Source organism: Phymastichus coffea, unplaced genomic scaffold, assembly GCF_024137745.1.
Source record: "Phymastichus coffea isolate CEN01 unplaced genomic scaffold, Cenicafe_Pcof_1.1 PCOF00038, whole genome shotgun sequence".
Classification (NCBI taxonomy): domain Eukaryota; kingdom Metazoa; phylum Arthropoda; class Insecta; order Hymenoptera; family Eulophidae; genus Phymastichus; species Phymastichus coffea.
Window position 1 is genome coordinate 1 of NW_026706849.1, and position 237,500 is coordinate 237,500.

Here is a 237,500-nt window from a genome sequence, read left to right on the forward strand (position 1 = left end):
TTATGAATGAATGTCATTAAAACATTGTTGTAAGGCAATAATTACAAACAGTTGAAAATACGTTTGTAAAACGATTGTAATTTTCCACCTAAGTACACTTCGTGCGCTCGAAGTTGTCAATGTCACATTGCACTTGGTGCTCTCTGTTTAGTGTACAACTTTTACAAGCCTTATAATGGATTTGTAGTATACAATGACTATGCATTTTTTTTTCATCAACGTTGAACTCTCATTTACATTTATATACATGTATACTTGTCACTGATTGGACGATAAATTTTTTACTTTCAGCGTTCGCGACTAGAGTGCCAAATGAATTTAGACGTAGTCTGGTGTGTGGTGATTCTAGTAGTATTGTGTATAGTCGGTGCAGCCGGTTGCCGATTCTGGCTGTCGACTTATACGGCAGTGGGTCCGGTACCATTCCTACCTGTCATGCAAGATCCCTCGTTCGAGGGTATGCTCACGTTCTGGACTTTCGTGATTATTCTACAAGTGATGATTCCTCTCAGTCTTTACGTGACGATAGAGATGGCCAAACTTGGTCAAGTTTATTATATTATGCAAGACAAGGAGCTTTATGATCCAGAAACTGATCGCCCCGCTGAATGTCGTGCCCTCAATATCACTGAAGAGCTTGGTCAGGTAAGAAGAAAGTATTTTACGTTAACAGTATGTTCCGAAAAAATCCTCGAGTGCGCGTAGAGAATTTGTTTTTGATATTTGAAAATGCATAAAATGTTTAAACTTTTACTATATAAATTACTCTTTTATAAGCATTCACGTCGATTACAGAGAGTGAATTTATCATCCAATCGTAATCAATTCTGATTCGGTGTCTTAATAGCTTTTAAATTTTAAGAGGAATGAAGAGGTCAATGTATTCATTTCAACGTATCAATTTATTGACCCTTGCTTAATTTGATATGAAAAATCAGCTATTGATATTGCTGTCACAACATACTTGATTATATATATTGAACTCTTTATCGGTCATTTGTTGCACCATCGAATAAAGAAAAGCTTTACAAAGGAGAAAAGAGTCAACCGATGCGTAATTCATTATTATTTATTTAGTAATAAAAATTCACTGTTTCCTTATTGGAATTTTTCCGCAGATCCAATACATATTTTCGGACAAAACTGGAACTCTGACTGAGAACAAAATGTTATTTCGTCGATGTGCAGTTGGTGGACAAGATTACGCGCACACTGGTGAAGGCGAGAAAGTTATTGCGTGTAAGAGGTTAAAAGAAGACTTATTGATAGGTACCTGCAGGCATAGACTCCAAGAATTTCTCATTCTCTTAGCCATTTGTAATACAGTCGTCGTTAATACTCATCCTCATCGCGATAATATGAACGATAGCGGCGTTATAGAGGAACCACAAAGGAATGGTGCTAGTTCTGATAGGTAATATATTTAACTTAAGAATCTGAGTTTGAGTAACGTTTAGAACCTTATTGATGTTTTGATTCTTTCAAGTTATGCGAGACTAAATAATGATTCGAGAAGTACAACACCAGTGACTTCAGAATCGTCATCTTCAGGGTTACCCGTGTCTCCTCCTACTGTTCGAGAACAAAATTCGGAAGAGATTCTTAACTCTGTAGTAGCCATAGAAGTAACTGAGGCTGATCCAACGGTCTTACGAAATAAAATGTCAAGGTAGGTTTACAAATTACCTACTACATTCGAATCAAGATTATATCGAATAACTTTCCCAGGCCAAAACTACTAAATCTTACGACAATCACAAGTCTAAGTCTGCTAACCAAAAGGCTATCCCCTATGGGTCTCAGAAATTTGGGCTCAGCTTCGGATAGAAATGGAAAATCTTTGGAAAACGTCCCGGCGATTTATGAAGCTGAAAGCCCCGACGAGCTAGCTCTTGTCAATGCTGCTAGAGCTTACAATGTTCGGCTGATTCGACGAACTGCTCAAAGTGCCATTGTTTCACTGCCTGATAAATCGACGCTTACTTTTGAGATTCTAAAGGTAATAGTTTTTTCTGTATTAATTGCGAAAGTGTTTTTAATTGCTGATGGTCATTTTTATTATTTGCTGTTACAGATTCTACCTTTCGATTCAAACAGAAAATGCATGTCAATAATTGTCAAACACCCTCACACCGGTGAGATAGTGTTATATAGCAAGGGTGCAGACACGACAATCCTACCAGCTCTCAATGCCAACGAAGACGACTCGACTATCACGACCAAAGTTCGCCAGCAACTACACTCGTACGCTCGCCAAGGTCTGCGTACGCTAGTCATGGCTCGTCGGTCGCTTACGACCGAGGATTACAATATTTGGCGAGAAAAGCACGCAGAAATCGAGGCGAGCAATAATAATCGCGAACGAAGAATACGCGAATCTTACGCGAGTTTGGAGACACAGATGACTTTGCTCGGCGCGACAGGTATTGAAGATAAGTTACAAGCTGGTGTTCCTGAAGCCATGGCAAACCTTGTATCTGCTGGCATTGTCATATGGGTTCTTACCGGTGACAAACCCGAGACAGCTGTGAACATCGCTTATTCGGCTTGTCTATTTACTCCGGCGATGCAACTGCTTCGTTTGCAAGCAAGATCCAAGTCCGTAGCAGAAAGCTTAATTCATGGGCACTTGGAAGCAATTCAACACGAAAATGCTAGTGCGATGGAAGGAATCCAGCCTAACGATATAGATGCTGCTGAGAGGTTTGCCTACAGAATTGGTAGTCCGTGGCAGAGACAGCGTGCTCTAGTTGTCGATGGAAAAACACTTACGTTTATTCTGGATCCGAAGTCCGGCTTGACGGGGCCATTTTTGGAACTTACAAGGGCTTGTTCGAGCGTTTTAGCGTGTCGAGCTACTCCTTTGCAGAAGGTTGGTTTGACTTTATTTCACGAAGAATATTTTGGACAGAATTCAATAAAAAATACATATATGGTATTTTTTAGGCTTACATAGTCAAAGTAGTAAAAGAACAATTACAGATGCGAACCTTAGCTATTGGAGACGGAGCAAACGATGTAAGCATGATCCAGACGGCTGACGTGGGCATTGGAGTATCTGGACGTGAGGGTAATCAAGCTGCCATGGCAGCAGATTACTCTATTGCCAGATTTCCCATGCTCACCAGACTTTTGTTCATTCATGGCCATTGGTGCTACGATAGACTGTCGCGCATGATTTTATATTTTTTTTACAAGAATGCGACATTCGTCTTCCTTATTTTTTGGTTTCAAGTAAGTAGATGACTTTCTTGTAAGATAATACAATATTTACAAGAAATTACAATAACAATTGTTATTGTAGCTTTATTGTGGATTCTCTGGAGCAGTAATGATAGATCAAATTTACTTGATGTTGTACAATTTAATTTTCACATCACTGCCGCCTCTGATATTGGGCATTTACGATCAAATAGCACCGGCTAGTCTCCTCATAGAGGTACCAAGACTCTATGAGAGAGGACGCCTGGCCTCCGTCTATCAGCCTCATTCTTTCTGGGTGACGATGGCGGATGCACTTTATCAGAGTATCGTTATATATTTCCTAACAGAAGCCGTAAGTAATTCCAACAATTTTTCTTTGTGCGCGTTACATAAATAGCATGACTAATCCTTTCAATTTGCAGGTTTATCACGATTCCGACGTTGACATTTGGGAATTCGGCCTGACAATAACTACCTCCAGCATAGTCGTGATGTTAGTTCATATTTGCATTGAAACCAGGTCATGGGTAAGTGGGATTTCAAATAACTGGAAAAATTACTTATTCCGTAACGACTGGCCTTTAATTATTCATACGTTCACTTTACAGACGATAATTCATGTTGGAGCAATTTTAGCCTCATTTGGCGCTTTTTTCGGCTTCGCTTTGTTTTACAATGCTGTCTGCGTTAACTGCATGGGATTACCTAATTCGTACTGGATTATGGAAATAGCAATTGGTCGACATCTATACTACTTAACTGTTATATTATCATGTGTTGTTGCTTTATTGCCAAGGTAACATCAAATACGTGTGCAACTGGAAATGGACGGTAATTATTAGTGATGCAATGTGTTTCTTTTATTCCAGGGTTTTGTACAGAGCAGTTAAGAGTACCGTATCTCCAGACATGATTCAAAGAGCAAGTGCATCGCATTCGGATAAATCTGGTCGATTATCCAATCAAAAGGTGGTAGCTAGTGGCGAAAGTAGTTTAGTTGCTGGTTGGTCAAGATCTACACAAAATGCAACCATAAGGTAACATACTATGTGCTAGTCAATTAGCAATGACATCAATCAATCAATAGCAGTCACTATTAATCTTTTATTTATGTTCAATGCTATGTGTGAGAATAGTTGATTTTGTTGTAGAACTGGAAAACACTCAGGAAAAGGCAACACCTTAACGACCATCGTTGCATGACAACACTTTAAAAGTTAAAGCTTGTGGCTCTTTTTAAATACTTGAAAAAAGACAATCTTTATCCACGTTGAAGAGAAACTATAAAAATGAAATGTTGAAAAAGCTTTAGAGGAGACAACAAATTACTGTATGATATCCTCAGAATCATGTGAACACTGTTATTGTTATTACTTAAATCAAGTGGCCTTAATCACAGACTGCTGTTGATTGCATTTATTGGCTGTGATTTTTAGGGACCAAGCTTCAGTTTAAAATAACATTATCATTCGATCCACAATTTACACAATAATCAGTGATGCATCGTTTTTTTCTATTAAATATTATTAATATAATTTACTTGCATGCTTCGTCGGAAAGTGTAATTATTTAATATGTATGTTAAGTGTTCATGGAATAGAACATTAATCTAGTAGAGAGATTGTAAGACGTATTAAATTGTGAAAGATTTAATACATTTTTTTACTTTATGAACATAATTATTTTTTTAAATGTCATTTCACATAATTTGCGAGTGTTTCGTATGTATATGTATGTATAGTAGTCTTAAGTTGAATCAGAGTATTATTATTTTTCATTGATGATACCGTTAAACAGATCGACGTGAAACTGAATATACACGCACCGTAGTTGGTGTAAATGCTGAGATAAGTTAATGTTGAACGCGGAGAATAGTTAAATATTGTATGGAAAGTGTTACTTGTAAAAAAAAGACGAATATATATTTATATTAAAACTAAACGATTTTTGTAATTTTATGACCAAAAAACTTTCTGAAACTACCTATAATCACCAATTACAATTTTATGCCAATAGCTCTTATTTCTGTACCCAATATTACGTTTTTTTAATTATTATTAACACTATAACAAAAAATATTTATTTTAAAAATAATAATTCTATTAGTCTTGAAGAAAAACGCAAAATATAATCTAAATGAGTAAGTTTCAATTTTATCTCTTAGATAATGAGTAAAGATAAGAATGGTGTAAAAACCATGAATAAGACTGGCATGGGGGAGGGAAGCGATTAGACCTAATCCGCCTTATAATCCTATATTACGTAGGTAATCAGTAGCAGACAACCAGCATTAATCGCTTTTGGAATAAGCATTAGATTATAAACAAAATAGATAATAGTGAGTGATTGGCACTTCCTATGCCTGCAAACTGCACTTAGGTTGTTTTGAACAAAAACGTAAATATTACTCTTTACCGTTTTCCACAATGAATTGTATAATTTCTAAATTTCGTGCGGTGTATAGCACACCTTCGCGTACAACTTCAAAGATACAACAAAAATGGCCTGAATAACGGCACCGTCGAATGCTTTACAAAGTATCCTGTTGGAAAAGTATCTACCTTAAGACTAGTTTTCTCTTTTTTTAGAATCTTCAAGAAAATATCTAAATTTTATTTCAAAGGGGTCATCGCTTCCAAGACCAAAAGGAAAAAAAATTCCAAAATCGTATAGGTTAGTAGTAATAGTTAGCTGTATCCATGGGTACGCTTAAAGACAGGATGCATACACCACGTTCTCTTGGGTGCTCACCAACAAAGAGAGCAAGCGAGATTTTCTGAAGGTGGGGGAGTATCGTCGCGTAGCTTGGGTTCCACGCGTTCGGCCGTAGTGTTCGTCACGGGTATACAGCAACGCAGCAGCAGTCTCACACAGCGATGAGCTAGCGTCGCGTCGGCTTTGTGCGCTGCTCTCTCACTCGTCTTGTTTTGCCGTTCACCAGGAAAAACATCTCTCATTAAAAGACAGAGAAAGAAGAAAGAGAGAGACGCGAGCATACGAGTGGTGAGTGTACTAAACTTTGTTGCTATCATTTGATCCTTCTTCGGCAGTCGTCAGTCAGTTGTTCCATTCAACGGGGTTGCCAAAGTGCAGTGGTGTTATCAGGACAAGTGTATGTGTGACATGTATATGCATCCACCTTGTGCAGTTAGTCGCGTGATATCTTTGTTACCGATAAATAAACGTATAAGTTTTCGTGCACTAGTTAATCAGCTGCTTTGCTTGCCAGTCTGTTTGCTTATATATATATATGTGTGTGTATATATGTATATATATAAGCGTGAATGTATGCCTGTATGTTGAGCGAAATTTAGAGCGACCGAGGATGTCCAATTGTGTTTTTACGTAATGTTACCTCGGACTCGGGCGATAATAATAAATACACATTTCGAATGCGCGCTGTTAGACGACGAGAGTGCAGCGGAAAACGTTCTATTCATGTCAGTCAATTTCTATATTTGCATATTAGACTGGGCGAGTCACGTTGGAAATTTCTTAAGTACTCATTCATTCAAAATTTAGTTATATAATGTCATGAAATTAAATATTTTCCTTCGATCTCGAACTCGCTGCAGTTGTTTGTGACTTCCTTTTCTTCTCGAGAAAATTATGTATAATTGATGCGCGATCGAAGAGCAAAAGTAAAGTAGGGCTGATCGTAAACGCTCTACTGCAAATGCAACAAGTGACTGCCGTGGGAATAGAAAAAGTCGGCTCGATATTACGAATGACAAAATACTTGTGCAAAGGTATGCAAACGGTACAAATGCATTGCAAAGCGTCAGCGAGCGAGAATTTCAATGTAGGAAATGTTTTTCCTTCGTGTATCGATTTTCCCGAGAAAAATTCTCTCGCGAGGCAAAGTACAGCTTCCGCAAGCCACTTTCGCGCCTCGAATTATTTCCAGAGCCATGCGAGCTTCGGTTATGAGCCATTTGTCGACAAGGTGTACGCATCATCGGATATATCTCCTTTTTTATGTTATTGCTGGCGCGCGAAAGAACGGTTATTTATACACTTTCACTGACTGTGCAGCGGTATATGCGATTCTAGTCGTAAGACAACAACGAAAGTGACGAATGCCGTGTGGCAAGTTAGAATGAACGCCACGATTGTCCAAACACAATATTCGAATGTGTATTAAGATTGACATTGCCGTTTCGAAAGCATAGACACGTGCGAATTGATATTGACTCTCTGCCGCGCGAGCATTTGGTAAACAAACCTGACACAGTTGCGCGACGTTTTAGAGCGTCGTGCCTTTCGCGGAAATAATTTGAATTTCAGAAAGAATAAAAAAAGAACAGCGATCGAAACCTTGAAATGGAATTCGTAATTTTACCTCGGCAATAATATTATTGGCAATCACAATTTTATTTCAGTTGATCTTCCTCTTTTCCTTCTCTATCCTCGTCAAGGAGTTTCTCCGGAATAATAAAGAAAACTCGTCGTCTTTTTTTTTCTTGAAGATGCAGTGCGTGGCGGGAATTGGCTAAAACAACCCATGTTCATTAGGACAAGGATGCGGCAGCGGCAGCAGAGCTCCAAATACCTGCAGGTCACGTGAGAAAGTTATGATTTCTGCTCGCTGACCGCTTCAGGTTTGAAACTTTAAAGTCGAAAAAAGTGCTGACGCGTGAGAAAAGATGACGGTGTCTTATACAGCGGAAGTTGCCACGTGCAGAGGCTTTGGCTGCTTTCTCAAACTATTGCTCAGGTGAGTTTTTTTTTTTATGGCATACGACATCGCGTAGATTTTCTTTTTAGTAGATGCTAATTATCGTAAATGTAAGACAAACATTTAAAGCGGCAATCGTTAATAATACGGGCAAAATTTTCGGCTGATGAGAAAAAAAACAGGTTGAAACTCTTTCAACTTGTTTCCTTTTTTTCTGAAATGACGCCAATTGCGATTATCGAGAATCGCTTCTCGGGTTACTGATAGTTAGTGTGAAAATTGCAGCAGACAAATCGTAAAGTTTTTTTAACGGATGATAAAAAGAAATTATTGGCTTCGATTTCTCGGACTTCGAATTCTCGTTACTAGATTTTTTTTATTTCGCGGAAACCTCATTGTCTTCGACTAATAAAATCACACTAACTTCTTTTCCCTTAAAAGATTAATAGAAAAAAAAACGACCGACAAATGCACAAAAATGCAATGGCATTACGATCGATCAAATCGAATGAAAAAATATTAACATTCATAGATAGGAAATTGGATCCGACATGTTAGAAGAGTATGCAAGATAATCACATCTTTACACATTCGTGTGTATATGGTTATAATGCATAATTATTGTCGGCGGCTTGCAGCTAGTCAAGCGGCACAAGGTCATGTTATAGCTGGCTACTATCTCGCGCGTAAGCTTGATTATACGTTTAAATGACATTTTTTTTATGTCGACGACGAGCTCGTCACTAAATGACGCTACTGTCCACTTTTCTTGTTCAAACTTTCATCCCAATACGTCACTGCGACTTTCGGCCTCGGCTAATTTCACGTCAACGCGATTGTTCGAAATTTATGACGACTAGACACGCTCGTGATAATTGTTCTCGCGATTGTGCGACACTGTTGTTTCTGTATGAAACAATCGATTTCTTTTTATTCGCGATAAACGAGAACGAATCTCCCAATGACGGTACGATATTATTTTTTCTTGTAAATAAACTTGTCAGGGGGATCCTTCTGTGATGACAGAAACCAGCGATGTATGTGAAAAAATTGGATATTGATAATTATAATCTGTCTGAAAGAAGTTTGAAATTAACGTAATTTTATCTCGCGGAATAAACTTATTTTATCCTTTTTTTTAACGTCTCCATATAGACTCTCGAATTAATATTATTTTGGAATAATCTTGAATACAAGAACGAGATATTCAACTGAATGTGCAAATATATCTATCCAGTAAATAAATTACTACAGCTTGAAAAGAATCGTTCAATAAATAACTAACAAGTAATTTGGTTTGTACCACAGCCAAACGATTTCACTCGTGAAATGACGTTCTTCCTCAATTTCAGATGGAGAGCCAGCGTTTACAAGCTGATATGGACAGATCTGCTACTATTCCTCATGATCTACTACTCGTTATCAACGTTGAACCGTTACGGCCTCGACGAGGCACAGAAAAAAGTATTCGCTCGAGTGGTGGAATTCTGTCGGAAGCACACGTCATCAAGCCCCTTGTCATTCGTCTTAGGTTTCTACGTGTCGGTGGTGATGAATCGTTGGTGGAGTCAATACGTGTCGATACCATGGCCCGATTCGATAGCCGTATTCGTCTCGGCGACGATCCACGGCAACGACGAACGTGGACGTCTTATGAGGCGAACTATTGTCAGGTTTGTGACGATCAGATGAATTGAATCAAAGTAGAAATGATGAATCACTTGCACGTGTCTATGCGTGTGCTCAGGATGTTGATTAGTAGATTCGCGTGCTCGCAGAGAACGGAGAACGTTTGCTTTGACCTTTCATGAGTACATTAGATATTGCTATTGCTTTCCAAAAATTGCTCTCGAATGGCTGGCTTCTTTAGAATAGACAGCACGAAACATTTTAATCAGGACCTTGATGTTTATGAAAGAAAAAATAAATTGCCCGGTACAAAAACGGCATGTTATTTTCAGTATATATATTTTCGCTTTTTTTTCGTGCTTAATAATAATTATAACGGTCATTCATTTTTTGTCGAACACACGACCTAGATGATGATATCTATTTATTTTCGGATCATTTTTCCAGCTCCTTACTTTAAAAAGTCAATTTCTTAATAACTGCATAATTATTTTAAGAACAACCTACTTAATTTAAGTACTTTTGTTGTAGTATTTAAATTCATAATGTTAACAAATGAATATTGTTGCTCATGAACTGTCGATAATTTAACAGTATTATGAGTCTGTAATTCTTTTTGACATGTTTCCTCGTAAGCTTGCGTAATTAGCGAGACGTTTAGCCTACGATGTGACATTGTCAACAATATTTAAAATTTTATAACTTTGTTCATTTTTTTAAAATTTTATCTCTAAAGTAATATGTTAAATTTATGCAGATGATTATTTACTGGCATGGTTAAAGCAAATTGTTAATTAAATCGAGTGAGAATTTATTTTCTTTCAAGCATATTTATGCATTAGAAATTTGAATATTTTTTTTATTAATGATCAAGACTTCATGCAGACGTTAGTGACTCATCGAGTATACCAATGTAATCATAGAATTAAATAAAACCACAACTCTTGCTCTCTGCTTTATACCGAATAGATAACATCATCAATTTCTAATGCGGTTCCGATGTGTGGTGCAATCCAATTCCAATTGCAATTCAATAAAACGTTGCGACTGTATTTATCATATTATGCAATTTGTATATTTGGATCCTATTTAATTATTGCGATCAGATTCAGGATTGTTCGTGAAACTATTTTACTACGAAATTCTTGCGATGTCAAGCATATTACCATTGCGCTTTGAATTGTAATCGGTGAGATAATTATGACATTAATTTTCATTTCAGATATGTCTGTGTGTGCCTTACCCTGGTGTTGGCGAACGTATCACCACGTGTGAAGAAGCGGTTTCCCACATTGGAGCACTACGTAGACGTGGGCTTACTGCAAGAGAACGAGCTTGCAATCTTTCACAGTCTCAACAGTAAATTTCCAAAACCAAGCAAACATTGGCTACCAATAGTGTGGGCATCGAGTATTGTAACTCGTGCACGCAAAGAAGGTCGTATTCGAGATGATTTTGCGGTCAAAACACTCATCGACGAATTGAATAAATTTCGTGGTTCCTGTGGCAGTCTCATTCATTATGATACCATCAGTATACCCCTTGTCTACACTCAAGTCGTTACCATTGCCGTGTACACATACTTTTTGACGAATGTCATTGCTCAACAGTACATCGAAGTTGAGGCGGAAGATATGAGACATACCGTTGATATTTACTTTCCTGTTTTTACCGTTCTCGAGATGTTCTTTTATATGGGTTGGCTCAAAGTCGCCGAAACTCTCATCAATCCATTTGGCGAAGATGATGATGACTTCGAAGTTAATTGGATTGTCGACAGAAACTTGCAGGTTGGTGCTAGTATATAGTATGTGTATATTATTTTTGGTATTTCCGTAGTTTATTGGTTCATCATAAAAAATCATACCGATTTTACATCGTAACAAAAAGAAGATAATGCAATTAAAATAATAATTTGCTGTTCGTACTATTGTTGTTATAATTAAAATTAATTGATGTTTTAAAACTTGTTGCGTCCAACTATTACTTATGTGGTATTGATCATCTCGAAATTTACAGCACTTGTGATCTGTAAAAGTCAGCGCAAGCATAAATTAACAACGCGCTAACTCATATATTCAATGAACTTGTGTCTCTTACCGGCAATTTATCAAATGATAGTTTATTGACCTGGCGCAGAGCTTATTTTATATAGTACTACACAACGAAGCTCTCGTACGTACTCTCGTGGTGCAAATCTTTTAATTTGCTTTTTTGGCTGTTACATGTGTTGAGTCACAAGCTCAACAAAGCGTTATGCATGCTATTTTAATGGATAAAAAAATACTTTAATATAAAAGTACTTTAGTAAAACTAAATATTTTTACAGGTTAGCTACTTAATAGTCGACGAGATGCATCACGAGCATCCTGAGCTTCTTCGTGATCAGTATTGGGACGAAGTTTTCCCAACGGAATTGCCATACACAGCCGCAGCCGAGCCATTCAGAGAAGAGCACCCCGAGCCGTCGACAGCAGGCATACAATTATCAGCAGCTCAACAGGAATTACAACCGTCGTCCGTGCGAATCGACGAGATGGAAAAGGAGTATGCACAAAAGTATGGAAACGACATGAACGACGATGCCATATCGGGTATTCATTTCATTGCCGGTGGTGGTGGTGGTGGTGGTAAAATTTCGAGGTACGTTTCTGTTTGTCATTTAATAAATCGGCTTGAGATAGAATTCTTGAAAAACGTGTGCAATCTGCAGGAGTGGAAGTCGTGTAAGTAATCGCGATAGAGCGATAAGTACGGGCTCGACGCCAAGTAATATCGGTGGCTCGTTGACAAGGATCAACAGTGTCACAAACGTACTTAAACGGATATTCAGCAAAGACGACAGAACTGACGGTACTAAAACTCCCGGTAGGATTACCAACTCCATTTCGTCTAATTCCTTGAAAGCTAATGGTCAGTTATTATTTCCATTCTCCGTTGTTTCTTGCATTTTGTTTGCACTTATCAAAAAATAAACATCATTTTCAGAAAGTGGACGTGGAAAGATAGGCGTGATTGAGGAAGTGGACGAGCAATTAACCTCACTACCGACGCGACAAGAAAATTATCCACACGTACAAAGTATTTTTGCCCAAGGTCCACCACCACCTAGTGCACCTATGGATGTACCTGGTAGTGCACCTACAACGCATAATGGCGGTACCATCTTGTCGACTAGTGCCCCTGTTGCCGGACTCAGTGGCTCGGCTGAAAGTGCGGGCTCAACCTCCGGGACTGCCAGGTACCATGGCACGAGGTATAACGAAAGCGATATGTGATATATAATTTATTCTGCTAATTCTATTCTACACTTGCTTACTTACTGACTTTATGTATACATGGTGAACGATGTCTTTAGGTTGAAGTAACACATGCGTAATGTTACTATAAGCTTGTATACTGTATATATTTGTACTGTTAAACGCGAGACTATATAGCTAAACTGAAATTTATTCTATCAATGTGATTGAGATGAGATTTGAGATAATTTTTCTAATCGTAATTTTGTACCGTGTATTATTTAATTATTAAAAGTATTATTTTCACTTAGTCTTAGTAGCTTGATTTCAATAACAAGTTTCAACTCTATTACTAATTTATTTTCGAAGGCTTTCTGTGTCACGTATACTTTACAACTATTGGATTAAATATATTTTTTTATATTTATTATAAAAAAATATAGGCAATAAAATATTGCAGAAAAAATATAGGAACTGTAAAGAAAAGAGTTGAAACTTCTGTGCACGTTCATTCGTCCCTTTTATTTCCTCTATACCTTCAACTATATCTCTCTCGCTCTTTCTCTCTCTCTCTCTCTCTCTTTCTTTCTATCCTATGCTTCAACCTTTTTCTTGATTAGAAAAGAAACAATTAATATGACATTGATTGAAAATCTATTACAGAGCTCGGATGTCAGTACCAGCAAACGTCTTTAACAATACAAGATATCATCGGGAGCGACGCGACAGTACACACAGTACGAGTTCAAGTTCGAGCGTAGATGATGAATTTGAGAAGCTTAAATTTGAACGTAACAAACTGCGTAAAGAAAAAGTCATACGCAAGCTCAGCCGCACTGTGAGTAATCGAGCAAGTGGTGAAGTACCATCGCTCGATGCCAATGACGCCGAAATGCTTCTTAGTGAATTAGCCACATCATCCAGACGATACTTACATCCATCAGATTGTGAAGACAAAGACAAGGAGCTTTAGTAGCACAATTTAGTCAATATCTCACATGTTATTTTTCTATTTCATTCCACTGGCTGAATTCTAAGAAAATTGATGATGTGATAATCAAACCATAGTGAAACAAACGTTTTCATGGAATTCTCTTTGTTAAATTATTGCGAAGCCATATACTTAGCATGTTGAGTGAAGAAGACAATACAATTTTACGACAGTATTTCTTCTTTAATGTGTATATATTTATATAGTTATATTCAACGAATAACTTTTTTGTCACTTATTAACCAGCGAGCGTCTAAGCTTTTATACACAAACTTTTTTTTTCTTTTGATTATGCGTATTTAAAAGAAAAGGTATCAGTGCATTCATGCTCAGTAGTGTCAAAGATGCGCAGAACTATATGAATCAAATACAAAGTGTGCAATCACGTGATTCAATTACGAAAACTCGGAATTTAATAGATTGAGCGAGAATGGTTACTTGATTTTTTTTTATTTTCGTAGAATGCTTTTACATATCTAGGTAAATTTAGATATTTTATTATTTAAGGACAATAAACAGCATCGCCGTTTATAAACAAGAAGTTTGAATGTATTGTAATTAATTTAAAAAGTTTCGATAATCAAATAAAATATAAGATATCTTGATAACTTCTAAGGCGCATTGATGGAAACTTAAGGTGCTTTACATTAAAGCTTTATACATGTTTACTTAATTATGTTATACAGTTTAAATATGCCAACTTTTTTTGCAAATATCTATCACTCGTTACAAGCAATTTTCTAACTTTTGACAAAATAAGCCTTACGAACAATTTGCGAAAGTATATTTGAAGGAAGCTTAAGCACATTTACGAATTAAATAATTTTTTATAAAACTTTTTTATCGAAATGGCAACCCAAAATAATTTTAACATATAAGTATATGTATGTAAGCACAAAAGTTTTACTCAATAATAATTTTAGAGACGTGACAAAAATAGCAAATTGTTATTCCACGTGCACACGTCTTAAAACTTTCAATAGGCAAAAACGTAGCGAAGTTTATTATGTATATTTTTACTAGTATGTTGAAACAGCGTAAGAAAAATTTATTTTTTACTACACGTTTTAAACAGCGAGCAAAAGTATCTTAAATACAATTAATAATAATAACATTCCTACGACTATTTATGAAATGGTGTTCTGATATTCAGTATTCTCATTAAAACAATAAGTATTCAATACATATGTTGTTTTTTTATTGCCTTCAAAATTACATTCACCCATATAGCACAGATAATATAACGCTAACACTTCTACCTTTTAATCCTTTTAATTTTCAGGTTTCCATTGAAGTCTTTGCAAGCGCTCTTAATAATTTGATGTTTTCATATATAGGTATTCAACTAGGGCATTTTCATTACATACATCATATCCAGCACCGGACTAAAATCTTCAGTACAGAGATAACAAAACAATGCTTCAACCCGCGGAAAAACGAAACATTTGTTTCTAAAAATATCGCATTTGTGGTGTTACTTCACAACTCTTCGTGATTTTCAAAAAACTACTTATTTTTAAATCGTAATTATATGATCGGTTCTATAGTTTTCTTATGGGGCAAGAGCCTCATGGCCTGTCTTTTCCTTCTTCTGTTGTTTCTCAACCTGAAAAAAGAATTTCCAATATGAGTGTATTTATTTGATAAAAATGATATTAATTTTGTCAATTTATAAAATTGTTTCAGACGAAATGAAACGTAAAGTTATAAAGCAATCAACTATAACATTTTTTTGATTAAATTTAGAATGCTTCTTAAACCAATCGTAACATTCGTAAGCTGAAGGCTAATTTTTTCAACGACTGAAAATATCAAAATTGAATATCCTTTGGCATTTCTCCTCTCACTTTGCCGGCATGAGCCAGAGAACCATGAACCTTGCCACCGAGAAGATTGAAAGACAAGTCCAGTACAATATGTCAAAGGTAGCTCGCTGACGCGCGTTTTGTCATCTACTGGGATGCTATTGCAATAGAGTTAGATATCAGCATCCTGGTATTCTGTTAGCTTGTTCCGTTCAAAAAATCAGTGTTATATAAAATGTAAACGTAGATTATCACGATCGGCAAAATTATTTATTTAATAGTTGTGTTGTTATAATTTTGAGTAGCAAATAAAAAAAACTATACTTTTGGGGTTTGTCCTCTCACTTTGTCGGCATGAGCCAGAGATCCATAGACCTTGCCACCGAGAAGATTGAAAGACAAGTCCAAGATAGTCAAAGGTAGTTAGAGGTTATTTTTACGATTGATTTCGACGGTCATAAATATTGTTAAAAAAGAATTATTGAAATGTATTTGTTTTTTTTTTTATTAAAAACATAATATTAACTTACAATAGATAAAACGTTTATAAGTTGGCACTACTCATCATCCTACGCCCTTAGTCATGAAAACCATGATCAATTCAAGTGCATTTTCGTAAGCTAAGAGACGCTAGACAATGGTCAAGTGCTCCGCCTCTTATTTGTTGACCATTTGCCGTGGCAATAAAAACTGTATTATTCAGTGAATCCAGTTATATCATATTTATTGTAATTATCAATCAGGACCTATGATAAGTTGCTAAAAAAATTCCTAAAAACTAGTGTATCGCTGGAATTTTCATAATCGGAAGTGCGTTCGGGAATCGCATTTGCTTGTGTATGGCCTCATCATCGAAGTAATATTTAGTTGCTGAGTTAGCTCTCAGTAGAAAGATGTGTCCCGAACTTGATCCGCGTTCTTTTATGACAGTATTTATGACCGTCGAAATCCTAAAGAAAAGAAACCGTGAAGCTCACCTCTTATACACGGGCTCTTATGATAGTGGAAGGTATCAATCGTGATACGCTTAGAGTACAAACTTCGAAAAAATCCACAGAACTTTTGATATCTAACTCTATTGCAATGGCATCCCAGTAGATAACAAAATGCGCGTCAGCGAGCTACTTTTGACATATTGGACTTGTCTTTCAATCTTCTCGGTGGCAAGGTCCATGGTTCTCTGGCTCGTGCCGACAAAGTGAGAGGACAAACGCCAAAGGTAAATATTCAATTTTGATATTTTCAGTCGTTCAAAAATTAGCCTTCAGCTTACGAATGTTACGATTGGTTTAAGAAGCATTCTAAATTTAATCAAAAAAATGTTATAGTTGATTGCTTTATAACTTTACATTGCATTCCGTCTGACACAATTTTATAAATCGACAAAATTAATATCATTTTTATCAAATAAATACACTCATATTGGAAATTCTTTTTTCAGGTTGAGAAACAACAGAAGAAGGAAAAGAAGACAGGCCATGCGAAGAAACGCATTCAATTCCTCAAGGTCCCAGCAAACTGGCACAGCCTTAGTACCAATTTATAAACGTTTCATCTATTGTACGTAAATATTATGTTTTTAATAAAAAAAAAAAAAACAAATACATTTCAATAATTCTTTTTTAACAATATTTATGATCGTCGAAATCCAAAATAAAATAAATCGTAAAGCTCACCTCTTATACACGGGCTCTTATGATAGTGAAGGTATCAATAGTGATACTCTTAAAGTGCAAACTTCGAAAAAATCCACAAAATTTTTTAGAAAACCAACACACATGTAAAATATTTATTGCAGAATCTCAATCCAAAGTTTAAGCTAAGGTCGCCATTGAAAATTGTAACAAAATCAATTATAACGTAAATGGAAACTCAAGTTTGCAGGTTATGTAGGGAGATACGTGCGCAACGAAAATTGTACGCAACAAATTGCAGCCAACTTACGAATTCAAAATAACTCAACTTTGCAACATAATCTCAATAATGATAATGAAATTATACCTTAACTTACAAACGTTTTTTTATATTATATTTAACCTGAGTAATATTTTAGTGGTATCTATTGGCTAATAATTTAAATATTTTTTACACTTTTATTAAAATATACTTGTTGTATTTAAGTTTGTCTAATAATTTGGAAGTTATGTTAAGCATTTCTCATTTCAAGTTGGCAACAGCAGAAAATCCACTAGAAATGGCTTGTCGCGTACGATTTTAGTGTCTGTTGGAGATTAATGTATAGGTTAAACGCAAAAGAACACCAAAAAGTAAATTATTTTTATAGAAAAACAAAAAAAAAGCAGTAGTACAAAACGATAATGCTGCAACTACTGAAAATCGCTTCTCTTTCGACGAATAGAGATGCTGCTTTTTATTTTTCACCAATTATTTCTTTTCCTTTCCTTTTCAGGGACCTCCCTCTTTCGATAATAGCTCAGTAGAACCATCCCCTTTTTCACAGTTTTCGAAAAATACGATACCAAGGGACTCATTAGTTATATTAATTGTCGAAATCGCTCTTGATTATATTAAATAGAGAATGCATAATTTTCAAGTTATATAATTGTAGAGAAAGATATATCATTTTAGCAAACATTTTACTCAAGTAAATATACTCCATCGTAATAAGAAGGTAATAATCATTTACCGATCTAGCAGATGATTCTTACGCAATAAATTATCCCTTACAAACAATCGATTTGTACTGCGCTGTTTCGAAAAATATTATGCAAGGGAACTCATTAGCCAATTATCTAAAACACTCGCTCACGTCAAATTTCAAATAGAGAATGCACGCATATATTCCTAAAAAATACATAGTTCTAGAAGGATGTATCACTTAAGCAAGAATTTTCTGCAAGCAAATACTGCCCCCATGTGATAAGAAGGGCTATCATCAATCAAACTATTAGCGGTTGAATGAGGAGACCGACGATATACTCGTATAATATATATCAACACGCTAACTCTATAGGGCCCTGTACATATGTTACGCACTATAAGTACTCGCATACTATATAAGTCTTCGAGCTATTGATTTATTCATAATAATTCATAATGCAACTGCTCAATCTATATTTAATTGATAGTGGAAACTATAGACATAATTCATTGTGGGACTATAATCCTACTATCACTTTTTCTGATTCATCGCTACTTTGTATTAAATCATTGTCTACAAATAATTCAATAATTTAAATTACTTATTTTTACAAAATAAAATTACTTATAATTGATTTCAACGCCGATTTTTTCCCTTACATTTGCATTTTTTTCATTTTTTGGTTTAGCTTTTTTATTTATTCACTCTGCTGTGAGCAATGTATTTGTATTATCAATTAATAAATTTAAATTCAATAAAACTTCTTTTTTAATTGTGAATTGGTACTACTAAAAAATTAAGTTCATATTGCCAATGAAATATTCGCAAGTAATTGTCATTGCAGCTGTGTTGCTAATATATTTTGTCAATAGTCGTTACAAACCTGGTTCGTTTTACAATTATTGGCTAAAAATTACTACTCGTATTCAAGACAAATGTTAGCAGTTGTATTCCAATAGCAATTGCTAATATATCTCAAATACATCCGTCATACTTTTTGCTAAATTTCCGCGATACATTGCCAATTGTTTATATTTTTATGCGGGCGTTAAGTGTTTAAGACATTGGATTGAAGAGAAAAGAGCGTATCTGCGTTTCGTCAACACGTATTTGTTGCGTTTGAGGCGTACTGCAAGAGAAGTCGTAAAATGACCGGAAAACGTTAGAATGCGGCTTGAGCAAGAGTGGGATCTTTTTTGACAAGGGTAAACAGCTTTCAGTTTTTAGAGAGCTTCTGCGTAGTGTACACGTGTGCTTATCGCCTTGTACTCGATTTTGAATTTCAAATAAATTACACTTTCACTTATTTTCCATATTACTCAGTATTTATACATTATTATTACTCATCAAACACATCAACCTAAAACACCAATCCCACGAATGTTAGACCAATTGAGTCTCTGATCTAAGATCATTCCTAGAAATTTAACTTACATTATACATTACATTATTATACATTACATTATTGCATATACTTTATTTTGAATTGTGAAAATGATGTCTTTTATGTCTAAGTTGTTTTTATTAAAGGAATATAATTCACATTTCTGAAGACCAATTCAAGATCTAGCTATCTTCTTTAAGATAAAATAAAACAGAGTAATTACTAGTGTGAGTTTATCAATTATCCTTCCTGTGGTCTATGTCACGTTCCAGTCGCTCGCAATTTTACGTTTCTTTGTAATTTATAATTTTAGACCTTTCAGAAAAATGTGAGCAACAAAGTAATGAAGTCTTTAAAATATTCGCAGTGTCGAGCAAAGGTAAATTTATCTCTTGCAGTGCCCTGGTTTAATTCTCTGCATTATCGTTGCCTTTCTTCCTACACGTGTCCCTCCCTAATTTCGAATTTTATCTCTTGAGTCTTTCTCTTGAAAGATTACCTATATCATATTCATGCGTTACCGAGCGGCTATACCATTCGCGTGCTCAATGCATATTTGTTCCCAACGCTGCGAACGATAATTTTCGAGTCGAACGGACGTTATAAAATTCGAGACTCTTACTGATAATTTCCAAATTATACGGCATATCGCACTATATTTTATTTTGAATTTATAAGCTAAACGATAATACTTGATTATGCGCTCTATATGGCTTATATTCATATTCACATAATGAAATAGTAATCCATCTGTCGTCTAAATTTTTCAGTCGACGACTTTCATTTATTTATATGTATGTAATTTAAGCTATGCTGATATTTAGTTGCTAAATAATTAATTGTATAATGCTTACGTATTTCTATAAATTAAATTGAAGGTTGATCTATAATTATGACAAACGAAATTAATTGACTACAAAGTCGGTAGATAAAAATTGTAGTGTGGAAAATGTAAAGAGGAAATGTAGTATGAACAATTATACATAGCGATTGTATTGGAATTATGACGATATCTGAATGATCTCTGAATCTGGTTCTTTTGCCACTAAGATGAGCTCAACCCATTGACGTGGACACTCACGTATGCGTATTGTTGCCATAATAACTACCCTACAATATTGTAATGCATATAGCGCACAAAGGCTGTTATGTTAGATTCCACTAGGAAACACATGACTTCTGGTCATTGCCAGGTCCATCATCAATTCTTACGGGAAGGCCTGCCCTGGACCGGTAGGTTGGCGTAGCGAACCAAGTGGGTAGGAGAGCCTAGTTGTCGAAGATTATAGCTAAAAACTAGAAGGGGTTAAAGTGGATCGGAGGCTGTGCCTAGCTGAGAACATGTTTAATGTACATGCTAGAAATATTAACATTACGATTGATAGATACACAGAAATTTCTAAATGAATTAAGTTCTTAATGTTAAGGTTTTTTAATTTGTTATGATTTATCAAAGATTCACAATTGCATTTATAACGAATGAATCGATCTAAACAAACCTCTATCATAATTTTTCGTTCCATCAAATGTTTATTCGTATCTTTCTTTTATACTTCAAACGCTTATCAGGCTTTGGTTTTTTTTTTTTTTTAACTAGATTCGTTTAATGTTATATAAATAAAGTCTAAAAATATATTGAGTGTGCATGTTCTAATGAGTCGCTATAGGTAAAGCAAAGCTTTTGATACAACAAATTACATTTGTTAGTAACTTGGTGCTCGTCATAGAAAGCTCTTTTAATTTTCTTATAATATTGTCGTATTTTATTTATTATTGACGTAATAAGTCTATTAACATATAGCATTTATTGTATGTATCGATAGCTGTTTTTTAGAAAATAAAAGATATTATTGAATTTTTATTTTTCATATTTTCTAATACCCTTTTTAAATAAATAAATGAATCTTTCCTTATTGAATTCCTTATTGAAAGTTTTTCTGGCGCATCCATGCGCCATCTGACAGATTTTCTTGAACTATGTAGGCTTATACACGGAACTGGCCTTCTATAAGCATATATATTCGTTGAGGAAAGCCAGTGCGAGAGCTGTACATATACACACGCACAGGCCTACACAGGCTAGAGTCAGTCAGAATGCGATTGAAAGTAATTTGAGTCGACTGTCGAGTCATCGAGAGAGAAAAAAGACAAAGATAACGAGGAGCCGAGATGAGAGAGTGACAGGGCGAGGCAAGGAACTCACGCACAATTTCACAGTTGAGTAATTCTCTGCAAAGTTCGAGGACACATACGGACAACGACAGTGTTAGAACAGCGATCGAGCGATTGAAGTCGTAAAGGAGGTGTGTGAATTCATAGAGTCGATTGAGCGAGCGAAGAGCAGTAGACTGCAACGGTTCTCGTGCTCGAGGTTGAGAAAAATTATCAAAGAGTGTAATGCGCTGAGATGAGCTGGTGCAGGCGCGTGATGCATAGGACCGCGGCGCGGAAATCACGCGACGAACATTTTACGACGCAGCTCGGCCCGCAAATCGGCGAGCCCTGCGCGGCCGCGGCTGCTGCTGCTGCTGAGGCTGCTGCCGTCGCCGCTCTCAGCCTCGATTAATATGTTCAATGGCTCTTTTCCAAAAGAGGTACACGAATAAGGTGCTTTTAGACGACACCGAGCCTCTCACCAGTGTCATCGAGAATGCTAGAACTGTCGATTCCCACACGGTACGTAGATCAGATATACCTTTGGGTATATGCAATCTCACTTTTATTCTTTCTTTTGCTCTTATCTGCCTCCTTGCTTCAAATTGAGATATCCATTTGTGCACTTCTATCTATGGTATTCTACTCAAACACTTCACAGCTCCATATTCTTATTTATTGACTAGCAGTTTTGCATCCCCTACCTTATTACTATTTTTCACATTTTTACTATTTTTAGCCATATTATAATTTATCAAATTTTAGGAGTACGTAATAAAAACCCAAAGAGGACCATTACTTGAAAAATCTTGGCGAGTTTGCAGACGTTACAATGACTTTGTCCAGTTGCATTCTATTTTATCATTATCAGGTATTAATTTGCCATTACCACCTAAAAGAATTATTGGTAATATGGAACCAGAGTTTATAATTCAGAGACAAGCTGCACTACAGGTAATATTATGGTTTATCTCTTCAGATCATCTGCATTATTTTGTTTATGCATCTATTATTATTCTTTGCTCATCTTATACTAATATTTTAGAATTATCTAAACATTGTACTCATGAATCCAATTTTGGCTTCGTCATTATCTGTAAGGAGGTTTTTAGATCCTGAGAATTATACAGCACCACTTCATGGTAAGTTTATTTTTTTCTGTTAAATTTTAATATTCCCTTTGCCTTCCACATTAAAAAATAATATAATTTTATAGAAATAGCACTGCAGCAAGTGTCATTAGCACTACGTAGTGATGCTAATTATGAAGTTGGTAAGGCTATACCTGACATGGGTTGGCGATTGAGAAAGCATTATTACACCGTAAAAAACAGACAAAATCCCAAGCAAGAATTACTTCTGGCATGGGTTGAATTTGGGCCTGATAAACATTTACAAGATAAAGATTTACAAGGTGTTTTCAAAAGTTTAGGAAGTCTGAAACATTGCTACATAGAACCAATGATACATCAACATGTAACTGAAAATGGTGCTTTGACTATTCGGAATTTTCATCCAGATGGTACTTTGCGAGATATTTTATGTAATACTAAGCCAAAGCAACCATTCATTAAAAAATATGGAAATCCAAAGCAAACTAAATCATTGACAGTCAGTGAAATTTCGACTTATGCTTATCAGGTACTCTTAACATAAACAATTTTTTCGTTTGAGTCAATATTTTAACCATGAATAATTATATGAATTTCAAATTACCATTATTTTATTTTATAGATTTTAGAAGCTCTTAGTTTTCTTCACGAAAAAGGATTACCTTATGGACACTTGCATACAGGGAATATTCTATTGACTACTTCTGGAGCAAAACTATTAGATATAGAAAATGGTTTATTAGGTTTACCAGCATTCTACAGGCCATATGTGGTTCAAAGGCGGAAATTACACGCGACGGTAAGTATAGCATTATTAATCGTTTTTAAAAATTCAACTTCTTTTCGTAGTAATAAAATTTTTTTTCGAAATATATTACAACAAATAAAATAAGTATAATGGAAAATACTGCTTTGTTTACTAGGAAACCTATAAAAAATTAGAAATTAGACCTTTCATGTTTTATGTATGTTGCAAGGACTTTGCAAATTTCGTGACAAAAGTATATTGTTATTGGGAAGGAAAAAATACTTCATTATTATATATATATTTTAAATATTATTTTTAAAGTAAAAAAATAATTTTATAATAAAAATACATTCAATAGGTAAATAAAGCACTATTATCCTGTTTAATAAATCGTTTTAAAGAATTTTTTTTGAGTAATCAACAAATAAAGCAGTATTAATTTGTTGGCATATTTATTTCATGATCAACAAAATAACGCTTTTTTATATTTTTATATAGACTCAAGTAGATGTGTATGCTTTTGGACATGTATTATATGAAATGGCCTTTGGAAGGCCTTTATTAGAAGCCACAATTGGAAATTCTGATCTACCACATTGTGATTCAAAATTGAAAAATCTTTTAGAAGTTATATTATCCCACGAGGCCTTGAAGCAGGATCTTCCTTCTGTTGCACAATTGATGGAACATCCGATTTTTGAAACAGCACGAAAAAATTCTCTATCTAATGCGAGTGCGTCTGAAAAGCCGTATTTTAAACTTAGTAGTCATTTAAAAGATGCACTTCTGGAAGCCACAAACAAGGCTGAATCAAGACTGAGAGATGAGCAGAAAGTAGCTAGACATCAGAAAAGACTTGTCAAAGTTCAAGAAATGATGAGCTCTGAAGAAGAAATGAAAAAAAGGAAGCATAAATTGGTAAGCCTCATTTTTACACATTTATTTAAATGTTTATACTGACATTGACAGTTATGAAAGTTTCAAGTATTTATGATAAATAATATACTCGATTCCACTAATGGCGAACGCATTTTAGAAAAAAGAACAAAAATTGGCCCAAGAACGTACAGCCAATCAGTTAAGTACAAATGGTACCAAACAAATAAATGGCAAAAGTCCCGAAAGATCCGACAGCCCAACTAGTACATCAACTGCAACCAGTGTTGGTACTCTAACACCACCGTCCCACGGTATTTATTGCAATATTACTATTAATTAAAAATATTTCAAATAAAATTTGAAACTTCTAATATTTTATTATACTTAATTAATTAATAAGCTGGACAGAGAAGTTGATGGTATAGACTACAATCGGTGGTATCGCGTAGATCATTTGACAGGTTAACATTAACAAATTACTTCAAAATGTTTTAGAAAATGGTTTGGATGTCTTAGAGTACTTATCTATATAAAATTTTTTACTTGATTTGGTTTCGATTATTTTAGCTGCACTTTATTTCACAGCAAACCTACATACCATGCACACAAATATTGTCTTTAAAGTGTTATATATATGTATTTTTTATTTTAGTTATTATTCATTGATATACAATTGCACTATTATCTATTAATCTGAAGAATATAAACGCTTAGATAAGAATTTTATGTTTAGTAATCATGTATTATTATTTAGTATTTAGTATTCAATTTTGTATTAAGCTTAAGCCATTACTCCCTTTAAATATTATTTAAATATTATGTAGTATGTATGATTATATATAAGAATTTAGTAGATGTAAATTTTTATTCAATGTGGAAACATAATTATATTTGTATATTCGGTGTTATTTGTTTAAATTCGCAGGTTCCACTGAAGTGCAATCAATCAAATCCAAACAAGTAAAGAAGGATTCGTGTCCGCCGCCACCTCCAATGCCAGTATCTTCAAATGTATCTGCACCAAAAACACCAGTATCAAATGAAAGAGCAGCTTTATTAGGAAGCATTTGTGCGTTTAACAAAGCAAAACTGCGTAGTGTTGCCAATGGTGTCCATTGACATTATATGTGCTTATTGAAATACAAAGTATACAGATATAGTTAGTTCACATTCCATTTTGAAATTACATGAATGTCGACATCCGAATTGGACGAAATCTTATCAGTCGAAACGTTCTACATTGTACTACTAATAAAATTTCATTGATGGTTTATACATATACGTATGTTATATATACACACACACACGCTGGTGTTAGGTTTTTCGTACGACTGAATTTTGAATTGACGTTTTCTTAAGAGAAAATTAATTGAAATTCATCGCCGTGCTGTGATTTCTGGTTAAAGTACGATTTTCGTGAAAGTAGTGTTAGACTTCCGTATTGAGCCTACACTAAAAACAGAAAACTTAGGAGTATCTAAGAGATGTTAACTATATTCAAAATAATCTAATTGTACACTTCATAAAATTAATATGGACATCGTAAATTTGTAATCGAGATGTTGTATTCTATTGTTCTTGTAGAATAATACAGCATCGTTACTTCTACAACTTTGACTATTGTAAACTTGCTTAAAAAAACCGATTTTTGATGTTTGGATGATGGATAAACAATAACTATAAAACTATTGCTACAATTTTGTAAAACGTTGTTTTCATATACATATAGGTGTGTACGTATGTGTGTGAGCGCGGGAGCAGATGCGTGTGTGTGTTAGTATTTCCATTTAGAAAATAGAAGTAATTAGTTAAATTTGTAAATTCGCCTTCTACAAATATAGAAAAAAATTTAATTTAAAATAAAACAATAAAACTGGAAAACATTCATACTTAAAAATGTAAGAGCTTTTCATCCAAACATTGAAATGGTGAAAAAATAATAGATTAATACTTTTTTGTAAATATTAGAAAAAGATAAAGTCAAACAAATTTTTAACATCAATAATGACTGTAACATAAGTTTTTATCAGCTATACAACAATCTGTTAAAGGTGTAGTAACGTATAAATGCGTAATCCTCCGAGGCCGTCGAAATACGTGCAAAGTTTCCACGGAGACTATATAATACTTATGAACATATTGTGTAGAGAATTATATGCATATAATCATATGAAAATACTTACATATAATAAATTATTTATAGTGAAGGATCTATAAAGACTAATTATAAGAACCAAAATGTTACCTATGTTCTATAGGAATCTTCCAAAATATATTTAAAAAACCTACGAGATTCATTTATATTTATTATAATATTATGCTAACATTATTAAACTTATTGATGTTTTACAAATTTTAACATTTTAATTAATAATCTATTTGATTTATCGATTATAATTATTGTGATATTAATAGTTATAAATATAATAATTTATAGTATAAATGTTTTCTATGTTGATCTTTCTCCAAAACTGTACAAAATCTAGTTGAATAAATTATGACATTACTTACGCACAAAAATCATTACTGCAGTTTAAATAAAGATCAGATATAATGCATTTTCGATACTTCGGGCGCGAGGACTCTATTTACGCACGCTCGGAACAGGAAACGTGCTTCAAATCTCGTTTTGCACACGTCGTATCAAAAAATAAAGTTAGAAAGAATTTTAGTCTCGTGTGACTTCATCTTCGCTCAGGTACAAGCTTCTATACGAGACTCAAATCACTTTATCGTAATAGTATCAAAATGTATTATTTTATCACAATAATGAATTCTTACATATTTCTATCGGCATTTCGTTGTGACGTGGTTAATTGCGAGGTCAAGTTCACTAGGTCATACAAAGTATAATTAGTTAATGACAAATTAGCTCACTGATTAAATCTTACAACTACTTATAGATTATTCTACTTGAAATAGCTTAACACGTTCTTCACATAATTCAGATCCAAAGTAAATAAAAAGGTTTCCAACCTATTGAATGATAGAAATTCCTTTTGATTTTTTTTAAGTTTGTTAATTTGATTGTATTTAATTTGTATCTATTGCATGTATGTTGTTAAAATTATTTTAAAAATATGTTTTATTAATGAGCTTGGCATTTTTTTACATATTAGTATAATAAATAGACAATAATTAACATCAGAAAAGGTATTTAATTATTAGACACATTCAACAATAAATACATAGTATAAGTATAAAGTGATTAATTTTATATGTACAGCATTATAAAACTCATGGCATTGGCGCTATTAACTAGGCAGTTCCTGATAGATTCACAATGTATTTTCTTTAAAAAACTTATTAATATTTTTATCAAAATTGACGAGTCAACGAATTGTTTGTTACGTTTTGTTTATAGCGATTATAAAATAGTAATCTTTACTTAAAAATATGCACATTTACGTGCCAATACCTTTCGGAAAATTCATCTGGTTGTTATAAAAAAGGAATATGTAACGTATTTAAACCTGAGTAACAATTATTTATAAAAGGAACTGCAAAACAGTTCGCTGTATACTATCATTTTAATATCGTTTTTGTATATTCCGACATTTGGATCAAAAAGTTCTTATTACAAAAATATTTCTAATTTCTTTTAACAGTAAATTTTTTTTATGCGTAATATTTTTTAACTCCTGTTCAAATTCATTTTAAAGTTTTCCATCCAGCAAACAAATCGGTCATTCACTCATTGCAGATTCTGTGGCCATTACTTGTGACTAAAACTGGTGATGTTACCAGTTATTACTTTTTTGTCAAAGTTTTACATGAAGCTCTTCTGTTATAGTTTGCAATCTAGAAGAATGATACGTTTCAACTCGTAGTTTATTACAAAACAAATTACATTTTATTAAATATTTATACTGTGTACCTGAAAAGTTCATCTTGAATCCGGTCAGTGATAGCTTTACGAGCTTCTATTTCACTGGCATTTGATTTTTTCAAGTCAGCTAACATTTCACTAAAGTCTATAGGTTCTCCGTAACACAGAGTTACCTTCTTTTTTGTTTTGAGCATATACGGAGGCTCATTTGGAAGAACTTGATCCATACCAAGATGAATTATTGGTACAACTAGTGGTACTACAGGTGATTCAAAAATTAGTCTTCCTACACCCCATTTGAATCTGTAAAAATAGCCTACCTATTAATTAAGAGCTTTTTCAATGTGTAATAGATTTGTATTATGAATAACAGCAAACCTAAGATTTTCTTTGAGCATGTTGACTTTGCCTTCGGGAAAAACATGAACCCAATCTCCTTTTGCTAATTTTTCTATACAAAAATCAATTGCTTCTTGATAAACACCATTGCCTCTTATGACTGGAACACATTTTCCAAGCATAAAGATATAAGAGTGCCAGACATTAGTGAAGCATATGTCATGAGCTGCCAACGACCATCTCATTTTCCGACGGTTCAGTAAATATTTGAGATCCAATGTACCTGAGGGTACACATAGATATGTTAATGATGTTAGCATTAATGGATTAATGAAGTTTATTGCAACAACTTACTCCAGATCCCAGGGTCATCAAAGCAACTGTGATGATTTGATACAGTGATCAAAGGAACTTCTTTAGGTCGAGAGCTCAAGGCTCTTTGGATGATGTGCTTATTGTAGACCGTAGTTTTGTTGAGCCATTCTAAAAATAAAAGTAGACTTTAAGCTAGTTTTGAAAGAATTTTCATTGAAAATATGAATGGGAAATGAGCATAAGAAAGGAGATCTAATTTGAAAATGAAAAAGACAATTGATGACAACAATGAAGTCATGAAAAAACAAGGTGACTAAGCATTTATACAAACAGCACAACCTTGGTTTTGCTTAAAAAATCATTAGGCTATAGAGCGGAAAACGGAATGGAGTAATGAGCGCGTGAGTACGAAGCCACATGGCTAGCAAAATAACTTAAATAATGCATCGTAAGCGCACAAGTAAGATAAGTACATAGGAGGGATTGAAGGCCTGTCGATCGTCTTCGCGAAAAACAGAGAGAAAGAGAGAGACGGAAGGAGAGAGGGAGAGAGAGTAAACGGCGGCACGTACCCATGATGATCTTGGAGAAGAGGCCGACTGCGGCGAAGGTTAAGCTGCTGGCGAAGCTCCACAAGGTGCTGGTACTCCGCAGTTTAGGTATAATCCACTTGATATCGTAGCCCATAGCGAGAGCGAAGAAGCGTCGGCCTGGAGCCGGAGGGTAGCGGCTCGCCGAGGTGGACGGTATTTGGGCTTGCCGTTGCTGGTACTCCTGGAGTCTCCTGGACTCCCCGGGCGAGATGTTGCTGCGACCACCACGGCAGCAGGAAGAGCAGCTGCGCCGGCAGCAGACCAACACAAGGGTAGCCACTAGCCTGCACTCAATTTTCGTGTGTGCTTGAAAAAAGAAGCTGCTCTGAGGCTGTCGCTGCTGCAACTCGCCGTTGCCGTCCTCGTCGTTGTCTTCGTCGTCGTGCTCGCCGTACGCCAAATATCGTCTGCTCTCATGTTACGACGCACCAATCACTGCTGCGTGGAGACGAGTCGCCGTCTCAGCTCTTTTGCTTCGTTTCCTGCACTAATGCTGCCTTCCCCTTTTCCACTGGGACGCTTGCACTGGTTGCTCGCTCTTTTGTAATATGTTTATTACGCGAGCAAGTCACTCGCGCATTCTCGAAGTCGTGTAAGTGAGCGGCTCTACTTGACTGTGCCTGATTGTCTCGGTGCATGCCATCAGGCTCATTGTGCGCATGCGTACAGTTGCGTCAGGTATACGCACATTTTTACTTCTCGTTCTCTCAATCTCTCTCTCTCTCTCTCTCCCTATCTAGATAACTTGCTCTCGTCAGCTATCTACAGTCTGTACTCTGCAGTATGTCTGGTTTGCGCGGGCAATATGTACATGACGTCATCTCGTATCATGGCGCTTTCTTGCGGTGCTGCGATTCGTGCATTTGAATTCAACGAGCTATCGATATTTCACTTAATTTATTTTAACATTTGTCAATGTCGGTTTTTTTTCTTTCGATACACGCATGTATCTACGGATGTACGTCACAACTTTGGTTGTCAGTTATGTTGTATGAAAATGCAAAATACGTAGACGTCATTGTTACGATCTTTGAGTCATTTTTCATTTCACATCGGAGTTTGTAAAAACTTGAACAATAAGTTGATTTTAAACTTTATAATATAAGAAATTACGTTTGTATAACTCACGGTAACTATTATTGGTCTCATATATTTTGTATCTGATGAACAAATCAATTATTTATCGTTGACTGGCTAAGATGTCCGAGTTGTCACTTTTTCTCAGCATTTTTCTACTGATGCTCGTTATTTATTGTATTGTTCACTCACATTTACAAATGCAAATCGATCATTATGAGATTGAATAATAATAGTCATTGATGTAACATGGAAAAACGCAACTTCCTTGAGCCAAGTATTACATGAAAGATAGAAAACGCAATTGCATAATCAAGACGTGTTTTCACTATCCTGAAGAATGATTTGACTTCAATTTTGATCATAAATTAGTCGCATTTCGTCATGTACGCAACAGACAGTGGTCACGTTTGGGTACTTTTCCGCTTGTTTTTACTTCGTTCACGATTAGCATTCCGCAAATCTAACTATAATTTTTTAGCCGACATCTTTTCAAATTTTTCTCATGCATTCGATCAAAATTAAATAAAAATAGCTTTTGAAACTGTCGTATGTTTTTTTAGGCGTGGTTGAAATTCAAATGGTATATCGATTGAATGAAAATAGGATTGTACATGTGAATTCAGTAAAAGTAAAATGACACATTGTACACGTACAGGAATTCGTACGCGTTGGAAAGTGCGAAGTGGGATAAGTGATAAGACTGACATCTCTCAAATACAGTATATGACCAAATAACAAAATATTAAGAAAATTTCATGATATATCCGTCAAACGCGGGTTGGAATTGTCAAGTAGAGTTAATAAGATTTATTGACCATGGTGTTTGCAAAAAATCAGGGTTGTTTGTATAACATCTAATAATTTTATACCTTTTAAAGGCGATTTGTTTATTTAAAGGTATTATGGTCCTCAAATTGTAAACTTGTCTAGATCAAAACTTAAGCAATCAATGTATTTTTTCTAGTACTTACTGAAACAATTTTCTATTATATATTACAATAATTTGTCACTTGGTAATAATTGCTTTCTTCGCTATAATTTGGATTTATAACAAGTAAAATTTGAGAGTCCAGCAATAGTCAAGGTAAAAAATTAAAAATTGATATGATTCTCAAAAATGACGAATATGTTATTTAAAATAATAGATATGAATAGGGACATTGAAAAGTTATGTCGGCATCATCCATTGTAGTTTCTTATTTATTTTATTTATTCTATGAATTAAATAAATAGTCGAGATCGAGTACAATATTTATTTGAGGCATAAGCATGGAAGGCGAGAAGATAGCATTTCACGATACATAGACTTTTGTACCTCATTAGCCAGGATACAATGGGGTCGATAGCAAAAAGTGATACGAAAAGGACAGTTATGGCATGTTTTATTCATTGTAGCATACATCTCAATTGCGAAAATCTAATTACACTCTTTTAGTTGTTCGCTATCCGCGCATTTTCTCCAACAGCAGTGTTTTGGCCAATTTTATTTATATCAAATGCATCAGCTTCAATGGATAAAAGCTTCATTTTCAAAGTTTCTCACAAGAGTACATTCTCGCAACGTGAATATTAAAAGCTTATGAAAACAATAAGCAACATTAGATACAGAAATGAATGCACTGTAATTATAGTGTTGAGGTATTTTGGAGTCAAAGTATACATATCGTTTCAATAATTTACCAAGAAAATGAAGAAAAATGATTATCCATCGTTCGGTTAATAAATAGTTTGATGAATTTTCGATAAGAAAGAAAATATGAGAAATGCATAGTGATTGGGCGAGCGAGCGCGTCGAGGTGAGCGAAATGGAGATGGGCGAAAAAACGAAAAGGGAAAAGGGGACAACTAGTGGTAGACGTAGGGGAAGCTTTAGCTGAATCGGGCGACGAACGGCAATCGCGAAGCGATCTCGAGTGCGATCAGTCAGAGAAGCTCGCGAGTGTAGACATCAAGTAAAGAGTGTCGAAGTGGAGAGAGAGAGAGAGAGAGAGAGAGAGAGAGAGAGGAAGGTAAAGCGCGCAAGGGAAGAGGCAGTTGCCGCGGAGGAACGGAGAGAGTGCGAGGGGAAATCCGCGAGCGAGCGAGCGAGTCGCGGGGAGGTAAAGAAGGCCCCGCTGAGCCGCGTGGTGGGGGATGCGCCAAGGCAAGCGAAGGCCAGCCTCCACCGCAACGCCCGAGCCGGCCTACCGACAGTTTGGTTCGCGACCTAGGGTCCAAAGCGCGTACGTCGACGGCGAGGCCCAAGCGCTCTGAAGTGGCGCGCGCGCGCGCGCGCAAGCACGGAGTGCCCTCCGCTCGCCTCCCGGTGCTCCGGGTTAGTGCCGGTCGCCGCCGAAGTGTGCGTGCCGCTTGGGATCCCGCCGAAGTGGACGAGCGACAGTGGGCAGCATGTGACCGAGGCGGCCGCTCGACTCGGCACACCGGCGACAAGGTTGGTGGACTTGCGACGTTCGACCTCGACCGAGCAGTAACGAGCGGCGAGCTTGACGGGGGCGCGACCAAACTACCCCGGTAAAGGGCGAGGCGCGCGCGCGTGCTCGGCGGTATTTCGGCTGGGAAATGGGAGCACGGCGGCGAGAGCAATTAGCAAGTCGGCGGCGGCGGCGGCGGCGGCGGCGGTCAATCGCAAAAAAGCGGGCAGCCGCTCGCTGGCAGCGCTGGGTTTTTGCGCGCTGCTCTTGCCCCCTCCTGGCGCGCGCTCGCGCCGGCCAAGGGGGAATGCCTTACAAATAAGTGACGAGAAGGAGCTCAGGTGGCGCAGGTGCATCCAGAGCGAGTCGCCGCCGCCGTCGTCTTCGTCGTCGCAACTATTCGGATTATTCCGCGCTCGCGGCTCCCTGCGTCTCGAGGGGGACCATTCTTTTTCGATCGGTCGTCCATCCGTCCGCCGCGCGCTCTCTCGCTCTCCTCTCAGCTGCCAGCTGCCTTCGCAATTTATTCTAGCTCTCTTCCGAGAAGCCCTTCTTCGCTCGCTTTGTTCTTGCAAGCCGGCCGATCGATTCACCTATCCTGCAATGCGAATACGCGCTCCTGCCTACGTATATATCACGGGCCAGGCAGGCTCTTCGCTCGGCAACGGCGCGCTCGCTAAAGCGTCGATCGCGAGCCCGCGGCCAGCGTCGGACGAGCGCCGCTGATTACGCGATTGGCGCGTAACTTGCCACTTGCGGCCGCCGACGGTCCACCCCTCTCGCACGGGGCTCCGCGTTGCGGTCAGCTGTGCCGGGCCACTGCGCAAGGTGGAATAGCGAGGAATGCCCGCGTCTTTCGGCCTTTCCCACCTCCCTCCCCCCCCCTGTCTGCCTGCAATCTTTGCCTCTCGTGCGCCACGCACGGAGAGCAAGCGGAGTTGGTCGTCTTTTTGGAAACAAGCGCCGCTCCGTTCTCTCAATTTTTCTCTGGCGTTTTATCGAGTGCACGCGGGCATCATCGGCCGTGCGGCCAAGGCGGCGAGTGCAGTGAAAGTCACGGCACAAGTGCGCGCGAATCTGTGCCCTTCTCTCTCTCTCTCTCTCGCTCTCTCTCTCTCTCTTGCTTCGCTTTGCTTCACAAAGGATATGTATATATATATATATACGTGTGTGTGTGTGTGGAGAGAGGCAACAGGTATGAGGCTGCGTTTTGCGCGTGCTTTTTACTCGCCTTCTGCTCGCGACTGCTGCTGCTCTTCATTTATCTCTCCACGCTTCTATATCGAGCTTCAACCTTTACATCCCGCTCATTTTCTCCGCGTGAACTTATTAACTTGTGGGCGCTTGTCGCCCCGACCATGTCCTCTTCTCGTATACGCGGCGTAAAGAGCAATGCGCACCATCGCGCGTAAACGCTGCTCGATGATACCTGTCGTCGATTTTTTTCGCACTCTCGGACATTAATTAGACTTACAGCTCCAACTTCATCAGCGCTCGTCGAACGATTAGACGTTCGGCCGACGGCATTCTTTGTGTCGCTCGGCCTCTGCCGATGACAGGCTCAACGGCTTCTAATCCATCACGGCAAATATTTATTAGACAACGGGTAATTGGCAATTTAGTCTTGTACACACTTGGATTGCCGTTGGCAGCAAGAAATCAATGGGTTGGCCAGTCCAAGTCGTAGAAATGGAGCCCGGTAGGCGCAAGTGCGCGATGAAAAAAGACGAGAGAAAAAAAACAGCGTCGCACGCGAGAAGCGGTCGAGCAGGCAGATAGAGCACCGACGCCTACTCGGAATGTGCATTCGCTCCTGGCTAGAGGTAGACGCGCGCGGACGCCGTTCCGCGGCGGTGCGCTCGGCAGGCAAATTTGACGATTGCCGTGATATCGCGCGGCCCGGCGATCTACGCGGCACGAGAGGAGGAACGGGGCGGGCAATAAAACGGCCGCGAGACAGGCCGCGCGTTTGTTTGCTTAGCGCGGCGAGAGCAGTAAAAAATCAATGAGCCGGGCGAAGATCGGCAAGAGCTCGTAAACGTTGCGAGTGCGTGCCAATAAATATACGGCGGAGCTAACGACGCGTGTGTGCGTCTGTTTGGTGCCGCGGGCTGGCTCCGCGCGCTCACAATAAAGCCTCCCGAATGACAAGCTCCGAGAAAGCTGCCCAAGATAAACCCGAGTCACTGCGTATAATGCCGCTGGCATTGGCTTATCCTTGCCCATCGCGAGTACTCAGCGGTAGCCCCGCTAATGATCGCCATTAGACACCTCCGCTATTACCATCGCTATTACCGCGTACAAACTCTGCGCTTCTTTTGGGGCTTGTAAAACGCGTAAGCGACCCCGGTGTCATTGTAAATATTCGTCGCAGGCTCCTTCCCAAGCTGACCAACCGTGCTACTTGCTCGCTTCTAATCCGACGCACCCAACCCATCATCCATGGACTCTGCACGCCAACTCGTTGTTTATCAGTTGATTAACGTTAATCAGTGAGCGACTTGGCTTCTCACAGTTGTCTGAGCTTGAGAAAAATAAAAATGCAAGCCCAACGGAATAAGAAGACAGTTTGTTTGCAAGATCTGAACGGCGATACATACGAGAGTTTAGTTGAAATGAGGTTTATTCATTGTTTTAATTGGACAATCTGGAAAGTGATAGGGAGCGAGCGCGCGTGGCTCGCAGTATGCAATTCATTCTGATTTACGTGACTCGCGCGATGCAAGTGCACCCAGTTATCCATGCGTGCTATCTCGCACATGTCTACCGGCTAAGGTTCGCGGAGTAGTTCTCGGAGAAGGCCATATGGCCGAGGAGGGACGCAGACCACGGGGATTTCGTTGAAGCCGCGGCAAAAAATCCAGCGATTCCTTCTGCGGGCGCGACTCGCCTGCTGTGGGAACTCACCGAATATTTCTCTTTCGAGTCCCAACCCAACCCCCTTTCTCCTGCGAAACCGACAAAAAATCATCATCACCACTCGATCTTCATAATCTTTGCACGTTCGTTTCGCGTTCACAGCTTTCTTTTAATACATTATTTCTTTCTTTCTATTCACTCGGCTAATCATTTTACAATTTTATCAAAGTTTTACCACCGTAATCACAATTCTTCGTTTCGTATAGTTACACAATATTTTTAAATTAGTAACAATTATTATTATTATTATTCGTTGCAACGAGTATGACTGTATACGAATAGAAATAAGCGTCGATGCTGTGTCAAAATCTTTAATCAAAAGTACACAGAAGATCTTCACTGTAACCAAAATGTTATGACCTTACAAGCACTAACAGTCGTTTCCAGACAATCTTCTGTTCCAATCCACGTATTTCAAAAATTTCTTCATTGTAGAACCGCTTTATTTTTGCACTCTGTCCTATTGTGCTTTTACTCATTACTACATCGAAGATTATCTTTGGATTTTTATTATGTCTATCCACGTAAAAAAAAGTCTTGGTAGAGAGCGTCTCTTACAAATTTACGCTAGATTTAAGAACTCGTAGGTGAAATATTTGTGATGTTTGACGCAGTCGCAGTCACTGGTAATTGACGCTTATGCGCGATCGCAGCAGCCGATGACACGGCTACCAGATCAATCGGATCCAATTAAAAAATCTCACGAAGCATGGAATAACTTAAGTATCAAAAACAAAAATGAAAATATGTTGGTTATACATTATTGGCTTTTTACTGGAGACGATCGGTGCTGTTAAAGATCAAAATCCATTTTAGAAAACTTATGTTGCCATTATATATCATCTATTGTACCGATAACCCACAGTCTTTCAAAGTTTCTTATGATAAAATAATACATGTCGATATTAGTTTGATAAAGCGATTTGAGCCTCGCGTAGGCCACCTTCTCGCACATGTGTGTAATTCGATTTTGCGATACAACGTAAGCAGGCTTATTTTTTTCGAGCCTACGTACATCGAATTCCTCGTATACCAACAGCACTTTCAATCATTTTTATGCACAAGTTAAAAAGATACAACGAAGACTCGGAAATGATGGGAGCTCTGTTGGTAAAAGCCCGTTGTCTATTGATCTTTGTTGTCCACGCGATCTAGAAATTAGCTTGTTAGGAGAAACGAGGCGTTCGATACTATACGGAAGTATACGAGGCTACTTTTCTGACGTTTGACTAATTCGATGACTCGAGGAAGGATTTTTCAATATATCACCGAGCAATCTAAAGTCCTTACCCACCCAAATACTAAACCACTAAACCTTCCAAGTTTTATATTTTAGTTGGAAAATAACTTACCAAAGTCAGCGAGAACTCATTGAAAATATTTTGCAAATGGTGTATACATTACAAACTTAAATAATTTTCTCTCCGTACTGTTACGAAAACATAAAGAAGATATTTCCAAACTTTTTAAATTACTTTTATAACATATTTTTTCATTTAAATTTAGTTATTTCGATTTAGTGATCGATATCATAAGAAGAATGGAAGCAGATATCAACAATAACATTAAATAAATTTATCCAAAGAATGTCCAAACTGTGCAAGGTTGTTATTAAAAGTAAGGATTATCATTTGGATGAAAAAAAGGTTGATTTTATTTTATAGTATAATATACTTATAACTGTATAGATTTTGAATTGACAACCTCGCCTAGGTTGTCAATTCTCACGTGCTATGAGTTTGTCAACCTTTTGGCCGTGGTGCTTATATTATTTTCAGGGCAAAAAAATTTTTATAAAATTGTTCGGTATTTCCTATAAAAAATATAAAGATTTTATTGAACGAAAACTATGTAGAAAATTTTTTTTTACATTTTCATGACAAGGTGGACAGGAAATTATTTACGTTTGTTATGTGTAAGCCATTTAAAAGTATTTGAAGAGACCTTTCAAATGAGCCTCCGCTAACTTCTGTAAGTTGTTTTCTAACTAAGATATAAAACTTTGGACTTTTAGTGATTTAGTGTTTGGGTAGGCAAGGACCGGGAGTGTAGGTACGGCAAAGAAACATGAAGCCCAGGTGCTATTGAAGCAATGGCAAAAGTACAACTACTTTGATGTACTATCGTTACTTTTTATTAAGGAACTTTGGATATTGAATATTTGAAAGGACTAGTGGACAAAAAACCATTTAACGTTAACGGCAAGAGTTTAAATTGGACGAGCGCACTATACATTACCACTATCGAGATATTTCGATTAATCAGTAGTGGCATTTTATGCAAAGGTTATTCTAAAAATTTAGAGCAAGTTGAAAAGATGACGGACTATGAAACTTTCGCGTCTTGGATTCTACTCAATATAATTACGGTGAAACTCATCAAATATATAGCACGACATAGCCCTTCAAGAGATCATTTCTGTGATTGTGAAATAAGTAATCTTTATACTCATATTGATACTCTTGGTTAGAACTAAAATTGGAAAACTTTTCTAATATCCACCTCTCGAAATGTGCTTCTATTATCATTTAAAGGTATAGCTAATCCGATAAGTTTTGATCATCTAATTATTCGCAAGATGCATGACTTTTTTCTTTCACAAAGTTCTGTACAAAATATTTATAGTATACTATATGTAATTATGTTATAATAAAATATTCTAATTCTCACCAGTAATCTATTCAGAATCTGCTAAAAACTGTAATTTTATAACAAATTCGAGCTCAACGTGCAGGCGTAAAATATCAAAAAGATGTGATACTAAAATGCTATCGAAAAAATTTTTTTTATTTTTCTTAGATGTCATAGGAAAAAGTAAGAATAAGAGATAAATACGTGTGACTGGATTTGGTTAAACTGTGACATTTCGTCGTGCTCCCATGTCATTTAAACAAAGCACGTTTGAGTGATAACTTGCATATGTATTGACGTCGGTTATAATCTCAGCGTTAATTTCAATGACACTCGTGTGAAATTCTATTCAAATAATATCATAGATCGTAATTTTTGTTTTCGTTTGACTCCTTGGCAAATGAATTTAATTATTTGTAATTTATGCTGATAAACATGGACGTGGATTCCTTTGGTCTTGATAAAAAAAATGACTATTCCATGGTGTAAGTTCTAATATCCACAGTCTGTTGGCATCGGTAACAGGCTTCCAACTGTCCTTTAAAAAAATAACCCATCCGTATCACAAGCCAACATCCATAGTCATATGATTTGTTTGAAATAGGCCTCGAACGCGCCACGTTTCGACCGAAACGGTTGCTAAATTATATATTAATATAACTGCACCTAACTCAGATCTTCCTGGAAGATCCCTTTCAAGGAAATTGTAAAAAATCTTTCTCCGCAAATCTATCGCCACTTAACCATGATTTGAAAGTATAAAAATAGAGAAAATTTGAAGGAATCGCGGTAAAAATTTTCCTCATAATTAATTAATAGTCATGTATGTATGGTTTTTATCCAATTTTATCGGAAAACTGAAAAATTGAAAATCTGAGCTTCGAGAGCGAGAGTGCGAGAGTGTTTTGCAATCGATGTAACGAGGTTCCTGACGCCGTCTTTATGCTAATAGAATAATGGTACATTTGAATGCTAGTACGAGTAAGTAATTTCAGGTATGATCAATTTGTGCAATAATTGCTGATAGTTAGGACTGAAGAGTAATGCAGTACGGCCATCCGGAGTAGGTTGGATCGAAATAGAAAAGTAGCTGGGGAACTGCATAGGTATTCCCTTCTGGGAATGTTAATCTAGGCGTTTGTCGAATCACCGGCGGCTACGCTGCAGCAGTGCGCGTGCACGCTTCTTCTCCGCTTCTGCGTATCTCGGCCATTAGACTCTGCGCTGCAGCGGCAGCAACGGCAGCAGCAGCAGCAGCAGCAGCAGCAGCAGCAAAGGCTCGCGCGGCGTGTGGGAAAGACGCCGGGGGCGCTCTCGACGTTCTGCATAAGGGCTAGTAGATCCCTTTGTGATTCCTCCACCTCTCGGCTCGCTTATCTTTCTCCGCTTATATGTTTAATCTACTTTTAATGCGCCTCTCCATACCCGAGCCCCGCTCTCGCCAGCACTTCTCTTCCTTCCTTCCTCTATTCAATCTTCACTGCACTTTTCTACATCTAACGCAACTTTTGCCGAACCATTTTCGTCTCGTCGTTGTTCGTTCTTCTTCAACGTTAATATCTTTCTTGATCAACGTTGGCTCATCTAGTCGATTACTACCAACTGTTTAGAAATCGAACCACGTTGTCCAATTCAAGAGGTCAAAGCTCCTCTTGATAGCACTTTTGCTGTTCGTCGTCACGTGTCATTACCGTGAAAAACAAAACTCAAGCAGTTGCAATCACGAGTTAAGGACAGCTCTCTCGCGAAGCTGAAGGAAAGCGCAAGAAAAGAGAGAGAGAGAGGGGGGGGGGGGGGAGATTCGAGCTTCGTGGCGACATTAAACTGCAGCAAAAAAGCTCGTTCTGGTGGCACATCGAGTACGTACATTACAAAAAAGAAAAAAAAGAGAAAAAATACGGACTAGTTCTTACCCGAAGCGTGCAACAAATTTAACAACGTTTTTCTTCTTCGTCTTGACCGTGATTTATTTATAATGGTGAGAGTCAGTCTTTTTGTATCGGATCACTTTGACAGCTGCTTGAAAATAGTTGAAAAATAACACGTCGTTGAATTCGCTGTTTGTTTACTCGAAAAACACACTTTCCGAACGCAAGACGAACCTTTTTGTAGTCCGTGCATGCGTTTAAGAGCAGGTCCAACGCAACTTGTCTGGAGCTCGGCTGGGAAAGCGCAAAACTCTCGCAGGATAGTTGCCAATAGTGCAGCTGGAACAAATAGGGCCGCGAGGTTGGACGATGCTCAATAACAGGACAGCAAGCAAGTATAAATATGTAGGAAGCTAGAAGTTGGCGGCGAAACGTAGTTTTGGCTGGGGTAATCGACAGGCGGTCGTCTAGGTAGCTTGTAAATCAACTGGACTGTCTCGGCTTTTGAAGCCTCGGCGCGGCCGCTGACAGCGAGCTACTTCTATGAAGCTGTCAGCCGGCCTCGTTTATTTTTGCCGGTTTCTGGTCGCGCGCAAAACGGACGAGGCACACGGCTAAGCACCGCGCGACGGATCGAACGATCCACTTTGGTCGTAGGCGCTTTGCCTATCGAGCCGTCGCCAGTTTCACCGCGTTGCTCTCCCCTATTTTGCAAATCTCGTTAGGCATCCAGAGGCGCGCTCCGCTTCTTGCCTGCCACCGCAATCCTAATATCGCGAGCTCGAGCACACGGCCGTTCGTTCCACACCGACGCGTGCCGGTAAACAGCTGGCGCGAGCAATCGCAGCGCGCCAAGATGCCCAACGTGGTGGCGGCGGCGGTCTTCGCAGGAGCGAACTGCAAGTCAAGTGGAATACGCACGCCGACGGGGCGTCCATAGTAGCTCGCAGCCAATCTATAGCGGGGCGATCGAATCGCGGATTTTTCGCACTTTCGCTCTAACGAATCTGCGCCGGTAAATTGGCCGCCGCCGCCGCATGCGAAAGCTCGCGCGCGCATATACCTGTGGGTATATGTTTATACTCGCAGGGCCGTAAAGCGAGGCATCGCCTGGCCGCGCTCGCGCGCGCGAGCAGCATCTGCACGTCACATAAATTTTGTTGCCGCAGCATGCTAAAAATCGGCCTCTAATGGGCTGCGCCGGAGCCCGTCGAAGGTTTCAGGAAAGGCACCGTAAAGCGGGGCTACGAGCCTCGACCGGGAGAGCGAGAGGGAGAGAGCTTGCGCCAAACTGGACGTCCGCGTTTTTCGCACAGCAGCTCGCCAATTAGCGGCGTGCCGTCGCGCGCGTCCTACCGTTCGGCCGTGTCGCTCGTTTGCTTGCCCACGGGCGAGCGTCGCGCTCAACGGACCTGGCCGCTCGCTCCGCATCTGCGGATGCGATCGACGCACGCATAGAGCGGAGAGGCTGGCGCGCGGACGACGATCCGTCGCGCTGATAAAGCCGCTCGAATCGCAGATGGAGCTGTCTCGATAGGCCGAGGACGCGGATGCAATTTGCCCGCGATTCGCGCGCTCGAGCGCTCGGATCGGTGCCGACTCCGGGCTCGACTGTATCGCGGCCGCATCGCCGCGGCGCAGTGACGAACGGGCGCTCGGCCGATAATTGCCGCGCCGCGGACGCGATCGGCGGACGGCGCGTGCCGCCCCTCGTCGGGCCGCTTATTAGAGGAGGCGCGCGCGGCGACCACTGACGCAGCCGACACTCACCAGTGGCTCCGAATTTTCTGCATTGCAGCATGCTGTCCACGCAAGCCGTGACGTTCAACCTGATAAACGCTGCATTTCTGGGGGCGCCGTGCGGCCAGTGCCGGGAGCTCTGCCCCAACGGATACGTGCCGCACTTCTGGAGGTAAGCCACTCTCGCGTCCCCATCGAATTGGGCGACCGCGAGCCAACGAGTCGTCCGCGACACTTTGTCGGGGCTTTCCCGAGTGCGCCGCTCGCGAGGCGCGGCGTCGATTGATTTACGATCGTCGGCATTAGCCGCGAGTGTGCAATGAGCGCGGCTGCGCCACGGGTGGGCACTCGCTGCCCGCAACGACCGACCGATGCCACAATTAAATGACGCGGCGCTTTAATGGCGCGCTAACTACCTCGCAGCCCGTTGGCTCCGCTTATCGTCACCACTTGGCGGCGTCTCCGCCAATCAAAATTCTTGCCCACCTGCTTCTTTTGCTTTATCTTCCATTTTCATTAAGGTGCCTGCTTCCGCAGCCGTCGACTGGTTCGCGTGCGATCGGCAATTGGCAAGAAGCAGCATCGGCCAAAGGAGAGCAAACGGAGAGGCCAGGTTTACTTTACAGGCGCGCGTGGGCTTGAATAGCGACTCGGCGGCTGTTCGGTAAAAATGATCGGATTCCTCGGCGAGCGAGCGATGAAAGGGCCCACTGTGCGCGGCTGCGAAGCCAGCCGAGCACAAAAGAAGCGCGCGCTCGGAGCTCGTCGTCCTTCTTCGGCGGCGACAAAGCTGTGCGTGGACGGTGACGAGGCCCGCTGCCCGGAACGAATTCGACAAAAGGCGCGAGGCGCGTCGAGTGGCGGACGAGAAGAGCCGAAGGGCCGCAGAGCCGCAGGGCCGCAGGACGAGTGGAGCGCCTTGATCGATCTCTCGCCCAGGACGAGAGATCCGCCGATCCGCCGGCAAGCGGGGAGAGTGCAGGGCGCACTTGGCAACGACTTCGGAGAAGAGCGTCGGCCCAGTCGTGGGTCATGGGTCGCACGCACGCTCGAGGGCCTCTCGGAGGGCCTCGCTGCCGATCGCGCAGCTCTCGCGAACACATAACTGCTCGGTGTCGGCGCGGAGGAGCGGACGGAGAGGCAGTTGGGCATCGGCAAAATGGAGTGCGGAGTACGGCGCAGACCAGGGAAGAACGGCGCGGAGCGTGAGAGAGGCACATGGGCAAGACGGAGTGGAGGGAGAGCGTGTAATTAACATACCAAAGCTGGCCGTAATGCCCGCGTTCGCGCAGCCTGTGCCTTCGGAGCAGCTCTCCGGCTCGTGCTCGCGTATGATGCGCCGGCGAATCGAGGCAATTGCCGGCAAGCGCGCTTTTGATTTAGAGGCCGAGCCGCGGCCCGCCTATTTGCTTAGAGCTTCTTTGTTGCGATTGCGCTCGCCGCTTTCGCACCGCCGCGAAGCGGCGCGCAATCGATCTGCTCGATGAGAAATCCGAGCGGCGCCGGGCGACGGTCAACGGGCTTGCCTCGCGCGACGCACTCGCTCGCGACGCGTCCCTCTCTAGCCTCGTGCGCGTTCGGCTTTTCATTTTTGCCGCTGAAATTGCCTTCAATTAAGCGGCTCGACTATCCGCCAATCGTAAATTGCCATGCTACGCTAATGGCAAGCTCGCGATAAAGGCGCCGTATACGCGCGCGTGGGAAACGAGGATTTGATTAATCGGCGCCAATTAACGTAGCTGTTAAAAGGCAATTCGGCCAGAGGGATCTTTCGCGCGGCTGAAATTCGAACGCCGAAAAGACTAGCCTAGGACGAGCCGAGCAAGTGGAAGGGCTGAAAAAAGTCGGGCAAAGCGATTGCCATCCCTCTCCTTTGCTCTCCTTCGCTCGCGTGACGCGTTGCGCGATTCTTATCGGCTCGCACCTCCGAGTGGAATAACGCGAGATAGCAGCAAAGATGGATCGGCTCGCGGATAGTTAAAGTTCATTAGAGCTCGCGCGCACTTCGGCCTGCGCGCGCGCGAGTCCCTCAAAGTGGGCTGGCTCCGATGAAACTTTATCTCCCCGCCGGCGAGCAGACTCATTCCTGTTCCTGTTTAATTAGAGAAACGCCAACGAGCGAATTATCCTTTTTATTTTTTTCGACGAGAGCCCTCGCGTGGAGTTTTCCAGCGATGCCGCGGCCATAACCCCGCCGATATAAATTTTCGAATTACACTTGTACGAGCGCCGCGTACGTTCCCTTTCCGTTGCACTGGCGCGCGTGCGAGCGATTGCTACACCTGCAATTTCATTTTTTTTTTTTTCCTTCTCGCAAGCCATAACCCGGTTTTTAATTTACTGGATTAACCTCTGGCAAATAAGCAGGTTGCGGTTTCTCGACTGCCTTGGTTTCATCGAAAAACGTGTTTACCCGCAGACGATCGACTCGGGTCAACAACGGTTCGTTAAAGTTCCTTCGGTCCATCGCGTCGCGCAACTCGCGATCGAAAGTCGAATGCCACGGTCGCGTGCCCGACTCGGCTGTGAACGAAGAACGCGCCACGCGTCGGCGGGCGTTGTCGCTCTAAGGCCCGTCGCGGCGATTAGACGCATTATCGCGAGTGACCGCTGTTCGAGTCTCTCTCCCGATGAGCCATCGACGGAATCCGGATCGGATATGCGAGCCGGTCGCTTGGACTCCGTCGACCGGCTGCGCGCTTCGCCGACACTCTGCCGCGAAGAACCGGCAACTGGCATCGCAGGCACGCTTCGTGCATTTCTAGGACTCGTTAATTTAATTGATCTTTTTCAAGCGTCTCGCGCGCTTCGTTCGAACGACTCGTCGGTTTTGCGCTTCTCTCAAAGGAGAAACGACCTTTAATAAAGTTCGGGCCTCGATATCGATGGAATATCTCGGCGACAGTCCCGACCGGCGTATATTTTACGAGGCCATTACGAAATTGAGCCAAGTGGCAGTTTTCTGGGCCGTTAATTGATCGGGGAGTCGTGTGCGGCGCATGCGATCCGACGTATCAAAGGCCAAATTCAGTGGTGCATCCGAGCAGTGCTATCGGCGACTCGATTATTTTTGTGGTCCTCGGCGATCTTGACGCTAGCGGCAGCGGCCGACGAGCGGAGCCGCGAGCGCCGTTAAGCGCGACGATAAAGTCGCCGAGTTTAATGCCCACTTTAAGGCACAAGAGATATCTGGTCGTTTTCTCGTTCTGGAAGGCGCGCGCGTGCGCCTCCGCGTCGTCGCGGCGCTAATGAGATGCGATCCGGCCTTGATTGGCCGGCCAATCGCGAGAGGGTCGAATGTCGAGCTCGCGGTTACGAGCTGGCCCGCTCGACGAGGCTTCCTCTCGATCGCCGAACCGCTCGCCGAACCGCTCGCCGGCTCATTAGCGCGGCTGCGTGCTTTTAATTGTCGTCGGCCGGAATGCGCTCGCAGCGAGGCACGGCGCATTCCATATTTAGCGTTGCCGAGCGCTCGAAAAAGAGCAAGGCGATATCCGGCAACTGGCCGCGCGCCGCTTCGACTCGTTATGAAGTTATGTTGGCGGCTTTTAATGCGGGTTAACGAGGCGGCTCGCGGAAAGGACGCGCGAGCTCCACGTTTCGCGGTTGGCCGAGCCGATCGACGCCCGCGGAGCGCCCTCCAAAGAGGCCTCTGCTTGCGCCCACTTCGGAGGCTTGCCCGATGGCAATTATCAACGGCCTTTGCCCGGCAGTCGGTCGGCTCGTTTTTGCCACGTACGCCGGCGTTCGCGCGAAGAATAGCGCGGCAGCGCTAACAAGCGACAAATACAATTAATTACCAAGGATGAAACGGGGCAATTGGCAAGAAGCGGAGGATTGTTGCTGCCGCCAAGTAAACAAGACGCGGGCCGTTGTTCGGATGCCAGCCGCAGGACGAGGATTCCCGGACTACCCGTCCCGGCGGCGGCGGCGGCGGCGGCTCCTCTTGCCCGCTGGAATGGCACCGATTAGCGCGTTTCAAAGCCTCGGTTTGGCGATCGATCTCTCGCTCCTTCTTTTCTCTTCCGTTCCGATTGAGCGACAACGAATCCGGAAAGAATTTCATTATCGCGCGCGCGCGCGCGCGCACGCCAACCGAGCGACGCCTGCGAGTACGCCGAATAATTATAATGAGTTTTTCCGAGAAACCGAGCGTTGCGCCATGTTTGGCGGCGCGAAGCGTTTCCCTGCGCGCGCGCGGCAATAAATTTCAGCCGCATTCCAAATGTTGTTATTGACAAAGTGTGACGGGCCTGAAATAAAATGCCCGTGTGTATACTGTATAACGGCGACAACGCGAAGACTCTATAAATACGCCTTTTGCTTTTATTTGCCGATGAATAATTCATCGGATGCCAAGTTTTGCACGAGATCAAAAACTCGCGCTTGCTTTTTCCACTTGCTTTTGCATAATGAGACCAGTTAATACACTCGGCTTATACACCTTATCACGCGAGATTAATGAGCTGTTCGTGTATAGCCTTATATACTATTTGCATCGATTATCGCTCCGCGTCATCGCAGAATTCTCAGTCGAAAGATACCGGGGCTCGGATTGGCTGGAATTAGTCGATCTGGCAAATTCAACCGGCAGTGCGCGCTCGCTGGAAGATCGATCGGTCGGTGGTCTGGTGCCTTCGCGGCTGTTCCGGGAAAGCCTTTCTCCGACGAACGATCGCAACGAGTCGCGGGGCATTATCGAGAACTCATTACGCCTTGACTTGGCTCTGGAAATAATGAAAGGTGCGATTAAAGGCAGTTCGAGCCAGACTACGGTTACGGGCCCTTTGGCGGTGAGTGTCAATCGGGCAAAAACAGCGCGCGATCACGCGCTGCGCTAATAGACGCTCTCGACGGGCGCACAGTCCGAAAGCACTCGCCAGCGCGTTTGTGCGCGCGAACGAGGCAACGCCCCCGGCGGCTCTACCGAGGAAATCTGCCGATTTGCGTGCCGGTGATTAAATACAAAAGGCTCGGACGGCAGAGTCGAGAGGAAAACGAAATGTCACGTCGGTCAAGTCGACCCGGATAAATGTGCATGCTCCTGCCGCCGGTCTACGCGCTGCGCCAGATGCTCGCTCGTTTATACCTTGTACTCGTCATTCCCCGATGCAGCAACCGCTAACGGTTAAAGTCTGCCGGAATAACCCAGCAGCCCAGACTGTTATTTCACACGCGTGTCATTCGCAGCTAGCTGGACGATTAACAGTTCCTCTCCTCTGCGTGCCGACGGCTGCTTGGGTAAAACCTACCCAATCAACGGCTAAGCTTTTCGCAAACCTTGTGCGCTTCTGCTCTGTTTGACGAGTGTACGAGCTGTTTGCACAATGTCTTTCGATGGATCTTACCAAGATGGCCGGGCCGCCGCGTCCTTTTGGAAAATTCAAAAGAAAACTGGCAGACGCTACTTGCTATACTTTTATTTCCATGCTGCGCTAAAGTGCCGAACACTTTACAACGTGCTGCTTTCCACGCATCCACGTATAATTATACCGCAATAACATTGAACGAATTGCGATTATTGCCGGCAATTGCTGTTTACGAAAGCTGCAATTTTTCCAGAGCCCGAGAGCGCGCTCTAGTCTACTTGATCGTCTTGCCATTTAAACCAATCGAGTTTTCTACGACAATTTATCTATATGGCCAATCTCTTTTATATGCTTACGGTGCACGTGCTAATAAGCAACAAATATTCCTCGTTGGTATATTTTTTTCATCAAACTCGTACATTATTCTTTGATATAAGCGATGTGTAACTCGAAGGCAACAGTTAAGATTAGAAAAGGTTTGAAGCGATGAAATTTTGGAAAGGTATGAGTTGCGAGTACACGAGTAAACACAGGACAGGCAGAGAAGCGTAACAAGGGATAGCAATAAAAAAAGCAACCAATGAAGCGCGTCGGCATTCAGGGAGGGTAAAAAAATGGGAAATTTCAACAAAGCTCGTCGAGGGCATTTTTCAGAAGGCGGTGCACGGGGAGGGGCATTAGGAGTAATGAGGGCTGCGGCTAGAGAGAGAGAGTTGGTGTGGATAGGGCTGGTCGAAACGCACATATCACGCTCGATCGAGGCGCGCAATATGCAGTAAAGCACGCTCGCGGGGCTGCGTTGTGCGGTGCAACAATGAGAGCGCGAGTCAGCAGCACAACGAGCATAAGCCTCGTTAATCAAGAGAGCGCGCCCGGAAAACGCGCGTTTAAGCCTTGACAAACGAGCGGCGCGCATTCGGCCAAGGGGTCCGATCGCCGACAATGAACCAGCCCCTCCTTTTGCCTCGTCGCTTTTTCCGCGGGTCCGCGCCCAAATCGCCAAATAGCACCTACACTACGTCAAGCCATTAGCGCCCGTCGAACATTTCGCTGCCGAGTGCGCAGTCTGTTTCGAGCCGGCGTATCTCATTTGAGCATTTTTTGACTCTCACTTTCATTTTTTCTTAAGGCCAACTTTCTTTTCATACACTTCGATCCCGCATAAAAAAAGCCTTGCTCTTCATACTTCCATAACGTTATCCACCGAGGCGTGCCCTGCCTGCGCATAAAACTGCGCAAAACTTTGGAGATTCGCGATCAATCGACCGAATAATGATTTGGCTGCAACCTACGACTAGCTCATCTTATATTTTATCCACTTTATTGCAATCTCTAACGCCGATGGAAAATGAAAATGAAAATGAAATGAAAGGGAGAGGCTGGCGTGAGAAGACAAAATTATTCATAATGCCGGATTAGCGGTGGTTAGCAACGGGAGCTACACGGCCAACGAGGGAATAGAATTTCCCAAAAGATAGAGAGAGAGAGAGAGTGTGAGCTATGGAATGCGAGAGGGGAGGAAAATTGCGGATCAACGAACTAATCGCGAGGCCGCTCCATTTAATTTCTGCGCCCTCGTCGACCTCTCGTCTGCCGTCACCCTCACCTCGCTCTTGCTGCGTACACCACTAAATAAATTTACTCGCATCAAATCTTCAACGACCATCGGCGATTCCATTTTTTAAATTCCTAATCTTTCATAAAACCGATATTTCTGCGCTGTTTACTCCATTCTTTAAAGGCTCAACTTTATTTTTGTCATTGATCTGACGATTTGGTTTTCATTTTCGAAAACGATGCCATTTTGAAGCAGACAAACAACACTAACACGTTCACACCATTGTTAATCCCCTAGTGCTCCATTCTCTAGAATCATTTTGGTACGTTTCATCACGTTGGCACTGATTCACTTTCCCTGTCGAGTTTCTGTTGTTGTTTACACGGGATATTCTTTGCCGTTAGAAGTATCATAGTAGCGTTTGGCACTGGGCGAAACAAGCAACAACTTTCAGTTTATTTCATATCAATCCACGATGGGGAAACTCAATCATGATAACTACTTTTACAAATTGGTAAGCGCGTGTAAAATAATCAGTCCGTGCATACGTTAGTATTTTTACATTAATCAAACACTATTATATTCTACAGACTTGATTGAAGGTGTCATGAATTATCCAGGTAAGAGCAATAGGCTTTCACCACCGAATTACGGTGTCAAAAAGAAGAGGAAAGATACTAGCATCCCTGCACATCTATCTATTGATAACAACAGCAGCATCGACATCTACAGCGAGACGAATCGCTTGTTTCCATCAGATTCCTTATCAAAATCCAATGAAATCGTGGTCGTTAGTAATCCTTTTGACGATAACCTAGTTACTGTACCTGAATCGACACGAATTCACGCGATCGATGAATTCACGGAGATAATACATATCATGGAAATACAGAAGCGAGGTCTGCATCGGGATCATCTGCAGCAGCAGCATCATCAACTTCAGCACCATTGTCATCACCACCAGACTCATCAACAACATCATCATAAGCAATGTCATCAGTATCATCAGTGTGAACAGCTGCAACATCAGTTGCAGTATTGTCAGCACCAACAGCACCAACAAAAGCAATCCCAACACCACCACCAGTATCAACAGCAACAGCAACAACAGCACCAACAACAGCAATACCAACACCACCACCAGCATCAACAGCAACAGCAACAACAGCAATACCAACACCACCACCAGCATCAACAGCAACAGCAACAACAGCACCAACAACAGCAACAACAACAGCAATACCAACACCACCACCAGCAACAAAAGCACCAACAACAGCACCAACAACAGCAATACCAACACCACCACCAGCATCAACAGGAACAGCAGCAGCAACAGCAACAACAGCACCAACAACAGCGATACCAACACCACCACCAGCATCAACAGCAGCAGCAGCAGCAGCAGCAGCAACAGCGACAACATCACTACCAGCATCAACAGCAACAGCAGCAGCAGCAGAAACAGCAACGACAGCATCTGCATCGACAAGAGAATCTACATTCACAACAGCAGCGGCATCAGCGTCTGTATGAGCAACAGAAGCTGCATGAGCAACAGCAGCTGCGTGAGCAACAGGAGCTGCGTGAGCAACAGAAGCTGCGTGAGCAACAGCAGCTGCGTGAGCAACAGAAGCTGCGTGAGCAACAGCAGCTGCATGAGCAACAACAGAAGCAGCAGCTGTCGGTGAACGTGGATTGTACGCATATGTCAGTGAGCACCCACTCGTCTATGCCAAGTATTCATACGGATTACCGGTCTTCTATTTTTAACTTCCCGGTTCCGAAGCCTAGTATCTGGAACCCCGATTCAATGAACATCTTGACTCGTATGCATATGAGTATGAACAACATGAACATGGATGAGCCGGCAGATGAGTTAAAAATGCGGAAATTCGTGGTGAGAAGTATATTGGAAGCGTTAGGGATAACTAAGAACAAGAGAACACCCGAAGATGTTTCCTCGAGTGCAGGACGGGAGCAATCTGATCAGTCATTGTACAATATAGAGGAGGATGAGTTGAATAATAGCTCATCTGAGGACCCACTGTTATTATCCTATTATACGGATAATTCCCCAGAAATACTGAGCTCGGCGAACGACAAAGACCTGCCCTTCAGCCTCGACTTCGACGATCTGGACCCGGAGCTCGGTATCTGCGGCGACTGCAATATTGTCATCTATTACAGTGACGAGTCCATAATGTGCGGTGCTGGCTGTAAGACTTGGTTTCACCGCAAGTGCAGCGGCTTGACCTTCATGGCTCATCACTTGCTCCTCACGACCCCTGACACCAAATGGATCTGCGACTACTGTTTCCAAGTCGTAGAGCTACCGATTATCCATTATAAAAACTGAACGTACCTTTTAACATATGTGACGAGCGCAAGCCTTTAGTTTCTTTGTTTCTTCTTGTATCTCGAACTGCGCAAAAATTATTATATTGCATATTGTGCGCTTATGCGAGAAAGCTAGTTTATTTTGTGACGCTCTTTGCGAGGTAATAAAAGTAAATAGAGGCTCGAATTCAGAGGGTTCGTATAAATCGCTTTGATGTAAGTACTGTGCCTTTCATATCACGTAATCGGGGGTGGGGGGGGGGGGGGGAGACGCGTTGTTTGATTTATAGCCCAGAGGGAGGCAGGGAGGGAGAGAGAGGTGCACGATTAGGTGGTCTTTGAGAAGGAGGAAGCACGCCGGCAAATGAAAGAAAGTGTGAAATAAAAAGAGAGCAGCGAAATAACGAGGTAAAGCTCCGAACGTGTTTTGTGCGAGAATTATAGGCGGGAAGCGAACGAGGAACGAGCGATTGAATGGTGCCGGGGGTTGAAAAGTCGAGCAGAGTGGGCATGGTGCGTGCAGACCACGCGGGGGACGTTTACGAGTGGCCTGGGCCAAAGTTACGATCTCGATACTGCAATAAGTACCTCTCGAGCTTTTCTTCTTCTTCTTCTTCTCCGTTCGGCCTCACCTCTTACCAATTGCGTTTCCGTTTCGGCTTGCGCCGCGTCGCCCGTCGCCCACAACAGCCCCAAGCCGTTTCTCTCTGTCTTCTTCTCCGCCAAGAAATATTATTTAATTAACGGCCTCTCTGCGAGATCTGCGGAAGCCGAGGCGGCCGTAAATAAAATCGTTACTCGTTCGCTTGGAGCGCGGCATCGTCGTCAGCCCGCCACGCTGCCAGTAGCTTTCGTTACTTCGCCACTGGGCCGCTGTTGCGCCAGTCGTGCCAAGTCCGTTGGACCACGGTAGTACAGCTAATGAAACGTACGATCGGCTTGCGCGGGCGCCATTAGTCAAGGCTATCTCACGCTGACACGGTCGAGTGGCGCTCGTGCCGGCTCGTTTATTTCAATATGTACAGCGTAGTCGCGGAATACGCCGGTGGCTGGACTGTCCGCACGGGTCGCGGAGCACGCTTCGGCTGCTAATTGTACGAGCGGCGCGCCGCTTTGGATTGCCAGTCAAGTAGCCTGCCGCCATCAACACCCTCGTTCTATTACCCAGGCCAATAATACTTTATAGATTTTACGCTGATTACTGGCACTCGAGGTGGCTCGCGAGCGAGGACGGACTTTATTGTACGCCACGATAATGGATTTGAAATGGAATTCGGCCGTGTTTCGGCAAGGCAAATGACAAAGCGGCGAGCGCGCGACCGCAACAAAGCCAGCACAAGTTGGCTTTAATGGAAGTTTCGATTAGGGGGACAATTATCGTGAACGGGGAAGGAAATCCTAAGTAAGCGGGAGAATGGCCTTAATTTGAAGACGAAAAAAGGAAGTTTTGCTATATATAAGGGCTGTCGGGCGGGCGGCTGGGCGGCAGGGCGGCAGGGTTTTAACGACTGTGGCGCTGCCGCGGAGCACAAGAATCTCTGCCTAATTACCCGGCAAAAGAGATTTCGTTTCGCGATCGTGCGGACTGTTGCGCCATGCTCCGGAGGCTCGAGACGCCGACGCCGGCGTACGAATGCCCAGAGGGGGTGGCCTTTAATAAGCAAAGCCACAGCCCGTGATATTGGTCTGTCGCCGAATCCCCGGCAGCGAGCTTTATTTACGGCCTCGGCCCGGCGCAATTTTTCGCCAACTCCGGGCCGAGGCTTGCACTTCGATGCGCAGCACGTTTAAGAGCGAAACGACGCTCGCGCTTGCGATTACATCCCTTTGGACTGACTGGTATTCGCAACAAACAGCCGTTCGGCTATTTCGCCGCAGTGAACATTTAGCAGCTATTGGCGTAGGTGACGTTGTAGTGGCGCTCGCAACTGGACAGGTATCCGTTGCCGCTGTCGCAGTCCGTCAATCGCAGCGACTTGTCAAAGCACAGCTGGACTTGCGACAAATACTGCTCGTGCTTGCCCTGAAAGAATTGGGAATTTAGGGAGAATTGGGAGCGAGTTATTTGGACTTGTGTGCGCTGGTAGACGATACCGACCTTTATGCGTATGCATTGCACGAAAACGTTCACACCGAGTTTCCGCTTGATGGCCCCGTGCAGGGAATCGAGCGTATAATTGTTTCCCGCGAGAATGTTGGCTTCCGCGAGTATGCCTCCGAGGTTGTAAGCGTCGAAGAGCCGGAGCGAGGTTGAAAAGTACTTTGTCACGGTATCCGTGGCCTTGAGATTCGAGCAAGTCCCATGTTTTTTCCATTCGTGAGACCAGAATGAATCGTTGTCGTACATTGCGCTCGGCCATTTCTCGTTTAATTCTTTTCTCAGCTCGTTCACTAAGCTCGCTTCGTACTTGCTGCCGCTACATTGGTACGGTCCCGTATTGTTCCCATTTGACGGCCAAAGCCCATGAATAGTCCACTTGTTTACCGCTTTAGATACCGCGCAGGACGTACACGCTCTTTCCGAGTTGTGCTGTTTACTGCGAAAATTCTTACAAGCCGTCGGAGACCACATTTCAGCCAGTTTCACTGTTTCAAAATCATTTCTATGCCCGTTATCGTGCTCTTGTGCAAATCTGTTGGAGTCGAGCATACGTTAGAACTATGTCATTGCTTATCTAATCCTAATTTTATATTTTTATAATGTATACATGAGAATTATTCTAAAATGTACTTGTCTAACCTTGTTCTTATTTCTTCTTTAATCGACGCGAATCTGTTAATCAACTGAGACACTGAAAGACTAAGAGAAAATCCTCGTTATAACTAATCGGTAAATAATATCATCACTAATATTCATCTTACTTTGCATATCCACAGGCACAACTAGTGAAATATATTAAAAATAAAATAAAACTTTGATTCCATCTAAACATATTATTGTATGAAATATATTCAACGCGGACGTGATATATTGCAGCTGCGTGGAATACAAGAGACTCGTTCAATAAAGGCGCCGTCTGGTGTTTTATCACTTGTGCCAAGTATTCTTAACCGTACGTCAGCCTATTATTTTGAAACCTCGTAATTGATGTTATTTAATCAGCTTGTTAGGTTCTGCTTAAAATCACATATCGCTTCTATTTAATGAAGTTGAATTATTATTACGGACTGAAAATAAGAATTCTCTGTTTTTACAATTTTCTGTGCGTTTTATACGGTTTTCATTAGAGCGATAACGGTGGTTATTTCACACGTGTTATCCAATCTTTGTCAAATTTCTAATCTATGGCTTTGTGTATTTTTCTTTTCTATGATTAAGCATTGACTTACGCGACAAATAATTGGACTGTAGAATATTGCCAAACTAGGGTATAATTAATTCTTATCGTAATGTCATGTATATTCTTTGTGGGAGCTCACGAGCTCTTCGCCTTGTAAAACTTGTAGAGACGATAAACGTTGAACGAGGCTAGCTAATGTGTCAGAAACGTCGACGAAAAAAGATGCTCGATGAACCACGTCCAAGGCAAGCTGCGGAATGGTGCGGAATGGCGCGGAGCGCGAGGATTGGCCGAAAGTTGAAAATGAATCGGAGTGCAGGGCGGCGTAAGCGGTCAGGTCGATTGCTCGTTGCTCCCACTCCACAGCCACCAACTTTTCTAATTTCTCTCCGTGGACCTTCTCGCTTTAGCATATTTATCTGCCTTGAAGTTTTCGGGCTTTGATTCGGCCGTCGGGGCCTTGGGAGAGCAAGTCGGCGCGCAGCCTCGGCTGGTCGTTCGCCGACCGATCCAACAATTGTTGCTCATCCAATCCAACGTTGCAATTTTTCGTAAGCGCAACCCGAAGGAACAAAGAAACAACGAGAGACAGATTTATGACGTCTTCTCTTCTTGGAGTTTAATAAGGGTCTTAGTCGAGTTTTACTTGTACAGGGGATAGACGATTACTCGCGCGCTCTGTGCCATTTCGGATATCGGTTTCGCAACGTTTCAGGCGTGATAGCGAAACGAAGCACTAACCCGGGCGTCAGCCGCGCGCTGCCACACACAAATAAGCGACGCGGCTCGCGCTAATCCGCCGAGCGGGAATTTCCTCGGGGAGGCCGGCCATTGTGCAACGAGCATCGATCTTCTTCGGCGAGACGGTCAAAGCGCCCGAGGAAATTATATGGGATTCCAAGTGGATACGTGCTCTCGCGCGAGAGGAGCGAGCTTTGTTTTCGGATCCAATCGCCGATCTCCACTGCACACTCGATGCACGCGCTGAAAATTCATTTTCCCGGCGCGATTTTCGCTCATTTTATTGCCTGCCTCGCAGCCACGTCCACGTCCAGTCGACTTATCGCTGCGGCCTCATCGCGAACACGTTTTCACTTTTAATTTTCAAAGGTGCTGCTTGCCTGCGCGCCGCCTAGCTAGCTGCGCTCTCCGCCTGCGCGCGCTGCACTCCACCTTTTAGCTTTTGCATTTACATTAATTTGCTGCGGGACCAAAGATTACATCGGAATTCCTGGCTAATTAATGCCGAGCTCGCGTTCGCTGGCTCATCTAACATTTTAACTTATTCATCTATTCGTTATCTTCGCTGGGCCACTCTTGCAAAGTCTGCATTGATTTTTCATTACCCAAATCGTGGGACAGCAAATGGGATATTCTGGCAACTCTAGGCCATTGATCATCGCGAACTCGTGCAAATTTTCCAAGTCATCATTCGTTTCGCCATCGCGAAACAAGGATTCGGCACGATTTTCAAGGAAAATGTTTTTGACGTGTGATAAAAACCGATTTGCCACTTCAGTCACGTTGTATATTATAACTGAAACTCACAGTGATGACGGAAAAACCTGTTGTTAAATAGTTAATCAATAGAAGGCAGGTGTACGAAGCAAAGTGATTCGCCCGACGTAGATCTGTTTTTTCACGTCCGTGCTGAATCCGCAAACGCAAAGATCTATGCAGTGCATAATTAAGTCGCGCACTGGCGACAATGCCATTTCCGAAAGCGTTTGCTCAACAATTTTCAATTCATTTTTCTCGTCCCTTTAATTTCCCATGAACACAATCGCAGATGTAGAACGTATAAATAGAAAAGTCTTCAGCCAATAGAACTGCGGATATTTTTCTTAGCATTGAAATTGACTGCAGCAACAATTGATGTTTCTACCTATTGGTTCCGCTAGCTGTGGGAAATGGGCAAGTCGTATTGGATTTCATACAGTATAAACGACATTGATAAAATCCATTGCGATATTTTCGCGTATGTTATTTTCCGGCGGCAAGCTGGCAAAGACCAGTTTAATTAAATTTGTGTTTTGAATGACAGCGACTTGAATAATGGCCAGCAGGAGCAAATTGGAATGGAGTTGCGCCAATAAACCATTAGCAAATTGAAAAATGTCACGAGTCTGCTTGCTATTCAGCGGTGACGGCGGCGACGGCGGCAGCAGCAGCAGCAGCAGCAGCAGCACTCGAGGTATGCGAGTGAGGTGGTCGAAGAGGGTGATTCTTTCTTATTTTCTCGAGTGACGAGGGAAGAAGTTTGGGTGGGTGTGTGCGTGCCGCCTCGAAGCCGAGAACATAGCGTAGGCGTGTGCTCGCGAAGACAGAAGCCGCACGCAGGACTTTGCGAGCGCAGCGCACCTCGGGGGCTTCCTCTTTTTCCATCTCTGCTTCTTTTCGACTCGTCGGACTGCTGCTTAGTCACGAGGCGGAACTCGCAGTGGCAGAGCTTGCGGCGGCCACTCTCGATTCGCAAACGAACTGCAAACAGGGAAGCGCGACTCGAATGAAGCTGCGCTTGGCGCTTCATTTATTCGAGTTCTCGATCGATGATCGGAAGTCGGCCAAACATCGTTGAGCTGCGTCGGCGCAGCGCGCGGCTGCAGTGACTTTTCGGGACGCGATTGGCAATGTCGGAGAGAAGTACGGCGAGTGTCTGGGGTACGAGTAGCCAATGAACGCAGCAACGGCAGAGGCGAAGAATGGAAGAAAGAGAGGAAGAGATGCACAATGGCTAATGAGGCTGTTGTTGGGATCCGGGGAGAGAGTAAGTATGAGCGTGCAATGCAGCCGCGACTTTTCTTTGGGCGCTGGGGCGCGCGCGCGCGCGCGAGAGGAAGAACGAGAGCTCGAATTACGTCGCTTCGGGGGGCTTTGATTCCTTCTCCGCTGCCGATTGATGCCGCTCTCCCGGCTACCGGAAATCAGCGCGAGATTGCCGTGCGCAGCCTCTAGCCAGCCTCCCCCCCCCCCCCCCTCTCTCTCGCTGCGTCTGCACTTGGCGCTTGCTAATGCGGCGTCGCTCTGCTATCTCGCGCTTGTAGCGTGTGCACGGCCGGGCGCGCATTTCTTAACGCCCGCGAGATCGCCTCCGCGAGATTGGCTCGATCCTATTGTTCCTCGTGGGCGTCCCTCTTCCAGGCCGAGTCCAGGCCAGATCCGATTAGGGCGAGCGCGAGGCGGCTCGAATGGCGAAATTCGGGAGCGGTGCAAGCGCGCGCCCGCCAGGGATACGTCCATCGGCAGCTGCTAACTCGCGAGCCGAGCCACCGATCGAAAGTCGCGCACTGCGAGTCAGAGAGGCAAAGCGGACGCGTCGAACGGGGGATCGGAACGAGGGGGGGAGGGCAGGACGGCGAGTCGGATCGAGCGGCAGATGCGATAAGAAAGATGTACGAAGAGAGATAGAGAAACATGATGCGAAGGGCAGAGGAGACGAGTAAAAAGATGAAAGAGATCCACGGAAAGTGAGTTTTCTGCTGTCCGTCGCTTGTTCTTTGTGCTCGGCAGCCGGACTCGTTTTCTCCGCGCGCGCCGCGTGTCCCTCTTTATTGACGTTTTTGCCTTAGCCTTTTTCTCAGGCTCCGCGAGGCCGCGCGCCGTATAGCGCTCCGCGTAGCTGCCCCGCTCGCGACCTGCAGGTCGATCGTCACTCGCGTTGTCGCTGCTGCCGGACGGCGGAATCCAGCTAATCGGCGCCCGCGACGCGAGACGCTGCCCGACAAGTCAATGGAAGTTGCTGGCCGGGTAGTGGAGTCTGCGACGTGGGTGCGAGTCGAGAAGGAAAGACGGGGATAAGACAAAGAACCGACTTGCGAGTACAAATTCGATTTTCCGGCTCTCTAGACCCCGTAGGTTTCGCGAGAAAGGCCTTTCGCCTTTTCCCTGCAACTTTTCCTCTTCTTGTCTCTTTTTTGGACCGTTGCTGCCGTCTAAGTTCGTTAGGCGCTTCTATTCGCGTCTCTCTCTCTCTCTCTCTTTCTGATCTACAGACTAGCGCTTTTGAACCTTCCGCGACTGACTGTGCTTTTGGTCTGTCTTACCTGTCTGTCGCAGCACTCATTGTGTGGCTGTGTTTAGAAAAAAAGTGAGAAACCAAAGGCGAGTCGGCTGGAATCCGACGAATGAAATGATAACCGAGCGAGTGTTTTCCCACGAGCTGACGTCGCGCACCCGTAGCCGTTGGCTCGTTCTCTGTTTTTACGAGTGCATAGCGGCTCCGCCTGGCTTAAATTTGCATCGGCTCGAATACAGGGCTGCCCCCTCCTCTTTCGTCTTCCTTCAAAGTTTCACGACGGCACGCGGTTGTGCACCGCAGTGCGATGGACGACATCGCGAAGTGGACGGTGCACAATCCGATTTGGCAGGCAAGCCTCGCGCGACTTTAGCGACAGGGGGTCGAGCTCGCCGTTATCGCTCGCGGCTACGAAGCCAACCAAAAAAGGGTAGCTCTGTTTTCCGCATTGTACTTAGGCCGCTGCCCGGCGCTGGCTTCATATCGGTCCGCACAATGAGCGCTCCTGCTTGCTTTTCTCCTTTCCTTTCCTTTGCTTTCCCTCTTTCGCGGCTTTACCGGTGCTCGGCTGCTCCCATATCCAGACGCTATTGTTACTCCACGCGAATCTTCGTCCTTTCCTCCTGCTCTCTTTTTCGCAGCAATAGCTTTTATTCTAATGCGAGGCGGCCAGCCGTTGCACCCGTGCGAGCTACGCGGCGCGCCGTCGAACGAGATCGTCCAAAGTTCCTCATCAAAAAGGCCACCACCGCCTTCCTTTGTTCGGCGGTCCGCGATGTGACGCTCGGCAGCTGTTTTGTCCGCGAGGAGCTCGCTCGCCCGTATTTCGCGTCGCGACTTCGGCTTCTGACTTGCAGATCGATCGCTTTACATCGGCGCCTCAACGCCGCCTGAGCAATTTTTCGAACGGCCACGAGGATTCGAATCCCACCAGAGTTTTTACTGCGGCGCGCGAATGTAAAATTAATCCACATCCAGGCTTGGTTCTCATTACTATGCGCGCTGGAGGGGCACTGAGTAATTGAAAGTTGGATGGCGATCGATGAAGCGATCGGATATAGGTACAGCGCGCGCAACTTTTTCCGCGAGCCGATTGCAAGTTAACGCGTGTTCGAGCCGTCGGGCAGTCAGTCAACGTCAGTGGCGAGAGAGACAGAGAGAGAGAGAGAGAGAGAGAGAGAGAGAGGTGTCGCTCGCGCGGCAGCCGCGAAAGAATGCCGTCGCGCGCGTTGCCGGAGAGTCGTCGGGGCTTTTCTCGCTCCCCCTCTGTACGATTCATGCGGGAAAAGCGGCCTCGTCCGCGTCCGTCTGCCGGCCCTCTAATGCGCTCGCGCACGCGAAAGGGACGAGCTCGTAAATAGTTGCCGCGAGTGTCGTTGGGCTTGCATTAGCGATAAACTTGCTCCGGCGCCGCGCAGGTATACCTAGTGCTCGATAGATGTGCGCCGGATAAGACGGCTCTCGCATATACGACTGTAAACATGCGCAGAGATTTCATGGAGGTGAACGAAACCCGGCGCTCGGCTCGCTTCTAATAAAACATCGACAGCGCGTTATTGTCGATAGGGAAAAGCTTTGAAAGGCCGTTGAATCAGCAATCCACGAGTAGCCATCCGCTGTGGTAAACAAGATAATTACAGATTCCGTGTGTATCGCCGGGTCCGACTGCATTGATCTACGTTACAGTGGCAAATGCCAATTCGCGTGACGCACAGAGAGAGAGAGAGAGAGAGAGAGAGAGAGAGAGAGAGCCAGAGCCAAGGCAGGCAATTTGCCAAGGCAAGAGGCGGTCGGGGGCATTTGGCCATGGGCGCGCGCTGCGGCTGCGTTCGTCGAGCTGCCTGAATCATGAATGATTTGGTTGGGCGGGCTATGTCGACGGGCCGGGGCTCGCAATTAGACGGACGTACAGGCCGGGATTTAGCAGTCGGCCGAATCGATCGCCACTGGCCTGGCTTTATTGCACGGATCACACCTCGCTCTACGTGTCGTCGTCTCGTCTATCGGCGGGGAGCTTACACCCCGTAAACCTCGATCGGCCGCGCTCGCCTCTCTGTTATGCGGCTGCAGTTAGCGATCAAACCACGATTACGCCGCGCGCGTCCCTCGGCATTGCCGTTCGATGATCTCCGCTCGGTCGCGACGACCCAATTCGCGTCGAGCCTCGAGGTCGATCGAGAGACCTCTTTTCTTCGGATCGCCTGGAAGCGACGCCGCAGACAGGCTAGCAAGGGCGTTTCCGAGCTGCGCCTCGGCAAACAACAGACCCATCCAAGGTCGAGTCACAAGTGCGTGCGCTGAGACCGTCTGGGCACGCGCGACCACTCGGAATTCATTTGCATTGGCTGTGCTCACGTTTTAACGCCGCGACCAGATTATTGCCGCTGCCGGCTCTTGCCTCGCTACATCCCTCCCTACGAGCTACCACGCTAAGATCTGCCTCTAGTCACGCTCTATTTGCTACTTCTACGGCTCTCCCATTGCCCGCTTTCTATTTGCCGCTTATATCGGTGCACCTCCTGCCTAAAGCCTTTTTATGCACTTATTTTCTCAACTATTCTCATTTCATTTTCTTTCTCTTTTTCAAAACATTGCTATAACAAATTCTACTGCTATCGGGTATATTGTAGTTTTTATATTGCTTTTATATTCATTAGTCTTTTGAAGCCTAAGACTTTTCCCAAATCATCCAAATACTATACCATCCAGCTTATTTCCAAATAAGATGGGTGGAATCGATGCGATCGTCCCAGAATAGGACTTTGCTCGAATTTTGTATGTACGTTTGTACTATCTGGCAGTGACAGTCCTATATATTTAAATCATTAGCGAAGATCAAATTTCTTTTCAGCAGTCGCACATGTTGTAATCGGATGACAGAACATTTCGGCTATTTCAAATTCCTTTGTGCCAATGTCATCTAAGCAATGCATCGTTTGTTTGTCATTTTTTACTCTTTCGAAAACAACTACAAGTTTTTTCAAAAAGTCAAATAGCGCCCTGGTTATTTTTATCGTTTACAGCTCGAGCATACCCAATATCGCAAATTAAGAATGCATTATGAAGAAACACTACAATGTTTTATTGCGATCCACTTTCGAATTTTTTATGTACAGTCAACAACATCAAATCTAATTATTCCATTCTATTTAAAATATCAATTCTTATTTTATTTTTCCAACTCTATGTTTATAGATAACTGAAGCATTATCACTCGCAATCAGTATCGATTAGCTTGCAAATGTGAGAAACACTATTATATCGTATGTAACTAATTGTCAAAGATGATTCAGAAATATCTACGTGCATAGGTCACCACACCCTTTTCGGAAAGCTTCCATAGCGAGTTCCACTGTTTTTGCATATCCAAACATTGTTTGAAACCGCGGTAGCGTTTAAGAACTAGATATAACGGAAAAAAAACGTGCGAATGATCCTTTCAAATCTGTTTTATAAGCTTTGACATGAACTGCCGTGCGTTCAATAGTTCATATATGATTTCATTTATCTTAATCTAGTATTAGTCGCACGAGAAAATTACTCGCCTATTACTGGCAAAGGAATACTATAAATCAAGAAAATCATGTGACGTTGCTTTATCTTCTTTCGTAATAGTTGGGTCTATCCTTGGCTTCTTAAGAACTAAATAGATATGATCATCCTGACAAATAGCTATCGAGATAATATTAATTTATTGAATTATTTCCATTTAACGAGGTGAAATTTAAAAAAATTTCGTCACTTTTCTGTTGAATTCGACAACGATTCACTTATACTATGAAGAGCTCTCAAGTTACAAAAATAAAATCGAACAAGGTTTTTGTATATTTTAACAGTTTCGCTGCTCGTACTTCATCGATAACTATTTGATGATCGCCAGCCAAATGCGTCAGATCTCTCACAGCTTTTCTGTCTGTAATCGAAGTTAATTAATGACATTTCATAAGGTAAACGAAATGCCAACTGACTTAGCTTAACCGTTCTGACCACAGTAGGACAAACTAAAGCTCTCGCCAAAGTTTTCGTCGTTTGCGTAGTATCATTTGCAAATTGACAGAGGTATTTCACTGAACGGTATGACATTTTGAAATCTTTGTCAATTAGAAATTTCGCTCCGTAGTTTGAGCCACTTTCGAATTGGTTACCTTCACTGGCGATCCAAAATACGACAGCGGTCTTGGAAGTATTTTTAGCTGGAGTATAAACATTTGACTACAGGCAATCTTCTTGATCCACTATCACGTTGTGTAGTGAATTGAATTGCGCGCAAGCTTCTGGTCGCTCTAGTGCATCTATTTGATATTGGAACTGGATGTTGCATTCAACAAGATAGGCAAGTCTTTATATTTTCAAGTTTGCGTAGTAACTTCTGTTCAGCTGATAACTTCTATAAAATGGTAATAATCGAAGTAGAGCTATGAGTCGCTTGAAATTGGATTATGAATACTTCGGATACTGTACATATTATTTGAATATTCTGTAAACTATGATAACGTAAACATGTGTTTTGAATGTTATTAGCAAAGTTTCAAAGTACTTTATTAGCTTCCTAGTAATTTTGAAAGTTGTGTTTCTATCTTACGTTCGATAACCATCATGTGTGTGCATCGTATGGAGTTTACGCATTTTTAATGTATGTTATCCATAAATTCTGATTTTAAAAAGGTAGAAATGTAGTATAAGTATATGCCAATAGGGTGAACGGGATTTAATATAACTGTCATTGTACCTACTTGAAAGCAAAGTTCTCAATTGGTTGGCGAACATATGGAATGCTTTCATATGCAGCGTATTGTTGGTCATTGGCAAACTTTTTGTAATAATCGTTTACTTTCCCCAAAGGTATTGTCACGGACGGTCGATCGATCGGTATTAACAGTGCATTATCAAAAACAGTCGCGAGCCAAATAACGAATGTACAATACTTGTTTGCTGACATATTCATAATTCAATGCAACAAATCGACATACTTTGCTGGATTATCACGTCTAAAACTACTTGAAGACAGACTATAGTATCAAACGTATTACTATGTAATTGTCGAGTTTATTGATGGCACATATGTTATTATTGCCCGCTTAGTGCACGTTCAAAGACTCGATCGACTTTTCTATGTGAGAAAGTGTTCATTTATTTGAAGATTTCTGAATTTCAGTAAACTAGACGTTAGATATTATTAATTATTGAAAAAAAGAGCATTCGTATAATTTTCCATGACGAAATTCAATTTCAACCGAAAACTCATAAGTAGAATTACTAATGCATGGATTAAATTTTTGTCAACCAAAGTCCATATAATTAGGTGGTACCATTTAATATCACTGAAAAATACATTTATGCACAACGTATATAAAAAGATAATCTGAAAATTATAGTGATGCTACAGGCTAACAAACAGAAAGAAATTTTCGGAAGACAGGAAAAAAGACTTTTTTTCGCTTCTTACAAAAACAATTACTAGTTCTTGCACAGTAACTTCCACAGTTACGAAACTAAAATGCCACATTTCTATTACAATATTGATTGTGTGCGTCAAGTTTGAATAAGATAACTTAAAAACTATACAAATTCCAAATGGTGACACCCATACACGAAAAAATGGCCCAATAATGAAACATAACAAACATCATGAAGAAAAATACCATTAAGTCAGATGAAGTAATACATCTATATAAATCTATCTAGACGTATCGACCATAAAACAAAAAATTCAACAACTAAACATAAAAGGCAAAACATTGTACGAAACTAAAAAAATAATTTTTCTAAGAATTTGTGAATTAAAACTTGCTCGCCGAGGAAGAAAAAATCCAAAAGGCATACAATTATATATCTTACATTTACACGCGAGAAAAGTGTTACGCAATGGACACAAAAAAGAGATGTTGTAGGCTTCTCTGTAATTCAAAATAAACTGGTATATAAAAATAGTTATTACAATTAGATTAGAGTACTTTGAAATATAACTTCAGATAAAAAAACGAAGACGCAAAAATAAAATTTAATATGAAATAGCTGGCACGAATGACTATGGAAACTGGCTACATTTTCCAGAGGAAGGTTGCATTAAGAGAGTTGTAGCGCGGAGTTGACTCATTTATCATTCCTGACGAAATTCAGAGATTTTTCACTGCGAAGCATGCGAGGGTGCGTTAGGCCGGTTGGGGGGGTGAGGCAAGGCACATTGCGAGAAAACAGGAAGGAAAAAGCAGAGAGATCGAAAGGGAAAGGGCAAATTGCAAGCGCGTCGCACGGAACGGATCGAACTGGCGAGAGAGAGAGAGAGAGAGAGAGAGAGAGAACCGTAGCCGCGAGATAGAAATGGAAAGCGAGACTCTGCCTGAATTTCAATGCGCTAAGCTCGATCGTACCCGGAAAGCGCGTCGCTCAAAGGAAATGCGTCCCAGCGTTTTCCATTGGCTCTTTGCGAATTTCCCTCCCAAGACTCCCCAGGTCTGGCGCTTGCGGATTGAGCAGTTGGCCAATAACCTGGAGTTCGCGCTATCGGACATATTACGCGAGCCATGCTTCGGTGCCTTTGATTATAGAACCCGATTCCAGAGCTACCCTAGATCTCCCTTTCTTTTCCGCTGTCAAACTCATTCAATCTTCTGCATCATGGTCACTCGAGCAATGTCCAAATTCATTTCCAATCGTATTTTGAGCGTCATAACGCTTCGCTCCGAGCACTCAGAATTATTAATTAATGAGAATTAATTGATGTGCGCCTTTGTGAAAAAAAAAAAAAATTAGGGTGTACAGGTATAAAATAGTAGAGAAGACAGGTGCACGATGGAAAGAGCGCTGCATCGCGCAGCATATAGATAGAAGAGCAGGTATCGTCAGACGCAATGTGCGAATGACATAGTTACATATAGCCATTCGAGTTTGGCCGCTGTATCGAGCTTGCACAGCACGTAATACGATCCAACTGAAAACGAGGAGAGTTTCGGCGAAGCTAATGCGTCTGCTCCGCACGAGAAGACGGCGGACAGGCAAAGATGATTAAAAAGCTTGGGCGATTAGAGCCGGGGAGCCCGATCGCGAGGCGAGGAAAGAGCAGAGCGGAATATTGCGAGGTATAGCGGCGGTAATGGGTGAATGATGACAGTCGGAACGGATCCGCGGCTGGCCAGCAAAAAGATCGGTTGGAGCCGAACAATGAGGGGTCTGGCGCGCGGTGTGGCGGCACAATAATACACGTAAATGGGCGAGCCATTAGTGCCGTCACGACTCATTAGCGGACGAGCTTCCGGGGCGTGTATCGACGTAAGAAAGAGAGCCGAGCGAGAGGTTTTTGCCGGCGCGAAAGGGTAGAGCAGGAAAAAAGAAGCGGAGAGAGAGAGAGAGAGAGAGAGAGAGGCAGCGTACAGCGAAGATGATGATCTCGCTGGTGTATTTCCGGGCCACCGGCGTGGACGAGTACGACATCGCGACGGCTACGGCAGATGTCCTCCTCTGATTATCGGCTGCGCGACTCTCTTTTCAGCTATATACGTTCGGGCGGTTTCGCGAGCGCGGGCGCGTCCCCGGCGGCCGTTTCTCAGCCGGGATTAAGACTCGAGTCTCGCGAGCCTTGCGTGGCGCAGGCCGGGGAGGCTCTCGGCCAAATTAATGGGGCCGCCCGGCCACGTTGGCCCTCGCCGCCCCTTGCGCTCTCTTATCTCGGGCGCGCGCGCGCGCGCTCCCGCGCCTCTTTCTCTCTGCGAGGTGTCGCTCGGCGCGCCCCTTTCTTCCTCTGCTGCTTTGACTCTGCCGTTTTTCATTTGCTCCGGTCCATTGCCCAAGTGCGCCGGCCTACGCCGCCGGCTTGCGCCTGTCGGCTTTTCCTTTCTTTTGAATATTTATCAAGCCCGACTCTCGTTCGCCGCGGATCCTCGTCAAGTTTACACCCAGGAGCGAACTAGGGGGGAGGGGCACGGCTCCGGGTCTCGTTTCCTCGTTTTCCGCCGCGATTTACATCTCGCGCGCGCCATTTCCATATCTGGCCCGCTTATCTTCTCGACGAAAATCCGCACCCAATTTCGTTTTTCAACTGACTCCGGCGTGATTTAACGCGAGAGCCTCGGCGAAAGCGTTTGTCGGCAGTTGGCGGTGCAGCGCGCGGCCCCGGAAGCCGCTCCGCGCGGAGGGTGCCTCGCGCCAATCTCGCGCCGGCAGACGCTTTAACATGCGAACGGCAGCAGGCGCGGCATTATCCGCGCGAGATCCGCGCTCGGAGATATCGCGCGGCGGCGCGGAGTCGAAAATGGCCGTGCGGCTAAGGGCCTGGTGACAGATGCTCTGTATGCAAATGCCTCCGTTCCCGTAGAAACCCACGCAGCCGCCGCAGCGCCAAGTGTCGTTGCCTCCGCCGCGACGCGCGGCGCCGCGACACCCTAGCCGACAGCCTCGTCTTCGCAAACAACCGTCTCGCACCTGCGCGCCGACGAGCAGATCTACACCTCCGCATTCGGCGCCCCCCCCCTCCCCGGCGCTATTGCTGATTTGATCGTCGCCTCTCTCCCTCCCTCTCGCTGCCACCCGCGCGCGATCCGGGAGTCTACTGTTGAGGCGCACGGCCCTTGCTTTTGTATATCGCAGGCTCTCAAGATGATTGTTCGGAGGATCAGCCAGCGAGATATTTTCCAATTGAATTTCCCCGAAGCAATAGACGTGCAGCCGCAGCCCGGTCTGTCGTTAGAAGAATCCACTTGGGCGCTCATAACGCGAAGCACATTCGACGCGCGCACGAGAGATCGCTCGTCGAAAAAGACAAAGGGAAAAGCTAAGCTCGCGCGGAGAATTATGGCCGCGCGTACCGTGTCTCTCGCTCCCTTTCTCCACTTTCGCCGCGCGCACCGAGAGGAGCGTTAATTAAAACAAGACGCTCGAGCAGCTCTTCCGCGCTACCAGTCGAACTTCCCAGTCGTCGGGCGAACAACTCGGGCGAAAGCCGGCCAGCTTCGCCCGCCACTTGTGCGCCGGAATGCGTGGTCGTGTACAGCCGGGACGACGCAGACACGAGCGAGACAAGGAGCCTACTTGAGACTTTTCCGCGATTCTCATTTTCTAAATGAGCCCCGAAAATCCACTTAAACCCCTTTTACCCCTAAATAAGCGTCTCTCCATTAAGGTTAATGACACGCGCGCCGCGCCGCGGCGCGTTACTGTGCTCTTTTTATTTCTTCGTTAGGTTCACCGAATGCCGATTGCCTTTCCCGCTGAGCCGTTGCGCCAACATCATAATTCAACGCTAGCTCGAAAAAGCAATTTCCGACGCGACGATCGTTCAATGACGCCCTAGGAAATAGAACGAGCCGCAGACGGGCGCTCCGAGCGTCTGTCGAAAAACTGGCAGCGTCATTGATATTCAAGCTCGCGAGCGCGGAAGGTAGTATAATGAGGTACGTATTGGATTCCTAATAGCGGCCAATTGGCTTGTACGCGGGCTGCGGCCTCTCGTACGCGGACGCGGTCCGCATACGAGAGGAACGCGCCAAGATTGTCAGCGCGATCCCCGAGAAGAGCTTCATTATGCCGGGAAGCTCAGGGCTCACGGCAGCTTCTGCGGGACGAATTTAATTAGCGCTGTCCCGGAAATACCTCTCGGATAGCCATTCGCAACAGCTGGCGGCGAGATCGTGCGCGCGGCCTCGCGCAGTGGCCCTTGACGAGCGGCTCGCGCTCTCCGGATCCGTCTGTAAATATATAGAAACTGCGAGCGAAAGTGCACTCGGCATCGGCCGATCGCGCCACTGTTTCGCTCGGCTAGCGTTTTATTATCGTCAAGCCGGGCAAGAGTACCGAGTAGCGGCGCGTCGGTCGATGGGGGTAGCATCTGCGCTTCGCGACGGAATCGTCACGGAGATTCCAGCAGCCTCACCTCATCGGAGCCTCGCAGTCAGCCCTTGTAAAATATTCCGTCTGGTTGTGTTTCGCCGTCTCCGCAGCCCTCGTCGCGAGGAGAAACTGCCGTGAGCAGATTCCGTCCTCGAATCATTTCTGCCGCCGCGAATAAAGACTCCGAGGCGCTGGTGCTGCTGCGGCGAATAACCGGAGATGAGCGCCAGACAAATGCCGAGAGCTGTACGCGCACGCAGGCCAAGGGAGCGCCGAGCATGGAAGAGAAAAAGGGACGGGAAAGCTTGTTCCGCTGGCGCTCGCCAGAGACAAGACGAATAATTTTTGCGCTGGATTGCGCTTGGACGTTGATGCCGAGAGGGCGTTTTCGCGGCTGTTTGCAATATTTACGGAAATTGCCAGTCGTTCGTCGAGCTGCAGCGCGGCTGAGGCGCAAGCGCGAACGACAAGTGGAATCTCGGTAGCAGCCAGCTGGAAGGAGTAAGATAAAAGAGAACGGCAACTGCCGGAGTGAAAGACCCAATAAACCGCTGCGGCAAATAAAGTGGAAAGAGCAACGAGTCGCGAACAATTAAAGCAAAGAAAGAGGCATTTAAAACACTTAGTAAGTTGAGATATGGCCGGCAGCGAGTAGCTTCGAAAAGTAAATGACAATCGAGAGCGAAATGGAAAAAGGAAGAGGAGGAGAGCGAGAGGAGAGGCGCCGTACGCGCGCGCTGTATATCGCCGGGACGGAAAGCAAAAAGTCCACGCGAAGGCGAGAAAAAGGGACGGAAAAAGAGGAAAGGACAACTGAGCGCGAGGCGGCGCCGGCGGTGGCGGCAACTTGGGTACTTAATGCAGCTGGAGAGGCGTGCGCGCCGGGGGGAAGATGAAATTTCATCGGGGGAATTCAATTAAAAGTAATACCGAAGAGCTGCCTCACGAGTACGCGCCCGCAATACCTATTATATCTTGGCCGTTCTCTCTCTCTCTCAAAATCCTCGCTCTCGATAATTTCTCCTTTTCATCGACCAACTACCTCGATGATTAACGACCTACCGATATTCTCACTCTATTTCATTTTTCGACGTAAGCACGTAGCTCAACAAACGTTAGAAAAAATAGAAAATTGCCGATCGGCGTACATAGGCGTGCCGACAAGATGCCGCTCGAAACTTGGAATGTTCGAGCGATAGAGAGGTCCCTGAATAAAATAGAGTGCGGCCCTCAGTCGACACTGCGTCGCTAGGCATAATTCAAGCACCCGAAGGCGCTCTGACGCGCCAGTGTCGTACCGAGGATGATCGTCGCAATGCAAATAGAAAAGGAAGAGCCCGCGCAAGTCGCTCATAAATTCCAAGAGCGGCCAGGGAATGTGGGCTATGCAATTTCCAAATATTTGCGTGCACCTACCGAGCAACTTTGGCGCGACTTTTCGACGATTATAAGCCTCGTAAATTTCGGTGAGACAACGCGCCGCGAGATATTCGATTGGGATGGTTTGCATTCCCGTCTCGAGTGACGCCGTGCCAATACGATTCTTGAATAGCAATGCTCTCTATACACCCTACGCGCGTACGTGTATATTATGCCTATCCGCCGTATACTGTCTGTTCGTGCCGCGCGGGGGTGCCTTCTTTATTCCGCCTCTCTCACTCTCTTATATTCCTTCTCATTTTTCCACCCACTTTCCTTCCTTCCATTTTTCACTCGGTCCGACCTCTTTGGCTTTCTTTGCCTTTCCTTTTCCAGCTTGAAACGTCGTTCGCGACACGGCCTGCCAAAGTGCTCATTGAAATTCAACAATTGTGCGCGTGCGATCAACGCCCTCTACGTCCATTTTTCGACAGGAATAACGCAACGCGAACGGCCTTTCGAACATTTCGTGGGCAAACGATCGAGCTATTTTCTGATTTTTTCCCACAAGTTTCGAACGCCAGAGCGTGGTCTGGCCAAAGTTTTTGAACTAAAAGCAATTAATTTCAGGATCGTGCGGGTGAGAGTACTCGCAGCGGTATATTGCGAGTGGCGACGTTACTACTGTGGCAGTTTGATCGGGGGCCGCGGGACCGAGTTTAGCTAGACTTGCTGGGTATTAGACTTCGAGTTGCTTGTCATGCTGATTTTCTCAAAGTTCAGTCGCTGGATTAGCAATGGTCTCGTTCGACTTTTATCGTTAGTTCGGAGACTCCGGAGACTCGGCAGACTCACCGCCGGAACGTTTATTTCCAGTGAAAAGTCAAAGACGCCCCATCGGGAGAATTCGTCGGTCGGATCGCGATTTCGCGCGACTGCACATACGCGACTGCGTTTTCACGACGACCTCGGCACGAATATCGAAAGTTTATTTTCCCTCCGGCTGGCGAACGAGCGGCTGCTCGTTCGAAGAAAAGCCTGCGGGATGATCGAGAGGACATAGGCGACGGCAGTGCTTGCCGCGGCAAACTTACGATGCCGGAATAAGAGTCTGGATTCGGCTGCGTGACACGCCCAACAATCGGCTTTCCCATCGGAGTCCCCTCGCTCGCGCGCCGCTTGCCGGGGCGCGCTCGCCTCTGCATCGATATGAACGCACGCGCAATCGGAATACGAAACCATCTCTGCCGCGTGTTTTTCCTCTTTTCCCGCGTCTCGCTTGCCGTGTAATTGGGACTGCGCTCGGATGTGTCGCGGCTCCGCGTCGTTGCGACTGCCCGGACAGCGCTATTAATAACGTTATTGTAGGTTAGCGGCATTGCCGCGCACCCGGAGAGAACTATGGAACAATGGCCCAGTCTAGACTATATTGTTTCGGTCAGACGGAGACGCGAAACAACGAACAGGCAAATCAGCTTTCGGCCGATTTGGCGCGCGGCGGCGTAGTACGTCTGTACCTCGCGCGCACTCGGCGAAAGTGGTACGCCTCCCCGTCGCAAGCTCGCCCCCCCCCCCCTCCGGCGACCGACGAGCAAACAGAATTTGCGGTTGCGACGACGTTCGCTTCTGGGCTGTCGATAGCGTGCCCCCGTCTCCGCTGCTTACCTACGCCCAGGCCGAGCGTATTGGTTTCTGGAAAAGTCGGCGCGGACATTGGGGGTAATAGGATTTTTCAAGAGGACACACACGCGGCGCCTCGTAAACTCCGGCTTTTTATGGAGAACGCGGACGTCCGCGAGAATAGCCTACACTCGCGCACTCGGACACGCAGGCCTGCTTGCGCTTGTTAGCTGCATTTATTTTTGCTTACGCCGCTCGTAAAGCGCTCGCGGCTGGCAAGGCCAAAAGCGCGACCGAGGCCCTTTCTCTTTTCACATTGAAAACTGATCGATGCGCTTTCGGCGACGCGCCGCTGCTCCTTCGGCGCTCGCTCCCGCGCGGCACCGCCGCCGCCTTCCCCAAATCCTTTTATCGGAGCGCCTTAAAACTTTGATGCACGCGGCCGCCTCGCAGCTCGGCGCTTTACGAGCGCGGCACTCGCGAGACGCGTATAAAACTCGAATCTGCGCGCGCGATATCTTTACGGCCTTGACTCCCTTTTCGAGGTGAGTGCCCAAACCGTTCGCGCACTTACCGGCTACGGCTTCGGCTATAAGGACAAACGTATGTTTCCAACGTTGCAGCCGAAGAAACCGAGCGACTTTATTGACAGGCGCGAACGTGGCCCCGACCGACTCGCGGCGTTTTATCGTCGGCCAACCTGTTACGCTGCCTCCTCTGACATTCATAAGCGCGTGCAATTATTAGCCCCATTCGCCGTAATCATACAGCTCTGCTCGCGTCGCGCGTGCGTTTTAACGGGCACTTTATTCACTCTGCTCTGCCTACTTGTTCCGAGAGCTTCTGGAAAAGTGACGCGACTCGCGCGGCTGCTGTTCCTGCTCTCCGCGACGGAACGACTACGGATGAGCCGCGGGACGGCGCAGCAGATGGGCAAACCCAAGGAAATGCGCGCTTTTACGAGCGGCCGACGCCTCTCGCATACGGACGCCAAAGCCACCGGCACCCACGCGGATGAACTTCGGACTCGCCGTGCTCGCCTCATCCGGGCCGATGCCCGTCGATCATTTCGCCCTTCGACCGAACGACCGCGCACGCGCAACCTTCTTTTCCCTTCTTTTCCCCTCTCTTTCTTTATTCTTTGGCTTTCAAGGTCTCGCGCGTATTTTGCATTTTACGACGGGCTAACTTGTCTGTTACGCTAAGTGACGAGGAAGCTGCAATTTCGATGCCAGCTTCCACCAATGCCAGCGCGCGCGGCAGCTCTGCTTTATTGTGATCCATTAAGGCGCCCGCGTGATTATACTCTCATCTATTTTTATGGGTGTCTCGCGGCGGAACGGCCGATGCCTCGAATCGACCGCCTCAGAGTAAGGACCGAAACGAGGCACCGCCCGAGGTGCGTCGCGAAAATAGTGGATGGAAGATGCGAGCTCGCGCGCCCCCGTCGATAAAAGTCCGTATCCAGAAGAGATCGGATTGCAAGCTCCCCCTGGCCGCGCATCCCCGGGCTCGTCGTCGCGTCGATAAGGCGACGAGCGATATCGCAGCCATCCATCCCGTGGATTATTCGCAGCGCGCAACCTGCTCGGCGCGGCGCGCTCCGCGACGGGCCAAAGCAGCCCGGGCTCATCAAGCGTGCCACGCGCCGCAGGGGACGAGTTCTGCGCTGGGCCTTCGTCGGCCTTCGTCGCTGAATATCAATGCGATGCCCATCCCCTCGGTCGGTCTAGCCTTCGCTTCGTATATATCTATATATATATATACATATATACGCTTCCTCCTCTCTGTCTGCACGCCTCTATCTGCGCGTACACTCGGTCCGCTTAATTTTGCAGAAGCCGTCTGTGCGTCGACGTGCGCATTCCCCTTCAATCGCGTGGATAATTTCGCAGTTGTGCAGTGTTTGCTTTTAGCCGCATACACGTGCGCCTACAGCGTGCGAGTTTGTCATTACGAGTACGAGCTTGCGACTGCCGAACGAGCATCTCCGACGCGTACCGCGGCCCACCTGCTTTCCGCAACTTTTCGCTTCCTTCGTTTCTGCACTCGCTGTCAAATGTCCATTGCGATATACTGCTCGCACGAGCATTCGACCGAACTCGGCTGCTGAGCATAAATCAGAATGCATTTCCAGCGAACGACGATTAAAATAAATAAAACTGGCTCGAATGCGAGCATTCGGTCCGTACCGCAAACTGCAATACTCATCGTCATAATAGCTAATGACGAGTAATTCACCATGCATGACTAAACCGTAAACACTTTATTGCCATTGGACGCAGATAATTGACGTCCTATTAAATGGCAAATGACTCGCTAGTCGTTCCAAATGGCGCTAAATCGCTCGCATTTACATTGTGAATATTAATGCTCTCTAAGAGGAGGACAGCAGAGCTCACGCGTGGTGACAAGACATCGTTCGTCCACGTCGTACAACTTTCTATTGGTATGTGGCTATTTCACCAAATACAAATATTTCAGAGACCGCGGCTCGGTACTCTCGCGAAATAACTAGCTCCAGAGAAATTCGGCACTGCTGCTGAACGAGAGAGAGAGAGAGAGAGAGCAAAAAAGCGAAGTACGAACGAGGGGAGTGCAAGTAATTAGCGCGAGCGCAACCGCGGCTAGCCAGCAGTATTGTAGGTACCTGAAAATTCCGGAGTTTAATTAACTTTTATAGTGAAATTCCTCGCGCGACCAAATTCCGTACAGTGCACACGCACACGCACGCGCACGCGGGTATACGGACAGCAACAGCCGCAAGCTCGGCTCTGCGCGGAGCTTCGCGCCACGTGCTCCGCGCCGAGTCCTCCCGAGCGTTGGCGGGTGACGCCGAGCCGAGGTTGGCTTGCGAGCCCGCTCTCGGAATGCCAGCAGTCTGGTGGCGCGCGTGCCGCCGCCGACATCGCGCTTGCTCCGGTTCGAGCGAGCTTGCGACCCGTCGAGTACCACTTCGCGAGTGTGCTTTAGTGACGTGAATAGCTTTGTTTCTACTTTTTTACAATGTGCTTATGATTGGGATCCGCGTCGATGAGTGTTTCCCAAGACATTTTTTATCTCAGGTATTTTACACGTAATCTTCCTTAATATTAATTCGTTTATCCAAATCGTAAGCTCGATCGTAAAATTTCCTTTCACTCGTATGCAATTGTCAATCGCTTGATTTTCACTGAATTAAAATTCTTGTCCGTAAATTAATGCGAAATGTTTTTGCGGCGAACTTATTTTTCAAGCTGACTAGAGCATTGTACAGATGCACGCAAGAAAACACGGCTCTACTTGCAAACGGAGCTACTCCGTGTTTATACAATGTTGGATATAAAAGTGGAAACGCACCGCTTTACTTGCTTTCGCGTTACTTGATAGACTGCTCCTCCGACAGCTTTTATCGACTACGTGTGGGCTCCAAAGTCTTCCGAACGTGTAGTCGGTTTTTTTTTTCTCGGAAACATCGCGTACTCTCTGAATTTATTGGATTCTCATTCGATCTGACATAGACATAACTTTATTCTTTGAAAAAACTGAGTTTAAAAAAAGAATCGATTCGTATATATTTTCGATTTATAAAGAGGTCATTAAAAACTTGGAACAACTTTTTAGCCGAGCGATCCACATAAGAGCTGATTACTCTGGAGGCAGAGTTTTATTTAGGTCAAGTGGTTCATTCTTGTATGTAAGGGTTGTTTCATCTTGCAATCGAGATAATTACGTTGACACAGAAAAAGCTCGTATCAGCTGTAATAATAAGCACTCAAGTTGTACGCGAAATATTTTAATCAGCCATAGCATTTGAAAATCTATAAGGACGTTTAAAAACTTGGTTAGATTGGCGTTTATTGATCGCACGCGTAAAAATCTAAATAAACAAGGAGCCGTAATGAATTTTTGAAACGTTCAAGGTGTAATCGCGACTGAAATGATGCGTGATAATTCAGGTTATGAATGTGCATAAATAAAAGTGGAGATAAGAGAGCGAAAGGATGTACACGTGGCGTGTAATCCGAGAAAAGCTCATAAAAGCAATTACTATAACTGTCCAGACGCGCTATCGCGTATTCCTATCTATTCTCCTTGGCGTCTCGCATCTACGGTGCGTGAAAAAGAGAACGAAAAGCATAAACGGGAGCCGAGCCGAGGAAAAAGTTAGAAATTAGCGTAACCGCCTCGAGGAAGTGAACAAAGCGCGTCGGATGCATATTCGAACGAGGACTTTTCCACGCGATCTCTCGTGTCGAGCGCACATAAAGACGTAGCCAGCGCGGTGGACTGAGCTTTCGTGCCTCGCGCTCGTACGAGCGACGTCGAGTCGTCGCTGCCGCTGTCAGTGGCGTCCAGCTCGCGATGATCTCTCGTGCACGCTCGTTCCCGGCGACGACGGCACCGAGCAGCTCGCGATATTGTCCGAGAAGAGGCGGCCTTTTATAGCCTCGTTACGTGGCCGCCTCGGATTAATCTCACTCGACGTTGCTTTCTCACTCTCCCTCGGATTCAGCCCGTGCGCTTGCCGAATAATAGATTTATGGAAATGTACACGAGCTATCGAGCTATCTTCGTTCCCCGCTGTTTTTTCCCCGCCAGCCCTAACTCCACTCGCGCGTTACCGCAAAAGGATCAGCTACCAGTCAAAGATTTCGGAAAGATTTCCGGCCGAGTATACGACGCGCAGCACGAATCCAAGACCAAATATGCCGAAGCGCAGGCTCGCGCGAGCAGAGAAAAGTATCGCATGCACTTTACGCGTTAGCTTTCAGACGAATGTCGCGTGCGAGTCCCTTTCGCTTGAGCGGCGCGCTCTCGTATACGGCAAGATTGAGAAGGAGCTAGCCGACGATGCTCGCTCGCGATCAAAGGAGAGCACACTGCGCGCCTGGCAAAAGGGACCGAGAGAACACTTGACAAGCTGCACTCGAGAGCCAGATAAAAGCTTGTGCCGGCTAAATATATCCGTATGAATCGGTGCCCAACGCGAAAAAATCTTTAAAGGAGCAAAACGCTTTTACCTTCGCTTGCGACTCACGCACCAATGACTATACCGTCCTGCTCACTTTTACGATTTTCCCGGCGCGATACATATCAAGTCCAAGCAAAAAGATAAACACCAATCAAATAAACAGTTAAGCCGTCAAGACTCTTTTACTCCAGTGCGATCTCAAATACAAACAGCACTTGCACTTGGAAATTGATAAGCTTGCACCTAAAGAACGTTTGTCACGATAGTTCATGCCATTTTAACAAATAGAATCCAGCGGTAGTTTTCGTGTCGAATGAAAATTCATCGAAGAGCCGACGCGACACGAGACAATGAGACGTGTTTTGCGAGGAAAATATTGCAAGCATTTGAATTAAACAACCGTTTACCAAGTGCTTTGAACGCTTGCATATCAAGCCGAGAGTCCAATTGGATTTTCGTTTGACAATGCGCTGACTACAGCGATATTTGAAAAATATTCAAATAGCCGCTTGGCTGAAATACAATTTCTAGAGTAAATTAAAACTCGAACGAAAACGTGGCGGGCATTAACCGAGTTGACGTGTACCAAGCAGGGAGCCACCATAAATATTTGTGCCATGCAGTTCAGACGTAGGGGGACACGTTAAAAAAAAAGAAATCGGGGCTGGGTTTAGCTCGCGAGTGGCGTTAATTAGTCGAGGTTGCTCGTCTTTTCACTTTTCAAAGGAGTGAAAGTTACTTTCTCGAATTGCGTGTCGTTCCTCGAGCGACGCCCTTCCACTATTACGCAGAGAGAATCAAACTGCGCTTAACTTGCGGCTTTTAATTAGCTCCCTTCTCTATTTCAAAGGCAGTACAAGTCGTGTACCGCGCAGCGAACAATCTTCGATGAGTCTCTCTATCTGTATGGTGTAACTTTTATTTTTTTTTTTTTTGCTCTCTTTCATTAAGCAAAATGGAACTCAACGTCCGTAACGATAAATCAAGCTAAGAAAACGTAAGCAACACTACAAAAAAATTTCTCTAATTTTTTATATACTTAAATTGACATTGTTTATTTTGATAGCACTTTTTCATATTAAATAAATTGAAACTTAAAGAGGAAATAATGCTATCAAAGTATTGATACTTCATTCTTAATTTAAAACAAGTTACTCTTAACGTAAGAAATCGATTTTTTCCAAATATATTGGTCTAAAAATAACTAGTTGGATAGTCGTATATTAAGAATCTCCTCACTTCATTTGAATGAATTTTCGCTCAAAAATTAAGGCTATATTATTGTAGAATCAAATAATTATTTGATTCAATAATAGCATAATAATTTTGTCTCTCCCGATTTTATTACGTAGCAGTTCGATGTTAGCGATGAGAATGAAAATGAATTGAAACTAGCCAACAATTCAACGAATTAATTACTAAACTGCATAACGAGTTATGATTAAAAGTTAAAAAGAATTTAAAGTTAATAATATGTTCGAAAAACACTATATTGATGGTAAAAAGTGATGTGTTTCACTTATTTAAGTAATTTATATGAGCAAACAAATGTATTTTGTTAAATAACATTGTTTTTTCGATGGCTTTTTATAATCGTATAGGTTAATCATTTCAAATAGAATTTTTCAAAAACGACTACTTTGATTTGCTGTATACTTAAAAGACAACGAGAGAAAATTAACGACAAACTTTGATAATTTGAACGTTTTTGTGAGATTTTATCATCTGACGTAAAACAATCGATCTCATAAACAAACTTGCGAACAGAAGCATATAATTGGACAAATCTACTTCTAACAAAATACTCTATGTGTAATGACGACATAAAAAGCTTCTTCTCTCTCAATCTATGCTATCCGAGAAATTTCATTATAATAGCTTGTTCGTAGGTATACGTATATGCCCACATGGCATACATGGAAAAGCACAACAAAGAAATGTGAAAAGTCAGGCGATATAGTCATCAGGATGTGTGAATAGTTGTAAAATTGAATTTCATTAACGTAAACACATTGTTGATGAGAGGGGAAATGTAGCGTCTATATTTATACACACGCACACGCGCGCATACACACACACACACACACACACACAAATAAGCGCCGTAGGATAATGTTCAATCCGTTGGCGTAATAGTGCATTAGCGTCCGGAGGGCGGCATTGCGCATTACACGGGTTCTTAGCCACGACCGAATCACATGCTGAAGTGCACTTAGCGGCCAGAATATTCACTTAGAGTCGCGCGTGCATATCTGATATCCATAGGCGCAGCCACCGCCAGCGCCGCCAAGAAACCATTTACAAGCTCATCGAGTCACCGCCGCCGCGACAAGTGCCGGACTTGCGAGCGAACGAGTTGAAGAAAAAAGGAGAAGCAAGAAACGTCAAGTACTTTGCTTTATACTTGACGACACACACATACACGAGAGAGAGAGAGAGAGAGAGAGAGAGAGAGAGAGAGAGAGATCCCGCATACGTGTAAGATTATGCCGAAGCTTATATACATCGATGCTTGACTTGTGTGTGCCTTGTGTTCCAAGCACGCAAGCCGCCGTTGATAATCTCCCTGCGGAGTTTCAAATTAATCCGATTAAACGTAACGCGCACGGAACCTCTGTACTAGTGAACGTCAAGTCGCCTCCAGCTCTCTCTCTCTCTCTCTTTCTCTCTCTCTCACTCACTCTCACTCACTTACTCACTCTCTCTCTCTCTCTCCCCACAACCAATGATAGTATTTTTCTTAATAACCCATTGCTTCACTCGTTTCACGTCGTGAGACTACAAATTATTGATTTCGTCCTACTTTTATTGCATGTCAATCGTTTTAACAGTTATAGCAAATAATTAAGTCTTATTTTACTTACTGTAAATGCAGCCAGCAACCTGATTTAATAACTGTCCTGCTTAGATTTGTTTAGTAATTTTTTTCTTCTATACCTGCTTACCTTTATGGATATTTCTACATCAGAAACTTGATTTTACACAGCGGATTATAACATAAGCTTGAGCGTTATAGGTTATTAAAAAGATCCTTCTGTTACAAGACAACCAAATTTGTATTTAGTGAACGTTGCCTTAAAATGTACTATATTATGTTTGTTCCTCATTGATATCTTAGTGTATTACATAAAACTCTGTTTCATTACGACAATAGAAAACTAAAATTAACCTAATTTGCCTATTACTCGTGAAAAAGCCATTTTCGCCTCTGAATATTGATTACAAAACACACTCAGTAAAAGATCTGTTAGGATGTGCATGACTAATTTTCGTTGGCACGCAACGTTCAAGTAAATTAGAATATATCCTGTAAAAATCAATGCTGGACGGTGAAACTTTTGCCAGCTTACTAGAGCATATTATCGATTTGAAAATACCTCAGAGAGAGAGAGAGCATAGTGTGCGCACAGAGGGAGAACTGCGATGAGTTAGGGGTTTTCAGCTTAGGTAATGAAAAACTTGATGTAGGCGGGAGGCTTCCTACAAAGCGATGTTTGTTTGGATGAAATGTTATGGAGTAACTTCGGCTAAATTTCAGGCTAAATATAGACAAATTTCCCTTTGGCCTCCTATGAAAGGCTTTCCAGAAATGCTCATAAATGTAAAACAAATGTTATGCTATTTCCAACTGAAATAGGGATGTGTCGCTAGACTCGGAAAAAATTCCATAACATTATTTATCTGGCATTCCGAAACCACTGGATTATGTTGATATTCAAAGCGTTTTCAAATTCCTTCTTTTTGATTTAGTTGCGTTGCATAAACTCCCAGGTAAAATATCTCTTTGTTCTTGCTTTATTTACGTGTTACACATTCATAGAAACATGCATCTAGGGGAGTACAGCTGTTTGGGGTGGGTGTGCGATAAGAGGATCGCATGCATTTTAAATTCGCAGTCGTTTCTTATTGTTCACTTTGTTTCTCCAACGTGAAATAGATTGTGCTCTTATATAGATACACATATGTACATATAGATATAGGTATATGGATGCAAGACGGCGAAAGCGGAAAAAAAGGGAAAAAAGTGGCGACGTTAATGACGAGATTTGCATATAAAAGAGGCTTGAATAAACGGAACCAGGCGATCGGTTAGCGCTGAAATACCGCTTGTTTTTATCGGCGGGTATGTCCTGCAGCCGGGGGTGGGGTGCTCGTCGGCACGAGGGTCCAGCAGCAGGGCGCCGAGAGGAAAAAAGCGTAAAGTCGGCGAATTTAGCGGGCGCAGCGTGGCGAGCGAGTTCGGATAAGGAGAAAGGTAATCGGTTGATCTGTCCGGCGGCGACTACGTGAATCGGCGTCGTAATTCAGCTTAGAGAGAGAGAGAGAGAGAGAGAGAGAGAGAGAGAGAGAGGGCCGAGGGGGCAGGGGCGGAGCTTTCGATTGGTAGGTGTGCGCCGGTCGGGCGTCGCGTCTGCGGCAAAAGCTGCACCGAAGAGTACACGCGGCGAGCAAGCTTAATCCGACAGCGCGCGCTTCCCACGTAAGAGGGCGAGCGCTTATCTGCGACGCTTGTTTTCGCAGGGTGAACGCTCTGGCTGCGAGCGTGCAGCTTTTTCTCCGGGCCTCCCGTTGGCCTGGCGGGATTAGTTTGCCATTTAGGTTGCCGGGCGCCGATGCCATCTCCTTTCGCTTGTCTCCGGGCAACGGCTGTCCGTTAGCGCACCAACGTCAGCAACAAATAGCTCCCGTGAGTTAGTCTCCGGCGAGCGTCAGCGCAGCCTCTCCTTTTTTGGATCCGCGATCAAATTAGTCGCTTCTCCGGCTCGCGTTCGCTCTCCGCTCGACCGGAATGAGCTCGTAGCTCGCCGACTTTGTTCGCTTGCAGCGGCTTATTAGCCCATTTGCCGGCCTTGAATGGAATTCCATTGGGGCGCGCGAGTGTTTGACGAGCTACCGAGGCAAACACGAGCCGCTGCGATATTAAAGCTCCTCGCTCTCGGCCGCGAAATCGAAGTGGGCGCGCGTCGAGTCGATCCGCGCGCAATAAGCCGAGCTATTTATCTATTCGTCCAGTTGCCTGCGGACTGTCCGACGCCGAGCGCAGCGCTCGCGCGCTCACTCTCGCGGTAGGCGGTGCTGCCTAAACCCAGCCTTTTTCTCCATCGAGCTAATTATTTCAGATAATTTGCACGGCCTGCTTGTTTGCGAAAGCTCGTTTGCTCCGGCGTTCGCTGCCGCTCGCCGCTGCGGCAGCTCCGCGCCTCGTCGTCTTCTTTATTTTGCACTCAATTTCGCGCCTCATTATTCTCTTTTGTGTGCGGCTCTTGGCACTTTTTCCGCGCTCGCGCAGCCTGGCGGCGTACGGTCGCCGCTCGTCCCTCTTAGCGAGCGCTCCTCGTTGTCTTCAATGTGCACCATCATCATGTTTGTGTGTTTAAAATTCATAGCCGGCTCTCGATCGAATTCCTGCGCGCAAAGAATTTCGCTTTATTATACTCTCTTGCCCCTCCTTCCCTCCCTCCCGTTCTTTCTCTCTTTCTCTCTCGACAATATGCCGCGCAACGCTGGCCTTTGGCGAGCGCGGCACGGCTACAGCCAAATCGGCTCTCGACTCGTCCAGCTTTGCCGCACGCTTCGCGCGTCCTCGTTAGGCGCCTCGCGTGCACTGGGAAATTCGTCTAATTTTCAGTTGGCGACGCAGTGTACACCTTCGCGAAGCCCGGCACCCCCGTAGTCGGGCGGACTCGAGGAACTTTCCGCTCGACACTTGCCCTCATTTATATTTATAAGCTTGGTGGCTAGGTGCGCGCGAGCAACGATCAACTTGGGCGCGCTCGTTAGGCCCACGAGAGAGAGAGAGAGAGAGAGACGATAACGATGAGCGAAGAGCCCGCCGAGACAATGCGTCGCGCGCACGAGCGGTGCATTCGTCAGAATTAGCGGAGTCGAGGTTACGGGTTCGACAGTCTCGCTGTCATTTGCACTCGCGGACGACAGCCGGATCGGTGCGTCCGTGAAACGGCCTTTCAGCCTTTCCCAAGGGCTATTTATAAGGCGCGCGTCTCGCTCGCTGTGCGCCCTACGCTTTCGGAGTTCGTTCCATCTGCGATGTGAAATTCGACTTTTAGTTGTCGGTGCCTGTCGGGCACGCACTTGGCTTCGATTCGAGGACGCGAGTCAGCCAGTGCAGCGCAGGGCGTCGGCCCTGCTTTTCTCAACGGATCGAGAGGCGATGAAGGAAGAAGTTGTAGCTGTTTGGTCGTCGGACAGAGAGCCGGGAGGAGAGCGAGCAGCTCGACTGCCGAAGGCAGTTTGATTAGTCTTAAACGGTCCGTGAATCGTATTTTTGGCAGAGGAAGTCGAGGGCACGCGCACGTCGAGGAGAAAGCACCAATTCCCTCGACGGAAAAACCCGCTGCAATTTCTGCTGGTGCAATATCATTTAGCTGCTCGCAGAGTGCCGTGTCGGCGAACAAACAAACCGACAGTGCGGAGCGTGCGTATTCCATGAAAATTCTATCGCGATTTCCATGCGGCTGCTTTTAATTCCGCTCGACGCTCACTTTCCATACAACGCCATTAATGCGTGAATTATGCAAGCAAAAACTCACAATTATTCTTTAATGCAATATCCTTTGGCGTCGAAAGCCAGCGAGCAAGCTCGGCAAAGCTATTGTTACATCGAATGCGTTTGAAGCGGCGAACTTTTGAAAAATATGGCAAATGGATTATCGCTGAATTTCAAATTGCCGAAGCATGCAGTAGCGAACTGCGGAAAATTAGTAGAGAATTGGCGGAAGTTGAGGGAGGTTAAAGCGAACGTCGTGAAACGACTGCTCGAGCGCGAAGAGTACACCGTTGAACAGTGCGAAGGTAAACTTGGCAAACGAGATAAAAAGCAAATTTACAGGCGCGCAGTTCGGTTGTTCGGCTGAGCGCGCGAAAAGCAGTTTCAAAGAGTCCTCGGTCGACGACAGGCAGGCAGGCAGGCAGGCAGGCAGACACGGACGGAGACTGCCGATGGAAGTAAATATTTGATGCGATTTTTGCAGGTCTCCGAGAGATTCGCTGTCGCGAGGTTATTTAAGTGATCGAAAAGCTCGCGAGACACCTGCGCTCCGCGCCCGTCGGTGATTTGGCACTGCTGGCGCCGACCCGCTAGCCGCCTTGTTTGGAGAGCGCTTCGCGCCGCGCTCTCGATGGAAAGGCTCTTCCCTGAGATGCGCCTGATTTACGAGGCTTTTATTAGCCGCGCTCGCTAGCTATGCCGCCTGCGTACGTGTGCGCGGACCACTTGACGCAATCGACTCGATACGACTGATGCTTTCTATTACTTGGCGCGCTGCCGTAACGACCCTTTCTCTCTCTTTGAGTAGGCAGCTCCCATTGTCGGTACTGTACATCCATCCAGATATGATATATGATTTTCAGCGAATCGTTAGCTGCTTTTCATCGGCACTCCATTTATTGCCTCTGCCATTGTCCTGCTATAGCGAGCAGCTTGAAATAGTAGCGACTCGTGCACCTCAATGGTCTACACAATTGATTTGTTGCTTGTTCGCGTCGCTTCAGTAGTATTAGACGAAATACGCGATAGGCAAAACAATCGTAAACTGCGTCTGTCGAGTGCAACGTGTTTATAATCTTAACGGCACGGCATTTCCGCTTCCGATGTCGTTCGGCCCATTTTATGGGAGTGCGCACTCGTTCGCTACGACTCTCTCGGCCGAAACTCACGCGCTTAACGCTCCAAAATGAGCGATAAAGTGGCAACGACACGCGGGTCGAAGGCGCGCGCCCTGCAAGCCGCAGCGGCGCTCGCGCTCGCGAGCTCGAGACACGTCCGCGCGGGCGCAACCGCAACTTAAAATGAAACGCCGGCAGCTGCGTACGCTTGCAGCTGAAATAGCATGCAGTGAGATAATAAAAGTGGCGCGGATAAAACGTCGTCGCCAGCCATGCCGGCAACCACAGCAACGTCTGAGGAGAGAAAATTTGATATAGACCGGATATACGCAGCGCGCCACGCGGCTTCTCTCTCGCGCGTAATCCCGCCAGTTTATATGCTAAGCGCATCAAAATTCGCGTGCCTGGCTTACACCTCTCTTGGGATATCACCTTACAAATTCGATCAACTGGATTTTCGGAACAAAACCTGAACGCAGCATACGCCAGCCCTTCAACTTTAACTTATATGCGTACCGATACGTACTTTGCATTTTTTTCCCTTTTCTTCAACTTATATATTATCCCGTATCCTATACCATATCGGGCTGTCTTACGAGGGGAGGCTCATGCGCACGCAAACTTCCATATTCGAGTGGGCATCTCGCGAGCATTTCGCCTATCTCACTCTTGATCCTATTATAGCGATCGGCTCGCGTGATTTGTAACTTGTTCGGACACCAGTTTGCTTTCGCCTACGACAATCTCGGCCTGTTCATATTTTTCAACAATACTGCTGATGACAGCTTTCACTGACGAATCATAATGACCACTGCAGTTTGACCTGGTTGTTACCACGCAATTATAAATATATCAGCCGCGCGCGATGCCGCGGACTCGGTGTGCGAGTGCAATATACAATGCACATTTGATATGCGAGGCTTCACCCGCATACCAGAATACATTCGAAAAATATGTCTTGCACGTGACGAGAAGAAAAACAAGAAGAGCAATCGCGGACGCGATCGGTGAAATATGCCAGGGTAAATCGGACGAAAAGATGCGTAATTTATAGAAAGGGGCGTGCGAACGATAGGTGCAAGTGCAGCATTGTCTGCACGGGAAGATAATCGGTCGAGCGAAACTAGCGATAAATTGCTGGAAGCACGCGTGAAATAGCGCTCGAGGAGGGTGTGAGATAGTTTACACTTTGGGACGAAATAATAGCACAGGCGATCGCAGTCCAAGGGACTGACGAACGCCGAGAATATTCGTAGGCTGGATGGGGAAAGACGAAGCTGGGCGCGCGAGCGCGCAGCGAGCCAAAGTATGCAGTGGCACGCACGCGGGTCCAATTAAACGGCCGACCGATTAAAGCCGAGAAGGCCCGAGCGCGTCACGTATCGCGGCTAATTTATGCGCCCGATAATATTGGCCGGGCGCGCTGCACAAAAGCTCGGGCCGCGCTCAAGAACAATAGGTCTCTCCGTCGATCGATGCTCGCAAGCGCTACTGTCATTTATTACACCTTCTCAATTCGACCTTTCCTTTCTTTCAGAGTCCACGGTGCACCTTGCAACTAATGTCCATTAAGAGGATGGGTTCGCTTCTGCGTAAAAGCTTTTGAGGCTTTCTCTCATGGGGTACGCATCCTTCTAATGTCACTCTGCATGCTTCTTTGTTGCCTTTCGCCCTTGCACGTCCAATCGTAAATGCTGCACGACTAACCGAGTAGGTCGCTCGTCGACATTCCTCGTGTTTATTCCGCTGGAGCGAACGAAAAACCTCTGCAACATACCCGCACGAGGCTGGCTGCTCGGCAGGAAAAGGAAACAAACGTCGCAGCGGACAAGGCGCGAGTTATTCTGGTAAGGTAAACGGAGCAAGCGCCGTGCAGGCTGGGAGGCGAAGGTTAAAGGTAACGACATTACCGACCCCCGAGTTCGGGGCGCAAAAGCGCAACGAGCTGGTCGGCCCCTCGGCCGCCCCCGCCGCTACTTCGTCGGAGCAGCCCTCGTCGCGGTGAGCTGTGCCGCGGCGGCGGCGGTGGCGGCGGCGGCATCGAGAAAAGGATATCGCCGGCGCTCTTAGCCGTCCGGTTGGGGATATACCCCATCGAGCCCGCCGCCACCACCACCACCACCAGCGACACCTTCGCTCTCGCTCTCTCGCTCCCGTGCGCGCTCCCGTGCGCGCTCCCGTGCGTGTGCGTGTGCGTGTGCGTGTGCGCGTGCAGCGACGGAGAGCGGGAGGGAGAGATACCTTGGCGCGTGGCTGACTCGGGCGGGGGGTGCTTTTTAGAGGGGCAACACCCGGCAGCCAGCAGAGCGTCCGAGCGACGGCCCCGCGCGCTAGTACGCTCTAACCGCGGTTATACGCCGAGTCGCCGTCGATTGCACACTGGAAACCGCTTATCCGCGGACGACAAGGCGCCGAGGACAGCGAGTGCAAGTTCGCGAGTGAGTGCTGCAGTCGTCGGGTGTGCGCCGCCGGTCCCCAAAGTGTCGGCGATGCGAGAGAAGCGTGTGCCGGCTTCCTTTGTTCGGGCGTGCGCGTCGCCGGCAGCACGCAGGCGCACGGCAGCGCTGCGGGACTGATACTACGAGTCGACATGTGCGCGGACCGCCACTGGGATATTCTCGGCGCGACGGCAACCGCGGTGTGCTACTTTTGTGCGCGCCGTCGCTCGCTCGACCTTCCTCTCTGCCTGTCTGTTTGCGTCCGTTTGTTCGCTGAGCTCTGAGCCTCGCGCCAGCCTCCTCGGCGCTCTTCCTCTCGCCGCTGCCCACTTGCTTGGGGATGGGGAAGCGCCATGCCGCTTCTCTGCTATTCTCGTGCGATGCTCGTGCGTTGCCCGCGCCTACGGCCATCATTGATTATCTTACAACGCACGCTTTCTCCTCGATTCTCGAGGTTATCGAGCGCGCCTTTGGGATTTCGGTCTGACTTGTTCTAAACTGCATCACTTGCTTGCATTTCTTCTTTTGCTCTTGCGTAGCCGATAACTCAATTCCAAATAACACCTGCCAACTTTCATGTGATATTTTTCCAATGATAACTTTTATCTCTTTACTACTTGCTGTGATCGTGAAGCTTTCCACTTCTCTCCTATGACTCATTCATTCATCAAATATTAAGACTCAGCCTGCGGTTCACCTCTTCGGAACAGAGGGTAGTATGACTGTTCTACTTTATCGACTAGTTCCATATCTTTTTACTTCTGCCTGATAATTCTGTTCTACATTCTCACCTCGGTTCACTTTCAGGCCTGCTGATCGTCGACTTCACTTTATACTAATTAACGATATGCAAACTTTCTTCCAAAGTCCTTTTACAATTGCAATATGCAGCAATTGTTTGTAGGTGTGATTGTATGAAATAGCACTTTATCAACTGGCACAATCACACGTATTATTTGAAAGATAGATACCATTGCGAACGCAACAATAAGGATTTCCATAAACAATAAAGGACAATAATTATGAGAGTAAAGTAGATGAACGTGTCGTTCGGATAGGAACAAAAAAACAAACGGAAAGTTCACATGTCGTAACATTCGGCTCAGGAAGGGGGAAATCCTAAACAAGTCAAGCAGATGTTCGGAACAACAGCGGTAGTGGCACGCCGCTCTCTACAGTCGCATCGATCGATGCTGGCGATCGCAGCAGCAGCCGCCGCAGCGAGTCTCTGAAGTTCACGGACTAAGGCTGATTAGGGACATAAACTGCGATGTATGCGTTACATGTGACAAACAGCCCGGAGGTACCGATTGCTACAATCACCTTTGTTGGTGTAAATGAAGCCCCCAAATAAGAAGATGAAAACATATGTTTAACAATTGTTCCTTTTGATGTAACGGCGAACAAAATGTTTGGAACGACACCGATATTTTTTGCCGAGACGTTGAAATGGCAGATGGTCAATGTCTACCAGCATCCTATAAAGTTTGCTGCTATAAGGTATCCACAAATAACATGTGTTCTTTTTTATTTATATACGCGTCGCTTTTGTATTGATTCTTGTCACAAAGCTGTATCTATTGTTCGGTTATAAATATTGTGAAATCGTACTTTGAAGCATACTTTTTTAGACCTTACTTGAGCAATAATGTTAGCTGTTTTAACCATTAACCATTTAGACTTTTAACTTTATCATGTATGATGGTACATGCGATTTGAAAACGCTTATTTTCTTGTTATCAAGGCATCTGGACGACAAATCCAAATATTTAGATTGAGATGTTTCAAAATGTAATAAACAACCGAATAGGTAAAAAAAATTGTCGTGTCTTAAGTAATGGAATATCACCATTGCGACAGCAATAACTTTAAAAGTTTATTTAGAAGAAAATTTTACCAACGAAATGAAGGCTTACGTATTCGATCCTTTTTAAATCCTTTTTTTAAATTCTAAGTCTTTTTATTATCGGAAGTAAACATTCGATTATTATAATACGAACGGAGATTGGCTGAAAAATTATCTGTATGCATTAGCCAAAAAATTTGCTAACAAATAAATTCAAGAAGATACGCGCGAGCATTTTGTCCCATGTTTGTTAGTTACACTTGTCGGCAGATCTGCTACCCACGCGAGAGATTGGGTAGATTTTCCGTATTAACCTGATTTGCATACCAACTGATAGTTTGTCGCGTCGATTGTCCAGCTTGTTATACCTTTGCCCCTTTCGACCGAGTGGTCTGCTTTTCCTGCGCGCCCCCTCGCGTTTTAAAGTTCAGCTTTTCGCATCAGAGATTGTGAATCATTATACGCGAACATTTGAACTTAAAAGTAAAGGCATAAGTATTGTTAACAAGTATCAACCAGAGTTCAATAATAATTGCACGATTTACCTATCTCGCTATGAAATTTATTGTCTTGCTTTTGAACAATTAGATGATTACATATTACATCAACAATTTGCTCCAATAATTTTAAAACATAGAGAGCTTACAAATAATATGAGCTAATTATTTCCAACAAGACATCGTCATTCACTGCTGATCCTTCATCAATTTTATGTCACTGCTAGTGACACGAAGTGACTAGCTTACGATGGCGGGATTGCCATGGATTATTGTTAGCTGATATGGCTATCACAGTGAATTCTAGAATTAGCTTTGAGTAAATGTTTATTTCCGTCCGATTATCATTAGGTATTTATCGTATTATTTGAATGATGTATTCATAATATGAATTTTGAAATGTGTCACGATAGAATAACCTTAATGCATTCAAGTGCTGAAAAATGTACTTGTATATGATGGTCTTTTTGATAAAAAAAATCTTATATTTCGAGCATGGATTGATCGTGAAAATGTCATTGGAGGGGATAAAACATTGCTGAATTTGTGTCTCGATCGATCCAAATTTTGGAACATTTTTTTCTATCCAGTCTTTGTGAAGCGTGTAAATTTGATTTGACACTGTGTAGTACAATGTGCCTTGCGTAAAAAAATTTAAGAGTTTTGTATCGAAAAAAGTCGTTAAAAAGATAGGAAAACTTGGCGTCCCTAGGGTCATTTGAACAACCCCCATGGGGGATCGATTCTTCTTGTGGCTTGCATCTTTTTATGCCAGACGCGCTGCTGTAGGAAAGCTTAGTATTCAGTCGCCATCGCTTCATTAAAACTTTTGTCTCCGCAAGCGGATCGTTTGATATTGAGGTGAGGCGGTGAGGCGGTGAGGCGGTGGTGGCGTCTTTATATTGGATTGGCTGAAGCTGAGCCATGATATAAGTTTCGATCATATAAGCTTGCCTCGAAGCTACCGTGTAGGGGAGGAGTTGAAGAATGGAGGCGACAAGCTCCAGAATTCGGCAGTATTTCCCGAGTAAGCGCGACTGTTTCATTTCACCGCCACGTATACTTACCTTTTGTACGTCCACCTTTTGTGCGTCTGCCAACTCTTATTGAATTTACGTTTACGGCCGGACCCGTAATATTTCTCGGGATATTGGCCTTATCATAAGATATAACAGTTATTATCCGTGTATTAGCGAATAATGGAGATGAGCATAACTTGACTCTATTAAAAAGTCGATCTGTGCAGCTGTGAGAAAGGAGCGACAGCTGTTACGCCCTGAATGACGGCTACCTTCCATGCGCGTACGCGGCGAAGGCTCCGTTGCGCCTACTTCGCCGATGATCGCGCAGCACTTATTTGCACCGTTGCGATTAAGAAAAGACTTCCGTATCGATAGTCGAGCGGCACGTTGAGCGTCCATTACTGAACAATTAGCTTGCAAACAGTGCACTCGGACAATGCGAGATATTTGCCTCGTAAACGACCTCTCGCGTTAAACTATTCTGCGACTGCCGTAATAATGCTAGCGCGCTATTGCCGTTGGCTTTAAAATGATGGCCGAACGGCATGCCGTTTAAGTATCGCACCGAAGGGCGCATTGCCGAGAGAAAGCTTTGTCGAGGAATCTAACGCGCAGGGCGTGCGCCACATAACGTATCAAGGAAAACTATTCGGCCGGTGTGTCCACTGCCGCACAAAGCCAAGGGAGGCAACGTATAAATGCCCGAGGGTTGTTTGGTCGTATACACGCGTGATTCAATCACGTCCCTCCCGTTTCGACTCGCGCCTCGAATACTGATCGGAAGCCTTCGACTCGCGGCCATTTTTAAAATCGACTTTCTTTGCAACTGTTCAATCTCCTGTTCTTTTCTTTGCTCACTTGCGTCTACGAAGGGGCCTTTCATCTATCCTAGTCAGATCAGCCGACAAATTCCTTTAACCGTGTCATTTGGCTACAACTCACTTGTCAACTGATTATTCAATTTGTCAGCAAACAATCTAAGCTTTGTTTCACTCGACGCGTAGTGACTGGCCAAATACGCCAGCTGCAGCTGTCGCAATTCCACGCACGCCGAAGCCACGCGAATTTGTTTCTTTTCTATATATTAAAAGATAAAGATAAATGGTCGGCTAGGCTATCTGCTACTGTACGATACACGTCCTTCATTTATCGTTCTCGCGCTTTCTCAGCGTTCGTGAGGCGAATGAAACAAAGTGAATTTGCTGCCGCCTTCGAGCACGTACGCTGCCGTTACTGTCCCACAAGAAAGCCAGCTCTGGCATAATTACCTTCGCTATTGGTCAGCTTTTTCATCATCTCTCGCTCTTTGTTGCCCGTCCTCCTTTGGGAGCGACGCACACCCGAGCAACACGCAAATTTTTCCCGTCAACACCACCAAAAGCAAAAGTTCAGCTCTCGTTCGCGTGCTTTTACTATCGATTGACACGCCCAGTTATTGAACCCAATTTAAAACCTCTTATTACGAGTCCTCGCGAGAATACTTTCACCGAATGCAGCTACCAATTTCATATTGAACGGCTGTAAAGTATACTTTGCCGATGTCGCAATTTTCCGGACAATAAGGCCCGCGTCAAAAGTAATCATAACTTTGTCGTTGAAAGTCAACCGGTTAATAACGCCGGATATTAATAATAGACTTTCATTTTTCACATTTCGATAACTATTTCATAAAGTGCTACATTTTCAGAATAATTTTCACAATTACTTGTGTCATCATTATCCTTGTATTCAGCTAATGCAAACGTCTTATCGAAACATACACAGTGACTTTGCTTCTTCTTTTTATCCAACGTCAAATATCTTGCTTATTAATTTATTAAAGCACGTTACCGAATAATCGCATATTCATAATCGAATATTTGAATGTCACATTCACCGGATTTTCGGTGCGCATAACGAATAGCTCTGCATAGCATTATAAATTTCATGCGCTTCGTATGCATTTCCTGGTATGACATTATTGTCATTTTATATCTGTCCAAAGTTTAAATTATCCGATAGAGATGAAGATTATTCAAGCTATTGCTGCGTTCGAGTTTTAAAAACCTATATTGTTCTTTTACTTCTGAAAGTTGAATTATTTGGTATTCATTTTAATGCGCACATCTTATCGTGGAAACTATCCACCTGGAATTTTACAATAAGATCGCAATACTCAGGGTTTCCTCGACGTTTATTCGAAGGTCACAAACCATCCAGACTTCCACTGTTATTGTTTGAATAATAACGTGTATTTGGTATAGCACAAGGGCTACATCCAAATGTCTTGATCTGTAGAGAATTTAAGTTCCAACAACTTACTTGTGGCTAAAGTTAAGATAGGACAAATATTTCAAATTTATTGCTATGGATCCAGAGCAACCTGTCGGTACCTATCATGTTAGAGTACTAATAAATTGCATGATCTGCAAAATAAACTCAGTTTATAGTTTATAATAAGTAATATTTGTACCAAGTTTCAGATCAATTAAATGAAAATTAGGCCAGTTATCGCAAAAACCAGAAATAGCTATTTTTATATAGAATTATTTTCTTCTGCAAATATATCATCTGGAGAGCAAATTTTTTCAAATTAAAGAAAAATTCAAGTACTACAAGATTTTGTAATAAAAAATTGTGGAATTGATGCATAACAATGAAATCCATAGAAGAAACCAAATTTGAAAAACTTGAAAAATCACATTTTTTGAAATTCAAATTATCTTACAGATAGATCAAATTCTATCGTATAAAACTGAAGCAGCTAATGACTTCGCGTGTATATACTGCGTACATACACACATATAAACATTTTTTCAAACAACAAATTTAAGTCAACTTGATTGATTTTTCTAAACGAATGCTGAAAGCAGATAAATATTGTTCTTAAGTATTTAAAAAACCGTTATTTTTACTGATGATAAATCAATGAGTAATTTTATACAAATTAATACATAATGGATTTTCAGTACAATCTACATGAACTATTACATCGTAACTGATTTGAAGCGTGCAGTAGTTAGTATTAAAGTAATAAACTTGATCAGGTGTAATTGATAATTTATTTAATACTCTTTTTACATTATATTTTTCTATAGTAATGATAAACATTTTGAAAAGTACTTTTTCAGTGCATTCGTCCTATCAATTCTTTAGTATATATACCATGTTTACTCCACTTAAGCCAGAATGCAAAATTGTCGGTTTCAAGTTTAAAGTCCTTTTATCCTCCATTAGCGCGAATAACCATTCGCTTAATAAATCGAGTAAATCTGGACATCTGTTTTTTTTTTTTTTGAAAATGTATTTATTCATTGCCTTAAGATCGCTTCAGTGCACAGTACCAAATCAAATTATTGATTAGATAACACATTTCTTGAAAACATTTTTTACTTTAGGTTTATATCGTTCGTAGCCTAACATAATTCAAAGGTCAATGATGAAATTGAAATATATTCTTTATTAATTTGCAGTATTTGGAAATGTAAGTATAATATTCAACTTACCTGTATAAGGATTTTAAAAACTTGTATAAAAATATATATACGGAAAGGTTATGATATGATTTTTCATGATATTATTACATATTATGAAAACGTTGAGTAAAACATTGACTTAATTTTCATAAATAAATGTTAGTGATCATAAAAAAATGACTATGTCGGCTAAATTTTTAAAGCATAACATACTTTGTATGACTATTTTACTCATAAGATTTATCGTAAGTAAAAGTCATATAATCTTGATAGTATGACAAACTGAAAGTTCACTTAAGAACGTTTTCTGATATATTATTGTACGTAAAAGATATTCAAATAAGAGAGGTTTAAAACAAAAATATAAAAATAAAATATAGTCAAACTCTAAAAATCTATTCTAATATGATAGGTACATGTTCTGTTTAATTCATGGTTAACTATTCGCTTATTTCCTGAAAATTGAAAAGTCTTAAAAATTACTGTTTGTTTATATTGTTATAAATTATTAAATTGAAATCTCCAGTTTTTAATAAAGTTCTAAGCAAACATGAAGTCTTTTTTATCGAAAAGTCTGGCGTAAAAATAGCCGTACTCTATTGCTCTTTCTTCAAGCTTTATATTGTGCAAGTGCAAATGCGTATATTTGTTAAAATGGCAGAATTTTTCTCCTTTGTCATACAAAATATATGTAGGTATCATCAACATAACTATATCAATTATTAAAACAAATTCACAAAATGAAGTAAAAAGTGTCGACAATTATGGTTATATGTTAATTAGAGCAAACATCAACATGTGTTGGCATTTCTTGGATAAATTATCTCAGACTTGCAGTTTGTTCGATTTTCATCAGAACAGTCTGTAAGCTTAAATGACTTGTCGAAACAAACGTTGAATTCTTGAACGTATTGTTCTTTAGTAATCTGGAAAAAATATTGTTATTGTAAGAAAGTTTTGTTATAATGAATATTTATATAAACATTATTGTATGTCCTCACGTTATTTGTAGCACATTTTATGTACGTTTTAACGCCTAAAGTATTCTGAATAACTGTAAACAGGTCACTGTAATTGTATGTTTTCCCTGGAATGATTCCGGAATCAGCAAGTACAACACCTAAGTTGTACTGATCCAGCAATTGTAAAGATTTTGAAAAATATTTTGGTAATGTATTTGTACTTTCCAGCGCCATAGCACAAGTTCCATGTTTTGACCATTCGTGGCTCCAAAAAGAATCAATGCTTAATTTCAAATTAAAAGTTGGCCATTTTTCTTTCATCATGGTTCTTAACGAAGAGCTTAATAAGTTCGGGTTGTATTTTTCATCATTACAATTAGATGGGTGCTTGCCATGTTTATTTGATGGCCAAAGCCCATGAATTGTCCAGATATTTTTATTTTTTGGCATTTGACACATACTACAAGCATATTTTTGAGTTGTCCATACTTTATTTAAATTCCAGCAACTGGTCTGTGGCCAGCTTTGAGAAAATACCAACATATCATAACATGCAGTTAGATTTTGTGGAATATCATCAACGCTTCTAAAATAAAAAAAACGCATATTAAATATATTGTATTGCAGTGGTTTAATTAAATAGAAACTAATCAAATATAGATATTTTGTATTCAAACCGGTAATCAAAATCATGATTTACAGTAGTGAAAAGTAATAAATACATATTATCGTTTATTCAATTGCCCTTAGATGATAATTTTATACTATCTCTAGATTATCAAATCGCGTATTTATCTATATAATTTAGATAAGATAAAACTATATGCACACAATTTTAGAATATTTCTAATGGTTTAAATATTGAAGATCGTTTGAAAGAAATATTATGATATATTGTGGAACTTATATAAAATTGATATCCATTAAAAATTTCAGTAATAATTATTCCTTCATGTATATCGAATTGTTGTATAATATTACAATAAAAATATAAAACAGTCTTATCATTGTTTGGCTTACCTCTCGTCAAATTGCGCAGTAATTTGATTGACAAACAATGCTGCTATTAAAATTGAAGTAAATTTGAACATTTTCAGTACTGAAGTAATGACTTCTTTTTTACTTGAGTGATCAGAATCAATATTCTGACAACAATGTTGAGCGAAGCTTAGATTGTCACTGTTTCTTAACGACCTTTTTCAGTTTTTATAATAGAGATAACGTACGTACTCGCTTACGCATACGTGTATCTGATTAGTCATTGATATAGTATAAATCTTATTGTATGTGGGTAAAATTCAAAAAAATGCTAAAATGACATTTTTTAAAAATGAAAAAAAATTTTTTTTAATTTTACTTTACATCTTTTTATACGTTTATATATATCATAAATAAAAAGAAAACAAGAATGGGCGAGCTATTTTTGGAATTTTTTAATAACGGCGGCGTAAAAAAGTTTTTTAATTTCTTTTTTTTTAGAGTTTCAAGTTTAAACTTAAATATCTCAGGAACCACTTGATGAATTTAAAGAAATCCAACGGCATTCGAAAGGTACGGGTAAATACTATTATTTTCTGCATTTTAAAATATTTTTAATACTTTTTACTTTATTTTTTTGCAGTTACAATTTTTTACTTAGAAATTTTTACCATAAATAAATAAAGTTAAAAAATTATAAAATATACTATGTAATATTGAAATACATAAAATTGCAGTATTTGCTGTCGCCTTTAAAATGCCGTTCAGTTATTTAAAATTCATCAAACAGTTCTTGAAATACTAAACTTTAAAAGCGTGATACGAGGACATTTATATTTCTTTTTTTTATTCTATGCTGTTACTTTGTAATCGATACATATAATAATAATATATACTTTATAGTCATTTTCAAGCTCTTGGCGTGTACTTTCTTTTCCCCGCTACTCGATCGCAATAGTATTTTTTTTTCGTAAAAAAAGTAAGCGTGATACGAGGACATGAGAAAAGGTACGTTTTTTTACGATCTTATTTAAGTGTATTTTTTCACCTAACATACAACTTATCATACCAATAACCCCTTCAATTGATAGAAAATAAACAAATGTTAATATTTGAAATCATTTAGCATTGAATTTTTGACTTCTTAAATATTTATACCATAAAATGTCGAAAGCATGACACGAGGACAAAAAAAAACATAACTTTAAGCTTAATTTTGAACACTATTTATTAAGTTATTGCATTTCTGCACCCCACCATTCGATTCCTTGTAAAACCTTCAAAAATCATTGTAGTAGATTTTTAATAAATATTTATTTGAATACATTTTTCTTTGAAAAACAAATACTTCTGCGCCCACGACGCGTGACACGAGGACATTTTTGCTTGTTTTTCGGTCATGCAGACCAAAATTAGTGTTTTAAATAATGTTTTAGTATCTGAACAAGTTGTTTAGGGTTGTTGTTAACGAATTATATCAAGTAGACATGTGGATATAGTTTCCATAAAAAACTTAGGGCCAAAAAACATGTATTTACAATTTTTTGAATTTCACCCATGTATTGTTTCGTCAAATCCATGATTCAAGCCTCATTTAAATGCTTATACACCAATATCAATAATTCTCTGTGAATTGTTAAATGTCCAATTATATTTTTCAAATACAAATTATTTTATAAGTTTAATTCTTAATGAATACAGCAGCTATTCACTGTGGTTCACGATATATCTATAAAACAGCTTATTTCATCAGTTACGTTAATTTCTGAAACATATTACGAAAAATTCAAATTGAATATTTTTTATTGTACGTTCTCGTGCAGTTTCAATAAATATTTATACGCGTGCAGAGCGAAATTCGTATATACAAATTTCACTGAAATGCGTCAATTAAATGGTTTCATTAATAATAAGTTTTTATACGCTGCTTCAGGTACTGAATAAAATCACTTATTGCTAATAAATTTATTTTAAATAATAAAAAACTTTGTATGGTTATAATTTTTCCTAATGTACTCAATCGTTTCATGTTCAGTAATAGTATTTTTTATGGCACTGAGGAGAGGAATGGTAAGAGAAGCTTAATTTTCACCAATTTAAATAATATTTGGTAATATAATCATTACCAATGATAATGAGATGTACGCTTTTTGATACAATATAATTTTTTAAACTGATAATTGCAGCAGTTGTTTATTTAACCGCGTCTGCAATTAATTCTCACTTTTACATATTTAGAGCTGATTAACCGGGTGTCATTTTATATTTTTTATTAAATTTTTATATTATTTTGCGATATAAACAAAACTTTCAATAGATATTTGATTATTTGTTTAGTTTCATTAGTCGTCTTTTACTTTTATTTTTCATTAGACTATTTCCTTTCTTTTATCATTCCAATCTCTGCTGATTTTTGCTAATAAAAAATATATTAATACATAAAAAGATATGTAATAACATTCAAGCATAATAACAACTAAGTAACGATAAAATAACACTAACATATAATAAAAATAACGTGAATATTGCTATGTTGAAATGAAAGATTAGGATTTTTAAGAATTGAATATATGGAAATTTCGGATTGATTAACGATACCCTCATTATTGAGCGCGTGATAAATAAAATCATAATATTAATTGAGCAATAGTAGATCTGATTATAAAATGATAATTTCTTAGATGAAAAAAGTTATTTTTTCTCGCGTGTTATAATTCTTCAGCTTAAAGCTGTAAAACGCTATCGCTTGTGTTTCACGATTCATCCATTATTTTATCCATCATTGAAGCTATTTAATGACGATGAAATCATTAGTTCTATTAATTCGTTTTCGTCATTCCCGCAAAACCTAGAGTAAAAGAAGTGACTCTGTTTACGACGCAATTGAGGCCCTTAATAAAAGAAAAGAGCAGCCAGAAGTAACCAATTAATTTAGTATACTATTTAGTGTTGGATCGTAAAGTGTCGTTTTTCTTTTTCAATGTTATCTGCTGGTTTTATTGTTAGGACCATCAAGTATCCAACTATAGAAGAACGTTGATACTCTTAAAAGATATATCTTCGAAAATGACTTATTGAAAGTAAATGAATAATGAAAGCGTTTACTCATTAATACTGCACGAGAGTGTCTGTTTATGAAAAGTGTAATAGACGATAAAATTCGTGAACGCGAAAAGGTAAAAGTGCCTTTGTATGTTTTGCGTTGGATATAAATTGACGGAGAAAGTGGTCACTGTTAAATGAGAGAGTAGTCGCAGATGTCGTTTCTTTATACGACTGCACTTTATTCGAAACGCCTAAGTCGTGTTGGAGGTATGTCTTTCCCCCTCGATTTTCTCAGCATCTGCGCCGAGTTTTGATGACTTATGTTAGCCATAAAAGTTCTATTTCTTCTCTTCTACTTTTCTACCCTCGAACTTGCTGGGAAAATGATTGTTTTGTAAGCTGACGTATTGCCAGAGGTTCGCTAACACCCTTTTGATTTAAAACTAATGCCTCTCGTATCGTGCATATAGCATTGAAATGCTTTTTCGTAAAAATATATGTAAACGATAACCATTTTATTCTTTTTTTGTTTCAGGTAAGTGTCAAGCGTGAAAATCAATAGGCGAACTAGAGCTGTGAGTATTTGAATGTAGTTTTACTCTATCCATCGAAGCAGAAATCACGATAAACCTAATTAATGTAACTCATTACTTATTTTCATAAAAGAAGTGGTATTAAACATTTAAGATTCGGGGAGGAAGGGAAAAAAAATGTTGGGCAGTAAAGTTTGGCTATCGTTCAAACTGACTCGGTGCGAGGGAGAGAGGTTTAGGATAATAGCAGGGATCTGATTCGCGCGAGCGCGCGGCGTCGCAGTATTTAGCTTATCACGCGTTACTATCGTATGGCGTCTGGCATATAGGCCTCGGGGGGTCCACAGGAGGTGGGGGAGGATTTCGCAGCGCGTCCTAAATCAGAGGCCAGCCGCCGGCAACTCGCTCTCCGTCAGTCGCAAATTTAAAGCCGCTGCCGCATTATTGGTGCGTATTAAAGTGGCTGGGCTTATAGGAATGCTCCGGAGCTGCGAGTTTCTCTCCTCGCGAGATAAGGCCGCTGCGGTTTTTCCCTCGTTAAACTCGACCGTTTGCTTTGTGCCCTCTCGCGTCTGAGGTCTGACGAACCGCTACCTTCAAAGTCTTGCTGCGTGTTCGTATACCCGCTGTGCGCTGATGAGAACTAGCCTAAATTGCGAACCAACGATGTCTACCGTGTAGCCGTATCCCTCCAACTATGATGCGATTCCAGCTGATATTTGTCACCATATGGCTTTTCAAATTACATTCGGTGTAATTGACAGTTAATAATTATTTTTCCTTTGAGTGTCTTTCAGTCGCCACTTTTTTCGAAACCTTGAAAGTGAATACAAAATTTATTTCCGTGAAATTCACGTTATCGCGTTGTCAAGCAGATAAGTATATTTTTTCCTCGGTCATTCCGGTTGTAATGAACATTTTCGCTTAAACCCTAATGAATATTTTACGTAAAAATTTACGACTTTAAATTATTTTGAAATACAATTGATTGCTACAAGTCGATATTAGAAGATATGTGAAGCAATCTAATCTCATATCAAATACACAAAGTAATAAAAACGCAGGCGTGAGTCTCGCAATCATTGCAACGCTTCGAGATAAGTTTAAGAAGTAATTTACCGACTGATTTTTAATGCACAATACAATTTTTTTGGATTTCAAAAATAATAAGATTTATTTTGTATAAATTTTTCAACAGAATTTTGCGAAACCACTGAACAAATGAAAATTAAGGAAAAAAATAAAGCTGAAAGATAATAATTTACGAGTAGTGGTTATACAATGTTAGAGGCTTTCGGTAAACTCACTTCAATTTCCGGTAAATACCAGTCCCTCTCAATTTCCCGATAACATGCCAACTTGTCTCCTAGTACGAAGTTCGTTTGTACAATCAATAAAACGAAAGTAATCGAAAAAAGTTTGCAAAAGTCTTGAATAAACTCGCGCTAGAGAAGTTGAACAATTCAGTTGGAGTCTGTCTAGTTATAGTACCGTTTGAAGCTGCTGAATGAGAAGTTCAAAGTTATAAATGATATCTTTTGAATTTGTAGCGAATGAGGTATAATAGTGAAGTACGCGATCTAAAACTGAACGAAGTATCAACATAGAGTTGTGCATAATCAGCAGGTTTGCAATGATAGCCGGTCGTAGTGGCGCTCTGAAGAGCCTCAAGCCGCGACGTAACGATGCACAAAGAGAGAAAGCGGAGAGCTTGCGCGCACGTGCAAAATCGGGAGAGAGCTTGCGCGAATCTAGCATTAGCATATAGGCTGAGCAAGCCCACTTGCGCTGGGCGAGAGAGAGAGGGAGAGAGAGAGAGAGCGAGTTTACGAGTTTCCTCGGCGAAGCAGTCGAGGGAGCTTTACGACGCTGTCAGATTTCATTTTAGTTAAGCGCCAGCGCCACCCTCGAGCTCCACTCGGTTTCGCCCGATCGGACGCGCTCGAGCGCGCAATGCGCACGACTGGCTTTTTATGCTTTTCGACTATTTAATCCGGAAATGCCAGAGACCAAAACACTGTAAGCTGTACCATTGGCTCCCCTCTTCTCTCTTATATAAACTAATCATCAACTTTGATGTGTCGAAAATAGCCTCGATTCGATAACTTCGTTTCACTCGTCCCAGCTTTCTATTCATACTTGTGCTACCGAGAGGTTTATTGCAATCGCCGGAAAGACGATCGATCGTTGCGCCATCAAATTTCCGTGCATTAAAGCGAACAACTACATACTCGAACGCTAATCAGTTGCTTAATGCAGAAATAATTGTGAGCGCCTGTATCGCTGAAACGTTCAGCGCGTTACCTGTGAAGCTGCAACCAGCTCGACTCCGGAATCAGTCTGGTTGCCGTACAACGGGTGCCGTCATGATCAGCGCTTTCACTGGAAGCGCCGATACGACTTTTCGGATGATTTATTGCAAGTGCTAGGTTTCTCAATAAATCATATCAATAATAATATTTAACGTGAGTTTATCGTGAAAAATGTGAATCGTTGAGCTCGCGCGCTATCGGCGAAAGTCGGCGAACGAAGCTGCAGATCGTTCTTCAAATATTCGTGCGGGCTTATCCTTCTCTTTTTGGCTGTGCTGCCGTAAGTCTTCTGGCTAAAGTAAGCTAAGCGGGCAAGGAGGACCGATAGATACGGACGTCCGCTTGAAAAATGGTTGCTAAAAATCTGACGTCTCCCCCGGGGCAAAAAGAGCTGCTCTGTGCAACGTCGGGAACAGCCGAACTTTACGGAGGTTTTTATGCATTTATAAGGCTATATCACCCGTCGGCGCCAAATCGCGAGAGTCTGAAGACTCGCTCGCACTTTAAACGCTTACGGACTCGAGAGAGGCCCCCCGAGGCTACACGGCCTACCTCGGTAAGAAACTTTTTTTTTACTCTGCCTCCTAATGCTTAATTCCTCTTCTTTTTTCTCCACACTTTTCCCGCGGCACCCTCGACTTTTCCCTCACCAGCTTCAAGCTCCGATCGTCACATAGGAGCTTTAAGCCGACTGCTCTCGGATTTTCTTCTTCTTCTTCTTCTTCTTTTTTTCATAACTTTCATCGTACACGAACGGCCTGTTGACTCGCTGAAGCTTTCCAAAGGGCTCAATTTGAAGATATCTTTGCATTTTATGGGCTGCCGTAAAACGTAGAAGTAAAAAAGAATTTGAATTAAGACTTCGTGCATTGTTCACGAGAGAGAGAGAGAGAGATAGAGATAGAGGGGGGGGGGGGTAGCAGGTCTTACTGAAGCTATATTTTCCATAATGGATCCAAGTTGGAACTTATCAATACCATTCGGCTAGTATGCCAATCATTTATGTGATTTTGCCTTTAATCAAAATACTGATATCAATAGTGCGAATTGATTGACAACAATGCGTCTGCCAATTAGTAAATTTAGTCGAATATACGTCGTCCAGGACGCGCTCCATTATGAAAGAATAGCTGCAGAGCGACGTCGATCCTCGACAGTCTTTTATTAAAAAAGAAATGTCACCGATTTAGTGCCTCACTCGCTTTATGAGAATATTTGTGTAGACGCGCGGAAGAGATGAATAGAATAATTTTATGACAGTACGAAGTACTTGAGAATGAGTGACGGCGGCGCGGCTCGTATATAACGCGCGAAGCCGTTATGGCGCGCCCCTCGTGAATTTTTTTTTATTAAAGCATTAAATCGACGAATAAAAGAAAATTCATTTGATAAACAAATATTGCTTTTATTGTAGCATCAGCCACCGCGGATGAATATATGCCCGAAATTCAATATTCCATTTTGTACAGTCCTCAACTGAAATGGATAGGTAGTCAAAAGCGTATAAGTTACGGAAAGGCGAATCTATCGCGGCTTTTGGAATGTATCAAATATTCAAAGCAGAATTGGCGAGCATTGTGCGTAAATATTTAGCAAGGCGGCGTGGACCGCATGCGGAGAAACGAAATAAAAAAAGGCAATATTCGTGAAGTCGCATAATTTTATTCAAAGCGGTCATTAAAAGGCCGAATTTAAACGCCACATAAAAAAGCCCTTTTGAGTCTCGTCCAGAAAATATTGAGCCGATAAAGCTAATCGAAAAAGCATTCATTTCGACGATAAAGAAAAAAAACTATGCCAATCAAAGCCGAAAATCTGATATCACTGAAATTCTCGCAGCTTTCCCCGCCTGCCATTGCAGCTCGTGTATCCACTCTGATATGAGGAGCCCTATCGAGCCGCGCACCCCAGAAAGGTATGAATAAACAAACAAGCGGAAAAGCGGAAAAGAAGGGGCTAGGGGTGGTGGTATAAAACTAAAGTGGACGTTCAAATCAAAATTTACTCGCTTGGCGACGGGGGTGGTGGGGAGCGGGTTGAAAGTTGGTACGCGTCGCGGAGCGGCGGCGGCCTATGGAAATGCTGGATAGTCCCAGGACGGCCGTTAATCCTGGCAGTCTTTCGCGGCCGGGTCTTTGCGCGTTGGCGCGAATTTCGACTAGGGAAATTGAACTCGGCGTTCCGGCCGGATTAGCGCGGCCAGATATTAATTACGGAGGCGGTGCAACTCTGCTGCTGCCACCGCTGCCGCTGCTAGTCGAGGCTGAGGGAGCAAGCGCGAGGGAGTCAATTTAGAAACGAGGCACTCGTTTGCATAAAGCCGGGGGATAGCCGTTGGCTTGTTCGCCTGCCCGGACTGCCGAGCGATTTGCTCGTTAAAGGAGCGGGCTCGGGCGCGACGCGCGGAGACGACTCGACGCAACAAAAATATCCACGCGCGCCAGCCAGTCGACCGTCCACAATTATTCACTGGCCATTTTGCTCTGGCTTATTTCCTTTTTTCTCCGGCTCATACCATTTATGCACTTTAATGTGTGCTGTCTAAGTGCTGCCTATTCTCAACTCGTTTCGCTTTATTTTCTCCTGCTTATCTTTCCGCTTGATCGCGCACGCAACGGCCGCATTTTTCCAGGGTCCAGTTTTTAATGCGCCGGCAATCTCTTCGACGAGGAATTCAAATGAAATTGGCCGATCGTGTGCGCTATCGTGGCTAACCTCTTTAATTTCGCGCTACTTGAAATTCACGACGTAAATAATTGAAACGAATCGTTCGATCGGGAGCGAGGCGGTAAATCAATTATCTAGAGAATCTGAAGAAAAGCTTTGCGAATTGTTAATCACAGTTACGCAACGGAATTGGCCCTGCTAATCCTCCAGGCAATATCGCCATTGTCACGGCGCACCGTCGATATGTGCGCCTCCCCCCCCCCCCCCCCCCCCGCTCACCCGTCTCTCTCTCTCTCTCTCTCTCTCTCTCTCTCTCTCTCTGCGAATATTAATCCGCGTGCGCGTATTGCGTGGATATTAATCTCACCTGACGTACCTAAATTGCAGCTAATATCTCGAGCGCGACGACAAAAATATTCCGTTGATCGGACAATCGCGAGTTATTTCTGTCCCCGGGCGTCTGCGTAAAAACCGAAGGCCATGCGAATAAGGTCAGTTTTGGTCGATCACTCGGCGTTCGGCGCCGCAGATAACGAGGCAATTTCTTTTCACGAGGCGAAAGTCGAGTAAAGTCAAAAGGAGCTCACGAACGACGCGCATTAATCGTGCGCCGGTGGAGGATGGTCGGAGGATGGTCGGAGGATGGTCGGAGGATGGTCGGAGGAGCGCGGCGCGAGCTGGAAAAAGAGGCGCGCCCCTGCGCGATAAGACTCGATAGAGCCATTGCGCAAACGTACTTTAAGCTTAATAACCACTCGTTCGATGCAGCCTGTCATTCAAATTTATCCGCGCGCACGGACGCCCGACGGGGAGGAGACCAGCGAGCGATGCTAAATTTTCATTTACGAGCATGGCTAAGTAGCGGCTATCTGCCGCCATAACTCGCACGCACGCAGCTATTTCCGCGCAATGAAGCCCGTCGCGCGCGCGATACATTGTAGGCCGGCTCGCCTGCTATTCCTTCGTTTCATCAATTGTCTGAATTCAGCGATAGTCCGAACAGTCGCTTGATTATTATTTATAAGCGGCAGCTCTGCCGTTGGGTTAGCTTGCGCGAATAAAGTTAAGTCATTAAAGTGCGAAGGATTAAAAATAAACGGAGAACGACGGGCGCGCGGAGGCGAGGCGGAGTCGTGCTTGGGAATTAAACACGAAAACGAGCTTACTCGACGGAAAAGGGGTTGAAAACGTACAACTCGTTTCATCAGCGTTCAGAAATTCCATTACTACTGGCTGCGCAGAGGAGCAGCGACAGTTAAAACGAGCCATTTATTAACAATATTACAACTGGCGGCTTGATGAGATTTCAGAGGCTGCCTATCCCGTCAGACACGCGCAGCAGCAAATTATAATTTCTCCGGCTGCGCGACTGTGCTGCGGGCTCGTCTGCCGTTTTGCAGTCGGAATCAGCTCGCTACTCTCGCGTGGATTCACGTCAACGATCAAACTCAGAGGGAAGCCAATACACTTTCAGCTGTATTTTTCCTGTGTTTTGCGCGCGCAGCTTAATCGAACAGCAAATATATATTTGAGCGCGAGGATCATCGTATACCAGGCTCCCGTGGGTGTGAACTGCCTTCATTTTTCACATTGATCGACGACTAGCGCATAGCTACGTGTACGTGCGCCGAGATTTTTTTTCGCCGGGGCTGCGCGTTGTCCAATAACAAACAGCAATTCATCTCGCCTCCGTGGATTTGCCGAATGGAAAAAGCTTTAGTTGTTGCGCAAGGTATCGGCTGGAAATGCGACGTGGCTTGACGTATGAAAAGGCCGTGCTTCTATTTGAGCGAATCGCCGAGGGGGCAGGCGGGGACGAGGCAACGGCGTCAAATCGCTCGCAAGTTTCATAGCCGAGGACTTAATTCGGAAAATTCGAAGCTCTAGAAAGTTTTGGAAGCGCGGACGCAATCCAGTCGGAGATTGAATTTTCAAATGTAGGGTTTATAGGGCGATCGGCAGCAGCGCCAGCAGCACCAGCAATCATCGGGAGTATAAAGAAAAGTCGGCTGTACAGTAAGTCTCCAAGACAAACTGTAAAGCTTTTAATGCCGGGCTGTAAATCAGCCAGTGGGCAATTGCGACTCTGATTTGCGCGCATAACAGCGGGGATTTGGGCGCAGCAATAAGCGAAAGCGAGTGGCGGCCTCGGCCGGTGATGGATTTTTGCGAAGCGCGCGACGCCGCGCAAATCCGTGAGTTGTGCGAGCGCGAAGGGCCGAAGCGCGAGGAGCCGGGCTGCGGCGCTAAATCAAAGTCGACGACAGCGACGCCGGCTCGAGCTTGTTTCTCCGGGGCTCCGGGGGCTGCGCGCTGCTCGGCGGCGAGCGGCTCCTGGCAGCGGAACGCGATTTACTACTCCTGACAGGATTAATAATTTTCAAGACGCTGGCGAGGCAGCAGATGTCGCGACGTTTTCGCGCGCTACAGCCCTCGGCTATCCTTACTCGCTGCTCCGTTCTTCGGCGCCCAGCCCTCGCTTCATTTTTACGGCCCAGCCTCGCTTCTCCTCCTTAATCCTGCTTTTTCCACTGCTCGTTCGCCAGTTTTGCCGATCGCCTCCAACGTTTTTCACGTATTTCGCCAAACTCACATCCGGAATATCCAGCTGCAGGCCGATTTTCGAGTCTTTTCAGTTGCTACTCGAACTCTTTTTCTCTTCATCCCTTTGTATGTAGTGTAAAGCTTGTCGAACGCAAATGCGTCGCGCCGGTGCTAGCCACAATAACAATGAAGAAATTAGCAGTAACACGCTCAGCAGGCGTGAAAGCGGAAGTCGTAGAAAGTAAACGGCCAGTTTAATCGGACTACTCCCCCCGCGGCGGCTAATGGCTCAGCACAGCGCGAACTTAATCGAGGCTGCGCTCTAGCTCTCGACGGGCTCTTTTGAGACTTGAAAATTCGAGAACAAAGGGACCTACTGCGGAACGATCGCGACCGTATATAGGTACGCGGCTTGTACGACCTATGTAATTTCGAAGCCCCGCGATTTTATCCGCGCCGCTACTGCTCTCCTACTAACAACTGTTCAAACTCACCGCCAGATAACGACGGATTATAGACTATGTATGCCTCCCTCAACTTTTGTCGGTAGCTTCTCTCTGATTAGTTTGCAACGACAATGGCTACGTTACATTTCCTTTTCATACCAACTCTCCACTTTCGTGTCATTGTCTGTTCCGCCTCTCGCCAACGACATGTTCACATTGGACTCAAGGTGGCTTTTACGCAAAGCCGATAAGTTTTTTAAAATCATTTTGCAACAAGATTTACGTCGATATTTTTTCTGCAAAGCTATTACGTTACATGACAAAGCGCTCGTATTTGAGTATACGTCATTGGTAGTGCGATGCAAAAATCCTTTCCAGAGACGGCACGATTAAATTATTGACAGAAGCTGTCCGTGAGTCAAAATCAACTGGCCAGAAGCCTTCAAGCCAAAGGTGTCAATACTACGGCGCACGGGGCTCAGAAACAAATACAGCACACTCCGTCGGTACGTTCAGTCACGCAATTCAGTCAGACTCACTCGTTAAAACACAGTCAGTGTCCGACGCTCTCTATCACTCTCAACTCAAGAAGCTCGTCAATCACTCGGGAACATAGGAGCATAACGCGCGACGCGTTACTTTAAATCTCCGCAACTTCGTATTTGGACTCACGGTTATCTTTTTCTCGAGTGTCGTTCGGCGCGAATATTACCCAGTGGGCTATCATTTATCAACAAATCTCTCTACCTTTGGTGCAATCATAAATATATTCCGTCCAATATCATTTAGTTATTTTATCCTTTCTTCACGATTATCTCCATTGCGCAGCGAATTAAGGAACTAAAACTCCCAAGCCGTGAGACGAAATGTGTACCAGTCAGATCGCTATTTTCGTATTAAATAAAAAACACGTTGCATTGTTTTGGTATTTGTCATCGATTTGCCTATAATTGTACTGAAATACGCGCTAATTGCATTACATAACTCGTCGTTCTGATATCTTCAACGTTACGTAAATGATTACTCTCCAGATAAGTATCTCAATGGCAAAACGTAGGCGAATGAGTTTGATTGATTAATGTTTCTTTCAACGCACACTCAACAGCAAAGTTCCGTGACTGTCTGTAATTTCTTGCATTTCAATATTCATGAAATGCTGGAGCAAACGATACTCTCGTAGAACTTTTATTAATTAGCGGGGCAAACAGACGTCCATCGAGATGACGATCGTGCGTTATTGAAAGAACGGCCAAGCGATGGAATAAAAGTCGAGCGCAATATCTCTGGTCAACCGCTGAACAATAATGTTGTTCGTTTGAATATCTTGGTTTGGAAGAGCGATACGATCATGAAAACTATTAGCAAGCGAGTAAAGGAAAATAGCTGGCGGCCAAGCGTTCAGCTGGACTACATAAACTCGTTGAATCATGCGATTCCAAGGCACTTAAGTGCCGCATAGCAAAGTTCAGCGCGGCAGCCGCAGCGATGCAGTAATTGATAGCCAAACTCGGCAACATCGCCGTGGGCCATTCTGTTCTCGAGTGCTCCTGAACTGTCGCTTTAAAAATTTTGGAGCGACGCGCGAGAAGCGTTCTCTCTTCGATGACTTGGCTTCGGCCGACAAATCATGCCGTTGGCCAAGAGGAAATAATCGATCCGATCCGATTTCTGTGAGCTAATTGACGAGGCAAATGTGTCGCTGCCCGGGAGCGCAAAATTTACGGGTGATATTTCACAATTTGAATTTGTTGCCTTTGTTTTTGTTACCTCTGTATTCGCCTGAAAATCGGAAAAAGTGTATGCACATATAAAAGCGAAGCGAAGCGGCGAGTGAGAGACAGGGGGTGGGGGAAGGGAGAGTACGCTGTAGCGGGGGTCATTAATCAAGGTTTAGCATTGGGCATTTTCTCACGAGCAGCTATAGCTGCGTGTACGCGAGTGTGAGAGTGCGAGTTTGGCTCGGCGGCGCTGTGTCACTGTCAGAAACACTCCGTGCTATTTACGCGCGTACGCGACGGTGGCGGCGGCGGCGGCGGCGGGCCGCGAGTAGGGTACTCAAAACAAACGGTTCTCGCGCGCAAAGGTGTACACGCATGCAGGCACATTAACGCCGCCGCGTGCCAAAGTATCGCGTCGATGCTGTGGGGGGGTGGAACGCGCACAAAAGCCGTATCCCATCGGCGAGGGAATTCCGCGTATTGCGCCTGAATTATGGCGCCTTGGTCTCGCAGCAGCCTCGCGCCGAGTGCTGCCGTGCAGCCAAGGGATGCACGTACACGCGCGTGGGGCGCGTACGCGTACTTGGAGGGGCGCGACGCCCGCTCCCGTTGTTTTCCAGCTGGCGTGAGCTACGGCCCCGAGAGTTTATACGTGTACGCATATTTTTACACGGTTTTCCAATTCTCCCTTGGCGCGCGCTGGCGAATCGAGAGGGTGCTTATTCGGCACGAGCGCGCACTGCTCGTTGCAGCCAGCAATCGTTTCGTCATTTGCAGTCGCCGACAGTGCCCTTGTAATTCGGCTCGCGCCACCTCCATTCCCTTTTCATCTCCATTTTTTCCAAAACCTGATCACCCTGTCGTGTTCCAAATGCTACGGCGAGCGTTGAATCTCGATGAACTATCCAAAACGGCAAAGTCATAGCTGTACAACAGCTGCAGGATAGTCTTGCTTGCCTGACGTTCATGGCCTACATCATCTGCAAAGTCAGTTTTAAAGCCACGATTCTTCGAGTCGAAGCGTCATTCGCAGCAGGGCGACCACTGACCACAATGCGGCACCAAATTAAGACATCCTCTCGACGGCTTCGGATTCCGCGGCTCGGCCATCGTCGCGCAAGCTTTCCAGTTGTGATCCTGCAGCTCTATCGACCGGATGAGACGCCGGTGGCTTTGGCCAACTATAACAAGGCGAACAAGAAAGTACAGAGAGGATGCCGAAGGGCAAGGCCGTCGGTTGGAATCTTCCAAATCGGGGGATTCAGCTGATGGCAGCACGTGCAGGCAGGCAGGCAGGCAGGCAGGCAGGCAGGCAGGCGCTTTGTACGGAGCTCGCTCTCACCTCGCGGCTCGCGCGCGGGCTGCTCTCCTCGGCTATGCCCGCGGCGAAGGTCATAGCGCGGACTACCTGCCTCGAGCGGCGGGTCAAGGCTCATTCTCGTGCGCTCTCACTTGGGCGAAACGTTGAACCCCGGCTCGGTTGCTATGATCGCCCGTCTGCAGCCGCCGATCCTATCTCTCTCTCTCTCTCTCTCTCTCTCTCTCTCTCTCTCTCTCTCTCTCTCTCTCTCTTCTCTCTCTCTCTCTCTCTCTCTCTCTGCGCGGATCGAGCTCCACTTGTTCCAACAACACACGACCAAATCAAATTAATCCGATCGATACAACATCAACAATACCTTCATTGAAACTTACACTCGCCTTTTTTCTCTCCTGCCAGTACGTGCGCGCGCGCATTTAACTTTCGATTTATTACCTTGTATCGATCGTTTGCTATCTTTTCTCAACTGATAATCTACTATGTGCTTGTACTTCGTATGCTGAATCAACATGAAATCGCATCGCAACCACCTCGGCGAGGATAGCGAGGCTAATTTTTTCTTCGTTTCCGTGTTTCTATTCCTCTTTACATTGCGATATTCCCCGAAAAAAAACACGCAGAGTTATCGCCGCGGGCAAAATTACCAGTTGAAACGTAAAAAATGGAAGACAAATATCTTATTTTTCTTTATCGACGTATTATCCATTGCGGTCGTCTTCGTGACATAGCCGTATGCAGGAATTCGCGCGAATAACGCGAACAAAGACGTCGCTCGCGTGACGAATTTCGCGGATGAAAAACGAGCACGGCGCGTCAATTCGTATAACGTACAGCTGGAGATGAAACGAAGCAGTGTCCGACGTAATTAAATTATACACGGTCCGGCGCATAAATATATTCATGTGCATGTGAGCTGCTTTCCCTGCGAGAGACATTCTTGTATGCCAATGCACTTTAGTTTGGACGGATGCGCAACACGTGCAGCGTAGTTACGCATTGTAGACGCGACGAGCAACGAGATTTACGGGGTGTCCCATAAATCCGAATGTTGCTTTTCGCGTTACTTCACCCTCGTTCCAGCGCTGCGTTACGCTGCGAACTTTTTTTTCACTCGCACATGTTCGACGGAAACGCGACTCGGCAAATGGCCAAGTTGGCGATACGTTCCGACAGGTCAAAGTTTGCCAAAATACGTACGAAACGTTCGTCGGGATCGTGGACTTTCAGCTAGGATACATGGGTGGGCAAAGGTGTAGCGAGCGGTCGAGGAGGCAGGGAGCAAGCGAGTTTGCGACGGTCAGTTTTTACCGAGAACGGAGGAGCGAATGGCGAACCGATCGAGCAAGTTTCCGCGCGCGCACGGAGGAGAGAGGAGCCAGGGAGCGCGAGCGATGTCACTCGGGCGTCGGCCGCGGCGGGGACAGCGTCGAGTTCGCGTGGAGACGCATCATCGAAAAGTATCGGGTGTTGCGACGAGCGGAGGGCAAGGAGGACGCTGACCGTCGCTTTCCTTCGCGCGTGACGCGTGCAGCGCTTCAGGGATGCAGTGGTTCGCGAGCGGCAAACCGATCCTGCCGGTATACGCCTCGCGTACGCGCACTGCATCGGTTTCTTTCCCTTCCGTTCCGCGTATTCCGTGTATCCCGCGAGCCTGCCCCGACGCCAGCTCGACTCGACTGGCATACTGGCATGATCCAAGAAACGTTGCTCTTGTGATTTATATACATAGGTATCGGATCGTCGAAAGGATTGGTAGCTGCAATACAGCGATATAAGGAGGCAGTCGCGCGGCGCGATAATGCCGCAGCAAGGATGCTCGATAGATTGATTAGATAGATCGCGAGCGCGTGCGCGCTGCGGCTCTGTGCAGTAAACTGCAGCGTGATACATAGGGCACGTAGATGAAGATCGATACCGAAACAAATGGGCGCGCTCACCTATGTAGCCAACAACGAAACTATTACCGAGCGCGCACTTGTTTACGGCTCGCTCTCTTCTCTACAAATTGCACCGCCGCCTCCATTATATCTCGCGCCTGCTTCTTCTTTCGCCATCCCTCGCCAAAATAGCACGCAGTCGGCGCTGCTTTTACGAGTATTAACTTTAAATTGCGCGCACGCGTTCTCTCTTTCTCTCTCTCTCTCTCTATCTCTTGGCGTTGCCCGCTGCTGCCGAAGGCTCGTACAGTTATCTCCAGAATGCGCTGCACACCGTGCGATCAATTACGCACGATCGTTTCGACCGAAAGAACCAATAATTAAGCCAACACTGGCCTTTCCACCTATCCTTTCTTCGGATCGAATGCTACCGAGTTTTCAAACTGCCGTGTCTTTGTCAACCACACGAACGTCGCAAAGTTAGTCGAGTGAATTCCGATGGAGTAGACAACAGCTACCGTCGGCAACTCGGCAAACACCAGAATCCTTCGAACGCGCTGTAATATCTCGCGCCTACTTGGCCACAGCCCGGACACTTCTCCCCACTCGCGATCACTTTTCTTTTAGCTACCTTTACTCTCCGAACCCACGCGAACCAAAGCGTTTCATTATAGCTGCACCGTTATATACTTGGCCACCTGCTGCAATGCCTCGCTCGCAATATCCATTTGATCGCTGTCTCGTTCTAAACGCGTCGCTCGAAACTCGATAAAATCGCTTTTCGCTAATCAACCCTAACGAAAGTCGCGAGTTGAGTTCACAACTGATTATCCAGCCGGTTGGATGTTCAAAAAAATCAACGTGTCCGGGACGACAGGAATGCAAGTAACGACGATCAAGTGGAAAACCCAGACAGCTGTGGGACTTTATAGGAGCAAAGACAAAGCTGGTGCGCGGCGAACGAGGCTGTGCGCGCGGCAGGTTGCGGAGATCACGTATTGAGAGCCGGCCAGTGCCATCGGGACTCCATCGGAGCCGAGCCTGCAATCTGCATAATTCGCGCGGAGCGAGCACTGCGTGCAGACAGAAGAGAGAGAGAGAGACCCCCTCGAGGGCTGTGCCTTTCGTCGTCATTATGCCGCACGGCAAACCGAATGCTCTCGCAAATTGAGGCAGAGCCCGGAGCGGGAACCACGAAAATCCATTCGTACACGTGGCGCGCCTCTGCCTCTTGAATTATCGGCTGTGTGCAATCGCGAAGCCTTCCAAGATGCGCTTCCAACTCCGGCTGCGGATCGCGTGACCGGTCGCACTTTGAAATATATGCGCTCGACTCGTCCGCGGAGCACTGCCTCCGAGAGGAATGTAACTCTAATTGTATAATTTCTCGGGCTCGGACTTGGCCGAGCCGAATGCACTACTGGGCGGTGTATCGCTCGAGTACAAACAGTTGATAACAGTTCCTCGGCTTGTTACAATGGCGGCCGAACAACTGCAACAGGGGGCATCATTAAACCGCGGCTTTCCCGACGAAACAAGATCGATATCGTCGCCGAACAAATCGAGTGTCGAATCTCGTCCTCGGGCGGTCCACTCCCGTTATTAGCCTTAACGCTGCCACGGCTGTCGTCGCCGCTCTCGTGTATATACTTATGCGCCAGATAGAGGAGAGCCGCTTGTGTAGCTATAACGGGAAGCGCGTGGCCACTTTTCCGCGGGCAGAGGAGGGACATTGTCGCCTGAGCAAACAGCCCAACGCCGCAAATCGCCGGCAAATATTGACCGACCAGCCTCTACAACCGCTTCCTCCTTCCTTCCCTCCTTCCTCCCTTCCTTCGTGCGCTTTTCTATTTTTCTTTGCCGGTAATTCCGCCCGCCTCCAACTTCCATCGATATTCGACGGCCAGCCTCCGCCTTTTCGCGAGCTTTCGTCCAACTACTCAGCGACGTGACTTGCCAATTTTTCGTTCAGCTTGGCAAACCGACTTAACTACCTGTGTATCTTTCTTATTGTGGATATTGCTCGGCTCTTGGCAATGAGAGAGCACAGTCGCTCGGAAAATCTTGAGCTTTCAAATGGATCGTGGAAAGATATTTGCGGAATGCGTAACGAAGAAAGAACCGATGTTCGTGAATATTAGCCAGTGAAATCTGGAACGAATCGATGAGACAATAACGAAGCATATGCACAATTCACATTCTCTGGCATAGTTTACATTAATTAATTGAAAAGAGCGTAGCGCCTGATTAGCATGTAATCAGCGTGGAGGTAAATTGATCGCGGTCGGGCAAAGGAAAGTCGAGGGAATGATAAAGAGCCGATGGGAGGAAAAGCAAAAAGAGATTGGCGCCACGTGTTATCCGCGCAAGAATATAGCGCGGCTCTGACGAGCCATATTGATAGGGCGCAGTTAATAAAGCCAAGTCCGCCCACGAGCAGCGTATATACGTACATAGGTATAGATAGATAGCTGGGCGCGCTAGAGAAACAAGCTAGGCTCGGCTAATTAATTGGCCGTGAAACCGTTAGCGAAAGAGCGGCAGTCGGACAAAGCGATTTGATTGTTGCTCGCGAAGCAAGTGCAGCGACTGCGGTTGTCGCTTGGATCGAGCTTTAATTCGCTCCTGTCGGCGAGTATTTGACGCTTCTCGAGTGGCTCGCTCGCTTTCTCGTGTGCTTTATCCGTCATTCCCCGCAACACACGCGCGCGCTCACACAAACACGCCCAGGAAGTCGTAATAACCCGTCGTGGGAAGACACGGCCACGGGACAAAGAGAAAGACCGAGACGAGTAGTGCATTACTCTTGTACGGCTACCGACCGAGGCACGGAGAAAGACCAAGTGCAACCGCATTCAGCGGAAAATACGGACAGCAACGTGCCCCGGGACACGCGTTTCGCTGACGCGACCTGCCGTTCAGCCATGCTCGCGCTTTTTTTTTTCTTTTTTTTCATCGCTAAACCATCTCCTTCGATAAATTTCAATGTTTGCTCGCGCGAAAATTCATTTGCCGCCGAGTGAGCTTGCCAGCGAACGCTTCGATCTTTCAATCTACTGCAGAAAAAAAAAAAAAAAATTTTACTTGCCGGCAAAATTCTACGAAACTTTGAGCGCGCGCATTTTACTTACGGAGTTTAACTTTGAGGGTTTCCATCAAACTTTTCATGCTTCAATTTTCGTGCCCCTGGAGCGTTACTGTAGACGATAAAAATGACGAAAGCCGCATTGTTTATAGCCAACTGCTGCTCTCAGCGGGCCGCTACTTTTCTTGTCTTTTTCAAGGAAAGTCGCAGGCTATTGCGGAAAAATGGTTCCAATTAGAAAAATGGCGGCCAAGTGCAGCGAGCGCCGGGACAAACGGAGGCGATTTACGCAATTTGTTTTCTCTCTTACGAGCCGAGGCGACACGCTCGTACGTACGACAATTCAAACTTTGTTACGCCTGCCACTCGAGCGAGCGCTAACAAAGCGAGTTGTTGCCGCGTTGTAAATTTAGAACGCGGTAATCGGGCTTTTCAGCCGCAGAGCGGTCCGCCGATCCTCGTTTCGCGACTAATTTGCGCCGAGGGGAAAGAGCTACCTGCGAATACCCGGCGCGCCTCGCTCGCTCGGCCGCGGCGAAAGCAGGCCGCCGCTTTTTCGCGTCGCCAGCGAGCTCGGCACATTTCATTCGCGCGAACGCTAATGCCCGTCGTCGCGTCAAGCTGCACTGAAAAACAAGCTTTCGCGAGACAGCCAGTCGGCACTCCCCTTTGTTCCATCCTGCTACTTCGGCCTCTCTTTCTTTCTCCTTTTGTTCCTACGCGACCTCCTTGCCTCCAACGAGGCACATGCTTTTCGCCAGATTTTCGCTCCTTTCGATCGTCTACCTCGCACGCGATGCTCCGCTCGCTTCATTATAGGCCGTTACACTTTCTTTATTTACATGTTCACGTCGTTAGCGAGCAGACAACATTTTCTGTTTTCCGAATTAGCATCATAACGAGCGCAGCCACTGGGCAAAATTAAGTTTTTCTCAGCATGTCTGTACTGAGCTTTCGTTTGAGTGCCTTTCTGTTAGTTATTAGTTCGGTACACAAGTGCTCGTGAGCTCATTTGGCAATTACTAATAAAGCAGATTTCACTTTTCAAGCTGAAACAATAAATAGATATGTTTTGCCCATCTATAAGCTTACTTCGGGACACCTTAAAAGCAATTTTATGTCCTGAGTGATGTCTGCTCGCAAACCTTTCTATTCTTTCCGTTATCTTATCGCTTCAATGGTCAGATAGCCATTAGCAGCCTTGTCAAAGGGAAGAAGTTTTCCGGGATAGGCGATTCGAGAGCTTCCTTCGAGACCGCGAATCAATTTTCATTCTTAGAACTTGCACCAATCGAGATAATCCATTTTACGTTTTAAGACGCTCACAAATGTCCCCGTAATAATCTTCCGTTTGTGTCGGTAAGCTGTCGGCTAAAAATGAACGACAATGGCTGATCACTGCGGCACAATCGTGAGCAGCACGAGCTTTTTTCTCCTCGGCGAGAAACGACGATTAGCTGAAAAGTGCAATGAAACAACGAGAACACTAGTCTCGCACGTACGATGCCGAACGCAGGCAAAGGTCAATCTTGCTTCTCTGATCGTCGCAGCAATGGTCGATTCCGAAGGTGTGCTATAAATTAGAAAACGCATTCTTGGAGAGTCCGTTATTTCTTTATAGGATGATCAGCGCTGCACTTTGACAATGCCATATTTCACGGAGAAGGGCTATAAAATCTACAACATAAGCCACGATGATCTAACAGTACTCTATTTTAATAGATAAATATGTTAGGCAGGGGCGAATGGGCACGCGCGACCGCGGCAAGGACCGAAAAAACGGGAAACAAGTTGATTGCGAGGCCTGGCGGCGGGCGAAGTCGTTAGACAGAGTAGGCAGGACAATTAATCTGAAAATGGACTGTAGGAGAGGAGAAGCCGTCCTTGTAATCGACCGAACGCCCGTTCGCGGTAAGAGCCGCGCGCCGCCGAAGTGCCGGATAATCGCGTTCGCGGCTACGCTCGGGCGTCGCGTAACGCGCGGCTGCATATTTGTCACCGTACGTGGGCTCGGTTTTTGCCTCTCGCGTCCGCGCGATTGCAGGCGGTTCGTTAGCGCGAGCGGGGGGGGGGGCGCCTCGGCGATTCGATGTCGGCTAAGGGGCACTGCCTCTAAACGCCCCTAGCGGCAACAGCTCCAGCCGCATACCACCTGTTTCGCCGCGCGCTCGGCTCTTTGTGCGTCGCGGCTACGGCTCGCGAGGAAGCACGAGTCGCTCGCTCGCCGTGTACGTGCAAACTCAAATTACAGAGCGCTCCTCTCTGACTCGGTCGTTCCGACTGCAACTTATTTGCGTCTCGCCTGCGCCTCTCGCTCGGACGAATTCGACCTGCTCGCCGTCCTCGTCGCCTTCGTCTTTCGGCGCGCTGCGCGCAGCGGCGTGGGCGCTTTTAATCAAAGTCTTCGTTGATTTTCCATTCGGAGGCGTGTTTTCGCCGCGGTCGCGCTCCCCAGTCTCGGATGCGTAATGAGGGCCGCGGCAGCCGTACAGTGCTGCATCGAGCGCTCACCCATGGGAATGCCGTTTCTCCGGCTGCTGCTGGCGGTAGAATAGAGTGCTGCCGCTATCTGCGCGGAGTGTGCACTTATGCGGACTGCAGGACCGCGATTATGATGTGCAATTAGCGCCAGCCAAAGCAACTAGTATGGTAGCGCCGGAAATTGCATTCCGGAAAGCCATACCTATTTGCCCGCTGCCGTATGGATCAGACGCTGCGTTCATTGCAATTCCGCGGAAAGCTCCCAGCGCATCTTGGCATTCGGTCGCTCGGATCCGCAATTATCGCCATAGTTACAAGCGATCTCCTGTTTCCAAAGGTCAATTTGTAGCCGCTAATTGATTTATCAGCCGCGATAGGGAAACGTACTTGTGTATTCGGTGCGAAAAAGGAGGCTCCATCCGAAGGCGAAACCAGTTTGTCGAACAAAAGGGCTGGGCAGAGCGATCGCTCAAATCCGACACAATTTACAAGATGCCCGATGGAGATTAGTCGGCCCGGCGCGGCGCACTCCAGCCACCGCATTTTAAAGTCATTCATCGCAACAAGTGTCAAGCCATATCTCGACCGTGCCGCCGCCGCCGCCGCCGTCGCCGTCTTATTAAGACGAGCGAGCGTTAAGCAGCTCATTAAATCTGCAGCCTCGTCGCTTGTCGAAACTCACTTCGAGCTCCGATATTTTAGCTTGACTTTTCCCGATCGTCGCTAACGAACGACAATCGTGAGAAATGCTTGCGCCAGCAATTATGAGAGCTGCAACGCACGCGCATTTGCAAAAGATAAGACTGCCACGTGGACTGACTAATGCAGCTAATAAGTAGGCGGCCGACGGGTACGAATGGCAAGCGCTTACTTTGCGAAACAAATTGTTAAAGAAGCTCTGCTATTTGCTTTTTTGCTCGGTCGCTCGCTCGACGGCAGCTCCCCACAGGGGATTCCAAGCGCAGCTCGCGCGCGCCCGATAAGCAATGAAATTCCCTGGCCGTGCGCTGCAGCAGCTCTCTCTCTCTCTCTCTCTCCCTCTGACTTGTTGCTCGCGCTGACTTTTTTTCCCGAGCGCTGCACGAATTCACTTGATACGTGTCGCTTAATGTACTTCCTACTTGACGATGTCGCGTATCGACTTTGCGGATCGCATTGCGCAGGTGCGCTTGTTTAATGCATGTGGGACTGCAGCGCAAGCCGATTGTTGACAATCGCAAAATGTCGTGTGCCGAGACAAAAGTTATTGGCGGGAGTGCGGGGCGATAACGGGAACACTGAACGGCACATGGCTAGAACGAGACGTATCGAACCGAGAGAAACGGACAAGAGAAGCCCAGGGCTATTAGCGTGAATTTAGCAGTACTTCCCCCCCCCCCCCTCCATTCTTTCTTTCGCTCGATATATTCATGGAAGCTAGGCCGAGTAGTCGAACGATTTAATATTAATAGGGCTGCCGAGCGAACGGAAACTCGCTGCTGCTGCCTCTGCCGCTGCCGCGGGCACTTATCTGCGCCTCGCACCTCCTCGCGATTTCAGCTGAAGAAGAAGCTCATATGCATGTCCTCCGGCAACTTTGCTCGTTTGCTCGCTCTCGGACTCCGCACTAGCCGTATACTCCTCGTTGGCTAAAACAACGAGTTACGCAGCTCGCTGCCAGAAGAAACAACGAGTACGGGCGCGCAAGAGAGAGAAGGATCGACAGGAAAAGCAATAGAAATTGAAGCATTACACCCAAGTCTGCCTAGACTACTAATGGCATGGCTTTTCAAAACTCGCGCTTCTTATTACATCCGGTCGACCGTGCAACTTTGGCAAAAGTCCATTCAAATCTCGAGCTTGCGCGGCTCTGCCCGAACGCGTCAATTCAAATATCTCTCTTTACCAAACTTTCCACTTCCACGTTTCGTACCGACTATCCGATTTGGCTTGGGAATACTTCCGGACGCTTTGACTAGCTTGTGTAACGTGAGGCAACACGGATGGTTGATGTACGTGAAAAAGCGTAGGGGGCTTCATCCAAGATATCCGGAGACAATTGACTGAATAACACATTGGAATATTAGACAGCACAACTGTCACGGTAGTAGCGCTCGTTGGATCTAAATTGGTGATTTTTAATTTTACAAACAAATTAAAAACGAAAAATACAAAAAAAGGACGCAATCAGCTATTGCTTCTAAAACATTAGATGCTACATGTACAAGGAAAAGTACTAGTAAATTGAAAGATTTAAAAAAATTTAACGAAGCTCCGTTAGCATCATAACTTACAATATCAGCTTCGGTAGCACTTATCCTTATCATTGGTAATTTTGGACCATCGCAATATTCTCTCAGTTTACTTTAGAAAGCTTCTTCGGGATAAAATCCTTTTTCCCCGTAATTTGCTGTGACACTGTTGATTATGTCGGATAATTAATTTGAAAGAAGATTATACGAGATCTGCAAATCAGTTTTTTCTCCTATCTCAAACATAGTTTATTGATACGCAAATAAACTAGATATTATTTCTCATCTTCCCAATCGGAAAAGCACTCCATCCAATTTGAATAAGCACCACAATTTTTCAAGTAGTCGAAATTCATTGACAAGTTTTTAGTAACGGTTGGTGTAAAGTATTTATTAGACGAAATATATCAATTATTACGTAAACCATGGAAAGTGACAGATGAAAAAATCGCCGCTTACACTATCAGCAGTAAATACCTAATAATTTTTATTTGATTAGTAAAACGCTAACCGATAACCGGAAAATGATTGCCGCAGCTCGGTACATCGCATTATTTATTCTACAACACCTCTAATATCTAATTGTAACTTGTTATAATATACGTGTATAGATTAGGAAGAAAATTTCGAATCTATCTACATAAGTAGTTTTAATTGAAAGTTTCTATTGACGATAATATGAAAAGGGACGAATTAATTATGAAATATATCTTCCGAATGAATTATAATGATTTAAAATTTGCATCGATAGCATGTGGATTAATTATTATAGTGCACTAATTGTTCAAGATTTCAGTTATGTGGTCTCGTAAGTCCGTACTAAAAAGCAAAAATCTCAAAACGCGGGGTTCTTTATTATCCATAAAGAACATATTTTCCAAATGAAGTTTCCTCAAGAACCAGCTGCCACAGGGTTGACACTCCCCTTGTAAGTAAGTGAGTATAGCTGATTCAATTATTCGATGTAATGAAGGCAGGGAAGGGGAGAGCTGGCGGATAGAATCTGCGTAACGAAAGAACCGGAGTGAACGAGGCGTCGTTCTCTCTCGAGATATTGAAGGATGGTGTAGCGCGCGAGGGACGGAGAGAAGCCTGAAGGTGCAGTATTATAGAAATGCACGGCGATTTCGCGGGAGCTTTTAATTTGGTCTTTTGAAAAAGTCTAATCTGCCTGTACTCGTCAAATTGTTGGTCGTCGTACGAATGCTCGGATCTTTCGACAGCATACAAGTTGGGCAGGTGCAGTATGCTAATAATTGTGGTGCGAGGGCTGAAGAAAAAGCTCGCGCGATAAAAATTAATGGGGAATTTACGAGGAGCGAAGAGGACTTTCCGGTATAGATGCAAATTTCATACCGAACTATTTTTGTGATTTTCTTACGCGGCGCTGCGATGGCGTCGGCGAGTTTTTCGCGGAGTATCATCTGCATGGAAATAAGGTAGAAATGCGTTTTTAAACTGGCCAGTACGTGCTCGTTTCCGCGCGCAAACACGGTTTCCCGTAAGCACACAAAAAAATTGATTGGCTTCATAATTGGCCACTAATAATCTAGCATTTGGATGCCCCGGCGCGGTCTCGTAGCCAGCGAGATAGAGAGAGAGAGAGAGAGAGAGAGAGAGAGAGAGAGAGAGAGAGACGAGAAAACAAGAGAAAGTGAAGGGCTTGGACTGGGTAGACGACGGGGGAATGTGAGTGATTAGTCGCAGCAGAGCAGCAGAAGTAATCTGAAATTGGCCTTTAATGTGTGTTATCGAGCAACCTCGTGGCAAAGTCGCCGATGAGAAGTGAAGAAAATGCGCGTGCTCGCGCTTGCGAGGCAAAAATCTCGGAGATTGCCGTAGAGACGAGACTGGAGAGGCGAGCAACCGAGCCATCGACGCGAGCGCATCGAACACTTGCTAAATCTTGAGGCACGTACGCGCCGTGGCTCGACACCCTTTGATATATATTAAAGACTGCAGCGCAAAACGAAAAGAAACGCTCTGCGCGTAATTTCTACAAGATATAGTCTGCGTGTAAAACATTCTGGTTGACTTGGCAGCGAAGTGATTGATCACCTGTCGCACGGAATGTTTCTCGCGAGTGTGGCGAGCGCTTTACAACCGCTTCACGCCAAACTGCCTTGTTTTCTTTATTGCTCATTAGCCGGCCGAACATTGCTGATTTCTCAAAGCGAGTCGCGGATCAAACCACGGAACGCAATGCGCTCAATTGAACAGGGGCCGAAATTCTATTACGGCGAGAGAAGGGAAGGACGGAGGGAAAGGAAAAAGAAAGGAGTGTCGGTCGAGACAATGAGATAGGTAGGATATCTGGGGAAGAGAGAGAGAGAGAGAGAGAGCGGCGGGACTGGAAGATTGCGGGCGCAAGAAGGAGAGCAAGTCGGCTGCGGCGGCGGCGGCGGCAGTCTTGAGTAGTCTCTCTGGCAGGGGCAGCGCAGCCCCCACCCGAGCACACTCGATCGGACCCAGCTCCTCCCTCCTTCGCTGTGCCCTCGCGGGGACCGCTGCCGCTGGACTATTCCGACAGTGCCGAGTCGGAAGGCCGAGCTACACGGGCGCGCGCGCGCGCGCGAGAAACGGACGAGTGTCGTAGGCGCTGAGCAGCACCTGTGACTGCGTGTGCATGTGCGCGGCTTTGTGCTTCGCCTCGTAGTGTCCAGTGCGAGGAAAAAGTAGAAAGGCCGCCGAGCGAGTCTGCAATTTCAGCGCTGCTCCCCGAGGCTCCCAACAGGTGTCTAATGGCGGCAGTCGGCTTGTCTTGCTAATTAATCCGCTTGACAAACGCACAGCCTGCAGGCTTGGCAGCCTCACGGCAACGGATCGTCTTTCTAATTGAATCGAGATCGGCGCAAAGAAAGTGATTGGCGCAAATGAATGAACGCCGCGCGAGAGAGGCCTCGCGTGCGCCTGCATTTGAATCGCGAATCGCGGCGAAGGGAATGGACACGTAGAGCCGAGCGAGCGGCCGCGAGAATACGCGAATTATTTGGCTGAGCGCGTAATCTCCGACTAAACACGAAGCAGAGATGAGCTGCCGCGCGAAACTCGCGACGAGACAGGCGCGGCGACCTCGCAATGATTATCGGAGGACGGGGCTCGTCCATCTTCAAAGCTATTGACCGAGCGCAATGAAATCGCCAGCCGAGCGACGGACGCAAAGCTCACAGAGAAGCGGATTCGTTGGGTAGCGCATTGCAATCCGCTGAAAGCGCGCGCGATCGCGATTGCGTAAAGCGAATTTGAATGGTCGAAAGCAAACCGGTCGTCTGATATAACCCCTTTCATGAGCGCGCTGCGGTAACGCACAGCCTTGGCAGTGCGGATGAGCGAGGGCTTATCGCAGGCTAAAAATCGGGCTGCCGGCGCGATCGCGTCGTTCGCGCGGCTCGGCGACTCGGCGACTCGGCGAGCGAGTTTTTCGCGCCATATCGCGCCTGGCGCATATACCCGCGGCAGCTGCACGGCGAACCATCGACTGCGGCCTACACGCGCGGCCGAGGGAGAGCTCTAATGAATCACGCCGCACCTGAGAGAGAACCTTCCAGGTCGTCCGCGCGCTCGATCGAAATATAAGCCGATTTTTGCCTGGCAACCGTAAAAGCTGAATCGCCCCAGCGGAAGAGATGCCGGCGCGCCTACGAGTCGACTCCGCAAACCAGATTTTAATGGACGTTGCAGTGGTAGCCGAGGCCGCACGCGCCTCTCCTCGCCGAGGAAAATCTATGCGCCGCGCGTGCGAGATGCGCGCCGCTCGGTTGTTTGCCCTCTCTTCCCAATTGCGCGCTAACAATGAGCCGCAAACAAAAGCGCCGATCTCAATCGCCTTTTCTTCATTATCGTAAATCATTCGCGCTCGAGCATGGTCGTCGTCGCTTGCAGCCGAGCCTCGGCGGAGAACGGACGGTAACGGCCTCGGCGCGCCAACAAAAACCAAATATCAATTAGTTTTAATTAATCCGCGGGCGCGCTCAAGGTTACGCATCCGCACTGTCGCGCGGCTGGCTTTACGAGCGTCGTCTTTCACGAGAGCACGGAAATTTGGCGAGCAGCAAGAGGATCCTCCTCGGCGGAGCTCGTCAGTTGCAAAAGTCGCGCGCGCGCGCATGCCGAAGTTGCCGTTCAAGTTGCTCGGAGTATTCACCCCGGGGCTACATCACGACGACTCTCGGACGGCGGCGACGGCGGCGACGGCGGCGACGGCGGCGCCGCGGGAATTCCGCAAGGCAAGCAAATGCCAAGTGCGCGGGGACGTATACGCGCGAGTGGGGCGTTCGCGGATGGACGAGCGTCGTGTGAAGTCTGCTCGCGCGAGCGCACAACGGTGCGAGAACGGAAATATCGCGTGTGCGCTGTTGCGTACACCGCGGCTCTCTCTCTCTCTCTCTCTCTCTCTCTCTCTTTTGTGCTGGCATAGAGCTCGCATAATCGCACGCATGCTTCGCTGCCGAGCAAACTGAGCGGCTAACGCGTTCGCGTCAATGTCGATTTGCAAGCGGCTCGCTAATTCTTATCCAGCTCGAGCGATCTTCGGGATACGGCACTTCTCGTTCTCGTTTCACGGGCGCCGTTCGCTCCGCGCGCCAACTCGTATCGAGCGATAGTTCGGGCGCATTCCGCGCGCCTCCCGACGCTGGAATTTCGCTGCGATCTACCGCGCGCGCTAACGCGCCAACTTATGCGCCCACCTCTCGCCGGCTACAGTTTTATTGCGCAACGCGCACATGTGCAAGCGTCGCCGCGCCCAGTTCGCTCGAATTCGCTCGATTGGACAATGAAGCTCGCGATATTGTCCCTGCGACAATCGACGTCGAGATAAACTTGGGAAAGCCTCGGAGCGTCCGAATCGATGGCAGCGGTTTTCTCTCTCTCGGGACGCGCGCGGAGCGTAGGCCGCGCGGGCCGACAGGAAAAAAGAGCAAGCGGGAGCGCGCGCGAAACGGTGTCACGCCGCGACCGCTTAAGCGTTGCTCAAACAACGCGTCGCTCGCTGTTCCAACGTGTCTGCAGTCCTCGACTAAGATTGCTTGGATACGCGCACAAAACACGCGAAAAATGCATGCCGCCACTTCGGCCAGCCTCTCCGGACGCGTGCGTCTTCGCGGCTCTTCCCGCAAAGGCTCGAGTAAACAGACGCGATTCGCGGTCGCGTCGCAGCTCGTAGTATCTTTACGACAGCAGTTATAAAGACGAATTTCGCGGCAATTCGCTCGAGCGCGCTACTCGTACGAGTGTAATCGGCAAATGGCGTCGAAGCTGGAGAGCGGGCGCCGACCGGCACCGTGGCTCAAGCGGAACGTTCTCATGGAGCTTTCGGGCGGGGGCCCCGATTATTTAGTCGTCGGACTGCGGCCGAGATCCAAGATAAACAGCTCGGAGGGAAGCGAGCCATCGATTGGCGCGCGTAGCTTTCCTCGTCGTGGCGCTGGGCGTCGAGGCTGGAAGAAACACACGGAAGAAAGAAGAAAAGGAGGCGAGCGCGAGCTAGTCGGGAAAAAAGCACGGAAAATTAATCGCGGGGCGATCGCATCGGCGATATTTTGCGCGATGTTATCGGCGCGCGCGCGCGCGGTAACGACGTGCGCACACGAGAAGCGGAGAGGAGGGCCCGTAGCGATAGGAAAATAAGAGGGCCAAGTGTGCAGATAAAGCCGAGGAGCGCGCGACGATAAAACATTCGCAAATTGAATGATGAAACGGAGCAAAGAGGAGAGCCGAGATAAGAGCGCATAATCCGCGCCTCGCGCGCCTGTCGCGCGAGTAATCTCCAAACAAGCCTCTTCCACTGTCCGACGCCGGTTATTCGTTAGACCTGGCTTTTTCCGACGCGTCGCCATCGATGGCACATCGCGGGGGCACCCGAAAATCCATGCTCGAGGAAAACGTCGCTCTGGCCACGCCTACCGCGAGCAATCGACGCGAACGAACCGCGACGCTATCGGGCTGCCAACTTTTCTCATACCGTTGCCGCGGAGTGAGAAACTCGAAAGCACGTAAATGAGGCGCGCACGCGCGACGCAATCGGGCGCGTAAAAAGCCGGCAACACGAGGCGCAGCTCGCTTGCCTGCTCGCGCAATAAACAAAAAGGCAATTACGAAAGCGCGTCTCTGAATCATAGCGACGGCAAAGAGGATGCGCGCGGAGGGCCGAGAAGGCGCGCGATAGCGATGCGAAAGATGAAGATAATCGGCGAGCCCGGCGCGCAACAAGAATGCGCGCGGCTCGACCGCAGGCTCGAGCTTAATTAACCGGCTCCCGCGGCAGCGCAGCAGCAGCGGATAAAGGAAATCTGGCGAGTATGATGCGAGAGAGCCGCCGCGCTGCACCGGCGGCGCCCGACAAAACGACCCCTAGTCCACTTAGGCCTTAATAGAAAACAAGGCGAGTTATTATGCCAGGCAGCGGCTAACTATCGTCGCGCGCGCAGCCCCGAAGGCTACGACGTCTCCGCAGCGCTGTGCTGGCGAGGTGGCGCGCCGCGAGCGCGGCCGATTCGAATGTCGGGAGGCACCGAGCGATCGTCCAAATCGTCAAGTACGCACGCCGACGAGAGAGAGAGGGAGAGCGAGAGAGGAGCGAGCGCGCAAGGGGGAGTCGGCAGCTAAAATTTTCGGAGAAAAGCACTCAAGCCCAGAGCGTAATGCGTTTCCGGGTATCCGTTATTCTCCTTCTGTTAATTTTTCGCGGGCAACCGCTGCGGGCTCGCGATAAAAAGAGATTGGCGAGCTAGCCGGAAGATAATCGCCGGGCCGTAATGATAGAGGCCAGCCCCCGAGGCAAGGATCCAAGGACGCGCGAGAAAGCAGGCAGCGCGCAGGCAGCGCCGAACAATGCCGCTGCCGCTATAGGTGGCTGCGAAAAAATCGCGAGTCAAGGGCCCTCGGGCGCGCGCGAACGAACGAGAGCGGCGGGCGAGGGCTCCGCTTTACGATCCAGCTGCCGTTGGGCTCGCGCCCGGCCGACCGATAGCCGCGTTGTGCTCCGGCGCTTCCGCGAAGTCCGATCTGCCTCGGCTGACGGCGGAATCGGCGCGAGGACGTCGGGCGTCGCCGGCCCGGAAAGGTCCAAGGGGAGAAGCCTCTATTTGCTCTTCGGCCGCGTTATCTCGCGCATCGACAATCAATAAGAGGGCGAAATGCCGCAGCGCGCGCGGCCCTTTATCACGTGGATCGGCGCACGCGGCGTGCCCGTGTGTTTTTGTTTGCACAGCCGCTCTCGCACAGGATAGCACTTAGGCGCCCCGAAGATAGAGTCCTTCGATTCTCTCGTCCTTATAATAAATATCATTATCTCTGCGCTCGCGTCTCGCTCGCTGGCTCTCTATGCGGCTAGATGCAGTTCGCGGAACGGTGACGCGGAATAAAAGATCAGAGGCTTAATAACAGCCCGGCGCTGACGTTATCTCTTTCAGCCAGCCAGCGACTCAGCATCTTCTCCCCGCTGCTCTCGCTTGCCGATATTAAAACGTTAATCTCTCTTTCTGTACTACCGGTTATACATAAAACCTGGCTCCTCCCTCTCCACCGCCGCGCCACCGCGCCGTTGCTGCGTGTCGCCTCGCCTCGCCTCGCCTCGCCTCGCCTCGCCGCGCCGCGCCGCGCCTTGGCTCGCGATCGCGTGCTCTCGTCTCTCGCCCCCGGAGCCCGAACCGCGATCCGACGACCCGCGGCCACGGCACTCTTCTCCTCCCCCTATCCCCGTCCACGTTCACCTCACGGCTAATCAGCTCTATTTTTCGTCTTCCGACACCTCGCCTCGTTCGCTGCTCCGTAAATAGTCCAGCGTTCAGCTTATCGGAGTTGCAATGAGAAACGAGAGCACGAGTGCGAGGCGAGTACAGAGACGAGGGATAAGCGGAGCCTTTTACTTCTTGACTCGTCACAAGTGCTGCTCCCGAAGGAGCTACCGCGTCGACCAATTAAAATTCCTTTGGCCGCGGCGCGCCAAGCTCTCCCGCTCGCCGATTGGATTCACCTGGCTCCAGTCACCTGCGCGTAGAAAAACCAACCTTTTCATTTTTCCGTGGGCTTTATTGGCCCGCACGTCACTCTCGCTTTCTTTCGTCCTTCATTTTCTCACGTTGCATCGGCAATCTCGTGCGCAAGCCACGCTCTTCCATTCTCAGTGTTACTTTGCCCAAAGACAAATCAATAGTTTCCTCCAATTAATAATTCACCTCGGTTACGAGTGCAGTTAATGGAAAATTAAATTTCAACTCGGGGCTTTGATTGCTTTATCGGGGTTCGAAGCCTTGCAGCATTCTTAATTTAAATAAAGTAACATGACGCGAAACAAGCAGCCGCAGCAAATGGAAATTATTTGGATGATCAGAGGTAGAGTAATAAATTTGAAATTTAATGAAAATACCGATGAAAAAAAAGCAACAACGAACCAATGATTTATTCGAAATATATATCGGCGATAGGGATCAGCCAATCAACTGTAATATCGGCTTCCACGCAAGTTAGTAGAAAATAAAAACAATTCACATCTCGTCTGCTTCTGGCGTCGGTTCGATTCTCGAAATGGAATCGCAAAAGGATCCAAACGGCGCGCAGTACCGCGGGCAGTAGGGTAGCGACGAGCGAGCGGACGGGGCAGTGCAGCGTCGGAAGCCGAAAATGCCCAACTACGCGGAGGGCGCGTTGCAGGAGGCAGCTGCACGGCAGCGGGAGAGAACTCGCTGCCGACGCTTGATTGCGATCCCGGCAATCAGGCAGGATAAAACTGTCGCCCGTAATTACGAATAATTCGACAAAAACACCTGCGCGATTGGCCAAGTATCAAGCGCCATCTGCTTTAATGCCACTGCTCGCTCATCTCCGCGGGGACATGGCTCGTTACGGGCGCGCCTTTCTTCCGTATGGTACGCGAATGGCTTTATACGATTTTGATACGGCCGCATTGTACGCGCGCTTTTTGCCTCTCTCAGCTCGAGCGCCGTCGAGTTGCACTCGCACGATACAACACCAGTTTCACACTTGTTTACGCCTTCCAGGGCTTTTTACTCGGGGCTCGTGAATATCACCTGGCATTGAAAACTTCATACGCTAGGGTGCACGATCCTCGAAGCGCTAATGCGCCTCGCAAGTCTCGGACCAGAAGTTTTCCTCAAAAGTTGGATCGAGGCCTTTCTTTCGCGCGGCAGCGATGCCTCACCCGAGTCTCAAGTTTTCGCGGCGTGTCATTAGTCTCTGTATCGGGTCGAAGAGTCGAAGCTTTCGCAAACTCGCAGCAAACTGACAAACCGTAGTACCGAGGGAAAGACCGAGTGAAAAATGGTGAAGTAAGCGAGACGAAAGAAGGAAATGACTATGGAGAAGCAGCAGGTGGGCTTGCCCAGTCTGGGCAAGCCGGAGAGCTGTGAGAATCCAAAGAAGAGCGGCAGCGCCATGGACACGATAATGTCCAACTTGGCGCTAAAGCGTCGCACGAGCGGCCTGTTCGGCTCGAAGCGCTGGTGGCAGCCGAGCTGCTGGGCCTCCCGCGGCCAGCAGGAGGCCTACCTGCGCAAGCTCTACTCGCGCAAGTACAGCGGCGTCGACAACCCGGCGATGAACACGAGCGACGAGCAGCCGACCGGCCACGGCAAGCAGACCGCCGACGAGCACTACCTCGATGTGTTTCTGAGGGGCCAGCGTGCCGAGGCTGCCTGCCTGCCCGCGTTGTCCAGCCCGCGGGCCAGTCCCACGGAGAAGTGCGTCGAGTTTCTCAGTCGAACCGAGACGAGAACGCGGGACTGCGCGATCGACATCCGACGTCAGGAGGCCGCGCCGTCGAGCGCCATGAGAATGGTCGAGCGCAACATCGAGGGCATCCTCAAGACCAGCGTGCGCTGCTATCAGCACTTCGGAAACGAGTAAGTCGATCTTGAGCGTTGCTACTCTTTCTCCGTCCGTTCGAAGCAGCAGTCAAGCTTCTCGGAGACGCGCTTGCCGAGCAAGCCGAACGCGTAAAAAGCCTCGCGAGCTGACCATTTACGTAAAGGTGCCTTATTCGCCGACACCTGCTTAACATTCCCTTTTGTTCCCTCTGCTCGCCGTTTCTTATGCCGCTTCCCTTTACGATCCTCTAATTTGTTTCAGCAATCAGCATCCGCAAAAACGCAGCGCGAGCGTGCCGCGCTATCAATTTCCAATTTGAATATCTCCGGGTCCTGGGCTGCTGCGAGTGCCGCGCGCGCACCCGCTTATTTCACATGAAACCATAAAACGAGTCGACGACTCGCAGCCGTGCAGTATGCTTTTTGCGAGTATTAACCTTGAGCAACCTACCAAATATAGATTCTATTGCCGTTCGTATCGGTTTACGTCCGACCGTTAGAAACTTGGTGCAAGTACAAAAGTGGCGCTTGCACTGGCGCCCAATTTTCCAATTGATCGTTGCCCAACTGAAAATGTCTGCTGCTACTCGAATAAATGCGACGAATCGGATAAAGATTTGCGCCAAGTAGCCAGACGAGTGAGGGGGCAACTGGATCGGATAAATCATATAAAGACGCGGAACGTGTGACATTTGCAGTTTCCGGCAGCGCTCGCTCGCGTATATCGCGTATATGGCTGTGAGCGATTAATGAACCGTAAGACACACGTGCGCTAGCTTAATCACTGGGACATTCGGCCGTTCAGTGGCGTAGCAGCAGCAGCAGCAGCGCGCGATCAAATACATTTCATCATTGAAATTTATGCGAACAAAAGAAAGAAGAGGCTAATAGCGATAAGCGCGCCGCCTGAGAAACTTGCGCATAGGAAGTGAAGCGATGACTCTCCGGCGCTCGATCGCAGATTGTGCTAATGAAGTGCATTAGTCTCGGGCGAGCCGTTGGTTTTTGTTGCGCCCAGTTGCGTCGGGGGTAGCAAGGGAAAAAGGGGGAAAAAGGGAAAAAGACAAGCGAAAGACGTCGTTATATCTGTCTGGCAGAAGTGCAAATGTCGGTGTGCACGTCGCGACGTATGGGCGCTTTCAATGGAGTTGGCGAACGAGCGCGGGCGAAGAATGCGAGTGCGGAGGCCCGCATGAATCGCCGATAGAACGGGTGGCGTCGCTTGCCAGCGCGCGCATAACAATCGGGATAAAAGGGGCGCAGATAAGAGCGCCTGCACTTGCGCCTAATGACGATTGAAGACGGAGCTGCATATATATCTGTCGGTCGGGGCCGCGCAGCTGAGCGCCTCTAAGCGCAGTCGCGCGATTCAGAAAATTATTCAGGCCGTTACGCTTTGCCGCTGTACCGTTATCGGATTTCGATATTTTCAATGCTCCCCGCCCGCCGCCGCTGCACTCTCGGCAACGTTCGATCGCATTGTGCGTGCGCGCCTGCTCAGCACAATGTGCCTCTGTGCAGCCAGATAGCCGATCTGCTGCCGCTGCCGCTGCCGCTGCTACTGGCTGGCCGGCCGAAAGACCGACGACCAGTCGAGACCTGCTCTATCTTTCTCGCGGCCTGCGACGCCAGATCAGCCGGGGGGATAATGGCTTTTGTTGTTGTTGTCGTCCTTCTTGTTTTTCCTCATTTTCCTTTTTTTTTTCTGCCCTGTACGCTCGAGCGAATAAAAAAGCCACGCGTGCCCGGCTTTGTTCGCCAAATGGCCGAATAAATTTTAATCGCTCGATGCTGCTTTTTCCTGCGTCTACATAGCTGCGTACGCGGCAGCTCCAATTTATTTTGTGTCACTGCCATCCAGCTGCCACCGTGGCCTTTTATTAACTCGTCTTGGCGAGATTCATTTGCGAACAGCAAGAAAAGCAAAAACGCCGCAAGTGATTTAGGACTGGTTATTAGTGGGCCCGAGTTCTGCCAGGCAGTTATTAAATTTTGATCGGCGTCGCTCTCGAATAGTGTTATCTAACGATGGACTAGGCCGATTTCAGCGCGATATTTCAAGCCTCCAATATACTTGGTATAGACTGCACGTAGGCTCTGGCTGTCGCGCGGAGCGAGCAAATCCGTCACACTCGGCAGTAGATCTGCGCCTCGCAGTCCTAACCAATTCCCAAAAGAATTTAAAAGACACTGTGAAATACGCGATTGCGATGGAATGCATTCAAAAATGAGCAGCAACTTGATTTATCGACCGAGGCCTATCCTCTCTACTCTCTCTCTCTCTCTCTCTCTCTCTCTCTCTCTCTCTCTCTCTCTCTCTCTCTCTCTCTCTCTCTCTCTCGCGAGAACATGAATATTGAGTTTCATACGCGAAGGACGTTTGTGCGACTTTTAATTCCCCCCAGCCCGGCCCCCTCCAAGAATATAAAGTCTCTCCAAAATTAACAAGCCACACACTGCATGTATGCGTAATTTATTCCAATGATATAACGCTTCAGGCTTGAATGTTGAAAAACACGAAGAAGAAAAAAAGGCTCCGAGGGACACTCATCTGCGACCGGTCATAACGAGGCTTTATTGCAGCTGCGACGAGGACTTCCTTGCGAGCTGACAAACCAAATCTCTCAGCTCTGATGACGCGCCATCCATATAAATTATCTACCGAGATGAGCTAGAAATTTTTGCATCGGATACTTTAGTATAGAGCAAGTTTGAGAACGGACGAACGCTCTTCTTGTTTCATTCTTTTTTACTTTTCACGAGGAAAGACAGTTAGGTTTTTTAATGGACTTACAAGCGCTCGGTGAGCTGATATTATCAGAGAGTTATTTAATGTCCGTGCGTTCGGGATGGAAATTCTCAGTGGAAAATTGAGGCGTACTGTAATATTCGAATGAACCCTTAGTAAATAACCATCGTCGAATATTGAACGGATATTTTTCGTTTTCAATGTATGCTCTGTTTGCGTAAAATTCCATAAAAGCAATTGTAACCGAGGCGAAGCATATGTTCATGGCGATTCACTGGTCTTTAAATATTTGCAGTAGTACCATTCATCTCTCTCTCTCTCTCTCTCTCTCTTGATTTCATTAACGCTCAAGTAATAAAGCGCACTGTAATGAATTGTAATTTCTGCGAAAGGCCTGGATATTGGCAAAAGTGAGACTCATTAATAATCGATAATTAACAGCGTTGGCGTGTCGTGGATATAATACTTTGCGAGGGAGAGCAGCTTTCGTGTACGCGAATCAATTTGATCGCGTTCGGTATTGCCAATTATTGCTTCGCGATCCCTGGCAATTAGCACGCAATCCACCGAATTATCGAGGATAATTAAGCCGCGATTGCATCCTACTTTTGAAGGTTGGCAGTTTACAATGCACGGCAGGGCCTCTTGTTGTTGCGAATAATAAAAAGAAAGTGACTGCGCGGCGAGATGATGAAGGCCGGTCGTGCGCGTCGCGCGCCACGCCGCACGAGAGAACGAGAGCTGTAAAAGTTGCGTGCAGTTAAACTTCCACTCGCTTCTCCCGGCAACCGACTTTTTCGTGGATGAACGAGAATGTTCGGCTTTGTTTATGGCTGCTTTTGGTATTTTCTCCCTCGAAAAACTCTAATAATCGTAAGCACTCTTGATGTCGCGATAAACGATGTACACGCGGTTATTTATGCACAGCTGGTTCAACATTTGTCATTTTTTTTGCAAATCACGCGACGACATTCCTTCAACTTACTCCGCGCTACACGTTCGTACGTTCGTCGGAGAAGAGATGGCGTGTCCAAAGTAGGAGGAACGCAGGAGGAGAACCAGTCTAATAGTGGCCTATGATTAATGTAATCGATATGCAAACGTAAGAAACGATAGCGATTGGCTTATATATTTCCATTTAACAGGAAATTGCATCGGGAAATTCATTTGGCTATTTCGCTTCTTTTATGTTAGACCAGAGAAAATAACGGTCAGCGTGTGCGTGAAACTAGAGTTCATGTAGCAATTAAATGTAATTGCTATCTCAAATGACTGCCGCGAAAAACGAGCGAGACAAAATGAGAGTCGCGCAGGCTACCGGCTAGTTTTTATTCGTTTTGGAAATTGCATCAGTGAAATCGCGGCGTTGAAATTTTTCGCGCGGCTCGCTCGGCGATTTGACAAAAGCGTTGTGAAAACGGCAAGAAAAGCAGACCGCGCGCGCGCGTGCTCGAGAGAGAAGGAGGACCAAGTGAGAGACGAGAAGCAATTAGCGGCAGAGCGCATCTGCTAGCGCAACTCATCAGTCGGGAACGCGCTGCGGCGAAACGAGCTTTTTTTCAACGCACGCCGCCATAATCGCGAATTCGGCGCAGTGAGCAGGACGTTCATCAAGGCCAGACGAGCAGGAGAGCGAGCGTTCGCGAAATCCAGTTCATGCGATAGGCGAGAGGGAGAAAGAGAGAGAGAGAGAGAGAGAGAGATGAATAAAAAGTTGACGACGCGCCTCGATAAATATCCCAACGGGAGCATCGATATACTTTCCGTTAAGTCTCCCGTGGCGGATGTGCGTATCGGCGCGATCCGCTCGCGAAAAATCTCGAGCACGCGATCGTTTATTAATCGCCGCGCTTTTCGCTCCTCCGCCGCGCCGCGCTATTTTGATGTCGCGCGCGCGCGCGCAGAATGCAGTCGTCGCGGCAGAGCCTGAGCATGTGTCTTTAATTAAGCATTCTCGAGATGATAATTAGGGCCCCTTTTTCTGACTCTCTGGACATTTGCTAAATTAATGTTCTACTCAATTATTAATATCTCCACTGCAAGCATGCGCTTGGCGTTCGTTTACTACCGTTTTTTCCCCTCAAAGTATAAAAAATACCGTGATAAATATAACCACTTGCAACTTGCGTGTTCGAGATGTAGAACGCCTGTTATATTCACGTTTAAATTACCATTCAAATGAAACTAACGAAGAATCAAATTAGCTAATATCTGCACCATATTTTCTGATTTACTATCGATAGACGATATCGCGAGTTTCTTAAAAATAAGCTGATGTGCATAACTTGTCTAAAGCTAAAGCCAAAGCTTTTAGGAATTAAAAGGAAAACTAGTTTGGTTTTTCTCTTACAAATTCATACACGAACACACATATTTATCCAATGAATTCTCATTAGATTGAAAGAGCCTACTCGGAGAGGAAACTCTTACTTTCTGGCCAGCTTGCGCAAACAACAGCAGTAATTTTTTAAGAGAATCAGAAATTGCACTCTAAATAAGTAAAGTTGTTCGGTGGAAGACTCTTAGTGGCAAAATCGTCGGTTGCGCAGCCTCCGCTACGATCGCACCGCAACTTTTCACGGCGATAAGATTACATTTGAAGCGCATTCTAGCGATTTATTCGAATGCGCAGACACTTTTTTTGCGGACCTCGAACGAAGCTATTTCAAGGGGCTCTGCGGAGACTCTGATATGAACCTACTGCACTTACGAATCCAACAACTCTCGGCATTCCACGACGGCTATTGGAATTATATAAACGTTTATCCACTGGAGAAAACTTTAATTGCTTAATAGCTCGCAATAATAAGCGGAACTGATTAGCTTTTGTCATTTACGAGGATAATTAACATGGCTTATTTTTATCGAAAACCTACTTGAATTTCAAGCCGCATTCCGGGATTTGCATTTGCAGAGGAAATCAACACTGCGTTAACATTCATGCGTGACATTAAAGAAAACGAAGTGGTATTTGAGAATTTGCCGAGAAATCGGAAACTTGCAGCGCTCTTCTCGCATCGTTCGTATTTGCGTAAGGAAGAGACGAACGAAATTTTTCGATGATGACAATGGTGATAACTGTTAATTGTGTGACGACATTGCGAGTAACGATCCACTGAAGCAGCTGAAAATCAATAAATCGCCATGTGGAAAGCTGCTTTCTTTTTCTCTAATACTCGCGCCGTTATGCATAAGGTAGGATGGAAAGCTATAAATAGTGACAAGTCTTTCACAGTAGGCTGTCAGTGCGCGCGAGCGGCGCAAACGACGTGATTATCGTTTCGTCTTCATCGTCTCAGGCTGCTTTACTGAATGCGCTCGCGACACTGCGTCCTTTTCTCACCGTTACTTTCTTATTTCCTCGCACTGTCGGCTCACAAGTCCGTCGCAATTCCGAGTCCACGCCAATCGATCAGTACAAAGAAAGAGGCAACGCTTTTCTCTTGCCGTCGGCAATTGCCGCGAGCCGTGCTCGAGCCTCGAGTTCAATCTCGAGATTTGGCGAAAGAGATAGCAGTCGCATGCAGTCGCTGGAGGAAACGGGGAAAAAACGCCGGCGACATCGCATCGGAGTGGCTCGTCGTCGTCGTCGTCGTCGTCGTCGTCGTCCCCGCAAGCCAGTGTACATTACCAGCTGCAGGCGCGCGAGCATGCCGCACAGCGCGCGCAGCGCGCACGCGAGGCACGAGCGCAAAGTTCGAGAGCCTCGTGTGCGAGCAATCACACGCGGATGTGCGACGCACAGTTGGCCGGAAAATAGAGAAGATGCGTTTTGATTTACGAGCGGCTCCGGCTCCTAATTAGAATTCAAAGGGGGCGAAAGCAGCGCCAGCAGCGCGCCAGTCAATAGCGCAGGTGGCAATGATGCCCAAGCCGCGGGCACTATCTGCGCAACTTATCTTTGTTACATCTTGGACTTTCCCCTTGATTTTCTTTTAATTTGGAGAGCGCGCGCGCCACCGTCGCCGTAAGATTAATCGTCTACGGATTCCACAAGTCCAACGCAAACATCCAGTGCCAGCTTGCCGCTCAAAAAAATTCGACGAATTTATTATGTTTAATGAGAAGCCTTTCATTATTCCGGAGCGCGTGATAAACTGCACATCTGGGCAATTATCTTCATTTCCTTAATGAATGCTTGCGTCGATGTGAAATTTTAAGCTAATAGCTTTTCTTGTAATCAACGTACAGGACAATTATTTGTGAACCTTCGGCTCTAAGGTACTTATGTAAGCGTAAAGTGCACTAATTAACTCGCGTTTCTTCTTTTCACTCTTCGTCGTATATTTCCGCAGATCTTATCGACAATGTCCAATCGTCATAGTGACTCACTTTGTCACACAATGAAAAAAATCTGGTTGTAAAGTCATTCGCATCATTTAACATTATCGTATAACGTTTATTTATATTCATAATGAAAATCATCCATAAAATAACGTACTTTTATAAAACATATGGTTCATTGGGTTATTATCATTAGCTGATTATTTTGTATAATCAATCAAATTCTCTATTATCGCTAATTCGGTAAAATGTTAACTTCTCTGATCGACTTTATTAATAATGTGATTATATCGTTACTGACGAATGTTGCAAGAAGAAAGTATTCCGATCGTCCATCCTAATCAATAATCACACATTTATAGAACTATTATCAGTGTTTTTTGAGCTCAACTATGTGAATTAAAACAAGAGCTAAATGACTAGTTTGACACAATTTACGAAAATTGCGATGATTAAAATTGAGACGAAAAATGATTTGGTCGATTCAGTCAAATCTCGCGCTGAGAGAGAAGTGTGTAGTGAATCTATGGCATTCATTTTGAGATATTTAGTATCAATATATATTTTTATATGTTTATTTTCACTATTAATTTTATTTTTTCATTGAAGAGCGCGAACAAAGGTGGATTTAACTTTTTGAGATAGATTTTGTTGTCTTTTAAACAATAAGCTTTTTGCGTAAATGGGTGAATCGTACATTGGTCTTATATTATTTTTACTAGGTACTTACAAGAAAGCTTTGTAAAAGGGTTATGCCCGAAATTCTTATTGTCGATCTGGAATTCCCGGCCTAAATTTTTGTACTAAAAGATAAACACATAAATAAGATATTTGAATAACTCAACTGAACCAATAATATCACAATAAGATAAATAATTCTCTTTTTTAGTATCACGTACTTATGCACAGCGATTGTGATTTTCCGTTTTCTGATAATATTATTATTTTATATTTGATACCGAAGAACAAATAGAGATTAAAAAATACGAAAAATCATTCTGAGTCTCGAATTTAAACCAAAAACATTGCTTTTAATATATATTTCCGTATTACTCCTATGGAAATAAATAATTTTGTCTTGCATATACGATTAAGAATGTAAAAACTAACAAAGCCGTAATAATTGCTTTATTTTTAAATAAAGAATGCAAACGATTATTAAGTACATTATTTCTAGTGTGACTTGACTGAAACTCGTCAAACAGGATTTTAGAACTGAACAAAAAAACTATTTATATAGATAATAGAATTATAAATAAAATTATAAATAAAGAAATATGCAAAGAACTGAGTCCAGCCGGTTTCTGTGGAGATTTGATCCCAGCCGGTAGAGTAGATGCATTCGAGAATAGGCTCTCTCTGAATCTTATATTCGCGCGCAAAAAAAGGGATATCGGTACAAGTATACTATTTACATACCACAAATGTAATAGCGTTTAAATAATAACATGAGTTAGAGTTTCATAAACTGATTCAAAAGCAATTTTATTAGGAAGGAAAACATGAAATAATCTGTCGCATAGAAATTAAGATTAACAACAATGTAAGTGCTTACAGACTAGTGATCTTACAAAATAAAAAGCTAACAGGTAATAAGAACTACAAGATGTGCACGTTACCTGAAAAGATTAGATTAGATTAGATTAGACTTTATTAGAACTTGAGGGTAGCACCCCGTGTCGCTACAATAGAAAAATACAGGCAAAGACAGAAACGCAATGAAAACAATTGAATAAAGATACATAAGAGCCAATCTCAAAGAACATATATGTAAAATAACAGCAGATGACATATACAAATAGCTAAAAACACGAGTATGAAAAATCGCAGTAAAGATAAGTCGAGATACAATAACGCTGGTGGGAACAGGAACATGATACATAAATTACGCGACGTGGCTACTGGAATAAAGTATTGGTCAAGGGCACTGGACAAGGCGAGGAGATAGGTAAAGGACCCAGAATCCAGTGAGTCAAAGCTAGAGTTTGGCCCTGATGTGGCTAGGAACGTTTAGATAGTCGGTCTTGTGTGTGAATGCGGCAACGTTGAAGGGCCGATAAACTGCTGGGAGAAACTGCATTGCTTCGCTGTTTAATAAACCCTCATTGGGTATTTCGGACTCCAGCTTTAGGGTCACGTGTATTGGGTCTTCTTCCTTCTGTTTCAAGACATTAATTTATCAAATTCTTCACCATAATATTCGTATGACCTTTATGAAGAAAAAAATTATTAAAAAATATTTTAAGCTTCTTTATATTTCAATTTCAATGTTTCGAGAAATGTATAGAAGAGATGATATTGTCGTAGATAGAGGTAAAAAATCATAAAAAATTACTCAAGTGCTTTTTTAAATTTTTAATTTTTAATTTCTATTGAAATTTGAAAATTAATGAATCGGAGATATAATGAAATACATAATAAAATATCTTATGCTCTTTAGAATAAGGGAAATTTAGAAACTAGAACGGTATCTATTTTTACATTCATAGAAGAGTTTCAAAAACATACCATCAAAATTATTTCTCATTTAAGAATGAAGGAAGTACAAACATTAAAAATAAAAACAGAAAAATAAAAGCATCCAAAAACTCTCAACTTCTGTTAATGCACGTAGATTTCGCTGAGAATCGGGCATTAATTTAAAAAAATCCCGTTCAAGGTAACCACTAGGTAAACAAGCAAGTTTCTATTTTCACTGTAATGTGCTATGTAGAAAATATGTGAAGACTTTTGGTGTTGTCAGCGATGATCTAAAATATGATTATGCCGATGCTTTGTTATAGTAACGCCAAAAATTGAAAATGTTGAAAGCGCACTCAATAAATGCGATATCAAGCTTGAATCAACCATTATTTTATCCGATGGTGCTGCAAGTTATTTCAAAAATCGGTACCAGTTACATGAATTTTAAAAAGCAACAGTAAATAAAAAATGGATATTTTCTGAAACCGGCCATGGAAAAGGTGTCGTTGATGGTTTAGGAGGCTTGGTAGAATATTATGCAAAGGTATATAATTTACGCTCTTCTGATATTGACACTATACAATGTGTAGAAAACTATTCAGCTTGTTCAGAAATATACTACGTCAATACAGTTAATACATATGACATCAGAAGAAATCGAAAATTTTCATAACACTAAAATAGAAAAGAGAAATATTTCAATGAAATTTGATGGTATCTAGCAATGCCATATGTTGAAGTCTGAGCCATCCGAAGGAGAGACCAAATGTTTTATTGCTCTAGAACTACTGTACATCAATGGGTTGGAGTAGAGAAGAATATAAAGAAAATGACTACAAGGAGACGTAAGATAAAGAAAATTTCAACAAAAAGAGGAAAGAATAATAAATTACGGCAGTACAAGACAAAAGTTATTAAATCACAAGAAAAAAACCAAAGCGAACAAAAAGTAAAGAAAAAATAAAAATGCTATTTATTAAAAAATAAAAGTAATGATATTATTTTTTTTTACTTCAAACCCTTTTTTATTTATAGAACTTTACATGTTTCATGACGTTCAGTGAAAAAAATTCTTTTTATTTTTTCTCTCCATAACAAAGCAAAAATCGGAAATTAGACTGATATACTTTTAATAATATTGACACAATGAATCAATAAAAAAATATAGGCAAAAAAATGGCCTTTTTGAGATATATCGAAGTTTTGATGAGATGCACTTTTTCGACAAAGTGCACAATCTTTGAAAAAATGCATTATTGCACATTTTTGAGCATGTAGATTTGAAGGAATATGGTATAATATCATTTCTCTATAATATGGTAAAGGTTTTATCTGATTGCGACTAATAACAAACGAACTGCTGAGTTGAAATTTATTTTTTTAAATTTACTTCTCATCTGTTTTAGAAGTACATTATTAATGCAACTATGCGTTTGAGGGAAAAAGAAAACAACACGTGTCGCTTTATTTTTGGTATAGAATCGTAAAAAAATGGTTTGGTGTAGTTCGCTCGTGGGTACCCATGGAGCTCTTATAATCTCAGAGTCGGCTTATATTCGTTTCAAAGGAGACCGCACTTTTGCTGATAGTGATTCTCGTTCTGGCTGACCTTCGACGACGCAAACATTGGATAATATTGAGCGGGTGCGATTTGTGATCGAACAAGATCGTCGTATGACTGTGCGAGAACTAGGAAAAGACTTTGGAATACCAAAAATTATAATATGGAAATTTTTAACATCAAATTTACAAATGACACGCGTGTGTGCGAATTTCAAAATTGTTTAGTGCAGAGCAAAAAAAATTTCGCTAAGAAATCGATCAAGACAACTTAATAATGGTCGGAGCGATGTTAAGTCAACGTTGATTGTTTATTCCGATTGAGAAGGTATTGTACCGACAGGTCAGACAATCAATGAAGAATATTACGTTCAAATTTTCAAAACGTTTGGGTAAAATAGTGAGAAGAAAACGTCTTCATTTTTGGTCAAGTGGTGATTGGCTTCTTTCTGGGTAAACAGTATCGCAGTGCTTCGACGATCTCCGTACAGTGCCGACATAGTCCCCTGTGACTTTTGGTTGATTCCAAAACTCAAGAAACCACTTCAAGGGCAGCGATTCGATGACAAAACGATGGATGAAAATAATGCGACGAGCGTACTCAAGGCAATCACTAAAAGTGAGTTTCAGGACTGTTTCGAGAAGTGGAAACATCGCTGGAACCGTGTTATTCAATCAAATAAGCATTATTTTGAAGGATACCACCTGCTCAATGATGAACAATAACACCAGCGTGGAGATTTAAAGGTGTTTCCGATACTTTCCGGACAAACTTCGTAATGTCGTCTATACTTACATTTTGTTAAGTTCTTATTTCTTATTTCTCTTTTCGAATAAAATTAATATACACGATTCTGTTTTTCTTTTGTAATGTAAGATAAAATAAAAACATTTATATGCGGAATACTTTTCTAACAGGCACAGTAACTCTAAGACTGTTATTTAGATTTTCATTTTTTTATGTTTGCGCATATTTTTCAAATGGTTCCACCGATTTTGATGAAGGTGAATTTATTCAAAATATGTTTCTGAGATTGTCCCATTATTGATTTGATTGAAGTATAATTTTGTGTAATTGCAAAAAAATAATTACCAAAAATATATCAAGTCGCTTTTCTTTCGAATTTTTTAAAATAAAATTGCTCCTTTTTTGATGGATATGATTACAGAAATGACAAATTTGTTTATTCATGAAAATACAAGATAGAACGACAACGGAGTGCGAAGGATTTAATTGTGGCATATTCATTACGATGAAGTAGCATCGTAGTTAATGTATACCAAAAAGAAAACCAGACGCATGAAGAATCATAATAAAACGTTGTGCAGCTGGTTAGGCTGTGCGCACACTAACGATTAAGTAATCTAAGCGAGGACAAGCGAGATGGTACTCACTTACAGTACACTCGGTATTTTATGCAATGAAAGTAAACCGACTTTCTATTCCTGATATACTTTATCGTTTGCTACTCTTTTAAATTTTTAAACAATAGACCATCAACTTTGGCAGCTTGCAGTCCCGCGGTTCATTAATAAATCTTGACTACATTACCATGTCTAAAAGTCTTTTGTTGTTTTCAGCCAACTTTTAGAATAGTTATCTAAATGAATACTTTAAACTGTTTACTGCGTACTGCATAGAGTGTTCTGTGTCAACTTAGTCAACGACATCTCCACTCCAAAGACACTCTTAAACTTAGCCAGATTTTTCTCACTACATTGGGAACAATCAACAAACAAGTCTAATAATACATGAAAGTTGACTTAGTTAGGTTCTTCGGAGTAACGATCCTACTGCATATTGTCAGTTGCGGTCTACCGACAAGAAGTAAAGCACTAAAATAAAATGATCTATAATCCCAATACTCGAGTAATAATGACTTTATATAAAAGTTAATTTAATTGGTTTTAACTGTACTATTGATTACAATGACGATCAAACAAAAACTGATCAACCTGAGGACAAACCACAGGATTATTAGCTTGGTAACTTCCTAATTTTTTTTTAACGTTCAACCGTCCAGCATATAACACGATAACCGCTCTGTCGGAGAAAATATTTGAAGTATCCACTACATATTTCAAGCATTTACATACATTTACATACATTTTAAGTTGTACATGCTAAAAAATACAGCTGTTGCTCGATGTAAGATTGTAGAAATGTTATCTAAATAGCGATGATTTGTGTTACAGAAAAGTATGCAAGAGCTGTCGGTGTCCGCGGGAAGAGCACCAGCGCAGCCCGTCGGAAGCTGGAGGAGTGGTGCCGGTCGGCAGTCCGAGCCTGGTGGCGGGCACGAGAATGGGCATGGCCATGGCCTCGAGTCCGGGCACGCTGAGCTCGCCCTCGCCTGGCCAACAGCCCGTTGGCCAGCAGATAGGCCAGCCGCAGCAGCAACAGCAGCAACAGCAGCAGCAGCAGCAGCAGCAGCAGCAGCAGCAGCCGAGGCCCGACAGCTTCGAGAGCCCCGTGCAGCCAATGCCTCTCGGTGGCATTCCACCCGTCGTCCAGGACGCTCTCAATCAGCAGCATCATCACGCCCAACGACACTCGCAGAGCGACGACGACAGCGGATGCGCCCTCGAGGAGTACACTTGGGTACCACCTGGGCTGAGGCCTGATCAGGTCAGTGCTTTATTTGCCTCTTTCAGCAATTGTTGCTTTAGTTATTTTTTCTTGAATTGCACGCGGGCGGACTTTATTGTTCATAAAAAGCCTCGCGTCAAATTTATAAACAGAAGTAATTTGACGTTTAACGGTGTGTGCACACACTTTCCCCGCGATTACGCGCGTTGGTAATCACCGGTCATTTGACAGATATTGTTTAGTACTTGAGTAGGAAAAACGTACGAGGAAAGAAAGATCACGCATAACGGGATATCGGCAATAATTCATTAAACCGCTAACAATTTCCGAGATTCAATTTATGTACGTTTCTTTTCTTTTTTCGTGCAACCTCAGCGCCTCGATGTTGAGCTGAAAAAATAAGCGTATAGCGAGCGGAATAGAAAATCATCTGATATGCATCAGTAGGCCGTCGGGGGGAAACTAATGTGAAGTTCGTGAGCAGCTTACGCATTGAACAGCTAGTTCTTTCTGCATTGAACAGCCTTTCTCACCGGAACATCAAGCTTGTAAGCAAAATGATAATTGCAGCGTTCTAAAATGCGATCCGAGCGAGTTACACGTCAATGACGAATACAAACTACGCAGACTTCAATATATCTGCTGAGAATATCTTGCTATGAATTTATATCTTCAAAGTGACTTTGTTAGGATAAAATATGAAGAATTGATGTGAGCCGTGGTAGAATAGCATTAAAAGAGACGGGCCATTTTGTTCGAAAGTCAAATTATCGACTACCAGTTCTGAGGTAGTCCGTGTAGGAATATGCAGAAGGCAGCGCACAAAAGGCAAGATAGCCGACTCGTAATAAGTCGCGCGAAGGTTAGCCTCGGGCAAAGCGTTCGAAATTGGCTTGTATCACGAACATCATAATCAGGCCAACTAACCGAGAATTGTGCGACGGGTTCCGCGAGCAAGCTCCAATTTCTCAGTACTCGTTCGGGTGCAACGAGCGGTAAAGAAGCGCAGCAGCAGCGAAGCTCCGCGAGACAGAGGCAGCATGCCGTGGCCACGTGCATGCACGAGGCGACGGACGGAGTGACAGGCGTCGAATTGACGCGAAAGGGGAGTGCGCGGATATGGTGGGGCTGGGCGCTCGAGGCCTCGCGAGAGCGACGTGTCGGAATGGGAAAATGGGCAAGAAGCCGAGGATGGAACGCGCGTGTTTGTTCACTTGATCTTTTTGCGGGCGCACTGTGACGAGGCTGGGGAGCCGAGCGTGGCTAGTTCCGCACCGGCGTAATTATACGGACGGAGCTATTCGTAATCGAGACACGCAGTGACTTTGGGCTTTGTTTTGGTGGCCGGTGCCCCTTCGCGCTCGCGCCGAGCCAGAGAGGGCCAGCGAACTCGACCGATTCGCGATTGCGGGGATCGCGGCCCATCGTCGAGATTGCCATCTGCGCCGGCTTGAAAAGTTTCAACGATGACGGTTGGCGATCAACGGCAGTCGGGTGGGCCGCCTTCCTGGCACCTGCGCCACTCGCTGCTCCGCGTCGCGCGCACCGGAAGAAGCGCTACCGCGAGGCTGTGCCCTCGACAGCCGACTCGCGCGCCGCGCCACGTCGCGGCACGTCGCGGCCACGACCGCGACTGCGAGTTATTGCTGCCGCTGCGCGATGCCTAATGATTCCGAGCGCACTCTCGTCGGGCTTTGTCAGGTGTGGTCGCCTGCAGCGACTCGCGCCAACGTTATTCCGCGAGCTTCCGGTATGCGCGCGCCTTCCGTGCTCATCTCTGTCGCGTTAATGAAGCCGCCCTTCCGTGCGTCATACAGCTAATTGAATTTCTCGGAGAGAAACGTCAATGACCGCTGATTAATTTAGATCTTATTTTGTGTTCTCTTCCATCTGTCCGCTAGATTAGTACCGATGTGCTTGGAAGCTCGCAAGTAATGAATAAACAAGTAGAATCGAGTGGCTAACGCGCGTTTTCGTTGCAGGTGCACCTGTATTTCAGCGGATTACCCGAGGACAAGATCCCGTACGTGGGCAGCGTGGGCGAGCGGGAGCGCGTGAGGCAGTTGCTTCAGCAGTTGCCGCCCCACGACAACGAGGCCCGCTACTGCAGTGGCCTCACCGAGGAGGAAAAGCGCGAGCTGCGCGTGTTCGCCGGCCAGCGAAAGCGCGAGGCACTCGGCAGAGGCCAAGCCAACCAGGTACGAACGCCTCCGACCATTCTCCGCAGATTGGATTTCCGACGCTATCCAGCCACGAAAACGATCCTTTAACTTAGTCCTTTGATCTTCGGCTTACGACATCTCAGGCGTGTCGCCTGTGCGCAACGGCTTCGCGACTCTTGCGCTAAAAATCCCACCGAAAATCTTTTTATTCCTAGTGAAGGCTTAATAAACTCTCATTTTTCATGATTTACTTTGACTCCAGAAAATTAATATTGCACGAGTTTTTAAGAAATGTTATCAGGGTCGTCGATAATCCTTTTTTTCCACCTTTCGTATGAAGAGTATAAAGTGAGAGTCAGCGTAAGCTTGGCGTCGCACGTATAATCCGTTGATAAGCCGCCAGTCGTTTTTTTCTTGGTCCGCGAGAGCTATTACATAAATTATTCATTGTCTTTGTAAGGCTACTGAGATTTGTCTGATCTATAGCTGCAGAAAAATCAAGCTTGCTAATGTACTTTTGAAATATCGCGTAAGAATTGGCTTTCTTTGATCTTTGGGTATGAAGAGGTAGTGCGAGTGGTCGAGGAGGGTCTGTATTCGTTAAAAAAAGGCTCGGAAACCACGGGTGTGAGTGGAAGGGGTCGAGCACTGCGATGGCATTTTCTCGCATCGAAGTAAAAAGGCGGCCGGCATACTCGGGATCAGGTTGCTCGTCGAGTTATCGGCCGCTGGCTGCGTGCGACGTAATTTGCCGCGGAGCCAGCTCTGGATGGCTTCGTTCGCTAACAACGCATTGTTGTGCAACGTTACAGGTGGAGAGGGTTCACGGCAGTGGCTGCCGGGAGTGCGGGCGGACGATAGCCCAGGGCGAGATCGCGGTGGGCGCGCACCGAGCCGGGCCGGCGTCGCTGTGGCACCCCGGCTGCTTCGTGTGCTGCGTGTGCCAGCAACTGCTCGTCGACCTGATTTACTTCTGGCGAGACGGCCGGCTCTACTGCGGCCGCCACCACGCCGAGACGCTCAAGCCGCGCTGCTGCGCCTGCGACGAGATCATACTCGCCGACGAGTGCACCGAGGCCGAGGGCCGAGCATGGCACATGCGACACTTCGCCTGCCTCGAGTGCGACAGACAGGTCAGCTCTCGCTAATTGTCTCCTCGACTATCCCTCTACCGCGACGCTCTTCCTTATTCCTATTGCGCGTTCATGTATGCTCCTCGTTGTTCTTCCACTGGGGAAAAATCATGCCGCACTTTTTTTGCCTATCGTCCAACTCCGGACGACAATTCCACGTCATCAATATAATTCGGTGCTGCGTTTGCAGACAAACGATCAAACATTCATTTAATCATTCCGAGATATTTCGCAATACAATGCAAGTGTGCATGTGTACTCGTTCGTTGGTTTACTAATCGAATGCGCTTCCACTAATTGGCCAGTTTCTTTTTCGTAAGTTGACAATGCTCTAATTAGCGTTTGTTACGTGCAACGTAATGATTTGAGCGAGTCAAATCATCCGTCTGGCAACTGCAATTCTTTTGAAGGTAACGGTAGTCGAAGAAAAAAAATGATAAATCCGCGCATTTGTCCATGTAACTGTCATCGTTAGGGATGTAAGCTTTCAATAAGCGTTACCACCTACGCAGCACCGCGTAAAAGCCATGGCTAGAAGATGGGACACGAGGCACGGTCGCGATTAGCTTTGCGATAGTGTTGAATTCTTTTTCTTGGGGCTGCTCGACGCTTAGCGCTTCCATTGCTTCCTACCGTCTTTGGCGATTACGCAACAGCGACGACTGATTGCGGTGCTCCGCGACTGGCAAAAAATCTATCCGAGCAAAATTTATGGGGCTTGCACGCCTTGAATTCTTATCGTTGAATCGCGTCGTGCCACGTCCGGGAATCCAGCTTGCAATTGATTTGGTCGTCGCTTAGGCTCGGCGTAAAAAGCGCCGAGGACCGGCAGTGCCGCAAGCGTCTCCATGTTTGTCATGAAACCAATTGTTTTTGTCCGTTCGTCGCAGTGTCGCATTTTTCGCAAACGTTCGATCCGATTCGCTTTTAATTGCTTTCAACGCCGAAGATACGGGACGAAGAAACGGAGTAGGAAAGGATGGATGAGTGTGTCGGAGCAGAAAAAAATGACTCGGGTCGCTTAATACGACTCCGGTGGATGGGTCAATCGCGAGTATCGATAGTCCGCGCGCGCAGAATGCATTATTAATCGAGGCTGCTCGCGAGCGAGTGCAGTATCGAGAAGCTGGCCAAAGGAAGAGTACGAGAGAGGAGAGGAGAAGCGCGCGCGCGCGCGCGCGGAGTGGAGCTACAGCGCGCCTTTACGACTCGCCGCGGCGATCTTTATCTTTGCCGCTAGCTCGGGCATCTCTCCCCGTGGCTGATTTACGATTCTTTTCTTCGCTTTTTTTCTCTTTTTTTTTTCCTCTTCATTCGTCCATCTGTCTCTGCTTTCGTCCCGCGGCTGCGCCACTCTCGCGGTCGACGCTGTCGTTTCCTTTTGTGCTTTCAGGATTCTCGAGACTCGCGCGAGCGTGCGCCTGCGCCTGCACGCCTACCACTCTTATGATGGATTACCGGCTCTTTCGCAGCTTTTCTTAAATGACGCGATGAGCGCGTCGATAAACCACTCTACGAGCTCCTTCTTCCCCTTGCTCTTTTTCTTGCGCTGCACTGCTACTGCCGCCGCCGCCGCCGCACTTGAGCACTCTATCGTGTGTCTCGTGTGTCACGAGAGCCGCTTTCTCCCCGTTTCGACGCTCATTTCTCGCTCGGATCTACAAATCTATCGCGCGCCAGCTACATTAATCTGGCGCGGTGCGCAAACAAAAACAAACGGGTTTTTTTGGCTTTCGCGACTCATCGCGACAGGTCGCAGCAATTTAGATTAAGGGTAAATTCAATTTTCCGCTGTGTCGGCCGCGTAGAAAAGCCGATCACGTAGAGCGGTGTTCGGCGAAAAACTATTTTTGCCGGCGCCCGGTCGACCAAAAAGCCACAAAAGGACGGGCGGCGAACGCGCTGCGTTTGGTATAACGAGGCATTGAAACTGGAGTGGCAGAGCCGCGGGAGCAGATTCGAGGCGAGCGAAATAAGAGGGCACGCTCAGCAAAGCGAAACGAACGTTGCAGTTGGGCGGCCAGAGGTACGTGATGCGGGAGGGCAGGCCGTACTGCCTGCACTGCTTCGACGCGTCGTTCGCCGAGTACTGCGACAGCTGCAGCGAGCCGATCGGCGTGGACCAAGGTCAGATGTCGCACGAGGGCCAGCATTGGCACGCCACCGACTGCTGCTTCTGCTGCGCGACCTGCCGAACGTCCCTCCTTGGCAGACCTTTCCTGCCGAGGCGCGGGGCCATCTACTGCAGCATCGCCTGCAGCAAGGGCGAGCTGCCCACCACGCCTAGCGATTCCTCGGTCGGACCGACCAACGGACCGCCACCCTCTTTTACCAGGTCAGTTAGCCTGCCGTGTCTTCAACGTTCTTCAATTTAATCAGCCGCGAATTTGTTTATCATTCTGTCTTCTGGCTTCCAGCCGGAATCAAGTAAGTCTGAATTTTATGAATGTCGAACTAACATGCAATCCTTACTCTTTGAGTGTTTCTTTTTAACAACCAAGCCAGGTCTCCAGATATCACGATGTATAATCGGAAGAGTCGCTTTTCCTCCAAAATTTCTTCGAATCGGTTCACAGTTCCAATCAATATACATGACAAATACATTGTTATTTACTATTCTCGTAAATTTTGAAGACGTGACAAGAAAGCTTTCGATTTATATAAAATTTATAAAGTCGCTTTAAAATCATCAAATTAAATTCATTATAAAGTAATTACTGTTGTAATATCGTTAGAATATTTGTCGTCATTTTCGTTGAGAATGCCAAAGAAACGCGTAGGCGTAAAATTGAGTGAAATGCACAAACGTTCATTCGAGATAAAAAATATCGATCTATGTAACGTCTTGGAAAATTTGTACTGTTATTATTCATACTTGAAGAACTGCGTTCACGAAAGACTTTTCAAAAAGTAAAACTAAATATGTCATAGTTTTAAAGCTCAATAGTGTCTTTCCGTAATCGAAGTTCATTCACGAGCAATTATTTATTTATTTATTTAAGAATTTTTTTTAACGACTAAAGCGAGAATTAAACGCAATAAATTTTTAAATGCTAGACGATAACAACAAATTAACAAGCAATATTAAAAAATATAGAAAAACACTATCATGTCAGACGCGTAAAACAGCAGAGACTGGAACAGTTACGATCTATAGTATTTGCCGCTGTAGGGCGCGTAAGCTGCTTACAAATTTCGAGCATTTCGAACGAGTCTCGAGAATTGGTGCGTTTGAGCGCGAACTTTGAAGTACCCAAACGAGAGATCCAGCGTCGAAAAATCCTGCCGCGGATTTTGTAGATACCCTTGAAAATCCTTTATGCAGATGTGTATGCGCGAGCAATGAAGAGGACATCCCCTTTAAACAGACTCGAACGTTTGCTTTTGCCTGTCAGGATGACGAAGCGACACGGCACGGCTCGAACAGCCAACGACGGTTCGGGCTCGCCGCGTCATGGACTGGGCTCTCCCCGGAACTCGCCTCGCTCGTGCAGAAGGCAGCAGCAATCGACGTTTAAGTCACAGCAGCAACAACAACAGCACCAACACGGATCTCCGACGCGAGCGCCAGCGGCTTCGCCGTGCAGCAGTGGCCCCGAGTCCGCAGTTCAAACCGCGACGGACGGCGGCTCGCGCGTCGGAGGCCTCGATCGCGTGCTACTCGAGCGGAACCTCGAGCGGCTCCTGCAGGAACGCGGCACGCAGCAGGAGGAATCCAGCGAGGAGCTCGGCAGGTGGGTGCCCGTAGCGGCCGTGCTGCACTCGTCGCGCCACCGCGAGACTGAATCCCATGCGCTGTTCGACAGGTTGATGCAAGCGCGGGATCGGGAGCCGCTCCGCTGCATTCCCGGCTCGGCGAGCCCGACGCACTCACCGAGCCTGCCGGAGCTGCCAAGGACGAGCGGCGGCGAGGCCATAGCCACGGCAGCGACCTCGCCCGCGACGTCCACCTGCGTGCCCGAATCGCCGATCACGGAGGACGGCCACGCGACCAGCTGCCTGCCGGCCTCCTCCTCCTCCTCCAGCTCCTCGGTGTCGCCGTCCACGCCGCCCGAGGAGGACAACAAGCCCTCGCCGCCGCCGCCTGCCCCCCACGAGCCCAGCGCCGCCGGCCTGAGGCGCGTCCGCTTCCAGGGCGACGAGCTGCTCGCCGAGCAGGCGTCCGGCTCGGGCGCCGCGTGCCCGCTCGTTCGCCAGCACGGCCGCCGCTCGCCTCCCTCGCCCTGCACGCCGCGCCGCCAGCAGCTGCTCAAGTCCAGGAGCTTCCACTCTCACTCGCACGACATGCCCGGCTGCTCCTCTTGGGGTAACGACAGCGCCCAGCCCGCCGCGTGCGTCCGTTCGACACTGCTCTCGAGCTCGACCCGACCTCCCGTTGCAGGTGCGGCTGGGCCGCGGAGCCGAGCCGACGACGAGGAGAGCTGCTGCTCGACCTGCAGCTCGTCCAGCAGCTCCGACGACGCCGAGGCCTACGCGCTGCCCCCGCGGCGCTACGGTGGCACAAGGATAGCTTACCTGCCTAACGACGCGGTGGCGATCGCCAGGCGGAGGGCCGCCGCCGCCGCCGCCGCCGCCGCAGCCTCTGCCGCGACCTCGAGCACCGGCTCGCCAACGGCCGGCAAGGAGCCCGAGAAATGCGTCATATCCTGATCGAACGCCAAACCACTACTCGTCTGGGTTCGCTGTCTTCCTTCAACGCCTGCGCAGCTCTCGTCGCCAACACCTTGCGTCATTTTCTATCTCACGTATTAACGTGATGGTACGTTGACGAACGCTAAAGTGCTGCTGGCGACGAGCTGGTCTGCGCACATATTGGCGTACATATCTTGGCGTCATTTTTTACTGCTAGGATGTGAATTGTTTTGGTACCGACACACTACCACGTCTACCTCTTCGCTTCCGCTGATTCTCTTGAAACGACTAACGATACGATATGAGTACCAAAACATTTTTATTTGAGATGCAAGCCTGATGCTCGCTACGATAGTACGTGTCCTGTTACTTTTTAATCGTTCGATTGTTACCTAATCATTATTATTTCTTTGGAAACCTAGCTGATAATTATATTCGTAATCAAAGGCGACATGTCAATTTTTGTGAAAACTCGAAGCATACGACAATACGTTCAAAAGCGTAGAGGGATCCAAGTTGAAAAATCTCTTTCACATTCACGGTGTACACTTATATTTTTTGTGGCACACGTATCGATTATTGTCTTTTGTCTTTTTACAACAATCATAATTATCAATTGTGTGTGTTTTCAGTAATATACGAGGGTGGGTCAAAAAGTTCTTAAAAAATCCAAGAGATGGCGCTCAAAGCATCCCAACTTACGAGGGTAGGTCAATAAGTCCTTAGAAAAAGACAGAAAAACAATTTTTTTTGGGAGATTTTTTTTTTATTTTTCAACATATCTCTTTTTAGCTCGATACACTTTTCCAGGCATTTTTCAAGTTTATTTAAGCCATCGGAAAAAAATAATTTTGGAAGTTCCTCAAAATAGCCATTTGTTTGTGTTATGACCTTCTCGTTCGAGATGAATCGTTGTCCGGCAAGCTACTTTTTTAGATTTGAAATTAAAAAAAAGTTACTAGAGGCCAAATCTGGTGAATACGGGGATGGTCTACTACTAATTCAAACTTCAATTCCTTAATTTTAGCCATTGAAACTAAGCAAGTGAGCACTCGTGCAGTGTCTTGATGAAACAGAATTTTTTTTTTGTTCAAATGAGGACATTTTTTCTTTATTTTCTCGCATAACCCGTCCAACAACGACGCATAATACTCTCCGGTGATTGTCCTTTTTCTAAATAGTCGGCGAAGATAATTCCACGTGCATTTCAAAAAACAGTGGTCATAACATTGCCGATCGATTGTTACCTGCTTTAGAGCTGATTGACCTTTCACAATCCACTGTTTTGACTGTTCCTATGTATCAGGAGTGTAGTGGTGTATCCACGTTTCGTCTACAGTTATGAATGGACGCAGAAAGTCGTCCGGATTACAGTGGATGTGCGCCAAGAAGAGCTCAGCGGCCACCACTCGACTGCGTTTGTTCTCGACTGAGAGCAAACGCAGTACCCATCTTGCCGAAATTTTTCTCATGTACAATTTCTCATATAAAATCGAAATGACTGTACCTTTTGAAACCCCTGTGGCCTCAACTATTTCACACAATTTTATTCTTCGATCACTCAACACCATGTCGTGGATTTTATTGATCATTTCCGGAGTGCTCACGTCTACAGGACGGCCTGAACGATGCTCATCTGCAGCGATGTACGGCCACGTTTAAATTCATTTACTCAATTGTAAACAGCTGCAAACACAGGGGCAGATACACCATGAACTGCATCTAACTCAGCTTTGATTTCTTTCGGTGTAAGCCTTTTGAATAGAAATGCTTTATTACCGCTTGGATCTCACTTTTTTCCATTGTAAACAAGAAGCAAAAGTTGTTCACTTTAATCGACGATAAAAACGGAAATACTCGATGGATCTGGCTGCAACTTCGAAAGCACTCTATTTAATAGTGAGGCTTACTGGTGCAACATACGAGGGTGGATCAATAAGTTCTTAGAAAATCCAAGAGATGTCGTTCAAAGCATCTCAACTTATGTTACACCAGCAAGCGTCACTATTAAATAGAGACTGCCGAAGTTTCAGCCAAATCCATCGAGTAGTTCCGTTTTTATCGTCAGTCAAAGTGAACAAATTTTGTTTCTTGTTAACAATGGAAAAAAGTGAAATCCAAGCGGTAATAAAGCATTTCTATTCAAAAGGCTTACACCGAAAGAAATCAAAGCTGAGTTAGATGCAGTTCATGGTGTATCTGCCCCTGTGTTTGCAACTGTTTACAATTGAGTAAATGAATTTAAACGTGGCCGTACATCGCTGCAGATGAGCATCGTTCAGGCCGTCCTGTAGACGTGAGCACTCCGGAAATGATCAATAAAATCCACGACATGGTGTTGAGTGACCGAAGAATAAAATTGTGTGAAATAGTTGAAGCCACAGGGGTTTCAAAAGGTACAGTCATTTCGATTTTATATCAGAAATTGTACATGAGAAAAATTTCGGCAAGATGGGTACTGCGTTTGCTCTCAATCGAGAACAGAGTCAGTCGAGTGGTGGCCGCTGAGCTCCTCTTGGCGCACATGCATCGTAATCCGGACGACTTTCTGCATTGATTCATAACTGTAGACGAAAAGTAGATACACCACTATACTCCTGAGACGAAGAAATAGTCAAAACAGTAGATAGTGAAAGATCAACCACCTCCAAAGAAGGCGAAGACAGTGAAATCGATCGCAAGGTTATGGCCACTGTTTTTTGGGATGCACGATCTTCGCCGACTATTTAGAAAAAGGACAATCACCGGAGAGTATTATGCGTCATTGTTGGACCGGTTAAGCGAGAAAATAAAGAAAAAATGTCCTCATTTGAACAAAAAGAAAATCTGTTTCATCAAGACAATGTACGAGTGCTCACTTGTTTAGTTTCAATGACTAAAATTAAGTGAAGTGAAGGAATTGAAGTTCAATTAGTAGACCATCCTCCGTATTCACCAGATTTGGCCTCTAGTGACTTTTTTTTATTTTCAAATCTAAAAAACTGGTTTGCCGGGCAACGATTCATCTGGAATGAGGAGGTCATAACATAAACAAATGGCTATTTTGAGGAACTTCCAAAAATTATTTTTTTCTGATGGCTTAAAAAAACTTGAAAAATGCCTGGAAAAGTGAATCGAGCTAAAAGAAGAATATTTTAAAAATAAAAAAAATCTACCGAAAAAAAAATTATTTTTCTAAAAACTTATTGACCCACCCTCGTATATATATACCAATCAGATCTGGTCTGATCTTCGTAATTTTGTTACGCAAAAATCTAAGCCTAAAAACGAGTTATCGTACACGTACTTTGTTGAAGATCATTCAATACGACTAAATTAAATGTTTTATAAAGATGGGTACTTACAACGAGCAAATTCACTGCCTAAACATTTCTTCGATGCCCACTATAGTGGATGATTACACACATTTCTAATTAAAAGTAGTTCAATAAGTTCTTTTTCTAAGTACGTAATAATTATTGATAGTGTATAACTATACTAGAAGCCATATTTATCTAGACTTCATTATTATTATTATTATTATTATTATTATTATTATTATTATTGGTTGACGAATTTCAAATGCTTACTTTATTTAATTGCGTAATAAGATCCGCTAACTTAATAGAGTCTTTCTTCAATGATTATTCTGTACAAAATTGTCGATAATTGTGTTATTTATTATGTTATTTATCTAAGTTAATTTCTATATATTTATTACATAATATTAAACTAAATATTCTTGTAAAAATGTGGTATTACGACCACTTCAAATGAATTTCATAAAGTACAAAACACAATAAAAATTATGACGAAACACTGATGAAGCATATCATTAAGCTCCTAGTAATATAGAATATCATGTATACAGACTGTATGAATTCTCAATAAAGAATACTTTGGTATATTCTTTAAAATGCAATTAAGTATTATGATACTCAATAGCAACATTGAAAGACTGTTGTAATTTCTTTATTATTGTTTTAAGCAAACTTATAAATAACCCAGCACTATTAATACACACTTCCCATCCGTGCAAAGATCTATTTTTCATTTAAAATATAATGAATTGATGTAAATAGATAGCTTTAAGATTTCAGGTATAAGCTAAAATTATAACTGCGGATTGAATGTATGTACATATTTAGTGATAATTATATGAACTTAAGAATTCGTAAGAAATTATACAACTCATTTATAATAAAAGTATTTTGAAAATAAATTAATTTTCATTATTTTCTTCCTTCTAGTGAATACAAGGCCTTTCATATTATCTTTAACAGTAATATTTTTATTTCTAACAAATATATATCACCCTATTTTCTTTTACATTTGTATAATATTTTGCGTAGAAAATATATTTTGCTGACGTGTTTTTTGAGACTAAATAAAGTAAATTCATTCAATTAATGAATCAAATCAGATTTCATTTGATTACAAACGTGTTACAGAAATTTTATATAGCTCACATATACCTAAAACCGTTCAACAAAAAATCATTTTTTATTTAATTCGAGTGAAAATATTCTTTTTTGTATTTTGGTCAGTAACAGACATAAAATCAATGAATTCTAAAAGTATCTCGCGATTCAAATATTCGCGCTCGTCCAGCTGCGAACGTTTGCGGGGACCGCAGCGCGACCTTGCATTTAAGATTGCGTGTAGTGTACTGTACGCGAGTATACATATATATAGCAGATCAGTTAGCAGACGACGGTTTGCGTGTTGTGACTGATGCACTAATGTCAAGATGTTTTCGTGATATTAAATTTTCTTCCGTTCTATATTATATTGCATACTTTAATCTAAAAGTAAATTAAAAATCGCTTAAATGGTTTTAATTGTCACGTTTCGTAATTCAAACTTAAAAAATTATTTCCTATTCTTAAACTTATCAGGTTAGAATTGATATTTTATAATATGTTGAAACGTTTGTAGTATCTCGATTTCAATTAATAAGAATCCAATATACCTTTACAGATAGAATTAATTATTTGTCAAATCTTGCTTTTGTACCAAAGTCTGAACCAGTAAAACCAGAAGAAGTAAATTTACTCAAACAGTTTTTACACAACTGTGGAAGAATATGTGTTATAACAGGAGCTGGAGTATCAACTGAAAGTGGAATTCCTGATTATAGATCAGAAGGTGTTGGCTTATTTGCTACGAGTGATCGTAGACCAGTCAAATACCAAGATTTTTGTAGAAGTGATGCAACTAGGAAGAGATATTGGGCAAGAAATTATGTAGCTTGGCCAAGGTAATATTCATTTATTGAAAGTTTGCTAGTACATCTATTTGCAATATTAATTTCTTATATTATTCAATATTTTAGATTTTCATTATTTAAGCCAAATTTTACTCATAATTGGTTAAAACATATGGAAGATATTGGAAAAGTCAGCTGCGTCATAACACAAAATGTTGATAGTTTACATATAAAAGCTGGTAGTAAGAATGTCATTGAGTTACATGGAACTGGTTATAGAGTAATGTGCCTTAGCTGTGATAAGAAAATCAATAGGTTCGAATTTCAGAATATCCTAGATCAACTAAATCCTAATATGAAAACCAGCTATGAAATAATACGACCAGATGGAGATGTAGATCTTACGCAGGTAATCATTGATGAATAAATTATTAATTTATGATTATGTAATATTTATTTATATTTACTTAACTTTTTTTATTCGTTTTTGTGCAACATAGGAACAAACTGACAATTTCATAATTCCATCATGCTCAAACTGTGGAGGAGTACTAAAACCAGATATAGTATTTTTTGGTGATAATGTACCTAAGATAATTGTTGATCAAGTGAATAATGAAGTTGAACAAGCAGATGCATTGCTTGTACTAGGAACTTCTTTGAGTACTTTCTCTGGATACAGAATTATTCTACAAGCTACAGAGGCTGAGAAACCTATTGCAATAGTAAATATAGGGACTACAAGAGGCGATGAATATGCTCATTTAAAAGTTCGTGGTAGATGTGGAGAAATTCTTTCTATGCTTAAATCGTAATATGTCAAACGTAATTTCGGTTAAATCGGTATTTATAAACAACAAGAGCTATTGTATAATAACCACAACTTTAAATCTATATAAGATACTTTTACTTATAACGCTATTTACCCTATAACGTTATATGGAAGTTTCACTGATTTACGTTGTATTTTCGAATACGAAATTCATTTTATAGGAATTATTTTATACTTTGGATACCCAAATTCACTAATTTTTCGAAATTCTCGGGTAATAGAAGTCATTTTATCTAAAATAATATATCTAAATATAAACTTGCGATATATCATTCAATTCATAATGCTTTACCTTAAGCGTGTAAGTAAACCAAATTCATCTATGATTTTAATTTAAGTTAAACCTTGTAAAATAACTCATATATACTGCCATAGATACTGTCAAATCGAAATAGTGCAACGGCATATCTAAAAAAAATAATTGCTCAGGTTTGAAACGAAACTACATATATTGAAAAATTTATTCATAGTAAAAAGTTATTTTTAATTTTAGTAACTTTCAGGGATAGTAAGTGGAATGTTATATTAAATGTTATTTGTGTAAATCTTGTTAAGGATTAATCTTAATTTTTTGAAATGTTAAGACTTACTTTTATCGACAATATTTGACAAACTAAAGTACAAATAATTGTAAGTGCACATATATTTTAAAAATCATTGAAAACTAATTTCCAATACAACTGATAGAAAAATTGATTGTTGTAATAATAACCTCCACGTCTTTCAAATGCCTTCAGTATTTTACAAACTAGATAAATAGACGCATAAACACATTTATAAGAGAAAAAAGAATAATACAAGTGAACTAAGTTCTACTCGTAATCTACGAAGACTGTCTATAAGATAATCCAGCTCTTGAGGGCAAGTAAAATATCAATCTATTATTATAGCCATTATTATAGGATATGAATATCTTCTGAAATATATATCAATCAAAGGTAACAATACAGTCAAAAACATCAAAAGAATTTTCAACCACTATCAATAGTTTCAATTGTGATTTTGATTACAACTATGGACATCAGGCGCACTTCACGCACTCTCATCGCTTTTTTATTCTTGTCATATTAATTCAAATATTTAATTGGATCACTTTTTTCAAAGTTGGATTTTTCAATTTTTTTACAAAATACATCACAGCGGTAAAATGTTTATTAGTAAAACAGTTCCGCATATTCTAAATTCATGATTTATCATATCAAAAACTGCTATAAATAATCTTTAGTTCTTTTCAACTATACGGATCAAATTCCTATTGAACATTTATCCCATTCTTTAAATAAATATTGCGACATTACAACATTTATTTTAATCTTACACGTTTAAATATCAGATTATCGATTTGTAATAGTAAATAATTGGAATAATTCCAAATTCTTGCTTTTATCAAGCGATTTACTCACTGTTAGTTTCATAAAATGAGTGTTGAAATAATATCACTGCAGTCTATTTTTCTTTACTTTCATCATCTTTAAAGTGACTCGTATTAATTATGATAAATGGAATTTTTACTACTAAAATCTCAATACTTGCTTATTTGCCGTCATATAACTGCAGTATATCACGTGATCACATCGCAGTACCTGTACCTCGAGGATTTCCTGGCAGGAAGATTGCCGGAACCTACTCACGGGGAGAGTATGAACTCAGGGGTGGGCCAAAGTCGCCATGCGATCTTGGAACAAGCGTTGGCTGCGGAGCGGTCTTAGATCCCCGGGAGACGGGGAGACGTCTTTGCTTCATCCCTCAGGATGTAAGAGGGTACAGCACTTCTCGCCGACATCTGGATCCACCGAAAGGGCAGACATGGCTTACCGTATCCTTATTGGGAGGGATACTGAGAGTGGATCGTCCGAATCGGAAGTGGAAAGGGGAAACGAGGCCTCCAGGTTATCTCGGATGCGCCGCGGGGTGTTGTCGCAGATCTAGCGAGTAGAGGCGTTGAAGGACTGGCGGGGTCATCGCATCTAATTTTGCCACTAATAATGATCAGAAAATTGAAGATCATTTAAAATTAGAGCATATGAATAATGAAGAGAAAAATTATGTAACTAAGTTAGCTAATAAAGTCCGAGACGTTTTTTATTTATCCGATGATGAACTACCCTGTACTGACTCAGTAATGCATGAAATTCTTACAACCGATGAACGTCCTGTTAATTGCAGACAATATCAATTTCCTCATGCGATGAAACCTAAATTAAATCATCGTATCGATAAGTTATTGAAAGTTGGTATCATTCGTGAATCTAAATCCTCTTACAATATACCAGCTTGGGTAGTTCCTAAAGCAACCGATGAAAACGGACGTATAGTTATGGACATAAGCGAATTAAATAAGAAAACTCTTGCTGATTCATACTCTACTTCTAATATCACTCAAATTTTTTGATCAAGTTGGTGGTGCTAAATCCTATATAATTTTAGATTTAAATATGGGCTATTATCAAATTAAAATGCATCCTGATCATACTTATAAAACTGCATTTAGTTGCCCTTTGGCTATTATGAATTTGTACGTATGCCTTTTGGTCTTAAAAATGCGCCTACTACTTTTCAAAGATTGATGAATATGTTGTTAAGAGGTTCACAAGGATTAGAACTATTTGTTTATTTAAACGACATTGTTATTTATGCTGGTACCATTGACGAGCACGATCGAAAGTTCAACTTTCAAAAAGTTCAAAGGGAACACCTTTTGGAAAAGTCTTCCCAGAGACATTTGTTAATTTAGCCATTATGGAATCCTTTATGAAAGTATGGCGATTTTTAATAGGGAATTGAAATATTTACCATTGGATAAATTATATATACAATAGAAATCATTTATATCTATTACAAATTCTTATATTGAATGGTGAAATTAGGTAGTAAAGCGGCGGCGGTTGCTAAAACGCTTTGTTTCTTTTGAGTTTAACCGTGACTCAGCGGATAGATATATACTTCTACCTTCGCGAGTTAACGAATACTTGGAGTAACTACCAGAAATCCCATAATCTCATTTAGCGGTACGTACATAGCTAAGAAACCCATCAAAGTCAAAGAAACAGTGTCACTCTATACATAGAATCTCTATACACTTCTTCAGGTATGGCTGTACGCAATATATCCATGCTTAATAGTCCATAATTCTGGTCTCGCAAGTTTGCGAAGATTTGGAATGTGTTCAGTATAGTGTAAAGCTATCACGTGGCTATCTACAAGTATACTTCGCAACACCATGAAAGAAGTGTGGTTTGAAAGAGTCCAGTAAATAACCTTCTTTTTAGGTACTTTTCTTGACATTGCGGAGGGAGGTTTCATCTACTGGAGTATAGATAAGTAGGTCGGTGGAACTTTTTAAAACGCTTGATTTTTCTTTTGAGCCTCGTAGTGATTTAGTGGATAGATATGCTTCTGTCCTCGAGAACTTATGAAAACTTGGGATAGTTCCCAGAAGTCCCATAATCTCATCCGGAGGATACGTTTACAGCTATGAAACCCATCAAAGTCAAGGGAACTGGTCCGTTTTATACGTAGAATTTTTATATCCATTTCTAAGCATGACTACGTAATATATTTGTCAATAAATAAACAGTAGTTACGTAATCTACTATTTGTTATAATATTCATTAGAAAATATAACAATTCCACTTTGTATAAAAAAATTTTATGAATATTTTATACATGTACGTCATTTATATACGATTTAATAATGTAATAATAAAATCCATAAAAGTAGAAACTTCCACTCTTATGGATATACCTAAAAAATACTTATATAGGAATATTATTGTCTTATACATAAATAATGCAGAATACTTATACAGAAATATTACGATAAATTATAGTTTTTAAGAATTTATATTGTCGAAGAAAAAGCGACATATATACCATTTAAAATCTGTGGAATAGATTTATAGGGATAATATTTCTATAGAAAGGTATTGAACTTTTTCTGCCTGTTGAGAAAAAGGTTCACTTAAACAGTCCAAAAAAAGATTAAGAAAATGACTTTGATTAAGTTAAAAAGAATTCTTTTGTCTTTTTCATTTTGTTGAAAGTTCAGAACTCAGGTAAACGACAAGTTTTTCTAACTACCTTAATGCTTAACATTTTCAACTTAACTATACTAATAAAAAAATAGCTAACTAAGAAAATTGGCTTTGCACCAATTGACTGTCTTATTATTCAGATTTTGTTGAAATGCAGGAAAGCAATCTAACCAAACTCCCAGTTGATTTCCTCCAAATCGCACTGTACTGCTAAAATCATTATGTAACAAATGGCTTGTGATAAAAATAGTTTACTCGATCAATATTTATTCCATCTACCCACGCTAATTCAAAATAGTTCAAAAAGTTTTAAATTATAAGGTTTTTACATACGAAGAAAACTAATATCACACACTTAAACATATGCACAGCCTTCATGCTGCAAAAAATATTTAATGAAAAACTTTAATATTTCAAGAAATCTGTTATATAATTTCTGTACTGATTAATAAGTAAGAAGATATATAAAACATTTACTTTTATTTACGATTAGCAATTAAATATCGTAATTGTTAATCTAATTAATGATATGATTTACATTTAATATTTTTGTCACTTAAAAAAGAAAACAAAATATAATAAAATTAACATTGCAAGTATTTTATGTATCTATATATGATTCAATTATAGTTGTAACATGAAAAATTACACATTTAGAAATCGAATTATATTTTAGGGGTGATAATTATTTTATGCGTATAAAAACTTAACTTACATGGATACAAAAAGAATAACGCTTATATATAACATTCTTCGATAAGTTTACATATACTGCGAGTGTGTAAAAGATCGTATTCTTTTTACCAATTCATATTTCATATGATACATAAAATGCCTTTCGAATAAGTATTATGATGAAATATCATGCTTGTACTTTCGTAAGAGATATTCAATTAGTTGTGACCAATAAAATTGTAATTGGCAAATGATTCATTGTTATTTGGAATACATTGTCATACGTGCACATTGTTTAATTAAAGGCAAATAAAGTTTCTCTACTAATATAAGAGAAAGCATAAAGCTGACTATTACAAGATTTCACAAATCTATTTGACGCCACTTGACACTTGATTGACTATAAAGACTATAAATATAATTATAAAATCTAAAATTTGCCGTTCAAGATAAGGGTTAGCAATTTGTATGCTGAAATCCACCCAAAATTCACAGCCTGGTTACAAATTGAGCGGCATCAATGGCACATACTTGTCACTAGGTTGAAATTTGTATTGAGAGCATAGTCGAGCCCATTCAGATTCGGCGTACCCATTCCTGAACAAGAAATGAAATTAATTGTATTATTTGGTTGAACAAAATGATTCATTAGTGCTGCCACCATCAATTTCAAAAGATAATCTTCGGCAGTAACTGTTATATGAATGAATAACAAGATAGACGATTATGTATGTTTTTACTCACAAGTATACATAATCATCTATTATGTGACCTACGTGACAATGAAGCAATTGATAAATGGAACTTTCTAAGTTATGTATAATGAAAATATCGACAATAGTAAGTGCAAAGTTCGAAAATGGTAAGTTGTGTCCCATAGCCTCCAGCACCAATATGCCTAAATGGATATTATTATTTATTTACAATTCTCAATAAGTCAGTCAATATCGAAGTCTAGGGCTTTGTCTTGCGATGAGCTGCTGAATCCAGTTATTAAACGATTGGAAAATCGTTCTAAGATTTATTGGTTTATTTGCTATCGTTCTTGGTTGCCACATTTTCGGCAAAATGTACCTTTGCGATCGCTGCCACTCGTAAACCTGACAACTAAAATATCGATACCGGTTGGTCACTACAGCCAACGTAAAGCATGGAGCCAATGAAATCATCGTAGATAGCCAAATATCAGATATGCAAAAGGTTGCGGGCTTACCTTTGCCACTGGGAACAAGGGCGTCTCTCTTTGAAGCAGGTGACTTGTATTACATTGAAGAAAAGCGCGCCGATGGTATTAGCGACCTCGGTGTTGATGACCTGAAGGCAGCGGCGGAACTTGGCGTCACAGTCGCAGTGGGAACGCGTGATCGGCGAGATGTTGCAAATTCCGTGGATGCATTGCTGCGGATTGATCGTTACCGGGCAATGGTCATGCTCGCGACAGCACGAGTCCTCGGCAGCGTGTATCCCCAAGTCGTCGTACGATTTCGCCGTGTTGCCCGGACCGCACCACTTTGTTCCCGGATACATTATACCACCTGACGGTTGATTCTGCTCATCCCGGCATCAATAGTTAATCAATAATCCAACTGAATTACAGATCATTTGAAGCTAACGAATCTAGTATTCATTAGTTATTGCAAGTTGGTTTTTTAGTTATCGTAGGATATATCTTTTTCAATAATAAGTCTAAGGCTGATCAATATTTTAATCTTGAATAAATATTCTTCTTTTTAACAAATCAACTTTAGCGGATTGGATATATCTCATTTATTCTTATTTTATATTTAGTCACCAAAATAAAATGTGTTTATACTATATGACTCTTATCGTTATAATTGGTGAAAATCGAACGGTTGTTAAGTTAAGGGTAAATGTGCTCGAAATAATTTAATAAATAATTATGATAAAAAATTGTGAGATAAAAGCATTAGCGTCGTAGCTTCTGTTGCAAAGAAGTGAAACGCAGACGCACAGCGAACATAATAAAAAGGATAACATAATAAAATGGCAGTTATTTATGAAAACATACCTTGCCCTTACTGCGCGATAGTTTGCAAGTCTCCTCGAGATCGGCCACAAGATTATTGGATATCTGTCGAACCTTTTTGGGATCCGAATTGAGGACGACGTTCTGTATGGTGCCGCGATCGTGGTAGAGGGCGCAGAATGGTGCGTCCGAGTTGAGCTCGATCATCCGCGTCATCGCCATATCCGCGACGAAAACGCTCGAACTCACCAGCTGCGAGCTGGCAGCCAGCAATGCAAGTGCCAACAGCGTCACGTGCATCTCTCTGGAAACGATGAAAAGCATTGAGACAATTTTTAGTATAACTCTTGGACTGTAGAACGAGTTTTAGCTGAATTTGTTATGGCTTTGATGGAAGCTTAATTTTTCCCGATAAAGTGATTCGGAATGTAATTTACTTCAGGGGATTTTCATAACGGAAATCCCAAGAGCCGAGTTAATTTGAATCATTGAAAATTCTTATTTATATTGCAATATGGAAGTCATTAAAGTAATCCATGACTTATGAAACACTTGTTATCGCCAAGACTTCAATGAAAAAACGACCTCCACAATCACAGCCGATCATTTAAATCATTGGCTTTTATTAAACAATCGCTGCTCACTCGAATGCTCAATCAAGTTTCCACTAATGATGCATTTAATGATAAATACTTGCAGCACAAACAACGCTTTTTTGAGAAGACTGTGTATGAAAAGCTTAACTGGTTTTTTCTCGATCGGGCAATTTTGACAAATGACCGAGAGAGGCTTTACGGATAAGCGATTTTCCGCAACAACGCAAATAGCTCACGTCATCGCGCACGAGTAATGAAAATAAAAAAAGCGAAATGAGGAAACGTCATCGAATCAACGGATATAATAAATTGATAGCGGAAAAATAATTTTTTAGTTGGAGATATGTGAATCACTTGCTGGAAAAAATGGAACGGTCATCGCCAAAGTGACGAATGTAAGAAAATAGCAGACACAGGATGGACGTACAGAACAGGTCGCGATCGGTAAATCAAAAGCCGAGCGAACGTATACATGTAGTCTAGAGTAATAGCGCGCACGTCGCCGTTACTGATTGAATCAATCTCCAAAGCACATCCTGAAGGTGACTGTGACTTCTCGGAAGCTTTGCTCTCGCTATTTTCACGTGTCGACGTGATGTACAAACAACTCCAAGTGCATTTTGATACGTACGTAAGGCTCGGATCGATTGACATTCGTACACGCGCGCATCGCCAATTGATGCTGCACGATGCAGTTGAGATTTAATGATGTGCGCTTATTTACAAGTGTCATCAGTTGAGAATTCATGTTTTTCGTTAGTTATCATCCGCTTCGGCAAATTGTTACTTGCGAAATTTTTAATCTATTCTTTCGTTACAATCGAATCATTGTAATCAATTATAAGTATAGAATGCTTGATGGAGTTCGATGCCAGAAGTATACGACGTGAGTTTATCAACTGCTTTATCACTTGATTAGTACTGACAAATAATGTCCGTTCTAGCCAAATTCGGCGATTTTACTAATTAGTATCACTTTTTTTAAGCTTGCAATTGTTCGCGAATTTCATGTTTTGCTCGATTTACGTTTATTTCAGTTGATTGTCGCAGAAAAAAATGACTTAAAAGAACGGGAATTGAACCAAAACGTCACTCTGACTTTGAACTGTGAATTAATTGAATGGTCATCAAGTCGCTCGGTTATTTTGCATGACGTCAGGTACCTCCTGTTAGAAACATTATTTTGATTCACATCTATGATTTAATTTACAAAAACCACTAAAACAAGTATGCGCAGGCCATGTATTTAACTATTAATCAACAAGCTATTTTGAACATTTCAAAATGCAAATATTTTGATCAATGAGACGCTTAATGTACCATAATTCGCTAATTTACGCATGGATGATGTAAAAATGTCTCTTAATAGCGATAATATTATAATATTCTCGATATAAAAAACTTCATATTGAATAATCGATAGTTACAATCATTCAGTGACTAATAAGTATAAGAATATTGCAAGCATAAAACTACACTCACGTGTTCATATATGAAATCCAATAGTCACAAAAGCCCTGTGAAAAATATGCGAAATACTGTACACCAGTTGCGAACGAATAAGTGCGCGGACAAAATAACACAAAATGTACTGCCGTATCTTTTTTACAAGTTGCGCGCATCAGCAGTATTTATTTTAAATGACACTTCTTCCCCGCAGACGTGTTATTATAAGAATATCGCTAAAGGCCTCGAAGATCCGTTGAACTTGGAAGTTTTCGTATTCTTTTGTTCACCGCCGTCTTCTTTTTTTCTTTTTTCGTCACGAATTTCTTACCGCAGGACGTGTACAACATACATTGCTCACTTGTGTTAGTATTGCCACACTTATTTTGTCATTTAATGATTACTGACAACAAAGTAATTGTTCATTTAAATATTTCTGCTGATAATGGAGCTATCGTTCTCTTCCTTTTGCAATTTATTGTTTTCAATATTTGTATCTGCAAACACTGGGATAAATTTGAATTCCAAGTTTCTACGTTCTCGAAAATTTTGAAATTTAATTTGACCATTTTTGTTAAAAAAAGAATATACAAAATTTCACGTGGTAGTCAATTTGCGACGAATTACTATGTTTTAACTCTATTTTATTATGGATTGTGATTTTAATGATCAATAATCATCGATAATCGCCATTGCCAATATTCTTGACACAGTGCGTATGATTGACTTAGCTATCATTTGATGCAATTATACATTACACAAGGTTAGTGGCAAGAAAGAATACTCAAAAGAAAGAAAAATTATAGATACGAAAGCTTAATAGACTGGTATGCATTAAAAAATAACTTGTCATTATGTACAGTTTTATAATGAAATATATATTCTGTCGGAACACAACTACATTCGTTTTGTCTTTTTCAAAAATAGTCACTAGATCGAACGTCCCTGCGACTAGGTTTCGTGTCGATGTAATTGTAAAATTAATCATGAAGCAAAATAGATATAGCTGAGCAAAATGTAAATTTCAAATTGGCTCCGAACTATTTTTAAGCATCAAGGGACGCAAGTAAAGAGCTTTTGAGCGTTCCCCTTATCAAGAACATTATCTGGGTTAATTGCGCACAGTTCCCCATCTAAACCTTGCTACTTGAACCTGGAATAAATATGTCAGACAGGTTGACATATTAACTTTATGACCAGGTGATGGTCAATCACTATATAGACATGGAAAATTTTGCAACTAAATATTACACTATGTTACCAAATCTGGCTTAAAAAATGTCTTTTCTTAATTTCAAAGTGAATTATCTTGAGTAAATGACATTCTGAAAATATATTCCGTTAGCAAAGTATAAAATAACTTTGGTCACGTTTTACGATACCAATATACATAAAGCATTGGAAGAGAGAGAGAGAGAGAGAAGAAAATAAGGTGAATACTTAAAAAAGGTAAATTCTTTGTTTGGATGGTATTACAGCAAACCAGAGACGTCGTAGTTGTCTCTTCTTTTAGGCGATGCACGTATTAAACAAGTCTCTTTGTACATTCTTCGTCTTACTGGCATGACTTTACAGGCAAAGCTCCACGGTACCGTTCGATTTTATATTTTAAAAATCTGTACTGTCACTTTATGCCACCAAAATAATTATCATCTATTGTCTTTTCAGTGAAGTTTTATAGTCATAATTGATGTTAGTTTGTTATTATTATTACTATTATGATTATGATTATTATTATTATTATTATTATTATTATTATTAATATCATTATTATCAGTGTTCGTTATTAAAATGTGTAATTCATTGATGGGATGACCGTTAGGTACTATTAAGTAAATATCTAAGGGATTCCAAATTGGCTATTTCAAAATTATCAGCGATTTAATCATATAAATAATTTTTACAAAAACTAGTTATCCAGAATTATATGTTTATAATATTTTAAATTCAAGTGAAAAGGATAGAAACAAGGAAATACTATAATATGTTAAAATCGTTTACGTATTTATTACAGTAATTACTTTTAAATCTATTTTTTATATATGTAATATTTGATCTATTCGGAATTGAATGCAGTTGGCCTAAAGTTCCAGTTTATCCAAAAAATACGAATAATTACGAAAATAAATTAAAAAAGAAGGAAAGGGGTATTCTTTGATTCTGTTCTCAGGTAACAATAATATAAGAACGTAATCAAGACAATATTAATAGACTACATTCACCGTTGGCAAAATACCAAGCTAGGACTATTGAAGTTGAAAGTTAAATGGTGTGAACATGTGAACCGAAGAAACTGCGCAAGTAACAGAATCAGTGGTGTAAAATGTACTATATATGTAACACGGTACCGTAGCTACAGCTGCACTGCGTATTCCGACATACCCTTGGGACAAAACACCCGCGCAACTCTTACGAGTGCTGCAGATTCGCCATCGAGTTCTCGTTTACAAGATGGGAAAGACTCAAACACGTCTATGCAATCTTTCAAAGTGATTAAAGAAGGCACAATCACGTAGACTTTGGTAAAAATGCATGGACGATGAAAAATATTAGTTTAAAGTCATTCTACTCGTGCAAACGCACGAGCTATTCCCATACTATTTACCGAAATGGAACAATAACGAAAATTTCCGCTGTTTAACTTGACAGCAGGCGATTTTTGAACGTTCGCTTGATAAAGCTATTGAAAATGCAAGTTGCCAGTGAAGGCCGGCAAGGCGAAATTCGACTGCGACGCGATCAAATGCCATAGCTTGCAATCAAGCCTAAGCTCGCATTGATCGAGGTAGCGACTTACATGCCTGCTGAGAGTAATCGTCTAGCCAGAAAATTTCCAAGTCCAGAAGGCAATTTCAACGAGCTTGCGCTGATAACACAGTTGTCGATGAATATAATAAAAGAGCGCGAACGGAAGTGATCTGAAAGTGATAAATGGCGCAAGCGCGACTTGTCAACGGAACGCTCGCCAACCGACTGCTCGTAGAATCGCGTGGACGGGATGATTTATCCTGACAACAACATTCATTGATCGCGCGGCGCATGCACGAGCCTCACCAAGTTGTTCGGCTTTCTGAACGAGAGCGTAATACGTTCACGTACGGCGTGCGATACCTATGTCGTAGTCCGGTGCCGAATGGCAGGGGACGCGGATCCGTCACGTGAACAAGTCTATTTAGCCGCGCAAACTCAAACAAGCTATGCTTATGCGCGTATTACACCCCCGCCGCGTGACTCGCGCCAAAGATCCCCGGCCGGCACTGTTACTTCGACTTTTCGCGGGTGCAATGTCGAGCGCGCAACGCAAGTATAGCTTATGTTGGATCGCGGGCGCGCCTGCCCAAAAGCAATTCTCTTCGCCGCCGCGCGTCCGGCAGCACGTACTGCAAGCACGCTATACGTGCAGCTACCTGCACCATCAATCGCAGTTCGCCTACCACCCAACGAATATAGGTCGATTCATCACTTTTCTTTTTCGTTTGCACAGCGAAATCACGTCAATTCGTCGCTGGATGAAAAATTGCATTGAAAGCTCTTTGTTTTTCAGTGTGATACGGTTTATCGGAGCTTTTCCAAGTTAATCAGCAACAATCAATTTCAGGAACATTTCCATTTTAATTCACGAAAATTAAACTCAATATCAAGTTGAGTCAATTATGCAAATGGTCGAAACCCATTTCATTTTCTCGATCAAACATCAATAAAGCACGAAATAAAGTATAGTCGACATTTTGACGAACAATTTAAGTTCTTCCAAAGGAAATTTAATAAATAATCAACCACCTCAAATTGATAGAAACAAGAATTCATTCTCCGGGCCTAGTAAATACCATTTCACAATGGATTACTCTATAAAAATAAATATTTACTTTATCAATCGCAACATTTGATTAAAATAATTTACTTTGTGATAAACAAATACAAGTGATCTAAACGATGCTTTACTCTTATTTTGTGAATCATCCGAATGTATCTGAAAGAAGCAATTGTCCCCTTTTACTCAAGCTTGTTATCCTAATTTAAAACAATCTTCCAAAAAAATGAATGATCTTTTAAATTCAAGGAAATAAGTTTAAGAGAAAAATACGTAAGTCTTTGCTACTCTCATTGAGAAAAAAGGAAGCTCTTGCCTTGTAGTGGCTATAATTTAAGTTTATATCAGAAGTCTGTATTGATTAACATAAACCAAAAGTTACTTAATTGAAGTCGATTAGAAATAGTGATTTTATTATGACATTTTTCATATAATTTTACAATTAATTTCAAATGAACATAAATCATCGTTCCGAAATCATTCACTTAACGAGATTATTAAGTCACACCAATTTTTGCAAAAATATGAGTACACCCTATACGATGTGGAATAATTAATACATAGATATCATTAATTGTTTGAGTATAATCTAGAGTTACCGACACCAATTCAGCTATCATTTAGTTCGAATTTTACTTTATTTCAATGAGTATTGTCACAACCTTAATTAATTTAATTGCACAGTAAACTCAAAAACTTTAATATCTCTTATTTGTTGAGTATTTTTGTCGAGTCTTGAATTATATTTTCTAATCATTAAAAAGTCAACGTAGTAATACTTGTTAAATGTATATTAAAATGACGCTTATTTCAAATCCCGAAGGCACTAGACTGCGTTTACTACGCCAATGGATAAACCTTTAGAATATATTATATATTCTATAATATTATATTGAACTGAAATAAAGCGAATTTATAAGAACTCTGTTGGACAAATCGACTGGTACTACGGTTACTAAGAACGTCAAGGAGTATTTTGTTGAAGACGCTGGTCGTATTATTTACAAAATTGAAGCAAATTTGGGGGATAATCTAAGGGATCCACTCGACCTCGTTATTGTCGAGCTTGCCATTGGTGTTCTTGGGCTGCGGAGGCTGCGTCTGTTCGGAGCTCTTGTCCTTGCCGTCACCAATGATCTTGTGATAGACCTTGCTGCCCTGTTCACCGATCCACTCGACGCCGTCGCCGATCTTTTCGCCGGCTTTGCGTACCGCTTGACCAATGTTCTCAGCGCTGAAAGTATGCGGATCGACGTTCACGTCGAGGCTGTTGTTGCCACGCGGGCAGTCGGTCTGCTGGACGATGCTCAAGCTGAATGGATCTACGCCGAAACTACTGAGTTTGGTGCGCACTTTGTCGACGTAGACCTTGTCGAGGTCACGCGTGCGCGATAAGATCGTTGCTGACTGACGATGAGCGAACGCCAGTTTCTGACACGTGAAGATACCGGCATAGTTGACGTAGTCCGTTGCAAACACAACGTGCGATGCACTACCCGCTACACCTGCAATTATCATTCAGTTTATATATCATTTCCTCAATATACCACTACTATGAACCAATTCATAGAATTTATAAAATTTTTGGTGAAGTTAATCTGCATTCTTTGGGATCTTAATTATTCGTTCGTATGACATCTCAGTGGATTTCTCGAAATTGTTATTAATACAGGTCTACTGGTATTCAAAGAGGTAAACAAAGTCATACATGATTCATTCTCAAATGTTTGGACGTATGTGTATCTTTTATGAAATGGTGAACGTAAATATAAGTTTAAAGGATGGTTAAAGTGCATTCTATTATCGAGTTACGCAGCTGTACCAAACTTGTCGCTAATTTAGGTAAATATTTAACAAAAGATAAAATACTACATCGCCCACTTAGGTCCCATAATTGAAAGGGCACGCGTAGAAAAATACTTACTGAGAGGAAAGCGAACAGTCATACGGGCAGGGGTGCTGGGCTCGGTGACGGTAAGCTCGCCGGTGTAGTGATATTCGTGCTTGAGCGAAGTGAGCCCTGCAACGAAAAAGCCAAAGATCAGACCGAAAGCGTTGATTAATTATACGCAGCAGATGACTCGCAAGTCGCAATGAGATGCACACAAAGAAGTCAATTCATAGGGGTCGCGAGGCGAACAGCTCGCAGCAATTCATGCCACTTGTACCAGTACATATGTGCAGTGCTGCTGCGGGTCCTTTGTCTGCTGAACTCTTTCTCTCTCTCTCTCTCTCTCTCTCTCTCGTGACTCTCTCATGAGCTCGATTGGATGCAGACACGCTTCATTTAAGCCGAGTAACTTGGTTATGCTCGCCAATTGCGTGTACAGTCTATAAATAAAGTCAGTGTCCTGGGAGTGCCCTTGAAAGATCGCCAAAAATTTCCTTACATGCGTATTTTCTCTGGGCGTCTATGGATAGCCCCTAACCGTGCTACAAAGTAATCTCGCGTAAAAGGCATCAAGACGTTGCCGAGAAATCTTGACGCCAAGTACTTTGACTACATGAAGATTCGCGCCGGTTAAACAATTTGCGATTAGCGTACGTACCGAGGATAGGGATGTCGGAGTCTTGCGTAATGCTGTATTCACCGGGCTCGTCACCCCGGGTGTAGTTGTAAGTGATGCACTTGCTGGCGGTTGAAGTCTTCTGAATCACGTGCCATATTCCGAGAAACTGCCGACAAAGCGTTAATTCAAATTCGACGATTTATACAATTTTACTTTAGCATCGCATCAGCGTCAAATGGTGGACTCCCCGATGCCTTACGCAGTATTTTACGAGAAAGTCGACCTTGACATAATTACCCTGTTCATTTCGAATCCGGAGACCGGCTCGACGATTGGGCAAGCGCCGAGATGGTAAGAATGCGCCAGCGCTACCGCAACACATCCTGCCAATACCAGGCACAACGTCAGCGACCTCATCTGATAAACAAACACTTCCATTAGACATTTCTTTGCGTGCAATCTTCACAACTAGAGGTCATTCTTGGAATTCGTTCAACTTTATGCCTCTCTCCATTGCTTTCGCCATTCCATTTTATGAAGACATTCAAAGCTTACACACGGTATGCAACATTAAAGAATTATCAAGGATAATTGCTTCGACAAGAAATGAAGAGATCCGTCTAGAACCTTATAAAAATACAATTCCGCTTTGGAACTCGTAAAATTAATTTAAAGAGAATCTAACAATTACTCCAGTAATTGCAATTCATTTCGTACTTTATTATTTTTTTCATTGCACATTATTTTTTACACCTTACGGTAAAAGTTGAACGCTAAACGTGTATTAGCTTATAAAGGTTCAAAAGAAGACGTATTTAAATAAATATTATATATGTGAAATGAAAAGCTGATATCGGCGATACACGCTCATCAATACGTCAGATAATACGACTGAGACATATTGTTCTTTATATGTGTCGATAAATTGTAATCAAACTGCACGGCAAAATAAATAAGTTGAATGTAAAAATAATAAGTCCATATAAATCTCATAAAAATTAGGAGCGTATTACTTCCGTAAAACTCAATTGTTTTGAAAAAATACATATTTTACGTCCATTACAATTGCTATTAACATTGTACAATAGAAAAAAAAACTCTATTAGTCAGCACATATTGGCTTATGCGTATCAAGTACAAGTTCAAACGGTTTGCCTTGAAAAAACGCCACTCGTAATTTATTTCGTTTTAATTTTATACAATATACTCTCCTGCGTAGACTTATTATTAAGTATATCCATATAAAAACGCGAATTTTTACTGGGAAGCCTTAGCCCATAATAATCAAGTAAACGTGGTTAACGAGATAAAACATGTACCAGTGGCAACGACGACTCATTCTAACTACATCATTCTAAATTTGATTTTTTAGTTGCTAAAAATCCATGCCATTCAAGAAATCAATATTCATTCAAAAGTCTGATTTTTTGTTAAAACTGTTGATAGCGATAGTTTGTTCTGAAGAAAATGCTTTCGTACTAGGATATTGATATAACTATGCAAACATTGTCAATGGTCATTCAGATCTTGAAAAAGAAGTGTAGGAACTTTCTGTTTGTTATACAATACGCGCTTGTTTTTGCGTGATTGTATGAGAAAAAGTGACTGGAGAATGAAATGTTCAACAGAAGCGCGAATGTAAGTGATTCGCAATAAATGTGCCTTGCTGAGTGAAGATCTCGGTGCCGGATTTTATTCCTCTCACATTCTGAACTATTACGCTTGAACGAACGATTGCTTTATGTTAATCTTCGTGAGTTCAATGTTGCTTATATATTATAGAAAAATGTTTTGATTGCTCTATGGTGAAGAATGATTTTTAAGAATTTTGATTATTGTCACTCCAATACATCAGTTCTTTGAAAATTACACAATTGACAAAGTTGAAGTTTCAACGTAAAAAATAAAGTGCTGATAGAGTAATCAACCGAACATATAAAATAGCCGGCGCAAATCCTATTCACGCTAATTGAATAAAGCAGCAATACGTATAGTGGCTAAGTGGAAAACTATTCAGCAATGAAGTATAATGTACACTAAAAAGAGCAGATATTGGCTTGATTCAGTATTATCAACGAAGTGTTATAATATGCGCGATCGTTCCGTGACCCGTGTTAGATCGGTCATTTACTTCGATACTGTGCTAGTATCTCAAGAAGTAGTTGCATATGTTTTATTAAATAAGAGTTTATCTAACGATATTGGAATTCCAGGGAAACGTAGTACACTGATGCGTGTACATTTGTCCGGTATAACGTTGTGCTGAGAATTCCTTGTACTTGTACTTAATTGAAGGACTGATTCGAAGACTATTTCCTGCATTAGTTAACTGTGTCATACCTTTCTCTGCGAATCTATTGGCTAAGTATTTTTCCGAGAACAAATAATTATATATTATTATTGCTGACAGCTGAACGAAAGAGAGAGCTCCGTTTACGCCTTGCTTTTGTAATAGAAAAACCACTGTTGCAAAGATACTATCTGAAAATTACACGATGCATACATTTCTATAAAAGTATTAAAGATGAACTTAACGAATATTACACAGTAAATTTAAATGGAAACATTTTTAGCTAGAACTAAAAAACTACTCAAGAAACAGATTTAAATTCTTTAAGCTAATACTCGCTCTTGAAAAATGCAAGATCAGTGACGAAAAGTCAGCTTCAAAACTACAAAAAAGATATGTACGTAAAATATTGATATTTCGTTTGTTAGTTTACGTAGCCTCGAGTGTAAAAGATTTTACAACAAAACCTGGATAGAATCTGTATGGTGAGAGATAGTACAAGAGTAAAGCACAAAATGCCCAATAAGTCTTTGGTTAAGAAAATATTAAGACTTACATTGTTTTGCAGCGTACAAGCGACGAGTAGTAGCAACACTGTAGTGTCGAGTCGACGTCTCGAGACTATACTGGACTCTGGCACGTTCTGTAAACAGTTTGTTGGAAGCGTTTCAGCTCTTATACGGCTACCCCCCACCCACGTAAGAATGCTAGGCTTCGGCCACAGTTGTACTCATAAATCATCTCTCGAGGGCTGTGCCGGCACGATTTTCTCCTTTCTTCCACCATAGTTTTACCTTTACTTTTCCTTTTCTTCAAACTCGTTCTCTATGGAATGTCTCGTAGAACATTTCCTTAGTTTTTCAGATTCAAGACCTACAATCCTATAGACTCACAAGCCAATATCTTTTTCAATTTTCAAATAAATTCACGCTCACTTTCCATTCCATCCCGCACATTTTTCCTTCACTTGAACAAAGAAAATCACGTTTTTATTTCATGCTGATGACGATTTCAGTACCAGATCTTCTAATTATTTTTTCATTATTGCATTTAATGTAATAATTTTAAAAAACAGCTACTTTAAATTTATTTAAAAAATTTTTTAACGTAAACGAATAATTTTCTATATTATCAATTTTATGCCGATTCAACAGTGATTCATCTAAAAAATTATTCCTCGAATCATTCATTGATAGCATTGTTCGTGTCATAATTATATTTATTTGTAATACTTTGTCAATCATACATACGTTTAGCAATAATATAAACATGTTGAAAAAATATTTAATGTCCTCCAAAATACTCATACATTTGCAATGGAAAACGCATCAGTAACTATTGTGCATACGAATACAAAATTTCGGTTCATATTAAAAAAAATCAAGTTTTCAAAATTATATGTATATTATGTACACGTAATACAAGTATATATGTTATATAGATGTAATACTGATGACTCTGTAACAAACTATTATAGTAATCCGAATTAGAATTTGTTCTCTGAATAGATGACGCATCGTCATTAGGCTAGTTTCAAATAAGCTGCAACTGTGCTTGCTTTTTTTCATCAAATACAAATTGATATAAACATTAAAACTGTCATTCCTAAATTCATTAATTTAAGTACAATTATATATTTCGATATATTTTACTATTAATTAGAGAACATTGGAAAAATCGATAACATTTAAAATATTCTCTTATTTTTCATATAAAATGATTAAATAAACATGCTTTTAGGAAATATTTTGTGCATTTTATTTTCACAATGATTTTCGTCATACATTGTAACATATAATTGTTTATGTGAAAAACATTTTAGTGTCTTCAAAGTCTTATTAATAACTATGTGTGCGTTATTGAAAGAAAACAGTAGACAATGTATAATTTACATAATTTTGTATTTATCATTTAAAATTAACTACCAATAGTCCAAAATTTTCAATTGATTGATAGCTAATTCATTAAAGCTAATATGAGGTATTAAAGAGCATGAAATTGACACATCAAAAGCAAAAATTATAGATGATACTTCCTAGCTATTTAAAATATTATTGATGTAATACGACGTTTCTAATAATTTGAATCTTCATTAAAGTGACTGATGGCATATATTTACTAACTTGTAGTTTTTAGATTATTAAATTTTCACTTTTGTCAAAAAAAAAGCTTTCTAATATTGTTTTTTGCAATGTGATTCATTTACAAACTTGTTCTACTTAATTTCGAAGTTTTTAAGCCAGACAAATTGATAAATGAAATTGAAACCATTTGTATACTATTTTTTATCTCGGGAAATGTGAAAAATCATTATAATTTAGTAATATAACTTGATGAAAAATCCACAATCAGATAATTAAGTTACATGAACTGTCAATCATAAATTGGATTAAAATGAATTAAGTAAAAATGTCTCAAACTGTTACGTATATTTTTCTTTAAGCTTATTAAAATTGACAAAATTAAAAAAATGTATTAAAATGTATAAAGTAAAAATGACTCAAACAGCTACGTATATTTTTCTTTAAGCTTATTAAAATTGTACTTAAAAGTCAAAGAAATGATTAAATACTGATTAAAACTCACAAACTTAAAAACTCAGAATAGTAGAATAATTTGGTTTTAATACACACTCATACAGGTGCAGGTGGCAGTTTCCTCTTTTCCACATCATCAAAATAAGCATGTGCCAATGCATCTCTTGCTGTGATTCTTGCTGCAGGGTCATAGATTAACATTGCTTCCAATAGATCCAGTCCTGTTTCATCCAGTGCCTTCACTTGAGCCTGTAAATTATTTGTTTTCCAATTAGGGAATGTTGCTTTATAATCTGTTAACTGTGTAACACCAGGCCAAATTTCTTCTGTGGGAGTTTTCAATACTCTACAAAATAAAAATGATTATATAACTTAAACATTCATTTATTACTTTTGAAATGATACCAATAATTATTGTCAATATTCTCACCGAAATATTCTAAATAACTGATCAATTTCACTATCTCCTTGAAATAATGGCTTCTTTGTTGCCATTTCAGCAAAAATACAACCAATACTCCAAACATCAATACTACAAGTATATCTATTAGCACCTAGAAGAATTTCAGGTGCTCTATACCACAATGTTACAACTTCATGAGTATAAACTCGGACTGGGATTCCAAATGCTCTTCCCAAGCCAAAGTCAGCTACTTTGATTACTCCTTTTTTGTCTATCAAAAGATTCTGAGGTTTTAAATCACGATGAAGTACTCTTCGTTGATGACAAAATAAAATTGCTCTAGTAATCTGAAATAATCACATGATAATAAGATTAACGTTGATACACTGACATAAATTTGACTTACTTGGTATAAATATGATTTGACTAAACTAGGTTCCATGAGTTTCCCATTTCCTAAAGTATCCATGTATTTTTTGAGATCCATAGTAAGATATTCAAAAATGAGATAAAGTTTTGATTCTTCCATTAAAACATCCATAAGACTAACTATGTTAGGGTGCTTGAGTTCTTTTAATAGAGATATTTCTCTAATGGCTGTTGATGGAACTCCTTCGTCTTCACTTTCTAATCGTATCTTTTTCATAGCAACAATTTCACCTGTTCTTTTATGTTTACCTTTATAAACTACTCCATACGTACCTGCACATTGATAAATAAAATTTTAATTAAACTGTAAATATATCATTGAAAGTATGTAACAGTATATAATAGCTCAGAAATTTTATAAGGATATGTCAAAATTATATGAAATAAAATGCTTAGTAGCTTAAGAGACTGAATAACACATTAGAATGAAACAAAAATGATAAGATTAAATTATAAAAAAATATACAGAAGCAAACAAAACAAGCTAGTACCTTCTCCAATCTTTTCAATTCTGATGAAATTATCCATATTGTTGTTTGACAATCACAATGAAGATGATACCATAAATTCACAAATTACACGAAATTGAATCTTCTATATTTATTCAAGAGTTTCCAGTACATTAGAAAAATCGGCAGCTGCAGCGAACAAACCGAACACAACGATGCTACTAGCAGCAACCACAAACGGCTGGATTCAAATGCCAAGACGCCATATTGCAGAGGATCACATTCAAATGTTAAAGAAACGGAAGACCGAACGGACTCTGCCAACCATAGAAAAGTTCATTACCGCCAAAATAGTTGATTGGATTGGGTTGTAATATCCCCGCCAGGGGTCTTGGCGCGCGCCTCGAGCCAATTTAAATATATGCACTGTTGATACTGGTAGCATGCAGATTTATGTTGAGCCAGATTAATATTTTTTTAATAGCGTGTTGAAAACAAACTAAAGGTTTCTAGGTTTAAAAGAGAATAGACTAAAGTCTAGTCAATATATATATTACACGAAAAATATAAGCTAGGAAAATACAAGGTGTTAAAGTTGACGGATTGGTGCAATTGCGACTGTTCGTTGCAATCGCGCGTGCGTGGGAAGCAAAAGGGCGTCTCCTTTCTGAGCGCTAACGAATTGGAAGGCTGATTTTCACTTTGCTTTTCTCTCAGCCTCGGCCTTTTTTCCTTACTCCCAGATGGCCCACACATGCAACGTGGTTGTTTACAACAGCAACAACACTTGGGCTTTGCAGCAGAAAACTTATCAAATTCCGACGAGTTGAGACTCGTCGAGAAGTATTGTTTTTCTTTTCGAATCATTACTGATGACCCGCCGTGTCGTAGCGTTCAAGTGACCATTTTATGAGCGTTCTAATTCCGAAGTTTTAAGTATTGGAAAACGAAAACATATTTAACGAGCATTAAAACTATGAAAACTACACAGCTAAGAATGATACGTTAAAATACCAAGCAAAGAAGTTTTAAATATTCGCGCGGCTGCCTTACTATAATTGTGTAAAAACCACGTGACATAGTAGGCCAATCAATGAAGATTTTTTCGTGACAACCGACTATGCAAAGTTGGTTATTACTATGCGTAGATGAAAACGTAGATGTTTCCAACTCGCAACTTTCATTTAATAACTTTTTACAGCCGTTTGAAATTTGCTAAAACATGTTTTTCGCGTATAAAACCAAAACTATTGAAGTTAGGTATGTACCTCAATGGAATAAGTTATAGATAATAGAATTATCTTTAAAATGAGCTATCGCTCATCTCAATCGAGTAATTAATAATCAATATAATTGCAAAAAACATCAAAATTGATCAAAAAAGGTACCATTTCAAAAATTCATATCTCCACATAGAGTGATATTGAAAGAATTAGCTTATGATATTTTGTAGATTGCATTGTCTACTTCATGTATGCTAAATCTGAGCTATATATAATTATTACTTTCGGCACTACAGTAATGGCAATTAAACCTTTTTTTTAGTACATCTTGCATAATGCCCTGTGGCTCAGCCGTTCGAGTTATACATTATTTGAAAAAAGTTTTTTAAAGCTCAATAATCAAACTACCACTTTGTCATGTGAACTTTTGTTCTAAAATCAGTTTAAAAGGGTGAAATTTGCCGTTGAATATCGGGCAAAATGCGCCCGAGCGTCAAAAAAAGCGAGCGATGGGGGATACAAATCCCGCGGAGGGGAAGTATATATGTATAGTAATAGAAAAGCCAGGCGCTCAGCGTTTTACTTTAATATTACTTATTTTGATATATATATATTTACGCTATTTTACTGAAATTTTTTTATTTTTCAAGTTAATTAAGTACGCATTCGATATTTGTTAAATAAATAATACGAAACATATAAATATATGTGTATATTTTATTATAATGTAAGCAAATAGTAATTTATATTTATTTATAATACATTTATCCCCATAAAAAATGTACTTATTTCATTAACTTTTAAACAAAATACATGTTCATTTTTGGTAATTATATATTTGTATTTATCACATTATAAGTTTCCCTAAAACGTAACAGTTATTTTTGAATGTACAGTATATACAGTATAGTATATACATATAGAATATGCTAGTTCTGGAGCGGTTCAGGCCAGCTGCTCAGCTCCTTTGGAAGATTCAGTCTGGCTGGTTGTGTTCTAGCTATTCCGAAATCTGCAATTATTAATTGTTATTGGTCATAGCACCTTCTTTAAATCAACCACATAACATTTAGGTAAGTTTCTGAAATTTTATTTATATTTAATATATAGACTTTAATTTATATTTAATATTTATATTTAATATATATTTGTTTTGTGTAGAATCGTAGAATAAAAGTGGAAGTGTAAATGTTTCTTTAAATTTAAATTTTAGAAATATAATATATACTTCATACAGTATACAGTACAGTACAGTATATACTTATATATATATATATATATATATATATATATATATATATATATTCGCGATAGTAGACAGTTCAACGTAAATTTTAGAAAGAAGTAAGCAGCTTAGAACACTGGATCTGTAATAAAGGATGTCCTTTCAAAGACAAATGAAAGTTTGACCGTTCGAGAATGATCCTGCTACCTGCTATTCATAAAATTTATGATAAATAGGATTAGAGATATAGACATAAATTAGTATACCCCTTGAAAGGCAAGTGAAAGTTTGACCGTTCGAGAAGAATCCTGCTACCTGATATTCATTAAATTTTTGCGTGCGGTGGTCGGGGTATCCTAGCGTGGAGACGAAAAATTGATTGAGCTGGTAAAAATCGAATCGCGCCGTCAACATTGACTTATCTCTGCTTCTAATTAACCAAATTTGACGTTTCTTTTTTAAATTGATATAGCAAATCTTCACAAACTCAAATATGACATTACATTAATTGTATTCTTATTAGTTAACGAGTTGTAGTGTAAGCATGCTTTTTTACATAATTTAATAACTTAATAATTTAATTATTTGTTAGATAAAGTATATTTTTATAGAATATTTATCAAAAATGTATGAAGACATTAAAAATTAACATTTTTAGTCGCAGAAAACGTTTATCAAAAAAAAATTTGTATTTTTGTTTTGCCGCTACAGTCGCGCTAAATTGACTCTAACGATTTTAAACTATGCTACTTTGTTGCAAATTTAACGCTCTACAACTTTATTCCAGTAAATTATTTTCGTATCTCTAATAGATTTCGAGTAAACAGCGCGTAAGTAAAAAAAAGTGCCGTTTTTCGCTTTTTTTAGCTAAAAAAATGTATATTGCTAAACGTAAAAAGAAATTCGAAGTGACGGATAAGGGGTTTTAATATGCACCTTATTTAAAACTGATTCTACTGGACTGCTCCTTTCCTATTTATAAAATTTACTTGAAGTTATTGTAATTACAATATATTAATATATTAATATATATAAATCATTTTTATATTCATATTAATATGTATGTTACAATAAGTTCAGTACAATTAAATCAATAAATTCAGCGGTGTACTATGTACAGCTTGTGAAACTGTTCTAATATGTTATTCATAACTTACAGATAATTAAGTTGTCTTCCATCTTGCAACTTTTCATTATGGCTGCAACTGACGACTTCCACAACATAGCAGGACATTCATCAGAGGAAGAAAATGACGTTGAAATCCCTGCTCTAGAAGACATCAGTGAACAGCCAGGCGAAAACGATGTAAACTTTTGCATACTATGTGATAAGGTACTAGATCCTAATAAGTCTTGTACAGTTAAACAACGGGGTATTGAAAAATTAGCAAGCGTTAGCCGTCGAAGAAAGGACAATAAACATGTAGATTTGGAAAAAGTCCAAGAAATTACTGTACATAGAGTTTGTCAAACAATGTACGTTAGGGAATCGAATATAAAAGCGGCACTGAAAAATGCACTCAAAATTGTTGAAGTAGGTAGAAAACGTAAAGAGGAAGGGCTTCAATTTGATTTTTCTACGTATTGTTTATTCTGTTCGCAAAAATTTTATAATGTGGACAAATATTCTCGTGTATTGCAACAGAGTACTATAGATAGCATTATAGCGCAGCTTGAAACGTATCAAGAAAATGAAATTAATTTAATGATATCGTCACGTGTATGTAATTTAAAAGACAAGAACGATGAATATTACACTCAGGCAAATGTTTTTTATCATCGACGTTGCTTAAGTAAGTTTTATTTATATAGTCCAACAAACGTAATAGGTAAACCTATAAGTGATGAAATGTCTCATTTAATATCATATATTATTAATTTTTTATTAGAAAATAGCGAAGAGTGCCAATTTTCGTTAAAAAAAATTTTAAATCAATATATTAGTATTCACGGGTCTGCAGATTTACCACCGCTTAATCGTATTGAAGATGCTCTAAAAAAACATTTTGAAGATGAGATAGTTACTTATACAGTTACCAATGATCGAATTATTTGTTTGAAAAGTTTGGGAGGATTATATAGTGAAAAAAATTTTTATGATAATCGTAAAAGTGACCCGCGAGAAGAAAAACTACGTATAATTACAGAAGCCGCAGAATTAATATTGCAAGATATTCGTTCAATGAAATGCGATATTGATAGTTATAAATCGCCAAATACATTTTTAAATAATGTTAACGAAGAAATTCCAGAAGCACTGAAAGTATTTCTCGACGTATTATTAAAAGCACAAACGTACTCCTAAAAAAGGCCCTGATTTCAAATTAGAAAATAAAATTAGTACTTTAAGCCATATTTTAATGTCTATCGTTAGACCATGGTCGTTTTCTTCTTCAATATTACTAGCACTTTCTTGTATGATTCACACTAAATATGCTGCTAAAGGTATCATAGATTGTCTTCATAATTTAGGTCTTTGTGCTTCATATTTTGAGACAACTCGATTTGAAACATCGATTGTCAACTGTCCAGAAACTATAGATTTCATCTCCGATTCGTATTTGCAATTCGTATATGACAATGCAGATCACAATACTTGCACTATTGATGGAAAAAATACTTTTCATTCTATGGGCGGTATAATGTGTGTGACGCCATCAGCGTCACTATGCTCAAATACTTGTATTCCACGTTTAAAAGGAGCCTTTTCGTTTGATTCAACTAATACATTCGGGTTTACACCATTACGTACTTTTAATAATAAGAAGCCTTTTAATTTGAGTTCTATAACTGTAGATGATTTAGCATTAGATAGTATCGATATAATTGGTAGATTAAAACCTATCGATTTGTTGTGGTTCTATGGAAAATTTAGTGCACCACAACAAACACCAAACTGGAATGAATTCATGAATAAATTTCATTTATTGAATGATGAATTTGATACATCAAAAATTATCCCTTTGCCATTTATTAATGCTCCTCCAAGCGACCATAAAACTATATTAACCTCATTAATCGATGCTAGGCAAAGAGCCGATATTAACAAACAAAAACATTGTTTTGTTACGTTCGACTTGCCATTGTTTATGAAAGCAATGGAAATCGTTTCCTCTATTGATTCCGATAACGATCCCCATAATCTAAAGTCAGTATTTCCTCGTTTAGGCGGCTTCCATCTATTAATGTCTTATATTTCATCTGTCGGATATATAATGGGTGGAAGTGGCCTTAAAGAAGCTTTTAGTTCAATTTATTTTGAATTATCTGCTATTAAGCTCTTATTGGCCAAGCTTTTTCTCGAGCTGTGAGAGGCCATCTGTTATGCCAAGCAGCACTTGCTTCTATCATTTTTAAACAAATAGATCTTGATGATAATGAAAAAAATTTTTTAAATCAATCTCTATTAGACGTAGGAGAGGATAATTTTAACAATAAACTTGAATCTGTTATAGTGTAAAATATAAAGGAAAAATTTATAGAACGCGTCAATTATCTAAAAAATAATGGACCAACGTGTCAACTGTGGGTGCAATATTTTGAATTAGTTTATTTAATTCAACGATTTATAGATGCCGAACGTTCTGGCAATTTTCCGTTGCATTTGGAAATTATTAAATTAATGATTCCAATTTTTTTAGCTTCGGGGCATCATTTGTATGCCAAAGCTAGCTTATTGTATATACAGCATATGCTAAAATTAAAAGATGTTATGGACATTGTTGAGTATGATAAGTTTTGTAATCAGGGCTACTTCACGATTAGGCGGTCTAACAGATTTTGGTCTGGCATATGGTCAGATATGACCATAGAGCAGATGTTAATGAGGCCAATCAAATGTACTGGAGGTTTGACAGAATCGGTTGTAGGAAAATGGGTTATGTCTAGAGAAGCTGTATTAGAAGTTAGTAGCGCGATGGAAAATTTCTGTAACGTTACGTTTCCCACGTCTGAGCAACACGTAGATAATAGAGTGTCTCGTATTAATCGAGATGCTGATGATTTAAATAAACTATTACACTTTTTCGAAATCTATAATCCATTCCCAGACACAGACAAAAATATTAGTATATTTTCTGGCTATGTTGGTGATTTGTCTTCTGTAAATTGTTTTAAAGCTTTCGAAATCGGGAATGCATTAATGAAAAATACAGCTCATAAAACATATTCATCCTTAAAATTTAAGCTGAGCAGTAAAGTTGTTAATTTACAAACCACTAATACACATTGTCACGAAGAATCTTGTTTCAATTTTGAAAAAAACATTATCAGATGCGATAGTGATGACGAAAATGATGAAATAATAGAATGCGAAACTATAATTGATAGTGTGTGTGATAATCTAGATAATGTAATAGACATCGACCAAGTACACTGCGCTAAAAGATGTAGATTTAATGAATAACTTTAATATTTAAATTAAGTATCTATTGTATTACCATAATAATGTCATAATTAATTAAGTATAATGAAACAAATTAAAATTTATTGTAAATAACATTATAAATATAATTATTATAAATAATATCTCAAACTGTTAAATTATATGAGAATTAATGAATATGTAATGAATATATAATAAAATATACATATATATTTATATGTTTCGTATTATTTATTTAACAAATATCGAATGCGTACTTAATTAACTTGAAAAATAAAAAAATTTCAGTAAAATAGCGTAAATATATATATCAAAATAAGTAATACTAATGTAAAACGCTGAGCGCCTGGCTTTTCTATTACTATACATATATACTTCCCCTCCGCGGGATTTGTATCCCCCATCGCTCGCTTTTTTTGACGCTCGAGCCCATTTTGCCCGATATTCAACGGCAAATTTCACCCTTTTAAACTGATTTTAGAACAAAAGTTCACATGACAAAGTGGTAGTTTGATTATTGAGCTTTAAAAAACTTTTTTCAAATAATGTATAACTCGAACGGCTGAGCCACAGGGCATTATGCAAGATGTACTAAAAAAAAAGGTTTAATTGTCATTACTGTAGTGCCGAAAGTAATAATTATATATAGCTCAGATTTAGCATACATGAAGTAGACAATGCAATCTACAAAATGTCATAAGCTAATTCTTTCAACATCACTCTATGTGGAGATATGAATTTTTGAAATGTTACCTTTTTTGATCAATTTTGATGTTTTTTGCAATTATATTGATTATTAATTACTCGATTGAGATGAGCGATAGCTCATTTTAAAGATAATTCTATTATCTATAACTTATTCCATTGAGGTACATACCTAACTTTAATAGTTTTGGTTTTATACGCGAAAAACATGTTTTTGCAAATTTCAAACGGCTGTAAAAAGTTATTAAATGAAAGTTACGAGTTGGAAACATATACGTTTTCATCTACGCATAGTAATAAACAACTTTGCATAGTCGGTTTGTTGTTAATATTAATGTCACAAAATACCTCATTTTTGGCTTCATTGATTGGTCTATACGCAGAATATATATATGTCACACACTCTTTCAAGGGCCTATCGCTTCGTTTCGTTTCATTTAATGACCGTGGGTACCTGAGAACTCCGATGCGCCTATCGCGTTAAAAACTGTTTTTGATTTCAAAAAATGCAAGATTCATGAGAACTCTTACAATATAACTAAAAAATTACCAAAACGTTAATTGATTAATATTAAATTACGTAAATAAAGTTTAGATATATTTATAAACTTAAGTACTGCCATATTTATTACAATTTTCAGAAATAGAACTTCATAATAATCGATAGAACTTTTGACATGAAATACGTGAAGTTTTTATATTAACTGATAATTTATAATGAATTGATTTGAAATAAATTGGAGTTGATATAATGGTTTGAATTTAACTAAGCAACATATTTTTAACACAATTAAGTATTTGTTTTTATTGAAAAACACTATTACATTTAATTTTTACATTTTCAAAACCTTAATTTTCAAACAAACTAAATAATATCTTTAATTAATTAGGAATAGTACATGTATTTATAGCAAATAAAAACTTGATATGACCTTTAGAAATGCTTCAAGGATCCTCTTATTGAAGTAAAAACATTTGATTTAAAAATTATTTGTAATGTCGAAGTGTTATTAAGAAAACTATAAGTTTTATAAATAATATAAAGCATTTTTTGTCTTTCGCGACAACTAAACTCATCTCAAAATTTGCAAATGATTTGAGATTTTGAGCTAATTGAAACTCAAGGAATACATACAATACAATTGATGTTGAAAAAAGTTCTATACAAACATATAAGAATGAAAGTGTACAATCTTATCGCGGAAATGTAAAAGTTCCACTAGAATAACCAAGTCCCACTCCTCTTTGAGTATGTGTTGTTGCGCGAGCCACTTCATATTGATGTTCCATGTTGTGAAACATCTCTTCTTGTTTCTTTAAAATGTCAGGTTTCGTACCAGGGGTTATCGGCGTGGGTGTATCTTCTTTAATTCCCATAAGCCTTTTGAATTTGGCCGTCACTTTGCCATCTTGGTCATGAGTAAAAGTCGTGCCAACCCAAGTGTTTGCCGTAGATACTGCAGCTGTAGGAGTCTTAGTGTCATCAGTTTTCTGTAAATTTTCAAAATTTTACATGGTTTTACACGAAAGCCTTAAGGATAATATATCAAAATCAATTTACGGAAATATGACAAGGTTCACCTTATTTGCCCATAATAATTTCCTTTTTTGAATTTGTTCGGCATACTTTCCTTGAGTTGCCGTTGCTAATGGATTATAATAATTCTGTTCTTGAGCAGTCATGAGATTCTCGCCATCTTTAGCTTTCAGCTCGATGCCTAATTTTTCTAATTGCGCAAGTTTACTTTTGTTCCTTTCTTCTCTAAAATTAAATGGTTTGTGAGCTACTCTTTCTTTCGATCGCGATCGGGACCTAGATCGTCCACGTTCTTTATCTCTGGAGTGCTTATCATCCTTGTGCCGATCTTTATTATGTTTCTCATCCTTTGAGTAGCGTCTATCCCTGTCCCTATCCCTGCTTCTATCCCTCACCCTATCCCTATCTCTCTCACGTTCTCTGTCCCTATCTCGATCCCTCTTCCTTTCTCTATCGTCTTTTCTTTCTCTGGACAATAATTTTCAATATTCATTAATCAATATAAAGAATCAAAAAATTTGTAAAGTAAAAACGTTCACCTGTCTCTTCGATCATCACGATGACCTTTTTCGCTTCGATCATCGTCTCTACTAGACTTTTCTTTTCGCCGATCACTGTCTCGAGATCTCCTTTCATCATCTCGTGATTTTTTGTCATCGTCTCGATATTTTTTATCATCGTCTCTGTGTTTTTTGGTATCTTTGTCTTTGTGATCATGTCCTCGCCTTTTGTCATCATCTTTTCTGTCAGAACTGTGCTTGCTACTTTTATCAGATCTTTCAGCTCTTATTTCATCAAACTTTGATTTGTGACTATCATTTGAATGTAAAGTACGCTCTTCGTGATTGGTTCGCCTGTAAAACGATTACTTTCTGCAGGCACATACCACACAGATTCGAATTATTATATATTTCAATTACGAATCGTGCTATTGGATGAATGCATGTTATGTACATGCCAATATCAAAAATGGAAATCAGTATGACTACAATAACTTGCATTACAATTTCAAATTAGCCATCATAGACTTTATGATTGCAAACCATATCTGTTTCCACTTTTTGATTACCAATACACTCAAGAATATATCTGAACTCTTTGAAGATGACACTATAATCTATTTTCTTCATAAAATACACATTTAAAAACTATGCAATACGATATCTGGCAATAAATATTGCAGTTTTTTAAAAAATTGTGCAGTAAATGATATCTTATTTTCTATTTATGGAAGTTAATATAAAATCATGTTATGTACAAAGCTCATTTTAAACAGCAAATTGTTTGTAATGTATTATAAAAATGTAGGATGATGTAAGACAAGTCTTTGAATAACAATATTTTTGTTAAATATGGAGAAAAATATCATTTAAATGTATACATAGAAAGATATTGTATTTTCTGAGGAGTATGCTAAGTTATTTTTATGAGTAATTTTCTGCAGAAAACTCACCAGCAAAGTACTCATAAAATAAATAGATAAAACAAATAAATAAAACAAATTTGTTAACAAATATATTAATACTAGCATTTCAATAATAAGCATAGTATATTAAAAACTAAATCTTCCATTTTACTTTAAAGATTTAAAAGTTATGAAGAATAAGTATGTGCATGTTCTAACTATTTTAATTGTAAAACGTGTACTTCTATTACACAGTAAGAAAAGAATAATTTTCTAGTAAGAAAAAAAATATGATATTAAATATAAAACTTTAAAAATAATATCTTACAGCGCAAATGAATTGAATGCATAATATCTTGGTGAATAAATTCAAAGAGTATGTAATTTTAGAGTTAGGAAATAAAATTAACAAACCAGTATACCTCTGGTCTGAAAATGATGAGCTGGTTTTTGTGAATTCTATTTGATGAGATGTATTTGGCCTAAGTGGTGGTGTTTTCCCTTGATTTGAATCATCTGAAGAGTCATTATTGTTGCTGTCCTGTAGAAATAAAAGTTTTCGAAATTTAAATTATTAATGAAGTTACTCACACGCTCATTTTTTATGAATTAATCCAAAGCCAATTTGTGCCCTGATTGTATTGCTAAGTCACTGTTATAGAATGTGTGTTTAAAACAAGGGAAATCCATCTTTTGATATATAAGTTATTTTCAATATTTATTATCAAAAAGAAAAACGATTCCACTGTTTATTTTTAAACAAAATAAAACACAATTAATTAAAACAAACTAAAAATCAGTATTACAATTAAATCTGATATCTTTGAACAAAAATTTATTGTTGAAACTTTTGTTCACAATTCAATTGAATCTTATGAACCATACCAAGATGCCTGCTATCCAAATTAAATAAATGCCCATGGTCACAATTTTTTATCCTTGTCTAATGTGTTTCCATGACGATCATTTTGATTGTTTTTTTTATAATTTACCTTCTGTCTGCATCATCTACTTACCTAAGTCTTCAGAATAGGACTTGGGGTAGTCTTGAAAGACCCTCATACAGCATTGACCTTGCCAAGGTGTGTAGATATTGTATCATGAATTACGAACAGAGCTACGTGTTAATATAATCTCTCGAAATGGTACTAATCCCATTTATTTATAAGTACTTTTAAAATAAAAGATACGTTGCTTTTAATTTTCCTAATTTTTCAGTTATTTATATTTTTGTTGGTATGGATTTGAAAATTGCTATAACTAAAAGTAGGAAAATTGTAGGTCAATAGGAAAAGTATAGGAATATTGTGGACAATTAATAAAAAAGATACAGAGTAATGTTTGTGGCTTTTTCTAAACAGGGCCTATACACAACATTAAAAGTTTTCTACCTAACTCTCTTACTTTTTAACTATTAAAAGTAAAAGTATAAAAAAGTTAATTTTTCATAATACCTCACTCATATCCATTGGAACAGAATCGTAGATAGCATCGCATGCTTTCTTGTTGTTCATACTAATATTGTTGGTTATAGTTGATATCTGCAAAATTATGAAATAAGTCTATATCAATTGATGATTGAATTAAAGATTTTCAAGTCCATTATAACATTTTTGAGAGATTTAATTTAAAAAATACTTATATATGAATAAAAATGGTAAGCTCAACAGAACTTATAAACTCCTGTATTTTCAAAAAAAGGATCATTTACTAGGCAAAGAAACATTAAAACATTAACTCTTTATACATAGATATGTACATTAACTGTCATTTCTGATTCAGATAAGAAAATATATCTCTAAGTAAAAATTTTCTTACAGAAAATCAATCAACTTCAGAAAATTCAATATATAGGTACAGACGTGTTAAAATTACAACATAGTATTGATCAGACAGAAACTAACCTGTTTCATCGTAAAAAATACACTTGAGACCAAAAACGAATTATGTAAATATACACCCAGAAAATTTTAAAAGCTTTGTAAATAAATAAACGTGCTATCTTGAAAGCAACATGGCGGACTTAATCTGAACGAAAGTAGGAATTGTAAAGAATAGTCAGGAGACGTCATAATATTTCGTTCTGGCACATTATGATTGGAAGGATCATTTTGCTAATAAGCTAATGATATTGTGGAAGAAAAAAAGGGACATCACTTACCTTAGGATCATTAGAATCGTTGCTGTTTTCGCCGTCACTGCCGTAGTTCATGAGCGAATTCATAATGGCGGTTCGCTTCAAGGGATGAATATCGAACAAGTGTTGGGTTAATACACAGCTTGACACCAATGACTAGAAAGTGCACAAATTCCTCGATACCTTAAGATATTGTAGCTTCATTTATTGCTGACTCTTATAGACACAAACTACGTTATGCGTTTATCTTCGCAAAATCTAAACTCACATATACATACAGTTACCTGTTTGTTGTGTGGAATAGCTTGTACGCATGCGCATGTAGTCACACAAGGAGAAAAGAACGTAGAGAACAAGTAGAGAATGTAGAACGTTACAAGCGGTATTGTCTATATTCTTTGCCACACACGCAGGCACAAACACGTACGCATAGTCTCTAACCGATACGATGTCAACACTTATACCTATGCCTATACTGCAGAATCTACATACAATAGATAGTTTATAATTAACTTAGAAATAAAAAAAAACAATAACGAACTTTGCATCAATTTGATTATATTTAAATAGCATTATACTTACTATAATATACATACATACATACATATACATGTAATAAAAATAGTTCGCATTAAATTATATTGGTTCGATGAAAATTATATATCTTTGCAAATTTATTTTGAGAATTAAATTATTATTATTATTAAGTAATGTAGTAATTAGTAGAAATATTTGAAAAATTACACTTTTCTCTACGTGTATAAAAATTATTTATTGGTATAGTTCGAAGAATGATGGTAATTTCAATATGCATAATATATACCATATTATTAATTATGATTAAGAAAAATCAATTTCAAGAAAATAAATAATAATTTTTTTATCAGCATTAACCTGTTCATATTCAGTTTTATAAAGTGCTAATTGCAGTAAAAATAAAATATGTCTATCGCTACAATAAATAACTGGTACTTATTAGTCGTTCATATATAATTATGCAAGCTTGCTTGCGTTATATATTTCCAAACTATAGATATTTAGAATATATAAGTATGTAGATTTTTTACTTGGCATTAATTCTGTGGTCAGAATTTTGAAAATTTTAGAAATGAATAGATTGTAATTGATTGAATTTATTACAGACGTATGGACAACCATAGTCGCACTACGTGATATTGCCGACCAAGAATGAAACAGCATTTCGATGATTTCACACAGTGCCTGGTTTTTTCACATATTGTCTACTGTATTCCTTTCTGCACAACCCTGTAAATTCTTAGCAGGCCACAGAACCAAATTAACTCTCTAAAGGTTGATTCTTGTCTATGTCAATCAGAGCAAAACATCAAAATCACCGATTGTTTACACAAATAGTATACTTGTTATTTATATAGAAACATGTATGCATAGTTTTTAATCGAAGTGTTGATTATTTATCGAGTTATAAATTTTAAAAAAGTTTAACGATTTCTTTTTAAATCGATATCTCGGAGTCTCTTAAAGATACTAGGGATATGTTTTTTTTAATACGTAGAAAAACTTGCTTTTAAAAGACATCAATAGCAACAACAAAAATTGTTTATTTATCCTAAAATTATAAAAATTTTTACGAAAAATTGCATTTATCTCAAAAATTAATCTTTTAATTCCAAAAATGCTTGCACTATTGAATTCTATTTATGTTTGATACGATGGTCACCGATACGCTCAGCAGCGAACAATCGCACGTATTGTGGTTTATCTGAGTCGTGGGTTTCCCCGGGTTTTGCCCAATTCTGTGCGTATAACCCAACCCATGTCGCACAGCTGTGTCAAGGCCAGCACTGACCTGCGAGGGTCTTACAGTTTAAATGTGCTGCAATTTCCCTTCCCTCTCCCTTAATAACAAGACAAGAGGCGGAGGATAGCGGTGCGTTCGAATTTAAGTGTTTTCTTTTTAATTGAAATATACTTAGACCATCTGTTCGGATCAGAAAAAACTTTCAATCAACTGTCGATTGAGCTGGCCATGCTGAAGCAAAGAGTCTCGGAAAACGTAGTAAAATTTTCAAACAGAGTTAAAACAATAGCGCTAGAGTTAGTAAGCGCAGCGGTATAAGTTAGGATTTTTAAACCAGCTAGAAAAGGACAAAGTCAAATTTTTCATCCGCGGCTTACGCTAGGTAATTAAAACGCGAATGGGACCGGTGAAAAATCTTGAAGAAGCATTGGCAAAAGCGGTAAAGATTGATTGCGAATTCGCAACATAAGAGCCCGACGATATTACTCAGACAGTATAAGTACTGGCAGAAGCAAAAAAAGAACTAGCAAACATAAAAAGTGTAAATGTCGGGAAAGCAGATAGCTCACAAGCATGTCAAATTTGTAAGTTAACAAATCATTTAGCGGATACTTGTTTTTACCGTAACAATGGGGGTACGAAATCCAGAAATGAAAGATTTGTTAATAATGGAGAGCAAAAGCAAATGAATAGTCAAAATTCAGCCAATAGAGAAAGAATTAATCAGCAAGTAGCCCCGCCCCAAGTGAGTCAGAACTCCGCACCAAGAGCCTAGCCAAGAGTGATAGCGTAGTGAACGAGTTATTTAGTAAAATTATAAATTATGTCCGAGACAAACTTGCAAAACTAGATGTTAAGGTTATAGTGTGCACAGGACAGGTAAAACATCCCTCACCTAACGAGAGAGCAGGTATTATACAAGAGGCATATTGTTCAGCAGTAGGGGGACAAGCGGGAGTTAATAAAACGTTTAATCGCATTCGTCACAAATCAAACTGGGAACATCTTAAAGAAGACTACCTTAGCTTCGTGCAACAGTGTGTCGATTGTACAATGAAAAAACTAGTACGTGAAAAAACTAAACAAAAGAATTCGCGTTAAATCGCTACCGCTTTTGCCGTAGCTTCTTCAAGATTTTTCGCTGGTCCCATTCGCGCTTTAATCACCCAGTGTAAGCCGTAGATGAAAAACTGACTTTGTCCTTATCTAGCTGGCTTGAAAACCCTAAATTATAACATCACAGGCTTCCCAACAGCCGTCTAAAAAATCATGTAACGGAATACAATATCCGTCATATTTAGGAATGAAATCTACAATATCTTTCAAACCTACATTTCTCATAGGGCTAATTGTAGAATTTTGCACTGTACGCGTTGAATCTTGTAGTGTTGAATGATAAATCCGTATTGTATTGGCAAATGATCTGAATGCCGACTTGGGTGTAAAATTAGTACATTACGATACAAGTGTCTGAAACGATGGATTCTGGGGGCCTATTCTGAAAAAAAATTTTAGCACGGGGCCTATTCTGAAAAAAAATTTTAGCACATGTCATAAGCATTTATCACATCTAAAGTGATTAATTCTGTGGTAAACTGAAGTGACAAACTGATTTACCACAAAATTTTTTTTCAGAATAGGCCCCCTGGCACGGCGTGAAGCACGAGCGCGCGCAGCAATGCGCTTGCGCTGATCGGCTAATGCGTTGTTTGTTGGCTACGTATTATAGAGGATTTAAGATAATTAAGGACTTGATCTGTGAATATTTAAGTGCAAAAATTTTATAAAATGATAATCAACCGAAACATTATTTCTAATGAATAAAAATATTTCCTTGAAAAAAGGTTCAACTATTTTAACTCCATATAATAGCTGTATTAATATATAATTGATTTATTTGAATACTTTAATATGTACACATGAGTTTTCGGTAGTACTCATAACGTTACGACTTCGATTATATAATATAATGAATAAAATATAAACATAGCTTATAACATATATTTGTATGATGAACATTGTTAAAAAAACATGAAAATGCCGATTATAATATAGTAATCATTTATGTAAATGAGATGGTTTTGTTTGATTTTTACAGACTAATTTCAATTGTACTATACTTTATACTAAGCATTATACAGCCGTTGATAACTATATGACTCTATCACTATGCCATATTAACTCATTTCGACCGAAAACGCCACTTTCGGTACACCGCCGGCTCTTGAGCGCTCACAACTATTGTTGCAGGCGTAAAAAAATTGTGAAGGCTATATACTAAAAGTTTAAGAGATGTTCTTTCTGATAACAATTTTGCAAAAATTTATTTATCCCTGTAAAATACAGTTTAAAAAAAACAACAAATTTTTCACACCTCTTTTTTAAAATCGACTTTTCGAAAGGTTTTTAGTATGTAATGATATTGGCACTTGACTAGCCAGTGGAATAAATGTTTCAACTTGATGAATCATGATTTCCGGATCCATTTTTCACCTAGGTGTGTCCAAAATGGCGCTTTGAAGGCTTAATTTTTACCGTTATATTCATGAATTTTTTCACTAAAGCACTATGAGCTTATGAAAAAAATACCAAAAAAAAGTTCTTAGACTTTTTCTTAGATTTTGCAAAAATTGACCAATTGTAAAAACAAAAAATTTTATTGAATCCCTTTGAAAAAATTCCAGCGTATTCATTACATAATTCTAAGAACTTTTTTTTGGTACTTTTTTCATAAGTTCATAGTGTTTTAGTAAAAAAATTCATTAACGTAACGGTAACAATTAAGCCTTCGAAGCACCATTTTGGAAACCCCAGGTGAAAAATCAATCCGGAAATCATGATTCGTCAAATTGAAACATTTATTCTATCGACTAGTGAACTGCCAATATATTATGACATACTAGAAACCTTTTGAAAAATCAATTTTAAAAAAGAGGTGTAAAAAATTCATGTTTTTTTAAACTGTATTTTACCGGGTTAAACAAATTTTTGCAAAATTTTCATTAGCACCATCAGGAAGAACATCTCTTAAACTTTTAGAATATAATTTTTTTTGACATCTGTAATATTAGTTATGAGCGCTCAAAGATTGGTGTACCGAGAGTGGAGTTTTCAATCGATACAGGTTAATGACATACCAAACCTTTCTTATTTACAGAAATACAAATTGTTTCAAAAACTATTCCATAAAAAAATTATGAATATGTTATTATTTTTTTGAATGATTGTATCATATAGAAATAGTAATAGATATTCACCTTTTTACATATATGCGAAACCAAACATTTTGTGACACTAAACAAAAATTAGTTGCCCCGATACCGAGCATGTTTGTAGAAAAAACCAGATATATTAGAGAAATGATTAGTACTGTCAAATTAATATGAAATCACAAAATGCGTATTATGTGAAAGGACACAATGGCACTTATGCAATGCATTGCAATAAAAAATAATGTCAACCTTGGCTTCTGTACAACTCTTTTTTGTATTTTTTATTCCAATAACGGCAATTATTTTGCTGATTTCAATCTTACATAATTTTACACAAATAGAATCGCTCGTTCATAAAATTTTCAAAAGACAGTTCTGTACAAGACAATCCGATAGAATCCAATATCCTACCATGAGACGTTATGTGGTAGTATTTGCATATATTTGCATATGTTATACGTGTTCATTGACTAAATCTAATGATCATCACTTTTTTAAAAATAAACATCTACCGTTGGCTTTGAATCTCGATTACATTATGCTCGAGGCATTGTTTAATACAATTGCTGCGCACGGTAGCTCAAAAATACACACATACTGTACAAAGAATATTTAACTTTCCGAATTTGAATATACAATGGCTACAGAAAGAAATGCAACGCTGTTTTTAACGTATTACCGATGTTACAAAGGAAGGCATTTTTTACTAAAAACTAAGACTTACATAGGCAATCAAGACGAAGCAATATTAGTATAATTGCAGCTAATCAACTTGCCAAGTTAACAATAAATTGCACAAATTGTCATAGAATGAGGCAAAAGAGGAAGTATACGAAAAGAAAGGTATTTAATTTCGTAATAAAAATGTACTTAAGCCTCCGTGCAATATTCACACGCCTTTCATTAAGTTTTTCTTTGTAGCCGTACTTTGTAACGGAGTCTTTTACATAAAAAAAAAATCAATAAATAAACTCGCTAGCAAAGGTTGCGATTGATCGTGAGACGATTGATCGATGTTACATATAAAACCGTAGCGATGTGATTGCACCGACAATAATTTGTTGAAGCCAAAACAATAACGATTTCAATGATTCTATACAGACATTTTAAACTAATTTATTCACAGTAGTATCGATAAAAAATATACTAAATAATAAAAATATATGTATATATATTTATTCTAGCCTTTCTAGCAAACGTCGTTCCAGGCTCATCAGATTACGTGCCAGTGCAATCGCAATAATGAAGGAATAAAATTCGAATATCAGTGACGAATGTTCGCAAGGCTTTCTCAATCGTTCAACGAGAAACGTGTTCCTTGGTTTGACGCGTTAAGCCAAAGGTCACTGCTGAGCACTTGATATTAAGACCGAAAATCACTAAGAGTTCGCACTGGGTGGTGGCCTTGGTCTATCATAGTCTCGACGGTAGTCTTTGTTTGCCCGCCACTCTCCAGTATAGCCGTCGTTGGAATAGTTGCGTCCTCCGGCGGTGGGCCCACTGCGATAGTGCCCTAGAGGAACGTCTGGTGGATAATTACTACCACCACTGTAGCTACCAGGACCTCCGTATCCATATCCTCCTCCGGGACCAGTTGGATAGCGGTAGTAGTCGCTAAAATTATTATACAATTAAAATAATAAAGCGTTTGTCGAGAAATAAATAAGTCTATATTAACAAATGACTTACCCGCCTCTTTTTTCATTCATGTGCATTCGGTCTCGATCTCGTTCTCTTTCGCGGTGATATCCTCCCGACATCCTGTTGTAGGACTCAAACCTGTCACGTTTATGATCAGCAAATCTGAAATAGCACTCACTTGTACATTACATAAATAAGATATTAAACATTATTGTGAAGTTGTTATAAATTAATTTATACCTTGCATCTCGTGGATCTCTATCCCTGGATGTCCATTCGTCATCTCTTCCACCACCGCTGTAATGTCCACCAGTGTAACTACCACTGTCTCTCCTCAACCTTTCATCTTTTATCCCACCAAGTCTATCGATACTCCGATCCCCATGGCTTCGGTCTCTATCTCTGTCTCTGTCGCGATCTCTATCTCTATCACGCTCCCTTTCTCTATCACGCTCCCTATCTCTTTTTGAATCTTTATATTTGGTATCTTTGAGTTCTTTGTTGTGGCGAGAAGAAGTGTCGGTACTGTTAGTTGTATTCTGCCCGGCTGTTACAGGTGTTATCGTAATTGCGCCAATTGTTAGAGAGGATGACGTTCCAATGTTCCCGAGCGTAGATGCAGAAATAACGTGCTTTTTGATTGGAGTCGTACTGTTTGAATTGTCCTCTGCATCATCTATGCGACGCTTTTGAGCTCGAACATCTTTGTTTTCTAAAAAGTTTTTTGAATTGTGCTTTTCGTTGGGCTAAAATGGTTGATATAACAAATTGAAAATGAGTAAAATAATGAATTTGAGTAATTGTATTGATTAAATAATTTACCTTTGGAGGATGATCCTCTTTCTTATCAGGACTTGATGTTGCACTGATACCTCCATCGCGATTTTTAGTTGCATGTTTGTACAACTTGTAAAGTTTTTTAGCATCAAATTCGGTAAATTTTGACACAAAATACCATAGATTACTTCGCCATTCTTTGATTTTTTCTTGATCTTTGTACTCTGCAAGGCAAGTATTTATTTGATTGCCGATTTGTATGAGACATTGCCGAGTGTGGGCTACTTGTTCTGTTTGAGATAACGATTGATCTGGTCTATCTAAAGCTTTAAGGGCTTTCTTCACAGGTCTCATTTTTTCTTTACACTAAAAATTAAACGGTTAAAATTAAACGAGCATAATGCAGTCTTTTTCAAATTAATAATTTAAAACATTATAAAGTTAAAAATAAGAATTAGTTCAATACCTCGTTAAATATAGATGGATCTAAATCCCCCAAAACATCTAAAGCTCTGGGCTCATTATTAGCTGTAAAGTGCATTGGTCCAGATTGCTTTGCTTTCTTATTTTTTTTAGTTTCTTTCTTTTCTTTTTTCGCTTTTTTCTCTTTCTTTTTATCCTCTACCACAACATCATTTTCTTCTTTAATTTCTTTCTTTATAACTATCGGCTCATCTTCTTTTTTTATTGGCTACGATATTACGAACATTGATTAGATAATTTGACTTTATTAAAGAAAATTCAATACTACATACCTTATCATTTTTTGGTTTGTGTTTTTTCTCATCACCAGAGCTATCATTAACCTCAATTATTTCTTTGGTAAGGGCCGTTTTTAAATCTTTCGTTTTCCTGGGTTTCCTTTGTTTTGCCTGCAAAATGTTGAATATGCATTATTTGTTAGTCTTTCAATCTAATATTAAAACTTAAACAAATGAACTCATTGGGAATAAGGACTAGGTGCGAAGGTGCTATGTAATTTACCTGAGGTAATAGATCATAGGTCAAATAAAAATGGAGATTGTTCTGCAAAGGATGGAAACAATTTTTACAGAACAGGAAATTAGTATGTTAGAAGGGAAAGACATATAAATTAATATCTTACCACTCCAAGTTTTTGATCCACTTGTTTTTTCAATATTTTTAATAAATATTCACCACGTGTTTGAAGACGTTTAATTTGTTCCTTGCTACCATTCATCAATATTTTATCTCCCAATTTCAAATTTTCATCCATTTTCATCGCTTCCCAGGAGCTCATCCCATGTAGATAAATTCCTTTTAGAAGCCTCGTATCATCTTCGATTGTCCAATCACAATCAAAATTGGCTGGTTTAACCCTAGAATTTGATCATGAATAAATGTAGAAGGTTCGATCAAACTAAAATGTTCTCATTATTTAGTTGAAAAATATGCAATTCAGAAATACGCACTTGATATCTAACTGCCAGTTAGCTCTTTGCTCTGGATCAGATGGAATTGCCTGGTCTAAAGGTTCAAGCTCAGTGACAGCAGCACTGAAAGATTTGGCGTTAACCATAACACCGCCTAATTTGAAAGTAGGTCCTTTGCGGCGTTTTCGACCAGGTCCTTTGTTTTCATCTTCTTCGGCTTTAGCATCTTTGGTGACGTTGTTTTCCGATTCTACAAGGCAATTTTCACACCGAATACGCAACTGTTCTGCCAAATAAGATAGCTCAGACATGGGCTTCTCGTTCAATTCAGCATCAGCCGCAATGTCATTCAGTCTCTTAGCAGGCGCTGGGAATTTTTTATAACTCTTAATGAATCGTCTTATCTGTAAAAATTCAACAATGAGTTATTTTATCAAGTAAACAGTTAAAGAATTTTTGTTTACCTCCACGTCAGTAAAGCTCTTAACGTTTTCTCGTGGCTGCGTTCGTGGTCGACCACGTTTTTTTGGTCTACCGTCATCACTTCCTTCTTCATTGCTTCCTGAGTCTTCATCATCATCACTCTCCTCGTCAGACTGAGGTTTCTTTTTTTTCTTGCCTTTACCTTCTCCTGCATTGATTTGTTGCAAAGTTTTTCTACTTCTCGGTGGAAGATACAAATCTTCCATTTCTTTTGATCTTTCGGCTTCTTCCACCTTTTGTCTAAAATTTTCAGGAATGATTTCCGCCTGAAAATAGAAAGAATGTAATTAAATTATGTAAATATAAACACGTGCAACGTTGCGGATATTCAAGAAAGTGGTGCAAAATAATTATTTAAATAGGTAATTACCCAGTCTTTGCTTTCGTCGTCATTTTCTGGCAGTTGAGGAACAGGTTCAGTTTCTTCTTCAAAAGCAGCAAAACTGGCAACTTTAAATGCGGAAAGTAATTCATCTCCAACTGTCGCTGGACCTTCATCTCTAGTTTCGGCTCTTCTTAAAATTTCATCGATATCACACTGAAATTACAGTAAAAATTAAAGGTATTATAAATTATGTGCTCTGCTAGATTCTTATTTGCAATAATTAGTTAGCATACAGTAGGTTCTTCATCGTCATCTTTTTCGTCTTTGAATAACTCTTCTGCTCCAAATTTTAGAATAGCATTTAAATCTTCTTTATTGAATGGATTACTGTTAGAATTTGAATTCTTTTTATCCAACACAGTTCGACCTGTAGTATCCATTCGTTGTATGACCAAATGATCCAGTACCATTTTTTGCTTAGCCCGTTCTACAATATCTTCTTCTACTGAACTTTTTGTTACAAGGCGATAAATGTTCACCTAGAAAACGAATTTATAACGATAATTTAAAGTTTTATTAATTTAATATTTCAGCGATTAAAATTAATTAATATAAATAAATACCTGGTTTTTTTGCCCAATTCTATGAGCTCTGGCTTGAGCTTGTAGATCATTTTGAGGATTCCAGTCCGAATCAAATATAATGACAGTATCTGCAGTGGCTAAATTAATACCAAGGCCTCCAGCTCTTGTTGAAAGAAGGAAACAAAAGTCTTGAGAACCTTCCGCATTAAAGTGGTCTAGAGCTTGCTTTCTAAGTTCTCCTTTAATGCTACCATCAAGTCTTTGAAAAGGGAAATGTCGTTTTTGTAAGTATTCACTAAGAATGTCCAGCATTCTAACCATTTGACTAAATATTAAAACTCGATGACCAGTTTCCTTAAGTCTGACCAAAAGTTTATCCAACAGAACGAGTTTTCCAGAACCCCGAATCAATTGTTGAAGATAATCTTCATTATTATTTCTATGTTCATTTTCGTTTGGTTTAGTTAAGAATGCATGATTGCAGCATTTTTTTAGTTCTATTATAATATTCAAAAACGTTGAAGTTGAACCTTTATTCCCCTTTCTTAGAGCGTTAAAATTTTTCGTTAAAATCCATTTATAGTATTGTTTTTGTAAAGAAGTCATCTCGACTCGTAGTATTTGTTCTACTTTGGCTGGTAAAGATTTTTCAACGTCTTTTTTTACTCTTCTTAGGATAAAAGGTTCTAACTGCTTGTGCAATTTGGAATACCCTTTTTGAGCAGCATTATCATGCTCTTTTTCAAACTCTTCCCACGAATCAAATCTAGAATAATATAATTTAAATTCATGAATCATTCAGTTCAATTCATAAATCACAATTAATATTTTGTAACGTAATTAAAAAAAGAAAAACATACTTGCTTGGCATAATAAAATGTAATAAAGCCCACAATTCTTTTAAACTATTTTGAAGTGGGGTTCCCGTTATGAGAAGCCGATGATTGGTAGTAAATTCTGATAATGCTTTATACAAAAGGGAATCATCATTTTTTAATCTATGAGCTTCATCTACTAAAAGTGCAGCCCAATTTATAGCACCTAGAAAAGCTTTATCTTTCAGAACAATTTCATACGTCGTTAATATTGCATTGAATTTAAGTCTTTTAGAAGGGTAACACCATTCGTAGTCTCGAATCTAAGAAAAATAATTTATTATATAACTTTTATTAAAAATGTTTAAAACACGTTAGAGATAAATCAAGAACATACCACATTACGAGAATGAACATCACCCAAATAAATAACAAAATTCATATCTGGAGCCCATTGGACCATTTCTCGCTGCCAAGATGTCATTGTGGATAAAGGAACAACTAATAAGAATGGACCATGCAATTGTTGTGCATGGAAAAGGTAATTGAGAAAACATATTGTTTGAATTGTTTTTCCAAGGCCCATTTCATCAGCTAATATCACACTAGAATCAGAACATGTTTAGAAAAACTTTTGTAAAAACTTTACCAATGAAATGGAAAAGTGCATTTTTAATTACATAATTTAATTCATTTACCTATTTTCTTTACACCATGAATGAATCATCCAATTTAATCCATCCATTTGATAATCTCTCAGTACATAATTCTCATCTTTACCCATATAACTAGGTTGTTCTTTAAGTTGATGAAACTTGGGTCTGTACCTCAGAGCTTTGCAATGTTTACTTGGAGTTCTCTTAGAATCTTCACGGTCACGAAACTCTCTAATTTTTTCAGGCCATTTTTTAATTATAAGAGCACCGTCTTCCCAAGTAGCTTCTGAATATGGTAAACTTTCCCATTTACAGTAGTAATCCGGGTTGTTAGAGTCGGGTTTATCAGCTTCAGCTTAATATGCAAATAAATTTAGTATAATAAATGTAATAAATTAAAACATCACCTAATAAACTATATAAAATTTATACCGATAATTCGTTCTACATTATAATAACTCTTTAAAAGATCTTGCTGTAGCTCCAATTGACATTCAAAGTAATCTAAATCTTCCGGACCTGCATACTTTTTCCAATCTCCAATGTCTTGCTCACGCTTGATAAAATTTTCTAATTTTTTCAACCCTTTCACCTAATTATTATAATAAGTATTATTTTATTACAAATATTTTCCTTTAAACTTATCATAAAAATAATAGAAAGTTGTTACTTTTTGAGCAGCTAAAGAATCTTTGGATTCCCATGTGTTGTGAATATGCGACCAGCCTTTCCATTTAATCAGGTACTGAGTTTCAGTCTCCACACCTACTAAATTTTCTGGGTTTGGATCTCCATTCTCTTCAACTGCATAAACAGTGGTAACATTCCCTACAACTATTAATCGTTGTTTCAATATTTATTGCAACATTGAACTAACGTTATTATCAATGTTAATTATACCTCCTCTTTTACCAATTCGTTGACCAAGAATGCGTTCAATAGTTTCTGCATTATCCGTTTCTGTTTGTTCTGGCACAGTATCATCTACTTCCATAAGATCTTCACTATCAGTTTCCGCTTCGCTTTCTTCCTTATAACTCACGGCAGCGCCAGTTCTTCTCGTCACTTGTCTATCATAAAATGTATGAAATTATTGATAAATAAATTTTGTTAATTGAGTTGTGCCTGTAAACACTAAATAATTTACGAAAAATTGTGAACTCAACAAAACGCATCAAAAGAATTTTAGATGTTATTACAATAATTTAATGATAATATCCGGTAAAATTAAAAATATTACAATATACCTTTTTTCATCACTTTCGTATGAAGAATTTTCCGACGATTCTGATATTCGCTTTTTCCGCGCTTTGGCCTTTTCCTTAGCCTTTTGTGCAGCCCGTCGATTAATCGACTTACTAGGCGGTGGTCGTTTGACATCTTCATTATCAGACTCAGACTCTGAAGATTCTGAGTTCCACGTATTGCGAGAACTGCATGAAAAAATTATTTGAATGTTTTGAAGTAAACAAATAATAAAAATAATTAAAACTATAGACTTAAACGTATCTTAAGTTTCTTATAGTAACTTATTTTTTTTTTAATTATTTCTTTATTTGAAAATTCATAAAAGTTCGTTATAATTTTAAGCAATTCATCATAATTCCAAGCAGTATTACAATTAACAAATTATTTTTTTATATTATTATTTCACAAAACTTTGTTTTTGTTAACTGTGTTAGGTGATGAATATAAAGTTCGATTTTTTTACAAGTGCACTTACAACTATGATACGTTTCTTGGAAACATAAAACAATTAATCAATTCAAATAACAGCTGGATTGGATTAGTTCAATGAAATTTGAATTTCAAACACATACAACATAAAGTGAAATTAGTAAAAGCAGGTGGTTCAAGCTAGCCTCAATGTAGTGCAAACATAATCTTTTTCCACATAATACCAAAAATTTATTGTAAATGTAGCTCGTTGCAAATTTATTTTATCCATTACTGTGGAAATGACTCTTTTTGGTATAAAAAATACATTAAGAAAACTTTGTTGATCTTTTATTTTATCTGAGTAAAATAAAAAGTAATAATTTTCAATTATTTATACTGTTAGTATATAATAATTATACATAGTTATTTCATTATATTTATTGTTATAAATCTTTCATGTTGTACTTTTGGTTTAGTTCTCATATAAATATATTTTTACATCAGGAAAAACTTGTTTGTACATATATGTGAATATCACATTGATAGGTGAATGAAAATATGTACGTAGTGTGAAATGATGTATATTGTAAACCCTACCTACTTAGTAACTAATAAATTTTTAAAATAATGAGACAGACAATTAAGTACACTCTCAATTTTTGGTTTATTGGTGTGATGCTATTTATCATGAAATTAACTGAATTGAGAAAAAACTAACCTTTTTGAAAGAAATATAGATATTTATACTTAAGTTGATTTTTTTTAAATAGCTACATGTATGACACATGTCTCTTCCTTACCTTTTCGGTTTAAGTTTTTTTCTGCCATCGTTTTCACTATCTGGCTGAGCTACTGTAAGTCTGTCTGGTTCTTTTCTGGAACGAGCGGATCTCCTGATGCCATATATATCAGGATTCTCTTCCCATTCACGACTAGAGTCGCTTTTACGCCTAACTTTTACATCTGTGCTGTGATTAGAGCTTTTGCTTTGAAAGCTATCACCTTGTGCAGGGACATCTGACTTATCTGACTTTTCGGAATCAGAGCCTGAGCCTGAACCAGAGGCTGATGAGCTAGAGTCACTGCTTTAGCAGTCAGACAGTTGTTTATTTTACTAATTATTATGTATACTATTAAACAATTTAAGAAATTCTACTTGCTCATCTTATTTATTATGTGATAGATATTTTTATTGAAAATTTTAGAAAACATGTTTATATATCAATGAAAGCCTTTTATTCCTACTTTCCTAACCTTATAGCTTCAAAAAGAATAATTTTTTAATTTTAGTAATAAAAAACTACTTGTTTAAACATTCTCTTATGAGGTAATGAACATGGCATTTATACATATTAATACTGAAGTTCATATGACTAACAATCATTTTGAGAAACTCTTAGTATCTTATAATTAAAAGCATATAAGCCAATAATTTATTTATTTGTTTAAAATAAAATAAAGGATGATCTTCAATGTTCATTATAACAATGTTTGTAAGTTACGATTATTATATTGCGTTCTTTATGATTTTATTCTTGTTGAATTTTATGTACACTTATGTAACAGGACATTATTAGATGAATGGAAAAATAAATGAGGTAAATAGAAAAGTTCTCTTACAGCAATAGTGATTTGTGAGTATAAGCGCAAATACAAACAAGTTTTTGAACAAACTTGCAACAATATAACAAATGTGTTTACAGTGTTAGTTTTTAAGCCACACCATTAATATTGAAATGATATTTTAACTTCAGGAAACTGTTAAAATATTAGAATTTGGAATCTCACAATAAATGTTCAATAAGAGTTATAAAAACCCTCTTACTTTTTAAACTTTGTATACTGCGGTTGTAAGTAAGTTTTACATGCAATAGAACACTTACCTTTCAGATCCAGAATTAGATCCTGAATGACTTCCAGAAGAACTGCTGTCACTTTTGCTTTCATTTTCATTATCAGAATCTGATGCAGATTCTTTACCAGATTCAGAGTCTGTTTTCTGAAATAAAATGTTTTACCGATATAACAATTAACAAGGTAAACTATATACTGTAAGATTTAACTGAGGTGTTGATTGGAATAGCAATCTTTATTTCTTATAACTTGCTACTACAAGTTATATAATCTCAATTTGAACAATGTAATTTTTCAATCATACATTTATATATTTTTTAGGGGTGCTAATCTGTGGTATTCTTTTCATATTCAAGCATAATATGTTAACTTACGATTGGAATACATGAAGCATATTATTGTGAATGAATTTTTACATCCACCATTTTATTTCAATCATATCCACCATTTTAAGAATTGCTTTTCTTAAGATTTACATGAATTTTGCTTTTATTACATAAAAGAATAATTTATAAGGAATTCTGATGCAAATAAAATATAATGAATTTTTTTTCATAATTACAATAAAAGGTGATGAGGTTTGAGGATTTTTTTATGTATTCAGTACAATATATCACAAAAATTGTTAAAAAAATATTTATTTTTCCCCTAATATTAATACATTTCATTCATATTACCATATAAAGTGAATTAATAACTATGCTGTTAAAATAATAAAAATAATTTAGCATAATTTGCTATGTATCATAACTAAAATAGTTGTCTTTAAGCCTAAATATCTTACTTTAAGAAATATAGTACACTAAGGTGTAATCATGAGATGAGATTAAAATAATTATTGTATTGATACAGATTTATTGCAAACCAATCTAGTGTGCTGATGGCTTTTTGATAAAAACTAAAGATCTATAAAATATATTGAATTTGAACAAATAAGAATACATTTTTTAGCAAAGACAAATAATGTAAATAGCTGTTTCAATTTTTAATTTTATTTAAGTTCATAATATCAAATCAACTTTTTTGTAAAAAATAACTTTTTTATGGTATTTATAAACATACAGTACATATCTATAAACAGATACAGTACATATCTATAAAAAAATGTTTCCCCATATTACATTCTTCAAAAATTTATTGTCACATGTACAATGTCTCTTTCTTTCACATTAAATTTATTATTAAGACATACTGAATATTTTTCTCAAGTTAATAAAAATAGCTCAGTCTATTAAGTCTTTTATAATTTTTTGAAAGCTCATATTGTTGTAAAAACATTTTTACAAATCATTTAGTGGATGTTCCAAATGAAATACTATTTACAAATTTTGTTGGTAAATTTTATTCAACATAAAAACTCTAATATTAGGGTGTTATAAAGAAATACAAATTTCTGAAAAATGTAATGATGCTTGTTAATATGAAAAATATTGAGGTTGTTCCATCTTCAAAATAATGTTAAATATGTCAAAATATGAAAATCCAATAACAAAAGTTTTCTAAGAAGTATGATTTTGGTTGAATTAAATTAATTTATTAAATACAGAATATATGAAGCTGAAAAATATTTATAACAGTGGATTGTCTAAATAAGAAATATAATTTTTATAGCAAAATTGATGAGAAAGAACATTTCTACTAAAATCTTACAAAAATGTACTATTAGATTTCAAAAGTCACTGGAAAAAAAAGATTAACTTTTATGATTTTATTGAAAAATCATTTTGCCAAAGCAGAATATAATAAAAATGATGATCGATGATATTTGTTTGATTGTGCAAGCTTAACTTTGAACTAAATTTGCAAAAAAGGGTCCGGACAGAATTTTGAAATAAACATTTCTCTTAGAAAGATAAAATGACAATGAATAGCCCTGAAGAGAAATTAAGGTGGAACAACAGTTTTTAAGGGATAAAATACCCCTTAAACTAGAATGTAAACAAACTTTTAGGTTACTTCAAGCATGAAACTCTGAAGAAATGTGAAAAATTAAAGAACAAGAACGAGTTATACTTGAGCTCTGGTGGACTCTAAGACAACGCCCTGCACACGGAAAATGTAGAAAAGGTATTCCCGTGATTTAAACAATTTTTAGGGATTCTTTTCTCTTGTCAAAAGCCGGTAAGACACTCAAGTCCTCTCATTTTTATCACTGTTCTAATGCAACACCTCTTGCCAAAGAAAACATTTTCGCGGCCTAACATTATATAAGAATTAATTCGTTCAAAAATGTAAAAATATTTATGAGAATACAATAAAAACCGAAGGAAAATCGAAAAATCCATCGGACTATCCAAGCTCACTCACCTGCATGATACCCCCGTGTACGCGTCGCAGAGTCGTCAATCCAACATGCGGTTTGTGAGTTTAATTGCAAAAATTACTTCGAAATATCACGAAAACGATTAAAAGTACTGAATTGAATAACAATTAGTGAATTAAAGTAACGCGGCTTCGCGACATATCGCGAAATTCCTTCAATTTTCACACACTAAATGCTCACAGGCTTGAGCGTGGCTGCCATTTTGTGCCAGTCGTCTCGTTCACGATTTCTCCTTCCTTCCTTCTCTCTCTCTCACCCCTCCCTCCCTCTCGCTTTACTACTCCCCTCGATCCACAAGAATTCATCGTCGACACATCCCGTCGTGCACTGCGCGAGCCTTCTTGTTCTCATTTTCTTACCAGAGTCATCTGACAATTAATGACAAACCGCGCCAAATATTTTAATTTCCTGTAATTTTTAATTTTGATTTCCTACTGTTGCTTATATAAATTCATTGCATTTTTGATATTTTCTTTTAATAGACTATTTGTATTTTATATGTTATTCAAGTAATTTATTATATATTAACTAAAATATATTAATCTACTATTCAATGAATAAATACTTTTTCAATTTTGTCGCGAAACTTTTATAAAGCAATGTGTTGTATTGAATAATATAGAAAATATAATAGTTACAAAACAATGTATTATACAATTATTATAAAAAAACAAGCTTGCGAAGCTATTTTTTTTCAACGTGCTACTGTTGTGACACATTGTTTTCCTTAAATCGCCGCACCGTTTTTCTATTCCCATTTAATTCTTACGATTCAGTTATTATTATATTTATTATAAAAGAGACGCACAGAATCCAATTTTTTAATTTAAAAGGACCGATTATGCTAGGAGCCTTGCACTTTTTGAGAACATAAATGTACAATATCTTTAACATATTTTAATACTCGAAATTATATGAAATTTCATTTTCAATAATATAAATAAAGACAATTAAAAAATCCTCGAAATCCTTATTGTTTTAATTTGGAGTTTTGCTACGTACAGTACTTTCGCTTTGTAAAAAAAGAAAGCGGTCGAGGCAAGATAGGAAATTCCATACTTTGCTCACGAACCATTTTTTAACGTGAAGGAAACTGGGCACAGTTTTTTCTTGATATCAACGTAAAATAATTAAATGATATTTTGCAAAGCTTTTCAGAATAATTATTAAATGGCATCTTTTTATTCCATCAATTACTTAATTCCGTTTAAAAACATAAATTGTTTCGTCCTCAAGCTTGAACAAATAGTATGTTTCTCTATAAATTAAAAATAACGATTCTTTCCCAAAAAATATTATCGAGTAAATTCTGTATGTTCTAAATGTTAAATATAAAAAAAATCAAGCGTGTCTCACCAGATTCGTAATAGGTAGTCAAATTCACCATGAATTTAATTTAGATGTTCCTATTTCTAAATTTTCACGAATAACAAACAAAAAATGGAGAATCGCCGTAAATAAACGGCAGAATCGATCAAGAAGCAAATTATAAACGTGGCTTACGTAAAGTGCAACTTGACGTCACACAAGATGCGGCGTTGCCAAGCTATACAGATAATAGATTGAGTTTTGTTCCAAAAGAAAGCAATTTATCAATACCAATAAACAAAGAATCTAAACTGAATTTCAAAAAGTAATCATCTAGGTTTTGAAACGCACTAATTAAAATTTTGATAAAAAATGTGGTTTCTGTCCTTTCATTAACATTTAAACACAAAAGCATAAATTAACAAATTCATAAAAATTGATTTGATGTAAAAAGAATAGGTGTGAAAGCTTTCAACTGGATAGTTACTTTTGCTTAAACTCTCATATAAATAGATTTATTAGTTGCAATTATTTCGAAATTGTACGTTATTAATATAGTTAATTATAATATATAAATAACTAATAATTCATTAAAAATAAATAATTATAAATACCTTACATTTTTAATAGTTCATTCTATAGTGACTTAACCGTTTTTGTATTAATTTCGGATTAGAAATAGCTTAATAATTCTTTTGTACTTATGTAGCACACCAGATATAGAGACTACCATATTGTTTAAAAAATAATTATATAGTTAACAATTCTTCATAAAAAAAATGAAAACGTTAGGTGGTAAAATGGAGACTAAGATAGACTACAAAGTCTACTCGTTGAACACAGCATTTAATGACATATATACCAGAACAGATTATTCTAAAAATTTGTCAGAGAATTTCATAAAATGTGGCAACACCGCGAATAAACATGAAAATGGAGTCGTTTGAAGATGGAAACAATAAATATTTAATAGATATCGTAATACTACTAAATGCAGAAGGAAGACTGTCTAAACGCGCCGTCGAAATAATTTACCTCCGCGATGAAAGTACTTTAGCAGGAGATTGTACTAGCAGGCAAAGCTGGTTAGTTTGTAGTTTGTCACGATGATCATCCTCGACGTAGCAGTGATAGAAATATGCGTCGTTCCGAATCGTCGGTCGAAGACTGAATTCATTTCGATCAAGCAAGTCTCCAGGCCGACAGACTCGGACAATTTTGTTGGATAGCAGTGTAGTATGTACTGGCCTCATTGCGGAATTGCCTTCCAGGGTTTCGACAAGCTGTAAACCAGCGCAATAAAGACCTTAAAGTTTTAGATGATAATTATAAATCCACAGTGCTCCTCGCGTCTGCGCACCGGAACAAAACCGATGTTACGACTCCACTATCGAACTCGCTTTTCGATTTATCTTCTTCGCTCGAAGCTCGAAACTTACATTTACGTTATTTCCGCTCAAATAGTCATTGCTCATGACAGTCCACGAACTAGTCACTTTGGGAAGTTATTTTACTTGCCGCGTAATTCAATTCTAATCTTTATTTTTTGTGACCAATTCTTTTTTTTGTAACTGTCTCCTGTTTCAAAATACTTGTATTATTATTTGTTAAATTTTGGGAAAGAGGATATATATCTAAGTGAGCAATGTAATCATTCGATTAAATTATATTTGGAAGTTTTTATTTTCATTCGGAAAGATCCTATGAAAAATAGATGGATTCAACAGAATATAATATCTGATATGATATGAACTAAAAGAATACAAGAAATGATGATAACGTATTTACAATTGACATACTTTATCTGGTACATATTATCTTGTATATGTATGTACAATTTATGGTAGCTTCAAGAGTATTTGAAGATTTTTCAACTTTCTTGATTGCCTAAAGCATCAAATGTAAATATCCTTTTCTTTTCAAGTACTTATTTCTGTAATATTACAATGTGAAGTCAACTAAAGAGTTAAAATTTAAGAACGCAGTTTTAAGCCTTATAGTTTAAGAATTTTAATAGTAATAAGATAAAAAATATACCTGTAAAATGCAAAAAATGAAAATTGGATAGTATCATTAATTACAATTTATGGATATTATAAAAGAAGTCACAAAACGCTTTCTGCACAAGACCTGTTTTTTTTTCAGTCTTCATATTTGCTAATATGAGTAGTTAAATTTGATTGTGAACATTTGTGCAGTTGAAAAACACAAGCTGATTGATCATTGAAATATTGTATTAGCTTGATGAATGCTATTCAGGATCTGGTGTTTCTGATGGTTTTTCAACTATGTCTGATGTATCATTTTCTTTGGATTTAACATCTGGTACCCAAAGACCACTATCAACACATCTTTTCATATGATACCGTGCTTCATCTTCAGGCATTGCTGCAATTGTTTCTTGGAGTAGAGGAATATCTTGTGTTTCAAAACACTTTTGTAAAGGCTGGAGAAAAATAAAATCAATCAATGTACGTACATTTACAATCTAAAATATAAATATTATTATTCATACCTCTGGAAGACTTTCAAAAACTTCAACTGGATCAAGTCCTCCTGGTCCTAAACGAGCTTTTCTTTCTTCCTCTTCAACTTCTTTCATAGCTTCCTTAATTTTCTCTGCTGCTCTTTTACGAATTCTCTCTTTAAATAATCTCAGTTCATCATCAAATGAATTTTTGTATTCAATTTCGGCAATTTGTATACGGCTAAAGAATGAACTAATACAAGCTCTTGGATCAACATCTAATTGCTTTGAAAGTTCTAGAATATATTGCATGCATATGCATTGATGTGCAACGTGTTCCATAAGGTCATGTTTCTATTAACAAAAAATTAAAAATTTGCTCAAATAATAATCTTATTTTCAATTACATCATTATTTATAATATTTTACATATATTTTTGAGTAATTATAAAAATTAAATTAAATTACCTCTTCCATTTCCAAGTTTATGCACCAAACTACAAGATAATTTGCTGTATTTTCACAAACTAAATTTGGATTCGCTTGTAAAAACTGTTTACTATCATCGTATCTTCTTAACATTCCATATTCTTTTAATTTTTTCTCATTGTTTTTAACGAACTGTTTCATTCTTCTTTCTTTTTCTTCATCAGGTAATGAGGAGTCATCATCTTTTCGAGGTGGTTTTTTATTTATAACAGTTTTAGTGAAACCTTCTTGGGCAATTGTATCTACGTTCCATGGTGTAAGCTTTTCTTTTTTTTTTAGATCTTCTTCTTCATTATTGATTCTTTCTTCTTCTTTTTCCAGCTCATGTAATGCTTTTTTCAAAGTGTCCAAGTCTGGAGTAGTAATATTTTTACTCTCTAGTTCAGTAACTTTTGCTTTAGTTTCTTTTAATTTTCTTAGAGTTCTATAAAAATGAATCATTAGATATATTATTCAATGAAATTTTTTAAAATCTGATAAAATAAAATTCCAATCACTTACTCTTGCTTTTTCATTTCATGCTCTTGCTTCTCTTTCTCTCTCTCTTCCATTCTTTCAAGTCTAGCTTGATGACGCCATCGAAATAAGGATGGAGTGTCAATATTGGGATGTGTGTCATCTTCATCATCTGAAATCTGTTAAAAAAAACTCCATCATGTCCTTGAATTTTAAATTTATGTATAGTTATCAAAAATCAACTATAGATAGATTCAAAATTCTTTATTATATTATATTATATTTATTATATTATACGTAATTATTGTATTTATTGCATGAGATACAACAAACCATATTAATAAACTAAACAATCAAACGTTACTTAAATAAATTAATACCTATGAGAAGTCTAAGAAGTCAGAGTTGATAACGATAATAAATTTGAATTAATTATTGTTATCAAATAAAGCTGAATTTGTATAATGAACTTAAAGTATAAGAATTTAGAAATAGAACTAATTAAATGAAAATGTGTTGCAATTAATCTTTACATATTTGAAGTGGCAAAAATATTCTTAATGTTATGTACATTTAATGAGAGGTTATGAAAAACAAATTATTGAACCAATAAAGCAGCTGACGATTTTTATAAATGAATTTGAACAATGATGAAAAAATATAACACGTGAGAAAAAATTAATTCAGCAAAATTAAGCAACATATATTGATTTTCGGAGAATATTCGAGAACATTCTATATGTCACAGCAGAAGTTTAAATAGTACGTCCAAATTATTTATTTACCTCAATATCTTTCCATTTACTGTAATCGACCATTTTTATCAAATAAATATACTGACGAAATCCTTTTCAACCAATGAAAAGTTTATGGTAGTTTATTCCAAATAAACACCGGCAGAGGTTTTTCGACGATTATCCACTGGCACCATTCAGTTTTATATATCGAAGGTATATAGGTATATTCGCAATGCGCGTGCTTTGCGTATCTTGGATAGTAATTCGCAACCCGCGAAGTTCAAAATCGCAATTATTTTTGATAAATGAGCACAAATGACACCAAACGAGTCAGACTTATTTTGTTAAATTATATCCCTACAACTTTCTAGAAAACCATATTTGATGTCATTGATACTCAGTCATCGAAAATAATTTGGATTTTGAACTTCGCGGGTTGTGAATTAATGTCCGAAGAGAATATACAACTCAACAATTAGCTCCGCGAACCGTGAAATTTCCTTATATAAATATATCAATTAATATATTTTAATACGTAATATAAATTATAAATCTGCCAAAAGATGCAATGCGTGCGCATATGGACTTCATGTGTCATATGGGCTGTCTCCAATATGTTCATATATACATCTTGTAAAATGCATTTGGAATTTCAGAATCGGTATTCAATATCACATTCCCGTTTCACTGCGGTCAGCAATGTCAGTTAGTACATGTGCTTATGGTGTCTACTGACTACGTATTCAATGATGTGATGACATATACAAGTATACTCTCGTAAATAATTTTAAAACAATCAAGAACTCTTATAATTGATAATGGTTAGAATACCGTGTAAACAATTTTAATCTCTGTATTAATATATTTATTTCAAAGTAAGTTCTAGTTTCTGGTTTACATTGATATTTATTCAGGAGATAAAAATCCGACTCATACAATGATATTACTTAGATGGTGTCTTTTACGTCATTCTTCTATGGAATACTAATAGCGTCTGTTACGTGGGCACTTAGTCTATACATGTATTCACGCTTATCTCAAAATGACAATTTTGCTAATCCCACAATGCTCATATCTGATATGCCAAATTCCCTGAAAGAATCTACTTTTGATCAACGATCTAGAAAATGGTTAGATAATTCGCATTACAATAGCTCATTAATTTGGCTTAAAAAATCTATTAATAAAGCAAACAAGGATGCTGTTTTAGGAAAAGATCAATATGATTTCAAGTTTAAAAAAGAATATATAAATAGTGAAAAACTACTCCACCAATTAAAACCAGTCCCTGTAAAGCCATCAGTTACTATTGGCCAAGGTAATTATTTACTTTTATTACATATTGATTTCAAGAATTCAAATGATAAAATCTTAACTTTTATTTTTTTTATTTTTTAGGTCTGGATGAACTAGGAATGATTAGAAATATAAAAGAACAGAGAAAACGTGAAGAAGGATATAAAAACTTTGCATTCAATATTCTTGTTTCAGACAAACTTGGTTTATACAGAGATGTACCTGATACAAGACACACATTATGTAAAAATCAAACGTACTCATATGATCTTCCAAATGCCAGCATAATCATCTGCTTTTATAATGAGCACTATACTACATTGCTGAGATCATTGCATTCTGTTATCAACAGAACACCACAAAATTTATTACATGAAATCATTTTAATTAATGACTTTAGTGATAGTGAGGATTTACATAAAGAAATTGAAGAATATATGAAAGAAAACTTTGATGGCAAAGTTAGGTATTACAAAACTGATAAAAGGGAAGGTCTTATTAGAGCAAGAATGTTTGGAGCAAAAAAAGCTACAGGAAAGGTTCTAGTCTTTTTAGATAGCCATATTGAAGTTAATAAGATGTGGATGGAACCTTTGTTATCAAGAATTGCATTTTCAAAAACTATAGTACCCATGCCTATAATTGATATTATAAATGCTGATACTTTCCAATATAGTTCAAGTCCTTTAGTGAGAGGAGGTTTTAATTGGGGATTACATTTTCAATGGGATAATTTACCAGAAGGGAACTTGAAACAACATCAAGATTTTATTAAACCAATCAAGTATGAAACTCATATTTTTATTAGTTCTGATACTTGATATGTTTTCCTATTAATAATTATGTATATTCTAAACAAATAGATCACCAACTATGGCAGGAGGCCTGTTTGCAATGGATCGAAAATACTTCTTTGAATTAGGTGAATATGATGCAGGAATGGATGTCTGGGGTGGTGAAAATCTGGAAATATCATTCAGGGTATATGACTAATGTTTATTTTGGACAAAATATATAATTTTAACTTTAGTATTGAATTTAATTTTTACCTATTTTAGATTTGGATGTGTGGTGGTAGTATTGAACTGATACCCTGTTCAAGAGTAGGTCATGTTTTTCGTAGAAGAAGACCATATGGAGGAATTCATCAACAAGACACAATGTTAAAAAATTCATTGAGAGTTGCTCATGTGTGGATGGATGAATATAAGAATTATTTTTTAAAAAATGCTAAAAAAATAGACTATGGTGATATATCTGATAGACAGAAACTTCGCCAAAAATTAAACTGCAAAGATTTTGCTTGGTATTTAAAGTTTGTTTACCCAGAGTTATCTTTACCAGACCAAAAGTCTTCAATTTTAAAGAATAACTGGAATAAAATTGATCAAAAAATAGGACAGCCTTGGCATTCTCGAAAGAGAAACTATACAGATGAATATCAAATAAGACTTCAAAATACAGTTCTGTGTATTCAAAGTGAAAAAGATATCAAATCAAAAGGATCAAAACTGATTTTAGCTTCTTGTTCGCGAATAAAAACACAGGAAAGTATTTATATACTGATTATTATTGCATACTATAATGTAAATTTACAATTAAACAAATTATTCGTATCTATACTGCTATTAACGACCCATATATTTTATTTAAACAAATTTCAGATGTGGTATGAAACTGATAAGTATGAGTTAGTTTTAGGACAAATGCTTTGTTTAGAAGGAAATGAAAAAATGCCAAAACTTGGAAAATGTCATGAAATGGGTGGAAACCAAGAATGGAAGCATAGTGGACTGGTACGAAATAAGGAAAACGTTATTTATTTGTTTATTTATTTATTTATTTATTTATTTATTTATTTATTAATAGTTTTCAATTCTTCTAGACTAAGACAGCTATTTATAATTTGGCAACAGGCACTTGTTTAGGAGCATCAAGTCCAACGAAGAATACACAAATATCAATGAATCTTTGTTATAACAATGATAATTCCTCCATAACATGGGAACTCGTAAAATCTAAATTGCCATTGAAAAATATTAGATGACGCAAATAAATGGAACAATGTGTCTTCTAAAAAGAGAATAAAAATATCTCAATGCTTCTATATTAGAACGACTATGTCAGTCCATTTTTATACAGTATTGAAGTGTGTACTGATTATAGTAGTCAACAGTATATGACAAATGATATTAATTGCAATGAATATAGTCACTTCTATATTCATTGTCAATATAGTGATAATTTTACAAACAGAAACAAGTGCATAATTTTTATATTAACTTATAAATGTAAAATTTTTATTGTTATCTATTTTATAAAAATTTTAAAGTATTAATTTTTACTGTTAAATACAACTGGCTGATTTTCAGATTTGTGAAGCTGACGCCCAAAAAATTTTTTTAAACATATTTTTGAGTTTTCATGAGCTAAAATGTTTTCTCCCTTTTTCCGGATTAAGTCTCCGCTTGAAATTTAATTTCCGGATTTTCCGTTTTTAAAAAAATTGCGAAAAAAAATCGGGCGTTCAGACAGCGCGCAATATGTATTGAACATTTTTCTCCTGTTTAAAAAGAAATAATATCGATAGCGGATGATAGCTCCTTATTCCCGGATTACGAAACAATTTTCCTTTTGTCGATTTTCTACCCAAAATTGAGGAAAATGTAAAGATTAGTAATATGCGGCAGTTAGTCGACAAAACAGGTCAAACATTTGCTAATCACTAGATATCCCTATGCGAGTTCTACAGTGCGTACAGTCATTGTACCCAGATAACACAGTGCCGGCACCGATGCGAAAACAGCCCGACACAAATAACATTTTATAAAAAAAATGATCACATCTCACTTACGTCTAATTGTACTTCTCGAAAAAATAATTATTTGTTATTGTACCATTATATTTCTCATAAAAAATAAAAATTATCGTTATCGATAATTCACCTACTTCTATTTATTCACATAAAAAACATAATTAAGCAAAAATAAATTCACAGAAAAATTGTACCTTCTGTAGTCTAAATTGTACCATCAGTACAATTCTATAAATTTGTTTCTAAAAGAAATAATAGGATAATTACAAATTACCACTAATTGTTACAACTTACAAGGATGTCATCCGGAAATGCACTTTGCGCAGGCGTAGAGCTTTGTAATATGTAATTATCGACTAACTGCCGCGTAATACTAATCCATATACATTTTCCTCAATTTTGGATAGAAAATCAACAAAAGGAAAATTGTTTCGTAATCGGGGAATAAGGAGCTATCATCCGCTATCGATATTATTTCTTTTTAAACAGGAGAGAAATCTTCAATGCATATTGCGCGCTGTCCGAACGCCCGGTTTTCTTTCGCAATTTTTTTAAAATCGGAAAATCCGGAAATGAAATTTTAAGAGGAGACTTAATCCGGAAAAAGGGAGAAAACATTTTAACTCATGAAAACTCAAAAATATGTTTAAAAAAATTTTTTGGGCGTCAGCTTCACAGGTCTGGTATTATGATAGAACAGCCACAAATGTACAACAGACCTAGATGCATTATGAATAGGAAAAAAAGAAGTTTGAGATGGGGGAACGGATGCTCATCGCTCGTCCAAGCTCAATCCCAGACTCCTCGAGTGTTTAAGGCCCTCGCCACATATGCGCATATGCGCGCGTACAAGGGCGTACAAATCACTAAAAATTTTGATAGTGCCAATAACAGAAAGTTACTAATATTCCTCGCATGCCCCAAACGAACACACTTACTCCTGGAAATAACGTATCATAACGCTATATTATTGAAGGTTATGATACGTTTGTTCCGGGAGTAAGTGTGTTCGTTTGGGGCATGCGAGGAATAGTAGTAACTTTGTTGGCACTATCAAAATTTTTAGCGATTTGTATGTACGTTTTTGTACGCACTCGTAAGCGCGCGTATGCGCATATGTGGCGAGGGCCTAAAACGCTGAAATTTGTGGTGACATCTAGCGTGCTTAGCGGTACTACTAACTACGTAGTCATACGATACTCAAAGCATAATTAATTATTTCAATGATTGCTTATGAAAGCATGTACATACTTGTCATATAAAAAAATGTAAAATAAATATAGTTTATAATAAGACAATAAATTAATTTTATGATTTTTAAAAATTAAAGTCTGCCTTTTCAAGAAAAAAAATTTGTTTAAATAATAAAAATGAAATTTATTTAATAGTTGAAAACAAGTAACAAAATTTTTTTTGAAGTGTTATGATGTTATGTTGTCATTTTTTAACATCAGGGTAACTGTCACATTACATTGAAAATAACCGTAACATATGCAGAACACGTATGTACTGCGCAAGGTGCACAGTCCGACTTCAATACGACCATTACGACCCCTGCATTTGGTTCACACTTTACTCGAAGTTTATACAGCCGTCCGAACATTAATTTACTACTCGAAGTCGTAAATTCAAGAGAGACTCGCGAAGTTTAATATCTAAATTATTTTCGACGTTGCGTTCGAAACCACCAATGCTAAGATGATTAATCTTTTATTCTTCTAACAATCTGGACAAGCATTGAATTATCTTACAAGCCACACGATAGAAATAACGCAAATGAATTCTCAGTGCAAATAAAGTTACTTTAGGCTTTTCAACAGTGATGTCATAGTAAGCAATAATATCATTATCAAATACTTAATTTTACTTGACAAATCAAATAAATTTAATTATATTGATCACGTAAAAGGAATGAACCTTTTTAATATAAAGTACATAATACTTACATGATAGATATTTCGTTATTTATTATCTTAAAGGAATGATTAATTCAACACCATTGTTTGTGTATTAAAAGTTATATCGATCATTGTAAGTAGTCAACTGGCTTATTTATCTTTTTTTAAATTCCTATGCAAGGAAAATAAAATTTTTCCGTAAATTACAGGTTGTTTTCCTCAATTGTGTACTAAGGAAAGATAAATATTAATACATAATTTATGTATTTTATGTATTTCATCAAATACATTGCGATATAAAATCATAAACTTACCTAAAAAAACGTTAATTTTGTGATCTTGATAATGAGTGCTGACAATCAATTATCAATGACTAACTCAATAAACATTGACCAATTGGAATATAGTTTGGTCTCAACTGCAATTAACCAAGATGTAGCAAATGAAAATCATTTGCAAACTTTAGGATTAGTTGTTAGTGATGGCTTACCTAAATTTAGATTGAATGAACCTGGTCCATCAGCTCTTGCAAGTAGCATTTTCCAACAAAATAATATGGTGATCGATGAAAATGAACAGTCATTTGTAGTATTAAGTAAACCATCATTAGAATCAATTAGAAATACTTCATGGGCTAACTATATAGAATTACAAGAAAAATGTGCATCTGCCGTATGTCTCTATAATAATTTTCACAAGATATTACATGTTAAAGCAAAGTAAAATATTTGTCTTTCAGGATCTTACAGGTTTAATATCATTCATGAGTCCATCTGAAATTGAAGAGAATTTTAAGAAAGTGTTAGAAGAAAATATGAAATTAAAAGAGACTCTAAAGCAGAACAATACTACTATGAAAGAACAATTTAATACTATCACTACATGGCAAAAAGAAGTGATGACAGTTTGTGATACTCACAAACAAAAATTTATAGAAACTAAAGAATTAATGAATCGATTGAAAAAACAAAATGATGAGCTACAAGTATTATATATTTTACTATTTATCAATAATTTCCAAATATTAAAATATTAATTAAATATTAATTTTGAATTTATTTTGTAGGAACAAATTGCAAAAAATCAGTCTTCAGAGACATCTGAAGTCAACAACATAGCTAATATTTCTATTGAAAATGCTGATTCATATTCATTATTAAAAAAATCAAATTATGTCAGTATAGAAAATATTCCAATACTTTCTAATTTAAATACATGGCTTGCTAAAAATCGTTTCAAGCAAAATAATGAAGAACCATCAGAAGATGAGGTAGACCTTGAAATAAAAATGAATATTATGTCAGAAGAACTACTGCAACTAAAGCTAAAACAGTCAGAAATGCAAAAAATTATGGAAGATGTAAGCAGGCAGTATCAGACAGATATTGCATTATTAACTCAACAGTTAGATAAAGCTAATAAAGAGCTGCAGGCTAATAAACAAAAATCTGATGAAATAAGTTCATCTGAATTGCAAATACTTGTGAACGAATGTTATGAAAAATATATGGAGTTGAAATATTTGAATGAAATTATTACATCATTGAAGAAACAGTTAAATAACTATGAAGAAGATGTAAGTACTATCTACACATTATTTAACTCTTTTATTCTGGTCATGTAATTAAATTGAATTTTTTCCAATAGATTTTTTTACCTGTTAGCATAACTTTAGAATTGCATGATACTTCTGAAGAAAAACAAGTATTGCAAGAAAATATTGATTTTTACAACCTAAAGTTGTCAGAGCTGAGGAAATATTTTTCTTCTCAATCATTACAATATCTTCGTATACAACAAATTTTAAAAGAGTCTGTTGATATTATTGAATTATTTGAAAATTCAAATGATACCTTCAACAAAGATGTGAGTGAAGAAAAAATCAAAGAATTAAAAAAAAAATTACGTAATTATCGAAAAAACTTAATTGATGAGCAACTACACAGTATTAATGATAAACAAATAACTATTAAAATTCAAAAACAATTTCAAAAAATATTATTTGATTACAATTCGGTTCTATGTGAACTAGAACTTGTGAAAAATGAGAATCTTAAACTGAAGACAATGCAGGATAAAGCAACTGAAGAAAATTCACAAAAGTTAATAGAAATTGAAAAATATTTGACAGAGGAGAAGAAAGGTTTGGATAATGAAAGAGCTAATTTATTAGAAGAACAATCAAATCTTCATGCAGAAAAAAAACTTATTATTGAAGATAAAGAAAAAATTGAAATGGAACGTAAATCTTTGATATTAGAAAAAGAAAGATTTGCAGAAGAAAGAATTAGTCTGCATGAAGAAAGAACTTCACTAGATCAACAAAGTCGACTGTATGAAGCAGAAAAAAGTTCTATGCAAAAGGAAAAAATATATTTTCAGAAAAATCTAGAACGTTTAAAAAAACGTATTAAAAATTTAACTGACGATTTAGGTAATGTTAGTGATACTCTTAATTTAATGCAAAGTGAAAACCGCAAATTAAAGGATAATGTAAGTTTTTATGTTTACTATTACATTTTGTATACCCATATTGTTACGTAGTGAATGTAGTTACGGAAAAACATTTTTATTTTCCTTTCTAGGAAGAATTACTTTCTGCTTATAGAATTCAAACCGAAATGCGCGAAAGGCAATTCGAAGAAATGCGCTTAACGCAAAAAAATCTGCAAGACCAACTGCAGGCACTTTCACTGGTAAACCTTCGTAGAGAATATGAAGGTTTTTAATTAATAGTAAAATTAACAAACAGTAAGTGTTTAACAATCTTATTGTAACGATTAGGTTAAGATTTGATTTAAATTATGGGCTCTCAAAAGTCGCTGCTAGTTTTTAAACGAAGCTTGGCGACTGCTAAAACTTGAATTCCTATAATTTTCTAATTAAATAATGTTGTTATTTATTATATAATATTATTTAAACGATGAAGACAAATTCTATTTAGTAATTAACAGTATTTATTATTTTGTATGAAAATATGAGTGATTTCACATAAAAAACTATCATTATTCAGTACTATTTTCTTGATTTTTTATATTGAAAGTACGCTTTAAGTGATACATTCTTCTGTAACAAATTTTAATATTTGTGTTCACTTTCATCCACGTTTGTAATATTATTTTATATTTTATCTAGCTTGGATATGTAAAAATCAATTGTACATCTATTACACAGATTCATAAAGTTAACGATATCGATATACTTTTGCCGGAGAAACTATCCCTATGTATTTGTTCGACGTTGAATTCAAATCCGAAATAAAATTAGCGGACCACCAAGGTATTTGGTAAGAAAAACGCTAAATTATGTTTTTTGTATTTATATGGGATTTTAAACTTTATGCAAAGTAATCGATTACAATCGACTTCAACGGACTGTTGAAAAAGATTTGTGTCATTCGTTATAAAATATATTTAGAATACATAATATGAAAATTTATTTATTACAATTTAGTTTTTGTTATTTAACCGAATTTAGTGTAGGCTGAAATAGTAAATTTTATATTATAATCTATTTTATTTTCCTTCGAAATATTACTAATCTCATATACAAACAATGGTTAAGGAAAATCCCTCATGTAATTAAAACAACACTCTTGAAATTTCAACGTTTCGCCATAAATTCATGGCCTCTTCAGGAAAACTTAATTAAAAAAATTATGAACAATTAAAAACTTTTTTTTTAAACAAATCGACATGATCATAACACTACAGTACACATCCAACAATAATAATAAAATCATTCGTACTCACAACTGAAGCTTCTCAATAAACAATACTGTCGGATTATAAATGTTGTAAAAGAGATGCGCTCTTGTCATTGAATTTTATTTGTGTGATTCGAATTGTTCGGGCATCTCCGTTTCGTGCTTGACTCTGATTGGTTGTTTAATTGCTTACTATATTGACATTTCTAGTATATAGACAGTTGTACCACTTTGAAATTCACAGTTCATTTTATATCTCTGACTTTTCGGTTTGTTTCTGAATTGTAAAAATATTTTATTAATTAACATTACTATGACTTAGGTTTTCTATAGTTGTGAGTACGAATGATTTTATTATTATTGTTGGATGTGTACTGTAGTGTTATGATCATGTCGATTTGTTTAAAAAAAAAAAAAAAAAAAGTTTTTAATTGTTCATAATTTTTTTAATAAAGTTTTCCTGAAGAGGCCATGAATTTATGGCGAAACGTTGAAATTTCAAGAGTGTTGTTTTAATTACATGAGGGATTTTCCTTAACCATTGTTTGTATATGAGATTAGTAAATTTTATATTTCCTATTTCAGGTGCGTCAAAGGTTTTTTTGATGAAACGCGAAGTTAACAGCACTAGTTGGAGGCGAGTGTTGTAACGAGTTTTTGGACACTCCGTGCGGAAAGTGCGTTTTTCCCGCACGCTCGGCAAAAAACGTACGTTGAAAATCGCACTTTCCACACGCCGTATAAAAAAATACGGTACGGTACATGTTCGGGAAAGAGTTTCTCGTCTCGTGTACCATTGCACCCTCGCTTTACTCGGGCGTAAACGCTACACGAGACTAGAATCTACTTTCCCGCACTTGTATCGTAATGTACTATTATCAAAAAGCTTTCAATTAACGCAGTTTTTAGTCGTATAAGAGCCGTAATAAGCATCAAAGGTGCAATTTGGAAATTAAAATTTGAAAAAGCATATTTTAGTTGTTTTTGTTGATAAATAGGAACAAAAATGCGTCTCAATGTATTTTGATCCATATGATTCAAATAAAAGATCATTTTTCAATTTCTATATATTTCCAGAAACCATTATATCACCATAAAGAATTGTATTTTTTTCATTTACTGTAATATAGTCAAATGGCTCCCTAGACTAATATCGTCAAAAAACATGTCACTTTTTTCTGTAGGTCAGAGTAATAGTTTACCATTGATTTTAGCACTTCTAAGGTTAGAAAGAAAGATATCATAAACTTAAGTACAGAAAAGAACACAAGTATTTTAATGAAGCGTATAATCAATATGAAAGCTCAAGGCATGGTATCGAATTAAATACTTTGTAGAATTCGTAATATATATTAAAGTATACACAAATTATATACACTTATATGTTTCATACGTTCATACTTTCAACTACTACACTGAGAGAAATAAGGTAGTAACATCTACATTTGTAGTAAAATTTACGATAAACTGTAATACAGTTTAGATGTATCAAATTGCAGAAAAAATTACTATGTTGTACACAATAAATTTTAATAGTATCTCCAACAAATTTTTTGTGTAGTATAAATAATATTTACTATTCATTTAATAGTATTGCTGCAATATATAAATTTGTACTCTTAATATAGTAAAATTTGTTAAAGAAACCTTTTATATTTTACTTTGTAACATAGTAATATTTGTAACGGACTGTTTATATTTTATGAGTAGTATAATCAATTTTACTAATCAGAAAGAGTAAACAAATAAACATTACTTTTGACAACTATTAATTGTAGTTATTAGATATTATATTTTCGAAATCTTACTTGTACTGTATTATAGTATATTTCAATTAATTTTGTTATACTTAAATTTAATCTCGATAGTAAACTCACCTAACCTAACCTACGATAGTTCGGAACCAATCCCGTGTATATATTTTGATACATCACTGAAATCGAAATTCTCTTATACAGGGTGGCCAATTTTCATCGCCCCTTTAAGATATATATATATATATATATATATATATATATATATATATATATATATATATATATATATATCTCGATTAGTAAGCTTTTTCTTGAAAAAAGTTTCAGACTTGTTTCTGAAAAGTTGTTTAACTTTGAGGGGGCCACGTTTTGGTGATATTGCATTTGACCTTGAACATGTTTTTCCAAGGTTATGTTAAGGTCAATGTTGTTTTTTAAATAGGAACACCTATTTTTGATGACAGATTTGGATTCGGCGGGAAATTTTACGTTCAGGTATTATAACATGCGTGGGGGTCCATGAAACCCATACCCCATCCCCAAGGTCATTTATTGGTCAACCTCTTGTTTTAACGGGAATCCCTATTCTTGATCAAATATTCGCATTCTACGTTCATTTCTATGTTTAGACAAGGTCATGTCTGTGGTGTCTAAATAATCTCATTCCCAAAGTCATTTTAAGGTCAACCTAGGAAAACGTTATTCGCAGTCTACATCCATTTTTGCGTTTATACAAGGTAATACGTGTAGAGTCTAAGTGACCGCAACCTTATTCCCAAGGTCATTTTGAAGTTAACCTAGAAGAATATTCAGGAGTTTCACTAAAGGGTGCTTGTTTACCGTGAGTTCCCGTACCTCTCATCGAGGTGCTTGTTTATTGTTAGTCTCCGTGTCTCTTACTTCTTATCCACGAATTGCTTGTTCAAAGTGGCCGCCATTTGCTTCAAGGTATAGATTCAAACGCCTCTAAAAATTCTCAACTGTTCTTAACAACGTTGCTCTTGGAATAGCTCTGCAAGCTTGACAGATGCGAATCATCATATCCTCCCTCATTGTTAACCGTTCTGCATAAACAACGTTCTTGAGATATCCCTACAAATAAAAATTTGACGATGTGAGATCCGATGAACGTGGAGGCCAGTCGACTGGATCTTCTCATCCGATCCATTGTTCTCCGTACGTCACGTCCAAATAATTACGAACAATTCGTGCGAAATGAGCTGGCGCGCTGTCCTGTTAGAACCACAATCTTCTTCTTTTTTCTAAATCAACATCTTCTAACATTTCTGGTAACCTATCCCTTATCAACTCTAAATATCTGTTTGCATTAACGTTTCCATCGACGAAATAAAGTCCGACGAAATAAAGCAACCGTTTACTATACTACACCATACTATTAGACTGCACCGATATTGTCTATCGACATATTTGTACCAATTGGGATTCGTATTTGACCATTAATGACAATTATATCTATTAAGTTGACCATCGCTGTAGAACTTCACCTCACCAGAAAAAAGTACAAATCTGAAAAAATTAGAATTTTCTTGTATCATTCTCAAAGCCCATTGACAGAAGTTGATACGCATAGCAATATCATTTTGTCTTAAGTCTTGGACTACGGTAATGTGGTAACCATGAAGTCTATTAAGAATAGACAAAGCTGTTGTTCTAGGTATACCAATTTCCCTTTCTATTTTTCTGCTGCTGATGTGAGGATCCAGATGGACAGCCGTTAGAACAGTTAATATGCGAGCATCCATTCTATCAAATTAACGGGGTCTGCGTCGGCGAACAAAATATTCATTTAGAGCTCGTTGAGTCAATCGCCATAAAGTTGTATGATCAGGATGTCTTCTATTCGGAAAACGTCGCGCATAAAGTCTTGTCGCTACTCTCTAACGATTACGACACTTTCCGAGAACTAGAATCATATCATAATTTCTTCGGGAGGATAGTCGGCCATATTCAAAATTTTAACTTTAAATTAGACAATTAATACAATTTTCGATAAACGATCAAAAAGAAGATGCCAAAAAGATGTCACAACAACCAAATCAATAGTAATACCGAAAGTTCACAATCTAGGATACCTAGAAAATTTATAGAAAAAAAATAAAAGATTTTCACACGAATATCTACAGTCTACTATAAATATCTTCAACAAATATAAAGAATTCTACATTGGAGACCGTGGTATGTCAAAAAACACTTTAAAACACTGTATCAAAATTTACTATGTATAATTTCCAAGTATGTTATTATTAAACACCCTGAAGGACACCAATCTTACTATAATCATTATGTTACTACACCGTAAGTTTTACCTTCTTTCAAATGGATTCGATTGCCTAGAATTTGTAAGGTATACATTGGAGGAATCATAAGTCATAACAACCGAACATTACGACCAAAAGTTGCTGACTGATTTGTTCTTAGATTTATTTTTAAAGTAGGATTGCAGGCATATAGCGATTTTCAAAATAGGATTTTCCAATCTAGGTTGACCTCGATATGACTTTGGGAATAAGGTGGGGGTCACTTAGACCTCACAGACATGATCTTGTCTAAACGTAGAAATAAACGTAGAATGCGAATATTTGATCAAAGCATAAGATTCGCGTTGAAACAAAAGATTGACCAAGAAATGACCTTAGAGATGGAGTGGGGATCTCATGGACCCTCATACATGTTACATTATCTGAACGTAAAATTTCCCGCTGAATCCAAACCTGCCATCAAAATAGATGTTCTTATTTAAAAAAAACAACATTGGCTTTGAAATAACCTTGGAAAAACATGTTCAAGATCAAATACAATATCACCAAAACATGGCCCCTTCAAAGTTAAACAACTTTTCTGAAACAAGTTTGAAACTTTTTTTTCGAGAAAACGCTTACTAATCGAGATATCTTAGTGGAGCGATTAAAATTGGCCACCTTGTATACTAATCAAGTAGCGCAATTAAAAGCTTAATTTTACTCACAATAACTTCTACTTCAATATAAAAAGAAATTTTACTACAACTTCTTCATTTTAGTATAAAAAATTAAAGTCCATAGGGTGAATGTACCAATGCCCGACATGTTAAGTGGCATCTTTGAATGCCGTTATAAATACAAAAAACACTTTTATCATATTAAAAAACTGCTTATACAATTTCCAGAAAGGTAGAATGCAAAAAAAAAAAAAAATTTAACTGATTCATTAGATTTAATCATCAATAAATTAAAAATAATATAAACGTTGAATTTGCTATTATCCGACCACACTCATCCTGATATCCGGCCACTCTAACTTTCATAGTATTTTATTTACAAATTTAATTCAGTTCAAATTAAATGATGAATATATGAATTTTAAATTAAATAATCAACATTTTAAATATTTAAATAAATCAAATAAAGCATTTTAGGTTAACATTATCTAGCCGGATAAAATGATTACAGTGCCCTTTGATCCCCTCGAAAAAGTAAATAGGCCATTATGTCCAGCACGTTCAGAAACCCCTTCTGCTAAATTTTCAAACTCCTACATGAACCTGGACTAGTAAAAGACCCCATTTTATGTTTTGGAAATTTTTAACGATATTTTGGTCATTTTTAGAACAAGAAAATAATTTCTTTTTTCATTTTGTAGAGTTTTTCAAATCCCACAAAATTGTCTGAACTAAAAAAAGTTTGGCGCCAAATCTAAATTTTTATAATGTTCGAAATATTAAAAAAATTTTATTTTCGAAAATGAAGACATACTTCACCCTGAAAAAATATACAGGGTGTTTCATTTTAATCCGAACGCATAACCTAGTAAAAACAAACGTTATCAAAAAATGACCTCTACAAAAGTTGTAGGGGTTTAGTAAGGGTTTTACTTAATAGTTTAGTAAGGGTTTCATGCAACACCGATTTATAACAAATTATTGATACAAAGTAAATTCTTTTGCAAGTTTTATTTCAATTGAACGCATTGATGCATAGTAGATTCTATTTATTTGTAAAAGTTTTTGTGTTAACGATAATAGCTATTGGATATGCATATACAATTATACATACTACTTGTAATTTATAATTGGGGTTTTGTGACATACACAAATAAATTTAAGCTGAAAAGTTTCTAGTAAAAATTTGTATTGTCAAGTATGCAAAATAATGACGACAGGACATTGGTGTATCGTTCAATCAATTTGATTAACCTGACTCTTATACATGTCATTTACTCATGATCTAGATTCATTCAATTGGTGGTGTTACTTTCTGTCATTATAAATATGTCCTCACCAAATTATTTGATATGTTTTATAACGTGAATGTCAAATTAGTATTCTATAATATTTTACTATTCTAGATATTGAAGAGGCTTTGGATTTTATATTGCTTAAATTAATACGGACTTGCATTTTATGGAGTTATTGTCATTGCAATAAACTTTTTTCTTGATAGTCAATAATATTACTTTCGTTCATAAACTTTGTTGAAAACTATTTCATCAAATTTGTCCACATACATTCTTTTACATAACAACTTTAATAATAACTTTATATCATAAACAATTTATGATACATGAAAGTATACATCAAAATAGCCAGTTTGTATGTAAATTTTACTATCATTATTGAAAAATTAAGGTGCGTTTTTACCGAAAATTCTATTTTTTGTATTTCTTGACCTAGACTTTTGAAATTTGGTATGTATATTATTCATATGATAACATATAGAAAAAAACTTTTTAAGCTATTTTGAAACTTTTTTTATGTTTACATCTCTTCATATTTTTTTTAAGGTTTATATCTCTCCATATTTAAGCCTATTTTCAAAATGTCTCTTGCGCAAACTACTTTCACCAATATAATTATTCGAGGACTTATTTTGTTTCTAAAGACTCAGCGAATAAAAGTTACATGCAATAAAAGTTACATAACCTTTGATTTACAAGTGTAACATGTAGGTAATTGCACTTCTCATGATGTAATGGTGCTAATGATAAATGTGTGATACATGTTTTTCATGTATTTTTTGACGTGAAATCTAATGGCACTATTTATTTTACCGTACAATTTGAATATACGGCGCTAGAAGCGACAAACCATGTTTTAAAGGTTTTTATGTTTTTAGGTGTTCTACCAATTTTAAAAATTAAAAAAAAAATTAAAGGTATGTTTCCAGAGTTAAATTATACAATATATTTTTTTTTCAGGGTGGAATATGTCTAAATCCAAATTTTACAAAATAAATAAAAAAATTTTTTTCTAACTCAAAAACTGACCGAGATATCGTTAAAAACCCCCTAAACACAAAATAAGATCTCATACTACCTCAAGTTGATATAAAGGTTTGAAAATTTAGCAAAAGGGGTTTCTGAACATGCTGGACATAATTGCCTATTTACTTTTCCATGGATCTCAAAGTGCATTTTGACCATATTATGCGGCCAGACCCTTTACATTTTTTATCAATTAATTTAAAAAGCGCAATGGTACTTTTTTTGCTCTCCTTTTGCTCGTTTGCTTAATTGTGTAATCATCTATTTTTTCCTGTTTAATTTTTTTCGCTAATGGATTATATCTTCTTTTTTAGACTGCTCGACAATACGAGTATTATTTTGATCTACGACCACAGCGGATTTCTTTTTTGCAATATTTTTCTTTGGTTTTACATGTATTGTTCTGTTTTGAATTTGCTTTTTCTAATTTTTTCTTTTCGCAGATGATCTTTTTTTGTTCTCTAACAGTTTCTTGTTTTTTCTTACTATTATGTTTCTTTTCAAAATGCTTTCGCTATTCGGCGGATAATACAGTATTTGGTAGTTTTCTCTTGTCTCAGAGTACCAGTTTGTAACATTCATTTTAAAAAGGAGAGGTTTATAGAAATAACAGAGAGAATTGGAGTTTAAGAAAGGTATGGGTCGTGCGATTTATTCACTTATCAAAAGTCGTCCCATTATGCCACTACTACATTCATACTCAAATAAACAATTCATTAGGGTCAAATCATTGATTCGAATACGTCGTTATTACACAAAATAGTGTATCATTTATGACTTTTCGTCGCAATATTCTAAGAATAATAAATATTCGTCATATAGATCATTGTCAGCTCTCACATTTCCCGATCGTACAATTTTAAATTTTACATTTAACTTAACGAAATCGCACGCTCGCTAGAATACTTAGCTCAGCCATCCGTCGACGGTTGAACGCAGGCTCACCGTCCGAGAATATAGTGGTAGCGCGGCTACCCTCTGACTAAGGCTTCTGCTCTGGCAGTTGTAACGTTTCCACTCGTCAGTGTCCAGAAGCTTTGCCTTTCCTTGAAGGATTCAAGGCATTCAACGTAGCACTTGGTGTAGAGAGAGAATCCGCAGAGGTAGAATCCGAGGATTCCCCAAATTAAATAGGGAGAGATAAGACTCGGAGTCTCGAAGAGATGTTTCCCTATTGGCGGTCCCCAGGTGAGAGACAGGGATACAGTGATTTGACACATTATAGCCCGAAATTCCGTCCTCGATTCGGCGCAAAACGAGGAGGCGCGCCGAATCTCGACTCGGTCGATAGAGCGATAATAGGCGAAACATTCAAATTTTGCCGTTACAGGCTTTTTTATTTTATGATATTCTAGCCGAGAATTCAAACCATTGATCATATAAAATCTATCGCTCTTCATCCATCTGGATTCTGATTTACCAATCATCCATGATTCTGGGACGCTGTTGGCTACTTCAGGAGGCAAACGAATGTATGGATAGACAATCATAAGCGTAACTACTTGCTGTGATGAACATCAAAACAGTGATTGTTTCTTTCTCGTTCCCAACATTCACTTCATAAATGTTTTTCGATGACTTTGGTCCAAACCTTGCCAGTATCTAGACATAGTTGGAAAGCAATCTCATCTCCATTGAGTATTCTAGATGGTTGATTGAGAATATATTCACAGTTTATGGATTTCAAATACTTGTGTAGATGATCAAACCATTCTTCAGATACTAAGGCTTTGCCTTTTAAAATACCTTCAGCAACTTTCTCTGTTACATCAGGATGCTTCTTCATGAAACCATCATACTATTTGATACACGCACACTTTATAATAAAGACAGAATACTCACTGGATTATTCTTCTGAATTTCACGTACATATACCACATAATAATAACATTTACTTATTGTCTTAATATGTGAGACAGATTATAAATAACAATTCGAAATAATAAAAAAATAAACATGCTTAAAGACTCTTGTATGCTGGTGTGCTTGGACACGCAATATCAGCCGCCCAGTCTGAAGTAATGTGATAAACAGTTCCGGGCTGGTTGCGGTGCGAACAAGGAGAGATATGTTTGGTGGGTATTGGTGGCCTAAGCTACTGAGTCCCATACTTGGCGGGCTTCCGTCAGTTGTCCGTAAATGGAGTCAGACTCTCCTCAAAAAAAAAAAAAAAAAAAAAAATTGATGCAAATGTACCAATTTTTCAAATATGTCTTAGTTATATTACGATAAATAGCAAAGTTTACTGCAATAATAATAAGTATTATAAGCTCATTTCTCTCAGTGTATTTAAGCTTATAGATTTTTAAAAGTAGTTAATAATATTATTATTTAATAATTAGTTAATAATATTTCGATTCATTTTAATGTAGTTAATAATATTTGAACTAATAATTGACTTTTTATTTCAATTTAGCGAAGATCATCTAGATATTGCAACATATGTGCAGAATAGTGTATCTCACGTGAAAAACATAGGATACGTCACTGTAATACATTTGACTAATGTGTGAAGTACTTTAATCCAACTTTAGACACACAACAAATGAAGTTTCATTAGTCTACCAATCAGCGTATTATTTAACTTAATAGTATTTATTTGAGTTCATTTTATTAGTAAAATCGCAAACTTGATCAAAATTATAGATATAAAAGTATGAAATGAAATACAATGACCGATTAAAATAGATGCTTTCATTTACAATCGTTTACTATAAATAAAATATAAATAAAATTGTTAACCTTATAATGACAAATTTTACAAAATTTACAATATCGTATAGTTTTAAGATGCATTATTTCAAAATTTTTTTCAAACAATCAGTAATAGCTTTTATTTTACTATGTATGTTGAGTCAATTTAGCATAATTTTTAATTTACTTATTTTGCGAGGAAAAAAATTAAGTAATGATATTATAGAATTGAAATAAATAGATGCCATCATATTAAAAGAATGTTGAAAATATAATATTTTTATAAATTTGAAATTATTTTGTATAGACATTTATTTACTATAATGTATATGCTACCATATTTTAAATAATATTGTATGAATAGGATTTGCCATGTTAATATAAAATAACTTATTTTAATAGTATAGTTAATTAAGCTGGAATGGGCGAGTATATCTCCCTCAAACATATATTCTGGAATAATGTTTAAAAACAATAATAGTTTGACATCGGATTTCATTTCAATTAAATATAAGTATTAAATTTACGTTGTGTGCACAGATTCTTTGTTATTAACCTTCAAACACTACATTGAGCATATTTATTTCAAACGTGGTTTAATAATTGGTATTTATTACCAAACTAAAAAATCTTTAGAAGTTTATTCAATAAATCAGATAATTATAATCTTGTCTTTTTTCTTTTTCTTTTTGTGGTATATTTTTTTTATTACAGCATTTCAAACCTTTACATATAAGGTTTATTTCTGTTTTACAAATAGCAGTTATAAGATATTAATTTAAATATAATGTTTATACTTCCAAGTTACAACTTTTTAAGAAATCAAAGATATATTGACAGGTTTCAATAAGCGGTTCAGCAATATTTCAATACTTAATGGTCGATACATATAGAGTTTACGCATTTTTTTGTACAAAAGCAACTTTTATTTGCCATATAGTTCGCACTACCACATTACATGATTTAAATTTTCATACACTTTTCCGCAAATACATATGTGGTGTCTCGCACGAGGTCGCTACTGACACCACTTGGACGCCTGCGCCGCCAGCAGCGCTGACATCCGCGCAGCGAGGAAGTAGCTGTGGTGACGCTCAGGTGCTGGAAGATAATATAGCAGCTGATGCCGATCGGAGCAACCGCTCCTTCTTCTCCTTCCGGACGCTGACCAGCGAACACTCTCTCGCGCACGCGATCGAATCGATTATTGTAATTGCCTCGTGGCAATCCAATTTTGTAATTCCGCTTCGTTGTCGATTTGATTTGTGCTCCATCTTGTTGGAATCTCAAATAATAAACTGTAATTTTGCCCCGTTTACACCCATCAAATTTCACTTCGTTCCAGTCTAAGTTTCAGCCGCTTTGCAGAATTACCAAACATAAAGGTGAGGACGTTACATTGATTTTATTCAAGGATTCAGCTATGTGGTAGTGATTGGCTCTAGCAAGATTTAATGAAATAATGAACTCTCTAGACAAGTTTTTATTCTGTAACCACGGGTTTTTGTTTGTCGAAAAGAATATTTTGCAGTATAATGTGCCTTTTTTGAATCCTTTGTTTAGAACGATCTCGTTCATCTTATCAGTTACATTTTCCTTAAAAGATTCATAAATGTCAGTGTAACAAATTTTAAGAAAATTTAAATACGCTTTCTCGGTACCTTGTTTCGCTAACTAATCTACCCTTTTATTCCCTTCAATTCCTACATGGGATGGAATTCAGAAAAAATGTACGATCAAAAATTCGATTGCAGTAAAAGGTTATGACTAATTGAATTAACAAATTTCTACATATAAATTTAATAAAAGTTCTATTACTTGGAACATATTGATTATAACTAATTATAAAAGTTCTTGTTTTAAAGCTATTGCTATGAGCTCCAAAATGATATCGTGTACGATGAATAACCCAATAACCCAACCCAAAATTATATATGTCATTGTACATTTTCCACCAGTAATATTGGGTAAGTGTTTTCTGTACCCCTAAATGTTCTGTTGAGATTAAACAGTGAACGCTTTCCATTATTTTCTTTTGATACTCGTCAGGAGCAACTAATTTACTGGATCCATTAGTGAATCATATTACTCATGATACATCCTCGATTTTCTAGTCGGGATATTTTTCAGGTTTCTCTCACTTCGTTCCGTTTCCTTAGGTACCAATAATCTTTTAAAAACTGTTTTAAGGTCTTCATTCTTTCGCGACAGCGAATCTGCTACTTGATGTAGTATGACTTTACGATGTTTGAAGATTACTCGTTCCTGCATCAGGTCACATATCCAATATATATCCAACCCTGCCTTTAGGTTCTTTGATGTTGAATAAGTAGATTAGTGCCAAATAGTCCGTTATGACTGTATAGTTAAGTATCCTTCAAGGTATAATCCTAATTTATTAATGGAATACATTACTGCTCATAATTCTTTTTCTGTTACCGAATAATGTTTTTCTGATCCGGTTAATTTTCGACTGATATAAGCAATCAGGTATTCATCATCATCACATTCCTGAGTTAGTATATCTCTAGTTGTAAAATCGTTTGCATCTGATTTTACTGTAAACAATTTGCTAAAATCATGCTAGCAGATGCCTTTGTTAGCACGCGTTTGAGTTTTTTAAACGCCTTTTGTTGGTCAGGTTTCCAGTCGAACATTTGGTATTTCTTCAACAAGTTTTGTGATGGTACCTTGGTTTCTGAGCAGTTTTTAACCCTTTAACGTGCAAATGGCCAAAACTTTAACATCAAATTTAAGCTCGTGCCTTTCAATTATAACCCGTGTGGAAAAAATATTGGGTTGGGTGTATAAAAGTCTCATCTTTCGAATGGCATCTGATGATAATTCAAATGACATATCTCGAAGATTACGTTCGCGGCTGCTTTTGTCGTTCTTGCGAGTCGATGATGCACCTCGCGGGCTGCATACGTTGATTCTCTTGTCGCTTGGCGTCTCGCGTAAGCGCCGCTTGCGTTCTTCAGACTCCGTAGCTTTCTTCTGACGTTTTCGTGGTAAACGTTGAGTACTTACTGAGCGCGAACGAGACGCCAGTAAATTTGATCTCGACTCGTTTTCCGTGCTGGAGACCTGGACGGTGATTTTGAGTACGAGAGCCGGCATCGACGACTTCCATCGTTGTGATAGGAGTCTGAGCTTGATGAGGAAAAGCTAGACGATGAAGAGCGTACTTTCTTTGTCTAACTTCTTTTGTAAGTTGTTGATTTTTAACAATTTTTTCTCTTTGTTATTTCGCCTCTTACTCGAAGATAACATGGTAAAAACTTAAAATAAAGAAAAAAGAAAAAACAAAATAATTGATTTAAACGAGAGCGCGACAAAAGACTCTGTGACGTCTAATGCACAAAAAAACGTAATGGCGAACGGGCGGCGCGACGAAGCGGTGTGGCAGGAAAGAGAGAGTATATATGCGGAGCGCCACCGCAGTGGCTGCGCTGAAAAGCTTTCTGGATTTAAGCTCTGTGGCAGATAACTAGCACTAACAAACTAATATGGACAGCGCATATTATGGTAAGTATATATATGATAAGTCGAAGGTATTAAAGCCGGTACGAAGAACGGAGCAAACTTCATTTTAAAAGTGTCACTCGTGTATCAAGGAAGATAAATCCTGTTGATACACGGTGAATATCGCGAACGACCACACTTACTCGCATTCTGCGTCAAGATGCTCAAGTTTCTCTACGTCTCGGCTATCTTTGCCATCGTCTCGATCGGCCAAGTGCAAAGTGACTGCGATACGCAAATGTGTAATGATTTTTGTAATTCATTCACTATGAATGGGGTGTGCGACGGAAACGAATGTAAATGCATTACGGACGAAAATTGTTCGGGAACGATGGAGTTGATATGTACCGATGTCTGCGAACTATTGGATCGTCTGCAAAGCTGAGATCGGGATTTGCGACGGGATTTTCGGCGATTGTCAGGAAAGCTGCGAGAAAGATCCGAGAGCCAAAGAATGTCTACAGGTTATTGCGACTGCCTGCGTGAAATATGGCCCAATCGAGATGTGTTCTTGTGTCTGTTACACTTGGCTCAGCCAAATTATTTACCCAAAGAAGTTAAATTATTTTGTATCGGGTCAGAAGAAACGTCGTCAGCATTATTTTATTTCCACTGTATAACGTTAATCAATCACATATAATCAATGTAATCAAATATCACTGTATTTTGCCTTGATTAAACTTTTTCTACACTGTTTTCAACATGATAGTTTCTTGTATTGTAAGAATAATTTATTTTTCTTTCTCTATAAAGTTACCTATGAGTAGTTTTAGAATTTGATGTAGAAACAACTAAAAATTTAAGTGCTTGAATCCAAATCTTTAAATTGTGCCAGAATCACACTGAAGTTGCAGAGGTACAATTGCTCATCATTAATTCACGTTGTCTAGTTCTTCATTTT

General features: G+C 40.3%; 17 protein-coding genes across 35 annotated transcripts; 8 read left to right on the plus strand and 9 right to left on the minus strand.

Annotated features, from left to right (window-relative positions):
• The first annotated feature begins 270 nt into the window (after positions 1-270).
• Positions 271-5,118, plus strand: LOC131663714 (phospholipid-transporting ATPase VD). Of its 2 annotated transcripts, none has more exons than XM_058934282.1 (11): positions 271-645; positions 1,119-1,414; positions 1,487-1,669; positions 1,729-1,999; positions 2,075-2,872; positions 2,947-3,234; positions 3,305-3,556; positions 3,627-3,731; positions 3,813-4,000; positions 4,074-4,241; positions 4,341-5,118. In XM_058934282.1, the coding sequence occupies exons 1-11, from the start codon at positions 313-315 to the stop codon at positions 4,342-4,344; spliced, it is 2,886 nt and encodes a 961-aa protein (XP_058790265.1). In that variant the 5' UTR covers positions 271-312; the 3' UTR covers positions 4,345-5,118. The 2 variants fall into 2 exon arrangements, with proteins under 2 accessions (XP_058790265.1, XP_058790264.1); XM_058934281.1 differs by having other exon boundaries at positions 272-645; positions 4,356-5,118.
• Positions 5,119-6,029: 911 nt separating this feature from the next.
• Positions 6,030-14,939, plus strand: LOC131663826 (bestrophin-4). The gene is made up of 8 exons (XM_058934519.1): positions 6,030-6,207; positions 7,674-7,921; positions 9,235-9,555; positions 10,734-11,301; positions 11,841-12,154; positions 12,225-12,424; positions 12,500-12,767; positions 13,414-14,939. Exons 2-8 carry the CDS (start codon positions 7,851-7,853, stop codon positions 13,721-13,723), a joined length of 2,052 nt encoding a protein of 683 aa, XP_058790502.1. The 5' UTR covers positions 6,030-6,207; positions 7,674-7,850; the 3' UTR covers positions 13,724-14,939.
• A 6,639-nt stretch (positions 14,940-21,578) lies between these two features.
• Positions 21,579-27,440, plus strand: LOC131663827 (PX domain-containing protein kinase-like protein). 2 transcript variants are annotated; one of them, XM_058934521.1, is made up of 9 exons: positions 21,579-22,208; positions 22,452-22,640; positions 22,732-22,828; positions 22,903-23,327; positions 23,421-23,597; positions 24,045-24,464; positions 24,583-24,736; positions 24,826-24,886; positions 25,351-25,487. In XM_058934521.1, exons 1-8 carry the CDS (start codon positions 22,107-22,109, stop codon positions 24,840-24,842), a joined length of 1,581 nt encoding a protein of 526 aa, XP_058790504.1. In that variant the 5' UTR covers positions 21,579-22,106; the 3' UTR covers positions 24,843-24,886; positions 25,351-25,487. The 2 variants fall into 2 exon arrangements, with proteins under 2 accessions (XP_058790504.1, XP_058790503.1); XM_058934520.1 differs by lacking the exon at positions 24,826-24,886 and having other exon boundaries at positions 25,351-27,440.
• Positions 27,441-27,576: 136 nt separating this feature from the next.
• On the minus strand, positions 27,577-29,899 carry LOC131663828 (tafazzin). The gene is made up of 5 exons (XM_058934522.1): positions 29,481-29,899; positions 28,948-29,076; positions 28,633-28,876; positions 28,303-28,557; positions 27,577-28,226 (listed from the first exon to the last, which is right to left on the minus strand). The coding sequence occupies exons 1-5, from the start codon at positions 29,593-29,595 to the stop codon at positions 28,187-28,189; spliced, it is 783 nt and encodes a 260-aa protein (XP_058790505.1). The 5' UTR covers positions 29,596-29,899; the 3' UTR covers positions 27,577-28,186.
• Positions 29,900-32,793: 2,894 nt separating this feature from the next.
• LOC131663696 (prickle planar cell polarity protein 3-like) lies at positions 32,794-153,325 on the plus strand. Of its 5 annotated transcripts, none has more exons than XM_058934247.1 (9): positions 32,794-33,012; positions 42,209-42,322; positions 142,566-142,998; positions 144,942-145,157; positions 145,934-146,254; positions 148,267-148,589; positions 149,650-149,988; positions 150,061-150,560; positions 150,636-153,324. In XM_058934247.1, exons 2-9 carry the CDS (start codon positions 42,210-42,212, stop codon positions 150,902-150,904), a joined length of 2,514 nt encoding a protein of 837 aa, XP_058790230.1. In that variant the 5' UTR covers positions 32,794-33,012; position 42,209; the 3' UTR covers positions 150,905-153,324. The 5 variants fall into 5 exon arrangements, with proteins under 5 accessions (XP_058790230.1, XP_058790234.1, XP_058790232.1 ...); XM_058934251.1 differs by lacking the exon at positions 32,794-33,012 and adding an exon at positions 85,572-85,656 and having other exon boundaries at positions 42,261-42,322; XM_058934250.1 differs by lacking the exons at positions 32,794-33,012; positions 42,209-42,322 and adding exons at positions 74,404-74,519; positions 85,572-85,656.
• LOC131663697 (putative mediator of RNA polymerase II transcription subunit 26) lies at positions 49,405-51,543 on the plus strand. Its single transcript, XM_058934252.1, has 2 exons — positions 49,405-49,531; positions 49,608-51,543. Exon 2 carries the CDS (start codon positions 49,625-49,627, stop codon positions 51,374-51,376), a length of 1,752 nt encoding a protein of 583 aa, XP_058790235.1. The 5' UTR covers positions 49,405-49,531; positions 49,608-49,624; the 3' UTR covers positions 51,377-51,543.
• LOC131663699 (ribonuclease Oy-like) lies at positions 51,686-53,998 on the minus strand. Its single transcript, XM_058934254.1, has one exon. It carries the CDS (start codon positions 53,927-53,929, stop codon positions 53,243-53,245), a length of 687 nt encoding a protein of 228 aa, XP_058790237.1. The 5' UTR covers positions 53,930-53,998; the 3' UTR covers positions 51,686-53,242.
• On the minus strand, positions 92,934-95,427 carry LOC131663698 (ribonuclease Phyb-like). The gene is made up of 3 exons (XM_058934253.1): positions 95,275-95,427; positions 94,294-94,840; positions 92,934-94,218 (listed from the first exon to the last, which is right to left on the minus strand). The coding sequence occupies exons 1-3, from the start codon at positions 95,343-95,345 to the stop codon at positions 94,084-94,086; spliced, it is 753 nt and encodes a 250-aa protein (XP_058790236.1). The 5' UTR covers positions 95,346-95,427; the 3' UTR covers positions 92,934-94,083.
• A 2,261-nt stretch (positions 153,326-155,586) lies between the features above and the next one.
• On the plus strand, positions 155,587-158,214 carry LOC131663720 (NAD-dependent protein deacylase Sirt4-like). Its single transcript, XM_058934292.1, has 4 exons — positions 155,587-155,763; positions 155,846-156,125; positions 156,201-156,483; positions 156,575-158,214. Exons 1-4 carry the CDS (start codon positions 155,697-155,699, stop codon positions 156,887-156,889), a joined length of 945 nt encoding a protein of 314 aa, XP_058790275.1. The 5' UTR covers positions 155,587-155,696; the 3' UTR covers positions 156,890-158,214.
• Positions 158,215-160,690: 2,476 nt separating this feature from the next.
• LOC131663773 (phospholipase A(2)) lies at positions 160,691-168,657 on the minus strand. 3 transcript variants are annotated; one of them, XM_058934391.1, is made up of 5 exons: positions 165,681-166,039; positions 163,645-163,906; positions 162,829-163,163; positions 162,540-162,722; positions 160,691-162,212 (listed from the first exon to the last, which is right to left on the minus strand). In XM_058934391.1, exons 1-4 carry the CDS (start codon positions 165,818-165,820, stop codon positions 162,557-162,559), a joined length of 903 nt encoding a protein of 300 aa, XP_058790374.1. In that variant the 5' UTR covers positions 165,821-166,039; the 3' UTR covers positions 160,691-162,212; positions 162,540-162,556. The 3 variants fall into 3 exon arrangements, with proteins under 3 accessions (XP_058790374.1, XP_058790376.1, XP_058790375.1); XM_058934393.1 differs by lacking the exon at positions 165,681-166,039 and adding an exon at positions 168,442-168,657 and having other exon boundaries at positions 160,694-162,212; XM_058934392.1 differs by lacking the exon at positions 162,540-162,722 and having other exon boundaries at positions 161,410-162,212; positions 165,681-165,967.
• A 1,163-nt stretch (positions 168,658-169,820) lies between these two features.
• LOC131663736 (apolipoprotein D-like) lies at positions 169,821-174,888 on the minus strand. Its single transcript, XM_058934325.1, has 5 exons — positions 174,812-174,888; positions 172,263-172,382; positions 172,005-172,131; positions 171,380-171,475; positions 169,821-170,960 (listed from the first exon to the last, which is right to left on the minus strand). The coding sequence occupies exons 2-5, from the start codon at positions 172,380-172,382 to the stop codon at positions 170,488-170,490; spliced, it is 816 nt and encodes a 271-aa protein (XP_058790308.1). The 5' UTR covers positions 174,812-174,888; the 3' UTR covers positions 169,821-170,487.
• Positions 174,889-174,974: 86 nt separating this feature from the next.
• On the minus strand, positions 174,975-178,338 carry LOC131663735 (cyclin-dependent kinase 1). The gene is made up of 4 exons (XM_058934324.1): positions 178,116-178,338; positions 177,602-177,897; positions 177,223-177,542; positions 174,975-177,138 (listed from the first exon to the last, which is right to left on the minus strand). The coding sequence occupies exons 1-4, from the start codon at positions 178,150-178,152 to the stop codon at positions 176,889-176,891; spliced, it is 903 nt and encodes a 300-aa protein (XP_058790307.1). The 5' UTR covers positions 178,153-178,338; the 3' UTR covers positions 174,975-176,888.
• Positions 178,339-186,420: 8,082 nt separating this feature from the next.
• Positions 186,421-191,055, minus strand: LOC131663717 (arginine/serine-rich coiled-coil protein 2). 4 transcript variants are annotated; one of them, XM_058934285.1, is made up of 7 exons: positions 190,873-190,949; positions 190,714-190,788; positions 190,007-190,093; positions 188,975-189,093; positions 187,687-188,001; positions 187,192-187,615; positions 186,421-187,101 (listed from the first exon to the last, which is right to left on the minus strand). In XM_058934285.1, exons 1-7 carry the CDS (start codon positions 190,891-190,893, stop codon positions 186,805-186,807), a joined length of 1,338 nt encoding a protein of 445 aa, XP_058790268.1. In that variant the 5' UTR covers positions 190,894-190,949; the 3' UTR covers positions 186,421-186,804. The 4 variants fall into 4 exon arrangements, with proteins under 4 accessions (XP_058790268.1, XP_058790271.1, XP_058790270.1 ...); XM_058934288.1 differs by lacking the exon at positions 190,873-190,949 and adding an exon at positions 190,974-191,055 and having other exon boundaries at positions 186,422-187,101; positions 190,714-190,872; XM_058934287.1 differs by lacking the exon at positions 190,873-190,949 and adding an exon at positions 190,968-191,003 and having other exon boundaries at positions 186,422-187,101; positions 190,714-190,872.
• Positions 191,056-194,355: 3,300 nt separating this feature from the next.
• On the minus strand, positions 194,356-210,850 carry LOC131663825 (chromodomain-helicase-DNA-binding protein 1). Of its 2 annotated transcripts, XM_058934516.1 has the most exons (22): positions 208,177-210,850; positions 205,899-206,014; positions 204,816-205,100; positions 203,604-203,789; positions 203,257-203,426; positions 203,027-203,190; positions 202,789-202,948; positions 202,399-202,711; positions 202,098-202,305; positions 201,746-202,023; positions 200,925-201,651; positions 200,595-200,840; positions 200,347-200,514; positions 199,958-200,242; positions 199,533-199,897; positions 199,205-199,439; positions 198,855-198,971; positions 198,566-198,790; positions 198,145-198,465; positions 197,563-198,068; positions 197,371-197,484; positions 194,356-197,295 (listed from the first exon to the last, which is right to left on the minus strand). In XM_058934516.1, the coding sequence occupies exons 1-22, from the start codon at positions 208,180-208,182 to the stop codon at positions 197,061-197,063; spliced, it is 5,430 nt and encodes a 1,809-aa protein (XP_058790499.1). In that variant the 5' UTR covers positions 208,183-210,850; the 3' UTR covers positions 194,356-197,060. The 2 variants fall into 2 exon arrangements, with proteins under 2 accessions (XP_058790499.1, XP_058790501.1); XM_058934518.1 differs by lacking the exon at positions 204,816-205,100.
• Positions 210,851-211,174: 324 nt separating this feature from the next.
• LOC131663731 (hsp90 co-chaperone Cdc37) lies at positions 211,175-213,836 on the minus strand. Its single transcript, XM_058934316.1, has 5 exons — positions 213,698-213,836; positions 212,958-213,091; positions 212,436-212,880; positions 212,016-212,321; positions 211,175-211,946 (listed from the first exon to the last, which is right to left on the minus strand). Exons 1-5 carry the CDS (start codon positions 213,728-213,730, stop codon positions 211,752-211,754), a joined length of 1,113 nt encoding a protein of 370 aa, XP_058790299.1. The 5' UTR covers positions 213,731-213,836; the 3' UTR covers positions 211,175-211,751.
• A 508-nt stretch (positions 213,837-214,344) lies between these two features.
• LOC131663721 (polypeptide N-acetylgalactosaminyltransferase 35A-like) lies at positions 214,345-218,124 on the plus strand. 2 transcript variants are annotated; one of them, XM_058934294.1, is made up of 7 exons: positions 214,345-214,524; positions 214,601-214,967; positions 215,048-215,729; positions 215,809-215,926; positions 216,004-216,488; positions 216,606-216,741; positions 216,831-218,124. In XM_058934294.1, the coding sequence occupies exons 2-7, from the start codon at positions 214,601-214,603 to the stop codon at positions 216,990-216,992; spliced, it is 1,950 nt and encodes a 649-aa protein (XP_058790277.1). In that variant the 5' UTR covers positions 214,345-214,524; the 3' UTR covers positions 216,993-218,124. The 2 variants fall into 2 exon arrangements, with proteins under 2 accessions (XP_058790277.1, XP_058790276.1); XM_058934293.1 differs by having other exon boundaries at positions 216,004-216,741.
• An 873-nt stretch (positions 218,125-218,997) lies between these two features.
• LOC131663732 (uncharacterized) lies at positions 218,998-233,724 on the plus strand. 6 transcript variants are annotated; one of them, XR_009301874.1, is made up of 9 exons: positions 218,998-219,028; positions 219,215-219,791; positions 219,868-220,330; positions 220,398-220,643; positions 220,725-221,234; positions 221,306-222,151; positions 222,244-222,409; positions 222,794-222,944; positions 232,797-233,724. XR_009301874.1 is itself a non-coding variant. In XM_058934317.1 (9 exons), exons 4-8 carry the CDS (start codon positions 220,004-220,006, stop codon positions 222,385-222,387), a joined length of 2,073 nt encoding a protein of 690 aa, XP_058790300.1. In that variant the 5' UTR covers positions 218,999-219,028; positions 219,215-219,590; positions 219,670-219,791; positions 219,868-220,003; the 3' UTR covers positions 222,388-222,409; positions 232,797-233,724. The 6 variants fall into 6 exon arrangements, 5 of the variants coding, with proteins under 5 accessions (XP_058790301.1, XP_058790300.1, XP_058790302.1 ...); XM_058934317.1 differs by lacking the exon at positions 222,794-222,944 and having other exon boundaries at positions 218,999-219,028; positions 219,215-219,590; positions 219,670-219,791; XM_058934319.1 differs by lacking the exon at positions 222,794-222,944 and having other exon boundaries at positions 218,999-219,028; positions 219,215-219,590; positions 219,714-219,791.
• Positions 233,725-237,500: the final 3,776 nt, after the last annotated feature.

Bases quoted from the DNA above. Each gene is read 5' to 3' on its own strand.
- LOC131663773 (XM_058934391.1), bottom strand. From the start codon at position 165,820: ATGCGCGCAACTTGTAAAAAAGATACGGCAGTACATTTTGTGTTATTT. The intron at 163,907-165,680 runs GTGAGTGTAGTT...CATCGTTTCCAG, and splicing joins TGGATTTCATATATGAACAC to AGAGATGCACGTGACGCTGT. The intron at 163,164-163,644 runs GTATGTTTTCAT...CGGGATGAGCAG, and splicing joins TATCGCGCAGTAAGGGCAAG to AATCAACCGTCAGGTGGTAT.
- LOC131663828 (XM_058934522.1), bottom strand. From the start codon at position 29,595: ATGGGCTACGATATCAAGTGGATTATACCTAAACTGCGGAGTACCAGC. The intron at 29,077-29,480 runs GTACGTGCCGCC...TTTTATTTTTAG, and splicing joins CTTCTCCAAGATCATCATGG to AATGGCTCAACAAAACTACG. The intron at 28,877-28,947 runs GTAAGTTGTTGC...GTGTACCCTCAG, and splicing joins TGATGACCCTGGGATCTGGA to GTACATTGGATCTCAAATAT.
- LOC131663827 (XM_058934520.1), top strand. From the start codon at position 22,107: ATGGCTCTTTTCCAAAAGAGGTACACGAATAAGGTGCTTTTAGACGAC. The intron at 22,829-22,902 runs GTAAGTTTATTT...ATAATTTTATAG, and splicing joins TTATACAGCACCACTTCATG to AAATAGCACTGCAGCAAGTG. The intron at 23,328-23,420 runs GTACTCTTAACA...TTTATTTTATAG, and splicing joins TTTCGACTTATGCTTATCAG to ATTTTAGAAGCTCTTAGTTT.
- LOC131663736 (XM_058934325.1), bottom strand. From the start codon at position 172,382: ATGAGGTCGCTGACGTTGTGCCTGGTATTGGCAGGATGTGTTGCGGTA. The intron at 171,476-172,004 runs GTACGTACGCTA...TTTTCGTTGCAG, and splicing joins CTCCGACATCCCTATCCTCG to GGCTCACTTCGCTCAAGCAC. The intron at 170,961-171,379 runs GTAAGTATTTTT...TGATAATTGCAG, and splicing joins GACTGTTCGCTTTCCTCTCA to GTGTAGCGGGTAGTGCATCG.
- LOC131663717 (XM_058934285.1), bottom strand. From the start codon at position 190,893: ATGAAGCTACAATATCTTAAG. The intron at 190,094-190,713 runs GTAAGTGATGTC...ATAATTTTGCAG, and splicing joins ACGATTCTAATGATCCTAAG to ATATCAACTATAACCAACAA. The intron at 187,616-187,686 runs GTGAACGTTTTT...ATTATTGTCCAG, and splicing joins CGTGATGATCGAAGAGACAG to AGAAAGAAAAGACGATAGAG.
- LOC131663732 (XM_058934318.1), top strand. From the start codon at position 220,004: ATGAGTGCTGACAATCAATTATCAATGACTAACTCAATAAACATTGAC. The intron at 220,644-220,724 runs GTATTATATATT...TTTATTTTGTAG, and splicing joins AACAAAATGATGAGCTACAA to GAACAAATTGCAAAAAATCA. The intron at 222,152-222,243 runs GTAAGTTTTTAT...TTTCCTTTCTAG, and splicing joins ACCGCAAATTAAAGGATAAT to GAAGAATTACTTTCTGCTTA.
- LOC131663699 (XM_058934254.1), bottom strand. From the start codon at position 53,929: ATGTGGTCTCCGACGGCTTGTAAGAATTTTCGCAGTAAACAGCACAAC.
- LOC131663714 (XM_058934281.1), top strand. From the start codon at position 313: ATGAATTTAGACGTAGTCTGGTGTGTGGTGATTCTAGTAGTATTGTGT. The intron at 1,415-1,486 runs GTAATATATTTA...GATTCTTTCAAG, and splicing joins AATGGTGCTAGTTCTGATAG to TTATGCGAGACTAAATAATG. The intron at 3,732-3,812 runs GTAAGTGGGATT...TTCACTTTACAG, and splicing joins GCATTGAAACCAGGTCATGG to ACGATAATTCATGTTGGAGC.
- LOC131663696 (XM_058934247.1), top strand. From the start codon at position 42,210: ATGCTGTCCACGCAAGCCGTGACGTTCAACCTGATAAACGCTGCATTT. The intron at 145,158-145,933 runs GTACGAACGCCT...GCAACGTTACAG, and splicing joins GCAGAGGCCAAGCCAACCAG to GTGGAGAGGGTTCACGGCAG. The intron at 146,255-148,266 runs GTCAGCTCTCGC...CGAACGTTGCAG, and splicing joins GCCTCGAGTGCGACAGACAG to TTGGGCGGCCAGAGGTACGT.
- LOC131663698 (XM_058934253.1), bottom strand. From the start codon at position 95,345: ATGTTCAAATTTACTTCAATTTTAATAGCAGCATTGTTTGTCAATCAA. The intron at 94,841-95,274 runs GTAAGCCAAACA...TTTTTATTTTAG, and splicing joins ACTGCGCAATTTGACGAGAG to AAGCGTTGATGATATTCCAC. The intron at 94,219-94,293 runs GTGAGGACATAC...TATTTTTTCCAG, and splicing joins TAAAATGTGCTACAAATAAC to ATTACTAAAGAACAATACGT.
- LOC131663731 (XM_058934316.1), bottom strand. From the start codon at position 213,730: ATGGTCGATTACAGTAAATGGAAAGATATTGAG. The intron at 213,092-213,697 runs GTAAATAAATAA...TTTTTTTAACAG, and splicing joins GTAAATGGAAAGATATTGAG to ATTTCAGATGATGAAGATGA. The intron at 211,947-212,015 runs GTATGAATAATA...ATTTTTCTCCAG, and splicing joins TTTTTGAAAGTCTTCCAGAG to CCTTTACAAAAGTGTTTTGA.
- LOC131663826 (XM_058934519.1), top strand. From the start codon at position 7,851: ATGACGGTGTCTTATACAGCGGAAGTTGCCACGTGCAGAGGCTTTGGC. The intron at 7,922-9,234 runs GTGAGTTTTTTT...CCTCAATTTCAG, and splicing joins TTTCTCAAACTATTGCTCAG to ATGGAGAGCCAGCGTTTACA. The intron at 12,425-12,499 runs GTCAGTTATTAT...CATCATTTTCAG, and splicing joins TAATTCCTTGAAAGCTAATG to AAAGTGGACGTGGAAAGATA.
- LOC131663721 (XM_058934293.1), top strand. From the start codon at position 214,601: ATGGTGTCTTTTACGTCATTCTTCTATGGAATACTAATAGCGTCTGTT. The intron at 214,968-215,047 runs GTAATTATTTAC...TTTATTTTTTAG, and splicing joins ATCAGTTACTATTGGCCAAG to GTCTGGATGAACTAGGAATG. The intron at 216,742-216,830 runs GTACGAAATAAG...CAATTCTTCTAG, and splicing joins AATGGAAGCATAGTGGACTG to ACTAAGACAGCTATTTATAA.
- LOC131663697 (XM_058934252.1), top strand. From the start codon at position 49,625: ATGAATTATCCAGGTAAGAGCAATAGGCTTTCACCACCGAATTACGGT.
- LOC131663720 (XM_058934292.1), top strand. From the start codon at position 155,697: ATGGTTTTAATTGTCACGTTTCGTAATTCAAACTTAAAAAATTATTTC. The intron at 156,126-156,200 runs GTAATATTCATT...TCAATATTTTAG, and splicing joins AATTATGTAGCTTGGCCAAG to ATTTTCATTATTTAAGCCAA. The intron at 156,484-156,574 runs GTAATCATTGAT...TGTGCAACATAG, and splicing joins GAGATGTAGATCTTACGCAG to GAACAAACTGACAATTTCAT.
- LOC131663735 (XM_058934324.1), bottom strand. From the start codon at position 178,152: ATGGATAATTTCATCAGAATTGAAAAGATTGGAGAAG. The intron at 177,543-177,601 runs GTAAGTCAAATT...TGATTATTTCAG, and splicing joins TCAAATCATATTTATACCAA to ATTACTAGAGCAATTTTATT. The intron at 177,139-177,222 runs GTGAGAATATTG...TTTATTTTGTAG, and splicing joins CAGTTATTTAGAATATTTCG to AGTATTGAAAACTCCCACAG.
- LOC131663825 (XM_058934516.1), bottom strand. The intron at 203,427-203,603 runs GTATATTGTAAT...ATTTTATGATAG, and splicing joins TACGAAAGTGATGAAAAAAG to ACAAGTGACGAGAAGAACTG. The intron at 198,069-198,144 runs GTAAATTATTTA...CAACCATTTTAG, and splicing joins AAGAGGATCATCCTCCAAAG to CCCAACGAAAAGCACAATTC.